This window comes from Pleurodeles waltl, chromosome 6 (assembly GCF_031143425.1).
Source record: "Pleurodeles waltl isolate 20211129_DDA chromosome 6, aPleWal1.hap1.20221129, whole genome shotgun sequence".
In the NCBI taxonomy this organism is placed as follows: Eukaryota; Metazoa; Chordata; class Amphibia; order Caudata; family Salamandridae; genus Pleurodeles; species Pleurodeles waltl.
Window position 1 is genome coordinate 679,938,665 of NC_090445.1, and position 288,358 is coordinate 680,227,022.

The 288,358-nt window shown below is 46.1% G+C and overlaps 1 protein-coding gene across 1 annotated transcript; it reads right to left on the reverse strand.

Annotated features, from left to right (window-relative positions):
- Positions 1–26,065: 26,065 nt before the first annotated feature.
- Positions 26,066–220,963, reverse strand: LOC138301673 (olfactory receptor 10G4-like). Its single transcript, XM_069242188.1, has 6 exons — positions 220,927–220,963; positions 219,590–219,700; positions 65,690–65,821; positions 58,549–58,573; positions 35,241–36,165; positions 26,066–26,092 (listed from the first exon to the last, which is right to left on the reverse strand). Exons 1-6 carry the CDS (start codon positions 220,961–220,963, stop codon positions 26,066–26,068), a joined length of 1,257 nt encoding a protein of 418 aa, XP_069098289.1.
- Positions 220,964–288,358: the final 67,395 nt, after the last annotated feature.

Here is a 288,358-nt window from a genome sequence, read left to right on the forward strand (position 1 = left end):
AGAAGGCAACAGTCTCTAAAAATCCAACATGGATGAATCTGATTTTTGGAGGTTACATCTGGCTGAGCCCACCCACTGGTGTGGCTAAAAATCATAAACACACCCCTCTCCTGCCCTCTCCTAATCTAATCAAGGGGGCACCTAATTGTCTGGGGTTGCAGGATGTGGGGGTGTTGCTGGGTGCTCCAAATGTCCTTCTCTGCCTTTGAAGACCAGTTTGGCAGCCCTCCCCCTTCCTGCCTCACCATCTGCTGAGGGGAGATTCTCTCCCCAAGCACATTCCTTTGTGTGAAGTCAGGCCACTTCACACCTCATCAAGGTAGCCTGGCAGAAGCTGCTGCAGGCTGGCCAATCAGAGCACAGCAGCAAAAACAATGCAGAGCTGAAATTGGCAACTTTTTAGGTAAAGTCTAAACTTTTTACCTGCACTAGTTATATTAAATCCAACAACTGGAAGTTGTGGGATTTATTACAACAATCAATTTGATACCAAATTCTTGGTATGTAACATTTAAGGAGACTTTAAAATTTAAAATAAAGTCTGCCCATTCTAGCCTATGAAGGACATTTACTTCAATGAGGGAAAAACGAATTTGGCTGTTTTTACCTCACCAGGGCTTATAAATCTATTTTTATAAAGTCCCTGCTTATAGTTATATGGCACCCAGCCCTAGGGGCACATAGGGCACACCTTAGGGGTGACTTATATGTAAAAATAAGGTAGTTTAAGACTTTGGAAGTACCTTTAATTCCAAAGTCGAATTTTCATATAACTTTAATTTAAAAGCAGCCAGCAAGGCAGGCTTGCTTTTAAAATGACACTGGGCACCTCAGCAGTGCACCTAGGTGTGCACCACCTATGCTGTGGTCCCTAAACCTACATGCCCTACCATATACTAGGGACTTATAGGTAGGTTAACTTAGCCAATTATAATTAGCCTAATTTGCATATCCATTTTACACAGAGCACAGGCCCTGGGACTGGTTAGCAGTACCCAGGGCACAGCCAAGAGTCAGTAAACACCAGTACCTATCCAAAAAGAGTGGGGGTGATCAGGCAAAAAAGGAGGACTTTCCTACACCACTGCACAGGTCAGAGACAGCAAAGTCAAGCACCGCTGAACAGGGCAAGCACCGCTGAACAGGGCAAAGACCACTGTGGCAAGCACGGCTGAACAGGGCAAGCACCGCTGAACAGGGCAAAGACTGCCATGGCAAGCACGGCTGAACAGGGCAAGCACCGCTGAACAGGTCAAAGACCGCCATGGCAAACACCGCTGCACAGGTCAGAGAAAGCAAAGTCAAGCACTGCTGAACAGGGCAAGCACCGCCAACTCAAGCACCGCTAGCCCATGTGCGGCAGGGGCAGTGACGGAACTGGGACCGCGACGGGGAGGGTGATGCACTCTGGGCACCAGTCCCCCTCCGGAACCAGTGGAGAACAGCATCCACTACCTCAATCCTTAACAGGATGAAGCACTCTGGGGACCAGTCCCCCTCCAGAACCAGTGGAGACTGTCATCCACTTGAGAGACTGTGGCTTTGCACTCCCCAGGATGGTACAGTGGGCAACCCAGCCACTTAGAGACTTGAGAGACTGTGGCTTTGCACTCCCCCGGATGGTACAGTGGGCAACTCACCCACTGTAGAGACTTGAGAGACTGTGGCTTTGCACTCCACAGGATGGTACAGTGGGCAACTCACCCACTGTAGAGACTTGAGAGACTGTGGCTTTGCGCTCCCCAGGATATAGCAGTGGGCAACCCACCCACTGTAGAGACTTGAGAGACTGTGGCTTTGCACTCCCCAGGATACATCAATGGGCATGGAGCCGCCTCGTGGATCTGGCGTGGTGCTGTCATCCGTCTGAGGTGCCCCCGCTTCCCTTCCCCCTGAGGTGCCTGTTGTATTTCGATCTGATGCCCCAGCAGTGTTCTCTCCGTTTTGCTCAGGTATCATGTGTGGGCCTCGCCCATGCATTTTGGGCCCAGTGGTCCATGGACATTGAATGGTGCATACCTGCACTACTAATCGTGATGTATCTTTTGTTGAATGTGTATATATATCTGTATATATTTGGTTACTGTATTTTGGTACATTACAATGATTGCACTCATTTCCTTTTGTCTTTGCATTCTTCCGGGGGGTTTTGGGGTTGTTACTGTTATGTTTGGATATGCATTGGTGTTTGTGTTGTAGTGGGTGAGGGTCAGGGTGGGGGTGGGGGTGGGGGTGTTGCGTGTGTGTGTCCCTGACTTTTGCCTCCCCCCTCCCCTATGTCATAGGTGCAGTACTCACCGTTGTCTTTGGTGCCGGCGTTGATGATGATCCTACAGAAGCAGGAAGACTATCGCAGGAAGTATTTGGAGTTCCGGCTCCATGTTTTTATCCACGGTGAATCCGCCCCGGAAAAGGTGGTGGATTGGTAGGTTGTGATACTGTGGGCGGTACTTTTTCTCCCGCTGGTTGTCTGTAACGCCGTGGCGGTCGGCGTGTTAAAGTGGCTGTCTTTGTTGGCAGTTTCCGCCGCAATCATAATTCCCTTTTTTTTCCGCCGGTCTGTTTGCGGTCTTACCGCCGCTTTAACACCGACCACCAGGGTTGTAATGACCACCCTAGTGTCGTATTTAGCCAACTTTAACCGGCTGGTTGCCGAGACATCCGGGCCTGAAGAAAAACAAGCAGTCTTGTTTTACAAGGGACTCAAAGAGGAACTAAAAGATATCTTAGCGCAAATCGACCCACAACCTACAGACTGTCAAGAATTAATAAATCTTGTCTTGAGACTTGATCATCGTTTAGCAGAACGTAAAGGAACGTGCAAAAAGATTGAAAAATATTCATGGCACGTTCATGATAACAGAGATTGAAGAACTCCGAAAGAAAGAAGGCCGGGACCGATGGAAATTGGAGACCTTTGACCAAAGATGAAAAGGACCTACGCAGAAAAAATGGACAATGTCTTTATTATGGGCGAAAAGGTAATTTTGCCAAAGATTGTCCATTCAAACCAAAGAACAAGCAAGGTCCAGTTCAGAAGGTCGCAGCCAATGTACCAGTTGAGTTGGAAAACTAAAACACCCAAGATGCAGAGAAGGGTTGCTCTTGGGTGTCACCGTGGACCCTTCACAATCTAGACATCTTAAACTGGAAATAAGAGTTCAGGTCAAGAAAAAGATCTATTTCCAAAAAGCTCTAGTAGATTCTGGGGCTACTGGGAACTTTGTTGCTGTCCAATTAGTTTGTGCGCGGGGGATCCCATGTATTCAAAAGAAGACCCCAGAAATCGTCCAGACAGTCGATGGAAAACTCTTGACTGGAGGTCCGGTAACTCTTCAGACTATCCCCTTGTCGATGATTTGTGAAGATAAGAATCAAAGAAAGAAACATAAAGAGAAAATCATCCTTGACGTGATCCATGCTCCCCAATATGGGATTATCCTCGGCTTGCCATGGTTAATTCATCACAATCCGGAGATCAATTGGGCAAAACAAAAAATCTTGTTCTCATCTGCGCTATGTAACGAACAATGTCTCCAAAAGATTCAAGTACCAAAAGTTTGCAACTCTTACATAGCTACTGCCGTGGAGAAAGAAATTCAGCTGCCCAAACAGTATTCATCTTACAAAGATGTATTTGATGAGAAAGGAGCAGAGACTCTACCTCCTCATAAATCTTATGACTGTCAAATTGATCTAGCCCCAGGTGCGATACTTCCCAACTGTTGTGTATATGCCCTGTCAGAACATGAAAATCAACATTTACCAAAATACCTAGATCAATTTTTGGAGAATGGCTTCATTCGCCCCTCTAAGTCTCCTGCAGCTTCGCCTTTGTTTTTTGTTCCAAAAGCTAATGGAGAACTTCAAGCTTGCATCGACTATAGGGGTTTGAACAAAGTCACCATCAAGAATAAATATCCTTTACCCCTAATTCCGATCTTATTGGAACAAGTAAAGAGAGCAAAAATCTACATGAAGCTTGACCTTCGAGGTGCTTATCATTTGGACAGAATGAGAGAGGGTGACTAATGGAAAACAGCATTCAAGACAAGATATGGCCTTTTTGAATACACCGTCATGCCTTTTGGTCTGTGTAATGCTCCAGCAGCATTTCAATTTTTCTTGAATGACTTAGAGAGTACCTTGACATATTTGCCATAGTCTACATCGATTACATTTTGATCTACTCAGACAATGAAAACGAACATGTCCAACATGTCAAGAAAATTCTTGCAGCCTTTCGAAAACCCCATTTATATTGCAAACTAACCAAGTGTGAGTTTCATGTTACCACAGTTGAGTTTTTAGGGGTTATTCTTACCCCTCAAGGTATGGTGATGGCAGAAAAGAAAGTAAAAGCTGTATCTGATTGGCCCACCCCAAAGACTGTTCGTGATGTACAATGTTTCCTGGGGTTTGCACATTTTTACCGGAAGTTCATAAATCATTTCTCCCAGACAGTGGCTCCAATCACTAAGCTACTAAGAAAGAAAGAAAAGTTTGTATGGTCCCCAGAACCTGATCAAGCCTTCTCTACTTTGAAGGAAGCTTTCTACACTGCCCCAGTCTTGACTCATCCTGATGCAAATCAACCTTTAATAGTGGAAGCTGATGCTTCAGATGTAGCAATAGGAGCCGTCTTATCACAACGAAATAAAGACACTGGTCAACTTCATCCTGCAGCTTATATGTCTCAGAAGTTGAACGAAGCCAAACAGAACTATGTCATTGCTGAAAAAGAGCTTCCGGTGATTCGTGACGCCTTTAAAGAATGGAGACATCATTTGTTGGGTGCCAAATACACTGTCACAGTATATACTGATCATCGTAATCTTCAATTCATGAGTTCCGCCAGACTTTTGACCCCTCTGCAATTACGCTGGATGATTTTTTTTGCCGAATTTGATTTTGTAGTAACCTTCCGGCCTGGTAAAGATAATCGCAATGCTGACACCTTGTCCCTTCAAGAGTCTACCACGTTGCCTGCATTTCAAGCCACCAGAGCTATCATTGCTCCTGACAAGGTTCTATGTATCATAAAAACTGAAGATTTCTTTGAAGAAATTCGCAACTATTTCACTGTTGAAAAATGGCAAACATGGGCCCAAGCAGATCCCAAAAGGTCAATCAAGCAAGGTTTACCCTTTCATGACGCTTGTTTGTTCGTACCCACTACCAAACTATGCAAGATAGTGTTTCATTGGTTGCATGTTATACCTACGGCAGGTCACCCAGGTACTCCTAAAACTCTTGAACTGATGCAACGCTATTTTTGGTGGCCTACCCTAACAAAAGATATAAAAGCAATGGTAAACAACTGTGAAGTTTGTGCTCGCATTAAAACAAGTCATTCAAAACCAAAAGGGTTGTTACATCCACTTCCAACCCCAAGTCGTCCATGGGAGCACATTTCTTTAGACTTTATTACTGGTCTGCCAGTGGTTCAACAGAATTCAGTAATTCTGGTGGTAGTAGATAGTCTCACGAAATATGGACATTTCATCGCCTGTAAAAAATTGCCCACTTCTAGTGAATTGGCAACTATTTTACTGAACAGAGTGGTTCGTTATCATGGACTGCCAAAGGTTATCCTCTCCGATCGGGGGTCACAATTTGCCTCCAATTTCTGGAAGACATGGTGTAAAACACTCCAAGTGACATCTACGCTATCTACTAGTCACCATCCTCAAACAGATGGTCAAACGGAGAGTCTAAATCAGACTTTGAAACAATACCTACGTGCCTACGCTGAAAAGGCACTTCATTCTTGGACATCTATACTCTGGTTAGCTGAGTTAGCTTACAATAACTCATTCCACACTTCTATTGTCGTTACACCCTTTTTAAATTTATTTGGCTATCATCCTGACACCTTGCCCATCACAATTCCTCAAGAAAGTTCTGTTACTCCAGCTGTGTCAGAAACCATTCAGCATTTACATCAAACCCAGAAACTGATTCAACAGCATTTAGAAAAAGCCAAACAAAAATATTAAAGACATTATGACAAGAAACATTGTGAGGGACCGTAATATCAACCAGGTGATAAAGTGTGGCTTTCCACAAAACATATAGGGGGTCATTACAAGCTTGGCGGGCGGCGGTAACCGCAGTGCGCCCGCCAATGCGGCCGCACTCCCGCGGACCCCATTACGACATCCCCGCTGGGCTGGCGGGCGCAAACCAAGTTTGCGCCCGCCGGCCCAGCGGGGATGAGGCCGCAACATAGGAGCCATGCAGACAGTGAAAAGCTGGCCGGGGCCCTGTTAGGGAGCCCCTGCACTGCCCATGCCAGTGGCATGGGCAGTGCAGGGGCCCCCAGGACACCCCTCACCGCCAGCCTCTTCCTGGCAGTGCAAACTGCCAGAAACAGGCTGGCGGTAGGGGAGTCGTAATCCCCAGGGCAGCGCTGCCCTGCAGATTATCACCGCCTGGGCTAAAACGGCGGGAAACCGCCGGCCCCGGCGCGGTCGTAATACCGGTCTCTGTACCGTCAGCCTGTTGGCCCATAGACTTTAAGAAGAAGCACATGTTTAACCCCAAATTCATAGGTCCTTATACTGTCCTTCAGCAAATCAATCCGGTGACCTATAAACTACAATTGCCCAGATCCTCACGGATTCATCCAGTGTTCCACACTTCCCTTTTGAAAAAGGCAGTCCAAAAGGTCCACCCTCATCCAGCTCCTGTTCTAGTACAAGGGGAAGAAGAATACGAAGTCAAGAAAGTGTTGGATTCTAAACTGAGAGGGCGTAATCTATGATACTTAATCTCATGGAAAGGTAATGGTCCTGAAAGTAACTCATGGGTTTCCGCATCTGATGTTCATGCTCCAGTACCTGTGAGACGCTATCATCGTCTTAATCCAAGCAAACCAGGCCCTAGAGCGCATCTGGGAGAGGGGAGTACTGTCAACACCAGAGCAGTAAGCACTCCATTGGTGACAAAAATGCAAAAACCCAGCACTCTCAAAACAACGTAATTTATGCATTGTACTGATATGCTGTGGTTTAACCTTTTGCATTGCAGAGTTCAATCCTGAAAACGTATTTTTAATATGCTTACAAATACTGTTCCTTTGCAATGTATTGCTTCAAAGTGTGTTAGGGTGTGGTCCCTTTCCAGGGCCTTCCAGAGACTTTCCCTGCAGCATGCCTGGGCGTGGTTCTGGGCTGGGCCAAGACTCTATAAAAGAGAGCCAGCCCAACTCCCAGTGCTCACTATTCAGAGGTCCCGGTGCAGAGCAGCAGCTTCTTCCTGAGCTCCTGTCCCGGCGGCCTATTTGGATCTTCCAGTCTTCTGCCCTTCATCCTTCATTGGTGATCATTGTTCCAGGCGATAAGACAGTGGTTGAACTGTTCCGAAACCGTTATTGAGAATTTTCATATTCTTGGTTTAATTCTTAAATGAGTAACAGATTACTTGCGCGCTACCATTTCTTGACATTTATATGGTAGTTTACAAATAGGCAAGACGCGTGATTTGTTTCATAAAGGTTTGACTTTGTTATTCATTGCGTGCTACCATTTCTTGACATTTACATGATGTATTACGAATTGGCAAGACGCGCAACTCGTTTTATGAGGATTTAACTTTGTTGTTCATTGCACGCTACCATTTCTTGACATTTACATGGTGGCTTAAGAATCGGCAAAAGAAGCGTGATTCGTTTCATTGTACTTTGATCTTGTTATTTAGTGTGAGCTGTTATTTCTTGACATTTACATCGTGTTTTATGAATCAGCAAGACGCGCGATTCGATTAATGATGATTTGACTTTGATATTCATTGCGTGCTACCATTTCTTGGTATTTTACATGGTGACACTCGAATAGGCAAGACGCACGATTCTCTCCTCGAGTTTATTTCATGTTGCTTATTGTATGCCACTATTCTAAGATATTTATTATGTAATATTCGAGTTGACAAGTTATGTGATTTGTTTCCTGAATCCATATTGTGTTATTCATGGTGCACAATCCTTTTATGGTGTTTAATATATATATATATATATATATATATATATATCTGCAATATGCGCAATTTGTGTTGAAACGTTTTAAGAGTACACAAAAGGACTGAGTTTCTAGATGCAATATTGTATGGTCCTAGTATACATTCTCAAAACAGGATTTAAAATTTAGTCAGAATGATTTTTCTGATTCTCATGTAAAGGAAAGTACTCGAATAAGAAAGTTGTCATTTAATTCATCTTGATTCCCTTACAGGTATCCGGCCATCTTGAAACTTAGCCATTTTAAACTTAACTCTTAGATTGTTCATGTTTTCAGAGTGACTAGGCTTAGAATCATAGTCTAGTATTGATTTCACGAGATATAATTTTCATATTGTGTGTTCTAACCTTTTTCTTACTACAGGTCTCCTTACCAGCTGTTCCCTTCCTGAGCAATTAGAAACCTACACTGAACATAAATTGCGCTTCAATGCAAAGATGTTACACAACGTTTAGGACTGATTTATAAGAAATTACCAGAATTGGCTGAGAAATATGTAGTAGGTTTAGAAAGATCTAAATCCTAAAAGAGAAATTACAGATTAGAATTCAGTACCAAAGATATCAGAATACGAGATCGCCTGGAATGAGAATGCACATTATTAAAGAAATAATTACATACATTCAAACATGAGGAGGATTAGATAAATGGGAAGGTACATTGGATAACAAAAGAAATCATAAGAATGCAAAGCAGAATTTGTCTCTGGAAGGAGCAAATCAAGCTGAAGACAATGTAAAAATGATGCCTATTAGAGAAATACCATGTGGAGGTTATGTGCATTTACCTTGGAGTAGGAGTGATATACTTTCATTCACAAATGATTACCTGAGATTGAGAGAGAATCCAGTGCAATGGTAGAAGTAGCCAGATTTGTGAATCTTTCAAAATGACTGTGGGAAGATTTGAATACATTGTTTGACATTGGGGTTCCAGTTGACTTGTGTGTAAAAGACGCATTGATTGGCCAGAACGTGAACCTCTGAGAGACCCAGTAACAGTTGTGCCATCTCAAGAGGTGATGAAAGGGTATTGTAAGGTAATTGATTTCATGAAGAACACAGTTTCCCCGAAAGATGTTGATTAGCAGATTAATGACAGGACAGCACTGGAAACAAAAGTGTTGATTCATGCAAATTATGAGAGATTGTTGCAAACTTTCAAATAGCATAGTGGTTCTGAAAACATAGAGCCAAAAGATATGAGTCATTTTGTATTTAGGTTTGTGCAAGGATTGAAGCCCTATATTAGTATCATGATTTGGCAGCATTTAGGCCCTCATTACAACCCTGGTGGTAAATCCTGCTTTCTGCTGTGCTGAAGACCGCCAACACACCGTTGCGGGGGCGGAATTCCGCTACAGGTAGTACGACCCATATCTCGGAATCAGCCACAATACAGACACCAACACAAGTCCGCCACACCAAAGGTCAGTGATAAACTGGCAATACCAAAACCTACACTGTCACGCCAACAAGAATACGCCCACACTATCACGACCCACGAATCAATGCGGCAGTCATTCAACCGCGGCAATCCATTGGCGGTACACATCGCCATGCTCAAAATACACACACATTTACGAAACACAACCACATTGGACAATTCAAAATACACACACCTGACACACATACACACACCACACCCACACACCCACAACACTATAAAACACACACCCACATTACCCACAAACCCTTACAAAGAACAATTTTGAAAGAAGCCCAGAGAGAGAGATTAGCATGCACAACACCAGCATCTACAGGCACACAATACCATCACTCATACAACATCCACATACCTCAAACAACACACAACAACACATCTCCCTATACATTACAACAGACAGCCCCTCACACATCACCCACACCACATCATGGCACCTCAAACGCCCCCCAGGTTTTCAGAGGAGTTCAGGGTCATGGTGGAAGAAATCATCCGGGTAGAGCCACAGCTTTTCGGGTCACAGGTGCAGCACATCTCCATTGCTAGGAAGATGGAGCTATGGCGGAGAATTGTCGACAGGGTCAATGCAGTGGGACAGCATCCAAGAACACAGGAGGACATCAGGAAGAGGTGGAACGACCTATGAGGGAATGTGCGTTCATTGGTTTCAAGATACCGGATTACTGTACTGAGGACTGGCGGTGGACCTCCACCTCCTCCCCCACAACTAATAACATCGGAGGAGCAAGTCTTGGCAATACTACATCCTGAGGGTGTCGCAGGTGTAGCAGAAGGACTGGACTCCGGTAAGTCATATTTTATTTACCAATTCCCCCACCCCACCTGCATGCCAAAAACATACCCCCACCCTCACCCCATCACTCCAACACCTCACATATGCCCCACTATCACAACCCACACATCCCAATACCAAGGCCCTGCTTGCAACACCTATGCATGGACCACCATCACCAAAGCATGTTCAGTACAGATACCCATACAGACCCCAAACCAACTATCACAAAAGGGCAAACACAATGATGCAAGCAAAGGAGTAGAGGGTACCTCACCCAATACAAAGGATGGCACACACAGATACTAAGGTGGTCATTACAACCCTGGCGGATGGTGTTAAAGCGGCGGTAAGACCGCCAACAGGCCGGCGGTAAAAAAAATTGCAATTATGACCGCAGCGGAAACCGCCAACAAAGACAGCCACTTTAACACTCCGACCGCCACAGCGGTACAGACAAACAGCTCGGCGGTTACCGCCAACAGACAGGCGGGAGACAAAGTACCGCCCACAGTATCACAACCTACCAATCCGCCACCTTTTCAGGGGCGGATTCACTGCGGATAAAAAGACAGAAATTTCAAAGGGAAAACGCTCACCTCTACACACTCCACGAGGAACGACGACACCATGGAGCCGGAACTCCATATTCTTCCTGCACTAGTCTTCCTGCTCCTATACGACGATCATCAACGCCGGTGGCGAAGACAACGGTGAGTACTGGACCTACGACATAGGGGAGGGTGAGGCAAAAGACAGGGACACACACACGCAACACCGCCACCCCCACCCCGACCCTCACCCACTACAACACACACACCAAAGCATATCCAAACATTACAGTAACAACCCCCAACCCCCCCGGAAGAATGCAAAGACAAAAGGAAAGGAGTTGAACCATTGTAATATATCAAAATACAGTAACCAAATAAATACATATATATATATACACATTAAAAAAAATATACACCACAATTAGTAGTTCAGGTAATGCACCATTCATTGTCCGTGGACCACTGGGCCAAAAATGCATGGGCGAGGCCCACACTAGATACCTGATCAAAACGGAGAGAACACTGCTGGGGCATCAGATAGAAATACAACAGGCACCTCAGGGGGAAGGGAAGGGGGGGCACCTCAGCCGGAAGAGTGCACCATGCCAGATCCACGAGAGGGCTCCATGCCCATTGATGTATCCTGGGGAGTGCAAAGCCACAGTCTCTCAAGTCTCTACAGTGGGTGGTTTGCCCACTGTACCATCCTGGGGAGTGCAAAGCCACAGTATCTCAAGTCTCTACAGTGGGTCGGTTGCCCACTGTACCATCCTGGGGAGTGCAAAGCCACAGTCTCTCAAGTCTCTACAGTGGGGGGGTTGCCCACTGTTCAATCCTGGGGAGTGCAAAGCCACAGTCTCTCAAGTCTCACAAGTGGGTGGGTTGCCGACAGTACCATGCTGAGGAGTGCAAAGCCACAGTCTCTCAAGTCTCTACAGTGCGTGGTTTGCCCACTGTACCATCCTGGGGAGTGCAAAGCCACAGTCTCTTAAGTGGATAACAGTCTCCACAGGTTCTGGAGGGGGACTGGTGCCCAGAGTGCTTCATCCTGTGAAGGGCAGAGGTAGTGGATGCATGTCTCCACTGGTTCTGGAGGGGGACTGGTGCCCATAGTGCTTCATCCTGTGAAGGACAGATGGAGTGGATGCATGTCTCCACTGGTTCTGGAGGGGGACTGGTGCCCAGAGTGCTTCATCCTGTGAAGGACAGACGGAGTGGATGCATGTCTCCACTGGTTCTGGAGGGGGACTGGTGCCCAGAGTGCATCACTCACCCGGTGATGGTCCCAGTTGCGTCACTGCCCCTGCCGCCCATGGGCTAGCGGGGCTTGAGTTGGCGGTCTTTGCCCTGTTCAGCGGTGCTTGCCATGGCGGTCTTTGCCCTGTTCAGCGGTGCTTGAGTTTGCAGTTTCTGACCTGTTCGGCGGTGCTTGCCATGGCGGTCTTTGCCCTCTTCAGCGGTGCTTGAGTTTGCAGTTTCTGACCTGTTCAGCGGTGCTTGCCCTGTTCAGCTGTGCTTGCCCTGTCCAGCGGTGCTTGCCCTGTTCAGCGGAGCTTGCCATGGCGGTCTTTGCCCTCTTCAGCGGTGCTTGAGTTTGCAGTTTCTGACCTGTTAAGCGGTGCTTGCCATGGCGGTCTTTGCCCTGTTCAGCAGTGCTTTAGTTTGCAGTTTCTGACCTGTTCAGCGGTTCTTGCCCTGTTCAGCGGTGCTTGCCCTGTTCAGCGGAGCTTGCCATGGCGGTCTTTGCCCTGCTCAGCGGTGCTTGAGTCTGCAGTTTCTGACCTGTTCAGCGGTGCTTGCCCTGTTCAGCGGAGCTTGCCATGGCGGTCATTCATTGTCCAGCTGGGCTGGGGCTGGCGGTCCTTCATTGGGCAGCTGGGCTGTGACTGCCGGGGCCCTCTTGGGCAGCTGGGCTGTGGCTGGCGGTGGCCTCCTGGGCAGTGACTCTGGCAGTGGCCTCCGGGCCAGTGACAATCGGGCTGCCCTCCTGGGCACTGACTCTGGCGGTGGCCTCCTGGCCAGTGACGATCGGGCTGCCCTCCTGGGCACTGACTCTAGCAGTGGCCTCCTGGCCAGTGACGATTGGGCTGGCAGTGGCCTCCTGGGCAGCGGGGATGATGGAGCCCTCTCGTGGATCTGGCATGGTGCACTCTTCCGGCTGAGATCCAGGAACAAGACAAAGAACTTTGCCAAGACCCCCGCCAGGAAATAAGACCCTCCTGAATGTCATCCCTTCTGTCCCACTCTGTCACCCTGTCCACCTTAAACTGCCATTGCTCCCCTTCCTATGCCCCATTGGACAATGCACCTGTGAGACCAAGAGACTGGACTCTGCCATGGACAATCCTCCACCATCACCCCAGCCCATTGCACACCCCCCTCCACTTATTAGCACAGAAAGAAACACCCTTGAATCATAAAACAATCTATAGTCAGTCTGTGATTTCACAAATGTGTAATTGCAACATCTCTGAAATATAGCAACGTCAATGTACTTGTTCACATACCCATCTTACACAGCTGTAGGCCAGCAGTAAACATAGCTAAGGGCACAAAGTGGGACCCAGATCTGTGAAATGGAAAGCCAAAGTGACAGGTCAGGGTCCATACATAGAGGTAAAAAGGTCAGATTTATGCTAGGTCCTACAATAGTATGAGATGTGGGAAGCAGTTCCATCCTCTTACCTGTGTCCCACTGGAAGTATTGCATGATGATGTTGTTTTGGTTGTCTACATCTTCTTCTTCTGCCTCCTCTTCTTCACTGTCCACAGGCTCCACAGCTGCCACAAGACCACCATCAGGCCCATTCTCCTGCAGAAAAGGCACCTGGCGTCGCAAAGCCAGGTTGTGCAACATACAGCATGCCAGGATTATCTGGCACACCTTCTTCGGTGAGCAGTATAGGGAGCCACCTGTCAGATGGAGGCACCGGAATCTGACCTTTAGGAGGCCGAAGGTGCAATCTATTATCCTCCTAGTTCGCCCATGTACCTCATTGTTGCATTCCTCTTCCCTTGTCCTGGGATTCCTCACTGGGGTCAGTAGCCATGACGGGTTGGGGTAACCAGTCACCTGCAAATATCGAGGGACAACTGTTAGACATACTCCAAACATTAGGGAATCTCCCATACCCAGACAGCAAATGAAACTGTGTGGGGACTTTAGGCTCACCTATTAGCCACACACAGTGCCTCTGGAGTTGCCCCATCACATAAGGGATGCTGCTATTCCTCAAAATGCAAGCATCATGTACTGAGCCTGGATACTTGGCATTCACATGGGAGATCTACTGATCTGCCAAACACACCATCTGCATATTCATTGAATGGTAGCTTTTTTGTTTTCTGTACACCTGTTCATTCCTGCGGGGGGGGGACGTGTGTACCATCAATGGTACCAATGATGTTGGGGATCTTTCCCAGGGCATAAAAGTTGCCTTTCACTGTGGGCAGATCCTCCACCTGAGGGAAAATGATGCAGCTGCACATGTGTTTCAGCAGGGCAGATAACACTGTGGACACCACGTTACAGAACATTGGCTGGGACATCCCTGATGCCATGGCTACTGTTGTTTGAAAAGACCCAATGGCCTAAATAGTGCATGGGGCTGCTCTCTGTGTGTTGTGTCTGCAGAAGACGTCCTGGACCTTGCCCATCGTACATGAGGCATGACTCCCAGCACTCTTTGTACCTGCAGGCGAAGTCGCAGCAGGGTGGAGTGTGTCTCTGCCTCCATGGAGTATCATGCTACCTGTTCCCAGGCAATCTCGTGGCACACACACCCAGGTGAGGGAATGTGACCTGCCACACTGCATGTGAAGCACTCTGGGCACAAAGCCCGCTCCAGAACCAGTGGAAAAAGGCATCCACTGCCTCAGTCCTTGGTAGGATGAATCACTCGGGGCACAAAGCCACCTCCAGAACCAGTGGAGATTCACATCCACTACATCAGTCCTTGGCAGGATGAAGCACTCTGGGCGCAAAGCCCCCTCCAGAACCAGGGGAGAAAGGCATCCACTACCTCAGTCCTTGGCAGGATAAAGCAATCTGGGCACAAAGCCCCCTCCAGAACCAATGGAGATTCACATCCACTACTTCAGTCCTTGGCAGGATGAAGCACTCTGGGTACAAAGCCCCCTCCAGAACCAGTGGAGAAAGGCATCCACTACATCAGTCCTTGGCAGGATGAAGCACTCTGGGTTCAAAGCCCCCTCCAGAACCAGTGGAGAAAGGCATCCACTACCTCAGTCCTTGGCAGGATGAAGCAATCTGGGCACAAAGCCCCCTCCAGAACCAGTGGAGATTTGCATCCACTACATCAGTCCTTGGCAGGATGAAGCACTCTGGGCACAAAGTCCCCTCCAGTACCAGTGGAGAAAGGCATCCACTTGTGAGTCTGTGGCGTAGCACTCCCCAGGATAAAGCAGTGGGCAACCCCCCCACTGGAGAGACTTGAGAGACTGTGGCTTAGCACTCCCCAGGATAAAGCAGTGGGCAACCCACCCACTGGAGAGACTTGAGAGACTTTGGCTTTGCACTCCCCAGGATAAAGCAGTGGGTAACCCACCCACTGGAGAGACTTGAGAAACTCAGGCTTTGCACTCCCAGGATAAAGCAATCAGTGGGTATGGAGCCCCTCGTGGAGCAGTGGTGTCGTCCGTTCATCTGGCTGAGGGTGCCACCCCTGAGGTGCCTGTTTATTTTCCATCTGATGCCCCTGCAGTGTTCTCTCTGTTTCGAGTCAGGTATCTTGTGTGGGCTTGGCCCATGCATTTTGGGACACTGATCCACGGGCAATGATTTCATTAATATCTGGACTCATGTAGTTGGTGTACATATTTGTATATACTGATATTTGAATTTGGCCTATCAGATATTTCAATGATTACACTTGTTACAATCATTTCATTTAGTCCTTGCGTTCTTCCAGGGGGTGACGGGTGTATATGTCATGTTGCAACATGTATTTGCGTGTGTAGTGTTGTGGGGGTGGGAGTGTTGCGTGTTGCATGTGTGTGTCTCTCTCTTTTCCCTCCCCCCGTGTGTTAGGTGCAGTACTCACTGTGGTCATCGCCGGCGTCTTTGCTGCTCCTGATACAAGAGGAGGTAGACCAGCATTGGCAGGACCTGTAGTTCGGGCTCCATGGCGTCCTTGTTGTTCATAAAGTGTCGAGAGGTGAGTGGTCTCCGTTCCAAGTCCTGTTTCCGCCGTGCTTTTGATGGCGTCGGTACCGTCCCGGAAAAGGTCGCAGATGAGCATGTTGTAATACAGTGGGTGGTGACCGCCGCAGTGTTTGTTTCTACCGCCGTTGCGGTCGGAGGGTTAAAGTGGCTGTCAAAGTTGGCAGTTTCCGCCATGGTCGTGATTCCATTTTTTATGCCACCGGCCTGTTGGCGGTATTACCGCTGCTTTAACACCGACTGCCAGTGTTGTAATGAGGGCCTTAATTTGCTGGAAGAACAAGCCAGTTTATGAGGTACTACAGTATGCATGTTACTGTACTGATGAAATTGAATTGAAGTAGAAAAAATTTGATGGTGATGCAACTGAAAGCTGCAAATAGAGGAAAATCTGAATCCACCAGTAATGGTAAATATGAGTGGAATGAAAGTTAGCAATGTGGTTCCACCTAGAGGTAGAAGATGTGGTGTTTATGTAAATCAGAATGGAAATTTGGTTGATGTCCAGTCATTGAAGTAAACAAGTACATGACATGCTTTTGGAAATTTCAGACATTGGCCGAAGGGATCGTCCATTAAATAATATAAATATTTTGGTACAAAATGCTGGACTTGCCCAGATTCCAGGTAACATTCAAGTTCAAATTCAGAGAGTCCAAAGACCCTCAATCCCGAATGTGCAGATTTTCCCAGTACAACAGATGCAGGTTCCACAAGCCCTGATGCCACAGCAGCAGGTGATTGTTTGTCAGCAAAACATGAATAAAATGGCACAAGTAAACACAAATCAAATGACAAATGTAAATCACATAGTTTCACAATTATTTCCCTTAATTGATTTGAGTGTTGAGGAATTCAAAGAGACATTTCACAGTGATAGTTCTAATGATGAGGACTGCATCCTTAGAAGTAGATTAACATGGTCCCTATGTAAATACAAACGTTACGGGACACAATGTGCCATTCTTGGTTGACACAGCAGAGATGTCAGACTTGCCCATATTAGGAGGAGGAATTCAGGCTATAGGAGTAGCAAATAAGCAATTGACAAATCCAGTGACAGAACATGTCCCAGTAAAAATAGGTTGATTTGCTGACAAGCACCAATTTGTGGTTTGCGATTCAAGTCCAGTAAATCTGTAAGGCTGTGACCTGTTGTGCAAGTTAAATTGTTCCATTAGCTGCACACCCAAAGGAATCAAAATTCAGACAAATTAGGAAGAAAATGCCCCATGTAAAATTGTCGAACAGTACCTACTTGTCACACCGTACCCAGTGATGACATGCAATGATTTGCCAGAAGAATTGCAGGAAACAGTCATTCCTGATTTTGGGGGTTTTGAGGAAAAGACATTGGTCTCATAAAAGGAGTCGAGCAAGTCAAAATCGCAGTGAAACCAAATGCAGTGTATCCAAGAATACTACCTTACAACATGACACCCAATGTAGTCACAGGAATAACACCTTTAATTGAGAGTTTAATTGTGCAAGGTGTCCTGGAGGAACTTTTAGGATTGCTTAAGTCCAATGAAAAATACCACACAGTTCAGGATTTGAGAAAGGTGAACAAAAATTGTTTTTACATGTTGTCCTGTTGTACAGAGTCCAGAAGTGATTTTATTCCAGATTCCTTGTGAAGCAGAATGGGTTACAGTCATTGATTTGTACCAAGCATTTTTGTCCATTCTTTTCCAAAAGGAGTGCCAGTTCCATTTTGCATTCTGATTTGGTGGTCATTTTTTACCATGGTATCATACTTCTCAGAGGTATACGGAATAGCCATCAATCTTTAATCAGTTTTTAAAGAAGAACTTGGAGTCCCTTAAAATGCCCTACCATTCATTCTTAGTGCAGTATATTGACAACCTGTTGGTTGTATCAAATACACAAGAAGCATGCAAGAGATATACCATAGCTCTCTTGAATCATTTAGGAGAAAATGGATATAACGTTTCCCCAGCAAAGCTGCTGTACTGTAAAAAAAGACGTCTGATTCTTAAGTTACCACATTGAGAAAGTTGCAAGAAAGGTATTCCTAGAGAGGATTTCAGTAATCATGCAGATGAATCCTCCAGTTTCTCAGAGGGGAGTCAGTATGTTTCAGGGAATGGTTGGCTACTGCCGCCAATCGATTCCTATTTTTTTTTCATTTTGTCCAAGCCCTTACACATATTGACACACAAAGATGTGTCTGATCCAATATCATTTGATGATGAATGCTTGAAAGCCTTCACTGAGCTGAGAGGAAGCGTATGCCGAGCCCAGCTCTGGGAATGCCCAATTACAGCAAATGTTTTTCTTTGTTTTGCTGTGAGAAAGATGAATGTGGTCTCTCTGTTTTGACACAGCTACATGGAAGTGCCATCAAGCCTGTTCCTTATTTTTCAACTACACATGATCCTGTGGCTGCTACGTTGCCCGGCTGTTTAAAAGCTGTGGCAGCATTAAGCTTCAGCATTTTGCAGTGCAAAGGCATTGTTATGGGCCATCCCCGGAACATTTTTATTCCCCATTTAGTGGAGATGTTACTTGCCCGTACAAAAACACAGTTGTTCACCTGTGCTCATTTGACCCGCTATGAATAGATGATCCTTGGCTTACCCAATGTAACTATAAAGCAATGTAATATTTTCAATGTGGCAACTCTTATGCCAGATCCTGTTGAAAATGCAAGCAACCATGAGGTTGAAGTTGAACATGACTGTCTTGATGTGACTGAACTGTGCACCAAATCAAAACCTGATAGTCAAGGTGTCCACTTGAATAAAAATGACTGTGCCCTTTTCATTGATGGCTCCTGTTTAAGAAAGCCTAATGTTGCCCTGATGACTGGTTATGCAGTTTGCACAGTCTCAGGCATGATCAAAGGTTCTTGGCGTCTGCCCAAGCAGCCAAAGTGATTGCTTTTACTACAGCATGTTGTATTTCTGAACAGCTCGAAGTGACCATATTTACTGATAGTCAATATAGGTTTGTTGTTGTTAATGACTTCAGACAGTTGGGGTCCCAGAGAGGCTTCATGACTTCTTCTCCATCACCTATCCAAAAGATAACAATGTCTACCAATTGCTGAAAGCATTACAGTTATCTATGAAAATTAAACTTGTAAAATGTGCAGCTCACCAGAAAGCAAATATTTACATTTCTTTGGGAAATACTTATACTGACAAAGTAGCAAGGTACTGTGCCTTGCATTGCACTTCCTTAAATTAAGAATTGAGCTATGGAAGTGATGATGAGACAAGTCAAAATGTCTTTATGACTGCCATTGACACTTGGGAATAAGTCAAAAGACAGCAGGATGAAGTGGCAGAAGAATAGAGGCATGGATGGACCAGAGCAGAATGTGAGCAGAGGAATGAAAATGATCTTTGGGTTTTGAGTGAAGGTAAAGCTGTATTGCCAAATAGTATATTGTACCCGATGGCAAGCTACTACCATGAACAGACTCACATTGTTGTGATTCAATAATTCGAATGTACGACAAATTTGTCACAGCCCTAGGTCTAGATTGGTTGCAGAAGTACTGTGTCACAGATGTTTAACATGTCAGCAGATGAATGTAGGAAAATGCACAGTTGTTACAATGAGTCATACAGGCAGATCAGGAGGACCTTTCAACCGAATGCAACTTAATTTCATTGAGTTGCCAGTGTGCATTGGGTTGATACATGTTGGTGGTGGTGTATGTTTTCTCCCATTGGGTCAAGGCTTACCCAACCAGAAGAAATGATAGCCTCACAGCTGCTGCTACTGATGCAGTTCATATCTCTGTTCAGTTTTCCGACTTATCTGGAATCAGAGTGGGAAACTAATTTCAATATTTAGATCCTTAAATTATACTGTGAGGCATTACAAGTTGAACAAAAATTGCATTGCAGTTACAGACCAGAAGCCTCAGGACTGGTAGAGAAGATAAATAGAACACTGAAGTCACGACTGGTGAAAATATGTGCATATAACACTGAAATGGCTAGATGCATTACCTCCTGTCCTGATGAGTATGCAAAGCACAACCAACAGAAAAACAGGCTTGTCGTCTCACAAGATCATTATGGGGCAAACTATGAGATTGTTAGTAATGCCTGCGAATGCTCTTGTGAACATTACAGATGATTTGGTTCTGGATTATTGTGAAGGACTAGCTAATGTGGTTCATTCTTTGTCTCACCAGGCTGGAGAAGCAACTGCACAACCACAACAAGAACTTTGTCATGACCTGACTGCTGCCACTTTGGTGCTGATGAAGAGGCATGTAAGAAAGACATGCTTGGAGCCGCTTTGGAAAGGCCCATACCAGATTACTCTTGTTATGGAGACAGCTATGAAGGTGCTGGGTTTCAGAACTTGGTAAATGCGAGCCACACATACAAAGTTCCAAGTCCTCTTGACGAAACAGCACCTGGTCCTGAAGGGTCAGTAACTGTGGGAGAAGGGGTCCAGGTTAGCCAAGTTGTGATGACTGGACAAGTGGCTATCAGAGTGCATGTGCAGTCTGGTGAAAATCTGAACACGGTAAAAGCAGCAAAACCTATAGAAGGGTTGAGACAGAGTCAGGCGACTCCTACTAGCTCAGATCATGCTGACATACCTGTAGTGCAAGAGAAAAGAGTTGTTCCCAGAGATCAGTGGCCCGAGAAAAGTCCAGACCCAGTGATAAAAGTGTTTCCTATGACTGTTGAAGTAACTGAAGACTCAGAGCAAAGTGACAGTAAAGCAAAAGGTCGTATGGCAAGGAGGTCTGAAAAAAAGGGTGCCAAGTGACAGATTATCTGCTCTTGAATGGATTTATTTCACAACTGATGACTGGAGAGAAGGAGTATCTTACTGTCTCTTATTGAACAGAGACATTATTGCTGGTTGTTCTCATCAGTGATTCGCAGGTGGTTTATTATTAGAGACGTTTGAACTTTTAGTTGGAACTCTTGAACCTTTGTAAGTAAGAGAGACTCTTGATGAGATTCTAATTAAAAGCAGCTTTTACATTTTTTATTTTTCATTTTTATTTTTTAATACAATAAGTTTTTGGTTTGAGTCTAGACGAGCCATGAATTCTGATAGAAGTGAGAAGAGTAAATGTAAGTATGTGTGTGTGTGTAGAATAAGCAGTAGTATGTGTGATTGTGATTATATTGATGATTATTGGATTGAATTTGCATATTAAGAGTGAGAGTGAGAAGACTTCAGTCACAAACGTTCCGAATATAGAAGGTTTCCTCACAAATCAAGGTTCCCTATAAGAGGATAAAAAACGTTTACACACAGAAAATTCTTTAGGGATATTTGATGTCAAATGTATATTACAAATTATTATACGAGTACATTGAAACCATGGAGGTGCAAAACTGTTATGTCTGCATGAAAATCTCTTCATCAGTACAGGAAGGAATCACTTATCACAGCTTGCCACTAATATATGGGATTTCTTGTAGTCTGTTACTAACATGGCTGTATGAGCAGGAGTATTACCAGTGCTTCTACTCAAACTATGATCTAGTGTTTTCTTTCGTGCCTATCATGAAGCTGACAAGTAGATATGCTAAAGCGAAAAACATTGACATTGTGGGAGGATTCTTTGAACCTACCTTGAAATTTGGAACAGCATATACAAACAAGAATAATTTAACCTGCATACTTAGGGCCAGGTTGACAAGGCCCTATCGCCACTGGAGCATCACTTTTTTTCAACTCTCCGTTGGTGCTAACCACTGCTCCATATTTACAAGGAGGTGTAACGCCACTTTTTGTGTTTTTATGTCCCCTTGTAAGTATGAGTTCCTCTAACACAGTTTTCTGCATCAGAGGGGTGTGCAATGGGTGTTGCAGTGGGCGTTCCATCACAAAACCCATTGCTTTTGACGCTGCCCCAGATTTACAAGAAATCCTAAATCTGTGGCAGCACCAAAAAATAACAGGGTGGCATTAGTATGTCGAAACGAGGAGGAATGCTTTGATTCCATCTCGTTTTTGTATTTTTCTGTGTGTTGCATTTAATGTAGCACACATAGAAGAAGCAAAACACCATGGATGATTGTTTATGTGCAGGAAGGTGTCACTTCCTGCACATAAACAATCATTAAAAAATAATGCTTTGGTACTGCCATGTGTGCTGCATTCTGCAGCACAAGTAGTAGTGCTAAATTGTCAATGTAGATTGCTTCTGAACAGGAAGGGACACCTTTCTGCACATAAGCAATCATTCCCCTCAATGCAGACACCCTTGTACTATGGTGCAAGGATGCCTGCTTTGGCACAGGCAGTTTAATTTAGCACTGGCAAAAGGGGATACGCAGGGCTGCACCATATTCTTGTAAATACAGTGCAGCCCTGCGTTTCAAATCTGGGACAATGCGGCACTGCTGATTTTGGTTCAGCACCACACTGAGCCAGTTTCTTGTAAATCTGTCCCTTAGTTCAGTAGAAAAGCAGTTAATTGGTCAAGTTGATGACAGAAGGAGGGCAATGAAAGACAAATTAGAAAAAAGGAGTAGTTTTACAAAACTGGGATAAAGATGTAACACATTCAGGCCCTCATTACAACATTGGCAGTATTGCCTGCCTACCGCCACGGCGAAGGTCGCCAACATACTGCCGCCGTGGCTACCAGCAGGCAATGAGTATTATGACCGCCAACGGTATTCTGCCAGAAATGTGGCAGAACACCGCTGCAGGTCATGGCGGCGGACGGCGGTAAGGCGGCGCTGCTGACAGCAGCTCCGCCACACCAGCAAAACACAGCCAACCATATCATGAGCAATGATACGGCCTGGCGGTGAATTGCTGGTGGACGCTGCTTCGGACAGCAGTGCCGCGGACCGCCTCCAGCCGGAGGACCCCCTGCAACCAGGTAAGTTAGGTTCTCCAACCGGAGGGGGGTGTTGTGTGTATGTGGGGTGTGTGTGTGTGTATGTTTTGAGATACGTGCATGCGGGTGTGAGTCACGTTGGATGCATGCGTGAATGAGTGCTTGTGAGTGTTGTGTGTTGTGGATGCATGTGTGTGACAAGGTATGTTGGTGTGTGTTGTGGTGTGTGGGTATGTATATGTGCATGCGTGGGTGGAGGTGGGTATGCGTGTGTGCATGTGTGTATGTGGGTGCGCAGGAGCAGGTAGGGGAGGACTCTGGGGAGGGGGGGAGACCGCTATCACTGCCAGGAAAGGGATTCCCTGGCACTGATAGTGCCTACCGCCATGGTTTTCGTGGCGGTACAAAAACCACGGAAACCATGGCGGTAGGCCAGGTCGTAATCCTGAGGGTGGGAATGTGAGGGCCGCTGGGCTCGAGACCGAAGTCTCCAGGCCAGTGCCCGTTAGCACCCTGGCGGTCTGTGTGTTAAAGTGGCGGTGTTGGATGGCGGTAACCGCCAGGGTCCAAATCCCTTTTTTTTTTAACCGCCGGCCTGTTGGCAGTATTACCGTCGCTTTAACACCGACCGGGCCTCAGTGTCCGAAATTCAAGGATTCTTAGCTTTAGATTGGCAACATGTAATGAAATGATGTGTATGTATATGTATGTATATATATATATATATATATATATATATATATATATATATATAACAAAGTCAAAGACACATGCACTATTGGTAGGTACTAGCATGTGTAGATATGTTTTCATTTTTTAATATATATGGGCTTTTATGGTAAGTGGGCAGGATCCATTGATACCAGGAATTTATTTTATTTGTGGGGAGAAAGCTTATTAGAAGCTGTTGAAAAGCTGGGATGGAACTCGTTGCCTGGGAGCAGTTTTTCTGAAAATGTGTCATGTGGACAGAATTAATGAATCAGTCTGTGATGAGAAATCAAACTCCAGAGTTAAAAACAAGGAAAACGTGCCTCAGAGATATTGGGAGATATATTTGGTGGCATAATTCCAACAGTGGGAGTTATCTTAAGTGATTTAAAGATTAGGAAATTGTCAACAATAGTAGATAAGCTGTCTACTGATTATACAGAAGCTATTAATATACAGCTATACAAGTGTTATTAATGGACACTGAGATGGTTGCTACGAGATCTATGGTTTTGTAAAATGATTTGTCGTCAGGTATCTTACTCGCAAAGGAGGATGGAGTATGTAAGACTTTACATGCGCAACATTGCTGTACATGTAGGAGGGTGGACCCCTATGTAGTGTGCAAAGATAGGTACACTGTGCAAGGGGATCCAGGCAATGACAGATTGGTTTACAGAAGTAAAAACTAGACCACTTAATGTTCTAATATTTATGGTAGCTTGGTCGGGCAGTTAGGCTAATCTTAGAGAAGTGCAAAGTATTTATTGTACTCACAGTATCAATAAGTCGAGGCACACACTCAAAAGAATAACTTGAGACCAATTTGCAAAAAATACTTCAGATTTCTTTAAAATGTTTAAGACCAAGATCATCAAAATTGGGAACGTACTTGTGGGAGAACAGGGCTGATTGCAGAGGCCCCCTGACATTTTGCCCCCATGTTTCACTTTTTGCTGGTGTTTTCCTGACTCATATAGTCCCCTGGGTACTGCTAGCCAGTCCCAGGGCCTATACTCTGTGTAAAATGAGTATGCAAATTAAGCTAATTATAATTGTCACCCCTATGTGCCCCTAGGGCTGGGTGCCATGCAACTATAAGCAGTGACCTTATACAAATAGTTTTATAAGCCCTGGTGAGGTAAACAGCCAAATGCGTTCTTCCCTCATTGTAGTGAATGGCCTCCATAGGCTAGAATGGAGAGAATTTATTTTAATTTTAAAAGTCGCCTTAAGTAAAAGAAACTTCAAGTTTGGTATCAAATTAATTGTTATATTAAATCCCACAACTTCCAGTTATGGGATTTAATATAACTTGTTCAGGTAAAGAGTTTTAAACTTCACCTGAAAAGTTGCCAACTTCAGCCCTGCAGTGTTTTTGCTGCTTTGCTCTGATTGGCCAGCCTATACCAGCCTTGATGAGGTGTGAAGTGGCCTGGCTCAACACAAAGAGATGTGTCTGGGGGAGGAGATCTTCCCTCAGCAGATGGAGAGGCAGGAAGGGAGAGGGCTGCCAAACTGGTCTTCAAAGACAGGGAAGGACATTTGAAGCAACCCAACACCTCCCTCACATCCTGCAAACCCAGACAATTAAGACACCCTTGATTAGATTAGGAGAGGGCAGGAGAAGAGTGTGTTTAAGATTTTTAGCCACACAGGTGGGTGGGCTCAGCCAGATGTAACCTCCAAAAATCACTTTCAGGCATAATGGATTTTTGAGGTATGTTGCTACCTGGGATTGATTTTTGCCACACTTCCCAGGACGTGGTCATCACAGGAGGAAGGATCCTGCACCTGATTGCAGAACCAGGACCCCCCTGTTTTTCACCCAGGAGCAAGGATAAAACTGGCAGACCTGCACACACACCTCAGATCCCTACCATATTCCAACAAAAAAGAACTACAGAAGAAAAAGGACTGTCCTGCTGGACCCCTGACACGCCCCTGGACACTGCACTCTGTTGACGACTGTGCCAGCAGCACACTTAGGCACCACCACAAGAAGGACTTTGCCTGGCTTCAACTGGTTCAAGGAGGGACTCCCTGTTTGCCACAGGTGACACTTTGCTAACCAGAGTCCCCTGCACCAACTCCTAAAGAAACTGACCAGCTGACCACTGTCCAGTGGCCAAAAAGGAGTTTGCGACAGGTGCATTCTGGGAGTTGTAGTCCGCGCCCTCAAGGAGCATCTCAGAGCTTCTGGAACCTTGGGGTGAGCTGTGGCCCTCAAAAGAACCTTTAAGGATTATCTGGAAGAAGATCCAGAAGTTTGGAGAAGTTTGGGGAACTTTTGGAAAAAAGCTCCATAAAGGGACCGACTCATCGTGGCAACTCTAGCCGGCTTACCTCAGCACGACCCGGCCAGACTTGCAGATTCGTCCTGGTGAAGAAAATCTCTGAAAAAGTGACTAAGTTTGAATGTAAGAAGTTGACCGGACCTCCCAGGCAGGTTATCTGAAGAGGGCTCCAGGGACATTGGATCAAGATTCAGGTTTGTCTGAGGGTAAAAATCTCCACGAGGGTTACCGCAATGCGTATCCGAGGAAGAGTTCCAGGAGGTCAGATTGGACTGGCTACTTGATCTCGCTGAAGAAAATCTCCAGAAAGTCCAAAGGTAAACTTTTGTCTGAGGCATCCCGCGAGCTGAAGCCGATCAAGGCTCCATCGCGGTCGGCCTCAAACTTTGACTTTGCCCCGGTCGAGGTGCGACCAGATGACCAGATTGGCGCTATTCGTTTCTAAGCGCTAAAAAGCATTAATTCTTTTAAAATTCATGTATCCGGTTCCCCTTATCCGAATATAATTGTTTTGGTGTCATTATAAAGATAAAAATATAATCTATTGTTATAAATAGGTGTTAGATTTTTATTGTGTTTTGTGTTTTACTTTTTACTGTTTTGTGACTTTAAATGCTTTACACTTTGTCTCCTAAGTTAAGCTTTGTCACTCATTGCCAAGCTACCAGGGGTTGAACCAGGTTTAATTTACTGAGACCTAACTGGACCTAAGTGGAGGTTAGTGGCCTATTGCTAAGTGTAGGTACTTACCTGCCCGTACCAATAGCCCATTTTCCAACCATACTTTTTAAGGTATGCATTTTTAAAGTTTTAATAAAATTAGTCTTTTGTTTGTAATTACGCACCATAGTAATTAGTGGAGAGATACTTTGAAAATTCACAGTAAATAGGGCAATGTCTTTACCAACATCTACTTTTACAAGTATGTTGCGGTCACTGATTGGTACCCCGGACCAGCTGGAGAAATTCGGGTGACAACTTAGAAAAGCACTGTCCAGATGGACTTAAAGGTAAGTCCGGTGAGTCCCCTTAGGATGTTGAGGTCGCAAGGGGTGGGGGACCCCTAGGGCACAGCTGGATCTTTGGTGCAGGGCACATGGTGGCCAGGTGCAAAGCAAATTTGTGAGACAGGAACTGTGTGCAAAGGTGCCCTTGGAAGCAGGAGGTAGGTACCTACGAGGGTCGTTTGAAGGTCAACAGGGGAACTCTGGTGGAAGATCCAAGTAGCTCCTAAAAGTCCCCTGACTGGGAATTCCTCCTAGTACTTTTTCAGTCCAGAATGGACTGTCCTTCTGGGTGTCCAATGTGAAGTGACCAGTACCAATGGCTATTGCATGGTCCGGGCACTGGAGAGTGCAGTGCCACCAAACTTTGCACACTGGTAGGTTGTGTTCTCATCATCTCACAGGCAAGGTTTGGTCTGGCTGCACATCTGATTCCTTGGTCAGCAGCCGGTCAGTGAAGAGGCCATCACTGGGTCTTTGGTTCCTTGGTTTTGCTGAGCTTCATTCTGGAGGGAGTTCTTTAGTGATTGTGTATGGGTGAAGGTCCTCTGGAGGTTTATAGAGTCCATCCAATATCAAAGCAATCCCTCAGCAATGATTGTCAAGTCCTGAGTGTAGCAGGTATGGTTTTACACCTTTTCTTGGTGCAGCAGGACTTCAGTTCTTGAGCCTTGGGTCTTCTTTGTTGCTGGCCTTATTTTGTGTGTGGAATCTGATTTCTTCATCTAGGGATGCCCACTAAGTACTGTATTTAGTAGGCATTTTAGGTTGGTACCTAGTAGGATGGCTACACCCACTAAATGACCACTTCCTGTGGGCAGAGGTCATGTCCTTACACCTGGTTGGCTCTTTTCCTACCATGCAAGAAGGAGGAAAATGAAATGGAGAGGTTACCTCACATGGAACACCTTAGCGGTGGTACAAGTCAGGACTGACCATTCCTCCTACCCTTTTTCTGTTTTCCTGACATCTCTCCTGCCAAAAGTGGGGGTTTGCATGGGGGTGGCCATCTGCTGCTAGCAGCAGGCCTGGGGGTTGAGTTTCAAGGGCCGTAAGCCCTTTGAAGCTTGCCAGCAGGGAAGTGCACATTCCTGAGGGAGGGGGGTATTCGCACCTCCACCTTGTGACCAGCCAGCAACCATTCCATGGTCATTAGCCTTTAAAGGGGACACTTCTAAGGTACATTGTAATAAATCCAAGACTGGTACCAGTTTGGATTTCACATTCTGATTTGTTTGATACCAGATAACCCGGGGTTCAGGGTAGCCATCTTGTAGCTGTGAAACTCGTACTTACCAGTGTGCAACACATGTTTTAAAATGGCTGCCCTGTTCACTTACTATGTCCCAGGTTTGGCAAGGGCACAGTAGGGCATATTGCTTATGCATATATGCTGACACATACCATATGGTGCACCCTGCCTTAGGGCTGGAAGGCCTGCCTGAGGGATGTAGAGTGCATGTGCAGAGTGCATGCAAAGTGTAGCGGACAGGGCACACAGGCTGTGTGCCATGTCAAGTTTGTCATTAGGATTGCATCAGAACACTCAACCTGCAATTGCAGTGCTGGGTGCTTCTGGATGCATGGCCCTAGAGAGTGGCACAATCTGTGTTGCTGCCTTCAGGTGCCTACCCTTAGTACCTCATGTCCTGGATAATTCGGTACCATTTACTAGGGACTTATAGTGTCAGCTAAAGGTGTTGTCAATTGTGCCAAAGAATCACAACAATTTTAGGGAAAGAGGTCTGTCCTAGGGAACCTGGTTAGAAGGGGGCCTTGGACGCTAACAACTTTGAGGCTACATCACATACCAGGCAAAAAGTGGGGGCTAACCATGACAAAAGGAGACCTTTTCTGACAGTACATAAATACCTGACAATAGTAAGGAGATAAGAAAGTGCACTGCAAACATGGCTGCCCTGAAGAGAGATCTTAAAGGTCTGACAGGCACAGGTGTGTTGGATGCTATTGGTAATGGGGTTTCAGCCATTGGAAAATGGTTTGGAGACATGGGAAAGGGAATAGTAGGAGCCATCTTGAGACCCCTGTTGATTGTGATTTTATATATTATGGGTACACTTGGATTTTACAAACTATAGAAGATACTGAAGGAGAAAAGAGAAAACAATAGGCAGGTGAAAAAGGAGATATAAATGGAGAAAAGGAGAAATATTTATTATAGTAAACTCAAGAAAATGGAGAATGACAGCAGACCTTATAGAAACAAGACAACAAAATCCTGAATTATCTCATTGAAACGAGAATTTGGCCTATTATGATGGCGTATTTCGCAACTAAAGGAGGGACTGACAGAGTGTAAATTTTAGCTCTGTTGCTCCTGTCACTGAAGTCAGCAGACTGTGACAAGTTTAAGTTTATGAGTGCACTTAAGCAGAAAAGCTTAAATACAAAGCTGCACTGACACCCATTTTAAATGTGCACTTGCTTGTATTTCACAGTTTGACATTTGTGCCTTTCTGAATAAATCACGTCCGGAGGGATAAAGTTGATGTTAAAGTGCCATTTAGTCTCTAACCTAATAGCTTATGTCGAAATGAATTTACATTTCTAGTGTTAAGTGAAAGATTAATGACTGAAAATATGTGCAAATGAGAAAAAGGCACTTCTCTGTTATAATTAACGTAATGCAATAACAACCCTTTATAATTTTAAATAACATTTTTTACTCACACTGGTGATTTATGTATTCATGATAAAATTATAAGTTGGCATATTATGTGTGTTTTATTCGTTCACAACTATTTTTCCAATGCATTTGATATTTTCTTTTGTTAACATAAGCTTGCATTTCGCCTTCAATTAAACATGCTGAATTGTTCTTTGTTATACTGTGAAGTCTAACCTCAGATTTCTTTTCCATCAGAAGCAAAGCCCCACTTGTAAAAAGCCTATTGTCTAACTGTGGAAGATCAGCTTATTTGGCCTTGAAAATTAAATTTTGCAGGAACATGGCATACTTTTGTTCCAAACCCTTTGGAGTCACATGGAAAGATGAGATGTTCTCATGACAAATCGAAGAAATTGTCTTATTGTTGCAGCCTGAAGTTTACTTATATTTTGATTAGATGATGCCCCTTTTTTGTAACATGAACTCACTCATGGAAGCCAATCAGAATCTTTCATGTGGATTAATATGACATTGCTGATCAAACTTTGGTCAGACGCTTTTGAGTTCCCCAGATGTCTCCTGATGCTTGCAGATGTGTTGATGACCTGATGCTTTAATGACATACATTCCCTGACTGCTGTGTCCCTTGTTGAGGTATTTTCCTATCTGCCATTTGCCCCTGCCCCTTGAAATACCCTTTTTAGGTTAGACTCTCCACTGTGCTGACAGTTATTATTTTTTTTAGTTAGTGCCCCTAGTTATTCAATTTTTCCAAATTATTTTGTCCCTTTTTGTATTTTTGTATTTTCCCTGCATGTATTACTCATCAAAAATGTATGTCTCAAATTTGGTTAGCTATAAAGTTGACATGTGCCCAGCCCCTGAATATTGACTTGATTGAATTTGAATTGACTAAAAGATTGCGCATTCTGAGCACGGGCTGCTCCTCCATGAGGGTGGAGGAGCATCACCCCACCACCACCACAACCACCAGCCGCTGCAAACCTGTAACAACCAAACAATAACAATTTTTTTTAATATTGTTTGGTTGTTAAAGGGGCGGGCCATGGGGTATGATGATGATGAGGGGAGTGCACTGTGTACTCCCCTCAATGCGCATGTGTGTTGGGCCGGCCAAACACACGCGCACAGAGCGGAACAGGTAAGTTTTATATTGTATATATTTTTTACATTTTATTATCACTCCCCCCACTACCCCCAGTCCCCCCGCCACGTGCTGCGCGGCCCTGCACCTTTCAATCCCTGCGAGCCCCGACTGACTCTGAGCACTGCATTTTTTCTGTGTCTCAGATATTACTGTTAACTTTTTGCACCATTATTCTTGAATGCTCAGTTTTGAACTTATTTTGTTGCCTTGGGAAACCCTTTGTGATTATGTATCTTTATAATAAAGATTTGAACAATATTCCAACTGGATTCCGATTGGACTGGAGTGTCTAAATTATGGCGGTAGTGCTGAAGTAATTGTTTATGGTGCATCACACATCTTTCTGGGTCAAAGTTTTGTCAACCTCGATGTGCATTTGATTCCTGCAAAGAATGACAAATGCATTCACATGGTCATACCAAGCTTAAATCTCTGCCAGCATAGGATGCTGATCATATATAGGTGTAAGATGAAAAAGCACAAGGCACTGTAGAGCACCTGCCCTCATCATGGGTTGAAGCTGGTCAACTGAACCTGATACCTGGTTGCAGATAGGTGATCCTGTATTCAATGTATGAAACTTTGTGATCTTCCCAAACATCATGTTTGTGGTTAAGCACCATTCCTGCATTGGCAGAAGAAAGGTTGAACAAAGTGAGAGATAAGCGCAGATAGAGTTCTAAAACATGTACTATGAGCATGCCTAATTGAATTTTGAGGGAAAAAGTTATGGATTGACATGAGCTTACTTTCTTCTCAAGGTGCTACATTGTGTTCAACTACAGTTTGCAGAGGTCTTCCTTCATTGTGACTATAGAAGGTATCTGGAGGCAGATGAACAAATGATCTGCTTTTGGACACTCCTGTCTGCCACCATAAGGGTTTCTGTACCACTGGTTTTATTTACCTACAATATGAGGCTCTTGAACACACAAGAGTACTATATCAGCCTGTGCTGCACTGTAAATTTGCACAGGCATTTAGTGTATGAATACATTAGCCTCAAGTTGATGTCCTGGCTCGAAAACACCACTTGTATGAGAATAAAAATAAAAATATTTACGGAAAATAACAGAAGTTGCCTTTCACAATTAAGTAGTACTCTGTTTACCAGAAGAATAGAATGCTAAGATGGGCTTGCTGTGTTTTTATTTTGAAATCTGTATAGTGAAGAGATATTAGACGTACGATTTAACTCACAGGCCATGTTAACAGTGATTCCAGTGCCTGTAGTGAAGCAGGGACATCCTTTCCTTACCTTCAAACAATGACCCTCAAATGTCACAGACTGCTAGGAGCAATGAAGTTAAGCCTTCTGCTTTTCTCTTCAATACATCTTCTGTGTGGTGAATGGTTAAGGCTTATCCCTACACCGGTACACTCTATACATCACACAATCCTTCTCCCCTGGTTCACTGGTCCATGCCACAACCAGTTTTCTGTAATAAAAAAATGATTGTGCCATTCATTATATGCCTGCAGCTTGAAAAAAAAATACATTAGAATTCCAAATTTACAGAGAATATTATTTAACAGTTCACAGTGCACTTTCTCCTTTGGTTGTCCATTCATGGTTGTTTCACAAGTCTGGTTAAATAGTGGTATTGTTATCAGTTTCACACATTCCTGTTTTCAATTAAGCAGACACAGGTTTTGCCCTATTTTGGCGGTTAAAGTTGACGGCTTCTCAAATTTAAAAAAAGGCCTCAAGATTATGAAACTTGGAGTAACTGGCATACGGCCTGGAATTAGTTTCAAACGTACAAGCTGGTCGGGGTTATCAGATCTTAGGGAGAACCTGAAATGCAAAAAGATCAGGAATAATTATGCGCATTGTTCAAGGTGGTAGATAGGTTTTGTTGCGATCTCTCACGAGGGTCTAGTGTTTTTATTGTATGACAACAAATCTTTAAGAATTGAGGATGATAACACAAACGGCCAGACTCTCTTCACAGCACAGACCGCAACACAACCTATCCACCATTTCTTGACGGACAGGTGACTGTAGCACAGCCTATTGGACTATTCTGATAGACTGAAATGTGGCCTATCTTGCACCTTGAAGACGGTACGTTAATATTTGCATTTGGACGCCTCTGTGTTTGGCGTGCGCACTAGAGTTTCACGATTGTAGTTTCTTGTAGTTTGTGATTTGTTTTATGCTGGACATTCCCATGTTTATGTGCTGATGGCCATATTTGGTGAGTTTTCTCTGCTACATGGTGTTCGATGTGATTACTGACCTGAATGTGATTGTGGGTGTGTTGCATTTTGCGTTTGCCTAGTGCTGCGTTCGTCTCTCCTATTTGATGTAGGTTTGTTTTTCATGCTCTACAGTCATTTGGTGGAGCTCATGTTAGTGACTATGCACTCGTGTAATCTGGCCATGAAAGGTTTGTTTGGCTGAGCATTACCGCTGTTAGTTCGTGAATCGGCTTTTGTTCTTAGATCGAGAAATGCTGTTTCAAATAACAAGCTGAATTCATCCCCACACAGGACTTAAGTAACATTATGAGGAACATTATATTCATTTTGTTATGATCAATCTTATCCTGGCACAGCACCCTAAGGATAGGTACCCTCCCCTTTCTAACTTAAACATTTCTTATGGTTGTCCAGTGAAAATGTGGATCTTTCATTTGTGAGTTCACGAACCTTATGAATTTAACTCTGTTCCAACATTGACTGTCATTACTTGCCTCCAAGTTATTTCAGGCCAGAAAACCTTTTGGATTGCAATTTTCCGAAGCATCAGACACGCCCTTTCAGTGAAAATATAGTAGGCGATTTAAATATTTTAAAATAAAATAAATTAATACAAATTTGCTATAGGTTAGGAATAAGCCACAAAGTTGGGATGCCACAAAGCTAAGCAGGATCCTTTATTGAGGCTGTGCAATACCGACAAGGTGCATATCAAGAGAAGGCTCCTTTGTTAAGTGCTGGGATCATTGGGTTATCACACCTGGGAACTTGGGCCCACTACCCCTTGTTGATCCTTTGTCCAAAGGGGTGAAGATGGGTGGAGGTTCTTGGTTGCCTAAATGTTGTGTTAATATGTGCTGAAGCTAAAATCTTATCTCACATCTGTCCGATAGGTTAGGTTGGGTGCATTGGTAACTATTTCTTTATGCCAAGATTTCTTGTGTCTACAAAATGCCAATGCAACGTCCATCATCGGATTCAGCAGGAGTCCTGAAGGCACAATGGATGCAAACCACAATGCTTTATTAACATGTAGTTATGAACTGCATAGGATGCCATGTGTATGCATACGTGTGCATGCAAAAGGCTAAACTATGCGCATTTCAAGCCATAAACTCCTTACATCTCTTTTGGTCCGAAAACAGGAATCTTAGGGATGGTAATATTTAATTTCCTTCGACTCATCTGCCCTTGAAGTCATTCACTCAACGGAAAATACATGACAGCTATGCCCTACTGTGTGCTATTTGTTAAGAATTTAATTATGAATGACCTGTGCTGCTGAGATTTTTCTAAGATTTCCAATCCAAAATCGGCAATAAGAAACGAGCATCAAACAATAGTTTCTTAAATCTTCAGCCACCTTCCTACATTCCACACAACCAAAAATTGCTTTCTTATTGAATCCTACGCAAATTAGTTTCTTCAATGCAGCAAGAAATGTTTAATATGCAATAAAAAGGATGACAGTCATTCTAATCCTAAAGATAACAACGAATAGATAACTCATTTGTGAAATAAGCCTTTAGTAATTGTAAAATTGATTGAAAATTGTGATTACCATAATTGTATTACGACAAAACCTCATTAATGTTGAGAAAACGTAGACGATAACGAGCAGTGAAACATTGTAATCGTGGCCTATGAATACCGTAAACATATGTCGGCACTTTGTATCATGTAAAGGGCCAATTGATAGATCATGGACATGTTTGAGTCTATTCAAGACGAAGCCCTACAAATAATACATTTAACCAGATTAAAAAAAAAATCCACTTTGGAAAATCCTCCCGAAACAGTTTCTAAGTGCAAACCATGAACTGAATTTGTCGGGGGGCAGAGTGATAAACCGACCAGCATGAAGTCTGCTCCCTAAGCTAATGGCTAGTTCAGAAAAGGATGGGTTGTTATACCTTTTAGAAAGAAAGAGAAACTGTGGTCAAAATAAGATAGGTACATGACGCAACCAACAAGCAAATTGAAAAAGCATCACATCGTTATTTGTGCTAACAGAAAATGTGAGTAGGCCTAAGGCCTCACTCATGCTAATCTAAACTTTTTTGTTTTTTTAAATAATATAAAACACGTTGCATTTGCAACTCTTTAATGTTAATTATTATGCAAAATTATTAACTTTTGAAACCGTGTCCACGCATGCATGACAACACTATTGTCATCACTGGCTTCTGTGAGCATATGGTGGGTTTGATACTACTGCTAGGGTGCCTCCGTTCCGAAGAGGAATGCTCTTGATTTATTCCAGAGTAGCAAAAACGGCGTGGTTCTACCAGGCAGCAATCTTGTAATTCCAGGACTAACAAGTTTTGTTTAACTTTTTATTGCAGAAGAAGCAAGCCTTTCAAATTAATACCACAAAGATGCACGACGTTTAGCTTCTGCACGTTCACATTTTTAAGTTTTCTCCACATACTAGTTTCTGCAGTGCTTTCCTCACGTCCTTATTGCGCAGAGAGTAGATAATGGGGTTGAGCATAGGTGTCACCACCGTAAAGAAGACACAGAGGGTTTTGTCTACTGAATAAACAGATGTTGGACGAATGTAGATAAAAACAGGTGGACCAAAGTACATTGTCACTGCCATAAGATGAGCAGCGCATGTTGAGAAAGTCTTCTTCCTCCCTTGAACATTGCTGATCCGCAGGATGGCAAGGAGGATGTGGAGGTAGGATATCGCAATGAGCAGCAGGCATCCCACAGATACTACCCCAATGTTGGTCAAAATCACAGCTTCATTAACAGAGGTGTTACCACAGGCAAGTTTCAGCATGGGTGGGATATCACAGAAGAAATGCTGGATCAAATTGGAATCACAGAAAGGCAACTGAAATGTTAGTATAGTGTGTATTAGGGCATGTAAAGAGCCAGTCATCCATGTTCCAAAAGCTAGCCTGACACAGACCTTGCGATTCATAATGTTCATGTAATGAAGGGGCCGGCAGATAGCCATGTAGCGGTCAAATGCCATAACAGTGTAGAGAAAGCATTCAGTGCTGCCTAGAAAATGAAAGAAATATAATTGAGCCATGCAGCCAGGAAAGGAGATGATCCTACTTGAAACCAGGAGGTTGGCCAAAAGCTTGGGTTGAGTTACAGTGGAAAAGAAGACATCCAGGAACGAAAGATTTAGGAGGAAGAAGTACATGGAGGTGTTCAGCTGGGATTCCCCCAAGATGGTAAGTATGAGAAGAGTGTTGCCTCCCAAAGTAGAGAGGTAGAAAAGGGAGAACACAACAAACAGGAACATTGACACATCTCTGCTGTGAGGGAATCCCAGGAGGACAAATTCAGTCACAAGAGTGACATTTTTGGCAGACATTGTACTTTTACTTAAAACACTGTCAGAAAAAAAGACCATATGTCACAAAGTTATCATTCACCAAAGTAAATAAATTTAGCACTCAATGCGTAGGTTGCTAACCAGTGATTATTCAGCAGTCCCACTGAGATGCCCCATGACAACCAAATAAATCCACTAAGGCAGAGGGCAAAATCTCACAAAAAAGTTTATGTTTATTTAGTTAGAGTTTGTAGGATGTTTCTAGCAGTTTCCTCATGATGTATACAAAATTATTCACATCTTCAATATATATTCCCTCCTTCAATCAGTCTCAGATGCTAAAATTCTTGGCGCTTATAATTTGTCACTAAGCCCAAAGGTTGATGAACCCAAAAACTAAAGCCTACTGTTTTCACTTTAAAACACTTATAAATATTTTTACTTGCTGCGGTCTACTGTGAGAATGAAAACTGTCATCACTACGGGGTCACTTTGGGCATTCGTTGATTCCCGAAATACCTTCGCAGGAGGCTATTTTCTACTAAATCGTCCAAATCAAACCCTTACCTTACCTTGTATTCATTAAATTTGCAATGACTGGCTAGCGGTGCACTGAGTTCTTCTCCTTCTTGGATTGAACACCACTTGTTTTTAAGTATTATTTCACCTCTATTGTCAACCGTCTTCTTCACTGACTTCTGGAAAACTCCTGAAGGTAAGCCCCACTGTTAGGTAAAGCATCATGATGCATGATTCATTTAAGCCACTGAGTTAGAATAGCAAGTTGTCATATAATTGCACACCTCATTGTCAGTCCCTGAAGGTTTCTCATAACTTTTAGGACTTATTTGTCACTTGTTAGTGCTGTGTTACTTTTGACCCCTTTTTTAACATGCCTGTACAGATATCTTAAAATATCGTGCCAGATGTCATTTTCTGTGATCAAGTCCCAATGACACCTTCAGACTAACATTAGTAAGTCAGATAAAATTTGCTGACAATATATGAGCTTATCAGCTTCTGACATTGGGTGGAAATTTATCTTCAGAGAGGTATGTGCTTTTTGCTTTAGAAAAAAATATCAACGGTCTCTATCTGGAACTTGATAACCCTTGTATAAGGGATAGCATGTTCTTCAACTCACTTTGATATAGTCTCTAGGCCGTTGCCTTAATTGTAGTTTGTACAGTCTGCAGTCTCAGTCCCCAGTCTGTTTAGATGCACAGGTCTCTTACACTTGGAATAATGAAGATGAAGCCTTGATATTCCTTCAATAACTTCTGCCACTCATTCGGCTGTCAGTGTCTCAATTTGGAAGATAATTTAAGCCCTTTCAGTGGCTGTCTCTATTTTCACACGCAATGTACCAATGAAGGAGGGGCTTAGAGTTATCACTTTTCTCTTCAGCTCCCATGAAGGAAAGCACTAACTGTTGAATAGCGTACCACTCAATGAGTTAAATTCAAATCTTTATTGTCTGGAGCTTTAAGCAGTACATCCATATTTCTCCCCGTCCATCCGTTTTCCTTCCCCTGAGTTCCAGCAAGGAATCCCCCACATTCGCCCTCATTCACACATACAGAACTTTGCCTTGGTAACAGTGGAACCCCTTAAATACAACAGTGGCTGTCTCTATTTTCACACACAATGTATCAATGAGGGAGGGGCTTGGAATGATCACTTTTCTCTTCAGCTTCCTTGAAGGAAAGCTCTACCCTAGTTTCACTGTAGCCGAGTGTCAGTAAGTTCTTCTCAGAGGAATGGCTTTTAACTCCTTCATGTACTCAGCTCCCCCTTTATATTAAACTTAATGTATATAATTGGTATTAGAACATTCGAACGTTGGCAGCTCCATTGAAAACAATGGAGTGCTGCAGGCTTTTACTGGCTGGTAAAAGCCCGCAGCGCCAACATTCCAATGTTCGCTTTGTTAACAGCAGCAGCTGTGAACAAAGCCTCACGGAGCCCGAGGGGATTTTAATCCCCTCGGGCTCTGTGAGCAATTTGTGTTTTTTTAATAGAACATTCTGCCCTGGGTGGCAGAATGTTCTAATAGCCTTAGAACCCGCCGTAGCGGGCGCTACCGGCTATTAAAGGCCCTTTCCATTGTTAAATGCCCTCGCCTTCGGCTCGGGCATTTAACGCGGGAGCAGGCCTTTAATAGCCGGTAGAGCCCGCTACGGCGGGTTCTAAGGCTATATTCATGGTTTTAGAATTTCATTTTCAATACCTTCATGGAAGCCAGGAAACTCTGTGATTATCTCTGATGCAGACATTGCCCCCATACTGTAGGTGAATGTCCTATTAAGAAGAGCCCTATATTGTTTGCATCAGATCGATGGGATCATCCTACTGCTACGCTAAGCCTCAACTGACTACCCTGGCCCTTGTACCTCCGATATTCTATCCTCACTAACGAAATGGAGTCTACCACTGTTGTTCCACAAATACACTTCAGAAACTGCAGAAATCTCATAACTGTGCCTTGTCCTGGGACAGAGAAAACATCTCCGAACTATAATGCAATGTAATCCAATGTACACAGCACACTGTTATCTGACAGGTGTGCTGGCACTATATGGGGTGAGAAAGATACAGAAGGGCAGGAGTGATAAAGTTATTTGAGAACTTTATAACTTTTCGGAAAGGAAGGAGATGGTCAGGGGTTGTAAGATGCAATGGAAAATAGTTCCATTCCACTTGTTCTCTATTTTTTTACTCTGATTTTAAAGCCTTTTCAAGAAATACCTCTGTCGTACACTGGATAACGTATGTGTCTATTTCGCTGTTTCAGTCAACTTGACATTTCCATTCAACTGTCCAAATTAAAATATTTCTCTCAATGCAAAATCAACACAGGGATAAAAGATTCCTATTCCTATTCCCATTTAAGATATTTTGAAAAGTAGTGACGGAACTCCATTACAACTATAATATCTGATTCAGCTGTTTCCCCTTCCTGATCTTATGTCTTGATTCTAAAATAAGGCATTGTAAGTCTATTATTAACATCACAGTGACTTAAAACCTGTGAGAGAGCGTAGTTTATATAATCTATATTAACCTGAAATGTTTATGAATTAATGTGTGATAATGGCACTTAAGTAATTGTGTTGATGTATTTGTTTAAACATGCACCTGAAATGTGACCACGGGGAGTGGCCGCCAAATGTATACGTGGACTAATAATGATGACTAAAATGTTTTTAAAATATTATACTGAATATGTTTATATTAATTATTAATAATTGTATTATTGAATTTGTGCTGAAATCCTTGTAGGCCTTAAGTTAGCATGAGCCGAAGCTTAGCTGCTTGGCTCTCAAATTAAATGTATTTTTCCTATCCTGCAGAGTGATGACTCGCAAAAGGACATGGCCTTTTGTTTTCTTCAAACTAGAAGCTGAAATGTAACCATACTAGATCCATTCTCATGAATTCTTCATTGCTTGTAGGGTGATATTAGACAGAATGCAACAGTGTAGATTAATGTAATGTACAAGGTTGTTCAAACCGGTAAAGACAATGGAGCTACTGACCAAAAGATGTGCAAAGAATTTCAGAAAGATGAAATCATACCGGACGTGCTACCTCTGAAGACATCGAACAGGAGAACCAATGAGAGACTTGTAAAATAATATGGGATGAAAGATTAATGACCTAATGCATTTTCATATAGGTTAAAGATAGTCGGGTATAACCAATGTCCAATGAAATTTTAGGGGAATGTACAACGAAAAAGGGATAAAAACCCATGACACGGGGAGCCATTTAGAATTAGGTAGGGAATACTATTGATTTTATCCAGAAACTTTGTCACTCTGTTTGGTGACTTACTTTGATTTACTTAAACCATCTTCGTCCTTAGATTACCCATTTACACTTTACCTCCTTATGAGGGTGTGCCCATTTTGCCCCGTAGCTGAGTTCTGAATGATGGAGATTTGACTGATGTCCTGAAGACGAAGACTGAACCTGAGTGCTGACCTAAACCTTGGAGGGTAACTATGACAATACAATTGTGATTTGTCTGTTTGCTTTTCCTTTCTAGGTACTAACTGCTTACTTTTGACAGAAACCATAGCTAGATGTTTTCCAAATTGGTGTTCTAAAATGTTTTGCATGAAGCCCAACATGCTAATGCTAATCAGTGGTTAGGCCATGTGTTCACTAAACTGATGCAAATAGACAAACGACCGAATCTATGCTTGTTGAACTGACGCGTTATTGACACTTTGCTAAATTGATCTACGCCGTGTTATGTTTTGATGTTTGTGATTCTCACCTTAATGAAATCTTATCAAAGTTGCCATATCGTGACTATGCTACTATGTTTCTTCGTTTTGAGATTAACGCATCTGCTTTTAGAATTGTAACCAATAGGGAATAAAACTCATAAAAATTCTACTAAACTGGTGTGGTTATTCATGACTGCAAGGTCATGGTAGTGCTTTGAATTGATTAATGACTTTAACTAAAGTGAAATGTGTCGTTATGATAAATATTGATGACATTATTGATGTTTTGATTGACATATTAATTAGCTATCTCGTCCTAAGGTGTCTCTCAACTGGGTCAAAAGATTCATTGGCCTAAAACGAGTCCTGATGTGTAATAAATTATCATAAAGGGACGCGTTAGCAGTTCTGGTAGCAGAGCGACGGTTTGGCCCTTTGGGGCCCTAGGACGGAGAACTATTGTTTAAATTGGTTCTCTGAGATAATGCAAATTGGAGGTATGATGTGTTTCTAAATTCACTATGACTTTCCTGGGATCTCGGAGCCTGCCTAAGTGAGTTGGGGATGTTTTCGGCGTTTTAGCATGTGTGGTGTAGGATTTGCGTTTGCTCAGCTTATGCCTTTTTGCAGGTGATTTGTGAAGTTTGTGTGTATTTAGGCCAGGTAAATGTTGTTTTAGTAGGAGTGGGCGTACTCCGCAGTATGAGAGTAGGGAAGTCGGCGTACTTCACATGAGTGTGGCGCTTTGTGCTCAAAATTATCCACATGGTTGGTTGTTAATGTACGGACCCGTCGCGGTCTAAGACTCCGGAGTATATTGACAAGTGTAGAAGACACTTGGGTTTATGTTGTAATTTGTACGGTTTAATTAGGTCAATCGGGCATGGTAGCCAAGTCGAGTTTGAGTCAAATTGTATGTGCGAAACCTTCAATGGAGTATTGGTAAGTTCTAAAGTGCACTAGAACAAAACATTGACAAGTCGAGAGTAGGATTTGCTAGTCGAATTCTGCTTGCGTATGCTGGAACTGAGAAGGAGAGAGTAGCGGCCGAGGCTTCAAGTGAAATCTCTGTAAAGTTCTGAAGCGAATGTGTTACCCTTCCTGTAGTAAACCGGCAAATTTGAGTTGTTGTTGTTGTTAAAGGTGCTTGCAGTAATTTTGCATTAGTTTGGTGTGAATCCAGTGAGGGGCGGACGAGCCGCAAAACTTTGTCAGCTGCAGTGTGAGAGTGTGACGTCAGTGGTGCCGCGCTGAGATAGGTCAGTTGCCGAGAGGGGTCGCGCACGGATTGGCTGCCGTCCATGAGAGGCAATAGGTTGAGAAAGGTGGGTGAAGTGTGTCCTGGGAATTAAAGTCACTTTCTGATTAAATACAACAAAAGAAAAGATGCAAAGATGAATTTTATCAAAGCTTTTAAGAGCACTCTGAAAGGAGATGCATACATTATGGAGAGTGAAGGGGAGCCTACACCGCCTGAGGGTACTCCAGCTTATATAGTCATAGAAGAAAAGGGTGTTGCGCCTTGCTTGTGGATGAAACAGTGGCCCAAACTGACAGAGAAAGAGGGATGTTTGGCGTTCCCAGAGCATGGAACGTTCAATACGAGAGTTCTAGAGAATTTGAGGTGGATGTTAAGTGTACAAAAGCCACCTCCGAGGCCAGCTCAGTACGAGGCATTAGCATTCTGGGATTTAATGGCTATCAAATAAAGACAGCAGAAATTTGAAAGGAGAATAAAAAGAGCAGAAAAGACTTTAGCTGAGACTAGATGGGACAATGAGAGCAAAATGTGGAGACGAGGAATAGTTGACGGACTCAAATTGTTCCCAGCAATAGCACACGGAGACGAGAACCAGGGGAAGAAAGCCACATGTAAAACAGACAAAGACTCTAGTAAGCCCAAAGAGACTAAGAGATCTTGGATAGAATGAGACGATTCAGACGATGAAGAATTCCTAAATCAGATCTTACATGATCCCCCGCCACCTTATGCAGTAAGCAACAATGTCCCAAGCACCAGTGTGGGTCCTGGGAACCAGACGCAGGAGAAGGGAGTTACTGATACAGTACAGACTAGTGATACGGTTTTTACACAAAATGGTGTTAGTGTACCCACTGCCCCAGACATGCAGATACAGTTGCAACCTCCACTGCAGATACAGAGAATCTATCCAGACGTCCCAGTACTAGAGACTACTACAAATCTGATAGTGCCGCCAGACCCGATATATACAAAATCGAGGTTAATACAGATTGACCCAACTCCACAATTTCTGCCCCAGCCTCAGCAGCAGCTGATACCAGGATATAATCCAGCAGCAGGACCTCCATTAGTACCTGCCCCGGCTTCAGAGAATCAAACCTTTGGAGTTGCTGCTCCACAGGGTTTGGGACCAGGTCAGACACCAGCTGCCATATCATTGCCAATTACTGTTGGTCCACCGGTGCCATTGTATGCACAAGGTAAGCCTGAAATGTTTGATCAGGGAGTAATGACCCAAGATGCAATAAGAGGAGGGTCCATAGGAACTCTCCAGTTAATGGCTCCGGGAGAGCAAGCGGCCAAAAAACCAAGGTCTTTCTTAGATCTTAGCCCGGTTGAAGCACCGTTGGAGGCAATGAGACAGGCAGGGCTAGGTATGCCAACCCGCAGTCAATAAGTACAAACGCTTCACGTTCACCAATGATGCATGCAGGGAATATTGCACTGCAAGGTTTTACAGTGCAACAAGTGAATGAGTGGTTAAAACTTACGCTCCAAAAACCGCAGCTATTGTAGAGAAGTTGAAAAGGTCTGAGAAAGAAGAGTACCTGAACTTTGTGAGACTGGGAGTGGAGGCTGCTGAATTAGTGGAGGGAACAATGGGGGTGAACAGATTAGAGTCATATACAGAAGCAGAATTGAGATATCTGTGCCCTAAAATCACTAAAGAAGTAGGTAAGGTACATCAGAGGTTGGCGACGCTGGCAGACAAACACCATATCGATATTGAGAATACTAAACATTTGATAAGAAGCTACAGATCAGACTTTGACTCAAAGGACTTCGAGCACATGAGGTCTGCCGGAATGAAAGCACATCTAAAAGAAATACTGCAAAGTGCTCAGATTTGGGGAGTCTTAGAAAAATGGGAAGGCAGGTGGGCAAAGAAAAGAGATAAAGAGAAAAGCGATAGTCCGGGATCAAGTCAAGCTAAAGCTTCACCAGATACGGGATCAGTAAAGATGGTACCAATGAGAGAAACAGCTGGTGGGGTTTTAGTCCATGTACCGTGGTCCAGGGGAGACATTCTATCTTTCACAAATGATTATCCCAGGTTGAGGGAGAAGCCGATCGAGTGGTATCAGCAAACAGATAGGTTTGTGAAGCTTGCGAAGTGTCTCTGGGAAGACTTAAATACTTTGTTTGAGATCATTGTTCCGCCCGATTTATGGCTTGAGTGCAAGAGTGGTGTGGACTGGCTGACACAGGAACCGGCAAGGGATAAGGCAACCGGAGCACCCTCTGAGGAGGTGATGAAATACTATCATAAAGTAATTACGTTTTTGAAGCAGAAAGTGTTGCCGAAAGAAACTGATTGGCAGAAAATCGACCGGACCTTACAGGAGGTTAAAGAATCGATACATGCTTACTATGAGAGGTTGTTGAAGGCATTCAAACATTACAGTGGTACTGAAACTATTGAGCCGAACGACATGAACCATCTTGTGTTTAGATTTGTTGAAGGGCTGAGACCAGAGGTTAGCCAGATGATTAAGAATCATTTGATCTGTTGGCAAGCGAAGCCGATTGATGAGGTGTTGCAGTTTGCGAAATACTGCAGTGACGAGATTTAGCTGAAGTAGAGAAAACTGAAGGAGAAAATTATGGTGATGCAGATAAGGGCAGCACAGGCAGGTATGCAGGGAAATGGAATCCAGCAGATGATACAGCAGCAACCGCAAGGGAATGGTGTGATTCAGGCGCAACCAAGAGGTCGAGGTCGAGGTTTTGTGAATCCCTGTCCAGACTTGAATACTGTGGTAGTTCAAAATGACATACAAGGGATGAAAAAGATGTCACCATGTCACCTGTGCGGGGGCGTGGGACATTGGAAGTGGGAATGCCCAAATGTGGTACATGATGGTGTCGTTCAATAAAGCACTGATGTCGGTACACTTCAAAACATGAGAGGTCCAAAATTGAGAGGTCAGAATCAGAACTTCCAGAATAACATGGTTCAGATGCAGGGGCTACAGCCCATGCAGCAAATGCAAATGCCATGTGTTCAACCAGCGCAAATGCAGCAAGTACAACAGCAGGTTCCCATGGTACCTAAACAGCAAATGCAATTACCATTAGCTCCAATGGGACAGCAACAGGTGATGCTTCCTCAGCAGGTCACAGGTCAAGTAGTGAGCCAAAATAATACAGTACAGCAATTCCCATTGCGTGGTGAAGATGGAATGAATGATGAATGGTCGGGTGAGAGTTCAGATAGTGAAGAGTGCAGGCTTGCAGCATCCTTAGAAGTAGATCAGAGGGGACCTTATGTAGAGGGAAAGGTAATGGGTCACATGGTTTCATTCTTGGTTGATACCGGAGCTACACGCTCTACAGTCAGAAGTGCAGAGGTTCAGAAATTACCACTTTCAGGGCATACCATAAGAGTGGTAGGAGTAGCAAACCAGTACTTGACAAACCCAATTACAGATCCGGTACAAGTTGAGATTGGCAACTTCCAGGGACTGCATAAGTTTGTAGTCTGCGATTCAAGTCCTGTGTCCCTACTGAGAAGAGACTTACTGTGCAAAACAAAATGTTCGATTACTTGTTCCAGCGATGGAATTGAGGTGCAGACAAACAGTGATGATGAAGGGGATGATGGTCAGTTCTCAGAGTTAGAGACAGAAAACACGAATGAAGATTACCCTTTGATAACCTTATTCCCGATGCTTACAGTGACTGACTTATGTGGTTCTAAAAATTCTGGACCCATGTAATTTACTTTGCCACAGCAGTACGATTTTAGTATCAAAAGACCGATAATGACTAGTACACTAAGCATGAGCATTTTCGCTCAATTCCAGCAGCGTTTTCACCTCGAAATCGCCATTTTCGTCCTGCACTCGTGGCTCCCATTTTATACACGGCAGCCATTTTTAAAAGTTGCCCTCACATAGGCTTATAATACAGTCAGATTTGATTCCAAGGACACGTACACCTTGATTGACTTTTCTCTGACCTGGGCAAGCTGGAACCATTGCCTCAGGCCAAACCTGTTTGGTCAGTCCCTCTCCCAGTGGCCGAATCAGATAGCATCAAGGCACACCATGCCATAAAACCCTTATTATCGCTCACACACCCTGCCTAATCTTGCTCACACCTGCACCTGCTCTTTTCTTCTTCTTACTTTACGAGGGGGAGGTGCCTGTTTTTATTGGGGGTCCACACTTATCTGATGTAAAATACTAGGCCTTGCTGGGTAATTTATTATGGGTTGGATGACATGAAATATGAGGTTTCATCATGACACTGTTTTTTCCTTTGTAGTGAAAACATGTGAATGACAAACCAAAATGTCAAGAATGTTTGCCTGAAGCTTAAAAAACTGTATATAAGGAAACCTGACTTTGCATTGAAACACAGTCTCCTGAGAACATACAAACCGTGCTGTTGTACTTCTAGGACGCTTGTTACTTGGTTGCAGCCAATAAATTCGATCTTTGACTTCACCTAGAAGACTCTGAGTTTCTGTGGTCTGAATCAGGAAAGTACCCGAGGTCTTTGGGTGTACCCTGGCACCACTGGGTTACCGGATCAGTACCGGTTCTGAAAAACCCAGTACCTCACTTACCAGCTGAATTACAGGGAACAGTGACAGAGAAAGTGTGAGACTTGACAGGAAATTAAGTGGGGTTGATAAAAGGAGTGGAACCAGTTAAAGTACAAGTGAAGCCAAATGCAGTGTTTCCCCAGGTGCCACAATATCACATGGCACAAGATGTCCTTATTCAGGTGTCGCAAATAATTGCAGATTTTGTAAAGCAAGGAGTTCTGAAAGAAGTATTGAGCAGCCCATGTAATTCACCAATAATGGGTCTGAAAAAGCCTTGTGGGAAGGTTCGAATTGTTCAAGACTTGAGGAAAATAAACGAGAATGTGGCAAAATGTTGCCCTATAGTGCCGAACACAGCAGTGATCATGTTTCAGGTTCCGTGTGATGCTGAATGGTTCACCGTTGTAGATTTGTCACAAGCCTTCTTTTCGGTGCCTCTTCATGAGGACAGCCAGTTTTTATTCAGTTTCAAATTCCTGGACAAGGTATACAGTTGGTGCAGAATTCCTCAAGGGTTTTCTGAGTCACCATCCATCTTCAATCAGATATTAAAGAAGGACTTGGACTCGTTAGAATTGCCCTTCAGTTTGACTCTGGTGCAATATATTGATGACTTACTAATTGCATCCAGAACAAAAGATGACTGCAGGTATGACACAATTGCCTTACTGAATCATTAGGGAAAGAACGGACTTAAAGTGTCTCCAAAGAAGTTGCAGTACTGTCAAAAAGAGGTGAAGTACATGGGACACTTGATTGAGAGAGGGCCCAGGAGAATATCAAAGGAAAGGGTGACAGCTATTTTGCAGATGAACCCCCCGACCACAAAGAGAGATGTCAGGATGTTTTTGTGAATGGTGGGCTACTGTCGCCAGTGGATTCCCAACTTTTCAATTATCTCTAAACCATTGATAAAGCTGACAGGCAAAGAAACTAAGGATGACCCGTACACCATAACTCTGTCCAAAGAAGAGCTTGAGTCCTTCATGGAATTGAGAGAGTGCATGTGCAGGGCACCAGCTTTGGGTATTCCTGATTACACGAAGCCTTTTCTACTGTTTTGTCATGAACGTGATGCTTGTTCTTTGCCTGTCTTGATACAGGTCCATGGAGGTGCAAACTGTTCTGTAGCGTATTTTTTAGCTACCTTGCACCCTGTCGCAGCAGCCTTACCGGGTTGTTTGTGCACAGTTGCAGCAGTTGGTCAGAGCCTCACACAGTGTGAAGGCATAGTGATGGGACATCCCTTAACAGTAATGGTTCCACATTCAGTTGAAATTCTGTTGACTCGAACTAAAACCCAGCACATGACAAATGCCTGACTTACCCGATATGAGACAATTATTTTGGGGTCACCAAATGTCTCCTTGAAGCGGTGTACTGTATTGAACCCGGCAACTCTACTTCCTGTTGAAAGTACTGAGATTAATAATGAAGAGGAAGTGGAGCATGATTGTCTTGAGGTAACAGAACTATGTACCAAGCCCCGACCTGACATTCAAGATACGCAGTTAAAAGAAAATGACTGCATTATGTTTGTTGACGGATCCTGTTTGAGAGACTCAGTCGGAATGCTGAGAGCTGGTTATGCTGTGTATACCATAGCTGGTATCATTGAATCTTCCTGGCTCGAGAGAGTGTAATACGCACAAGTCGCAGAATTAATTGCCCTTACTAAGGCATGCCACGCAGCTGAAAATCTGAGAGTCACTATCTATACTGACAGCAGATACGGATTTGGAATTGTACATGATTTTGGCCAATTGTGGTCACAGAGGGGTTTTATGACCTCTTCTGGTTCTCCAGTGAAAAACGGCGAACACATTAAGGACTTGTTGCATGCGATTCAGTTACCTCTTGAAATTGCCGTGGTGAAATGCAATGCTCATGTTAAGTCACAAGACTTTGTGTCAATGGGAAACGGCTATGCAGATCAAGTCGCAAGGTTTTGCGCATTGAACTGTATATCATTCAAGGATCAGTGGGAATTGTTAACGCAAACTGAAAATGAAACATGCTTGAACTTTGCATTAAGAGTGGTTGATACACTAGATGAGCTAAAATTACTACAGGGTCGTGCTAGCAGAGAGGAGAAACGTTCTTGGCAGAGAATGCAATGTGTACAGAGAGCTGACGATATTTGGATCTCAGAGGAGGGGAAACTGGTTTTGCCCAATAGTCTTCTGTCACAATTTGCAAGGCTTTATCAAAGACAGGCACATCTTGGGAGAGATGCAATGATCAGGTCATTCAAAATTGACTTGTTTAACCTGAAATTCAGACAAGCTGCAGAGGTTACTTGTCACAGGTGCATCATCTGTCAACAGATGAATGCAGGAAAGGGACTGTGGTAACTTTGAGGCACATAGGGAGAGCTGGCGGTCCATTTAGCAAGATGCAAATGGATTTCATTGAGATGCCTGTTTGTGGAGGATTGAGGTACATGTTGGGGATTGTGTGTTTTCAGCCACTGGATTGAAGCTTACCCCACACGTAGAAATGACAGTCTCACAGTTGCAAAGCTGTTACTTAGAGAACTAATACCCAGGTTCGGTTTTCCGGTCTCTTTAGAATCAGATAGGGGCAGACATTTCTACAATGAGGTGATTAAGCTCTTGTGTGCTGCATTAGACATTGAACAGAAGCTGCATTGTAGCTACCGCCCTGAAGCATCAGGACTAGTAGAACAAATTAATAGTACATTGAAGTCGAGAATGGCAAAGATGTGCGCAGCTACCAATATGAAATGGCCAGATGCATTGCCCTTAGTGCTGATGTCAATGAGAAACACCCCTGATAAGATGACAGGACTATCATCCCATGAGATCCTTATGGGCAGAGCTATGAGGCTACCCGCAGTGCCCGCAAATGCTCTTGTGAATATCACGGATGATATATGTTGGACTACTGCAAAGGTTTGGCTGCTGTGGTTCGTTCTTTTTCCCACCAGGTGGAAGCCAGCACATTGCCACTGGTCAGTGATCTAGGTCACACCCTGCAAACCGGTGACTGGGTGGTTGTCAGGAAGCACGTGAAAAAGTCGTGTTTGGAGCCGCGCTTGAAGGGGCCATATCAAGTATGGCTTGAACAACCACTACTATGAAATGTGCGGGCGTTCCAAACTGGATACATGGCAGTCACACAAAGAAGGTAACATGTCCGACTGACGAGGAACTTGATGTTTCTAACGCAGCAACTACAGAGCAGGAAGTTCCAGTGCTAGAGAACGCCCAAGGGGGAACTGAGATTGTAGGAGAGCCCACTTAGGACGGCTCAGTCCCTCAAACAGTAAATGAGCTCCAGAGAGGAGACAGTGAGCCTATCTCAGTAGAGGCAGCAGGAGAACAAAATCAAGGAGAGGTTCTCCCAGAAGTAGACGGATACAGGTTAGAGCTTGAACCTGTAACAGACCCAGAAGAAGAAGAAGGAGAAATAGTAGAGAGAGGCCAAAGCACACCGGTATCCCGTGAGCCAGTTGCAGGTCCATCAAGAGAAAACACCATAGTACAAGAGGAGGGTGCTGTTCAGCGTCCTGTATGGAAAAGCAGGAAGAAGACGCATAAGGATGATAACTGGCCAGAGAAGCAGGCTGCAAAAGAAAAGGTCGTACCAGGTGAAACAATAACAGAAGAAACTGATACATCCCGAGTAGAGGATCTAAGTGAAGGAAAATTGCAAAGCGAACGCAGGTTGAAAAGAAAGAGAACTGCAAATAAGGTCCTGAATGGGCATACGACATCTGAATGGCAACAAGAATTCTTAGCATTCTGTTTTGATGGAGAAGTACCAGGCCAATACTACGGTACCTGAAATCAATCAGAGAAAGAGACTGTGTTAAAACTGAAATTGAAATTGAAAGCTGAAAAACTGAGAAAGAGACTTATAAATTACCGGATATGACACTGATAACTTAATTGACTTTGAAACCCGATTATGACAAGCTGCTAACTTGATTTGACAAAAAGGGTCCTGGAATGAGTGAAACGCTGTAAATACACACAGAGATTGAGAGAGACTTTACATCAAGAAAAAAAAAGAGAGCTTTTATATTGTCCTCAAGTTGATTGTTTTTCTTTGAGTTATTCTGCTATCTGATTCTTTACAGACCATGGCTTATAATAGAGATAGTAGCAAGAAGGGTATAGTGTGTGGTTGGTTAAGCCTTATATTAGGTATTGTATGTGCAGTAATAATTGTAGGTGTGATTGTGGGAATGCCGTGGTTGGATAAGAAAGCGACTAACAATGCTTCAAAACCTGAGACTACAACACTAACACCGTTGGAAAAGTTTGAGCAAGATACAAAACACTTGCATGAGGGAACTAACTCAAAAGGGGAACTCTCCACTAATGTCTTCTATCGCTTGCTGAATGAGTATGTTGAATCTATGGATGCGAAAAATTGTTATGTGTGCACAAAGATTCCTTCATCAGTGCAAGAAGGGGTCACCTATCATAGTCTTCCTCTAACATACGGGATAAGTTGTAGTTTGCTACTAACAAGATTCTATAATCAGGATCATATGCAATACTTTTATTCAAATTTGGATGTGGTGTTTTCTTTTGTACCAGTGATTGAGTTTCTGAACAAATTAGCTAAGGAGCATAGTATAAAAATAGTTAGTTTTCCCAAAGATTTACCAGATTGATGACTTAAGACAAATACCTAAAGCATCTGAATTACAACATGCTAGACAAAAATGAGAGACAGAGGCTGCTGTCGTTGGTGACATATTTGGATCCATAATTCCTTCAGTAGAGGTTATTCTAAACTCCATAAAGATTTGAAAGTTGTCTACTATTGTGGATAACATGCTGACAAACTTTACAGGGGCTATACTCCTGATGGATACTGAACTTGGTGTGGAAAGAGCTATGACTCTTCAAAATCGGCTTGCTTTAGATATTCTTTTAGCAAAGAGTGGCGGAGTCTGCAAGATGCTCAATGAGCGTCATTGTTGCTCGTATATACCAGATAGTAGTAAAAAGATTAGAGGTATGCTCACTAACCTAATTAGAGATAGTGCAGATTTGAAGGATTCGAAGGAACCTGGAGTGTGGGAGAAAGTGGGAAAAGGAATTGCCAGAGTAGGGTGCTGGTTTATCAACATTTGGAATGGGGTTCTTGCAAAAATATTAGGGGGTCTATTAATTGTTCTGGCCTGTTTATTAGGTTTATGGGGAGCATGCAAAATTAATGACAAAATTAGAAGAAATTGGACAAAGAGAAATAAGAAGAATGAAGAAAGTGAAAGGGAGAAAATGTTTAATGAAATTTGGGAAAGTTCACACTAGGGACAAGATGTTGAAATGCGCATTATGAGCAAGGTGAAAAATGAAAAGTGAAAGGTTAAAAAGGGAAAGGTTTGTGTGATGACGAACGTCATCAGAGGAGGGACTGAGAGAGCGTAGCTTATATAATCTATATTAACCTGAAATGTTTATGAATTAATGTGTGATAATGCCACTTAAGTAATTGTGTTGATGTATTTGTTTAAACATGTACCTGAAATGTGACCACGGGGAGTGGCCGCCAAATGTATACGTGGACTAATAATGATGACTAAAATGTTTATAAAATATTATACTGAATAAGTTTATACTAATTATTAATAATTGTATTATTGAATTTGTGCTGAAATCCTTGTAGGCCTTAAGTTAGCATGAGCCGAAGCTTAGCTGCTTGGCTCTCAAATTAAATGTATTTTTCCTATCCTGCAGAGTGATGACTCGCAAAAGGACATGACCTCTTGTTTTCTTCAAACTAGAAGCTGAAATGTAACCATACTAGATCCGTTCTCACAAATTCTTCCTTGCTTGTAGGGTGATATTGGACAGAATGCAACAATGTAGATTAATGTAATGTACAAGGTCGTTCAAACCGGTAAAGACAATGGAGCTACTGACCAAAAGATGTGCAAAGAATTTCAGAAAGATAAAAACATACCGGACGTGCTATCTCTGAAGACATCGAACAGGAGAACCAATGAGAGACTTGTAAAATAATATGGGGTGAAAGATTAATGACCTAATTCATTTTCATATAGGTTAAAGATAGTGGGGTATAACCAATGTCCACTGAAATTTTAGGGGAATGTACAACGAAAAAGGGATATAAACCCATGCACAGGGAGCCATTTAGAATTAGGTAGGGAATGCTATTGATTTTATCCAGAAACCTTGTCACTCTGTTTGGTGACTTACTTTGGTTCACTTAAACCATCTTCGTCCTTAGATTACCCATTTACACTTTACCTCCTTATGAGGGAAGTGCCCATTTTGTCCTGTAGCTGAGTTCTGAATGATAGCGATTTGATTGATGTCCTGAAGATGAAGACTGAACCTGAGTGCTGACCTAAACCTTGGAGGGTAACTATGACAATACAATTGTGATTTGTCTGTTTGCTTTTCCTTTCTAGGTACCAACTGCTTACTTTTGACAGAAACCATAGCTAGATGTTTTCCAAATTGGTGTTCTAAATTGTTTTGCATGAAGCCCAACATGCTAATGCTAATCAGTGGTTAGGACAGGTGTTCACTAAACTGATGCAAATAGACAAACAACCAAATCTATGCTTGTCGAACTGACGCGTTATTGACACTTTGCTAAATTGATCTATGTTTACGCCGTGTTATGCTTTGATGTTTGTGATTCTCGCCTTAATTAAATATTATCAAATTTGCCACATCGTGACTATGCTATTATGTTTCTTGGTTTTGAGATAAACACATCTGCTTTTAGAATTGTAACCAATAGGGAATAAAACTCATAACAATTTTACTAAACTGGTGTGGTTATTCATGATCATGGTCATGGTAGTGCTTTGAATTGATTAATGACTTTGACTAAAGTGAAATGTATCATTATAATAAATATTGATGACATTATTGATGTAGTGATTGACTTATTGATTAGCTATCTCGTCCTAAGATGTCTCTCGACTGGGTCAAAAGATTCATTGGCCTAAAACGAGTCCTGATGTGTAATAAATTATCATAAAGGGACGCGTTAGCACCTGCATTTTGTGATCCCGGGCACTGCACAATTGACATGTTTTCAATTCCTGCATTGCCTTTGAAGAGTGTGTTCTGAAAGACATAGAAAAAGGTACTCTTATGTTAAACCTACTGACAGAGGTCAATGGAGAGTGGCCTTGGTTCTGCATTCACCTGGTCCGGCATCCGCAGATGGGAAACAGGCATGCATGGCAAACAGAAAGAATTCCCTTTCTGCTTTATCCAGGACCATTGTTTCCATCCACATGGCTGTGAATGCCAGAAATGTTCCTACTGGCAGCGGTCTGCTTTGAGGGCAGTCTAGCATGTCACGCTGAGTTCAGAGGAAAGATTGTGGTGGTGTGAGGTTTCCAGGAACGCAAGATGGATCCAGGGCAGGGTATCTGCCATTGAATCTCTCTTTTAATGCTTCCCATAGAAAGACAACCTCATGCTCCTGCCATGGTAGCTTGGTTCTGGCTATGTTCATATTTAACCAAGATGATTTTCTATCTAGTTTGTAAAGTCAGTGATTACCTGTCCAGGATGGTATTCTACTATTTTCTGTAAAATCATTTACATGGGGACTTTGCTCTGAGAAGATTGCAATATAATGCTTCTAATCACCTAATTTTTGTTATGTTCATTGTTCATTTTAGATACATTTTGTCCCTGATGTTTGCTGCTTTTTGCTGCAATATGGTTCCCTTTTGTATTCATCATCTTGGAAGATTATACTAGACTCCGGGCCTCATTATGAGTTTGGTGGTACCAGGACTGCCATGTTCACAGTCGCACCGCCAACAGGCTGGCGGAGAAGACCGCCATAATATGACCATGGCGGTATTCACAACAGAATACAACTAAAGCACCGCCAGCACCGCCACTGTGGTCTGGCAGCCACGGACGATGGCAGCCACCTGCAGGCTGGTGGATACCATGTTGCACCTTTACGGAACCCCAGGCAGAAACCAACTGCATAAAAGGAGACACTCACCTTCAGGAAGCCATACTCGTCTGGAGCTGCCATGGAGCCAGAACTACACGTCTTTCTGCTGCTCCTGCTTCCCCGCCAACTTTGGAATCTGAGATTACGATGTCAACCATAAATACACACTCTTACCTGTTATTGTTGTATATTGACAATGTTTGTACATACACACACACCCTCAACATACATTTGGGAAGGGGTTGCAAGGGAGACACTCAAACGTAACTGCACACTAACATGCACACTCACAGACAGCTACACACACATTCACATATACATAGCAAATACACCATGGCCACCCACATACCCACACAAATGTCACAAACACATAAAGGTATGCACAGAAAAAACGCATGAGGCCACACTCACACACTACCACACAACACATCACAAAAACAACATATCCTCACCATATACAATCACGTGGCAAGGACACATAACACAGATTTCACAACGTAACACTAACAGGCAAAACACACATACAATACATATCCATACTAATTACTGATGGACCTACATAGAACTCTGTGAGCAACATATTGTGCACATAACACACACACAATCAATAGACACAAAGCCACACAACACACCAACAAGTGCATCACAACACCAACAACACACAATACCAACACAGCTAGTCCAACACACAAATGTCCATGACACAACACATACCCAACGACATTTGGACAAAATCACTGGACGCAACCTCACATATTGCCCAAACAACAAACGTCGCCCAAGCACAACACACACACACACACAACTAGTGTCAGACAGGAACAACTCCATACCGGGGAAAGAAATGCACAACAAAGATGTAACCAGGAAACCAACCACTGGTTGGTTCAAAAATTATTGTAAGGCAAAAATATAAGAAAAACAAATGCCATAGGTCAGTCTTTGATGCAGACATGCTGTATGCACACAGTGCACAGATGTGCTCCCCCAACCTTTACTCCTGACAGTCATGTAACCTCCACAGGAAGGGGCATCAATGGGGCAGGCAGGCACCTCAAGGGTTATCTGGGGAGGGTAGAAAGGGGGGTTTGGGGTTTTGGCGGGGGGCTTTTGGTTCAGAATTGGGAGGGGGGCTTGGGTTTGGAATTAGGTTTAGGGGAGGAGTGTTTTTTATGTGGAGGGGTTGACTTCTTGGCAGGCAGAGGGGCAAGAGAACTTGCACAGGGCAGTGGAGGTCTTGGAGGTGGAAGGGCCAGACTGGGGGAGGGACAATGAGCATTTACAGGTATCACGGGTGGGGGATGAGTAGGGAAAATGGTAAATTCAGAAAGGAAAGATTTCACATAGGGGGACAGTCATAGCAAAAGGGTTTGGGTGAGGAGGGAGAGGGAGTGGGTTTCTGAGGTATTGGTGTGGGTGTCTTGGGGCCATGTTTGTGCGAGTTATGCTTGTGGGTGGTGGGTGTGTGTTGGGTGGGTAAGTGTGGGCATTTTTGTGTGTTGGGAGGAAGGAGGTGGAGGTGCTGGGAGATGCCATGGTGGATTGGTAAGTGTTTGATGTAGTGGTGACTACAGGTATGGTAGATGTGCTGCATTTAGGCGTCTGTGGTTGTGTGTCTGCAGATGTGGTGACTGGGGTAGATGTCTGAGGGTCTGCTATGGTGTTGTCTGTGGGTAAAATAAGTATAGTGGCTGGATCTGTGAATCTTGGTGTTTTGTCTACAGGCGTCTCAGGTGTGCTATCAGTGATGCTGGGGTGGTTATTACTGTCGATGTGTGTGCAGGTGCATGTTGCTTGTGTTCATGCCAGTGGTGTGTCTTGTGGTACTTGTGTTTGTCTGAGCTACCCTTAGATGTTATGGTGGATGCATGCTTATCTATTTGTGTACTTCAGCTGGGTTGGGGGAGAGGGGTTTGGGAATGAGAAAAAGAAGGTGGAGGGGAGATGGAAGACATAGGGTGAGGCCTCCATTAGTGTGGAGGCCTCGTTTCCTGTGTTTTATTTAATTACTGTTTTGTGATATTTGAAAGCTTTATGCTTTGTCTCCTAAGTTAAGCCTTGTCCCTCGTTGCCAAGCTACCAAGGGTTGATCTAGGTTTAATTTACTGAGACCTAACTGGACCTAAGTGGAGGTTAGTGGCCTATTGATAAGTGTAGGTACTTACCTGCCCTTACCAATAACCCATTTTCCAATATTTTTGGTGCGCAGTGGTGGGATCCTGTACTTGTGATGAGGTTACATCTGGCTGAGCTCACCCCTTGGTGTGGCTAAAAATCCTAAACACACCCCTCTGCTGCCCTCTCCTAATCTAATCAAGGGGGCACCTAATTATCTGGGTTTGCAGGATGTGAGAGTGGTGCTGGGTTGCTCCAAATGTCCTTCCCTGCCTTTGAAGACCAGGTTGGCAGCCCTCCCCCTTCCTGTTTCCCTATCTACTAAGGGGAGATCTCCTCCCCCAGGCACATCTCTTTGTGTGGAGCCAGGCCACTTCACACCTCATCAAGGCAGCCTGGCCAGGCTGTCAGAGGCTGGCCAATCGGAGCAAAGCAGCAAGAACACTGCAGGGCTGAAGTTGGCAACTTTTCAGTTAAAGTTTAAAACTATTTACCTGAACAAGTTATATTAAATCCAACAACTGGAAGTTGTGGGATTTATTATAACAATTCATTTGATGCCAGACTTGAGGTATCTGTTACTTAAGGGGACTTTTTAAATTAAAATAAAGTCTCCCCATACTAGCCTGTGGAGGCCATTCACTACAATGAGGTAAATACATGTTGGTACACACATTCTTGACTGATCTTTTCTGATTGATCTTTTCCTATACACTTATTTTCTGGCTGTTGTATGTTTACTTTCATACATCTATCCACTCTTTTTGCACTAGTGTATAGAATATACATGTCTTCGCTGGTTATGTTACAGCCCTGAAGAAGCCCTATGCTGGGTGAAACGCGTTGGCCATTCATCGTGAACTCATCACCTGTTCATGAATTAGTTACGATTGCAAGGACATAAGGCTTTTTGTGTTTTGTTTGTATATTATTTGCGCTCATAATCTACACTGCCCACTTGGGTGGTATAATAGACAATATTTTGGACTGTTAACGAAATATTAAATCAGATATACTTTTTCTTTTACATTGTTACACTGCCTCTGTCCATTTGTATATTGTCCTCAGTACAGTTTGCAGTGCATCGCCTTTTTGAGCATTTCTTAGTAGAGCTGTTATTCAGCCCTGCCGAGTTCTTTATTGCAGTAAGAACTATGGTGTAGTTGCACACTCTTTGAAATTTTTATAACACTTTCCATGTTTTTTACTTATACTCATGTACTAGGAGGTATAAATAGGGATGGTGCGTTGCGGATGAGCTTACTGCATATCTTTTGTCCGACTTCTTTTAAGGTTCGTTTGAGATCCACAGCTCACCCTAAGGCTCCAGAAGCTCCGAGATGCTCCTTGAGGGTGCGGACTACAACTTCCAGAATGCACCCGGTGCAAAGTCCAAAATGGTCACTGGACAGTGGTCAGCTGGTCAGTTTCTTCAGGAGTTGGTGCAGGGCACTCTGGTTAGCACGTTTTCACCTGTAGCAAACAGAGAGTCCCTCCTTGAACCAGTTGAGGCCAGGCAAAGTCCTTCTTGTGGTGGAGCTCAAGAGTGCAGCTGTTGCAGTCCTCCAGAGTGCAGTGTCCAGGTGCAGGTCAGGGTTCCAGCAAGGCAGTTATTCTTCTTCTGTAGGTCTTCTATACTGGAATCTGGTATCGATCTGAGGTGTGGGTGCAGGTCTGCCAGTTTTATCCTTGCTCCTGTGTGAAAAACAGGGGGGTCCTGGTTCTCCAATCAGATGCAGGGTCCATCCCCCTGTGGTGACTACTTCATGGGAAGTGTGGAAAAAATCAATCCCAGGGAGCATAATTCCACACAAATCCATCATGGCTGAAACTGATTTTTGGAGGTTACATCTGGCTGAACCCACCCACTGGTGTGGCTACAAATCTTAAACACACTCTTCTACTGTCCTCTCCTAATCTAATTAGGGGGGCACCTAATTGTCTGGGTTTATAGGATGTGAGAGAGGTGCTGGGCTACTCCAAATGTCCTTCCCTGCCTTTGAAGACCAGTTTGGCAGCCCTCCCCCTTCCTGCTTTTCCATCTGCTGAGGGAAGTACTCCTCCCCCAGGCACATTCCATTGTGCTGTGCCAAGGCTACTTCACACCTCATCAAAGCAGCCTGGCCAGGTAGCCAGAGGCTTGCCACTCAGAGCAAAGCACTACAGGACTGAAGTTGACAACTTTTTACGTAAAGTTTAAAACTCTTTAAATTATATTAAATTCAACAATTGTAAGTTGTGGGATTTACTATAGCAATTAATTTGATACCAAACTTGTGGTATCTGTCACTTAAGGGGACTTCATGAATTAAAATAAAGTCTCACCATTCTAGCCTACGGAGGCCATTCACTACAAAGAGGGAAAAAGACATTTGTCAGTTTTACCTCACCAGGGCTTATAAGATTATTTTTATAAGGTCCCTGTTTATAGTTACATGGCACCCAACCCTTGGGGCACATAGGGCACACCTTAGGGGTGACATATGTAAGAATAAGGTGGCCAAAGACTTTGGAACTACTTTTAATTTCAAAGTCGAATTTGCATGTAATGTTAATTTAAAAGCAGCCAGCAATGCAGGTCTGCCTTTAAAATGACACTGGGCACCTCAGCACAGACCTATGGGGGCACCATCTATGCTGGGGTCCCTAACCCTACATGCCCTACCATATACTAGGGACTTATAGGTAGGTTGACATAGCCAATTATAATTAGCATAATTTGCATACTCATTTATGCAGAGCACAGGCCCTGGGACTGGTTAGCAGTACCCAGGGCACCATCAGAGTCAGGAAAACACCAGCAAAAAGTGAAAAATGGGGGCAAAATGTCAGGGGGCTTCGGCAATCAGCCCTGATTTCTCACAACACCCATCACACATTGGTTTTGCATTAGACTCACCTGCTCCTCTGGTGCACCATATAGCTGTTAATACAGGGGTAGGACCTCCTCCACTAGCTTATTCAGCTCTTCAGCTATAAAGGCTGGGACCCTACCCCCTGCAAGGCGTGGCATGATAGCTCCCAGAGGCAGTACACAGCAGCTCAGTGTAATGATATTTATGTTTTGACTGCTGACTCCATGTTGCACTTATCCTAGCAGCATACCCTCACATTAGTGACCACCAGCTTAATTTTGCCTATTGACTTTATTTTAGCATTAGCCACCGCCATGTTAAAATCTCCAAGTAGTTTTCCACGTTGTACAATGTGCTCATGTTTTAATTTTTTCTGTTTTTTGCCACCCAGGGGCTTAGGCTGATGAGAATGTACTAAGACGGCAGGGAACGGTCTTGTTTTTAAGTGGCACCTTGGGATTCTGGCCAAGTCTCAACGTGTTATTTTCAAAGCTGGCCTAAAGCAATCAGTATTTTTGGAATAAATAAACTTCTGCAGTGAGAGGGGGGTTCTAGAATGTTCCTCTCTTGTTTGTTCAAAGTATAAGAGGCTGTGACCAGATGGATCAGGGACTGAGAGTAATTCAGACCTCAGACATGCCCAGGATGCTGGGGTGTGTCATCTTTCCCATGAGGGTAACTGATCTCTCTCTCCTGGATCAATTCTGGGATCTGGTGATCTGATGCTGAATAGGAGGGAGATGAAGCAGTCATGCCCTTGCCTCCAGATGATGCATATTTTTTAATTCATTCTTTGTTGTGCCTTATAATATAGCTACACATATTTGCTCTGTATATTGCTGTGGAGAATCATTTGTACATGTTTTCATTTAATTGCTGTGACTATTGTTAAACGTGTACTTTCAGCATGCTACTCTCCTTTTACAAACCTTGTGAAGTGAAGTAATAAATGTCTTCTTTAGACTAAGAAGCACATTCCAGAGATTTTTGTCAGTGCATGAGTGTTTCAGCTTGGTCATTAGTGAAGCAGAACACTCAGGTAGAAGAGTTCTTGGTGGCAGCAGTGTCAGGAGTCAAGTGATCAATACTGCAGAAGATGGCAGTCACGTACGCCAACTACGTGACCGTCACTGCCAGTGGACATCGCCATTGGCCCAAGTCCGCCAAAGGCAGCAATGCCTTCAAATGGCAATTTCTACCATGATCATGACCGCCTACCGCCATGACAACGTCTACCGGGCGGACTTAGGTCACTTCTACATGTCCAGTACCACACTTCCTGGCCAGTGGCCCTAACTGTAGGGAAGTCTCAGCCCATGTTCAGTCTGGTTTTGAAGGATGTACTGTGTTGCATTATTGAAACACCTGGACAGCTACATCAGGTTTCCACAACGTGCAGATTTGTCCTATATGATGGCAGAGTTTTATGCAACGGGACACATTTCCTCATGTGGTTGGAGCCATAGATGGCACCCATGTAGCCTTGGTTCCCCCCAGTGCCAATGAACAGGTGTATAGGAACAGGAAAAACTACCACTCCATAAAAGTGGTATGTCTAGCAGACCAGTACATTTCACAAGTCAGTGCTAAGTATACAGGATCAGTCCATGATTCCTTCATAATGTGAAACAGAAAAGTTCCACTGCTGATGACACGATTCCATATAGAGAGGGCCTGGCTAGTTGGTGAGTTACAATTGAAATGTATGTTTGCAATGTATGTTTTCTGCCATCACAATGTTGCATGTCCCACATATACGTTTGTGTTGTTCTACCAAAATGTTCACAGGTGACTTGGCTAACCAAACCGTCCTTGGTTGTTGACACCAGTGAGGCACCCAACCACACCAGGGGAAGTCCACTACAATGAGGCCCACAGGAGGACAAGGCGCGTCATTGAGCAGACATTTGTGCTCCTGAAGGCAAGATTTAGGTGCTTGAACATATCAGCAGGAGCCCTCCTCTACTCTCTCAACAAGGTATGTCAAATAATAGTTGCCTGCTGCATGCTCCACAATCTTGCCCTGAGACAACAGATACCATTTATACCAGATGAGGGTGAGCCAGCAGAACCTGTCGGTGGAAATGCAGATTTGCCAAGTGATGAAGAGCCAAAGGAAGATGAAGCAGGAAACTCTAGGGCAGAGCTCATCAATCAGTACTTCAACTGACTAAAAAGTATGTGAGGTTGATGTAATTTTGTGATAACATTTTGTGAAATGAAGTAGATGGATAGCATGTCACGTTCTTTCTTGCATAATCTGTGGGGCTGCAGATAGCTCCAATGCCTATGAGTGAGTTTTGCATGCAGACTGAAAGTTTGTAATGTGTACAGGACAGAGTGGTCTACAGTATCATGTATTGTTAAAACAGATGCAAAGTCACACTTGTGGACATGACTTCTCTGATTTGAGGAGTGGATTCTGCTATCCATTTTCTCTTTCAATCACAGTTTTGCCTAGATAGTTTTTGGCTCATCATCCTTACCAAATGACAGACAGTGTCAGAAGCAGACAGACATGAGAAGTGGACATGGCGGAAACCAGGTACCATTAGTCTTGATTATGTGGAGTGTAACAAACATAGTTAGACTGTCAGGACACTGGGGTGGGAAAGTGTTTTCCCATCAAGTTTACCTGTAGGGTACAGGATGTTGTCAAATTATGTCATTTGTATCTGGATATGTGCCTGGCAAATGTGTAAATATAGGACCATAGCCTCTCCCACCACAATGGTTTCTGTAGTATGTAATCTATCTTAATCCTAGCTGTCAGAGTGTTCCTACTTTATGGACCAATGTGCATGTCACTATGGTCTGAAATAGGTGAAACACAAGCCCGCAGGTATGTGACCAATGTAAGTGAAGGGTTCCAAGACTGGGGACATCAGTGCTGGTCTCTGTCTGTACCATGGTATATGAATATATAAAAGCTATGGTATGGGTATGTGATAAGGCTTTACCAGTTTATACAAAGGACCACTCTGTATGCCTCCTGCCTTGTTGGTAGACTAAATGACCCTAACTTCTGCATCCTGTGGTTTAGCATTTTGGCATTGTGTGACACCTTAGCAAACATCCTGATGCTACTCTCAGTCATGCGTTTGCGTGGGCTTCTTCAGCTACAGAGGGTGGGGTGTCTGAGGCATGTCCTTCCCCTGGCAGGGCCTCCACTCCACTAGCAGCCACAGATGTGGAAGGGCTTGATGTTTCATTGCTAGTGGAAGGGGTCAGATGTTGAGTAACAATCTACTCAGTGTTGTATTCATGTATATCAGCACCCCTTGCAAAGGAAGTCATGGCCTTTTTGTGCCTGCCACTGCTGCATGACTTCCTGGTGGATATCTTTCTGCATCGTTTGGATTTCCCAAAACATGGTGATAACTTGACCGATCATGCCTTGGGAGGTTTGGTAGGATCCCAAGACTTGGGAGATGATTTCCTGGTCAGTATTGTCTCTTTTGGGACCCCATCCTCTGGCCCACAGCATCCCTTTCTAGGCGGCTGGCCTGGCTTATAGTGGGTACCTGTTGGTACTTACACCTTGTGCCAGGTCCAGTTATCCCTTATTAGTAGATTAGTATTGTTCTAACAGCTTAGGCTGATAGAGGTAGCTATAGCAGAGCAGCTTAGGCGGAACAAGGAGATATGAAAAGCTCCTACTATACCACTTATATCATATAGCACTATTTCATAAGAAACACAATACTCAGAGTTACTAAAAGTAATGGTACTTTATTTTAGTGACGATGTATCGCAGAGAATATACTCCCTTAGAAAGTAAGTAAAATACACAAAATATACACACAAACCAAAATCAGGTAAATAAACAGTTCGAAAAATAGTGCAAACACTGTAGAATACCATAGAATGCAAAAAGTCTAAGGGCAACACAAACCATATACTCTAAAAGTGGAATGCGGACCACAAATGGACCCCAGGCCTAGTGTAGTGTGTAGAGGGTTGCTGGGAGTGTAAAAACACTAAGGGTGTCCAAGATACCCCACCCCAAGACCCTGAAAAGTAGGAGTAAAGTTGCCCTACTTCCCCAGAAACACACTAAAGTCGTGATAGGAGATTCTGCAAAGGCCACAACTTACTGCAAAACACTGAAGACGGATTCCTGGACCTGAGGACCTGTAAAGGAAGGGGACCAAGTCTAAGAGTCATGCAAGTGTCCGGGGGGGGGGAGGAGCCCACTAAACCGCGGATGAAGGTGCAAAAGAACTGACTCTGGGTGGAAGAAGCGGAAGGTTCTGCAACAACGGAAGATGCCAGGAACTTCTCTTTTGCACAGAAGATGTCCCACTGTGTGGTGGAGGATGCAGAGTTGTTACTATGCAGAAAGACGGCAAACAAGTCTTGCTAGCTGCAAAGGTCACAGTTGAAGAAAATGGGTGCTGCCTGGGCCCAGGAAGGACCAGGAGGTCATCCCTTGGAGGAGGAGACAGAGGAGATGCTCAGCAGCACAGAGAGCCCACAGAGAAGCAGGCAGCACCCGCAGAAGTACTTGAACAGGGCTTCAAGAAATCTGAGCATGGCGGTCATCTCAACACTACAAAAGAGGGTCCCACAAAGCCAGTGGCCAACTCAGCGAGTTGAGCAATGCAGGACGGAGTGCTGGAGACCTGGGCTATGCTGTGCACAAAGGATTCCTTGCAAAAGTGCACAGAAGCCCTAGCAGCTGCAGATCACGCAGTACACAGGATTACTGTCTGGCGTGGGGAGGACTTACCTCCACCAAATTTGGACAGAAGGCCCACTGGACTGTTGTGGTCACTTAGATCCAGCTCCTGTGTTCCATGGACCATGCTCGTCAAGATGAGAGGGGATCCAGAGGACCGGTGATGCAGAAGTTTGGTGCCTGCGTTCGCAGGGGGAAGATTCTGTCGACCCACTGGAGATTTCTTCTTGGCTCCAGTGCAGGGTGAAGGCAGACAGCCCTAAGAGCATGAACCACCAGGAAACAGTCGAGAAAACCGTCAGGATTAGGTGCTACAATGTTGCTGGTAGTCGTCTTGCTACTTTGTTGTGGTTTTGCAGGCGTCCTGGAGCAGTCAGCGGTCGATCCTTGGCAGAAGTCGAAGAGGGAGATGCAGAGGAACTCTGGTGAGCTCTTGCATTCGTTATCTGACGAGAAACCCACAGGAGAGACCCTAAATAGCCCTCAGAGGAGGATTGGTCACCTAACCAGGTAAGCACCTATCAGGAGGGGTCTCTGACGTCACCTGCTGGCACTGGCCACTCAGAGGCCTCCACTGTGCCCTCACACCTCTGCATGCAAGATGGCAGAAGTCTGGGACACACTGGAGGAGCTCTGGGCACCACCCCTGGGGTGGTGATGTCCAGTTTCGTGCCAGAGCAGGGGCTGGGGGAATCCATGAACCGGTGGAGACTGGCTTATGCAAGGAGGGCACCATATGAGCCCTTCAAAGCATTTTCAGAGGCTGGGGGAGGCTACTCCTCGCCAGCCCTTAACACCTATTTCCAAAGGGAGAGGGTGTAACACCCTCTCTCAGAGGAAATCCTTTGTTCTGCCTTCCTGGGCTGCCCAGACCCCAGGAGGGCAGAAGCCTGTCTGTGGGTTGGCAGCAGAGGTAGCTGCAGTGAAAACCCCAGAGAGCTAGTTGCTGGAGCCCCGGGGATGCATGGGATTGGCACCCTAATACCAGATTTTGCAAGGGGGAAAACTGCATGTTACATGGCCATATTCTGAGTTACCATTGTGAAGCTACATATAGGTATTGACCTATATGTAGTGCACGCGTGTAATGGTGTCCACGCACCCACAAAGTCTGGGGAATTTGCCCTGAACAATGTGGGGGCACCTTGGCTACTGCCAGGGTGCCCTCACACTTAGTAACTTTGCACCTAACCTTCAGTAAGTGAGGGTTAGACATATAGGTGACTTATAAGTTACTTAAGTGCAGTGTAAAATGGCTGTGAAATAATGTGGACGTTATTTCACTCAGGCTGCAGTGGCAGTCCTGTGTAAGAATTGTCTGAGCTCCCTATGGGTGGTAAAGGAAATGCTGCAGCCCATAGGGATCTCCTCGAACTCCAATACCCTGGGTACATAGGTACCATATACTAGGGAATCATAAGGGTGTTCCAGTGTGCCAATCAGAATTGGTGAAAATGGTCACTAGCCTGCAGTGACAATTTTAAAAGCAGAGAGAGCATAAGCATTGAGATTCTGGTTAGCAGAGTCTCAGTGACACAGTTAGGCACCACACAGGGAACACATTTAGGCCACAACCTATGAGCACTGGGGTCCTGGCTAGCAGGATCCCAGTGAGACAGGCAAAAACAAACTGACACACAAGTAAAAATGGGGGTAACATGCCAGGCAAGATGGTATTTTCCTACACCCTTCCACACACCCTACCCCCATGTGCCTGTGCCCCTGGCACAGTGTACCCACTCCCAGTGGTGGCAGGTCCATCATTGTCAGGGTGGCAACATGAGACTCAAGTACCTCCACTGTGGAGCACACAATGGATGAAACAGTCCCTGGGACACAGGTTTTGGGGTGAATGGGTGCCTGTGATGTAGATGCAACAGGCTGGGAGGAGTTGATGTGGGCAGGGTGAGGCTGACAGTTGTTGACTGACCAGGTGTCTCAGATGGGCCAGGTTCATCATCAGTGTCCAGACATTCAGGGGTGTTGTATTCACTGGGACCTTCATCCAGAGGGGTAGTGACAATCTCTGGTATCCTCTTCATGGTGACAATGGTAAGGCTGCCTGTGGAAGAAGTGAAATACAGAGCTCACGTTAAATTAGTATGGTTGCAGTTGTGTGTGATGCAGACAGCGTCTTAACATGATCCCCAGCAATGACATTGACAGCACCTGCACAGAATAACTTAGAGCAACATACAACTCTGTGATTTGAATTCCATACTCCGTGTATTGAGTTGTTAGACTAGGTTGGTATTATTTGTACTGCTGATGGCATCTGATATTATCTAATTACTGACATGGATGTTCACCTCTGTTACCTCGTGAACTGTCTGCCATGATAGATGGCACAAATAAGCTGTACAATGCACATCGGTATCCCTGTAGGAACAGTGTATATGAGTAAGCAATGGGCATTTACCTGTATCAGGATGCACTGTATATGCATCCACTCAGCCAGCTGAATTTCCAAACCAGGTGAGAATATTTCTTGCTTGGGACCTTTAATCTGTGGCCACTTTAACTGGGCACTCAGCTATAGCTGTGTTTTGCTTGGGACACTGGTGTGAGTGAGCCATTGCATTGCTGTCATTGCCATGTACTGCTCCACACTAGAACAATCATGATGGTGTAGATAGAAAATTAGTTTAACATGCACAACATGTAATATTTGGTGCGGTGTCCAGGTTTTGAAAATTTTGGCATATTGCACTCTGGGAGTTGTAATGCTATAATTAGCCAGTACTTCACATGCCATTTCCAAGGGTTGTGGGGCCAGATGAGTTTAGTGGACATGTGGAATGCCAGAGAGGGTTATTAGGTGATAAGGACAGAGTTGTAGTGGGTTGTGTGCTAAATGGATTGGGTCTAGGTGGTGAAGGAACATGCAGTACTAGACAATTTTGTGACATGAATGTTGTGGGTACTTTCCAGACTTCACTCCCCCAGGTATTCCCATCAGGCACTCAGGATGCAGGATATTCAAGACCTTCTCCTCCCAAGAGCTGAAAGTAGGGGGAGGGATGAGAACTTACTGCCACTCTTCAGAACCGTGACCTGGTGCCAAGATGCCATGGAACAGACGTTCCCCCTGAGGGCATTTCACCTCTTCCTGATGTCAGGTCAGGGGGAGCCTCTGGATCCTCTCTGCAGGCGTTGCTGTGGGGGTGCAGGGAGGTCATCTCACGGTGTCCACATCATGGGAGTCGCCTGGGGGTCCTCTATGTGGTGTTGGTTCCTCTGGACATGAGCCGGGGGCGTCGGGTGCAGAGTGTGGAGACTCACTCTTCCTGAGTGAGGCTGGAGTCTCTTTAAAGATGGTTTCTTTGTTGCAGTTTTGAACAGAGCCACTGTCCACAGGAGTTTCTTGGTCCTTTAGGTGCAGGTCAGTCCTCTGAGTCCTCAGAGGTCACTGGTCCGCTGGATGCGTCGCCGTGCAGGTTCTCTGAGTCTGGAGACAGGCCAGTAGGGCTAGAGACAATTCAGTTGTCGTCTCCGGGGTTTCAGGTCAGTAGTCCTTCTTGTTTCAGGTTGCAGGAATCGGATTTCTTGGGTTCAGGGTTGCCCCTAAATACTCAATTTAGCGGTGTGTTTAGTTCTGGGGGGCAGTAACCAATGGCTACTGTCCTTGAGGGTGGCTACACCCTCTTTGTGCCTCCTCCCTGTGGGGAGGGGGGGCACATCCCTCATCCTATTGGGGGGAATCCTCCAAAACAAGATGGAGGGATTTTCGAAGGAGAGGGTCACTTCAGCTCTGGTCAACTTAGGGCTGGACCTGGCTGAGGGGGTGACTCCTCCTTGTTTTTCTCATTATCTCCCCAGACTTGCTGCCAAAAGTGGAGGCTGTATCGGGGGGGGCGGGCATCTCCACTAGCTAGAGTGCCCTGGGGCATTGTAACATGAAGCCTGAGCCTTTGAGCCTCACTGCTAGGTGTTACAGTTCCACCCAGTGCAGGCTTTGTTTCTGGCCCCAGACAGCACAAAGGTCTCACCCCAGGAGATCAGAAACTCATCTCAGTGGCAGCCTGGCACAGACCAATCAGTCCTGCACTGAAGGATTGGGTATAATACAGGGGGAATCTCTAAGATGCCCTCTGTGTGCATTTTTAATAAATTCAGCACTGGCATCAGTGCGGGTTTATTGTTCTGAGAATTCTGATACCAAACTTCCCAGTGTTCAGTGTATCCATTATGGAACTGTGGAGTTCGTTTTGACAAACTCCCATACCATATACTTAATATGGCCACACTGCACTTACAATGTTAAAAATGGACTTAGACACTGTAGGGTCATAGTACTCATGCAGCTATGCCCTCGCCCGTGGTATAGTGCACCCTGCCTTAGGGCTGTAAGGCCTGCTTGAGCGGTGACCTACCTATGCCACAGGCAGTGTTTAGTGGGCATGGCACCCTGAGGAGCATGCCATGTCAACTTTGCCTTTTTCTCCCCATCAACACACACAATCTGCAGTAGCAATGTGCATGTGTTAGGTGAGGGGACCCTTGGGGTGGCACAACACATGCTGCAGCCCTTAGGGACCTTCCCTGGTCACAGGGCCCTTGGTACCACTAGTACCTTTTACAAGGGACTTACCTGTGTGCCAGTGGTGTGCCAATTGTGGGAACAATGGTACATTTAAAAGTGAAAGAACACTGGTGCTGGGGCCTGGTTAGCAGGATCCCAGCACACTTCTCAGTCAAGTCAGCATCAATATCAGGCACAAAGTGGGGGGTAATTGCAACAGGGAGCCATTTTCCTACAATCAACTAATTATATTTTACATCATTTGGTTTGTATTGTTAGTTTTTCTTGGAAAACGTTAAAGCATATCAATAACAATTACATTTTTGTGGAGCAGAAAATCCCTCATCCTTTAACTCCCCTTACATAATACAATTTATATGTTAGCCTACAAGCTATACTCTTCACTATCAATGACTTCATGAATTGCAGCTTGAAGTAATGGAAGAGTGCCATGATGCATCTATTTTCAGGCCATAGATGAGTCAAAACAGGGTTGGAACTTGTTCTCCATTCTTTTTGGGTGGCCTGCAGTTTATTTTGATGTATTGGAATGTGTGCTCAAAATAGGTCTTTACATTCCAAACGTTTTGGATGTGTGCAACTTTTACTTGTAGCTGTATAGCCAGTGCATGTGTTATGTATTGGTTTTATAACTGATCATATTCAAATCAATATTGAGGCATTATGACAATAGTTAATACTTTTCCAGCTTGGCACATTTTTATCATCTACCCAAATTACCCTCAGTTGAGGAGGAGGTTCAGTGTTTCTGGACCGATATCTATCATCGTCATGGTTTGCAACACACTTTAATTTCTGATAGAGGAATCAAATACCTAGCTCAATTCTGAAAAGCTGTTGTAAGACACTAGTTAAATAACAAGCGAACAAGCATTTTCTTTTAGTTATCACCCTCAGCCAACGGACAAAGGAAGCCACTCAGAGCCTTAAGAAGTAGCTTCGTTTTTACCTATCTTCTTCCCAGGATGACTGAGCCTGTTAACTGTTTTATACTATTACACATTATAGTGCCACTATAGCTAATTGCTGCTATGGCCTACTTACAGGGTTTGTAACCAAGGATTTTTCTTTCTTCAGTCCTTATGGATTCCCTAATTAACACTGCCAGAAATCATTTGAAGCACTTACTGAAACAAAGAGAAACAGTCTCTTATATTCTACATGATTCAATAAAAAGGATAAAAGAATATACTTTTAAGTCATGACTGACTTCTTCCTGGTGAGTAGGTTTGAATATTTTATTGATTTCTTCCTGTTCATCTTTCAGTGAAATTTCGGACATTATATTTTGGGTCCTTTTTATTTAAAGTTCACTTATACTTTGAAAATTCACACTTCACAGTTGAAACATGTTTCTGGTGCTTATTGCTTACCTTTTGAACCAATTACCACTATAGTGCAAGATCAACTCAAATATGAATTTCAAAACATTTATGACGTGTGCATTTTCAGAAGTTGTCTTCAATTTTTGATGTCCTGTAAAGAATACCCATCCAGTGCACATTCTTTAGGATATATTGCTGCATTTATGCCCCCTTCTTGGTTTTTCATTTTTTTCATTTTGCTCAGAGTCATCCTGATAAACTTGAAGCTTAGGTCAGGTATAATACTGTTGCATCTGCATACCGAAATCACCAGAGAGGCCTTTTTTATGTAGATGAGATGCCATCGCCATCTGGTACCACATCAGAAGACATGAACAGGTTGTCATTGGATTGCAGGAAGGCTTCCCATCTGCTTTTCCCAGGAGCAATGACTCATGTCAACATCCTCTTGACTGAGGCACCCCTGCAATATTCCCACTGGCTGCCTTGCACATAGTCCAAAATGTCGGGGAGTGAGTTTAGAGGAAAAGTGTGATTGTGCGGAGCATCAGAGATGACATTTTCCTGTGACAATAGGTGAAGGTAGAGTTATATCAATTTCTAACCAAGATATTCATATCCCAAGTGTTTCCATATGTTGCCAGAGCTTTCCTGTCCAAGACAGTGTTTGACCACTAATCTGTGAAGTAATTTCCAATTCTCTTATTAAATATGGGAGTTTGGATCTGAGAAGGAAACATTGGAATGCTTTTGAATTCCATGTATTTTTGTCTTGTTGGTTTCATTGCCCACAGTGTACTTTTCCAAATACACATTTCAGTGCACTTTACTTTATTAACCAATTCTCTGATAATCTCGGAAAACACTCTGTTTAAAATTCTTCCCTTCATAAATTATTCAGCATCTTTTCATAATCCCTTACCTTATTAAAAAAATGGAATTACATGTTACCCTATTTTTAGTGGTCCATTGTTACCACACCATTTCTCAGTATCTTACACAATCCATCCTTCATTCACAGAGCCATTTGCCCATTATGTTTAAATGTGGCAGGATTGCTAGGTAGGACTGGTAGATGAGGTACGTATGATAGGTATGTTTGGTAAATATGTCAGATAGATTTAGTATGGCAGGAAATTAGCCATGGCAAGTAAATCGGTATGGTACATAGATTTGGTAAGTATGTTATGTTTGGTTTGGCAGGTAGGTTAGGTATGATTGGTTAGGTATCATAGGTTAGTTATGGTTAGATTAAGTTTGGTAGGTAGACGTAGTAGTTCTACATTGTAGGTGTGTTAGGTAAGTATGTTAAGTTAGGTTTGGGGGGGTTGTTATGGTAGAACATATAATTGTTGTCTGATGATTACGTTTGCCCTATTAATGCATTTTCTGGACTTCTTGCTTACACATCATAGCACTGTTACTGAGAACTAAGGGCCCGATTATGAGTTAGGTGGCACACCCCCAGCCCACGGTGGTCGGAACAGGCAATGCAGTGGCATCCCGCTGCTGCATTCCGATGTTCCTTCGGGGCTGGCAGTGTGTTGGCTTTACAGTCATGGTGGCAGCATGCCTCAGCTCCAATAAGAGCCTGACGCCAATGCCGGCCATGTTGCGGTGCCGCCAGCCAGTCCATCGCACTGTGTCCTTAGCAAGTGACAGAGTGCATGCATCCAACCAGCCAGCACTGGGGGCATCTAGTGAGCTTCAGCTCACAACTGGGGACAGCAGAATTGCCCAAGGCCATTGTTGTGACCAATCCCTGGCATACCACCTGCATTCAGCCAACAGGGACCCTGCTAGGTGAAGGTCGGTGATAAGGCAGGTCCTGATCAGCCCAGCCATGTTTGATGCGGGTGCACCTCCATGGGCCACCTCTGCTGCCATTGCCACTGTAGCAGTAATGTCAGCGGTGGCGGTGGTCCTGAGCCAGTGTCACCACCCAACTCCTGATTGGGAGGTCGAACCACCAAAGAGGTAGGGGTTTGACTGCCGAAAACTCAATGGCAGAACAGTGTCTGACTAACTCCTAGTAGGGCCAATAAATATGTACTATTAATTTTCTGACAAAACAAAAATTCTGTTGTATGATTAAGAAAGCATATGTAGATGCCCATCTTTATTTTGTGAACAAAAATAAACAGTTAAAATAAATGTATTCTGAATGACAATAAGTGGAAAGAACTGTGCCCTTATTTTATTACAGGCTTAAACATTCAAACAGCTGGGAATCACCAATGAAAAAGTATCTGTTCCCACAAAGTAAATGCATCACAGAATACACACTGGGACTCCATTTTAACCTGCAGCTCACGTTGCATCTGCTTATCAGTTTAACAGAAGTAGTACTTAATAAAAACATCCTCAAAATACCAGGGCCTTAATGGACAGCCCATCAAAACAATGGCAAACTAGGATTAACAGTTGATGGTCAATGACTGCAAAGGGCTATCTCTCTATGCTATACTAAAGACAAACGGCTCTTGCAACAGACAGCTAAAGCTATCTATAGTGAGAACTTTCTAAAAAAGGTAAGGTACCATCCACTAAACGCTAACAAGGAGAAACTGGATGAACGACAATGAAGAATCTCTCAATTTGAGCTGATCCCTAGCTCCCAAACTCATCACGTCCAAATCAAGCCACTATTTTTCCTTGAAAATGTAGTGATTGGTGGCATGGGTTCAGCACTTAGTTATACACTAAAATGGTGTATCTTGAGGTAGAGCGGAACATATATGGCACAAAACAGCACATTTCTTTAACAAGAATTCCCAGAGACCCTACGTAAAATTCAGACAATGCTTCACCTCACCTAAAAAGCTCTCTACTAGCTAGAGTCACCTAACAATATCCACCAATTTTTGGTAGCTGTCCCTCATCCTGCAAACTGCCTATATCCCCGCTCAACGTACAAAATATATTCAAAACAAAAAATGTTTTGGGTGATAATCCATTTGGTTTTGGGCCCAATTGGCTCCAGAATTCCTTTGCGTAAGTTTATATATGTGCACATCTTAAACAATGGAGATTCTAGCCTTGTAATTCTCCTTGACCACTCAGTTGTTATCAGCACTGTCAATCATAAGATCCTATTAAACATCATGAAAACTCAGATAGTCATTGGCGGTATGATGCTAAGAGGGATTGCCTCTGTTCACATGGTTGAACCTGTATCTTCGTGAAATGTGGAAGACTTCCTCCTCAGACCATCACTCTCCAATGTCTATAATAAGCTTTTGTGTGATTTAATTAGACAACAGTTGACTCAGGCCACCCATATTAAGACAACACCCACCACAGGGTAACGAACAAGGATGATATAATCTGCATTTCTGAATTTCTACCTACAATACCACACAAGTTATCAGTTTCTATCTAAAAATGAAAGGTACAAACAAATAATTTCTGTTAACCTCCACTCCATCATAACTTCCCATCCAAAATTGGGTTCCCTCCGGCAGTGCATGGCAGAGGGTTACATGTAGGGCCAGTCAACCCCTTTGCAAGGCAGCTAGATGGCATGGTGGGAGCTGATAGTTCTTTTTTTAGAAAATATTGGGGCTGGTGGGAGCATACCCCTTTCCCTAGTCTTTAGGGCCCAGGGAACTGCTTCCCCTGGGGCTGTTTTGTTTAATTAAGTGGAGGGGTTCACACAGCCCCGTCCCATGAGCAACTATGCTCCTGAGGACCCCCATCCCCCAGGAATCTTTTTTCTTATTTTAAGGGAAGGGGGTGTGCTGCTACCTTCCAGAGCCACAAGTGGCCCTGCAAACATGTGCCCCAGGGCTTAAACATATATCTAAATGGGAGGGAATGTGCGGGCCCCATCTTCTAACCAATTGAGGCCCAAGGGCCCCATTATCCAAGCCCTTTTTTGTAACAGGAGTGAGTCAAGCAGCAGTCTCCAATATGACTCTTGTGACCACATCCCCTAGAGTCTAAAGATATATTGAAATTGGAAGGGGGCACACTGCCTGCCTCCCGAGCCAATAGTGGCCCCAAGGACTCCATCCAAGGGGCTGCAGCAATCAGAGTTTCAACAATAGTCTGCTGCCACCTGGTGGGATCATCTTCAAAGCTTTCACCAGGTGGAGAGAACACTAGACTTCTCTGTCCACACACATGCAGATAGGGACACTACTGTACTCCAATGTGTGAGCTGCTCCTGAGGAATGGGGTCACTGAGGCCTTTCAAGGCTCAGGCAGAGAGGGATGAGCACCCACCTTCTCCTATACTTAGATGGCAGCCTTGGTAGACAGGGTTCCAGGGGTCCATTAGTGACTCAAGGAGGATGCAGTGTGTGTCCACCGCTATATATATATATAATGGATGGGGTCCCTGGGCTAATACAAGCTTAGGGTGGGAGGCCTTGTGCTCGCTCCCATTTTTTTAAAGCAGTGGCCACAGGGGATGGTGTCCCTGGGGCAGTAGTTGGCCTGCAGAGGGGGCATGTAGGTCCCCCTTCCCTATTTTTATATTTCAGCCCCAGAGATGGGGTCCTTGGGGCTCTGAGGAGGCTCTCAAATGGGGGCTGTGTCTCCCACACCTCTGTTGCTCATTGCGGCCCAAGCTGCCATTTCATTTTTTAAAAGTCTTAGGCCAAGTGACTAAGGGCCTCACTACGAATGTGGCAGTCTGAGGACAGCCCCATTTACGTTGAGGGTCAGACCTCTGCAACTTTGGTGGTCCGACCGCCCAATTACAGATCTGGTGGATGGACCTGACAGGGGACTGCCGTCCCAACTGGAATATGGTTTACAATGACATGACAGTGGTCGAGCTTGTTAGGAGCCAGGGCAGCGCTGAACTCAGTGTCACCTGGCTGGCAACAACCCCTCTTTCTGCCAGCCTTTTGGCAGTGCAGGGCCCCTCTTGCATGGGCAGTGCAGGGCATGGGCAGTGCAGGGCCCCCCTTGCCCACCACCGTCGGAAAGCGCATTGTCTGCTTTGCAGACAGTGAGCATTCTGAGGGTGCCCGAGTTTTAGGATATTGGCCTTGGCTCCCTTAAAGGAGCCAAGAACAATATCATAATACTGTTCCTGCCAGTCAGCCCAGCGGGAACATTGTCATGTGCTCAGAGGGAACGTCACTGCTATGACCGGGTCGTTCTCCACGTGAGTTTGCCGGTGCCATTGTGGGGGCCACCAAATTCATAATGAGGCCCTAAGTCCCAGAGTCCTGTAATGGCTGCCTCCAAAGTTTTTCTTCATGCAGCAGGTGCCAATCAGACGACTCACTCCTGTGGGAGCATGACTCCCATGGGAGCGACTGGCCCAAGGGAAAAAAAGCCGCCGGGGTCATCAGAAAGTTCAAATTTTTTAATTGGGTTTGAGGGACGCTTGTGAGAGTCCCTTGAACCCAACTGTACAGATATACAAATATTTTTTACCCTTATCATCTTGAAAACTACTCAACTGATTTACCCCAAATAACAAAAAGTACCCTTTCTGGGCCAAAATGTATTTTTATGCCATATGATAATTCTGTTCAGCAGTTCTTGCAGTAGTGCTGTTGAAAAAAGTCTAGGAAAAATACATGGGGATTTTACATTCTTGGACCCCCTTTTTCTCGGCCCCCATCTGACGGCTCACCTGCATCTTTCCAGGAAAGAGCTGAGGAGGCTGAACTTTTTTTAGAAAGTTTTGTGAAGATTTTTCAAACTGTGCCAAAATTATAAGCAAACCAAATATTGCTCTTGCTATGGAAATGCATAACTAACTATAACTACCTAGTGGCAATTAATTAAAAATATTCATTACAATTAAACTAGTTAAAATGTAGATTAATCAAAATTGTTTTTATAACTCACTTAAATATCATTTTTCATATAATATTCAATAAAATTTCAAAATATGAAAAAAACAACTAAAAATAGGCAAGACTAACAAAAGTGTTTGACTTCAAAGGAGACAGATTAACTAATCTAACTCCAATTGGAGCACAAGTAGGAAAAGTGCCAGACTTTAGAAGGGTTAGATTTAATATTCCCAATCTAAAGAAAGCAGTGTAAGTGTTTTTAAATTTACTATTCCCTATCAAATGGAAGCAACAGCGGGAAAATGAAGGGCTAGATGAATGCATTCACAAACAGCCCAATTGGCAGATCAGGTGATTTGTTACTGGATAAAGATGTTTTGTTATATATGAAATTCAAATGGCAGTTTGGTAACATGTTACTGAATTGCAATTTGGGTTTGTGACCAAATATCAATTTAGTATTTGGATGGGGCATGTTTAGCGTGTCCCTTCCAAATTCTGAATTGATTTGTTATTAATTATTGTTTTACCACCAAAATCCAGTCACAGAACATTAAGGGAGTGATTACAATTTTGGCGGTATGACCATCGGACTGCCAATACGGCGGTCGGAGGACGCCATCAAGTCGGCGCCTTCCGACTGCCGTATTTTGATGTTCCTGTGCGACTGGACAGTGCAGACAGTGCTACGGCATTGGCTTTGGCTCTAAGGGAGAGCCGAGACCAAAGCTACTGCATTGTCTGAGCCACCAGCACAGTTGGAATGAGCACTGTTGCCATTGCAGACTCATTCTAACTGTGCTGACGGGGGCCACTACACTGCCCACAACATGGGCATGGGTGGTACAAGGGCTCCCCATGACCTTTCTCTGCCTTTCCGATGACCTTTTAATGGTGATGTCCATGCCGTGAAAAGATTGGCGGAAAGGCAAGTCATCAGCACAGCGGTGCCAAAATTGGTATCACCATGATTGACCATGATATTCTGCACCGCCTCAACTGTGAGATCTGTGATGCTGGTGATTGTTGTAGTCTTGTGGCGGTCTGAGTGCCATTCTCCAAATCTAGCAGTTGGACTGCTAAGGATGCTGTGGTCAGACCACTGTACTCGTAATCAGGCTGTAATACTTAAGCGACTAATGAAAGATAGTGGTAATGTATTCACAAGTTGGGAGGGGTTCCCAAAGGACCCCATTTCCACTTGTCAATGATCAAAAAAATATTTTTAGGAGCAGGTAGTGGTCCCATGGAGCACAGCCTAGTCTTTAAAAATGTTAGTAACATTTTTGTTTTTTTAAACACATCCTGCTTCCCGTAAAGGAAACAGGCTGCATTTAAAAAAAAATTATTTATTTAAAATCAGTCACATAGATGGTGATCTGCTGGCCTCAGCCGGTCATCTTCATTATGATGGCTGCAATTCCAAGTTGGTCACAATTTGCAACTGACCTCACTCATATTCATGTGGTAGGTGGGATTGCGGCTCCCTAAAAATCTGTATTTTTGGGAACCAACCTACTAGTACAAATTGGGATCACTACTTTGCAACCAGTGCTATTTACATCTGGTCCTTAGATTTATTATTCCTTCTCCAATTTAAATTTACTCTTTGAACATCACTGGAAGCAAACAACATATAAGTACTACAACATATTGAAAATTATATAAAGAATATAAATACATAATATTAATATAAAGCAAAAAATCTACCAATGCCAAAATATTTAAAACATCAGAATAAATACATTTAAAATAAAGACACTTCACTCGCTACTACCAAAAAATCCACTAACTCCAAAAATTAAAATAAATGATAAATAAAACAATAATAACAATAAAATACTAACTTAATACATTTAATAAATCAAAGAAAATGAAAACTAAAATTAAATGTAGCACAGATTTTACAAAGTTTAGGATTAAATGTATGTACTAATAAATGGTCAAGTAATAAAAGTATGGCAAATAAATTTCATAACCAATAATGTACACAGCAAATAATCAAATCATACCTAATTAATTACAATTAAATATAAACTAATTTTTTTTAAATGTTATACTTTTGATAACTTTTCACCAAATTCAGTCGCAAAGCAAAAAACCTGCAAACAAAATACATAATTAAGTAATTAAACTAGAAAAAATATATTATACCTTCAAAATCAGAAAATGCACTAAAATAATTAAAAGGACAATTAATCAAGTAAACAATTTACATAACTGATCAAGTAACAATTTGGATAATGATTCACCAAATAAATGTGCAATTACCATAAGAAAGTTGAAAATAAAAAACAACGTATAGTTTCAATAACTTTCCCACTCTCCCACAAACCCCAAAACCTTCTGCTAAATTATATATTGCTAATTAAATGCAAAATCTTGTAATTACACATTACAAATACAAGCTACACTAATACAAGTATAACAATTACATTAGTATTGCTAACACCTAAAATCTACCTAATAAAATACATACATTAAATTAGTTTTAGAAAATATTACATACAACAATATTTTTTAAAAATAATTTGCATATATGAACAAATGATATTTTTATCTTCTCTATTCTGTTCCTATATATTTGCATGGTGATAATATTTTTTACACAATATTTAAGTAACACAATATTTTTGATTTATGTTTATGTCAGTAACCATATAAGGCATCAGTTAACCCAAACCTGTCAAAAAGCGGCCTATTTATACTTAGGCATATGACCTCGCAGATATCTCATCTGCTATATTACAAGTACCGTAGGCTATAATGCACTTTTAATGTGGCAGACTAGATACCCCCATTTCCGACAGAAACCCAATTTAAATGTTAGCAGGTAGGAAACTCCATTTAAACAAAAACTGAGTTTCCTCCCAGTCAACATTATGGTCTGCCCACCTGATTTTGATTTGGGTGGACAATAGTTTGATAACAGCAGAGACTACTCCATTTTAACTGTGGTCAAACTTCTTTAAAGGGAAGAAGTATAGCAGTTTTTCAATGCTGTCACCACCATCAAAAACCTGGTAGTAAGGGGCATTGAAAAGTGCTCAATGCCTCCCTCCCATGGGAGGAAATCTTGTTAAAAATACAAAAGAATTGTATCTTTGCCGGCATGTTGGATGGAACCGTATTGGCAAAGTAACAATGTGTTGATTGAAAGTGCCGTCATGGCTGTTCCTATTAGTGCTTGAAATATCCAATGGACATTTCAAAATTAGGAGGCGGCACCTCTGTCAGGACAACAGAGTAAGTTACTTTGTTGCCCCTGGCAGTGGAAGTACCATCCGCCAAGATCAAAATCAGGCCCTCTGTATCCTATCTTCCAAACTGTAAATAACTCACTGACTCTAAACTTAGCACTCATTTTGCTCACTTTGTGAGACATGGCCTATTGTATCTGCCACAGTTTTAAGCTGATAGTTGATTGGTCCCCTACTCATGTACCCCACCAGCATCAGGATACCCTTGCAGGTGATAGTGCACTTTACAAATACACATCACATAAAATGTCTTATATACTGTTCGGTGAGAACCTCATACATAACCTCCATCCATCTTGCCTAATCCTGCTCCTGGTGGATCTCTCTATGCTTAAGTTGAACCATTCTACATTGCTCCAGAGCCCTGGCATTTGCCAATAGTTATGCTGACTATAAGTGACCATATTACAAAACGTACCATGGGGAAAGCATGCATTTGCACCTACTTTGTGTGCCTCCAAGGCGTTTTTGTATTACAGAAGATGCCACAGATGCTTGTGCAGCCCTTTCCATAGTATGGAGTTTTCCAAAGCAAAATGTGTGCTACAGTGATTCTTAGGGGTTGTTCTCTCATTGGTAACCAGAGTCCTTTGCATTTGCACTCATGCCATATCATAAAAGCAACATTTTCTAAACTTGAAAATCATAATCCATATTTTGATGATCTTGGTCTTAAAAATTGTATAAAAATCGAAAGTATTTTTGTAACATGGTCGCGAGTTATTCTTCTGAGTCTGTGTCCACATTTATTGATATTATGAGTACAACAAATGCTTAGCAGATCTCCTGGATTAGCCTAACTTCTCACCCACGCTACCACAAAAACTGAGCATTAGGTAATCTGCTTTTTACTTCTGGATGCAAAGTTGGGGTTGTTTGGACTCTCTCGACAGTGCATGTAATTTTCATAAACTATCTAGAGAGCCAGCCTCCTACATTTGGTGGATCACTGGTGGGATCTAAGGGCCTCATTATGAGTTTGGCAGTCGGACAGCCAGACTGCTATGTTGGAGGTCCTGAAAAGACTTCTATTGGCAGTCTTTCAGCCCACCCGAGTATGAGTTACACAGGCAGGACCGCCGACCACCAACCCAAAAACGCAGAGCGGCAGCAGCGTGGCGGCCTGGAAAAAGCCAGTCTGACCTTCAGAACAATCACTGACCATATTACAAGCACACAGTTTCCATGGAGGACTCCCATGTCGGTCATCCAATGGCAGTCCGAACCATGGCAGTCCGCCGTCACCAAAGTAAAAGCAACACAGCTGACATGCATTGGCACAATGGACACACTTGCAAAATACACTATAAAAAACATGCCTTCACAGACCACAATACTTTGCATTTACACTGTAACACACAAAAGCCAGAGCAATGTATTTACCACACAGTACAGATACCAGGCCACACTTTTGCCACCATTCCATACAACACCCTGCACACATTTTTGTCCAGTCACACCCTTTTGCACTTCCCCTCTTTAGTAAGTCACTGTCACCTGTTTGTTCTTTTTTTTTTTTTTTTTTCCCACCGTGACACGTTTAAAAAATACCCATTTCTCAAATGATGAGTTAAAAGTCATGCTAGATCAAATTATAAGAGTAGAGTCATAATTGTTTGGAGCACAAGTCCAGCATACTCCTCTCAGTAGGAAAATGGAAATGTGGGACAGGATCGTCAACAGACTTAGGCCCTCATTACAACCCTGGTGGTCGGTGATAAAGCGCAGTAACACTGCCAACAGGCCGGCGGTAAAAAAAAATGGAATCATGACCATGGCGGAAAGCGCCAACACAGACAGCCACTTTAACACTCCAACCGCCATGGCGGTAGCAACAAACACTGCTGCGGTAACCGCCAACAACCAGGTGGAAGACAATGTACTGCCCACTGCATTACAACCCAACCATCTGCCAGCTTTTCCGGGACGGTACCAATGCCATCAAAAGCATGGCAGAAACAGAACACAGAAGGGAAAAGTCTCACCTCTCAACACTCAAGGAAGAGCCAGGATGCCATGGAGCCTGAGCTGCAGGTGTTCCCCATGCTGGAGTATCTTCTCATACACCAGGAACATGAACGCCGACGACAACGACCACAGTGAGTACTGCACCTAGCACACGGGGGGAAGAGAGTGAAACACACACGCAACACGCAACAGCCCCACCCTCAGCCACAACACTATACACACAAACACATGCAACAACATTACATATACACCCCGTAACCCTCTGGAATAATGCAAGGACAAAAGGAATGGAGTAAAATGAGTGTAATATTAGGAATTTTAAGAAATACGTTCATAAAGAAAAAAACGTTACGTACAATCTATACAATATATACAAAAGGCGGGATAATGCCCACTCAAAAATTTCCGTGGCCCACTGGGCCAAAACACATAGGCCAAGGCCACACTTGACTCCTGCCTCAATACGGAGAGAACAATGCAGGGGCATCAGGTCGAAAACACACAGGCACCTCAGGGGGATGGGGAATGGAGGGGGCATCTCAGCTGGAAGATGGTACAATGCCACTGCTCCTGGAGGGGTCTCCATGCCCACTGTTTGGTCCTGGGGAGTGCAAGGCCACAGTCTCTCAAGTGGGTGGTTTGCCCATTGCTTGGTCCTGGGGAGTGCAAAGCCACAGTCTCTCAAGTGGGTGGTTTGCCCACTGTTTGGTCCTGGAGAGTTCAAAGCCACAGTCTCTCTAGTGGGTCGTTTTCCCACTGCTTGGTCCTGGGGAGTGCAAAGCCACAGTCTCTCAAGTGGGTGGTTTGCCCACTGCTTGGTCCTGGGGAGTGCAAGGCCACAGTCTCTGGAGTGGATGGCTTCTCCACTGGTTCTGGAGAGGGCCTTGAGCCCAGTGTGCTTCATCCTAGCAAGGAGGGGCTGAGTGGATGCCTTCTTCCACTGGTGCTGTAGGGGGCCTTGTGCCCAGTCTGCTTCATCCTGGCAAGGAGGGGCTGAGTGGATGCCTTCTTCCACTGGTTCTGGAGGGGGCCTTGTGCCCAGTCAGCTTCATCCTGGCAAGGAGGGGCTGAGTGGATGCCTTCTTCCACTGGTACTGGAGGGGGAATTGTGCCCAGTCTGTTTCATCCTGGCAAGGATGGGCTGAGTGGATGCCTTCTTCCACTGGTTCTGGAGGGGGCATTGCACCCTGTGATGCAGATTTTTTGGAGTGCAAGGTCACAGTCTCTAACCTGGGTGTCACAATAACAACTTTTGCAGGGGCCAGGACGCGCTGCAGCCCATGTAGTCACCACTACACACTGCTCTCCAGCGGTGAAGGCTGCTCAGTGTATGCCAGTTGCGCGCTGCAGGTGGCGGTGCAGGCAGTGGTGGCCTCCAGGACTTCAACTGCAGCCTCAGACGGCTGCCCACTGGGGCTGCTCTTGCTGACAGTGGTGCTGCTGGCGGCGGTGCAGATGGCGGTGCTGGCCATGGTGCAGGTGACGGTACTGGCCGCAGTGCAGGTGGCGGTGCTGGCAGTTGTGGTGGTAGCCTCCAGGCCTTCACCTGCAGCCTTGGACGGCTGAAGTGCCATGGCTGGTGTTCTGTGCCCCTTCCTGCCCTTGGCAGATGGTGGTGCCTTCTTGCTTCTGCCAGCTGGAATCTTTGACTTGGCCTTGCTGGCTGGTTGTGCCTCCTTCCCCTTGCTGGCTGCTGGCCCCTTCTTGCCCTTGACAGGTGGCGGACCCTTCTTGGTCGTGGCAGGTGTTGGTGGCACACTTGCTGGGCTGATGGGTGCCTCCTTGGAGCCTCTCACAGCTGCAGAAACTACAGTGGCCGTGGACTGGGTGGCTGAGGTGCTGGACTAGGTTCTGGCCACCCTGGCCCGAGGTGAAGGACGGGGGGTAAAGAGGTAGGGAATTGGTCAAGGGTGGCGAGGAAAAGCTTCTTAGGGACACTGGGGTGGGAAGAGGGTGAAGGTTTGGGAGTGGAGGAAGAGGGAGTGGTTGTAGGAGGTGTCAGTCTGCTGTGCTTGGGTGCAGGTGCATGGGCTGGATGCTGTTGTGAGGTGGATGCCTGTTGGGTGTGTGTGTGCTTTCGTTTGTGTACTTTGGGAGGAGGGGTCACAGACACAGTGGGAGAGGACACAGAAGGCGTGTGCATGGATGTGGGGGTGGTGACTGCCAGTGAGGGTGTGTGTTGTAATAGGCGTGCTGGTGATGGAGGTGGTGGATGAAGATTTAGTGCATGCAGGTGTGAGTGGAGATGCTACTGGGAGAGGGATAGTCTGGGGTTGAGGGGATTGGGACTGGGTAGAGGAAGTTGGATGGGAGTGGCTGGAGACAGGGACAATGGCTGCCATCAGTGTGTAGGCCAGAGCCTGGAATGCTCTCTGTTGTGCCACCACACCAGAGTGAATGCCCTCCAGGTATGCATTTGTTTGCTGCAAATGCCCTGCTACACCCTGGATGGCATTCAGTATGGTTGACTTCCCAACAGAGAGGGATCTCAGGAGGTCAATAGCCTCCTCACTGAGGGCCTGAGATGCCTGGGGTGAAGGAGATGCCCACCCTCCTGGGTGAGTGGGCAAGGGAAACACGCTGAGGGGCTGCTGGGAGGGCGGTGCTTATACAGGGGTGGAGGCTGTACCTGTTGTTGGGTGTAGTAGTAGATGCCCACTAACACTATTGAGGTTAGAGTGCATCTGAACTTGCCCATCACTGAACATACCCTGGCATGTTTGCCCTGGCCTAGGGGCACCCACAGCCCACATCCCCCACCCAGGTAAAACCTTGATGCGCGCAAAGTCATGATTCTGACTCTGTACTCACCCCCTTGTGGCTGCTGTGATGTCTACAAGCGCCCATCCAACTCCGGATAGGCCACCGCCAGGATGCGGAACATGAGGGTGGTCAGTGTATGACGGGCAACTCTTCCTCGTTGGGGGGCCAGCCCCAGCTGGGCCTCCGCCATCTTCCTTGCCCAGCGGCTCAGGTCCTTCTACCGTTTGCGGCAGTGGGTGCTCCGTCTGTCAAAGACCCCCCGGGTCGACACCTCCTTGGTGATGGCACACCAAATACCCTTTTTCTGATGGGTGCTGACCTGCAGAAAAAATACAGCAGAAAAGGGATTAGTCATACCGTCCGGACTTTCTTACTCATGGCCCACCATTTCCCTCCCATCCCCTTATGCACATACATTCCCCACCATACATGCATCACTCTGCCCAGGACCCCTCGGACCCCCCCCCCATAAAGGTCTTACACACACAGCAATCCATACATTCATGGGTCACGCATCATGCTCACAGTGCACTCACCTGTTTGTTTGGAGGACCATAGAGTAAAGTGTACTGGGGTAGGACCCCATCCACTATTCTCGCCAACTCCTCCGAAGTAAAGGCGGGGCCCTTTCCCCAGACACTTGAGCCATTGTCGCTTCCAGACACAAGTCACAGTAGCACTTGCAGTGTAGGTCTTCTCCTGTTGAAGGTCAGGGAGCAAGTGAGTGAACAGATAGAAAATGGCGGTCACGTCCATAGCGGTGCGTACCGTCACCGCCGGCGTACATCACCATTGGCTCCTGGAACCCATAGGGCCCAATGATAACCAATGCAATGTTGTGCAGTGGTCGTCGACCGCCAACTGCAAAGGCGCACAACGCCAGCAGAATTACCTCATTTCCACTTGTCCCTTCTCATAGGTCAGGCAGCTGCCGTTTCAGGGGGGCACAGGCCATGGCACCTAACTGCATCACAGCCCATCAGCTAATTCTCAACTTCACACACTGTTTCTGTAAATGAAGAAATGCATATTAATATTTACATATGTGTGAATATGACCCTCTGCTCACTGTTTTTCACCCTAGAGTTCAACCGCTGAGGATGAATAGGAGATGGAGACATTCCCCCATGTACAGACCCCTGCTGGACCTGGCGACAATGGAGGACAGGCACATTATCCTGACATACAGACTTGATAGGGCCACAATCCAAGAGCTGTGTGCCCAATTTGATCCAGACCTGATTTCAGCTATCTGCCAGGCCACAGGAATCCCCCTCTAGTGCAGGTCCTGTCAGTGCTCCATTTCCAGCAAGTGGTTCCTTTCAAGCGACAGTGGCCATGGCATCAGGGATGTCTCAGCCAATGCTCTCAAACGTGCTGACCAGAGTGTTGTCTGCCCTGCTGAAACACATGCTCAGCTACATTGTATTCCCCCAGGTGGAGGATTTGGCCACAGTAAAGGCTGACTTCTATGCACTGGGACATATCCTCAACATCATTGGTGCCATTGATGGTACACATATTGCATTTGTCCCCCCTCAAAGAAAAAAAAAAGTGTTCAGAAATACAAAAAGCTTTCACTCTCTGAATGTGCGTTTGGCGGACCAGTACATCTCCCATGTCAATGCAAAGTATCCTGGCTCTGTGCATGATGCCTTTATCGTGAGGAACAGCAGCATTCCATTTGTGATGTCTCAACTCCAGAGGCACAGGGTGTGGCTAATAGGTGAGCCCATGGTCCCCACCCAGTTGATGTAGGTATATGGGTGTGGGTTTGGCCCTAAGGGTGAGTGTGTGGCTAGCAGGTATCCCTCGAATTTTTGCAATTGACTCTGGTTACCCCAACCTCTCATGGTTACTGACCCCAGCGAGGAATGCCAGGACAAGGGCAGAGGAATGTTACAATGAGGCACATGGGCAAACAAGGAGGATAATTGAGAGAACCTTTGGCCTCCTGAAGGCCATATTCCAGTGCCTCTATCTGTTAGGTGGATCCCTGCACTACTCACTCAGGAAGGTGTGCCAGATCATCGTTGCATGTTTCATGTTGCACAACCTGGCCTTGAGATGCCAGGTGCCTTTTCTGCAGGAGGATGAGCCTGGGGATGGTCGTGTGGCAGCTGTGGAGCCTGTGGACAGTGATTAAGAGGAGGCAGAGGAAGAAGATGTGGACAACAGAAGTACACTCATTCAAGAGTTCTTCCAGTGAGACACAGGTAAGACACTGTAATTTCACCTTCCATTGCAGTTTTGTGTTTGACATTGAACAGGGCAGCCTGATTTCCCAATTTCTATGGCCACTTACTGTACCCTTCGGCATCTCTATTTTCAGATCTCTGTGCCCCACTCTGGCTCCTGGTGTCTTTACTGCTGCCCTCTGCAGGTCATAACTATGTAAATAATACAGTACATTTGATTTGCAATGTTCACAGTTTGTGAAGATAATACATTTGTCATAGAATTCACAGACTCAATACTTGAATTAGTTCCAAGGGTGATTATTTATGTGCTAATAAGTGTAGGGGGTATTGAAATGGGCTGGGTTGCTGATGGAGGAAAGTCCAGGTTAGAGTCCATTGATTGTATCCCAGGTCCATTGTTCAAGGAGGCATAGGAAGTGGAGCTATGGCAGTTCAAGGTGGACAGGGTGAATGAGTGGGACAGAGGGTGACAATCAGGAGGGTCTTTTTTCCTGGCAGGGTCCTTGGCAATGTTCTTTGGCTTCTGCCTGGATCGCAGGGACCGTTTGCGGTGTTGCTCTCCTTCTGCAGGGGGTGGGGTGCTGGTGGCCTGTTGTTCCAGTGGCGGGGCCTCCTGTCAACTAGCACCTGCAGAGGTGGAGGGATGTTCTTCGGTTTGGCTAGTGTCAGGAGTCCTTTAGTGTGCCACTGCCTCCCTCATGGTGTTGGCCATGTCTGCCACACCCCTGCAATGGTGACCAGGGTTGTGTGGATGTCCCTCAGGTCCTCTCTGATCCCCAGATACTGTCCCTCCTGCAGCTGCTGGGTCTCCTGCTGCTTGGCCAGTATCTTGCCCATGGTCTCCTGGGAATGGTGGTATGCTCCCAGGATGTTGGTGAGTGCCTCGTGGAGAGTCGGTTCCCTGGGCCTGTCCTCCCCCTGTCGCACAGCAGTCCTCCCAGCTTCCCTGTTGTCCTGTGCCTGTCCTCTGAACTGTGTGCCCACCGCCACTGACCCTAGGTCCCTGATCGTCATGTGTTTGTGGGGTTGCCTGGGGTCCCTGTAGTGGTGGACACACTGCTGATTGACGTGTCCTGGGGACAGAGGGATGGGCCAGCTGGGTGGGTGCTGTGCTGGTGTTTCCTGAGGAGGGAGGCTCTGTGGTGGGTTGGGACTGTAGCTGGGTAACTGACTGTCCAGAGGTCCCTGATGGGCCAGGTTGGTCATCGTAATCCAGGCATGCAGAGCTGCTATCATCCCTGTGGGACTCTTCAGGGGTGTGACTGGATGTAGCAGGCACATCCTCTCTGGTGACGTTGAGTGTGGGTCCTGTGGGGATGTAAATGCAGTGTTATTATATTGGCGAATGCCATCTTGTGCATGGATATGTTTCCCTCTATGGTTGTTATTAGCAAGGCAGCTTTGGCTTGTGTGAGTTGTGCTTGGTTTGGCTAAGTAATTGTCACTAGTGTGCATGCTTTGGTGATGGGTGTCCATGCAGGTCTGTGATGGAGGTCCATGCATTGGTGTTGCATGCAGGGCTTTGTATGGGGATGGGTGGATTGTGATGGTGGGGTATATGTGAGGTGATGGAGTGATGGGAGTGAGGGTAAGAGTGGGGGTATGTGATGGCATGCAGGTAGGGTGGGGGATAAAGTAGTAAAGTTTTAGCTTACCATAGTCCAATCCTCCTGCTACTCCTGCCTGGCCCTCAGGATGCATGATCGGCAAGACTTGCTCCTCCCATGTTGTTAGTTGTGGGGTAGGAGGTTGGGGTCCACCACCAGTCCTCTGTACAGCTACCTGGGGTCTTGCTACCACGGAACGCTCCTTCCCCCGTAGGTCGTTCCACCTCTCCCTTATGTCATCCTTTGTTCTGGGGTGCTGTCCCACAGCGTTGACCCTGTCCACGACTCTCCGCCATAGCTCCATCTTCTTAGCAATGGACAACCGTTGTACCTGACCTCCTCCTTTGAGAACCTAGGGTGTCTTTGTGGTGCCACGGGTATGTGTGAAGGTGTGTGGGTTGATGTGTTGGGGTGTGTGCTGTGAGGTGCGTGGATGGTGTATTGGTGATGGTGTTTTGTGGCTCTAATTCAGTGTTTGCTCCTGGCTTGTCTCTCTTTCTCACTTGCCCAAATGTTTGGGTCGTAAAGGGTTCTGGGTAATGTGGGTGTGTGTTTTATATTGGTATGGGTGTGGTGTGTGTATGTGTGTCAGGTGTTGTTTTGTATGTGTGTGTGTGTATTTGAGCGATGGCGGTGTGTACCGCCAATGGTTTGCTGTGGTGAATGATCGCTGCAGTGATTCGTGGGTCATGATGCTGTGGGCATATTTCTGTTGCCGTAACTGTGTGGGTTTTGGTACCGCCAGTTTATCACTGACTGGTCTGGCGGACTTGTGTGGGTGTCTGCATAGTGGCGGATTTCTCTGTGTGGGCCATAATACCCATAGCGGTATACCGCCGCGGTCACGGTATGTTGGCGGCAGTCAGCATGGCGGTAGGCGACACTTACTGCCAGAGTTCTAATGAGGGCCTTAATGTTGTAGGCACCACCCTGCACACAAGGAAGGACATTAGAAAGAGGTTTAGTGACCTCAGGGGCAAGGTCTGTTCCCTGGTTTCAGGCACTAGCTGAAGGCCAAGAAGACTGGCAGTGGCCCACCCAGTACCCCATTATATCTTTTTCCCTGGGAGGAGAAGGTCTTGGCCATCGTGCATTCTGAGTTCTTAACAGGAACACCTGTGGGAGGGGAGTCTGGTAAGTCATTTACTGTTACTTTACTCCTCAGTCAACTGTTCACCTGTCCAAAGACTTCTATTTGCAACTCACATTTGAAGTGTACTTACTTAGGGAGATGACATTTGGTTAATATGTGTAATACAGGGACTGACATGACTCTAACTTCCAGCAGGCACTGTTCTAGAACTCCAAACACCGGACCAGTGGTCATTTCTCCAAAAACCCACGTTTTGTACATATTACTTTAAGGGTACACCTGGAGAGATAACATTTGTATAGTGTGTGCAGTACAGACACTGACAATACCATAAATCCAGGAAGGCACTAGTCCTGTAACTGCAAACACTAGCACAGTGGTCATATGCCATAATACATCTGTTTGTGAAGTCTCAATTGAAGTGTACTCACCTGGCGAGAGAACATTGGTCAAGTGTGTGCACTAGAGAGAGTGACCTGACTGCAACTCACAGGAGGCACTGATTCAGCAACTCCAAACACCAGAAACATAGGCCCTCATTACAACATTGGCAGTAAATCCCACTTACCGCCGTGCAGAAGACCGCCAACACACCGCTGCGGTGGCTGAATTCCGCTACAGCTATTACGACCCACAGCCTGGAATCCGCCAAAATCCAGACACCCACACAAGTCCACCACACCAAAGGTCAGTGATAAACTGGCGATAACAAAACCTCCACCGTCACGCCAACAGGAATACTCCCACACTATCATGACCCACTAATCAACGCAGCGGTCTTTCAACCGCGGTATTCCATTGGCAGTACACACGGCGAGCTCAAAATACACACACATTTACAAAACACAACCACATTGGACAAATCGAAATACACACACCTGATACACATACACACATCACTCCCACACACTCAATACAATATAAAACACCCACCCACATCACCCACAAACCCCTACGACAAAAATTGAGAAAGAAGCCCAGAGAGAGACACCACCACCAACACAAGCATCCACAGGCACACAACACCATCACTCACACAACATCCACACACCTCAGAAAACACACACAAACACACCCTCACACATCACAACACACACCACCTCACACATCACCCTCAGACACCCCAGGTTCTCTGAGGAGGAGCTCAGAGTCATGGTGGAGGAAATTGTCCGGGTACAGCCACAGCTATTCGGATCACAATTGCAGCACACCTCCATAGCTAGGAAGATGGAGCTATGGCGCAGAATCGTAGACAGAGTCAACACAGTGGGACATCATCCAAGAACTAGGGATGACATTAGGAAGGGGTGGAACGACCTACGGGGGAAGGTGCGTTCTGTGGTCTCAAGACACAAGATTGCACTTCAGAGGACTGGCGGCGGACCCCTACCTCCTCCCCCACAACTAACAACATGGGAGGAGCAGGTCTTGGCCATACGGCATCCTGAGGGCCTCGCAGGAGTAGCGGGAGGAATGGACTCTGGTAAGTCAAATCTTAACTATTACATCCCCCACCCTACCTGCATGCTATCACATACCCCACCCTCACCCCCATCACTCCAACACCTCACAAATGTCCCACTATCACAACCCACACATCCAAACACCAAGCCCTGCATGCAACACCAAAGCATGGACACCCATCACCAAAGCATGTCTACTACAGATACCCACACAGATCCCCAAACCAATTATCACACAAGGTCCTACACAAGAATGCAAGCACTGGAGTACAGGGTCACCCACCCATTGCACAGAATGGCACACACAGATGCAATAATCATGCCTTTACACCCCTGCAGGACCCCTATCTAACGTCACCGGACAGGAGGTTCCAGACATGTCCACTCTCTCCACAGAAGAGGCCCACAGTGATGACAGCAGCTCTGGCCAACTGGATCAAGATGACCAGTCTAGCCCATCTGGGACCTCAGGACAGTCGGTTCCCCTGACACTGGCACAAGCCACCACAGAGCCTACCCCCTCAGGAAACACTAGCACAGCACCCATCCAGCAGGCCCATCCCTCTGTCCCCAGGACACGTCAAGCAGCAGTGTGTCCACCACTACAGGGAATCCAGGCAAACCCACCAACCCAAGAAAATCAGGGACCTGGGGGCAGTGGCAGTGGGAACACGGTTCAAGGGACAGAGGCACAGGAAAACAGGGGAACTGAGAGGACTGCTGTGCGACAGGGGGAGTACAGGCCCAGGGAACCCACTCACCACGAGGCCCTCTCCAACATCATGGGAGCGTACCATCATTCCCAGGAGACGATGGCAACGGTACTGGCCAAGTTTCAGGAGACCCAGCAGCTGCAGGAGGAACAGTATCTTGGAATCAGGGAGGAACTTAAGTCCATCAACACCACCCTGGTCACCATTGTAGGGGTGCTGAAGGACCTTGTGAACACCAGGAGGGATACTGTGGCACAACAAGGGTCCCTGACACTAGCCTGGATGATGAACAGCCCACCACCTCTGCCGGCGCTAGTGGATTGGAGGTACCGCCACAGGACCACGATAGCAGCACTCCACCCCCTGCAGATGGAGAACCACCCCGCAAACGGTCCCTGAGATCCAGGACAAAGACAGAGAAACAATGCCAAGACCCCTGCCAGGTAATGAGACCCCCCTGAATGTCATCCTTCTGTCCCACTTCATCACCCTGTCCATCCATCAACTGCCCTAGCTCCACTTCCTATGCCCATTTGGACAATGCACATGTGACACAAATAGACTGGACTCCTCCACCATCACCCCTGCCCATTTTACAACCTCCTCCACTATTATGCACTGAAATAAACACCCTTGAATCACAAAACAAGCTGGAGTCAGTCTGTGCTTTCACAAATGTGATTTGCAATAACTATGGAATGTAGCAATGTTGATTGTATTGTTAACATACTGATGTAAACAGCTCTAGTCCATGAGGTAATATAGCAGAGGTCACACAGTGGGACCCACATCTGTGAAATGGAAAGGAAAAGTGACAAGTCAAGGTCCATACACTGGGTGAAAGTGACAGACATATGATGGGTCTAACAATTGTATGAGAGGTGTGAGGCAGTGACATCTCCTTACCTGTGTCTCACTGTAAGTATTGCTGTATAACGTTGTTTCTGTTGTCGATATCCTCTTCTTCTGCCTCCTCTTCTTGACTGTCCACAGGCTCCACAGCTGCCACAGGACCCCTATCTGGACCATCCTCCCGCAGAAAAGGCACCTGTCGTCGCAAAGCCAGGTTGTGCAGCATTCAGCAGGCCACGATGATCTGGCACACCTTCTTTGGTGAGTAGTAGAGAGAACCACCTGTCATATGGAGGCACCGGAACCTGTCCTTCAGGAGGCCGAAGGTCCTTTCGATCACTCTCCCAGTTCGCCCATGTGACTCATTGTAGCGTTCCTCTGCCCTTGTCCTGGGATTTCTCACTGGGGTCAGTAGCCATGACAGGTTGGGATACCCAGAGGCACCTATAAATGTCGAGGGACAACTGTTAGACACATACTAACCCTTAGGGACAACCCCAGACAACTATTCACAGGGTATAGGGTCCTTGTCCTCACCTATAAGCCACGCCTCTGTAGTTGCCCCATCACATAAGGGATGCTGCTATTCCTCAGAATGTAAGCGTCATGCACTGATCCAGGAAACTTGGCATTCACATGGGAGATGTACTGGTCGGCCAAACACACCATCTGCACATTCATTGAACGGTAGCTCTTCCGGTTTCTGTACACCTGTTCACTCCTGCTGGGGGGTACCAAGGCAACATGTGTCCCATCAATGGCACCAATGATGTTGGGGATATGTCCCAGGGCATAGAAGTAATCTTTCACTGTGGTCAAATCCTCCACCTGAGGAAAAACGATGTAGCTGTGCATGTGTTTAAGCAGGGCAGACAACACTCTGGACAACACGTTTAAGAACATAGGCTGGGACATCCCTGATGCAATGGCCACTGTTATTTGAAAAGACCCACTTGCCAGGAAATGGAGTACTAACAGGGCCTGCACAAGAGGGGGGATTCCTGTGGTATGGCAAATTGCTGACATCAGATCTGGCTCCAACTGGGCATACAGTTCATGGATTGTTGCACGATCAAGTCTGTAGGTGACTATTACGTGTCTCTCTTCCATTGTCGACAGGTCCACCAGCGGTCTGTACACCGGAGGATGCCACCATCTCACCACCTGCCCCAGCAGACGTGCCCTATGGAGGAAAACACTGAGCAGAGAGTTAGGCAACACTGAGGTATTACTAAATGTCATTAGCAAACATTTGTAATTCCGCAATGTGCCTGTTACTGTGTGGCCTAGATAGGTGTGACGCAGTTAATATTAATGCCATGTGGCCCCCTGAAATGGCGGTTGCCTGACCTGTAAGGTGGGACAAGGGGATATGAGGTAACTGCGCTAGCGTTGTACACCGTGGCGGTAGGCGGTCGAAGACCGCATCGCAATCCTGCATTGGTTAACATTGGACCCTAAGGGTCCCAGGAGCCAATGGCAATGTATGCCGGCAGTGACGGTACGCACTGCCGCAGACGTGACCGCCAGTTTCTGTCTGTTCACTCACTTGATACCTGACCTTCAACAGGAGAGGACCTACACTGCAAGTGCTGCTGTGACCTCAGTCTGGAAGCGACAAGGGCTCATCTGTCTGGGGAAAGGGCCCCTGCCTTCACTTCGGAGGAGTTGGAGAAGTTAGTGGATGAGGTCCTCCCCCAGTACACGCTACTCTACGGTCCTCCAGACAAACAGGTGAGTACACTGTGAGCATGCTGCATGGGCAATGCCTGTTTGGAGTGGTGGGGATGGAAGATACATGGGAGGGGACTGAGGCTTGCATGTGCGGACGGTGAGTGTATGTGCGTCAGGGCAAGGGTGGAACGTAAGCCAATGACTGTGAAGGTCCGGACTGTTGAAGTTTTTCCTTTTCCCCTGTACTATTCCTCTAGCTCAGCGCCCACCAGAAGAAGGATATTTGGCGTGCCATCACCAAGGATGTCCGGACCCTGGGGGTCCACAATAGACGGAGCACCTACTGCCGTAAAAGATGGGAGGACATTCGCCGCTGGAGCAAGAAGACGGCAGAAGCCCAGCTGGGGATGGCCTCCCAACGTGGGAGGGGTGCCCTTCGCACCATGACCCCCCTGATGTTCCGGATCTTGGCGGTGGCGAATCCGGAGTTGGATGGGCGCTTGAGGGCAACACAGAAGCCACAAGCGAGTGAGTAACGTCACATTCATCTGACTCTGTGCGCATTACTAGGTGTCTGGGTGGGGGAGGTGGGCAGTGGGTTACCCTAGGCCAGGGTGAGCTTTGTAGGCAAGGGCCCATTGTGAGGCAGGGTATGTGGCACCCCAACCCCACCAGTGGTAAGAGCCATCTACACCTAGTCAGGCTTCTGTGACTTCCATGTGTGCAGCAATCGGGAATAGGCCTTGTACCCCATGGGCATGTGATTAATCTAGGAACTCTAAGTGCATGGCGTAGTGCAGAGGGCTGCTGTGTAGGTAGTGGTATTGCATGCACTGAACATGTCTTTCTTCTGTCTTTCCCCCACCCTTTTTGTGGTCAATCTGTTCTTGTGTGCAATAGCATCATCAGGCGGAGGAGCAGTGGCACCAGAGCAGGAGGGAGCTGCATCCCACTTGGCCCTGGAGGGCGAGACAACTGAGTCTGAAGCCATTAGTGGGACGGAGGGCGAGGGGAGCTCCACGGCAGGGACAGAAGGTGACATCAGTGACAGCGACTCCTCCTCTGATGGGAGCTCCCTTGCAGTGGTGGGCCCCTCTGTGCCCCTCGCATCAACAGGTCCAGCTGCCACCCCCCCTACCAGCACCGCCCTCCAGCAGCCCCTCAACGTGTGTCCTGTGGCCGCTCACCCAGGAGGGTGGGCATCTCCCAGGCACCTCAGGCCCTGCCACAGTGAGCCTTGCTGCCCTCAGTGAGGAGGCCATGACCTCTTGAGATCTCTGTTGGGCAGTCAACCATTGTGAATGCCATCCAGGGGCTGGCAGCCCAAATGCAACAGACTAATGCATTTCTGGAGGGCATTCACACTGGCTTGGCGGCCCAACAAAGATTAATCCAGGCTCTGGCCTCCTCTCTGATGGCAGCCATTGTCCCTGTTTCCACCCTCCAACTTCCTCTTCCCAATCCCATTCCCCTCAACCTCAACTTATCCCAAGCACACAGGCAGACGAGCATGCACACAGGACAACACACAAGAGTGGCACAGGCAAACACAAGTACCACATTTCATCCCACAGGCACTCACACAAACACCATCCAGTCGCAGACATAGCAACATCCACTGCCTCCACTGTGTCCCCCCTCCTCCTCCTCCTCCTCCTCCTCCTTCCTCCCAGTTGCGTCTACACTCACACCTGCATGCACTACACCATCATCCACTACCATCATCACCACCACACCTAGCAGAACCCACACACCTCACTTGCAGACACCACTACAACAGCCATGCACACGTCCCCTGTGTCATCTCCCACTGTGTCACCCCCTCTCCCAAAGTGTACAAACGCAAGCACTCAGACACCCAACAGCCTTCCACCTCACAACAGCATCCTGTCCATGCACCTGCACCCAAACACAGCAGACCTACACCTCCCACAACCACTCCCTCTTCCTTCCCTCCCAAACCTTCTCCCTCTTCCCGTCTCAATGTCCCTAAGCAGCTTTTCCTCTCCACCATTGACCTCTTCCCTACCCCTCACCCCCGTCCTTCACGTCTGGCCAGGGTGGCAAAAACCCAGGCAAGCATCTCAGCCCCCCATTCCATCGGCCCAGTACTGTCTACATCCACTCGTGGTGGTAAAGGTTCCAGGGCACCAGGCAGCCTCAGGGAAGGGGTGCCATCCCCAAGTGCTTCCCGGCAGGGCAAGGAGCCTGCCCCAAGTGCTGCAAAGAAGGGCAAGGTGCGATCCCCAGCTGCTGCCAGGAAGGGCAAGGAGCCTGCCTCAAGTGCTGCAAAGAAGAGCAAGGAGCAATCCCCAACTGCTGCCAGGAATGGCAGTGAGCCTGCACCAAGTGCTGCAAAAAAGAGCAAGGAGCAATCCCTACTGCTGCCAGGAAGGGCAAGGGACCTGCACCATCAGGCAGTAAGGACAAGGAGCCTGGTACTGAGACTCAGTCGGAGCCCTGACCGCCAACCATGGTTGTGCAGCCGTCCAAGGCTGCAGGGGATGAGCAGGAACTTCCCCACAACCACCACCAGCAGCAGCAGCACCACCACCACCAGCAGTGGGCAGCCGTCCGTGGCTGCAGGGAATGTGCAGGATCTTTCCCCCACCAGCAGCAGCAACACCACCCCCTCCATTGGGCAGCCGTCCGAGGCTGCAGGGGATGGGCTGGAGCTTCCCCCCACAACAGCCACCAGCAGCAGCGCCACTACCACCACTGAGAAGCTGTCACCACCCGCGGACAGTCTGTATACCTGCTTCCATGGGCTGTTGTGCGGCCTGCCCCCTGCAAATCCTGTGGGTATTACACCCACCTGAGAGACTGTGACCTTGCACTCCCCAGGATCAGAAGCACAGGACACGTTGCCCCCTTCAGAACCAGTGGGTCTGACACCCACTCACACCATACTCCGCAGGATCAGAAGCATAGGGCTCAATGCCCCCTCCAGAACCAGTGGGCAAGTCACACACTTGAGAGACTGTAGCCTTGCACTCCCCAGGACCAAGCACAGGGCATGTTGCCTCCTCCAGAGCCAGTGGGCAAGTCACCCACTTGAGAGACTGTGGCCTTGCAATCCCCAGGACAGAGCAATGGGCATATTGCCCCCTCCAGTACCAGTGGATTTGTTCCATCTGCCGGCTGAGGTGCCCCCTGTTGTCCGTCCCCCTGAGGTGCCTGCCTATTTTCCAACTGATGCCCCTGCAGTATTTTCTCCGTGTTGGTGCAGGAGACAGGTGGGGCGTTGGACTTTGTCATGTGGCGCTGTGACCCACGCACATTGAGGACTAGGCAGTGTCCCTTGAACTGTACATAGGTATATACTTTTTGACTGAATGTTCGTATTGTTACTGTATTTATCTTATTACACTCACATTTATCTTTTTTTGTTGTCCTTGCATTATTCCTGAGGGGTATGGGGTCAATATGTTTTACTGCATCTGATTGTGTGTATGGTGTTGGGGGTGGTGGGGTGTGTATGGTGTGTGTGTGTGTCACTCTCTTTTTCCTCCCCCCTACCGTGAGTGCTAGGTGGCTGTACTCACCGTGGTTGTCTTTGCCGTTGTTGGTGTTCGAGGTTGAGCAGGACATAAAATATCATGGGAAAGATTTGCAGCTGAGGATTCATGGCATTATGGTTGTTCCCTGTGTCTCCAAAGGTGAGTCCTTTCCCTTCTGTGCAGTGTTTCTGCCAGGCTTTTGCTGTCATTGGTACCGCCCCGGAAAAGGTGGCAGTTTCAGGAGTCATAATATGGTGGGTGGAACATTGACTTCCGCCTGGCTGTAGGTGGCTACCGCCGTGGTGCCTGTTGTTTCCACCCTGGCGGTCGGTGTGGTAAAATGGCTGTCTATCTGAGATCTTTCCGCCATGGTTATAATTTGGCGGTAGTTACCGCCAGCCTGTTGGCAGTATTACCACCACTTTATCACTGACCTCCAGGGTTGCAATGAGGGCCTAAATGTTTTCTAGCGCAAAGAAATCAAAAGGGCCTATCTGGACATCTGGTAACACTCAACCAGGGCAAAGTCAAAAGTTGAGGCTGACCGCGATGAAGCCTTGCTCAGCTACACTGAGCAGGAGGCCTCGATCAAAGTTTTACCATCACATTTAGTAAAATTTCTGAAGATTTCTCACTGACCGGGACAAAGTCACAAGCTGAGGCTGACCTCAATGGAGCCCTCTTCAGATCCACGTCATGGGAGGCCTCGGTCCAGGTTCCTATGTTTGGACTTAGAACTTTTTCAGGATGGAAATTTCCATCCTGTACAAGACAAAAGTTAAAGCCTACCTCGATGGGGCACTCCTTGGATAAACTGTGCAGGAAGCCTCTGTCAAACTTTTACCTTCGGACTTAGAAACTTTTCTTGACTTTTTCTTCTCTGGCGTTGGACGACCCTCCTCAGCAAGCCGATTTTGATGCAATGTTGTCAGATTGCCATTCCACGAGTCTCGGGTCAAATCCTGGAAGTCTGGGTCTCTGGAGCTTTTCAGTGGGACAAACCTGCAAGCCAGGCTGGGTCACGGTCAACATTGGCTGGCTTGAGTCACAACGTCAGGTCAGCCAACCTATGGAGCTCTTTTCCAAAGTTATTGCAAACCTCTCCAAATGTCTGGATCTTCTTCCAGAAGTACATTTAAGGTCCTTTAGGTGTCCACAACTCATCCCATGGTTACAGAAGCTCCGAGTAGGTCCTTGGGGGTCAGGACTCTGACTCCCAGAATGCACTTGGTTCAAATACTTAAATGACCACTGGTCAGCTTGTCAATTTCTGCAGGGCTTGATGCAGGGAATTCTTGTCAGCTCTTTTCTACCTGTAGCTTACAGGACATCTCTTCTTGGAGCAGTAGAAGCCAGTCAAAGACCTTTTCTTGGTGAAGCCCAAAGTTTGCAGCTGGTGCAGACATTCTGAGTGCAGTGTACAGATGCAGGCCAGGGGTCCAGGAGGGCAGTCCTTCTTCTTCTTGTCTTGTTCTAGTAGGGATCTGAAGTGTGGTGCAGCTCTGCTATATTTATCCTTGCTCCTGGGATGGAAAGCAGTGGGGTGATCATGTCAAATCACAAGCAGGCCACCACCCTCTTGAGTGACCACTTCCTGGGAAGTGTGGCAAAAATCAACCCCAGGAATCAACATTCCTCCAAAATCCAAGATGGCAAAATTTCGTTTTATAGTTTACATTGGGCTGAGCCCATCCACTGCTGTGCCAAAGTTTCCCTCAACACACCCCTTTCTTAATCTAATCAGGGGGCACCTGGTTGTCTGGGGCTGAAGGAGGTGGGTCAGGTGCAGTTGCTGTCCCAAATGTCATTCCGCCCTTTCATGTCCAGTTTCTCTGCTTCCCCCATCATATTCTACCATCAGCTGAGACCCGTCTCTTCCTAGCAGATGCTTACTTTGTCTCTGCCCAGGCCACTTCACACATCATCAGGGCTCAGGCTGCAAGACTGAACAATCAGCGAAGGGCACTACAGGGCTGAAGTTGTTAACTTCTAGCAAGAGTTCTAAAATTATTTCCAGGTACAAGTTATATTAAATTAAACAGTGGCACATTGTTGGATTTATTATAACTTTTAATTTGATACTAAACTTGTTTAGCTCCCTCCTTTAGAAAATAAGACTTAATGATTTTAAAATAAAGTCTCACCATGTAAGCCTAAGGAGACCATTCACTACAATGGGGAAATCAAATGTGGTTATTTTTCCCTCACAAGGGCTTATGAAACATATTTTATAAAGTCCCTGCTTATAGTTACACTGCACCCAACCTTGGGAACACTTAGCTCATAGCTGACGGTTGACCTATATGTAGAGATAGGGTAGTTTGGGACGTTGGGAGTACTTTTAATTACAAAGTCGAATTTGGGGTTAACTTTAACTTAAAAAGAGCCAGCAAGCAGCCCTGTTTTTAAAATGACACTGGCTACCACAGCAGTGCACCTACGGGTGTACTACCTATGCTGGAGCCCCTAAACCTACTTGCCGTACCATATACTAGGGACTTCTAGGTAAGTTGATAATGCCAATTATAATTAGCCTAATGCTAATTTGCATATACCATTTTAGTCAGAGCACAGGCCCTGGGACTTTCTAGCAGTCCCCAGGGCACCATCCGAGTCAGAAAAACTCCAGCATGAGTGAAAAATAGCAGCAAAAAGTTGGGGGGCTTCTGCAATCAGCCCAGTTTTCCCCCAGTGTGTGAGTTGTAATTGTAGATGTGATGTTGGTGTGTTGTTGGTGTTTTGTGAGACAATGTTGTGTACCCTTTACTGTCCCTGTGCTCCAGTGAGCAGACGTGTGTTTTTGTGTAGTGTTGCAGTGCAAAGATAGTAATCTGCCCAAAGGGGGTGTTTTGTGACTGTGATTGTGTCCTTCTTTGTGAATGATTCCACAGGGGACACTATGACAAGTGTACTTGGTACCCATAGCATGACCCCCATATGATGGCGCTGACTGCATGATGAACAATTGTTGAACGTAATTGCACAGGTAGGTGTGTGTACTTATGGTTGGTTGAGCCCATAGCAGTGTGGCGTTTGTGCTCCATTGATGATCAACAACAGCGGCACGACGTGTGTGATGAGCTCCATAGAAGCACCACATGTGTGAACCTCTCTGCAGGTGAGTGTCTCCCTTTATACGCCCCATTTCCCTCTGCTGAGACATGGTAAATGGACCGCCACGGTCGCATCGGCGGTGTGTAACCTCAAAATGTGTCTGGCAGAAACACATGCTATGCTGGCCTGTTTGTGATGCCTCATGACCACAGCGGCATGTGCATGATCGCAGTGGTCTTCGCTCCACAGGCCCACATGACTCATATTTTGGCAGTAAGAACGCCAATCATAAGGCGGATGGACCGCCATCACTGCCATGATGGTCTATGGTGCGCCAAACTCACAATGAGGCTCTAAGACATTGCATTTGCTGGTACAACTTTGTCACTAAGATCCTGATTTTAAAAAAGTAGTGCTGCACACAGTGCAGTGGCACTTTTATTGCGCCCCTTAGTGCCCCCCTAACATCACCATGTGTGCACCGTATCTAAGATACAGCACAACAAGGTGGTAGCTAGGGAACTAGCATCAGAATTTTTTATGCTAGTTTGGAACTTTGCAGGATTAGCGTAAAAAATGTTGATGCTAATCCTGCAAAGCCCATTGAGGTCCACTATAAACAATGATGTGTCTCCTTTTAACGCCTGCTCTTACATGCGGAAAAAGTGCCAAACAATTGTTGGAAATTGGAAATGTGGAGCAAGAGGCGCTAGGGGCTTTTAAATCTGCCCCTTAGTGATCTCACAAATAACTCTAAAAAATGTCTATAGCCTAATTGTATTTTTCAGTTTGAGTATTTTCCAAAATTGTAAACATTAATTGCTAGGGTAAATGTTAAGGTCCCTGAAATAGTGATTAGAATTTAAAAGTCTTTACTACAGTTAGGCCTTAGAAAAGTTTTCAAAAGTTTACAAAAGTTTACAAAAGTGTTTTTTCAAAAGTTGAAAAAGTCACAACTTTAGTAAGTAAAAATGTCTGATGTACAGAACCAGGCTCAGAAGCTCAACCTGACCTCTTGGATGGGATCGAATTATCCCAGGCTAAGGGCTCTCTGTATAGGTTACAACATTCACACTGGTGCTCATGCTACCACAGAAAAGCTTAATTGGCATGTGGTAGAATATGAGACCGAACATTCAGTGGATGAGGGCGAAACCTCAGAAAAAAAATCAAGAAAACTCCAAAGAAGCGGAGGAAGATGAGGTAGGATTCTCTATCTCAGAAGTAGGATCCCCCTCAGAGGAGGATTTGGCTCTAGAAAGGTTGAACAAAAGATTGGCTTTAGAAGCACAAGTTTTGGAAATAGAAGTTACAAAAAAAGAGTTGGGCCTAGGGCCCATCTATGGTAGCAGCACACAAATAAATAGTGAGAAAGAGAAGTCTTACAAGCTAAAACACCTCAAAAGAGTTGTTCCCCCTACTCAGAAGGTGATGATATCATCAAATGGTTTTCTGGTATGAGAGAGCCTGCATAGTCAGGGAAGTAGGCAGGAAACACTGGGGCTTTTCATTGTAGGAACTGTTCTCATGTAAGTGCAGGTATAGACTCCTGACATTGAATGAGGCAGATGCTACATCCTATGATCTCTTGAATGCTACCCTGATTGAGGGCTTGGACTTACCACTGAACAATACAGAATTACATTCAGGGAGACACAAAAAAACCCTAGTTCATCCTGGGTAGAATTTGTGGATTTTTCAGTAAAAATGCTGGGTGGCTGGTTAGAAGGTAACAAGGTACAAATATTGTGATTGGCTTTAAGTAACTGTTGCAATGATAAACTATATCAGTTCCTGGTAGACCTAGGTCCAGGTTCTCCTTTAGAGCTGGAGAAGAAGGCAAACTACTGGGTCATAACAAGAGTACCAAAACTACCTCTGGTGGCGGAGATCAAAAGAAAGAGGCCAAAAAGCCCCCCAAGGTGAAATAAAATTAAAGAGTCTTTAGCAGGTCCCCACAAACCTGTGCTCGAGTGTGGGCCTGAGATTCCTCACAGCCTAAGGGTGGGTTCAAGGGTAAAAACCTTGATCCCAACAAGGCTTGGTACCATGATTGCAAAAACAAAGGACAACAAACTAGAGAACCTAGCTGTAAAAACAAAAAGAATGCTCCTAGTCCACCTGCAGAAAATGCAGTTTTTAATCTCCCGATGGGATCACAGTTGTGGTCTCACCATGTCAGTGATCCCACAGAGGTAACATTAGTCACAAAGGAAGGGGTAGACTTATCCTGTGCTGCCTGACCTACTATTATGCAAAAATACCAGCAGCACCCTTTGATTAATGGCACTAAGGCAGAAGCCAATAGGGAAAACGTATCCTGTCACCAATGCTGACAATGCCACAAAGATCCATTGTACTGTATCTTTTGACTGGGGGGTTAGTTGTACAGAAAGAAGTGGCTGCGTCTCCTTCTATTCCTGTAGACTGTCTGCTTGGCACTGATTTGGGGAATCCTCCCTAGGCTAAACTAGTGTTGAGGATCAATACAGCCATGCTTGGGATCCCAGAATGGGGTTATGTCAAAACTAGAGCAGAAAGCAAACTCCAGAATGAACAAGCTGTTGGATCCTGGAAGAATGGACTAACCCTCCAAGAGAAAAGGCAAGAAGACCGGGGACCAACTTTTACAGAGATTCCAAGTCAGAACCTCTCTTCCCAGTAAGACTTGTTAGCCCTAGAGGAGACTGAGCATGTAAAGCAATCTGCACAGGAAGAAAAGGGTATTGTCAGTGGTACCCCCACAGGGTCGACTGGGAAGATGGGTTCCTGTATACTGCAGCCAGAGATCGCAAGCCTGGTGCAACCAGGAGGGTGGTAGTACCTCAAAAGCAAAGAAAGACCTTCATCTCTTTAGCCCATGACATTTTCCTGGGTGGGCATTTGGCCCAAAACAAAACATAAAGCAGGCTAATTAATTTATTTTACTGGCCTGTGATGTTCCAGGAGGTGAAAGTCTTTTGTCAGTCCTGTAAAGCCAGTGGTAAGGCCGGGGGCCTCTTGAGGACCCTTTAACCCCACTACCTGCAGTTGGGGTACCCTTTGAAAGGATAGGGGTTGACATTGTTGGCCCCTTAACAGCTTCAGCAAACAGATATATCCTAGTGATAGTGGATCATGCTACTAGGTTTCCTGAGGCCATTCTTCTTAGGCCCATCACTGCCCTTGCAGTGACTAAGGCCCTCCTTTATATTTTTACTAGGATTGGCTTTCCTAAAGAGGTAGTATCAGACAGAGGTTCAAACTTCATGTCTCCATTCTTGAAACACATGTGGCAGAAATGTGGACTGACTTATAAGTTCTTGACCCCATGCCATCTACAGACCGATGGGCTGGTTGAAAGATTTAACCAGACATTGAATGGTATGATTGGAAGAATCACTGAAAAACTCGGAGGGGATGAGATGTCTTTCTTCCATGTCTGTTTTTTTCCTGCAGGGAAGCATAACAAAGAGGGGTGTAGGGTTTTCTCCCTTCATCTTTTACATTTTGTTTGGGCATCCTGTTAGGGGTCCATTGAGTCTTGTGAAGGAAGGCTGGGAGCAGCCTTTCAAAGAAACCAAACAAGACATTGTGGATTATGTACTTGGCCTTCATTCCAGGATGGTTGAGTATATGCAAAAATCCAGAAAATACACCCATGGCATCTAGGAGCTCCAGAAGCACTGTCAAAAAGCTGCCATGGTGTAGTTTCAGCCAGGGCATATAGTTTGGGTGCTGGACCCTGTGGCTCCTAGGGCTCTCTGTGATAAGTGGTCTGGGCCCAAACCCCCATACTTGAAAGAACAGGGGAGGTCTCCTACCTAGTTGAAAGAATCCCAAAATGATTATACATGTCAACCGACTGAAGCCCTATTTTCACACAGCTGGTGTGACCATGCTCATGGTTACAGATGAGGGTCAGGAGGAAGGGAGTGAACCCCTCTCTGCTCTCCCCTTCAGCAACCCCAAAGATGGTTCTGTGGATGGGGTGGTCTTGACAGACACCTTCATAGGGCAACAGCAAGCTGTTTACAGGCAAGTCCTCAATCAGTATGCTGAACTATTTTCTCTGACCCTGATAGGACTTACTGCTGTACCCATGATGTGGATACTGGGACAGCTTGCCTGTCAAAAACAAAACCTATAGGTAGTCAGACCATGTCAGAGAAAGCAACCCTCTGAGAACCCCTTGGACAGCCCAGTAGTTTTAGCCTCCAAACCTCACTCCAGGGGAGAGAAATAGGAAATTAGGTTCTGTTTAGACCATAGGGGCCTCAATGTTGTAACAAAAACTGATGTGCACCAACTTTTAAGAGCTCATTAGCTCATAGACAGCTTAGATGCAGCAAAATACCTGAGTACCTTTAATCTCACATCTGAGTACTAGCAGATTGGCCTGAACCTGAAGCAAAAGAAAGATCAGCATCCTCCACCCTCAGTGAGCAACATCAGTTCACTGTAATGCCCTGTGGATTACAGAATTCCCCTGCCACCTTCCAGAGGTTGGTGAACCAAGTCCTAGCTGGGTTGGAATCCTTCATTGCAGCTTATTTGGATGATAGAAGAATTACCTGATCCACCTGGGAAAGATCCTTGAGGCTCCGCAAAAGGAAGGTCTCACTATCAAGGCTAGTTAGTGCCAGATAATACAAGAAAAGTTTTTGTACTTGGGCTACTGTTTAGGTGGAGGACAGGTTCAGCCCACGATCCAGACAATTCTGGCTTGGAAAGCTCCAACAACCCAGAACATTCCTTGGCTTGATTGGATTCTATAGGAGGTTTGCGAAGGATTATGGCACCATAGCGGCCCCTCTCACGGCACTTACCTCTAAGAAAATAACAAAAATGTTACCTGCACAGTGAGTTCTCAAAAGACACTCTGAATGATTCAATGTGCTCTGCCCCATTCCTGAAAGCCTCAGATCACTCCAGGCAGTTTATTGTCCAAACAGATGCCTCTGAACACAGAATAGGCCCAAACAAACAATGAGGGATATGACCAGCCTATTGCTTTTATAGGCAGAAGACAACTCCCCAGGGAACAACAATGGAGTGCCATAGAGAAGGAAGCCTTTGCTGTGGTCTGGGCCTTGAAGAAGCTTAGACCATACTTATTTTGCTCTCACTTCATAGTTCAGACAAACCAAAGGCCTCTCATATTGCTTCAACAAATGAGAGGTGAAAACCCCAAAGTGCTTAGGCGGGCAATATCTCTGCAAGGAATGGACTTTGAAGTGGAACACAGACCTGGGACTGCCTATGCCAGTGCAGAAGGCCTTTCTAAGTTCTTCCACTTAGATCATGAAGACTCTGCAGGTGAAGGGTAGTTTGCCATTGCAAGTTCTTGACAAGGTGTATCCAAAGTTGCAGACTCGGCATGCCACTCATCAAGAGGGCCATGCCCACTAACAGTGCATGCAATATAGGTAAGTCACCCCTCTGGCAGGCCTTGCAGCCCTTAGGCACTATTATGTATGTGAGGGCACATGAGCAAATATATCCCTACTGTGACTTTGCTAATGCTTAGACATGGTAAGTGTACAGGGAAACCATAGCAAGTGCATGTGCTAGACACTGGTCATTATGAGTTCCCCAGCTACATGATGGGGCCTATCTGAACAATATGTTGTTTGGTATCAAACAACTCAGAATAATAAATCCACACTGATGCCAGTGTTGGATTTACAGAGCCCCCCCTGCAAAACCTAACAGTTTTGGCATGGGTGCTGACTGGTCCTAACCAGCCTGCCACCACCAGACATAATTTTGGACTCCTGGGGTGAGAGCGTTTTGCTGTCAGAAACCAGAACACAAATCCTTTCTGGGATGGGTTACTCATCCTCCCCTAGGTAGGCACCCTACACTTGCGGTTACCTTTAAATGTTTTACTACCTTTGAAATCTGACCTCCGCCTCTGCAGACAACAGCAAATGGCTGCCCAATGTTTTTGTTCCCACTTTAGGTGGGATAACCAGAGGGAAACATAGCGAGGACAGGAGGAGTGGCCATTCCCAGCCTGCATCACTTCTCAAGTATGGCAGAAGAAGTGACCACTCCATTTCATTTTCTTCCATCTTGGAAGGTAGGGAAATAGCCAATCAAGGTTAGAGATGTAACACCTTTCCTCAGGAAGTGGTCACTTAGTCCATGTAGCTACCCTCAGGTAGGTGGCCCGTTGGACACTACCAGGTACTCCCCCTAAGACTCTCTAATTGCAGCATTTTCTAGACCAAGAGATTAGATTCAATGGGCATCAAGAAGACCAGGACAAAGAAGACCCTAGGCACAAGAACTGAAGCCCTGCTGCTGAAAGCAAAAGGCACCAAACCCTGCCTGCTGATCCAAGGACTCAACAATCGCCACTGAGGTGTCGTCTGAAAACCTGAGGGAGTCTCCAAAACCCCAGAGTACCTCCAGCTTTTTAAAAATCACTGAAAAACTCCCTTTGAGTGAAGGTATCACTTCCTGCATGCAAGAAACCCATGAAGTCTGGTAAAGTGACCAGCTGCTGACCAGCGACCCCGACATAGCAGCCTAAACAAATTTCATACAACAGCCCTTAAGGACAAGGCCTGCCACCGTGCCAAGTTTGATGGCCCTGCAACTCTCCAGGGCTGTGGCATACTACTACCTGTGGTACCACAGCACCAACATTGAACTCCCAGAAGCAAAGTCCACTACGGACTCTCAAGAGCGCAGAAGCAAGCACCAGCCGAGGGACTTCAGGACATCCAAGAATCATCCCCCAGAGTGGCCATGCTGACCTGCAGTCTACCCTCAAAGTCACCTTCTCCTGACTCCAAGATGCACAACTCCTGGGTGACCCGTTTGCACTGCTCCAAGCCCCTCTGTCACCTGCATCAACCAATCAGCTATGCTCTTGGGGGTCCTTACCCCTTGCAACGTCTACCCTCTAAGGGAACCCATTGGAATTACCTTTAAGTCAACTTTGCAGTGTGGTTGCAAGTGGTCCCCTTCTCCTTTAGGTGGCAGCTCCAAGACCTCCAGCCCATGCTCCCGCTCGAACCGGAAACTGCCCAATGTTCTCCAGTTGGCCCATTGGACACTTTGACAACCTCGACATAAGAAATAGAAGGTGACATTTGTTAGACCATTGCCTGATTTTAAATGCATGTTTTACATTTTCCCCGTTGATTCCCATGTTGTATAATTAGCACAGAAAAGCAATATTTTCTAAACTTTGAAAAATCATAACTAAAAAAGTACTTACTGTTTTTTGATGATCTTGGTCTTAAATGTTTTATATACATTTTAAGTATCTTTTGTAAATTGTCTTGAGTTATTCTTTGGAGTGTGTGCCCACATCTATTGATACTGTGAGTACAACAAATGCTTAGCACATCTCCTGAATTAGCCTACCTGCTCACCCTCACTACCACAGAAAAAAGAGCATGATTTTTACCTCTGGATACCAGGGTGGGGTTCCTTGGACTCTCTGCACAGTGCATGGCGTTTTCATGCACTACATAGAGAGCCAGTCTCCTACAGATGGCTTTTACTTCCGCATGTGTGCCTAATTCTGAGGCTGTAATAACCCTTATCAAATGGAACTTGACCTATTAATGTTACTTTAAATGATGCCACAAATGTAATCATAAGAAGCACTGGCAAAGCCAATAGGTCTCGCATATGTATGTTATTGACTTTGTCAATGTTTAGCAGCCATGCCGCACAGCAATTCAGATGATTTGCTTTGTGGCTAAAACTAATTTTACTAAAAGCACTATGAGGGAGTCAAGGCTAATGTGTGTGTTTTTTTTTAATTGCATTAGCGCTGGATTCATTATAGTCCTTTTATTTTTAATATTATTTTTAGCCATGCTGCACAGCAGCCAAGCTGCTATACAGCATGGCTATAAATCATTGCTAAAGGCAGCAATATCAATACTGTACTGCATGAATAAAAGGCAATAGCAGAACAAATAGTATTAAAAGTGAATCTTGTTGGATTTGCCATTACTTCTTAGGTCTTGGCATAACACCCCTGTGTTTCTGAGCTAATCACTTAATCTTCCCATCAGTGAAAAAGAAAAAAAAAGACATGGCAAAAAATCCCATCTCATAAAATAAACAATTGTGTTCATACCCATATCTCAGTGAAAATACATTTAAAAGCAGATTACATTTGTTCCCACAATAATAGCAGACAATGGGTAGTCATTACGACCCTGGCTGCCGGCGGTATGTTGGCGGTAACCCCGCCAACAGGCTGGCGGTATTCCGGCAGCAATTATGAACGTGGCGGAAAAGCCACAGCCATACCGCCGGCCTCTCCACTTTGCCGCCAGGATTCCGCCTGGCGGTCATGGCGGTACACACCACCATGGAAAGGCCGGCGGTAAGGGGACTTGGTATGGGCAGTGCAGGGGCCCCCAGGCATAGCCCCGTTGCGCATTTCACAGCCCGAATTTCGGGCAGTGAAATGCGCAACGGGTGCTACTGCACCCACTGCACATCAGCATTGCCGCAGGCTCTATTACGAGCCGGCTGCAATGTTGATGTGACATTTCCGCTGGGCCAGCGGACGGTAACACTGTTACCGTCCGCTGGCCCAGCGGTAATGTCACAATAGGGAGACAGAAATACCGCCGGCAATGGCAGTATTCTGTCTCCCGCGGCCTCGGCGGTCTTTTGAAAAGACCGCTGAGGTCGTAATGACCCCCAATATTTGTTGTCACAATAAAGATCCATTTCAAAAGAGGAAAGGACTTCTTTGAAGTGTGTGTGGCATAGTAAAAAGCTGCTACACATGGCAAGAGGTTCAACAATGATGACAGGGAAGAAGAAAAAATAAAAGTAGTGCCTCAAATACAGAGCAATCAGCGAAACACCAACAATCAAGATGAAGCAATCAGTACCTGGTCCATGATCCAGTCAAAATAAGAGGATGTGAAGCCAGCACAGGAAAGGAAGAAAATAAGAGTAACAATGAACTCAACAAATGCTAAACAATGACCTAGCTGCAAGTCCCTTCTATACAATGGGGGTCAAGTTCTAACCGCTGTGCGGCCGCCAATGCAGCCGCACTCCCGCTGTGCCCATAATGACATCCCCGCTGGGCCGGCGGGGATGTGGGCCGCAACATGGGAGCCGGCTCCAAATGGAGCCAGCGGTATTACGGCCGTGCGACGGGTGCAGTTGCACCAGTCGCGCTTTTCACTGTCTGCTGTGCAGACAGTGAAAAGCTGTGTGGAGCTGTGCCGGGGGGGCCCCTGCACTGCCCATGCCCACGCAACTCCCCTTTCCGCCGGCCTTTTCATGGCGGTTCCTACCGCCATGGAAAGGCTGGCGGGAAGGGGACTCGTAATCCCCTGGGCAGCGCTGCCCTGGCGGATTAAAACCGCCGGGACAACCTTGGCGGAAAACCGCCGGTCCCGGCGATGCGACCCTGGCACTTTTGCTGCGGTCGAAATAGGCAGAATTGCACCGCCATCCTGTTGGTGGTGCAATCGACAAAACAGCCCTGGTGGTCTTTGACCGCCAGGGTTGTAATGAGGGCCAATATCTCTTGCAAGTGAGAGTGCATGCAACGCATTCGCTTTTGCAGGTGAGATGTAAAAACAAGGGAAGTGTTTCAGAATTTGAGTCATATCTATTTATGTATTGGACAAAAAGTGCTTTATATGTGGTTAAGAAAAGAAACAAGTGTGTAAAAATAAACTTGATCCTGAGAATGTATCAGATCTTTAATCCATTTCCCAAGTTCTAGTTAGTCTTATTTACAGTTAGAACAACTATTTAAAGTTTTGCCTGGGGTATCAAATCAAATTAATCAGTTCCATCAACAAAGTCAAAACTCCATCAAATTAGGAAATCTTAGCTTCTGAAATGTGTCTATGTCTAAATGTGCAGCTATTTTATTGTGTGCTGCAGATGTGCAAATACTGTCCAAGGCAAGTCTCACAAGCGTTTGATAATCTGAAACTTACCTTACAAATATAAGAAAGTGAATCACGTCCTAACCACAGCTTTCGAAAGTATGTGGGACCCAGCTTAATGACAGCCTCACACACAGCCTACACCGCAGTTAATTGTTCAGCTTGTAGACAGTTTCAGAAAAGACATACATCACAGCTAACCCTACAGATGTGGAACAATTTTACAAACTGCCTGCATTGCAACTTACTAAGAGCCCCCTGCCCAACCTGTACTCCAGCTAGCCTTACACCTAACATTATACAGTTATAACAGTTTTACAGACATGACCTACCATGGATGTTGATTCACCAAAATGCTGGGGGTAGAGGAAGTGACATTACACACATTTTGACCCTAATGACATCAAAGGAAGTGACATCATATAACCTCTGTCTGAATATTCCCAGGAAAATATATAGCTGAAGTTCCATAATAACTTTGTGATTAATTTTAAAACACATCCCATTGTGAATCATATGGATACACCTACAATAGGGGCCTGTGTTGGTAGACCCCCAAACCTTTTATCTTTTTTCCTTCTATTTTTGTCTGAATTTGTGTTTGTTGGCTTTAGGACTCTGTGCACTCTACCACTACTAACCATTGCTAAAGTGTGCGTGCTCTCCTTTTAAAACATGGTAAAACTGGCCTACACCAGGTTGGCACATTTAATTTACTTGGAAGCCCCTAGTATATGGTACTACATATACTCAAGGCCTGTAACTTAACTGCTTCTGGCGGACATGCAGCACTTGTTGTGCCACACAGTAAAGTAGCACTTTTAAACTTGCCCCAGGCCAGCCACTGCAGCCTGTAGTGCAATTTTATACTGCTACTTCAACCTAGCAAATTTAATCTTTTGCTGGGCCTAAATCTTCTTCCTTTTACATTCATTTAAGTATTCCCTGAGCTAGGCCCTAACAGCTCCTAGGGCAGGGTGCATGGTATTTAAAACATAGTACATGTGCGCTTGTGTTTTACATGTCTTTGCACAGAAATAATCAGAAAGTCGGTTTTTACTGTAGTAAGGCTTAGCTCTCCCTTTGACTAAAAATGGGTTATCTTATGATGCTAGAATAATCTCCATGAGGAGCCGAGGCCAATGCTGCATCACTCTTTTCACCAGACTGACTGACAGAAACCTCTGATTTCAGAGGTTTCTGATGGTCAGCTGCATGGAAACCTTGCAGTCAGCCTGGGGGAGACCGCCAGCTCTGCAGCGGTCTCCTCTCCAAGTGGCTGGCAGGTCAAAGGACGTCCTGCCAACCTCGTGATGAGGCCCTGGGTAACAGTACAGAAAGCCTTAGGCTTTGGAGGGTCATGTTTACTATTTCTACTCTAGCCAGTGGAACAGTAGGAAAGCTGTTGGACTTAGCAGGGGTTGCATTTATTATTCCTACGCCAAACAATGCAACAGTAGGAAAAGTGGTGAACTTCAGACAAGTTAGATTTACTTTTCCTACTCCAGTCTAAGTGACAACAGGTAAAGCGTTGGACTTCGAGGGGCAAAATTTACTATTCCCACTCCAGACTATGGGGGTCATTACAACATTGGTGGTAAATTACCGCCGTGCAGAAGACCGCCAAACCACAGCCGTGACCACGGATACCGCCACGGTCATTATGACCCAAAGCCCGGAATCCGCCAAAATCTAGACACCCACACAAGTCCGCCACACCAAAGGTCAGTGATAAACTGGTGATAAGAAATCCTCCACGTCACACCAACAGGAATACGCCCACACTATCACGACCCACGAATCTTTCAACCGCGGTATTCCATTGGTGGTACACATCATCGCGCTCAAAATACATACACATTTACAAAACACTACCACATTGGACAATTCGAAATACACACACCTGATACACATACACACACCACTCCCACACACCCAATACAATATAAAACACACACCCACATCACCCACAAACCCCTACGACAACAATTGCGACTGAAGGCCAGAGAGAGACACCACCATCTAAAAACGACCATCCACAAGCACTCAACACCATCACCCACATAACATCCATGCACCTCACACAACACACCACTAAATATTACCCCACACATCACAACACACACCACCCCACACATCACCCACACCACCCCATGGCATCACAAAGACACCCCAGGTTCTCTGAGGAGGAGCTCAGGGTCATGGTGGAAGAAATCATCCGGGTAGAGCCACAGCTATTCGGATCACAGGTGCAGCACACCTCCATAGCTAGGAAGATGGAGCTATGGCGAAGAATCGTGGACAGGGTCAATGCAGTGGGACAGCACCCAAGAACACGGGATGACATCAGGAAGATGTGGAATGACCTACAGGGGAAGGTGCGTTCCGTTGTCTCCAGACACCAAATTGCGGTACAGAGGACTGGCGGCGGACCCCCACCTCCTCCCCCACAACTAACAACATGGGAGGAGCAGGTCTTGGCTATTCTGCATCCTGAGGGCCTCACAGGAGTAGCGGGAGGAATGGATTCTGGTAAGTCAAATCTTTCAATACTTCATCCCCCACCCTACCTGCATGCTATCACATACCCCAACCCTCGCCCTCACCCCCATCACTACTCCTCACACATGTCCCAATATCACAAACCACCCATCCCAACACCAAGCCATGCATGCAAAACCAAAGCATGGACACCCATCACCAAAGCATGGCCATTGCACATACCCATACACCCCCCTAAACCATCACCACAGAAGGTCCTAAACAGGAATGCAAGCACTAGGGTACATGGTCACCCACCCATTGCACACCATGGCACACACAAATGCAATAATCATGCTTTTACACCCCTGCGGGACTCCTACCAAACGTCATCGGACAGGAGGGTCCAGACATGTCCACTCCGCCCACAGAAGAGGCCCACAGTGATGACAGCGGCTCTGTCCAACTGGATCTAGATGACCATTCCGGCCCATCTGGGACCTCGGGACAGTCGGTTCCACTTACACTGACACAAGCCACTACAGGGCTTTCACCCTCTTGAAACACCAGCACAGCACCCACCCAGCGGGCCCATACTTCTGTCCCCAGGACACGTCAAGCAGCAGTGTGTCCACCACTACAGGGAACCCAGGCTAACCCACCACCCCAACAACAACAGGGACCTGGGGGCAGTGGCAGTGGACACACAGTTCAGGGGACAGAGGCTCAGGAACACAGGGGAACTGAGAGGGCTGCTGTGCGACAGGGGGAGGACAGGCCCAAGGAACCCACTCTCCACGAGGCCCTCTCCAACATCATGGGAGCCTACCACCATTCCCAGGAGACGATGGCAACGGTACTGGCCAAGTTTCAGGAGACCCAGCGGCTGCAGGAGGAACAGTATTTGGGGTTCAGGAAGGAACTCAAATCCATCAATTCCACCCTGGGCACCATTGTAGCGGTGCTGAAGGAACTCGTCAACACCAGGAGGGACACTGTGACATAACAAGGGGCCCCTGACACTAGCCTGGATGATGAACTGCCCACCACCTCCGCCGGCGCGAGTGGACAGGAGGCACCGCCACAGGACCACCACACCAGCACCCCACCCCCTGCAGAGGGAGAACCACCCCACAAACTGTCCCTGAGATCCAGGACAAAGGCAGAGAACAATGCCAAGACCCCCGCCAAGAAATGAGACCACCCTGATTGTCATCCGTTTGTCCCACCTTGTCACCCTGTCCATCCTTAAACTGCCCCAGCTCCACTTCCTATGCCCCTTTGGACAATGCACCTGTGAGACTGGACTTTGCCATGGACATTCCTCCACCATCACCCCTCACCATTTTGCAACCCCCTCCAATATTGAGCACTTAAATAAACTCCTTTAAAGCACAAAACATTCTGGAGTCAGTCTGTGATTTCGAATTAGTGTATTAGCAATTACAGTGCCAAAATGCTCTTTCAAATGTAATGTCAACATACTTATGTCACACAGCTATAGTCATGAGGAAACAAAGCAGATGTCACACAGTGGGACCCACATCTGTGAAATCGTAAGGGAAAGTGACAACTCAGAGACCATACACTGGGTGAAAATGAGAGACAGTAGAGAGGTATTAGATTTAAATTAGATGTAGCAGGCAGTGTTGTCTTCTTACCTGTGTCTCACTGGAAGTATTGCAGGATCATCGTGTTCCTGTTGTCGATGTCCTCTTCTTCGGCTTCCTCGTCTTCACTGTCCACAGGCTCCACAGCTTCCACAACACCTCCATCTGGATCATCCTCCTGCAGAAAAGGCACCTGTCATCGCAAAGCCAAGTTGTGAAGCCTACACACGCCCATACAGCATGCACACGATGATCTGGCATACCCTCTTTGGTGAGTAGAATAGGGAACCACCTGTCATATGGAGGCACCGGAATGTGGCCTTCAGGAGGCCGAAGGTCCGCTCTATAATCCTCCTAGTATGCCCATGGGCCTCATTGTAGCGTTCCTCTGCCCTTGTCCTGGGATTCCTCACTGGGGTCAGTAGCCATGACAGGTTGGGGTAACCAGAGTCACCTGCAAATGGCGAGGGACAACTGTTAGACACATATTAACTCTTAGGGACATCCTCAGACACATAGTCACACTGTATTGGGTTCATGTCCTCACCTAATAGCAACGCCCGGTGCCTCTGTAGTTGCCCCATCACATAAGGGATGCTGCTATTACGCAGGATGTAAGTGTCATGCACTGAGCCAGGGAATTTTGCATTAACATGGGAGATGTACTAGTCTGCCAAACACGCCATCTGCACATTCATGGAATGGTAACTCTTCCGGTTTCTGTACACATGTTCACTCCTACACGGGGTACCAAGGCCACATGTGTCCCATCAATGGCACCTATGATGTTGGGGATATGTCCCAGGGCATAGAAGTCACCTTTCACTGTAGGTAAATCCTCCACCTGAGGGAAAACGATGTAGCTCCGCATGTGTTTCAGCAGGGCAGACAACACTCTGGACAACACTTTGGAAAACATAGGCTGGGAGATCCCTGATGCTATGGCCAATATTGTTTGAAAAGACCCACTTGCTAGGAAATGGAGTACTCACAGCACCTGCACTTGAGGGGGGATTCCTGTGGGATGGCGGGTAGCTGACATCAGGTCTGGCTCCAACTGGGCACACAGTTCCTGGATTGTGGCACGATCGAGCCTGTAGGTGATGATCACATGTCTTTCCTCCATTGTCGACAGGTCCACCAGCGGTCTATACACCAGAGGATGCCGCCATCTCCTCACATGCCCCAGCGGACAGTGTTCATGAAGGAGGACAGCGAGCACAGAGTCAACCAACTCTGAGGTACGTAAACACAGCTTACTCTGAAAATATTCATAAATCAAAATTTGCCTGTATGAGTGTTTAGGCAAGGCCTAGGTATGTGTGACGCAGTCAAAAATAATGCCATGTGGGCCCCTGAAATGGCAGCTGCCTGACCTGTAAGGTCGGACAAGGGGATATGTCGCGGTAGGCTGTCGAAGATCGCGGCGCAATTCTGCATTGGTTAACAGTGGACCCTATGGGTCCCAGGAGCCAATGACGATGTACGCCGGCAGTGACGGTACGCACCGCTGCGGACGTGACCGCCATTTTCTCTCTGTTCAATCACTCAATACCTGATCTTCGACAGGAGAGGACCTACACTGCAAGTGCTTCTGTGACTTCAGTCTGGAAGAGGCAATGGCTCGTGTGTCTGGGGAAAGGGCCCCTGCCTTCAGCACGGAGGAGTTGGAGAAACTCGTGGATGGGGTCCTTCCCCAGTACACGCTACTCTACGGTCCTCCAGACAAACAGGTAAGTACACTGTGAGCATGCAGTATGGGCAATGCCTGTGTGGAGTGGGGTGGATGAAAGATAGGGGGGGTGAGAATGAAACGACGGTGAGTGCATGTGCGTCATGGCAAGGGTAGGGATGCAGCCCAATGACTGTGACGGTGCAGTTGGTAATTACTTCTCTTTTTCCCCTGTACCATTCCTGTAGGTCAGCGCCCACCAGAAGAAGGACATCTGGCGTGCCATCGCCAAGGAAGTCCGGACCCTGGGGGTCTACCACAGATGGAGCACCCACTGCCGGAAGAGATGGGAGGACATTCACTGCTGGAGCAAGAAGACGGCGGAGGCCCAGCTGGGGATGGCCTCCCAACGTGGGAGGGGTGCCCGTCGCACCATGACCCCCTGATGTTCAGGATCCTGGCGGTGTTGCATGCACTGAACATGTCTTTCTTCTGTCTCCCTACCCCCTTTTTGTGGGCTCCCTGTTCTTGCGTGCATTAGCATCATCAGGCAGAGGAGCAGGGGCACTGGAGCAGGAGGGAGCTGCATCCCACATGGCCCTGGAGGGCGACATTACGGACTCTGAATACACCAGTTGGACAGAGGGCGAGGGAAGCTCCACGGCGGGAACAGGAGCTGACACCAGCGATACGGACTCCTCCTTTGATGGGAGCTCCCTTGCGGTGGTGGCCCCATCTGTGCCCCCCACATCTACAGGTACAGCCGCCACCCCCCCCTACCAGCACGCCCTCCCAGCAGCCCCTCAGCATTTGCCCCGTGCCCGCTCACCCAGGAGGTTGGGTATCACCTTCGCCCCAGGCACCTCAGCCCCTGCCCCTGTCACCCCTGCTGCCCTCAGTGAGGAGGCCATGGACCTCCTCAGGTCCCTCATTGTTGGGCAGTCTACCATTTTGAATGCCATCCAGGGTGTAAAGAGGCAGTCGCAACAAACCAATGCAAACCTGGAGGGCATTCACTCTGGTCAGGCAGCCCTTCAGCGAGCTTTTCAGACTCTGGCCTCAGTACAGATGACAGCCATTGTCCCTGTCTCTAGCCTCCCCCCTCCAACTTCCTCCACCCAGACCCACACCGCTGTAGCTCAGCCTATCCCAAACACACCATCAGACCAGCATGCACACACCTCAACACACAAGGGAAGCTCTGGCAAACATAAGCACCACACATCCCACAGGCACTCACACAAGCATCACACACATGCAGACACAACAACATCCACTGCCTCCACTGTGTCCCCCTCCTCCTCTTCTCCCTCCTCCCTCCCAGTCTCGTCTCCACTCACACCTGCATGCACTACATCCTCAGCCACTACGTCCATCACCAGCCCACACACCACCACACCCCCTCACGTGCAGTCACCACCCCACTACCATTCACGCATCCCCTGTGTCCTCTCCCAGTGTGTCTGTGAGGCCACCTCCCAAGGTACACAAACGCAGGCACACACCCACCCAACAGCCATCAACCTCACGACAGCCTCCAGCCCATGCACCTTCACCCAAAGTCAGCAAACGTACACCTCCTACAACCACAACCTCTTCCTCCACTCCCAAACCCCCTCCAGCTACCCGTTCCAGTGTTCCTAAGAAACCTTTCCTGTCCAACCTTGATCTCTTTCCCTCACCTCCCCCACCCCTTCAGTCACGTAGGGCCGGACTCTCCAGGTCCCAACCTATCACCTCAGCCACAACATCGGCGGGACCAGTGGTGCCAGTAGTCACCAGATTATGGAGTGCACCAGGCAGCAGGGCAGCCAGTGTGGCAAGGAGCCACAGCACGGACAGTCCCCCACCTGTCAAGCATTAAAAGTTGGACAGTGCCTGGTGGGAGAGGGGAAAGAAATCAGCCACCAAAGCCGCTCCCAGGGGTACAGTTAAGAGTGTGGAGACAGCTGCGACACAATCCAAGGTGGGGAAGGGACACAGTAAAACCGGCAAGTCTGGGAAGATCAGCACGGCGGACAAGACCGCCACCAGCCCCCCTGCCCAGGAGACGACCACCAGCAGCCCCGCTGCCAAAGACAGGACCGCCAGAAGCAGCCCCGCTGCCTAGGAGACAACCGCCAGCAGCTCCGCTGCCAAAGACAGGACCACCAGCAGCAGCCCCGCTGCCAAAGACAGGACTGCCAGCAGCAGCCCCACTGCGCAGGAGATGACCGCCAGCAGCCCCGCTGCCAAAGACAGGACTGCCAGCAGCAGCCTTGCTGCCCATTAGACGACAGCCAGCAGCCCCGCTGCCAAAGACAGGACTGCCAACAGCAGCCCCGCTTCCAAAGAGAGGACCGCCAGCAACAGCCCCACTGCCAAAGACAGGACCGTCAGCAGCAACCCCGCTGCCCAGGAGATGACCGCCAGCAGCCCCTCTGCCCAGGAGATGACCGCCAGCAACTACGCTGCCAATACAGGACCGCCAGCAGCTGAACCACTGCCTAGGACACCGCCACCAGCTGAACCGCTGCCCAGCACACCGTCGCCAGCATCACCGCTGCCCAGGACAAGACTGCCAGCAGCTGAACCGCTGCCCAGGACACCGCCACCAACTGAACCCCTGCCCAGAACACCGCCGCCAGCAGCACCGCAGGCCAGTGAGCATCAATGATTCCGACGCTAATGAGTCCGCTACGGGCAGGATGAAGCACTCTGGGCACAAAGCCCCCTCCAGAACCAGTGGAGAAAGGCATCCACTACCTCAGTCCTTGGCAGGATGAAGCACTCTGGGCACAAAGCCCCCTCCAGAACCAGTGGAGAAAGGCATCCACTACCTCAGTCCTTGGCAGGATGAAGCACTCTGGGCACAAAGCCCCCTACAGAACCAGTGGAGAAAGGCATCCACTACAGCAGACCTTGGCAGGATGAAGCACTCTGGGCCCAAAGCCCCCTCCAGAACCAGTGGAGAGTTACATCCACTACCTCTGTCCTTGGCAGGATGAAGCACTCTGGGCAAAAAGCCCCCTCCTGAACCAGTGGAGAAAGGCATCCACTTGAGAGACTGTGGCTTTGAACTCCCCAGGATAAAGCAGTGGGCAAACCACCCACTAGAGAGACTTGAGGGACTGTGCCTGTGCACTCCCCAGGATGAAGCAGTGGGCAAACCACCCACTGTAGAGACTTGAGAGACTGTGGCTTTGCACTCCCCAGGATAAAGCATTGGGCAAACCACCCACTGTAGAGACTTGTGAGACTGTGGCTTTGCACTCCCCATGATTGAACAGTGGGCAAACCACCCACTGTAGAGACTTGTGAGACTGTGGCTTTGCACTCCCCAGGATTGAACAGTGGGCAAACCACCCACTGTAGAGACTTGTGAGACTGTGGCTCTGCACTCCCCAGGATTGAACTGTGGGCATGGATCCCCCTCGTGGATCTGGTGTCGTGCACTCAACCGGCTGAGGTGCCCCCCTTCCCTTCCCCCTGAGGTGCCTGTTTTATTTCTAACTGATGCCCCTGCAGTGTTCTCTCCGTCTTGTTCGGGTATTGGGTGTGGGCCTCGCCCATGCCTTTTAGGCCCGGTGATCCACGGACTATGATGGTAGAATCCCTTGGACTTGTGTTCTTGGTGTATATAATTGTATATGGTATAAATGTATATATTTGTAAATATTTTTGATGTATGTAATTTAATATATCACAATTATTCGACTCATTTCCTTTTGTCCTTGCAATCTTCCAGGGGGGTTTGAGGGTGTAACTCTTATGTATCAATATGTATTAGGGTGTGTGTTGTAGTGGGTGAGGGTGCGGGTGTTGCGTGTTGCATATGTGTGTCACTGTTATTTCCCTCCCCCTTCCCCTGTGTCATAGGTTCAGTAATCACTGTGGTCTTCGCCGCCGGCTTTCGTGCTCCTGGTAGAGGAGCAGGAAGATAAAGGCTGGCAGAATCTGGAGCTCGGGTTCCATGGCGTCCTGATTCCTTGTGGGGTGTGTAGAGGTGAGCGTTTTCCCTTCGAAGTCCTGTTTCTGCCGTGTTTTTGTTCGCGGTGAATCTGCCCCGGAAAAGGTGGCGGATTGGTGGGTTGTAATAGTATGGGCGGTACATTGTCCTCCCCCTGTCTGTTGGTGGTAACCGCCGCGGTATTTGTTTGTACCGCCGTGGCGGTCAGAGTGTTAAAGTGGCTGTCTATTTTGGCGGTTTCCGCCACGGTCGTGATTACATTTTTTTTTCCAGCCGGCCTGTTGGCGGTTTTACCGCCGCTTTAACACCGACCGTCAGTCTTGTAATGACCACCTATGTTGTGAAAATGTTGGAGTTTGGAAAGGTAAGATTTATCATTCCCACTGTAGTAAAAATATATATATATATATATATATCTGTATATCTATTTATATATATATATATTCACTGAATAAAACAAAGGTTACAGGGACCTTACAGTTAGGTTCACATTTTACCTGCACAAAACCATAGAAACTCAGCAGTTATAGTTAACTCAGCTACTGTAACTTACACCCCCACAATGCACTGCTTATGACCTCACATATTGCATCACTTATAACATGGTCATCTTAAATGATGTCCATGTGCACTCTTTCTTGTCATGTATCAATCCATGTTCAACTCTGGCTTTCATCTCCATACACATTTTCATTTGCTTGTCATTTATTTGTCCAAGCGTCAAATGCCTTATTACAAGTCTGGCGGTCCAAGGGCCAACAGACTTGCTGTGGCGGTCCATGCCAGAAACATGCTTCCGATGGACTGACGTGGTCAGACTTATACCCAGCCACGACGGCATGAACTCAGCACTGCTATACTAATCACGACTCCTGTTTTTGCCAGCCTTTCCATGGTGGGGACCTCGCATTGGAAAGGCTTGTGAAAACCCATTGCTGGGGCCGAAGGGGGGCCCATGCACTGCCTATGCCTGTGGAATGGGCAGTGCTGGAGCCCTCCTGCCTAGCACTGTCAGAATACACACTGTCAGCAACGGCAGACAGTGTGTTTTCCGAGGACCTCTGTGCAAAGGTATTGTCCTCAGCTCCATGAGGAGCTGAGACCAGTGCCACCGCACTTTTCCACTGTGCTGACTGGTGGAAATCTCCATTTTCTGAGGTTTCCACTGGTCAGCTCAGTGGAAACCTTGTAATTGGGCTAGTGGGGAGATCACCAACTCTGCAGGTGTCACCTCTCCATGGGGCTGGCGGGCCAACTGTCAGCCAACCAACCTTGTAATAAGGCCCTAAATCTTCCAAATCAATTGTTTCCTGTCTTGCTTGTTCCAATTCAGTCTCCACCTACTCCATTGCAACAACAGCTTAATTTTAAAATACTGGCTGTCGAATTGGATCTTGACTTTGGGAACCTAAACTTTGGCTGCTTTGTGAACTCTCCTTAGCTACCTCAGCAGCAATTGTTTCTTTCCTGTTCAATTTAATCTTTTAACATTTTCAGATAGTTAATACTCAATACTATCCTTTACAGTACTGAAAGAGTCAAATTCTCATCATAATTTTGATTCAGAATGCCAAGGTTTAAATAGCTGCAAAAGTGGCAAATAGAAAAACTCTCTTTTTTCACCTGCCTGGTAGCTCAGTTGTCTATGGTTAATTTGTCTGCCTTTACTGGGTCATACCAAACAACCATTGCAACCAACTACTACAAATTTACCTTCATCTACATTTACATGACATTGTTTCTATATCTGTAGTTTTGAAGTATTTGATAAAGACATACATTTTCAAGATGTGGACTCCTTTTTGGATAATAAGTGTCCAACGTGTTTCTTTTCGACAATGTCTATACTTTCTGGGTCAGAATCTGTAGGATATTGAATTTCTGAAAAATACTTTAACACTCTTTTTTGCATGCATGCTAGGTCTTGACTCACCCAAGCAATTCCTATTGACAGAGCATGAACTAGCTGAACTCAACCGATCACAGCACTCATAGAATTCAATTTCCCTGTGTGAAAGAATGTTCAAACTGAAGCTGTACAATTTCTTTGTGAAAGACTTTTCAGCAGAAATCTCTTATCACATTTCGTTCATCTCCATCTTCTCAGATTTTTTTTATATATGAAGTTATATGATGAGCAACAGCTATTGAGTTGTCTGCCACACATTAAATATCCATATTGGCATTCAGTATTTTCCGAATGACAGGATTGTAGTCATTCAGATATTTCAAATCGTTTGTTCTTCTCAGGTTTTTTGTCTTTTTTGGTGATTTTGAAGTAAGGGTATGTCTCACGGCAAAAAATCCTGCTGGCTCTTCCTTTTGAAATAACAGGTCTTGGAAATCCAAAACAACATTTTGTGTACAATTTTCCTTTTGCGATGTATATCCAGCAGTAAACATAGCTTGGTTTCTCCATAGAAACTGCATTAAATATTGTTTTTTCTCATTAAAGTTAACAGTACTAATAACTGTGTTCTCTTCCTCTACATCTGAAAATACCTACCCCTCACTTTGCCTAGACTTCTCTTCAGAACCAAAGAAACATAGCTGAATATCCGCTCAAACCTTTCCAACCAGTGTTACTGTAGAATACACAGTGCTGTGTTTATTCCTCCTAAAAACAATGCAGGACTTTTTACATTGCATAGTCTTCTAACTAAATATTGCATTTTTAAATGATGAGCAACCAACATGTGAAAATGATAAAAGGTGCTTGTGCATACTTTCTTGGATAAACACGCCTATGAATGTCCTTGTAAATTGGTGTATTTTCTCACTTTGCATGGATCTAAACCTTTCAAGATTGCAATTTTCAGTTTCACACTTTAACCTGGAAAGTCTTGTAGAAACGTCCTTAATACATCATTTAATTCCTGCCAAACACTACAAACACTACTGCAGTTCCATTTATACACGGGGGCATGTCTAAGCCTTCCTTGTACCTCTTCAGCTATCTCTTCTTCTACATTTCTAGGTACCATTTCCTTTTTTGGAATGGGAGCACTGTCTTTTACCTCATAGCATTGGCCAGTTGCTTCAACTGCATGCTCTAACGTGTTTGCTTGCAGGTAGCTTTCTTCATTAAAGAAAGCCTCCTGATTAGGTATATGCTTCTGTTCTCCTTTGAATATGTTGCAAAAATTACTTGTATTAATAATCATTTTCTTTTGATTTTTTCTCTTTATACACAACACTGTTTTATCCAGGGATTCCATCCACACTCGCGATATCCTGTTACTGCAACGCTGTCTTTCTTCAATTACTGTCCCTCATATTTTGAAGCAAAATCTATATTACCCCACTCCCAAACATTTTCTCTTTTATTTCCTTAAATTGTTTCTGTCTTCTTGTCAAACTAGGATTTTTAAGAACATTTCCTGCCTTCTGTATGACATACTCTTTCGCCATTGACACTTGATTGTAAAGCTGGCTTTTTATTTGAAACTTTTTCCACAATGTCTATTTTCCTATTTACTTTTTGAACAAGCTCCTTAGATCTCTTACCAGCAGCTTTTTTTCTGAGTACATTCTTTGCTTTTATACTTCATTTTCAAGAAAATATCTGTCTTTCTTGGCATTATAAATCTCTGAAGGACTGCACCACCAGCACACTTGGGCTTCACCACAAAAAGGACTTTACATGCCTTCAAATGGTTCAAGAAGGGGCTCTCTGTTTCCTGCAGGGAGAAAATAGTCAACCAGAGTCCCATGCATCAAATCCTGAAGAACTCAAAATCGGCATGCTGTGGAGGGTCACTCAATGTCAGAGAGAAAATACTTGAAAAAAGTGGCAAAGTCTGAAAGTAAAAAGTTGACCGGGACATCCCATGCAGCGTATTTAAGGAGGGCTCCGTGGACTGAATTTCAAGTTAAATCCGTACAAAGATTTCCAACCTGAAAAATCAACTAAGTCCAAAAGTAGAATTCTTCACCAAGGTCTCCTGCAATGCTTATCCAAAGAGAGCTCTAGGGAGATCGGATTCAATCTGTGACTTTGTCCCAGTGAGAAACTCGTCCTGAAAAAAGACTAAGGGCCTCATTATGAGGCTGGTAGTTGTGATGGGTTCATGGCAGTTGGCGGATAGATTGTAATCCGCCAGGGCAGCGCTGCATGAAGCACTGCCCTGTGGATTACGACCTCATTCTCCTCCAGCCTTTTCATGCCAGTTTCACTGCCATGAAAAGGCTGGCTGAGAACAGGGGCAGGAGGCCACAGGGGGGCCCTTGCACTTGGCATGGGCAGTACATTTGCAATGTTCTGTGCAGACAGTGAACATTGCGTGGGTTCTGGTGCACCCTGCAGGCGACAGCATTGCTGCCAGGTTGATTTCAAGGCAAAGACAATGCTGCAGACTATTTCCCACCCGCTGGCCTAGCGGGAAACACCTAATAGGTCCGGTGGGGTCGCTGTCACAAAGACAGCAGCCACCCTGTCGGGAGTTTGACAGAAGGGTTTTCCTGTCTGTCAAACTAGTAATGAGGGCCTAAGTCAGAAGGTAAACTTTTGACCGAGGCCGCCCGCTAGCCAAGCAGCGCTCCATTGCGGTCAGCCTCAAATTTTGACTTTGCCATGGTCGAGGCATGATCAGATATCTCAAGTGGCACTCAATTATGAGCCGGAGACAATGCTATAGCCTATTTCCTGCTAAGTTGATGGGCAGAAAGTCAGTTTTAGAAATGAGGCCCTAAGTGTGTAAAGCATTCAAATATCACAAAAACAGTAATAAAATAAAACACAGGAAACACTTTAAAAATCCGAAACAAATCTACAAAAGGAGGAAATATTTGTATCTTTAATTTGACACAAAAACTAATAAAATCGGATAAGGAGACCCCACCACCAGAGCTAATTCTTTTTTGTTTACTTTTTTACTGGGACTCAGCTCAAACCCAATATGGCTGCCAAACTTCCTTCTTTGAAGTGTTAGCAGGCAATCAGAGCTGTGCATTTCCCTGCACATGCTTGTGTTTTACTTTACTTTGCGGCCAGGGATATACAAATTTGAATTTCCCTACATTTCTCCTAAAGCTACTGAACGGATTTACACCAAAGTAACAAAGCGTAATCTGCAAACTGACAGCTAGCTTTCTGCCAAATTTGGTGTAATTCCATCCAGTAGAGGTGTCTACTGTAAAGGTTCTATGGAAATAAACATGGGAAACACAATGGGGGTCATCATGACCCCGGCGGTCCGTGTTATAGTTGGCAGTTTGGCAAAAGATAAACTGCCAATGTACCACACCGACTGCCACAGCGGTAACAACCGCCAGGCTGGAGACTCCAGTCTCCAGCCCAGCGGCCATCAGTAGGCCAGCTACGGCAATATGGCCCCACCCACTGCCATGGTTTACGTGGCTTTTTTACCACCATGAAAACCATGGCTGTAGGCACTATCAGTGCCAGGGAATTCCTTCCCTGGCACTTGATAGGGGTCTCCCCTCGCCAGAATCCTCACCCACCCTCCCCCTTCTGCCCCCTAACATACACACACCTACACGCACAGACATACACACACAAACACACATGCATACCCACATTCACCCTCACATGCATACATCCATGCACACATGCATTCCACACACCCCACACCCGCATGCAGCAGCGCCGGCCAGTAGAACACCGTCAGGTTGTATCATGGATCATCATACGGTCGGCAGCAGTCTACTGGTATAGCGCTGTGCCACCTTACCGCTGTCCGCCGCCATGACCTTAGCCGGAATTCCGCCAGCCTTCTAGTGGAATTCCGGCTACGGTCATAATATGGCGGTCGGCTGGTAGCCACGGCAACGGTCTTTTGGCGCCCACTGCCGTTGCAGTAGGTGACATTTATCGCTTATGTCATAATGAGGGCCAATGTTTTTTGACCTCCCTTTTTCACAGCTACCACTTGACAGATCACCCCAAAACTTTCTGTGTGCAACTAGAATCACCGCAACACTTCTTTGGGAAATTTAGTGAAGATTCGTTAAATGGAGCCAAAGATATAGGAAAGTAAAAAAAACACTTTTTCTGTGGAAACATGGCCCGAACAATAATTACGTAGTGACAACCGCTGAATCCGAAACTTTCATCTCTCCCCTGCAGGGATTCAAGGGACAGAGATGATATGCTTCAGCAAGTACAGAGCTGTTTTCAAAGCAGCTCCCTGCTTGCTGAAGCAATGGCACCACGGGGGGAGTCTTAAGGCTTACCCTGCGGTTCCAGGTAGCCAGTAAGGGCTTTTTCATTTATTTTGTTTTACAGATAATGTATACAAAAATAAATAAATAAGGACTGCATAGAGCCCTTGAGGGCTCACTTGCAGTCCCAGAAAGCAATGAAAGGGCAAAAAAAAAAAAAAACATAGCTCAGTGTGAGTGAAGGCTGCAACCCTTCACACTGAGCTTTGGGGGTTCGAGTCCAGCTGGACTCATTTCCCTCTTTTTTTTTTATAAATAAAAATAAAATATAATTAAAAAAATACATTTGCTATTTTAAATCAAACACAAATATCAAATTTTAAGTATGAGATATTAAGGCCTAAAAGTCTATGTTTTTCCCTCTCATTTTGTTTCTCTCTTTCTGACTCTCTTTCAATCAATTTCACCCACTGACACACCCACTCAGACACTTATGCACCCACTCACAAACCCACTCAGCCACTCAAACACCCACTCACAGACCCACTGACACCCTCATGCACCCACTCACAGACCCACACACATACTGACGCTCCCACTAACACACTGATGTACTCACTCTCACACCCAGACAGGCAATCTGACAGCCACTCTCAATCCCAGATACACCCTCACCTACTCATACACTCAGAGAAGCTGCGGCCAAGTCCCGCATTGCACAGCCCAGAATGGGTTTGGGTGGCTAGACTGTTGGCCGCAGGGTCTGGCTGCAGGCCAGGTCTTGCAGACAACCTCCCCTGTGCATGGGTGAAGGCCGTGCATGGTGTAAAGTTGGGTGCTCATAGAGGGTTAGCCTCAAAGCCTGACGTGGCGTTGGTTGGATTAACATATGGTTATTAAAATTTCTATATGTTAAAAAAAACATAGAAATTCACTGAAAAACCAAAGGTTACAGGGACGTTATAGTAAGGTAATAGAATTAAAAAACCATAGAAATTCACTTAAAGAAACAAAGGTCACAGGAATATTATAGTTAGGATCACATTTTAAATGTACAAAACCATAGAAATTCACCAGTTAAAGTTAGGGTTACCTCAAGTAACTTTAACCCATGCCCGGAGATAACTTTAACTCGCACTAAAAATTACCCCACAAATTATGGCACTCATGCCATCTTTCATGTTACGAGTTATAGTTACCTAAGGGCCTAACTATAACGTCCCTGTAACCTTTGTACTTTTCAGTGAGAAAAAAAAAAAAAAATATATATATATATATATATATATATAGTACCTAGTGGCAGTTGCCACTAGGTAGTTATAGTTAGGACCTAATTTGTGTATAAAAAACATTTTTTTACTTGCCTATACCTTTGGCGCCGCTTGATGAATCTTCACAAAACTTTCCGAAAAAAATTGTCAGTCCCGTCAACTGCTACCTTGAAAGTTTTGGGGTCATACGTCTTGGGGGGTGAGAAAAAGGGGGGGTCCCAAAACACATTTTCCCTATTCATTTTTCCATAGGGAATTTGAGCAGCAATAGCGCAAAAACTGCTGGACGGGACTACACCAAATTTGGCAGGAAGCTAGATCCAGAAAGAGTGCTTTTTTGTTTTGGTGTGAATCCATTCAGTTGTTTTCTTGTAATTAACTGAACAACAAATTTGTATATGTAGGGACGCAGATCCTCTTTGAATCATTCTCGGATCCTCCATGGATTCAGAGGAAAAACAAGGCTGCAACCTGACAGAAAACTTGGGGCTGCCGTTTTGTTTCTCATTTTGCCTGAAGGGTGGGGAAAAAAAAGTGTAAAAACATATAAGGTGACAGGATACAGGTATCCTGGACCCATAGGACACATGGAGGGGTGCCATAGGGACCCTCCTGGGCAAAGAATTTGCCTTTTTTTTGGCCGATCCGTGGATACACAGATCCTTCTCAGATCCTTGGAAAAGCAAAGCCCTGATTGGCTTGCCACAACCTGAAACAATTATTAAAGTGTGTGTTAAAAAAACATAGAAATTTACTGAAAAAAACAAAGGTTACAGGGACGTTATAACTATAGTTAAATTGCGCCCTCGCCATACACTGCTAATTACCCCAATGTGCTCAAAATTATTGATGAAAAACTTTGCATGGTAGGGGCGTGAGTTATAGTTACCCGGAGCCCGCGAGTTATAGTTACTTGAAAGCACTCTAACTATAACTGCTGAATTTCTATGCTTTTGTATATGTACATTCAGAACCTAACTATAACGTCCCTGTAACCTTTGTTTTTTCCTGTGAAAAATAAAATATATCTCTATATATATATATATATATATATATATATATATATATATATATATATATATAAATATAAATATATATATATATATATATATGCATATATATATATATAAAAAAAAATCCAGAAAATGTCAAAAAAGAGTCTCACTCAAGATTGCAGTGCAGAAACAAATTAACTGTATCCCAAACATGACACATTTTGCAGCTCACATGTCAGGCAAAACGCATCATGGTTGACTTTTTTTAAGATTTCTATATTTCAGCTACCTTGCTCCACTGGTATGGACGCTCCACCCGTCGTTGTTTTAACTCCGGACGATGCATTATGGATTTATATATATATATATATATATATATATATATATATATATATATATATATGTGTGTGTGAGCAAGGCCCCTTATGGCCGAAACACTGAGTTTCTCACTGCATGACGGATTATGCTTGTCGTATATATGTATACACACAAACAACAATTACCCAGTCTATGTAATTAACAATCAATAAAATATTAATGCTCAATTAACAGTGATTAGTTTTATTTACTATGTACTAGTAATTATATATGATTTAAAAAAATTTAAATTTAAATTTTAAAAATAATGTAAATATTTTTTTAAACAGTATTAGAATAAATAATTAATTAATTATTACTTAATTACCTTCCTACCTTATACCCCTACAAACCTAAGAGCCCAAAAATAAAATACAACTAAAATAAAAAGTATAGCACAATTTGCATAACTGACAAACAATTGAATACCTAATTTACAAACAATTGAATACCTAATTTACAAACAATAATTAATTGTTAATTATGTATTACGTGATTAACTTCCTATCCTATAAACCCAAAACCTCAACAGCCCACACCTAAAATATAACTCAAAGATATGTTTTACATTATTAACAATCAATTAAAAAATGAATTAACACTTGATAGTAATTGTTAATGAGCTATTACTATTACTTATTTAACTCCCCATCGTAAGCCCACTACAAACTTAGCAACCCACACCTATAACATTGCTACTATATATAAGCATTATGTGTTACATAATTAGTAATCAATTAAATAATTAATTCTTAAATAATTAATTCTGCAACAATCAATTCTAAATTAATCATTACTTGTGTAACTTTCCACCCTTTATCGCTACAAACCTAGCAACCCACACTTAAAATGTCATTGAAATAAATCAGTATTACATAATTTATATCATTAATAGCAATCAAATAACTGATGAAAATATTAATGACTTAAATATTCATCATTACTTAGTTACCTTGCCACCCTACCCCCTATAAACCCAACAGCCCACTGTGACACTATAAATTACAAATAACAATTGAGTAAAAAGGCTAAATGACTAATAATTAAAACTATTAAAAAAAATAAAAACAACTATACAAAACACAGGAACACATAAAATTAATATATGAACTAAAACATATTAAAATATTTTAAAAATATATTTCATTTACAACTAGGATAATTAAAATTATTTTAAAAATGGCTATATTCTTAGAAACAATTTTACTCACCTAAAAAACAATATTCTTGACAAACGTATTTGTTGGCATCCAGATTATTTACTTCAGATATTTCTGTCTCCTTATATTTACAACTCAATATTGTGTCCAAACACCCTGAAAATACAATAGCTACCTTCCACCTCTCTCTTAACACTAGTCCTAAGGACCAAGAACTAGCCATACACCAAAATTCAGTGGAATGGGACCAGTCTAACATTCTTCTCCTGGCTGACCTATTGCTTAATTTGTGATCTCTTTACCAAAAAATGGGAGGCATCAAATGTACTGTAGTGCCAATATATATTCCTTTTTCTTGGATAAGGCATTTAATTTTCATTTCCCATCAACTATACAAACCAGATATAGAAAAAATCACAGGCAAGTAGAATATCACAAATTTCTCCCAGTCACTCATCCATCACAGCACCCATCAATAGTGCCAGATCAAATTAAAAATACCTGGTAACAGGCAGATCGCTCTATTGTCATCAGGCATTCCACCTGCTTCTGTTCACATCAAGATAGCATTTGGGTGCAATGTCTGCTGCCTCATATCTCCTGGATCTCACAGCCTTTGACCCCTCATCCTTCCTACTGTACACCACCCTCCAGCAGTTTACAAGACTCATCAGGAGAGGTAAAGTAGCAGTACTTACGCTCAGCCAGGATTCATTGCATAGCTGATATTAGCATAACATATGTCAGATTTTAATTCCTCCCTTTTTTGACCATTAAAGGATCTACATTGAGCCAGTACAGTGTTAGTAAAATAGGAAAGAGTAGAATTCATGGTTTCAAATTGTAGGGGGCCCTGGCGTTTCTCATCTTGAAGTATTGTGTCTCTGTCATAATTAAGATTGCAAGTTGTTTTGTACCTTGGTCTTCCCCGGTCTTGAAGCAGCAACGAGTTTCAGATGCTCCCTTTCCACTGAGAACAGTTTGACATCACTCTTGACTGTAGAGGTGTTCAGGAGGAATGATTCCACAACTAGTTGCACTGTTGCACTGATGGCCCTTTTCTGGCACCCCTACTGCACTACATGAGTGACATATTATATCTTCCACTTTCACAGATTGTCACTGAATGTCCTCTTTTTAATGACTGAACTCTTTCTTTACAACCATGTTGGACAAGTGTCCCATCATTCTCTTTACCACTGTCCCTATTCTCTCAGGGGCCTTTTTAAGATCCTTTTTTGCCCACTATGCCACTTCAAGCAGAGACATGCCAGATGCAAATCAGTCTTGAACCTGCTCCATTACAGAATCTAAGTATAGATGGGAACTCCAGCACCCTTAGGCTAATTTGGACCTATTAACGTCTTGTTGGTGTGGTATAGGCACAGTAAGCATGGGCCCTAAATAGGCAGTGGGGTCATACATAGGGTGCCTAGTACACAAACTACCATGTGATAGAAAAAAAGCTTAAAATAATCTCATGGATTGGTGATAAGTAGGGTTGAATTCCAGTCCTTTATTTTTCGTCCTCTATGCCACTATGCCGATCCAGACAGTGATCTGCCTTATGTAAATCACCCTTGCTCCTGCTCCGATAGGCACAGTTCAGCCAAGGCTTCCATAGCAGGTCCCCTCTATATCAGAACACAAGAAATCCCTGTACAATTTCAAACTTCTTTGTTCTCATTAAAGAAGTATAACTTGAGCTCTGTGGCACTGTGTGCAGGAGACAAATGAATGGGCATTCTCATCACACTTCAACAGCCAACATGGTAATGAAAGGAATTCTTGAAAACATTTCAGACACTGGCAATTACTCAGAGCCCATCCCAGAATATATTTTTTGTTAACTTTGTCACTCCAGACAAACACCTACCACATGCTAATTATCTTCATCTTGCACCAATAGGAAGCCCAAACCCAGAAGCCCAGAGAAGCCCAAACTCCCTGGCCCTACCCCTTCTAGATGGGAACACAAGCTACCCTAAACCAGTTTTAATCTACTTAGACCTCATCCAAGAGGTATAACTTGAGTCCAGAGGAACAGTGAGCATGAGACAAACTAATGGCCATACATGTCACACTTAAGGCGCCTGCTGCACAAACAACAAGGTTATTGAAGGAGTCTGTTGGAAAGTGGATTATTGGTAAGGGCAGGTATGCACCTGCACTTAGCAATAGGCCACTAACCCGCGCAATGTTCAGTCAGGTCTCAGTAAATCAATCCCAGCTCAACCCTTCGTAGCTTGGCAATGAGAGGTTAGGCTTACCTTAGGAGACAGGTGTATAAAGCATTTAAAAATCACAAAACAGTAACCAAGTAAAACACAAAACACAATAAAAATCCAACTTCAATTTATAAAAATAGATTATAATTTTATCTTTAAAATAAAAAGATCTAATAAAAGGAACCAGATATACGAATTTTTAAAGATTGAAAGTAATTCTAGCACTTAAAAGCAAATAGCGCTCAAAGGAGAACAAAAGGTTGTAGTGGACAGGGACAAAGTCCAGAGTTCAGGCCACCCACAGGGTAACACTATTACACTTACTTTCAGAAGTGTTTCTTGATTCAGGAAATAGGTCCACAACACCAGCTAAGGGTTCAGAGGCTTTGGTTTACCTCTTAGGGCCTGGGACTACAACTCCCACAATGCAACTCTTCCATTTATGAAGCTTTTTACAAAGTTGTTCCAAATCTCTCCAAACGTCTGGACATTCTTCCAGAAGATCTTTGAAGGTCATTTAGGAGTTCACAACTCACCCAAAGGTTTAAGAACTCTGAGTTGCTCCTTGAGGGTTAGGACTCCAACTCCCAGAATGCACCTGCCTCAAATCCAGAAATGACCACTGGGCACTGGCCAGCTGGTCAGTTTCTTGAGGGCTTGATGCAGGGGATTCTGGTCAGCTATTTCCTACCTGTAGCACAGAGGGAGCCCCTTCTTGAAGCAGTTGAAGACAGGCAAAGTCCTTTTAGTGGTGCAGTCCAAGTGTGCAGCTGGTGCAGTCCTTCAGAGTGCAATGTTCAGATGCAGGTCGGGTTCAGCAGTGCAGTCCTTCTTCTTTGTCTTGTTCCTTTTCAGGGATCGGAGGTGGGGTTGCAGCTCTGCCAATTGTATCCTTGCTTCTGGGGTGGAAAGCAGGGGGGAAGATCTTGACCAATCATGTGCAGGCCACCACCCTCTTGAGTGACTACTTCCTGGAAAGTGTGGCAAAAATGTATCCCAGGGAGTAACATTATTAAAAAATCCAAAACACCAGAAATTCAATCTCAGAGGTTTGGTCTGGCTCAGCCCACCCACTGTTGCGACTAAGTTCCCTTAGCACACCCCTTTCCACCCTTTCCAGCCCTCTCCTAATCTAATCAGGTGGGCACCTGGCTGTCTGGTTTTGCAGAAAATGGGGGTGGTCCACTTGCAGAACTAAATGTACTTCCTTCCTTTGAAGTACAATTTTGGCTGCTCTTCCCCATCTTGTTTCACCATCTGCTGAGGCAGTTTTCTTCCCCCCAGGTACTTCCTTTGTGTTCAACCCAGCCACGTCACACCTTATCAAGGCAGGCTGCCAGAGGCTGACCATTCAGAGAAGGGCACTACAGAGCTGAAACAAGTACATTTTAGAAAGAGTTCTAAAACTATTTCCCTGAATTAGTTATATTAAATCAAACAATGGAATTGGATTTATTATAACAACATGTTTGATATCAAACTTAAATTTTTTAGCTCCTTAAGAGACTTTATTGATTAAAAATAAAGTCTCCCCATGCTAGCCTATAGAGCCCATGCATTACAAAGCAGGAAAACAAATGTAGCTATGTTTCCCTTATAAAACATCTTTTATAAGGTCCCTGCTTATAGTTACACTTCACCCAGACCTGGGGCACCTAGGGAACACCAATAGGCGACTTATGTAAAAATAAGGTTGTTTAAGACTTTGGAAGTACTTTTAATTCCAAAGTCGAATTTGGGTTCAACTTTTACTTAAAGGCAGCCAGCAAGGCAGGCCTGCCTTTATAATGACCCTGAGCACCACAGCAGTGCACCTATGGGTGCACTACCTATGCTAGGGTCCCTATACCTATATGTTCTGTCATATACTAGGGACTTTTAGGTAGGTTGAAAAAGCCACTTATAATGAGCCTAATTTGCATAATCATTTAAATCAGTTAGCAGTGCCCAGGGCACTATCAGATTCAGGAAAACACCAGCATAAGTGAAAATGGGGGCAAAACGTTAGGTGGCTTCTGCAATCAGCCCAGTTTTCCCATAGAGTCCTTAATTTATTCTCAGCTGTTGATGAACACTTTGGGCCATGATTCAGTTCTCCATGTTTCACCCACTGTGCTTCTTCAGAGACCTGCTGTATGCAAATCACTCTTGATCCTGCTCCAATGGGAACCATCCAGGTTGAAATGCCAGCCCACATTCCATCTATAAAGCAACACAAACTACTCCAGCTTGGTTTCAGTCTGCGTATGTCTCATCAGTCAGGTATAGCATGAGCCCTGTGGCACAGTGAGCACTCGACCCACACCTGAGCATAACCATCACACTTAGGGTGTCTACTGTTGGAAGAAACATGGCGATGAAAGGAATGCTTCAAGTAATCTAAGCCACTGGTGGCCACTCAGAGAAGCATTCCAGGTCATTATTTTTCATCCTGATGCCACTCCAGATACAGACCTGCCATATAGAAATTAGTCTTGATCCAGATCCAGTAGAAACTGCCCAGCCTGAACTGACAGGTCAGATTCCCTCTCTATGAGAACACTTCCAACCCCAAGATTGTCACCAAGCAATTGCCAATGGCTGAGATTATTTCAAACATTGTTTCCTTCACCGTGTTGTTTGTTGCACTCACTATACTTCCTCGCCTTTTAACAGGCTGGTCCCCCTCCTCGACCTCCATTCTCCCACTGGCTATGCCCTTCTTAGTCATCCTGGTACTTGTGGGATGTCCTCTTTTCCTCTGGTGGTGTCTGGAATCCCAAAGCAGCTGGCTGCATCATTTGGTTCAATCTTCCTCAAGTCCACTCTACAGTAAGTGCTGCAGACCATCGTAGCCCATACTACTGTGGTTCTGATACTTACCACTACTCTTCTGGCTATAAAGCCCCAGAAGAAGAAGGGGTTTGCCACTAGAATAAGGCAACTCTGTGGACATTTCCCCTAATGAGATCTTGACCCCAGCAACTGTTTTTTTTCTCTCTAGATATATCTGTGTCTCTCTCCCACTCTCTTAACCTCCCCTCTCCACCACGCTCCGGCTAATTACTTTGAAAGCGGGGCTTATTTGCATTGTTTTATTTAACTATTGCATTGTTTTATTTAACTATGCTAGTGTGCTGAAATTGATGTCAATGGTTAAGTTGCCTTATGACTGCAGCACAAGAGCATTGTGCAGCCAAACATGGAAGGAGCAATGGAGCATAATAAATGAACGCAAGGAAGAACACCTTTTTCACCATGGGTACTGGCTTTCAAGAATGAAGTGGAGTCGTTCCATAGTTCCCCTCAAATATTGCCCTTTATAAGGAAGTGAACGTTTTGTTCTGAATATTGAGTAACGCCTGTCTCCACAGACCACAGAGTAGAAAAGGAAAATAACTAAAAGAGTAATACAAAGCTTGTTATGATGACACAACATACACAGTGCATTACATTTACAGTGCTCCTTAGAGATAAAGGTTGTGATGTGTGATGATTCCGTAAACTTTTAGAATTTAAAAGAGGCCCAAGTATGAGACGGAATGGTAATTCAAACAACCAACAGCATCAAGTGAGAGGGTACTCCTCTTCTGGAGTGGAATCAAGTCCCACTTAGGGCCTCATTACGAGTGTGGCAGTAAGGACCACCATTGATGTGGACGTCTGACTGCCACATTACAACCCTGGGGGTGAAACCACCATCAACCTGCCAGCTACATCAGGATCTATGGTCCCGGCGGCCTGGCAGTGGCAGAGATTGTAATCCACCAGGGCAGCGCTGCCCTGTGGATTCCGATCTTGTTCTCCACCACCCTTTTCATGGAAGTTACGCCGCCATGAAAAGGCTGGCAGAGAACAGGTGGAGGGGACCACAGGGTAGCCCCTGCACTGACCATGCACTTGGCATGCACTTGGCTACAGCATTGCCGATGGCTTGATTACGAGACGTAGACTATGCTGTAGCCTATTTCCCACTAGGCCGGAAGGCGGAAACTGAGGTCTCTGCCCGTTGACATAGTGGGAAACTCCTAATAACTCCGGCGGGGAGGTCACCACAAAGGCGGCTGACACCCTGTGAGGAGTTTGTCAGACGGGTTTTCCCGTCCGCCAAAATTGAAATGAGGCCCTTAATGTACATATTAAAGTGTCAGTATTAATAGGTCATACTTGCAGCTTAGCTATCAATCCACAACTAAGAAAATATCAAACGGACAACAACAGGCAGCCATTCACACTGAAATTGCTTCCAGTACTCATAGTCATAGCATGTGGTGCTTGCAGACCCATTTGCCATGGACTAGATCTGTATGTAAAGCTTGCGGTGCCACAGTGCCTTGCATGATCTCCCCTCCACACACTTAACCGTCAATCTGGGGCAAGCTTGCAGTGCCTCTACCAATGACCTGCTCTGGGTGTGAAATTTACAATGGCCATGATGACGCAGAAACGAAGGTTTTACATTTATTAGCGCATAAACGTAGTGCCGCAATAATCAAGTGTGACTTTAACCGAACTAATAAAGATTGTACGGGGACAAATGTGCCCTCAGAGTAGTTCGCCAACATTTATAAGCGTGCTTTATATAACGTGATGTATTAGAATTGTACTAATCTGACATAACCGTAAACGTGTGCCATGATTTGCTTGTTTGAAATGTTTTAACTTAGCGTAACTTTAGTGGAGGCTTCGGCCTAGTTGCCTTGTCTCACAGTTTAGATGCTCGTGTTTTTCTAATGTGCTAATAAAACGTGTATTCTTGCTTGAAGCTGTACTTTTCCAGTGAGATCGGTTCACATGCTTATCTTTAAGGTTTCGTGCCAGCCTGGCATCTTCTTCTTTGCTCCAAGGTCAATCTGCAGGTGCAGACAATGGAAGCTCTGAAAGTGAGTTAATTGGTAAAATATGTTGCAACTTACGTTCCCGACTCCAAGGATAATGTATGCCTAGGTAGAAGCTTGTGAATTGTTGTTTTTGATTGGACAATTTGAAGCCAACCTATGAACCCTCCAATGGAAGACCCTACTGGATTTGAACTGTTGTTTATTTAAACCTGGTGCACAAGAAGAAAGCAGCCATTAGCCATTACCCGCCATTTGCAGGACATTGCAGCCATTACCCATTGCACCCATTGAGGACATTATTGCCCATTGCAGCCATTATGGCCCATCTTGCCGACTTCGTCATTTTGCCATCTTCTACGATGCCAATTGATGTTCGACGCCATTTTAAATGAGACCTTGATGCTTTCTCTAATCGAGAGAAAGAGACTTTAAGTAATTCTCGCCCTAGAGACTTTAACTTTGATTTGCCCCTTTGCTTAAAGTAGTAGTTTTGTCCTTTTATCTTGCCGCTGTGAGGCAATTGCCCCGTCCACCCTGCCCCCTTTGCCCCGTCCCACGCTGATCGAAACCGGTACCTGTGAGACGAAGACTTCCTTGAATGCTGATTGAATTTGGTAAATATGAAAGGAAAATGTACAATTGCATTGTGTTTCTTTTTAGGTAACCAACTGCTGATTTTTGATAAGAGCCCTAGTTAGGAGTTTTCTAAATTAATGTTGCTAAATTGTTTTTGCATGAAATCCCACATGCAGATGCTAATTTGAGGTTAGATGAGGATTCATTTGTTGCACGATGCAATTTGAGACCTTGTTATGCTGACTAATGTATGCAATTAGCCCATTACAGATTATAGTTTTAGTGGTTTGCGTTGCTATTATCGAATGCATTGTTATTCAAATGCTGCATAGATTGCATCTTTTTCGCCGTTATGGACAGCTATTAATGTTCATTTACATATATCATTTGGTGTTGAGACACATTTATATCGTGCTAGCTTTGTTAATATAGGGAAATAAATTCATTAACTTTGAATGAACTGGTGTGGTTATTCATGGCCGAAAGGTCATGGTTCGCCGAAATGTTTTCTGGATTAATTGTGAAGTGTTATGTTGATCAGGGCATTGCTTATGTTCGTTATTGATTATTGATTTGATTAAATTGATTACTCTCGGGTGAAGAGAGCCCCACTTGGTCAAAAGATTCATCGACCCAAGAGCGTCCAGATACAGGTAATTTATTAGGACGGAACGCTCTATCAGTAGATGGTAGCAGAGGACGGTTTCGCCCTTTGGGACCCCACTCGAGAGGTAATGGTTTCGCCCTTTGGGACCCCACTCGAGAGGTAACGGTTTCGCCCTTTGGGACCCCACTCGAGAGGTAACGGTTACGCCCTTTGAGACCCCACTCGAGAAGTATATGGTGTTGAATTAGATTTTTCTTGGGTAAAACAGATTGAGAGAATGATGATGCCCTAAGTCCCCCGCGACTTTCCCGGGATCTCGGAGCTTGCGAATGGAGAGAATGGAGGTGTGAAATCGGCGTTGGCGGTACTAGTATGAGTGAAGTTAGGATTTTGCGCTTGCACAGCTTATTGCCGCAGATTGTTTGAAAAGGTTGCGAGGATTTTAGAGAATAGCGGAGGTGCGACTCCGAGTGTGAGAGTAGGGAAGTCGTCGAACTTCATGTGCATGTGGCGCTTTGTGCAGAAAAAGGTCCACGTGGTTGTTGTTGTTGAGACGGGCCCTGCGAGGTCAAGAGACTCCGGAGTATGTTGAAAAGTGTATGAGACACTTGTTTTATGTTGTGGTCTGGTCGGTTTAATAGGTTGACCGGGCGTGGTCAACGAGTCGGTACGTGTGTTAAGGGAGTGAAAGAAAACTTCGACTTCGGGCTTTGACAAATTCTAAGTGCACTAGAATAGATCACTGACAAGTTGAGAGCAGAGTCTGCGGGTCAGAATTTGCTTGCGAAAGTGGGGACCGAGAAAGATGGAATAACTGCCGAGGCTAGTGAAAAATCCCTAAGGTCCTGAAGCGATTGTGTTACCCTTCCTGTAGTAAACCGACAGATCTGTTTTATTATTATTTGGTTGCTCGCGATACATGCTAGAAGTTGTTACGAGAGGAGCTGAGTGAAGGAGGACAAGCCGCGAGGCTTTGTCAGCCGCAGTGTGTGTGAGTGTGACATCACTAGGAGCCGCGTTGGGATAGGTTGGTTGCAGAGAAGGGTCGCGCACGGATTGGACGCAGTCCGTGGGGCTCGATTGGAAGGGGAAAGGCAAGCGAAGAGTATTCCGGGAATTAAAGTCACTTATTGATTACAAACTTTGTGAAATAAAAGACGAGAAAATGAAATTTTTTAAAGCATTAAAGAGTGCGATGAAGGGGGAGTCTTACATTAAAGCGAGCGTAGGAGAGGAGACGCCACCCGAAGGTACACCAGCTTACATTGTAATGGAGGAAAGGGGGGTAGCTCCGTGCCTTTGGCTAAAGCAATGGCACAAGCTGACAGAGAGACATGGGAGCGTAGCGTTCCCGATCCATGGGACATTCAATATAAGGATCCTAGAGAATTTGAGATTCACGATGTACGACATGAAGGTACCTCCAAGGCCAGCACAGTTTGAGGCTCTAGCGATTTGGGAACTAATGGCTAGACAGCAACAGCAAAAGAAGTTCGAGACCAGGATAAGAAAGGTAGAAAAGACACTAGCGGACGCTAGGTGGGATAATGCACAGAAGGTGTGGAGGTCAGATATATTGCAGGGGATAAAATTGTTTCCCGCAATTGCTAAGGAAGAAGAGGCGACAGGCAAGAAAGCTACCTGTAAGACAAACAGGAGGTGTTCCAAAGATAGAGAGGACGAGGAAAAGTTAAGGAGAGAAGACGAGTCAGAGGATGAGGAGTTCATCATGCAATTGCTGAACGACCGTCCACCACCTTATGTAGAGAGTGAACAAGGTCCAAGTACCAGTTCTGCCCCTCCGGCACCGGTACAGAATAATGAAACTCCAAATTCAGAAACGCCATCGGGATCTAAGGACCCGAGTTTACTGTTCACCCCGCAGATACCGCAGGTTAGGAGAATATATCCAGATGTGCCTATATTGAAAACAGCAGAAAATTATCAGCCACAGGTCCCAAGGTACTACAGCAGTGACAACAGTACGGGAATGATTCTAGATCCAACCGTAATGGGAGTACAGAATGGTCGCAACCCAACATTGGCACAAGCTGAATCAACCCAGTTTTTGATGCCTCAAAAGCAGATGCAGGGGGGAACCGCACATGCTCAGATGACGGGGAGTCAGACGGGCATGCCGGCAATGATGACCCATAGTGTGGGAATGAACATGCCTCAGAACCTGGGGAATGGACAGAACCCAGATGCGATATCCCTACCCATTACTGTAGGTCCACCGGTACCTTTGTACATTCAGCCTAACTCAGGTATGAGCGGTCAAGGATCAATGGTGCAGAGTGGGACGGAAAGGAGGTGCATAGAAAACACTCCAGAGACAACTCCGATAGCGGCTCCGCCAACTGGATCTGGGTCCTTGATGGAGTTTAGTCCCATATGTGCTCAGTCAACAGTGGTGAGGTCGAGTCCCCCACTGATGATACCGCTATCATCGAACACTGAAAAGTTGCCGCAACCATCAATGGCAGTCGATGTGAATGCTACACTGATGGGGTTGAATGCGCAACAGCTGACACAGTGGTTCAACAGTCTGAATTCCACACAAAGCTCAGCCAGTGGGAAGGGAGAAGACTATCTGAATAGGGTAAGGTTGAACATGGAAGCAGAAGAATTGGTGGAAGGGACTATGGGTTTGAATAGGTTAGAGTCCTACTCGGAAGAAGAGCTGAGGTATCTATGTCCCAGGATTACGAGAGAAGTGAACAAGGTACATAGAAGGTTGCAAGAAATAGCTGAAAAAAACGGGGTCGAGATAGACAAGACAAAACACTTGAGCAGGAGCTATAGATTGGATTTCGGGACCAAAGACTTTGAACACATGAGGTCAGCAGGCATGAAAATGCACCTTAGAGAATTGCTGCAGAGTGCACAAGTGTGGAGGTGCTTAGACAAATGGGAAAGCAGATGGGCAAAGAAAAAGGAAAAGAGGAAAGACAGTGTCCCAGAGCACAAGGAGAAAAGACCACAGAGTAGTGATGCAATAACCATGTTACCAATGAGGGAGACAGCAGGGGGAAAATTAATACATGTACCGTGGCACAGAAGCGACATTCAGTCTTTTACGGATGATTTTCCCAAACTGAGAGAGAAACCGATTGAATGGTATCAGCAGACTGATAGGTTTGTGAAGCTTGCGAAATGTCTTTGGGAAGACCTGAACACCCTCTTTGAGATTGTGGTTCCGGCAGATTTGTGGGAAGACTGCAAAAGGGCTGTAGGTTGGCCGACAAGTGAACCAGAGAGAGACAGGGATACGGGTGCACCATCACCTATGGTAATGAGCTTGTACTATAAGGTGATTGAGCATTTGAAGACGAAGGTGGCCGCGAAAAATGTGGATTGGCAGAAGATTGATCGAACTGCCCAAGAGGCTAAAGAGTCGATTCATGGTTACTATGAGAGGTTGTTGAAGGCGTTCAAGAACTACAGTGGCACGGAAACAATAGAGGCGAAGGACATGCTTCATTTTGTGTTTAGATTTGTGGAAGGGCTGAGACCAGAGATAAGTCAGATGATAAAGACGCATTTGATTTGTTGGCAGTCGAAACCTATTGATGAGGTGTTGAATTATGCGAAATACTGTAGCGACGAAATTGAAGTGAAACAGAAAAGGTTGAAAGAGAAAGTGATGATGATGCAACTTAAAGCAGCTCAGACAGGTTTGCAAGGGTTGCAAGGGTTCCAACAGCAGATACCGCAGCCGCAGCCGCAGGGAAATATGGTGTTTCAGCCACAGGCGAGAGGCAGAGGCAGAGGAGGCTTTGGGAGTAATGGTCTGGATTTGAATACTGTTGCGATTCCGATTCGTGTGCAGGCAATGAAAAGGGTGATGCCGTGTCACGTGTGCGGAATCGTCGGGCATTGGAAACGCGAGTGCCCGATGGTGGTGCAGGAAGGTGCAGGTGTTGGTCAGCAAAACAATGATGTCAATGCATTCCAGACAATGAGGGGACCGAAAATGAGAGGTCCAAACCCAAATTTTCAGACCATAAATCAACTGCAGGGATTACAGCCCATGCAGCCGCAGCAGATGCAGATGCCCTGTATGCAGATGACGCAAATGCAGCCAATGCAACAGCAGTTTCCCATGGTACCTAATCAGCAAATGCAAATACCTTTGGCACCAGTGAGTCAGCAGCAAGTGATGGTTCCTCCACAGGTCTCGGGTCAGGTGATGAATACAAATGGCACAGTACAACAGTTCCCATTACACAGTGAGAATGGAATAAACAATGTATGGGAGAGTGAAAGTTCAGATGAGGAGGGAAATTGTGTGCTTGCAGCATCCTTGGAAGTTGATCAAAAGGGTCCATATGTGGAGGGAAGAGTTATGGGTCATCGTGTTTCATTCTTGGTTGACACAGGAGCCACACGTTCAACTGTTAGGAGCATTGAAGTACCAAATTTGCCACTCTCAGGGAGAACAGTTCAAGTAGTGGGAGTAGCAAACAGGCACCTGACGAACCCAATCACAGATCCAGTACAAGTCAGAATTGGTAACTATCAAGGGTCACATAATTTTGTGGTATGTGACTCAAGCCCGATAGCACTGTTAGGGAGAGACCTATTGTGCAAATTGGGATGTTCGATTATGTGTTCGAACGATGGAATTAGAATTCAGACGAGCAGTGATGGGGAAGAAGAGGACAGTGTAGAAGGGGATGAGATGGAAACTGTCGATGAAGAATATCCTCTGATTAACCTTTTTCCGATGATAACTGAAGAAGATATTCCAGCTGAATTACGGGAAACAGTCGGAAAGGAAGTGTGGGATATGACAGGAAAAGAGGTGGGATTGGTGAAAGGAGTGGAACCAGTGAAAGTGACCGTAAAACCCAATGTAACCTTTCCCCAGACCCCACAATACCACATGGCACAAGACACCCTCATGAAAGTCGCCCAACTCATTGACGAGTTTGTAAAACAGGGAGTACTGAAAGAAGTGTTAAGCAGTCCATGTAATTCACCAATCATGGGACTAATAAAGCCGAGTGGAAAGGTCCGAATAGTGCAGGACTTGAGGAAAATAAATGACATCATAGTTAAATGCTGCCCTGTAGTACCGAATCCAGCTGTGATAATGTTTCAAGTCCCTTGCGATGCCGAGTGGTTCTCAGTCATCGACTTGTCACAAGCATTCTTTTCGGTGCCTCTTCATGAGGACAGCCAATTTCTCTTTTGTTTCAAATTCTTAGACAGAGTTTACAGTTGGTGTCGAATTCCTCAAGGGTTTTCTGAGTCACCGTCAATTTTCAATCAGATTCTAAAGAAAGACTTGGAAGCGTTAGAATTGCCATTCGAGTCAACCCTAGTACAGTACATTGATGACTTACTGATTGCATCTAAGACAGAAAGTGGCTGCACAGCCGACACCATTGCTCTACTGAACCATTTGGGAAGGAATGGACACAAGGTGTCTCCTTCAAAGTTGCAGTTCTGTCAGAAGAAAGTGAAATACTTGGGTCATCAAATAGAGAAAGGGTCACGGAGGATAATGAAGGAAAGAATAACAAGTGTACTTCAAATGAGTCCACCAAAGACAAGGAGGGAGGTGAGGAAGTTTTTGGGGATGGTGAGCTACTGTCGCCAGTGGATTCCCAACTTCTCAACTCTAGCAAAGCCTTTACTGAAACTGACCCAGAAGGATGCCTTGGATGAAATTGAGCTGAAAGGAGATGAGATGGATGCTTTTATTGAATTGAAAGAATGCATGTGCAGGGCTCCAGCTTTAGGTATGCCTGATTACACAAAGCCTTTCACATTGTTTTGTCATGAACGTGATGCATGTTCTTTGTCTGTCTTGACCCAAGCCCATGGTGGCATAAACAGACCAGTAGCGTATTTTTCAGCTACTTTGGATCCGGTCGCAGCAGCACTGCCAGGGTGTTTGCGCGCCTTAGCAGCAGTTGGTATCAGCCTCACTCAGAGTGAAGGAATAGTGATGGGACACCCATTAACAGTCATGGTCCCTCACTCAGTTGAGATACTTTTGACCCGCTCCCGAACGCAACACATGACTGGAGCAAGACTCACAAGGTATGAAACAATAATTCTGGGCTCACCGAATGTGCAGCTGAAAAGGTGCACTACGTTGAATCCAGCAACCTTGCTTCCCAGTGAAAATGCTGAAATTGAGAACGCTGAAGACGTCGAGCACGACTGCCTTCAGGTGATTGAATTTTGCACAAAACCCCGACCTGACATTAAGGATACTAAGCTTGATGAAAATGACCAAATTGTTTTTGTTGATGGGTCATGTTTAAGAGATGCATTGGGAATATTGAAAGCAGGATATGCTGTATGTACTGTAACAGGTGTCTTGGAAGCGTCCTGGCTTCAAGGAGTCTATTCCGCACAAGTAGCAGAGCTTGTAGCCCTCACAAGAGCATGCCAACTGTCTACATTGATGAAGATTACCATTTACACTGACAGTCAGTACTGGTTTGGAATTGTGCACGACTTTGGGCAACTATGGTCACAGAGAGGTTTCCTGACCTCTTCAGGGTCCCCAGTGAAAAACGGGGAGAGAATAAGGGAATTGTTACACGCCATTCAGATGCCAGCCAACATTGCAGTGGTAAAGTGTAGTGCTCATACAAAAGGACAGGACTATGTTTCCCTGGGAAATGCATATGCGGATCAAGTCGCAAGATTTTGTGCCTTGAACTGTATATTGCTCAGGGATGAATGGAATTTGATAAGTGAGCCAGAGCTCGAACCAGCTGAAGCATTTGCCTTGAAGGTCGTGGATACAATGGATGAACTAAAAGCATTACAGAATAGCGTCAGGGAGGGTGAAAGAGTTTCCTGGATTAAGTCACAATGTACAAGGAGACCAGATGAGTTATGGTTTTCAAATGAAGGAAAATTTGTTTTACCAAATAGTCTCTTATCGCAGCTAGCGCGGTTCTATCATGGGCAGGCTCACCTAGGGAGAGATGCCATGATAAGATTGTTCAAAACTGATTGGTTTAACCCCAGATTCCGTCAAGTTGCAGAAGCAGTTTGCCATCGTTGTGTCATTTGTCAGCAGATGAACCCAGGAAAGGGAACGGTTGTGAACATGAGCCACATTGGCAGGGCGAGCGGCCCGTTCAGCAGAATGCAGATGGACTTTATTGAGATGCCTGTGCATGGAGGTCTGAAGTATGTGTTGGTGATTGTGTGCATTTTTAGTCACTGGATTGAAGCATACCCCACACGTAGAAATGACAGCCTTACAGTTGCAAAACTATTGTTGAGGGAGTTGATACCACGTTTCGGATTCCCGATCTCTTTAGAATCAGATAGAGGAAGTCACTTCAATAACGAGGTGATAAAGTTACTTTGCGCAGCGCTGAACATTGAGCAAAAACTGCATTGTAGCTATCGCCCTGAAGCCTCAGGACTGGTGGAACAGATGAATGGTACACTTAAATCAAGAATGGCGAAAATATGTGCATCGACAAATTTGAAATGGCCTGACGCATTGCCTTTGGTGTTAATGTCAATGAGAAACACCCCTGACAGAAAGACTGGATTGTCCCCGCACGAAATTCTCATGGGCAGGGCCATGAGACTTCCTGCAGTTCCCGCAAACGCGCTTTTGAATATTACAGATGATATGGTGTTAGACTACTGCAAAGGTCTGGCTGACGTGGTTCGCTCTTTCTCTCACCAGGTGGAAGCAACCACCTTGCCACCGATCCAAGGTCCAGGACACACACTGAAAGCAGGTGACTGGGTCATGATAAAGAAGCACGTGAGGAAGTCGTGTCTGGAACCCCGTTGGAAAGGCCCTTTCCAAGTGATCCTGACGACCACTACCGCTGTGAAGTGTGCGGGAGTTCCCAACTGGATTCACGCCAGTCATACAAAGAAAGTGTTGTGTCCCACAGATGAGGAAGTTGAAGCGCTGAAACTGCCAGTACCTGATAACAAAGTGCCGAGCGCTGAGACAGAGCAAAACAGAACTAGAAGCGAACAGGCAGAAATAGAGGAGAGAGAAATATTCTCTGAGGACGAAACGACCGATTCACTTGGGGAAGACCAAGGAGAAACCTCAGACAGTGACGAAGCAGCTGAAGGTAACAAAGAGCCTGAAGCAGCTGAAAGTGACAAAGAGCCTGAAGAAAGTAACGGTGACAAAGGGCTCGAAAGAGGTGAAGAAGCAGGAGAGCCTGATCAGAGGAGGGCTTTCCCAGAAGCAGACGGTACAGAAAAAGAAAAGGAAAACCTGATTGACTCCCCAGAAGGAGGGGACAAGGCAGAACAGAACGAAACTGTTCAAACTTCTTCAGAAGAGATCGCAGGTCCATCAAGTGGACACAGTGCAAAGAGAAGACCAAGTATATCACCAGTAAAACTAAGAACTAGAGAAACGTTGAACAACAGTGAAGGGCCAAGAGTGAAAGAGAAAAGAAAGGAAGTGTCTGTCGTGGTACCAAAATCAAGTGAAGAAAAAGACTTGGCCAAAGAGGAAAGTACCAGTGAGGCAGAATCAAAGAGAGATGCAAAATTGAAAAGGAAAAGGATACCAAACAGGAGATATTCCGGTCCAGAATGGGCATATGTAGTCAATGACGATTGGACCGACGAATTTGTATCTCTTAGCCTCGAGAACGAAGAAGAAGAGATACCAATAGAAAAGAAAAGTTTTATGGACACTATTGACTGAAAAACTGATAAATGACATTGCTTGCTATAATCTAACGTGATACAACCAGCTGAGACATTGCTAAACCGGATGAGACATTTGCTAACTTGATAAGACTTTGATAACCTGATTGACTCTTAAACCCGATTTGAGACAACGTTGCTAACTGATAAAAGACTGAGTTATTGCCGAATTGAGACAAATGCTGCTAACCGATAAGTGGGTTCCTGAAGAAAACTGTGTGAACATTGCGCTCGTTCAGCTTTGTAACTAATTGCTAAATCGTTTCTTTATAAGTGCTTCTAGCTCTCTGATTCTATACAGATCATGACTAAGTACGCTACACAAAACAGTAGAGTGAAATATTGTAAATATGCGTGTATAGGCTTGATAACTGCATGTGTACTAATAATAATGGCAATAGTGCTTGCAACGCGTGGTAAGGGTGAGAATGAGAAAATTGATGCTTCTACTTCTGCTCCTGTTACTGTCACTGAACTAACCGCATTGAAAAGACTAGAATTAAATGAGAGACACTTGCATGATAAGAAGGAACTTTCGTATAATGTTTTCTATCGCCTACTAACAGAATATGTTGAGACTATGGATGCGAAAGATTGTTATGTGTGTACACAGATACCGACATCGGTAACGGAAGGGGTGACTTATCACCACATGCCTCTTACATATGGGATTACATGTAGTTTAGAACTTCTAGATTTTATGGTCAAACTAACATACAGTATTTTTATTCAAATGATGATGTTACCTTTGCATATGTTCCTATAATAACGCAACTAAGCCAGATTGCTAAAGATTGGGATGCCAAAATAAGGAGGGAATTTTTCGAGCCAATGCAACCTTTTGAAACAGCTCACGCTCATAGGGAAAACCTTACCTGCTCGCTCTCTGCAGTAGAAATAAGCTTTTTAGATCGCACAGGTGATAGAAGGGCACAAATGAATGCGAAATTAGAAAAAGAGCTAAGTAAGAGGACTTCAGTAGATAATTATGCTTTTGCCGCAATAAAAACACAAGGAAAAATAGCTTTAGACGCTTGGCATGTAGGGAAATTTTGTATATATCGTGGTGAATCTTATTATGATAACATTTTCGTGGGAGCGAGTGAATGTAAACATACGTTTATCTTTAAGGCCAAATGGACATTCATGCTGAACGGACTTGACCCTGTCATACCTGGTGTATATTACATTTGTGGGCATAATGCCTATTATCGTCTTCCAAAGGGATGGTGGGGGAGATGTTATTTGGGTATAGTGTTCCCAAAGGTTTATCAACTGGATGTCCTATCGATGATTCCAAAGACGTCTGGATCTCATCATATCCAGAAAAGAGAGACCGCAGCTGCTGTTGTAGGAGATATATTTGGAGCCATGATTCCTTCATTGGGAGTTGTGTTGAATTCCATCAAAATAAGAAAGTTGTCTACTATAGTGGATAACATGTGGACAAAGTTTTCAGGTGCTATAATCCTGATGGATGCTGAACTTGCAGCAGAAAGAGCTATGACTCTTCAAAACAGGCTTGCCCTAGACATTCTTTTAGCAAAGGATGGCGGCGTTTGCAAAATGCTTGGTGCGCGTCACTGTTGCACGTATATACCAGACAACAGTGTGAAGATTAAAACAATGCTTGCAAATCTAACAAAAGAGAGTGCAGACTTGAAGGAATTGAAAGAACCAGGAGTTTGGGAGAAGGTTGGAAAGGGAGTTGCTTCAGTGGGAAATTGGCTTGGTGGCATTTGGAAAGGAATATTACTAAAAATAATACAGGGAATACTAATAGTACTAATTTGCATTTTTGGGATTTGGGGAATAAAGAGGGGAATACTAATGATCATGGCAAGAATTAAGAGAAGGAAGGAAGAGAAAATGATGAAAAGAATGGCAGAAGAATACAAGGCAAGAACAAGGGGAACTAAAAGGCAAAGAGAACTGACAGAATTTTAATGGAATAAAATTTGTGGGAATAGTTTTGTGTGATGACAAATAGTCATCAGAGGAGGGATTGATGACGCAGAAATGAAGGTTTTACATTTATTAGCGCATAAACGTAGTGCTGCAATAATCAAGTGTGACTTTAACCAAACTAATAAAGATTGTACGGGGACAAATGTGCCCTCAGAGTAGTTCGCCAACATTTATAAGCGTGCTTTATATAACGTGATGTATTAGAATTGTACTAATCTGACATAACCGTAAACGTGTGCCATGATTTGCTTGTTTGAAATGTTTTAACTTAGCGTAACTTTAGTGGAGGCTTCGGCCTAGTTGCCTTGTCTCACGGTTTAGATGCTCGTGTTTTTCTAATGTGCTAATAAAACGTGTATTCTTGCTTGAAGCTGTACTTTTCCAGTGAGATCAGTTCACATGCTTATCTTTAAGGTTTCGTGCCAGCCTGGCATCTTCTTCTTTGCTCCAAGGTCAAACTGCAGGTGCAGACAATGGAAGCTCTGAAAGTGAGTTAATTGGTAAAATATGTTGCAACTTACGTTCCCGACTCCAAGGATAATGTATGCCTAGGTAGAAGCTTGTGAATTGTTGTTTTTGATTGGACAATTTGAAGCCAACCTATGAACCCTCCAATGGAAGACCCTACTGGATTTGAACTGTTGTTTATTTAAACCTGGTGCACAAGAAGAAAGCAGCCATTAGCCATTACCCGCCATTTGCAGGACATTGCAGCCATTACCCATTGCACCCATTGAGGACATTATTGCCCATTGCAGCCATTATGGCCCATCTTGCCGACTTCATCATTTTGCCATCTTCTACGATGCCAATTGATGTTTGACGCCATTTTAAATGAGACCTTGATGCTTTCTCTAATCGAGAGAAAGAGACTTTAAGTAATTCTCGCCCTAGAGACTTTAACTTTGATTTGCCCCTTTGCTTAAAGTAGTAGTTTTGTCCTTTTATCTTGCCGCTGTGAGGCAATTGCCCCGTCCACCCTGCCCCCTTTGCCCCGTCCCATGCTGATCGAAACCGGTACCTGTGAGACGAAGACTTCCTTGAATGCTGATTGAATTTGGTAAATATGAAAGGAAAATGTACAATTGCATTGTGTTTCTTTTTAGGTAACCAACTGCTGATTTTTGATAAGAGCCCTAGTTAGGAGTTTTCTAAATTAATGTTGCTAAATTGTTTTTGCATGAAATCCCACATGCAGATGCTAATTTGAGGTTAGATGAGGATTCATTTGTTGCACGATGCAATTTGAGACCTTGTTATGCTGACTAATGTATGCAATTAGCCCATTACAGATTATAGTTTTAGTGGTTTGCGTTGCTATTATCGAATGCATTGTTATTCAAATGCTGCATAGATTGCATCTTTTTCGCCGTTATGGACAGCTATTAATGTTCATTTACATATATCATTTGGTGTTGAGACACATTTATATCGTGCTAGCTTTGTTAATATATGGAAATAAATTCATTAACTTTGAATGAACTGGTGTGGTTATTCATGGCCGAAAGGTCATGGTTCGCCGAAACGTTTTCTGGATTAATTGTGAAGTGTTATGTTGATCAGGGCATTGCTTATGTTCGTTATTGGTTATTGATTTGATTAAATTGATTACTCTCGGGTGAAGAGAGCCCCACTTGGTCAAAAGATTCATCGACCCAAGAGCGTCCAGATACAGGTAATTTATTAGGACGGAACGCTCTATCACCATGTCCTTGGACTTCTATGGTGGTGTGAGATTAGAAATGTCCAATGTTGTTTGATCTTTCCTGTGCATGTGAAGCTTTCAACACCATCAGAAACTATGTTTTTTTCCTAAAATATACACTAGGAAAATAACCTAGTTCGTTCTTAAACTGAAAGGGTGCATTGTTGCATCTGCAGATACCTCGCACCCTATAACTTAGGATAAAAATATAACTTTAATGTCGAGATGCACAAGTCTGAGGCGGCAAGTAATCCCACACCTTGAATGTATCATGAATATAATAATAATGATCATTAATTACAACACAAATAAAATAGTAATGCCAATCAGACAAAATAGGGAACCCACATGACATATGGTGCGGAGAACAGGGCACTGCACAAAAGTACAGAGTGACCAAGAAAGAACATTTTGGAATATCTTCGAACTGAAAGTGGATTTCAGATCCATATTGGAACGAGCATTGTCAAAGTCGATAGATCAGCAATTGCCTGCATGCTTTTTGGATATATGAATGCTTATTTTGTTTTGACATAGTTTTTGCAAATGTTTATCATTGGGCAAGATGCTGGGCCCCCATAAGTCTTTAAAATAATTTTCTCAAATGGAATACAGACATTGCCATAGTAGTCTCTGGCACTTAAGGGAGCTACATTGTGTGTAGATTTGCTTCATGTGAAAGAGCAGCATGAAGTAATTCACAGTGAAGGTATCCAAAGACTGAAGTCAGCTGACCATTTGCCCCGTGGGGTGCGCTGTAGAGGGGGGAAAATGTGAGCCACACAATAACAAACCAGTGGATAATGAGAGCTGGCTGAAAGGCCCTATAGATGAGTATAATAAACATCACATTAGTAGAATGATAGGGTCTTAGCTTACGCCATACTTAGAAATGTGTAATTCGTCAAAACAATCAGCCTCCTTCTCCAACCTTCTTATTCATACAACATGCAGGCAAAGTGAGTCTGGTTGCTCCAGGTAGATTTACAATTACATGGGCGGTAAATGCTGATAATCACGGCCTGCATTTGGTCCCACATTTTGGGCATCACAAAGTGGTCCTGCAAACATTTCTCTAGAGACCGAGCAGGTAAATCGACATGTATCCAAACCTTCAATCTTATTTGTTAAAAACAAGAAAGCCTAGATGACTTTGAATGTTTGTTCTAGTCAGTAATTGCACCTGGAATCTTCCCATTCGTTTGGGATCAAGAACATACTGAAGCAAAGGCTTTTTATATTTGTGGGATCAAAGAAGATTTGTTGCACTTTACGTTGTTTTGTTCATTTCTACACAAGCTAAGCAATCTCTCTTCCCAGTGTTCTACAGAAAGCATTAATAAAAAAAGGCACGGAGGCATTATTATGTTTTTCATGACATCAATGCTGGTCCCTGACAGAAGATTCTATGCCATCTTTGAGGACAAACATTGCCTGAGCAAATGAGTTCCATATATATATTCCACTTTAATTGATCAATTCTTTTTAACCACGTATGTTGTCAAGAAGTATGTATAGGGACTCTTTTCTGAGTGGTCTTCTCAAAATACGTCTTGCCCAAATGCGGACAGTTTCACATGTTGTTCGTTTAGTGACAGGGACCAAAAATGTTAACAGATTTATCCTTTTCTTTCCCCCTGGAAGCTAGAACTCTGTACAAGATTCAATTCAATTCAATTCTCTTTATTCAAATGCCGTTGACAATCATAAAAGATAAACATACTGAATATAAAATCATACAGAACAATCAGTAAAACTATACAAAATATTACAGTTTAAAAATCAAGACTTTTACAATATGACACAGCTGTCTTGAGAAAACTCCCCCTCTAAACCATGTATTAGTACTTGGTGGCAATTTTAAAAATCTGAAGGCAGTCCTACACTGTTTCAAATTGTAGGTATTAAAAACGGGTACTAAATTGTGAACTAAGATGTATGCAATGTGGAAAATATCATAAAAGGCAACAAATATTGGGAAGAAACATTATCACAAGCACATTTCTTCTCTGTCAAAATACCCATAACAGTCCCAGGGAAAACACAGCCTCAAACATGAAACTAACTCTAAATGTTAACAGTAGAGCTCGTTCCCAATTATTAGTCATATACAATAAATAAGGTTATGGGCCATTACTGATTTTTATGATGGAATAATTCTGAAGAAGCGGTTTGCTTATTTCTAAGCTATCCTTTTCAGCACAGTGTTTTTCCACAAACAAATACTCCATGGCATACTTGTCAGCCTTGCATATAGATAAAGGATTTTCAAATAAATTGGATTTACCCAAAATAGTAAAATTGTGTTTGACATCATTAAGCTATGGGAAATCCAAGCCCCGGGCACAACAAAGAATAGTCCAAACATTGTCGTTGATAATGTTATGAGTGGAGAAGCCCTTAGGTTGTTCCATATGGATAGCCACAACAGAGAGGGGCCTATCTTAAAGAAATCCTCAGGGTATGACAGGGCTATTGCTTCATGACAAAAATAATAGGGGTTGAAAGAGGAAGAGAGAGAAGAAGTCGACAAAAAGTATTATTCTCGATTTGCTATACACGACAATCAAATGCAATACTCATAGCTAGCAACAGGAACACATTGCGAAGAACATACTTCTATGAGTGTGGATTTAGACTTTCCCCCTACTGATTTACAGACGTTAAAAAGGGAATAAACTGATTGTTTGTATTTAGTGTTTCTATAACTGATGTTCTCTACCCAAGAAGAATTAGCATCAAATATTAAGACAATATATGAGAATTTATAGACACTCTCTAGGCAATTCCCATTACTCGTAGAGTATGCAACAAATAATACTCTGGGGCAACATGCCATACTTTGTGAGTTGGTATAGTAGGTCTATAAAGCTAAGGCACCTCAAAGCATTTGGGCTCCGTGTTATAAACATTGCATCATCAGCGTGCAGCAGTACGGATATAGGAACTGAATTGACATGGGGAACGTATTGTGCAATAGTGCTTAAAAGTCATTACATTTATTAAAATATATAAAATTAATAAAATTGACGCTAAAACAAAGCTTTGCCCAACTCATAGTATAAGCTGATAGGGTCAGATAATTCACTTTGGCACTTAAATCACAGTGGAGGTGGACCAAAAGGTACACAATTGTGGTGTCTATCCCCATATCCAACATAATAACCCACAACTGATTACAATTAACTTTATCAAAGGCGGATGATAGATCCATGAAGGCAAGATATAAAGGTAATTTTTTCGATATAGTATATTTCCTTAACAACAAATCAAGATTTAAGCATTGTTCCATTCTTCCCAAACTTTGCCTAAAGCCATATTCACAGGAGATAAAAGACTATTATTTTCAACAACCTCTTAACCTGTTGGAAATTACTCTACCCATTATTTTAATGGTTCAGTCGACTAGTCATATGGGTCTGTAACACTTAATATTGATTAGTGTGGCAGCCTTTTTAAAAACAGGAACTATAATGGAGGTAGAACATTAAGGAGGAAAATATTTTGGGTCTAAGTAAATAAAAACATTAGTTAGCAGAGGTGCCCAAAGATGAATTTTACATTTGAAAATATCAATGGGTACTCCATCCAGCCCAGGAGTTTTAAAAGAGGAACTACTATTGAGGGCAATGATCACCTCCTCTACGGTGAATTGGAGCCTATTAGTATTATCATCTGAGAAAAATGAATCTGCACGAACAATAGCATCAAAAGTTCTGCAATAAATATTATTAAAACAGTTTACCCACTGGTCATCTGTGTTATGACTGCTCATTAGGGAAAGTGTTGACTTTCGTACTTGAAATTCTCTGACTACTGAACCAGCTCAGCTTCCCCTCTCTGTAGAGAATCATTGGGGAGAAGAATATAAGGAGACCTCATTTGAAAGAGACAGAGATGAATAATTAATACTTAAGAAATGTGAGGGTAGCTAAATTGCTTGGAATAAAGTAGCTTGGAAAATTGTCAACCAATATAGTGCCTATATATATATATATATATATATATATATATATATATATGAATATATATATATATATATATATATATATATATCTTCACTGAAAAACCAAAGGTGAGAGTTAGAGGGATGTTATAGTTAGGCTCACATTTCAAACATGCAAAACCATAGAAATTCAGCAGTTATAGTTACCTTATCTAACTATAACTTGTGACCCCCTAATGCACTGCCTATGACTTCACAGATCACATAACTCATGACATGGTCAGTGGCATCACTGATGGCCTTCACCCGTGAGTGGTGGTGGTTGGCCATAGGGCCTGGCCTCTGGCCAGGCCCTGAGGTAAACTCTATAACCATCCAAACTTGCACCATGCACGACCTTCACCCGTGCGCAGGGGAGGTTGCCCGCAAGGCCTGGCCTGCAGCCAGGTCCTACAGCCAACTCCCTGTACCCACTGAAACCCATGCTGTACACAGGCCTTTGGTTGTGCACTTCAGGAGTTGGCTGTGGCCTCTCTGGGTGTGAGAATAAATGTGAGAGAGTGTATCTGGGGGTGAGAGTGGCTGTCAGACTGCCTGTCTGGGTGTGAGAGTGCGTACATCAGTGTTTTAGTGGGTAAGTCAGTGTGTGCGCAGGTCTGTGAGTGGGTGCGTGAATGTCTGAGTCGGTCTGTGAGTGGGTGTGAGTGCTTGAGTGGGTGTGTGAATGTCCGACTGGGGCAGTGAGTGGGTACAAAAGGATCGCAGTGTGTCTGTGAGTGGTTGTGTAAGTGTCTAAGTAGGTGTGTGAGTCAGTGCTTAAGTGTCTCAGCGGTGGGTGTATGAGTGGAAGAAAAAGCTTGAAAGAGAGAGAGAGAAAGAAAGAAAGTGAGAGGGAGACACAGAGACTTTTTAGGCTTTGATGCATGCTATACTTAAAATTACATATTTTTGTTAAATTCAAAAATGAAAATGTATTTTTTATTTTTAAGAAATTAAATCACTTTTAATTTGTCAATTAAACATTTGTAATTGTAAAAAGAGGGAATCAAATCCAGCTAGACTGGAACCCTCAGTTTGAAAGTCCTTGACTTTCATGCTTGAGTTATCTTTGGGTTTCTTTTAGCCCTGTTTTGTCTGCCCTTCATGGTTATCTGGGAACATCCAGGGCTCCCCCTCAGTCCCTATATGTATTTTTTAATTATTATTATTTAAAAATAAGCCCTTTACTGGCTCTCTGGGACCGCAGGGAGGCCTACTTTTTTTTATTTTATAAAAATGCCCTTTAAGGGCTACCTGACACTGCAGGGAAAGTCTTAAGGCTTCCCTCGTGGTGCCAATGCTTCAGCAAGCATGGAGCTACTTTGACAGCACCTTACTGCTTGCTGAGGCATTTCATCTCTGTCCCCTGCACGCGTGCAAGGGATAGAGATGAAAGCTTCAGATTTTGATAGCAGGACCTGCTTTAAAGGTCCTGCTGTCAAAACCTGAAGTGTTTGCTGTGGCTTAGCTGCAGCTGCAAAGCTGCAGCCAAGCCACAGCAAACAGCTATGTCCCACCATCAGAGCTAAGGTGCCAGCATGTTCCTGCCCTGACCCCTTTTGCATTTTTTATATTTTTTCTGGGATTTGGCTTCAGCCGAGTCCCAAGATGGTTGACAACACTTCTGTTGTTGAAGTGTTATCAGCCAATCCTATCTCTGCACAAGATCAGGAGGGGTAGCGAATCCTTTGCATCCCTATTTATACAAGTTTGCATTTTCTTACATTTCTCAAAAACTACTGAATGGATTTACACTAAATAACAAAAAGGGCTCTTTCTGGACCAAGAGCTACCTTTCTGCTAAATTTGGTGCAATTCCATCCAGTGGTTTTTGCACTGTTCTATTGTTCCTATGGGAATTAACATTGGAAAGCTCTAAATTTCATCCCTCTTTACCTCAGCCCAGCTTGACGGATCACCACCAAATTTTCCAGAATGCTGCTCGAATTTGTTTGGCAAAGTTTGTGAAGATTCATCAAGCAGCACCAAAGATATAGGCAAGCAAATAACAGCTTTTTCTATAGAAACTAGGTTCCAACTATAACTAACTACTGGCGACCCTCAGTAGGTTTTATAAATATGTACATATATATCTATACAAAAAAAGAAACAAACAAAAAAAAAATTATATATATATATATATATATATATATATATATATACAAATATCAAATATATATATTTATATATATAGATATATATATATATATATATATCTATATATATGTATGTATGGAGAGGGAAAGAGATATATATATATATATATTTCTATATATATACCTATGATGTAAGTTTATATTTGTTTACGTATGTGTCTTTATATAAATATATATGTAAATATATATATAGATATATATATATATATATAGATATATATATATATACACACACACAAACGCATATCTCTCTATCTATCTACCTATCTATACACACTTCTGAAAACAGTTACAAAATGTCAACAACCCAACACAATAAAAATACCACTCAAATTTCTAGAAATATTAAAAGCTTAAATAAACGAAATGGCACTAAAATGACAAAAATCAAATAAAAGGAAATGGAAATATTAATTTTTAAAGATTTAAGGAAAAATAGCATCAAAAAGCACAGATCACCAATGCTAGTTAATGGTCACGGTACAATTGCGACTTGTGGCCAACCTTGATGGTGAGTGGGTCAAATACACCAACCAGGTTTGATCCAGTTGGAGGTTTAACTTTGTGGCCTTTTTCTGGAACCCAGATACCTCTGGTGAGGCAAAGGAGCAGGCAGTATCTGTGGAAGCCCTCACAAAGCAGGGTAGGATTTGGATGAGGTCCCAATGAAGCCCCTGGCTTTGAAGGGAACATTTCAGCGAAGGAGAAATTAAAATTTGACACTCAGGGAAGTCCTCTCGCCAAGCAAGTACTTTTGGCACCTTTGCCTGGTCACGGTTTTCACCTTCGGAAATGGGGCCACGATTTACATCTTGGCAGCATGTATACTCTATCACAACAGTGACAGGGTATAAATACTGGTAAGATAAAAGTACTCCTGACAAACATAAAAGTGGCAGGACCTTAGACAGAGACTACTCTATCCCTGATGTGATTAAACCCTTCTGACAGATGTGTGGAGTAAGGGCCGTCAGAGACAGAACCTCTAATTTCACCCACCTAGTTTAGACAGACAGAATTAGAGGTCTCTTTACACTGCCCATCACCACAAGGAAAACCGAGGGTGTAGGGGCAGTGAGAAGTGCTAAATGTTCCCCTCGCCAGGAGAGAGGACTTCTGTGGTGAGTGGAGAAGTTTCCTTTTTATTTTCAAAAAGAAAATCCAGCTTTAGAATGTTCTCTTTGAAAATAAAAAAGGAGACAGTTAGGTGTAGGGCGCCTCTTGTCTGAGCCATGCACCAACTGTAAAGAGCAGTGACAGAAACTGCCATGATCGCAGTTCCTGCCTATGCTTTAGAAATGACCACCAGCTTAGCAGTCATCTATGAATCTGGCGGTTGGGCCGTCATCAGGGCGATGGAAGAATTTACATCACTGCCCTGGTGGAACAAAAGCCCAACCACTGAAATATAAGTCTGCCTTGGGCACCATTAATTCAGCCAACAGAGATTACACCATCCACCAGCTCTCAAATTGGTCCCTCCATCTCTTTTTTGGAGCTCAGAATCTTCAACAGGTCAAGGTTGCGGCTATGTCTGGCTTTGAGCTCCATGAGACCAGATACCATCTTGCTTAAGGTCTGCTAAATTGGATTTTCTACTTTTCAGAAACTCAGTGAAGTAGAAACCAATTTTCTCTGGCCAGCGAGACTGAGCTCTTCTGGGCTTCTCTCAGGCCACAGACTACAGATACAGTCCTGTACTGTTCTTCCTCTGTTCTAGAAAGTGTACTGAAGAGGTTTCAGTACAATGCAGTAGTTATGCCTGGCGTCAAACAATGGGTGGGAATGACTCCGGGCCCCTCCCTAACAAATGGGGCAAGTTGCAGTAAATTCTATTTGCTCTTCTGCAAACAATCCCACATTTGCACCTCACTTCCAAAATCCAAGATGGGAAAAACCTTTCTCCATTGTGCAGAGTCAGTTTGCCCACCCAGGGATGAAGCCTGTATAATGAGCAGTGACATTCTCCTTGGTCACCACAAACTAGATCCAGGGCCAGCCCACCATTCCCTGGGTTTTGGTGCCTGCGTGACTGGTAGGACAAAAGCTGGAGCAATTCCAGGTGTCACCTAACATTTGCTTGCAACTGGGAAGACTCATTTGGAATAAATTATTTCCTGGGTACAACCCAACTGGTTCTGCCAGGAGAAGAGATAGCACATCCCCATTGCTACGCCATTTTCTTCCCTCTAGGAACAGTTCTTAAACTTCAGGGCTAATCACTCACTGAGCTACTGCTGGAGATCTAGTGCAAATTAGCCTTCAGGAGCTTCAGGCAGGGAACACATTGCTCTTTAAAAGTTGCTTTTAATTAATATTCATTAACATCCAAATTTAACATTGAGTTGGATGTTTAATAAATATTAAAGTAAGTTCTTTAAACATATTTCCAGCTTGCTGTTCCCAATCCAGAGTTATAAAAATTAATATTTAATCCTGCTTCCTATTGTCCTCCATGGGCCAGCCAGAGCCTTTTTACAGTGAAAATAGCTTTTCTGTGCTAGTCAATTTAAGGACTAATTAACTTTAAATTTCAACATGTTTTATTTTTAAACACCATCCACCCTACCTTATGGGCTTCCAGGTCTACATAGGGGTAACTTATTAATAGTTAAAAGGATGGTTTTCACCTGTCGGAAAGGGTTATTGTGGCAGGTCCCACTGCAGAGCTTACACTGCAGCAGTCACGCTAGAAAGGTAGGCCTGGATTCATGTTTGCCATGACACACTATTGGATGAAACAGTAGGGCTGTATTTCAAAAGTGACATTTAATTTTCCAAATCATGGGTGTATTTTCTACACTTTATATTATCGATTTATAGGAGTTTATAGAAGTTTTAAATATGCCAACTGGTGATTAGCCAATTTCCATATGATTTAGGGGTCAAAGCAAATACACTGGTCTGAACAGCAGGGCTCCATTGTGCAGAGTCTAAAAATTAGCAATAAAATTCAGCAAAAAGGTTAAGGTAACCACACAAAAAGGGGTATTTTCTCACTAAGCCTGCATGTGTTTGTGTATGTGTGTGTGTGTTAGGTTGGGGGAAGACTAATTTGTCTTATAGTGATGTAAAATGCTTTAGTTTTTTTTTTATGTGAATTGTATCCATTATATGATCCTTTGTATAATTACTGCCAAAAGTGGCCTAATAATTTTCCTCATTCTAATTATTTAGGTTTATTTGCTGATTGTACAAAATAAATAACCTTCCAGAGCAAAATACAGTCAGCTGTGTGTGTCTACTGTTTTCCAGTGCTGGTTTAAGGATTCAAGCATACACATATAACCCCAGCAGATAAGGGTTTCTCTGGCAGGTTTATTGACCCACAACATCTGAATCTGGATAAGCCTAACTCATCATAGAGACAAGCATTTGCATTTCGAACAAGTTAATTGTCATCTTTTGCCAACAGCGTCCACAAGCAAAAAAAACAAAAAAACACATGAGTGGAAACGAAGAAAAGGCGACTTAACAAAATATAATAAAGTTAGCTTTAATAAATAAAACTTTGCAATTTTGCTTGTCCTGCTAGGCAGGTTTTTGCCAATCATGAGCCCTCAGTTTGAACGGCACTGGAAGTTAGAACAAAATAGTACCTCAATCACGCCAGGAGCAGCGGACGGGCACTAATTAAATTGAAATCAATTAGTGCTTGATCCTGATTCCACAGAGGAACAGAAATGATGCCAGACATGCCTTGACGTATTACAAGGCTGTAAAGAAGAGTGCTACGCAAACCAACAAATGGTGAGCAACAGGTGGCCTCCAAGCCGTTTACTGAACACAACAGTGTGTCGCATGCGAGACACATGCGCTAGCTCATGCACTCTCAGGCTCAGCCCTAAAGAGTTTTCCCTTTTCTTCAAAGGGAGTGCAATATGCATTATCCCCTTGGGGCAAAGAAGATCTAACAGAGTCTGCCCCCCCCCCCCAAATTTACCAAACCACTATAGCTCAGTCCTTCTCTGACAAAGCTACCAGAATGTGGAACTCTCTCATTCCTAGTCTTTGCACCACTATCTCAATAAGCACCTTCAATGAGTTGAAAGTTCTTCTCTTTCATGGCACCTTTCAGCCCACAACTATTATATCTTGCTTTTTTAGCTTTCCTTCTTCATTCCCTTCCAATCTCACCCACCCCATGTGGTTTCTTTCTCTCCTCCCTGCAGCTAAGCTGTCCTGATGTCCTTTATTAAAGCAGTCTTTTGCTTGAATGCACCCAACTGGATTAATTAAATAGTCCCTTTGATACTCGATGCATAAAGCTCAACTGTTTTACTCTTTTTATATGATGTATGTAGTTGCTCAGTTATCTAGCAGTTTGGCATAAACTGTTGTTTCCATGTCTTGTTCGGTGTCTGTGGCTGCCGACTTCTCACCTTTTAACTGTTGCACTCTCAATTTAAAGTACTCTAACAACCACTTTTGACATGCAGTTTATACAATATTGCAAGGTAAATAAAGAAAATATAAAAATGTAAATCCAGGGGCCTATTTATGAGATAGTAATGATAGGCAGCACAGCAAGCCACCTTGCTGCAGTGTGTTACAGGGAAAGAGTAGGAATGCACCATATTTATTGCAATACTGTGCATTACTGTCCTTTCCCCAGCACTGGCACACAATGGGCTCTCCAGCACCAACGCAGGCACTCTTGCACTATGGTGCAAGGGTGCTGTGCTGCATGGAGTGTTGTTTTTGTGCAGGAAGAGACACCTTTATGACCAAAACAATCAGATGCATGTTCCTCTTTCGGTATATGGTGCAGAATGCAGCACACATAGAAAGAGGAAGTAAAGAGAAGAAATAATGATATTTCTAATCGCTCTGCCTCTTCTGGGGAGGCATATCTTTTTGGCACATTCCCATGTTTACCAGTTATGGTAAATCTGGAAATGTGTAAAAAAACATCGGAGTTGCATGAGAACATCCATACAACACCCATAGAATGCCTCCCTTGTGCCTTTGATATGTGCTGCATTTGCTTTACTCCAGCTGTATGGAGCTACTGGATTCATAGATTGTATTTATGGTTTGTGTTGCTTTTGCTCCACTTTGAGTGGTGCAAAAGTGACACAGGCCATCTCTTATGTAGCCCACTAGTTTATATGGATACTTATAAAATCTGGCATGTAGATGTAGGTAGCCGTTTGCATGGTGCAAACTGCCAAAATCCCAGTTTGCGCCATGCAAACGGCCTAATGCAATGCTCATTCACAAATTGCGAGTTGGTACCGACTCGCAATTTGTGAATGCGACTCGCAAATAGGAAGGGGTGTTCCCTTCCTATTTGCGACTCGCATTGCAATTCAGAATTGCTTTGTGACCGCAAATGCGGTCGCAAAGCAACTCGCAGGTACCACCAGTGTCACACTGATGGTAACTCATTCGCAAAAGGGAAGGGGTCCCTATGGGACCCCTTCCCCTTTGTGAATGTCGACAAAAATATTTTTTCAGAGCAGGCAGTGGTCCTATGGACCACTGCCTACTCTGAAAAAACGAAACCAAATGGTTTTGGATTTTTTTTCATTTTGCAACTCGTTTTCCTTTAAGGAAAACGGGCTGCAAAATGAAAAAAAAAACTGCTTTCTTTAAAAAGCAGTCACAGACATGGAGGTCCTGCTGACTTCAGCAGGCCACCATCCCTGTAAGTGCAGGGACTCACTATGGGGTCGCAAAATGCGACCCACCTCATGAATATTGATGAGGTGGGTCTTTGCGACCCCATAGCGAGTTGCAGACGGTGTCTGAGACACCGTTCTGCATCCGAGATTGCGACTCGGAAATTGCGAGTCGGACAGATCGCAATTTCCGAGTCGCAATCTCGGAGTTTGCTACATGTGGCCTTAAATGTTTTAACTCTTCTTTTCACATACAAAGGTGATGTATCTCTTTGTTTGACGTCCTGAACAGAAGAAAGTGCTCAAATAAAACATTAAAGTGAAAATAGTCAAGGAGTCCTATCCAAGATACTTTCTTCCTTGAAACTAGATGACAGATCATCCTTTGATGCGGTTAAGTGAGATAAGTTGTGGGAAGCACTGCATGCAGTGGGCATTGATGCCTGCGAAAAATACTGTAAACGAGGGGGAAAACTCCAGTATTCATAATAATAAAATACGGGACGTAAGACCATACCTTCTTTCTGTTGTCTCATTTTTTTTATTTTACAATGTGTGTTCCCTTTTTTTTTATTTAAAACGTGTTTTATTAAACAGATACTCAGGAAACTGGCCTGTATTTCCATTTCGGGAAGCATCATTTGTAACTCTTCGACATAATTTTGAACAGATGAAAAATTATGCGAACAGATAAGGTGCTTCAGGAGGCGAAAATAATGCATTTTAAATTGAAGTATATTTCTCCCTACAAATGAACAAGTAAACTGTTGCTTTGTTTCAATGTAAGTAATGGGGAGATTGTGACAAGGGGGCCATATGGCGTCATTGTGATAAGAGACAGTAAGAAATAAGAGATATGAGGGAGTAAGGCTCGAATGGAACAAACAATAACAGAAGCAAACAACCTGACAGCTAAAGACACATCAAAGGGAAGACAGATTCGTTGTTGATTGATATAGTTGCAGATCTGAACTACTTATTTCAGTCCATGCTAAAATCATGCAAGTTACTAACCGCATGCCTACTTTACATAGATAAAACTGTCATCAAAGTGAAACCTCTGATCAGTTTTAACAGAACACTCTATCTTACAGCAAGAGATGCAAACAAGGTAGCTGGCCTGGTAATAAAGCAAGAAGAAGAAAACCCTCGCCGCTCAGTAGTTTTTTTTTTCACTTTTGAATATATATTTCATTTTTACTAATCAAGAGACTCACATTTTTAAAGCGCAGGGAAAGAAGGATGCAAAAGAAAGAATAGTTGCTGTTTTGAGCCCCCATAGAAAGGAAGGTGAGTTTGTCTGTGAACTGAAAATTAGGGATGGGCAAATATTTTGCTCAACAGGTGGAGTTGTGGAGTTTTCCCCTCTCCACCCTTCGCTTGGGGTACGGAATTCCGGTAAAACTCTGTAACCAGTGTGTGACCAAGTTTTTTCTTGCGCGTACCTTGCCAACATTAAGGGCCAGATGTAGGAACCGGTTTGCATGTCGCAAACTGCGAAAAAACGCAGTTTGCGTCATGCAAAACGGCCATTGCGATGCTGATTCACATTTTGCGAGTTGGTACTGACTCGCAAAATGTGAATCCGACTCGCAAATAGGAAGGGGTGTTCCCTTCCTATTTGCGACTCGCACCGCGATGCAGAATTGCTTTGTGACCGCGAAAGCGGTCACAAAGCAATTCACAGTTAACACCCACTTGAAGTGGGTGGTAACTCATTCGCAAACGGGAAGAGGTCCCAATGGGACCCCTTCCCCTTTGTGAATGTCACTAAAAATAATTTTTCAGAGCAGGCAGTGGTCCAATGGACCACTGCCTACCCTGAAAAAATGAAACCAAATGGTTTCATTATTTTTTTGTATTGCAACTCGTTTTCCTTTAAGGAAAACGGGCTCCAATTCAAAAAAAAAAAACTGCTTTATTAAAAAAGCAGTCACAGGCATGGAGGTCTGCTGTCTTCCGCAGGCCACCATCCCTGTGAATGCATGGACTCGCTATGGGGTCGCAAAATGAGGTGGGTCTTTGCGACCCCATAGCGAGTCGCAGAAGGTGTCTGAGACACCTTTCTGCATACAATATTGCGAGTTGCAAATTGCGAGTCGTTCTGACTCGCAATTTGCAACTCACAAAATTTTCTTTTGCTACATCTGGCCCTAGGTTGGAAAGAGTAAGCGAGAATTTGCATCCTCTAGCGTGATTTTTAACCTCTAGAGCACTTCCCAGGAAGATTTCTGAATGCAGGCATTATCTTCCCTCTGACATGTCACATGGTGCCGCTCGTGCTGATTTTATAACATGGAAGAAGCTTCCGGTGCTAAAAATCGGTGCAAAGTCCCCTACTCCACCCACTGACTGAATTTTGCAGTTTTTGTGTAACTTTGTGGAGTTCCACGGAGTGAAAGTCTGCGATTTCCGCCAAGGCGTACTGAAGAACAGCATGTATGATTTTATTAGATTCACAAATTTCTCAGTAGCTATAGAGAAGTATGCTTGGTAACATATGAAATTAGAGATTTTGAAAAGGATAACTCCTTCTCCAGCCCTATTACCTCTCCACAGATTCCTTAGTCTGACCATCTGTAACAAGGGTCAAAGTGCATTTACAGAATTTTCTTAAATCGTGTTTTTTCTCAGTGTGGAAAGTATTATTTTTTCACTTGCGTTTCCAAGCTTACACCTGAAGAACTTGCAGCCATCAGCTTGTAATATAATTTGTGCTGTCACACGTGTGTTTTTTCAAGTGGATGGTTCCTCATTAACACGACGTCCTGTACCCTGTGCAAATGAGGAGACACTCATTGGAGGACAATCCTTCAAAGGGGAGAAACGGGTCCTCTGGTCTTCCAAAACATTCTCCTGCAGGATGGTGTAATTGCTTACTGCACCCAGCTGCACTATCAGTAGCCATAAACAACCTGCAACAGCAGAGAGCCATTTGTGGCTACGTATAATGCATTACTGTAATCCAATCAACTCGAAAGGTGGGCCTGCATAAAGATCTTCCGGCCCTGCATAGAGATCCACCTTAATGGGGTCCACAAGCAGTAACTTAATGTTTTGATAGTCAGGGCCTGATTATGAGTCTGGCAGTCCAACTGCCACATTACAACCCTGGTGGTCGGACTGCCAGGGAACCAGCAGGATCTTGGATCTCAGTGGTCTGGCAGTGGCGAAGATCCTAATCCGCCAGAGCAGCGCTGCAAGCAGTGCTACCCTGGGGATTACGACCTTGTAACATTGCTATGAAAAGGCTGCAGGAGAACAGGTGCAGGGGGCCACAGGGGGGTTCCTGCACCACCCATGCAGTTGGCATGGGCAGTGCAGGGGCCCCCCTGCCCAGCACCATCGTAATGTTCACTGTCTGCTGGTGCACCCTGCCCATTACAGCATTGCTACTGGCTCAATTACAAGCCAATGAAAATGCTGTAGCATGTTTCCCACTAGGCCAGTGGGTGGAAACGTCATTTTCCATCCACCGACCTAATAGGAAACCCTTAATAACTAAGGCCGGGAGGTCGCCGCATAGGTGACAAACACCCTGTTGGGGGTTTGGCAGATGGAGTTTTCCTTCCACCAAACTCAAAATGACTCCCTTTGTGATTCATCTAGGAGGATACCGAGGTTTTATGCAAACTTCTTTGGTGGTGGTGGATTACCTAATTCTTGAGGCCGCTACTCCCCAGACCAAATCTCATTTGCCTTTCACACAGGACAATCTCCGTCTTATCTTCATTGAGTTGCAGACAGTTCTGTTTCATCAAGAGAGCTTAGGAAATCACAGAATCTGATTCTGGGAGAATCATGATTTTACAAGACACATAACACCAACAGGGTGTCATTTGCATATGACAATATTTCGAGGCTATAGTCAGTGACTATTTTCACCAGCCGTGTCATGTAAATACTCAAAAGGGTGGGGCTCAGGGAATATGTTTGTGGCACCACACAAACTGTATTAAAGGTTTATTAGGAACTGGATTCACATTAGCATGCTTCCACAGTATCAGGAATCTAGCAGTCCTCAGAGAAAGGTTAAATATATCTGACAGATGAAAGGAAAACAAGGCAGAACATGAGGAGATCACATACCAAGGTCATGGATCATTTAGTGAACCCAATTGGAGAGATGAGTTCATATAGTCTACTTTTTCAGTGGTGCTCTCAGCTAATATTTCTGCACTTATACAAATAAATAAATGTAACACCTTACATACATAAGTACATTAACATATTGACTTCATTTTGTTAGTGAGTTAAACGGTACAATTAGAATTTATTTTTGGAAAAAAATCTCACAGACCTTTGATCGAACTCATAAATCCTGGAACTGTGCGAGGCACGGAGATAAGAGTTTTCCACTTACAACTCAGTATAACCCTTCCATAGCCCTGCCTCCTCTGAGGATTTTTTAATTTCAGAATAAATCGATCTGGATGTCATATTTTATATTGGTACCCAGCTGGATTTGACACAGGAGCAGAAGAAAATTGCATTCCGTCTGGTGAAAGCGATTTATATGCACAAACGTGGCAACCTTTTTAATGACTTAAGGGACAGAGTTCCCCAAACGGCCCTTCCCTTGTGACACTACATCATGTGATAATGAATATTAGGTACAGCCAAAGTGCACTAGGTAGTACAATTAAAGCATTAACCAAATAACAGTTTCGGGGTAAAACAAACAACAACAAATTCATTGGGCTTGGAGTCTCTAAAAGGCGGTGGTCATACTTTCAAATTACATAAAGGGACATACGCATGCTGAAAAATACGTATGTTTACATGCATGTAGGAGGCTGGACTGGCTTGTAGTGAGTACCAAGGGGTACGTGCACCTTGCACCAGGCCCAGTTATCCCTTATTAGTGTATAGGGTGTCTAGCAGCTTAGGCTGATAGATAATGGTAGCTTAGCAGAGCAGCTTAGGCTGAACTAGGAGACGTGTGAAGCTACTACAGTACCACTTAGTGTCATATGCACAATATCATAAGAAAACACAATACACAGTTATACTAAAAATAAAGGTACTTTATTTTTATGACAATATGCCAAAGTATCTTAGAGTGTACCCTCAGTGAGAGGATAGGAAATATACACAAGATCTATATACACAATAGCAAAAATATGCAGTATAGTCTTAGAAAACAGTGCAAACAATGTATAGTTACAATAGGATGCAATGGGGAAACATAGGGATAGGGGCAACACAAACCATATACTCCAAAAGTGGAATGCGAACCACGAATGGACCCCAAACCTATGTGACCTTGTAGAGGGTCGCTGGGACTATTAGAAAATAGTGAGAGTTAGAAAAATAACCCTCCCCAAGACCCTGAAAAGTGAGTGCAAAGTGCACTAAAGTTCCCCTAAGGACAAAGAAGTCGTGTTAGAGGAATAATGCAGGAAAGACACAAACCAACAATGCAACAACTGTGGATTTCCAATCTAGGGTACCTGTGGAACAAGGGGACCAAGTCCAAAAGTCACAAGCAAGTCGGAGATGGGCATATGCCCAGGAAATGCCAGCTGTGGATGCAAAGAAGCTTCTACAGTACAGAAGAAGCTGAGGTTTCTGCAGGAAAAAAAAGGGCTAGAGACTTCCCCTTTGGTGGACGGATCCCACTTGCCGTGGAGAGTCGTGCATAAGTGTTTTCCCGCCGAAAGAACGCCAACAAGCCTTGCTAGCTGCAAATCGTGCGGTTAGCATTTTTGGACGCTGCTGTGGCCCTGGAGGGACCAGGAGGTCGCAAATTGGACCAGGAGAGAGAGGGGACGTCTAGCAAGACAAGGAGCCCTCTCAGCAGCAGGTAGCACCCGGAGAAATGCCAGAAACAGGCACTACGAGGATGCATGAAACAGTGCTCACCCGAAGTCGCACAAAGGAGTCCCACGTCGCCGGAGACCAACTTAGAACGTCTTGCAATGCAGGTTAGAGTGCCGTGGACACAGGCTTGGCTGTGCACAAAGGATTTTTGCCGGAATTGCACAGGGGCTGGAGTAGCTGCAAAAGTCGCGGTTCCCAGCAATGCAGCCCAGCGAGGTGAGGCAAGGACTTAACACCACCAAACTTGGACTGAAGACTCACTGGACTGTGGGGGTCACTTGGACAGAGTCGCTGGATTCGAGAGACCTCGCTCGTCGTGCTGAGAGGAGACCCAAGGGACCGGTAATGCAGCTTTTTGGTGCCTGCGGTTGCAGGGGGAAGATTCCGTCGACCCACGGGAGATTTCTTCGGAGCTTCTGGTGCAGAGAGGAGGCAGACTACCCCCACAGCATGCACAAGCAGGAAAACAGTCGAGAAGGCGGCAGGATCAGCGTTACAGAGTTGCAGTAGTCGTCTTTGCTACTATGTTGCAGGTTTGCAGGCTTCCAGCACGGTCAGCAGTCGATTCCTTGGCAGAAGGTGAAGAGAGAGATGCAGAGGAACTCGGATGAGCTCTTGCATTCGTTATCTAAAGTTTCCCCAGAGACAGAGACCCTAAATAGCCAGAAAAGAGGGTTTGGCTACTTAGGAGAGAGGATAGGCTAGCAACACCTGAAGGAGCATATCACAAGGAGTCTCTGATGTCACCTGGTGGCACTGGCCACTCAGAGCAGTCCAGTGTGCCAGCAGCACCTCTGTTTCCAAGATGGCAGAGGTCTGGAGCACACTGGAGGAGCTCTGGACACCTCCCAGGGGAGGTGCAGGTCAGGGGAGTGGTCACTCCCCTTTCCTTTGTCCAGTTTCACGCCAGAGCAGGGCTAAGGGGTCCCTGAACCGGTGTAGACTGGCTTATGCAGAAATGGGCACCAAAAGTGCCCATGAAAGCATTTCCAGAGGCTGGGGGAGGCTACTCCTCCCCTGCCTTCACACCATTTTCCAAAGGGAGAGGGTGTAACACCCTCTCTCAGAGGAAGTCCTTTGTTCTGCCATCCTGGGACAAGCCTGGCTTGACCCCAGGGGGGCAGAAACCTGTCTGAGGGGTTGGCAGCAGCAGCAGCTGCAGTGAAACCCCAGGAAAGGCAGTTTGGCAGTACCAGGGTCTGTGCTACAGACCACTGGGATCATGGGATTGTGCCAACTATGCCAGGATGGCATAGAGGGGGCAATTCCATGATCATAGACATGTTACATGGCCATATTCGGAGTTACCATTGTGAAGCTACATATAGGTAGTGACCTATATGTAGTACAGGCGTGTAATGGTGTCCCCGCACTCACAAAGTCCGGGGAATTGGCCCTGAACAATGTGGGGGCACCTTGGCTAGTGCCAGGGTGCCCTCACACTAAGTAACTTTGCACCTAACCTTTACCAGGTAAAGGTTAGACATATAGGTGACTTATAAGTTACTTAAGTGCAGTGTAAAATGGCTGTGAAATAACGTGGACGTTATTTCACTCAGGCTGCAGTGGCAGGCCTGTGTAAGAATTGTCAGAGCTCCCTATGGGTGGCAAAAGAAATGCTGCAGCCCATAGGGATCTCCTGGAACCCCAATACCCTGGGTACCTCAGTACCATATACTAGGGAATTATAGGGGTGTTCCAGTAAGCCAATGTAAATTGGTAAAATTGGTCACTAGCCTGTTAGTGACAATTTTGAAAGAAATGAGAGAGCATAACCACTGAGGTTCTGATTAGCAGAGCCTCAGTGAGACAGTTAGGCACTACACAGGGAACACACACATATAGGCCACAAACTTATGAGCACTGGGGTCCTGACTAGCAGGGTCCCAGTGACACATAACAAACATACTGAAAACATAGGGTTTTCACTATGAGCACTGGGCCCTGGCTAGCAGGATCCCAGTGAGACAGTGAAAACACCCTGGCATACACTCACAAACAGGCCAAAAGTGGGGGTAACAAGGCTAGAAAGAGGCTACTTTCTCACACAACCCCCCCCCCAAACGAAGGACAATAAGGCTAACCTTGGCCAGTTGAGACTTTATTGTCTAAGTGGTGATGAGTAGAGAGTAGCTCTGCAATAGACTGGTTACTCCCTTTATCATCCACTATATGGTTACTTCCCTGTGGGGATGTAAACCACCCTGTTTGAAGTTTTTTAGCTAAGCAACAATGTGAAGATGTATTTTCAGAGTTTCTATCAATAAGTTTTAGTTTAGAGCAGTGGGAATTGTCCACTGAACCTATTTGTAGTGATGGAAATGCCAGACAGGGATGCTGTCTCAGTAAAGCCATAGCTGGGCAAAAACTTTGTCCATATGGCTGGAAGAGAGAACAGGGATGCTGTTTCTCTTGAGTTGGAGCAGGGCAGAGATGCTGTCCTCTGAGCTCCACACTAGGGCAGGGATGCTGTCCTAAGTGTTGTGAGGCAGTGCAGAGTTTCTGCACTAAAGTTTCTCTAGGAGGGTTGGAGGGATGCTCCATGTTAACTAAAATGGTGCTCTTTTTGTCACCAATGTTAGTTATCCCACAGAGAGGTACTTCTACCTCAGGGAGTACAGTTTTGCCAACTGATGACTCCCTTGGAACAGGTGCCACCCCAGGAGAGGTTTCTCCCACCACAGGAATGGTATCCTGAATGGTAGGGTGGTTAGGGGATACTGTGATACCCCTTTTACCTGTTGTTGGAGAGGGATCCTGAGTTTTCAGGCCTTTTCTCCTTTGCTTTTTCATTTCAGTAGAAATGAGAGGGAACAATTCCTCTGGGATGCCCAGCATGGCTGCATGGGCATAAAACTCTACATCAGCCCAACCTGAGGCCTCTAGGTCATTACCTAAGAGACAGTCTACAGGTAAGCTAGGTGATACCACCACCTGCTTAGGGCCAGTAACTCCACCCCAACTAAACTGAATTATAGCTAAGGGAAGAAACTTAGTGGAGTTATGGACATCAATAATTTTATACTGTTGTCCAATGATGTGTTGTTCAGGAGCCACTAGGTTTTCAGTCACCAAAGTGATACTGGCACCTGTGTCCCTGTAGGCCAAGGCCTCAACACCATTTATTGAAACTGTCTGCCTGTACTTATCCATTGTAAGGGGACAAGCAGCCAGTGTGGCAAGGCCAATGCCACTAGGTGTGACAGAAACTGTCTTGGGACTGACTACCCCAGTTTCTACTATGGACCCATAAGTGAACCCAACTACACCCTTAACTTGACTGTTGCCAGCAGTCCCACCACTAGTACCACTACTGCTAGGGGCACTAGAGCTTGATGTATTAGTGGTGGTAGGCTCAGGGGGTTTACCTGGACAGGACTTATCCCCTGGCCTATGGCCTCTATTTTTACACACAAAGCACCAAGGCTTTTTGAATTGTGTAGGTTGAGAAGAAGAGGAAGAATTTGTTTTATCCCCACCCCCTGAAGAGTGTTTAAGATTTGAAGTGGGATCTTTGGTTTTACCCTTATCCCCATGCTTATCTTGAGATTTTTCACCATCTTTCTTCTTGTTCTCTTTGTCACCACCTGTATGAACTTTTCTGTTCACCCTTGTTCTGACCCATTTGTCTGCCTTCTTTCCCAATTCTTAAGGAGAGGTCAGATCAGAGTCCACCAAGTACTGGTGCAACAAATCAGACACACAATTATTAAGAATATGTTCTCTCAGGATCAAGTTATACAGGCTGTCATAATCAGTAACTTTACTGCCATGTAACCACCCCTCCAAGGCCTTCACTGAATGGTCAATGAAATCAACCCAGTCTTGTGCCACCGCTGCCACCAATGTAGGAGGCTGGACTGGCTTGTAGTGAGTACCAAGGGGTACTTGCACCTTGCACCAGGCCCAGTTATCCCTTATTAGTGTATAGGGTGTCTAGCAGCTTAGGCTGATAGATAATGGTAGCTTAGCAGAGCAGCTTAGGCTGAACTAGGAGACGTGTGAAGCTACTACAGTACCACTTAGTGTCATATGCACAATATCATAAGAAAACACAATACACAGTTATACTAAAAATAAAGGTACTTTATTTTTATGACAATATGCCAAAGTATCTTAGAGTGTACCCTCAGTGAGAGGATAGGAAATATACACAAGATATATATACACAATAGCAAAAATATGCAGTATAGTCTTAGAAAACAGTGCAAACAATGTATAGTTACAATAGGATGCAATGGGGAAACATAGGGATAGGGGCAACACAACCCATATACTCCAAAAGTGGAATGCGAACCACGAATGGACCCCAAACCTATGTGACCTTGTAGAGGGTCGCTGGGACTATTAGAAAATAGTGAGAGTTAGAAAAATAACCCTCCCCAAGACCCTGAAAAGTGAGTGCAAAGTGCACTAAAGTTCCCCTAAAGACAAAGAAGTCGTGTTAGAGGAATAATGCAGGAAAGACACAAACCAACAATGCAACAACTGTGGATTTCCAATCTAGGGTACCTGTGGAACAAGGGGACCAAGTCCAAAAGTCACAAGCAAGTCGGAGATGGGCATATGCCCAGGAAATGCCAGCTGTGGATGCAAAGAAGCTTCTACTGGACAGAAGAAGCTGAGGTTTCTGCAGGAACGAAAAGGCTAGAGACTTCCCCTTTGGTGGACGGATCCCTCTCGCCGTGGAGAGTCGTGCAGAAGTGTTTTCCCGCCGAAAGAACGCCAACAAGTCTTGCTAGCTGCAAATCGTGCGGTTAGCGTTTTTGGACACTGCTGTGGCCCTGGAGGGACCAGGAGGTCGCAAGTTGGACCAGGAGAGAGAGGGGACGTCGAGCAATACAAGGAGCCCTCTCAGCAGCAGGTAGCACCCGGAGAAGTGCCATAAACAGGCACTACGAGGATGCGTGAAACGGTGCTCACCCGAAGTCGCACAAAGGAGTCCCACGTCGCCGGAGACCAACTTAGAATGTCGTGCAATGCAGGTTAGAGTGCGGTGGACCCAGGCTTGGCTGTGCACAAAGGATTTCCGCCGGAAGTGCACAGGGGCCGGAGTATCTGCAAAAGTCGCGGTTCCCAGCAATGCAGCCCAGCGAGGTGAGGCAAGGGCTTACCTCCACCAAACTTGGACTGAAGAGTCACTGGACTGTGGGGGTCACTTGGCAGAGTTGCTGGATTCGAGGGACCTCGCTCGTCGTGCTGAGAGGAGACCCAAGGGACCGGTAATGCAGCTTTTTGGTGCCTGTGGTTGCAGGGGGAAGATTCCGTCGACCCACGGGAGATTTCTTCGGAGCTTCTGGTGCAGAGAGGAGGCAGACTACCCCCACAGCATGCACAAGCAGGAAAACAGTCGAGAAGGCGGCAGGATCAGCGTTACAGAGTTGCAGTAGTCGTCTTTGCTACTATGTTGCAGGTTTGCAGGCTTCCAGCGCGGTTAGCAGTCGATTCCTTGGCAGAAGGTGAAGAGAGAGATGCAGAGGAACTCGGATGAGCTCTTGCATTCGTTATCTAAAGTTTCCCTAGAGACAGAGACCCTAAATAGCCAGAAAAGAGGGTTTGGCTACTTAGGAGAGAGGATAGGCTAGCAACACCTGAAGGAGCCTATCACAGGGATTCTCTGACGTCACCTGGTGGCACTGGCCACTCAGAGCAGTCCAGTGTGCCAGCAGCACCTCTGTTTCCAAGATGGCAGAGGTCTGGAGCACACTGGAGGAGCTCTGGACACCTCCAAGGGGAGGTGCAGGTCAGGGGAGTGGTCACTCCCCTTTCCTTTGTCCAGTTTCGCGCCAGAGCAGGGCTAAGGGGTCCCTGAACCGGTGTAGACTGGCTTATGCAGAAATGGGCACCAAAAGTGCCCATGAAAGCATTTCCAGAGGCTGGGGGAGGCTACTCCTCCCCTGCCTTCACACCATTTTCCAAAGGGAGAGGGTGTAACACCCTCTCTCAGAGGAAGTCCTTTGTTCTGCCATCCTGGGACAAGCCTGGCTTGACCCCAGGGGGGCAGAAACCTGTCTGAGGGGTTGGCAGCAGCAGCAGCTGCAGTGAAACCCCAGGAAAGGCAGTTTGGCAGTACCAGGGTCTGTGCTACAGACCACTGGGATCATGGGATTGTGCCAACTATGCCAGGATGGCATAGAGGGGGCAATTCCATGATCATAGACATGTTACATGGCCATATTCGGAGTTATCATTGTGAAGCTACATATAGGTAGCGACCTATATGTAGTACAGGCGTGTAATGGTGTCCCCGCACTCACAATGTCCGGGGAATTGGCCCTGAACAATGTGGGGGCACCTTGGCTAGTGCCAGGGTGCCCTCACACTAAGTAACTTTGCACCTAACCTTTACCAGGTAAAGGTTAGACATATAAGTGACTTATAAGTTACTTAAGTGCAGTGTAAAATGGCTGTGAAATAACGTGGACGTTATTTCACTCAGGCTGCAGTGGCAGGCCTGTGTAAGAATTGTCAGAGCTCCCTATGGGTGGCAAAAGAAATGCTGCAGCCCATAGGGATCTCCTGGAACCCCAATACCCTGGGTACCTCAGTACCATATACTAGGGAATTATAGGGGTGTTCCAGTAAGCCAATGTAAATTGGTAAAATTGGTCACAAGCCTGTTAGTGACAATTTTGAAAGAAATGAGAGAGCATAACCACTGAGGTTCTGATTAGCAGAGCCTCAGTGAGACAGTTAGGCACTACACAGGGAACACACACATATAGGCCACAAACTTATGAGCACTGGGGTCCTGACTAGCAGGGTCCCAGTGACACATAACAAACATACTGAAAACATAGGGTTTTCACTATGAGCACTGGGCCCTGGCTAGCAGGATCCCAGTGAGACAGTGAAAACACCCTGGCATACACTCACAAACAGGCCAAAAGTGGGGGTAACAAGGCTAGAAAGAGGCTACTTTCTCACACAACCCCCCCCCAAACGAAGGACAATAAGGCTAACCTTGGCCAGTTGAGACTTTATTGTCTAAGTGGTGATGAGTAGAGAGTAGCTCTGCAATAGACTGGTTACTCCCTTTATCATCCACTATATGGTTACTTCCCTGTGGGGATGTAAACCACCCTGTTTGAAGTTTTTTAGCTAAGCAACAATGTGAAGATGTATTTTCAGAGTTTCTATCAATAAGTTTTAGTTTAGAGCAGTGGGAATTGTCCACTGAACCTATTTGTAGTGATTGAAATGCCAGACAGGGATGCTGTCTCAGTAAAGGCATAGCTGGGCAAAAACTTTGTCCATATGGCTGGAAGAGAGAACAGGGATGCTGTTTCTCTTGAGTTGGAGCAGGGCAGAGATGCTGTCCTCTGAGCTCCACACTAGGGCAGGGATGCTGTCCTAAGTGTTGTGAGGCAGTGCAGAGTTTCTGCACTAAAGTTTCTCTAGGAGGGTTGGAGGGATGCTCCATGTTAACTAAAATGGTGCTCTTTTTGTCACCAATGTTAGTTATCCCACAGAGAGGTACTTCTACCTCAGGAAGTACAGTTTTGCCAACTGATGACTCCCTTGGAACAGGTGCCACCCCAGGAGAGGTTTCTCCCACCACAGGAATGGTATCCTGAATGGTAGGGTGGTTAGGGGATACTGTGATACCCCTTTTACCTGTTGTTGGAGAGGGATCCTGAGTTTTCAGACCTTTTCTCCTTTGCTTTTTCATTTCAGTAGAAATGAGAGGGAACAATTCCTCTGGGATGCCCAGCATGGCTGCATGGGCATAAAACTCTACATCAGCCCAACCTGAGGCCTCTAAGTCATTACCTAAGAGACAGTCTACAGGTAAGCTAGGTGATACCACCACCTGCTTAGGGCCAGTAACTCCACCCCAACTAAACTGAATTATAGCTAAGGGAAGAAACTTAGTGGAGTTATGGACATCAATAATTTTATACTGTTGTCCAATGATGTGTTGTTCAGGAGCCACTAGGTTTTCAGTCACCAAAGTGATACTGGCACCTGTGTCCCTGTAGGCCAAGGCCTCAACACCATTTATTGAAACTGTCTGCCTGTACTTATCCATTGTAAGGGGACAAGCAGCCAGTGTGGCAAGGCCAATGCCACTAGGTGTAACAGAAACTGTCTTGGGACTGACTACCCCATTTTCTACTATTGACCCATAAGTGAACCCAACTACACCCTTAACTTGACTGTTGCCGCAGTCCCACCACTAGTACCACTACTGCTAGGGGCACTAGAGCTTGATGTATTAGTGGTGGTAGGCTCAGGGGGTTTACCTGGACAGGACTTATCCCCTGGCCTATGGCCTCTATTTTTACACACAAAGCACCAAGGCTTTTTGAATTGTTTAGGTTGAGAAGAAGAGGAAGAATTTGTTTTATCCCCACCCCCTGAAGAGTGTTTAAGATTTGAAGTGGATCTTTGGTTTCACCCTTATCCCCATGCTTATCTTGAGATTTTTCACCATCTTTCTTCTTGTTCTCTTTGTCACCACCTGTATGAACTTTTCTGTTCACCCTTGTTCTGACCCATTTGTCTGCCTTCTTTCCCAATTCTTGGGGAGAGGTCAGATCAGAGTCCACCAAGTACTGGTGCAACAAATCAGACACACAATTATTAAGAATATGTTCTCTCAGGATCAAGTTATACAGGCTGTCATAATCAGTAACTTTACTGCCATGTAACCACCCCTCCAAGGCCTTCACTGAATGGTCAATGAAATCAACCCAGTCTTGTGCCACCGCTGCCACCAATGTAGGAGGCTGGACTGGCTTGTAGTGAGTACCAAGGGGTACTTGCACCTTGCACCAGGCCCAGTTATCCCTTATTAGTGTATAGGGTGTCTAGCAGCTTAGGCTGATAGATAATGGTAGCTTAGCAGAGCAGCTTAGGCTGAACTAGGAGACGTGTGAAGCTACTACAGTACCACTTAGTGTCATATGCACAATATCATAAGAAAACACAATACACAGTTATACTAAAAATAAAGGTACTTTATTTTTATGACAATATGCCAAAGTATCTTAGAGTGTACCCTCAGTGAGAGGATAGGAAATATACACAAGATGTATATACACAATAGCAAAAATATGCAGTATAGTCTTAGAAAACAGTGCAAACAATGTATAGTTACAATAGGATGCAATGGGGAAACATAGGGATAGGGGCAACACAAACCATATACTCCAAAAGTGGAATGCGAACCACGAATGGACCCAAAACCTATGTGACCTTGTAGAGGGTCGCTGGGACTATTAGAAAATAGTGAGAGTTAGAAAAATAACCCTCCCCAAGACCCTGAAAAGTGAGTGCAAAGTGCACTAAAGTTCCCCTAAGGACAAAGAAGTCGTGTTAGAGGAATAATGCAGGAAAGACACAAACCAACAATGCAACAACTGTGGATTTCCAATCTAGGGTACCTGTGGAACAAGGGGACCAAGTCCAAAAGTCACAAGCAAGTCGGAGATGGGCATATGCCCAGGAAATGCTAGCTGTGGATGCAAAGAAGCTTCTACTGGACAGAAGAAGCTGAGGTTTCTGCAGGAACAAAAAGGGCTAGAGACTTCCCCTTTGGTGGACGGATCCCTCTTGCCGTGGAGAGTCGTGCAGAAGTGTTTTCCCGCCGAAAGAACGCCAACAAGCCTTGCTAGCTGCAAATCGTGCGGTTAGCGTTTTTGGACGCTGCTGTGGCCCTGGAGGGACCAGGAGGTCGCAAATTGGACCAGGAGAGAGAGGAGACGTCGAGCAAGACAAGGAGCCCTCTCAGCAGCAGGTAGCACCCGGAGAAATGCCAGAAACAGGCACTACAAGGATGCGTGAAACAGTGCTCACTCGAAGTCGCACAAAGGAGTCCCACGTCGCCGGAGACCAACTTAGAACGTCGTGCAATGCAGGTTAGAGTGCCGTGGACCCAGGCTTGGCTGTGCACAAAGGATTTCCGCCGGAAGTGCACAGGGGCCGGAGTAGCTGCAAAAGTCGCGGTTCCCAGCAATGCAGCCCAGCGAGGTGAGGCAAGGACTTACCACCACCAAACTTGGACTGAAGAGTCACTGGACTGTGGGGGTCACTTGGACAGTGTCGCTGGATTCGAGGGACCTCGCTCGTCGTGCTGAGAGGAGACCCAAGGGACCGGTAATGCAGCTTTTTGGTGCCTGTGGTTGCAGGGGGAAGATTCCGTCGACCCACGGGAGATTTCTTCGGAGCTTCTGGTGCAGAGAGGAGGCAGACTACCCCCACAGCATGCACAAGCAGGAAAACAGTCGAGAAGGCGGCAGGATCAGCGTTACAGAGTTGCAGTAGTCGTCTTTGCTACTATGTTGCAGGTTTGCAGGCTTCCAGCACGGTCAGCAGTCGATTCCTTGGCAGAAGGTGAAGAGAGAGATGCAGAGGAACTCGGATGAGCTCTTGCATTCGTTATCTAAAGTTTCCCCAGAGACAGAGACCCTAAATAGCCAGAAAAGAGGGTTTGGCTACTTAGGAGAGAGGATAGGCTAGCAACACCTGAAGGAGCCTATCACAAGGAGTCTCTGATGTCACCTGGTGGCACTGGCCACTCAGAGCAGTCCAGTGTGCCAGCAGCACCTCTGTTTCCAAGATGGCAGAGGTCTGGAGCACACTGGAGGAGCTCTGGACACCTCCCAGGGGAGGTGCAGGTCAGGGGAGTGGTCACTCCCCTTTCCTTTGTCCAGTTTCGCGCCAGAGCAGGGCTAAGGGGTCCCTGAACCGGTGTAGACTGGCTTATGCAGAAATGGCCACCAAAAGTGCCCATGAAAGCATTTCCAGAGGCTGGCGGAGGCTACTCCTCCCCTGCCTTCACACCATTTTCCAAAGGGAGAGGGTGTAACACCCTCTCTCAGAGGAAGTCCTTTGTTCTGCCATCCTGGGACAACCCTGGCTTGACCCCAGGGGGGCAGAAACCTGTCTGAGGGGTTGGCAGCAGCAGCAGCTGCAGTGAAACCCCAGGAAAGGCAGTTTGGCAGTACCAGGGTCTGTGCTACAGACCACTGGGATCATGGGATTGTGCCAACTATGCCAGGATGGCATAGAGGGGGCAATTCCATGATCATAGACATGTTACATGGCCATATTCGGAGTTACCATTGTGAAGCTACATATAGGTAGTGACCTATATGTAGTACAGGCGTGTAATGGTGTCCCCGCACTCACAAAGTCCGGGGAATTGGCCCTGAACAATGTGGGGGCACCTTGGCTAGTGCCAGGGTGCCCTCACACTAAGTAACTTTGCACCTAACCTTTACCAGGTAAAGGTTAGACATATAGGTGACTTATAAGTTACTTAAGTGCAGTGTAAAATGGCTGTGAAATAACGTGGACGTTATTTCACTCAGGCTGCAGTGGCAGGCCTGTGTAAGAATTGTCAGAGCTCCCTATGGGTGGCAAAAGAAATGCTGCAGCCCATAGGGATCTTCTGGAACCCCAATACCCTGGGTACCTCAGTACCATATACTAGGGAATTATAGGGGTGTTCCAGTAAGCCAATGTAAATTGGTAAAATTGGTCACTAGCCTGTTAGTGACAATTTTGAAAGAAATGAGAGAGCATAACCACTGAGGTTCTGATTAGCAGAGCCTCAGTGAGACAGTTAGGCACTACACAGGGAACACACACATATAGGCCACAAACTTATGAGCACTGGGGTCCTGACTAGCAGGGTCCCAGTGACACATAACAAACATACTGAAAACATAGGGTTTTCACTATGAGCACTGGGCCCTGGCTAGCAGGATCCCAGTGAGACAGTGAAAACACCCTGGCATACACTCACAAACAGGCCAAAAGTGGGGGTAACAAGTCTAGAAAGAGGCTACTTTCTCACACAACCCCCCTCCAAACGAAGGACAATAAGGCTAACCTTGGCCAGTTGAGACTTTATTGTCTAAGTGGTGATGAGTAGAGAGTAGCTCTGCAATAGACTTGTTACTCCCTTTATCATCCACTATATGGTTACTTCCCTGTGGGGATGTAAACCACCCTGTTTGAAGTTTTTTAGCTAAGCAACAATGTGAAGATGTATTTTCAGAGTTTCTATCAATAAGTTTTAGTTTAGAGCAGTGGGAATTGTCCACTGAACCTATTTGTAGTGATGGAAATGCCAGACAGGGATGCTGTCTCAGCAAAGCCATAGCTGGGCAAAAACTTTGTCCATATGGCTGGAAGAGAGAACAGGGATGCTGTTTCTCTTGAGTTGGAGCAGGGCAGAGATGCTGTCCTCTGAGCTCCACACTAGGGCAGGGATGCTGTCCTAAATGTTGTGAGGCAGTGCAGAGTTTCTGCACTAAAGTTTCTCTAGGAGGGTTGGAGGGATGCTCCATGTTAACTAAAATGGTGCTCTTTTTGTCACCAATGTTAGTTATCCCACAGAGAGGTACTTCTACCTCAGGGAGTACAGTTTTGCCAACTGATGACTCCCTTGGAACAGGTGCCACCCCAGGAGAGGTTTCTCCCACCACAGGAATGGTATCCTGAATGGTAGGGTGGTTAGGGGATACTGTGATACCCCTTTTACCTGTTGTTGGAGAGGGATCCTGAGTTTTCAGGCCTTTTCTCCTTTGCTTTTTCATTTCAGTAGAAATGAGAGGGAACAATTCCTCTGGGATGCCCAGCATGGCTGCATGGGCATAAAACTCTACATCAGCCCAACCTGAGGCCTCTAGGTCATTACCTAAGAGACAGTCTACAGGTAAGCTAGGTGAAACCACCACCTGCTTAGGGCCAGTAACTCCACCCCAACTAAACTGAATTATAGCTAAGGGAAGAAACTTAGTGGAGTTATGAACATCAATAATTTTATACTGTTGTCCAATGATGTGTTGTTCAGGAGCCACTAGGTTTTCAGTTACCAAAGTGATACTGGCACCTGTGTCCCTGTAGGCCAAGGCCTCAACACCATTTATTGAAACTGTCTGCCTGTACTTATCCATTGTAAGGGGACAAGCAGCCAGTGTGGCAAGGCCAATGCCACTAGGTGTGACAGAAACTGTCTTGGGACTGACTACCCCAGTTTCTACTATGGACCCATAAGTGAACCCAACTACACCCTTAACTTGACTGTTGCCAGCAGTCCCACCACTAGTACCACTACTGCTAGGGGCACTAGAGCTTGATGTATTAGTGGTGGTAGGCTCAGGGGGTTTACCTGGACAGGACTTATCCCCTGGCCTATGGCCTCTATTTTTACACACAAAGCACCAAGGCTTTTTGAATTGTGTAGGTTGAGAAGAAGAGGAAGAATTTGTTTTATCCCCACCCCCTGAAGAGTGTTTAAGATTTGAAGTGGGATCTTTGGTTTTACCCTTATCCCCATGCTTATCTTGAGATTTTTCACCATCTTTCTTCTTGTTCTCTTTGTCACCACCTGTATGAACTTTTCTGTTCACCCTTGTTCTGACCCATTTGTCTGCCTTCTTTCCCAATTCTTGGGGAGAGGTCAGATCAGAGTCCACCAAGTACTGGTGCAACAAATCAGACACACAATTATTAAGAATATGTTCTCTCAGGATCAAGTTATACAGGCTGTCATAATCAGTAACTTTACTGCCATGTAACCACCCCTCCAAGGCCTTCACTGAATGGTCAATGAAATCAACCCAGTCTTGTGCCACCGCTGCCACCAATGTAGGAGGCTGGACTGGCTTGTAGTGAGTACCAAGGGGTACTTGCACCTTGCACCAGGCCCAGTTATCCCTTATTAGTGTATAGGGTGTCTAGCAGCTTAGGCTGATAGATAATGGTAGCTTAGCAGAGCAGCTTAGGCTGAACTAGGAGACGTGTGAAGCTACTACAGTACCACTTAGTGTCATATGCACAATATCATAAGAAAACACAATACACAGTTATACTAAAAATAAAGGTACTTTATTTTTATGACAATATGCCAAAGTATCTTAGAGTGTACCCTCAGTGAGAGGATAGGAAATATACACAAGATGTATATACACAATAGCAAAAATATGCAGTATAGTCTTAGAAAACAGTGCAAACAATGTATAGTTACAATAGGATGCAATGGGGAAACATAGGGATAGGGGCAACACAAACCATATACTCCAAAAGTGGAATGCGAACCACGAATGGACCCCAAACCTATGTGACCTTGTAGAGGGTCGCTGGGACTATTAGAAAATAGTGAGAGTTAGAAAAATAACCCTCCCCAAGACCCTGAAAAGTGAGTGCAAAGTGCACTAAAGTTCCCCTAAGGACAAAGAAGTCGTGTTAGAGGAATAATGCAGGAAAGACACAAACCAACAATGCAACAACTGTGGATTTCCAATCTAGGGTACATGTGGAACAAGGGGACCAAGTCCAAAAGTCACAAGCAAGTCGGAGATGGGCATATACCCCGGAAATGCCAGCTGTGGATGCAAAGAAGCTTCTACTGGACAGAAGAAGCTGAGGTTTCTGCAGGAACGAAAAGGCTAGAGACTTCCCCTTTGGTGGACGGATCCCTCTTGCCGTGGAGAGTCGTGCAGAAGTATTTTCCCGCCGAAAGAACGCCAACAAGCCTTGCTAGCTGCAAATCGTGCGGTTAGCGTTTTTGGACACTGCTGTGGCCCTGGAGGGACCAGGAGGTCGCAAATTGGACCAGGAGAGAGAGGGGACGTCGAGCAATACAAGGAGCCCTCTCAGCAGCAGGTAGCACCCAAAGAAAGTGCCATAAACAGGCACTACAAGGATGCGTGAAATGGTGCTCACCCGAAGTCGCACAAAGGAGTCCCACGTCGCCGGAGACCAACTTAGAACATCGTGCAATGCAGGTTAGAGTGCCGTGGACCCAGGCTTGGCTGTGCACAAAGGATTTCCGCCGGAAGTGCACAGGGGCCGGAGTATCTGCAAAAGTCGCGGTTCCCAGCAATGCAGCCCAGCGAGGTGAGGCAAGGGCTTACCTCCACCAAACTTGGACTGAAGAGTCACTGGACTGTGGGGGTCCCTTGGACAGAGTCGCTGGATTCGAGGGACCTCGCTCGTCGTGCTGAGAGGAGACCCAAGGGACCGGTAATGCAGCTTTTTGGTGCCTGCGGTTGCAGGGGGAAGATTCCGTCGACCCACGGGAGATTTCTTCGGAGCTTCTGGTGCAGAGAGGAGGCAGACTACCCCCACAGCATGCACAAGCAGGAAAACAGTCGAGAAGGCGGCAGGATCAGCGTTACAGAGTTGCAGTAGTCGTCTTTGCTACTATGTTGCAGGTTTGCAGGCTTCCAGCACGGTCAGCAGTCGATTCCTTGGCAGAAGGTGAAGAGAGAGATGCAGAGGAACTCGGATGAGCTCTTGCATTCGTTATCTAAATTTTCCCTAGAGACAGAGACCCTAAATAGCCAGAAAAGAGGGTTTGGCTACTTAGGAGAGAGGATAGGCTAGCAACACCTGAAGGAGCCTATCACAAGGAGTCTCTGACGTCACCTGGTGGCACTGGCCACTCAGAGCAGTCCAGTGTGCCAGCAGCACCTCTGTTTCCAAGATGGCAGAGGTCTGGAGCACACTGGAGGAGCTCTGGACACCTCCCAGGGGAGGTGCAGGTCAGGGGAGTGGTCACTCCCCTTTCCTTTGTCCAGTTTCGCGCCAGAGCAGGGCTAAGGGGTCCCTGAACCGGTGTAGACTGGCTTATGCAGAAATGGGCACCAAAAGTGCCCATGAAAGCATTTCCAGAGGCTGGGGGAGGCTACTCCTCCCCTGCCTTCACACCATTTTCCAAAGGGAGAAGGTGTAACACCCTCTCTCAGAGGAAGTCCTTTGTTCTGCCATCCTGGGACAAGCCTGGCTTGACCCAAGGGGGGCAGAAACCTGTCTGAGGGGTTGGCAGCAGCAGCAGCTGCAGTGAAACCCCAGGAAAGGCAGTTTGGCAGTACCAGGGTCTGTGCTACAGACCACTGGGATCATGGGATTGTGCCAACTATGCCAGGATGGCATAGAGGGGGCAATTCCATGATCATAGACATGTTACATGGCCATATTCGGAGTTACCATTGTGAAGCTACATATAGGTAGTGACCTATATGTAGTACAGGCGTGTAATGGTGTCCCCGCACTCACAAAGTCCGGGGAATTGGCCCTGAACAATGTGGGGGCACCTTGGCTAGTGCCAGGGTGCCCTCACACTAAGTAACTTTGCACCTAACCTTTACCAGGTAAAGGTTAGACATATAGGTGACTTATAAGTTACTTAAGTGCAGTGTAAAATGGCTGTGAAATAACGTGGACGTTATTTCACTCAGGCTGCAGTGGCAGGCCTGTGTAAGAATTGTCAGAGCTCCCTATGGGTGGCAAAAGAAATGCTGCAGCCCATAGGGATCTCCTGGAACCCCAATACCCTGGGTACCTCAGTACCATATACTAGGGAATTATAGGGGTGTTCCAGTAAGCCAATGTAAATTGGTAAAATTGGTCACTAGCCTGTTAGTGACAATTTTGAAAGAAATGAGAGAGCATAACCACTGAGGTTCTGATTAGCAGAGCCTCAGTGAGACAGTTAGGCACTACACAGGGAACACACACATATAGGCCACAAACTTATGAGCACTGGGGTCCTGACTAGCAGGGTCCCAGTGACACATAACAAACATACTGAAAACATAGGGTTTTCACTATGAGCACTGGGCCCTGGCTAGCAGGATCCCAGTGAGACAGTGAAAACACCCTGGCATACACTCACAAACAGGCCAAAAGTGGGGGTAACAAGGCTAGAAAGAGGCTACTTTCTCACACAACCCCCCCCCAAACGAAGGACAATAAGGCTAACCTTGGCCAGTTGAGACTTTATTGTCTAAGTGGTGATGAGTAGAGAGTAGCTCTGCAATAGACTGGTTACTCCCTTTATCATCCACTATATGGTTACTTCCCTGTGGGGATGTAAACCACCCTGTTTGAAGTTTTTTAGCTCAGCAACAATGTGAAGATGTATTTTCAGAGTTTCTATCAATAAGTTTTAGTTTAGAGCAGTGGGAATTGTCCACTGACCCTATTTGTAGTGATGGAAATGCCAGACAGGGATGCTGTCTCAGTAAAGCCATAGCTGGGCAAAAACTTTGTCCATATGTCTGGAAGAGAGAACAGGGATGCTGTTTCTCTTGAGTTGGAGCAGGGCAGAGATGCTGTCCTCTGAGCTCCACACTAGGGCAGGGATGCTGTCCTAAGTGTTGTGAGGCAGTGCAGAGTTTCTGCACTAAAGTTTCTCTAGGAGGGTTGGAGGGATGCTCCATGTTAACTAAAATGGTGCTCTTTTTGTCACCAATGTTAGTTATCCCACAGAGAGGTACTTCTACCTCAGGGAGTACAGTTTTGCCAACTGATGACTCCCTTGGAACAGGTGCCACCCCAGGAGAGGTTTCTCCCACCACAGGAATGGTATCCTGAATGGTAGGGTGGTTAGGGGATACTGCGATACCCCTTTTACCTGTTGTTGGAGAGGGATCCTGAGTTTTCAGGCCTTTTCTCCTTTGCTTTTTCATTTCAGTAGAAATGAGAGGGAACAATTCCTCTGGGATGCCCAGCATGGCTGCATGGGCATAAAACTCTACATCAGCCCAACCTGAGGCGTCTAGGTCATTACCTAAGAGACAGTCTACAGGTAAGCTAGGTGATACCACCACCTGCTTAGGGCCAGTAACTCCACCCCAACTAAACTGAATTATAGCTAAGGGAAGAAACTTAGTGGAGTTATGGACATCAATAATTTTATACTGTTGTCCAATGATGTGTTGTTCAGGAGCCACTAGGTTTTCAGTCACCAAAGTGATACTGGCACCTGTGTCCCTGTAGGCCAAGGCCTCAACACCATTTATTGAAACTGTCTGCCTGTACTTATCCATTGTAAGGGGACAAGCAGCCAGTGTGGCAAGGCCAATGCCACTAGGTGTGACAGAAACTGTCTTGGGACTGACTACCCCAGTTTCTACTATGGACCCATAAGTGAACCCAACTACACCCTTAACTTGACTGTTGCCAGCAGTCCCACCACTAGTACCACTACTGCTAGGGGCACTAGAGCTTGATGTATTAGTGGTGGTAGGCTCAGGGGGTTTACCTGGACAGGACTTATCCCCTGGCCTATGGCCTCTATTTTTACACACAAAGCACCAAGGCTTTTTGAATTATGTAGGTTGAGAAGAAGAGGAAGAATTTGTTTTATCCCCACCCCCTGAAGAGTGTTTAAGATTTGAAGTGGGATCTTTGGTTTTACCCTTATCCCCATGCTTATCTTGAGATTGTTCACCATCTTTCTTCTTGTTCTCTTTGTCACCACCTGTATGAACTTTTCTGTTCACCCTTGTTCTGACCCATTTGTCTGCCTTCTTTCCCAATTCTTGGGGAGAGGTCAGATCAGAGTCCACCAAGTACTGGTGCAACAAATCAGACACACAATTATTAAGAATATGTTCTCTCAGGATCAAGTTATACAGGCTGTCATAATCAGTAACTTTACTGCCATGTAACCACCCCTCCAAGGCCTTCACTGAATGGTCAATGAAATCAACCCAGTCTTGTGCCACCGCTGCCACCAATGTAGGAGGCTGGACTGGCTTGTAGTGAGTACCAAGGGGTACTTGCACCTTGCACCAGGCCCAGTTATCCCTTATTAGTGTATAGGGTGCCTAGCAGCTTAGGCTGATAGATAATGGTAGCTTAGCAGAGCAGCTTAGGCTGAACTAGGAGACGTGTGAAGCTACTACAGTACCACTTAGTGTCATATGCACAATATCATAAGAAAACACAATACACAGTTATACTAAAAATAAAGATACTTTATTTTTATGACAATATGCCAAAGTATCTTAGAGTGTACCCTCAGTGAGAGGATAGGAAATATACACAAGATATATATACACAATAGCAAAAATATGCAGTATAGTCTTAGAAAACAGTGCAAACAATGTATAGTTACAATAGGATGCAATGGGGAAACATAGGGATAGGGGCAACACAAACCATATACTCCAAAAGTTGAATGCGAACCACGAATGGACCCCAAACCTATGTGACCTTGTAGAGGGTCGCTGGGACTATTAGAAAATAGTGAGAGTTAGAAAAATAACCCTCCCCAAGACCCTGAAAAGTGAATGCAAAGTGCACTAAAGTTCCCCTAAGGACAAAGAAGTCGTGTTAGAGGAATAATGCAGGAAAGACACAAACCAACAATGCAACAACTGTGGATTTCCAATCTAGGGTACCTGTGGAACAAGGGGACCAAGTCCAAAAGTCACAAGCAAGTTGGAGATGGGCATATGCCCAGGAAATGCCAGCTGTGGATGCAAAGAAGCTTCTACTGGACAGAAGAAGCTGAGGTTTCTGCAGGAACGAAAAGGCTAGAGACTTCCCCTTTGGTGGACGGATCCCTCTTGCCGTGGAAAGTCGTGCAGAAGTATTTTCCCACCGAAAGAACTCCAACAAGCCTTGCTAGCTGCAAATCATGCGGTTAGCGTTTTTGGACACTGCTGTGGCCCTGGAGGGACAAGGAGGTCGCAAATTTGACCAGAAGAGAGAGGGGACGTCGAGCAATACAAGGAGCCCTCTCAGCAGCAGGTAGCACCCAGAGAAATGCCATAAACAGGCACTACGAGGATGCATGAAACAGTGCTCACCCGAAGTCGCACAAAGGAGTCCCACGTCGCCGGAGACCAACTTAGAACGTCGTGCAATGCAGGTTAGAGTGCCGTGGACCCAGGCTTGGCTGTGCACAAAGGATTTCCACCGGAAGTGCACAGGGGCTGGAGTATCTGCAAAAGTCGTGGTTCCCAGCAATGCAGCCCAGCGAGGTGAGGCAAGGGCTTACCTCCACCAAACTTGGACTGAAGAGTCACTGGACTGTGGGGGTCACTTGGACAGAGTCGCTGGATTCGAGGAACCTCACTCGTCGTGCTGAGAGGAGACCCAAGGGACCGGTAATGCAGCTTTTTGGTGCCTGCGGTTGCAGGGGGAAGATTCCGTCGACCCACGGGAGATTTCTTCGGAGCTTCTGGTGCAGAGAGGAGGCAGACTACCCCCACAGCATGCACAAGCAGGAAAACAGTCGAGAAGGCGGCAGGATCAGCGTTACAGAGTTGCAGTAGTCGTCTTTGCTACTATGTTGCAGGTTTGCAGGCTTCCAGCGCGGTCAGCAGTCGATTCCTTGGCAGAAGGTGAAGAGAGAGATGCAGAGGAACTCGGATGAGCTCTTGCATTCGTTATCTAAAGTTTCCCTAGAGACAGAGACGCTAAATAGCCAGAAAAGAGGGTTTGGCTACTTAGGAGAGAGGATAGGCTAACAACACCTGAAGGAGCCTATCACAAGGAGTCTCTGACGTCACCTGGTGGCACTGGCCACTCAGAGCAGTCCAGTGTGCCAGCAGCACCTCTGTTTCCAAGATGGCAGAGGTCTGGAGCACACTGGAGGAGCTCTGGACACCTCCCAGGGGAGGTGCAGGTCAGGGGAGTGGTCACTCCCCTTTCCTTTGTCCAGTTTCGCGCCAGAGCAGGGCTAAGGGGTCCCTGAACCGGTGTAGACTGGCTTATGCAGAAATGGGCACCAAAAGTGCCCATGAAAGCATTTCCAGAGGCTGGGGGAGGCTACTCCTCCCCTGCCTTCACACCATTTTCCAAAGGGAGAGGGTGTAACACCCTCTCTCAGAGGAAGTCCTTTGTTCTGCCATCCTGGGACAAGCCTGGCTTGACCCCAGGGGGGCAGAAACCTGTCTGAGGGGTTGGCAGCAGCAGCAGCTGCAGTGAAACCCCAGGAAAGGCAGTTTGGCAGTACCAGGGTCTGTGCTACAGACCACTGGGATCATGGGATTGTGCCAACTATGCCAGGATGGCATAGAGGGGGCAATTCCATGATCATAGACATGTTACCTGGCCATATTCGGAGTTACCATTGTGAAGCTACATATAGGTAGTGACCTATATGTAGTACACGCGTGTAATGGTGTCCCCGCACTCACAAAGTCCGGGGAATTGGCCCTGAACAATGTGGGGGCACCTTGGCTAGTGCCAGGGTGCCCTCACACTAAGTAACTTTGCACCTAACCTTTACCAGGTAAAGGTTAGACATATAGGTGACTTATAAGTTACTTAAGTGCAGTGTAAAATGGCTGTGAAATAACGTGGATGTTATTTCACTCAGGCTGCAGTGGCAGGCCTGTGTAAGAATTGTCAGAGCTCCCTATGGGTGGCAAAAGAAATGCTGCAGCCCATAGGGATCTCCTGGAACCCCAATACCCTGGGTACCTCAGTACCATATACTAGGGAATTATAGGGGTGTTCCAGTAAGCCAATGTAAATTGGTAAAATTGGTCACTAGCCTGTTAGTGACAATTTTGAAAGAAATGAGAGAGCATAACCATTGAGGTTCTGATTAGCAGAGCCTCAGTGAGACAGTTAGGCACTACACAGGGAACACCCACATATAGGCCACAAACTTATGAGCACTGGGGTCCTGACTAGCAGGGTCCCAGTGACACATAACAAACATACTGAAAACATAGGGTTTTCACTATGAGCACTGGGCCCTGGCTAGCAGGATCCCAGTGAGACAGTGAAAACACCCTGGCATACACTCACAAACAGGCCAAAAGTGGGGGTAACAAGGCTAGAAAGAGGCTACTTTCTCACAATGCACATGCAGATTAAGACAATGTGATGCTTATGTATATACACAACGTGAAGGCACACAGGCAAAACTCATGTAGGCACACATCCACCTAGAAAACAAACAGACTAACAATGCAGCCCATACAACACACATGCACACTTGCATAGCAGCCTAATGGGCACACAACTGCAGAAAAGGCATTTGAATGCAAAATACACGCAGAAAAGTTTCCTTAATGGCCTTTGCCTATCTTTGCCTAAGTGATATTATAATGCAACTTCACATGGATTTGCCCATGTTTCTTTGCACGTGTTCACAATTCCTGTAAAATTACCATTTGAAGTTGAAGAGAATATACAAGGGTTAGTGTGGATTGTTTCTGGTTCACGTGGGTCTGGGTTCCCCAATGAATGGTATGGCATTTTACCTGGACTCACAGGAATGCTTGGCCCAGCTACTTTGAGGACCATGGTCCTCAGAGTGTAAGGCCTTTTCGGTCATTTGACAAAACAGCTCTAACTCAAATCATGCAATCCAAAGTGTTAATATGTAATTGAGGTAATACTCAGTAATTTAATGATGAACATGTGCATCTAATATGTCGGTTTAAGTGATAGACGACCAACACAATAAAGGGGCAGTGATGGTAGCTTCTAACTTAAACAACCCTTTGCACAACACTCCAGGGCACATCATGAGCCATAACAACTTTAAACACTGTAGGTAATCTGTGTAAAGTGTGTGTGAGTTAAATGCATGCAGTCGCAACAGCAATTTTGACACTCACACCGAACACAGATCAGGAACTGATGGTGCTAACGCGTTTTCCTCACCCTTTGCAGTATTCAAAATTGCAGCTTCTCCCTCGGGTCTATAGATGTTTTCGCTCAGTGAAGAGTGTGGTAACCATCCACATTCAATTCAAACCCAAACAACAGATTTAAAAACCATGACCCATGTGTCCAAAGAAGAATACTCCAATCAATGAAAAGTTTCAAAGCTTTATTTTATAACCACAAAGCCAAAGTCACATAAATTGTGCGCATAATCCAAATTGTAAAGATAAGTGAACACCATAGACAGACCTAATCTACAAAACAAGTTTAATCTACTCAACATCAACTGCATCAGGCATTCTAGTAGAATAATACATACTAATAAAAAAATCACTAGTGAGACAGAAACACGTTTCAGTTCAGACAGTGAATTCATTAGTCAAGACAACTCTCACAGATTCAGAATTCAGGGATTGGGACATAGGTTCTTCCTATTTCTAACCAAATTAGTACAAGCATGTGTGGGAGTGGGCTAACACATGCGGGTCAAAGTAAAAAAGAAAAGACAAAAATAATTTGGAAAAAATATATCTCGGGCTAAGTTAAACTAACTAAAAAAATGGAAGACAAGTGTCAGCATGCCAATTCTACTCAGAAAAACACATTAAGTAAAAATAACATTTGCCTCCCCTAGGTTCAGCATTCAAATGAGTTTCATCAGCAAAGCATGCAGATCATCAGCAAAGTCCATTAGAAGCACCATCAGAGGGAAAAGTATAGGACAAGGGCTGCACATGGAAATCAGGAAACGCCGAAAGGACAAGTTAAAAGAACAAGATTCAATTGGGGACTGCCACAGACTCTTACAAGTCCATCTATGATTAGAAATAAGCAATTTAGTATGATTATGCAAAAGGGGCAATATCCAATCAGTCCCTTGGCAAAAGTCAAGTTTGCAACATCACAAGAGTTTCAGACGTTTGGTCTGGTGTCATCTCCTCTTTCCATGTGACTCCAGTAAATTTGATGATTTGTATAAGACTTGTTGCATTCCACTTTCCTTCCTATGGCACAAGACGATTTTCTCCTTACTCAGGGGAACACACATTTAAACAATGGTACTGCTTAAACTTTCAGTCCTCAGGTTCTATCTAATATAACAATATCAACGACACTGTGAAATCAAACTTCCACAGAATACAATAGGACTAAAAACAGCCTAAGGGAAACATTTATGTTAGAGAAAAATAAATGACTCCACATTTTACTGCTGCTGCAAATGTAAAGACTTCAGGCCTAGTTATGCAATACAAAGAAATACAAAGCAATAAATCAATCATTATTAAAACAAACATAATATGCAAACTTATGAATTGAGCATTAAGAATATATCATCAAAATATGCAAAAGCAATTTATTAATAATGGCAATCTTTATTAAAACATCACTTTAAGTATGACAAGGATGTGCATTTAATTTTCTGTGCACATGAAACTATAATTATTTAATCATAAATCATTATAAATCATATTCATTTCTAATAATAATAATATTATTTTTTGATTCACATATTTTTCAACATTGTTTAAATCATGTTAGCAATTGTCAGTTATGATAGGCACAATGGCCCCCATAGTAGGCACAATGTTTGCCATAAAATATAAACCTGTATACTTTTGAAATATGTGCACGTTACAGCTTACCTCTGTTAAGCTTTTAAGTGTGAATATAAGAAATAACAAACTCTGACTTCTGGGGCACTAAAAGCATTACTAAAATGTACACTCAAACAATGCCAGAGGGCATAAAACATGGAAATTATTTGTGTAGTTAACTACTGAAAGTATTGCAAGTTATGGTTGCTCAACAAAACTGAAAAACTCTGGAAAATGGACAAATATGATAGCCTGAGCAAACCACAACTTATGCTCACACAGGCAAACCCTAAATGACATCACAAATGAGATTGGTTCCCTCACTGGTGACATTACACATCGCTTTAATATTGTCATTGCATTCCATTGCATTATCAATACTTTATTTGAATTTGTGGAAAATGATCATCTTTTGTGTAGTGTAAGTCCAGATTTTTACCTGGATTGTGTATTTGATGGCTAGTGAACTCTGCATACTTTTCCCCTGCTAACCTGGGGGAAAGTACTTGTGCTCCCCCTTTCAATGTGATAAAATTGGCATGCCACAGATTAACTTACCTATATGTAGTAGTAGCATATATTACAAAAGTGTGTCCAGGGCCTGTAAGTTAAATGTCACAAGTGGACTGCAGCAAACATTGCGCCATCCACTACAGTGACAGGGTAAACATGACCACCGGTCTACCATTTGGAAAGGGGACCAGTCCAGATATCTGCACTTGCACTGTGCCAAGTTTTGACGTGTTCTGGATACAGTTTCATCATATGTGCCCTAAATCAAGGTATGGGACTGAAAAAGAGTTCATATCAGTAAAACACATCACTGTCAAAAATAACAAGCATTAATAAAGCCAATAGGTTTGACTTTTGTTTTGTACATTGAAACATAGACAAAAACATATATATCCAGTGTATTGGCATACATCATATATTCAGCAGAGATGGAGTCCCACATGTATCCTTGCACATACCAACCAACAGAAATACAATTATTCACACATACCAGATGACACATAGGCACCCAGGCATATAGATCTCAGATAGTAATGGAACTCAAAAGTTCAAACTGCAAATATGGCCTGTCATATTAACCCCATTTGACAGGCCTAAACCCTTCCTTTTAAATATGAATGTTGCCCCTAAATAGGTCTTACCTCCCATAAGGCCTAGTGCATGGAATTTAAAAGTAGGACATGGAAAAGTTTAAGGTGAAATATATTTCTAAAGTGACTGGCCCCAAAAGCTATTTTCACTGTAGCAGACTTGGCTGCTCCATAGGAAAGTATTATAATACAATCTTTCATATAATAAATTTGGACTTTTTAAATTTTTTATCGCAAGCCTAAGTAGCTGGTCAAGTCTGATTAGTATTTTGTAAACTGTACTTTTAGAAAGTTGTGTTTTTGCTGTCTAAAGCTTCTGGAAACCTACTTGCATGTGCCTGACTGTCACCTGACAGCTGAATAGATGAGGTGTGAACTCCCTCCTACAGCTGACACAAAGGTCTTGGGTGTGGGGAGGTGTTCTGCTCCTCTGGCCGGATGACCATCTGGGTTGTGCCCATGAGCTTGAATAATTTCAAAGAGGTCACGCTGTAACAGGCAAATGTTAGCTGACATGAGGGCAGGGCTCTTCTTTCCTCTCCATTCAGAAGAAACCAATCCCAGTTGAGGAAGATTTGCTCTAAGAACTGGTTTGAAGTGGCCATGCGGGAGTCAGTATCACAGAACCCTCTTTGGCCAGACCCTGCTCCCTTGCCCCTCTGAGGATTTTTGACTTCCATTTCAGAGACTAACGGGCTCATTATCAGTTTAGCGGTTGGACAAGCCAACCACCAAACTCGCAGAGAGGTGACCGCAGTGCAGCTGACAGTCTCCCCCCCCAAGGCCCTTTACGAGGTTTCCACTTGGCTGACTGGTGGAAACATCCGAAATCAGAGTTTTGGGCTCGTCAGTCAGGCAGAAACAGTGCAGAGGCCCTGGCCTTGGCTCCTCAAGGAGCCGAGGCCAATGCTGTCGCACAGTGGGGGCCTCCGCCATGGGATGGCTGGCTGAAACAGGACTCGTGGTCAGCATGGTGCAGCTGAACTCAGCGCCACAATATTTGACCACGACTCCAACTGCCATCATGCCACTGGGAACAATGTTCCTGTCAGGGATGGCGGTCCGACCGCCAGGGTCATAATCTGGTAGTCGGACCACCTGAAGTGAGGCGGTCCAACCATCACCGCGAGTCTGGTGGCCCTTGGACAACCAGACTTGTAATGAGGCCCTAAGTCTTAAAGTAAAACCTCTGACAGTTTGAACTTCATTTCTGTACCTGACCAGTGCTCCATCACAGTCAGCTTTAACTTGCAAATAGGTCCAGTCAGGCGCAATCAATTTATGGCAGTTGATACTTAATGCTTTTTGGTACTATTTTGAACTTCAAATTTTAAACATTCATAACTCCAGTTTTCTGTGTTGGATTTTTGCCACTTTGTTGTCTTTGAACTCATTCACATTTATTCTATTTTTCTAAATTGGTTTTCAGTTTTTCTTATATTGTGTTTTGCCACCTGGCCCAGACTTAAAAAATTGCTGCTAGTTTGTCTGCTCACAATGAGTCATATAAGTGAGAGACAAGGTTTTGGCAGTGGGGCAGGGTTAGCAGCATAGTCATTGTGTGTGGCTGTGGTGGGATCTCCTTGAAAGATGCCCACATCCCTCTAGCTATGTGGGCCAACTTTGTGTACTAGAGAAATTATCCTGTGTTAATCCAGAAGGTGGTCTGCACCTCCTGGAACAGATAAGTCTGTTTTAAAGTCTGCTAAGGTAGGCAGCCCCTCTTCCTTTTCCATCTATCTATTGACATTTAAGGATACCTAAACAAATGGTGTAATATTCCTGATTGGCATGTCTAGTGTGAAGGGTGGTTGTTTAAGTGTTTTTTATTTCTTTAATTACCCATTCCCATACATGACAGGCATGTTGTATTATGTAAAGGCAGATGATGTGGGGTCCTCCGTCCCTTCATTTGCAGAGGGGAAGTGGCACATCCACATGAGAGCCGCTAAGTAGTAGTTACTCCCAGTTGTCCCCATCATCCAGCCAGTGGACCACATGTTGCAAGAGGGCCATCAACACTCGTTGCTCCCACACCTGTTTAAGTGTGTCGGGTGTAGCTGTCTTCCTTTTGCCTGCCTATATCAGGTTTACCAATAATTGATTGAGAAGCACAAACATCTGTCTTGTAATCATGTAGGTGGCCACCTTTAAGTCCCACAGACATCTGGCAGGAATACCATTTTTGTCACTGCCACTCTGCCCATGACCAATAATGGTAGAGTGTCCTAGAATTTTATTGAAGTCTGGAGGCAGTCCATAACCCACCCCATGTTCAGCCTGTGGTAAGAAGTCACCCAGGTTATGCCTTGCCTAGGAAGCACTCCTACTCCCAATTCTCTCAAACCTCCCATCGGGAATAGTTTGGAGTTATTGCGGTTTATGTGCAGACCTGAGATTTCCCAATATTCAGTGAGAGCATGCAACAAGATCAGAACTGAGTATGGTGGATGCTAGACCCATACCAGGGTATCATCTGCATACAAGGACACCAAATGCTTGATGGGTCTGACACATACACCCCAGAGAATGATTATACACTGCAGTTTACAGGCCAGCAGTTCCATCGCCAGTGTGAAGAGTAATGGTCATAGCGGGCAACCCTGTAGTGTTCCAAGTTCCATTACATATTGGTCAGAGGCTATGCATCCTGTTCAGTCCGGGGCCAGTGGTCCAGCGTATAATAGCTGGATCCATCTAATGTAGGTCTGTCCAAGACCTATGGCCTGCAGTACTTCCCACATGTAGGTCCAGCAAACGGAGTGAAAGACCTCTTCAATATCGAATGGGCCAACCACGTGGAGTATGGCTAGATTTGTCTCCTTACCTATGCAGATGTCGCCAATAAGTCCTAACAATAAACTTATTCAGTCTATCCAATGTCATCCCATAATCAGCTAAACCTTGCATGTTGCCCAGTGTTGCAAGTTCTATGGGTAAGTGGACAGTGACGTCTCCAGGTCTTTTACTTTTTTCTCTTGAGGAAGCAGGGATTTTTACAATTCTTTTTTCACCCCACATACCCACATATCACTACATTCAGCACTTCCTACTACATAGCCTTGCTACCCACTGTGCTAGATTTAGATGTGAAGTAGTTGTGTATTTTAGGTGTTAGCCATTGGGAAAATTTGGCATCTGTTAGGGCTTCAGCCTGGAGGCACCATAATGACACCTTCGCTGTGCCTCGTCCTGCAACATAACTAACCATTAAAGGCGAGGGATCTGACATGTAACTTGCCAAGTATGTCACACCTTCATACTTGTGACTATGATGAATTAAACTGGGAAATTGTCTAATCTACTATACGTGCCTGTGGCCAGTGTAGAACAGGAGATGACTTTAGATGTTGTGGGAAATGCCTTCCACAGATCTACCAAACCCAGGAATTTCATGGCTTCTATCAGGTCATGGGTCATATTAGGCTTAAAATATCCTTTAGTGGGTAACCTTTGGTGGGTATTTGTCCAAGATACCATTTAGACACAATTTAGATCGCCAGCCCAGATGAGGTCCACTTGTATGTATGGAATTAACTTCAACACTAGCCCATAATCTAAATGCCCCTATCGACTGTGTTAGGAGCATATACTTTACCAGGCATTTGTCCTGTGAGTTCAATATGCTCATTGGTAGAAAATATATGCCTTCCATGTCTGCCAAATTATCTTTCAGGTGAAATGAGATATTGGGACTACCCAAACCAGCTCACCCTTGCATACCTGGAGTAGGGTGCTGCATATATCTGTCTTCTCCATTTATTATGGATCTTAGATATATCCTCCCCACAGATGTGCGTCTCCTGAAATAGTGCTACACTAATTGGTATCACCTGAGACATGTGTGTATCTGGTGTTGCTTGATGTAGTTATTCACTCTGCAAACATTCCAGGTTAGCAATGTATTGGTGTTAGCCATGTTCAGGTACTGTGTCTATTGAGTATGGTACCAAGCACCTATCTAACGTTTGTGTCCTAATGTGCGACTTGTTCTGGTAGCCAGCCTACAGTGTTTGCTGATCTATTTGATCCAATGTTGGACATAAAACAAGTGTATAACATCCCAGCTCCCCACAACTACCCATGAGTAGTGTTTTTGACATCCCTTAATCCCCATAAACAGTAAAATGACATAAAGGGGTACCCAAGCACCACCCCCTGTTAACTTATGTAAACCACCCCACGTAGGGATCTAGAAAACAAACAATCTGGTTGAACTGCGGAGGAATATTCCCCATTACCGATTCCCAAGCCAGGATAGCGCAAACCCAGCACATATATCACTCAGCCCTGCTCACATGAGAAAATGTGCCGTACCCATCTGTCAAAGCAGCACTACCAGTTCAATTAGTTATGGGTATAGAGCCCAGGTTAGACCCTTCCTGATATACTCATCTATCTCACCTGCATAACATGGACTAATCGTTCATTGTAATTTGTCCCTTTCATCATACTAGGAACAGTCCCCAGTGCAGTCATCTTTGAGCACCAGTGCAGCAGTAATTTCAGGGTGCAGCAGCAGGAACGGAGGCCTCTCTGATTTCGGTATCCCACCAATGCATCTGAAAAGCTCTGTTCACATCTGATTCCCCAGATGCTTCTCTCAGCATCCTATCAGTTTCTACTACAATGTAACCAGACGCCCTTCAACTGTGCCATGCACCGAAGGGTTCCCAGTCTGGGGATCCTCATCTGACCCTTGTAGATGGTATTGGTATGGCTTTGGAGCATCACCAGCTGCTTCTAGTACAGTTTCCAGCTATTTCCTTGCTGCTCCCAGCATAGTGAAAAAATGGGCTTTCTCTTCATTTTGCATACAGAGTTTTGCTGGAAATATTACACTGTATTGAAAGTTCAGGTCTCTCTGTTTGCTCTTTTATGACAAAGAAGGTATTCTATTTTTAATTGAACATCCTTGGGATAGTCAGGGAAGACCAAGATTGGGGCATTTTTGTATTGCAGTGACCCGATCTTGCTGACATGTTGCAGGATAGATTTTCGGCCTCTAAAATTAAACAGTCTTACTATCCATGCTCAGGAAGTAATCTTGGGCAGCGGCATTGCTGCCAGTGACCTTTGTGTTCTTTCTATCAAGAATAATTTAGAACATCTCAGGAGTCGCATCTTTTCTGTGATCGATTCCTCCAAAAACTGTTTGGCCAAAGAGCCTTTCACCCTCTCTGGGAATACAATAAATCAGAAGTTGTTGCATCATGAGCACCCTTCCATGTTTTCCAGGAGTTCACCCATGCTGGTAGTCTGAATGGACAGGGAGGTGACAGTGGTTTTCAGTGTTTTGACTTCTCTTTAAAGCAGCTTAAGTTGATTATCAACTTCTGTCCCTCAATCCGCTACTTTCCGCATTTCAGCTCTCAGGAGATTCACTTTACGTCTATTTTCCTTTTGTGTGTGCATGAGTGACCTGAAAGGCTGTCATGATGGCTACCGGTAAAAGCTCCACACCCCTCCCTTGGCCCGGCTGATCACCCACCTCCTGCGCACTATCTATCTCATTCTGTCTTGTTGGATTGGGAAGGCTTGTCAGTTCTATCCATACCATCCTGGCCTACTGACTGTGTTTCATGTGGTATAGGTCTATCACAGGCCCAGCTCCTGCACAGCAGGGTTACAAGGAAAGGGACTCAGGTTCCCTCGGTCGTCCTGTTAGAAATGGGGTCTCCAGTTGGCAGTTGTTTTGCCCTTTGTCCTAGTAAGGACCCTCACTCTAGTCAGGATAAGGGAGTCACAGAGCTAAGCTAGCTCCCACTCACCACCTTGGTAGCTTGGCACGAGCAGTTAGGCTTATCTCAGAAGCAATGTTTAGCGTGTTTGCAAACACACACAGTAACACAGTGAAAATACCACCAAAGTACTCCACCCCAGTTAAGAAAAATAAAAATATTTATCTGAGTAGAGCCAGACCAAAATGACAAAAATCCAACATACACAAGCAAAGATGCACATTTTTAAAGATTAAATCTCAGTTAAGCGCTTAGAAACACATAGCTCCAACTAGGGCTATCACAAGGTCGTTGACGGAGTCGTTCCCAAAAGTCCAATGCCACTTGCATGGGAGTGTGGGTAGGTCACTGAGCTGCATGGACCTCAGGCACAGTACCTTTGGAAAACGATGAAACAAAGACATTGGATGGAGTCATGGAGGTGAGGCGTCGCTGGAGCCGGTTTGGCGTTGGTTCCTTACTTCTACTGGGAAGGTGAGGCATTGGTTCCTCACTGTGAGGCAGGGGAGGTGAGGCATTGGTTCATTGCAGTTGTAGGGGAGGTGATGTGGCATTGGTGGCGAGGTGTTGGTTCCTTATGATATGGCGGGGTCTATGAATCCAGCAGGTCAAGACGCAAGGCATCGACTTTGTGGTGTTGCGATCACATCACAGGGCCACATGTGCTGTGGTGGAGTTGCATGTCCTGGATGTCTGGGACACAGCACTCAGGGCACACGCTGTGGTGGGACTTTGGAGGTGCTTCAACTGCATTGGGCCTCCGGCATCAGTTGTGGTCAGTGAACTCAGAAGGGAACCTGGCTCCGGTGCAGGCAGCGGTGCACAGTCGACAGTGGTACAAGTTCCGATGTCCCTCTGGAGTTGATGCACTTGGTTTCTTCTTGGTTTCACCAGGACTCACTCCCAAGGGCCCTGGAAATTGATTTTGCACCATTTGACGTGTCAGGACTCTCAGCAAGACAGCCCATGTGCTAGCATGTGAAGACTTTGTCCTAGTAAGGACATTCACTCTAGTCAGGATAAGGGAGTCACAGAGCTAAGCTAGCTCCCACTCACCACCTTGGTAGCTTGGCACGAGCAGTTAGGCTTATCTCAGAAGCAATGTTTAGAGTGTTTGCAAACACACACAGTAACACAGTGAAAATACCACCAAAGTACTCCACCCCAGTTAAGAAAAATAAAAATATTTATCTGAGTAGAGCCAGACCAAAATGACAAAAATCCAACATACCCAAGCAAAGACGCACATTTTGAAAGATTAAATCTCAGTTAAGTGCTTAGAAACACATAGCTCCAACTAGGGCTATCACAAGGTCGTTGATGGAGTCGTTCCCAACAGTCCAATGCCACTTGCATGGGAGTGTGGGCAGGTCACTGTGCTGCATGGACCTCAGGCACAGTACCTTTGGAAAACGATGAAACAAAGACATTGGATGGAGTCATGGAGGTGAGGCGTCGCTGGAGCCGGTTTGGCGTTGGTTCCTTACTGCTACTGGGAAGGTGAGGCATTGGTTCCTCACTGTGAGGCAGGGGAGGTGAGGCATTGGTTCATTGCAGTTGTAGGGGAGGTGATGTGGCATTGATGGCGAGGCGTTGGTTCCTTATGATCTGGCGGGGCCTATGAATCCAGCAGGTCAAGACGCAAGGCAACGACTTTGTGGTGTTGCGATCACATCACAGGGCCACACGTGCTGTGGTGGAGTTGCATGTCCTGGATGTCTGGGACACAGCACTCAGGGTACACGCTGTGGCGGGACTTTGGAGGTGCTGCAACTGCATTGGGCCTCCGGCATTAGCTGTGGTCAGTGAACTCAGAAGGGAATCCGGCTCCGGTGCAGGCAGCGGTGCACAGTTGGACAGCGGCACAAGTTCCGATGTCACTCTGGAGTTGATGCACTTGGTTTCTTCTTGGTTTCACCAGGACTCACTCCCAAGGGCCCAGGAACTAGATTTGGCACCACTTGACGTGTCAGGACTCTCAGCAAGACAACCCATGTACTAGCATATGAAGCTTTTGATGTCCCTGCGACTTCTAACAGGAGGCAAGCTCAGTTCAAGCCCTTGGAGAACCTTGAAAAGCAAAGTACAGTCATTTCACTCCCAGGACAGAAGCAGCAAGCATCAGGCCAACAATACAAAGCAACAGGCAGAGTGGCCACTACAGCATCTAGCTCTTCTTCCTGGAAGAATGTCCTCAGTCCAGAAGTGTTCAGACAGTGTGGTCTCAGTGGTCCAATACTTATACTCATTGTTGCCTTTGAAGTAGGCAAACTTCAAAGGAAAGTCTTTGTAGTGCAAAAGACCCTGCCTTGCTTGCCCTGGCCTCTGACGCACTCCAGGGGGTTGGCGGCTGCTTTGTGAAAGGACAAACACAGGCCTAATCATGTACAAGTGTCACCTCCTCCCACCACTGTAGCAAAGGGAGACCCATCAGGATATTCAGGGAACACCTCAACTCTCTTTGTGCGACTTTCTAGAATGAATTTATAAGCAGCCCAACTGTCATCCTGACCCCGACGTGTGTTCCACAGCCAGGCCGAGGCACAGAATGGTTAAGCAAAAAAATGGCCACTTTCTAAAAGTGGCATTTTCAAGCTTCCAATTTAAAAAATAACTTTTTAAATTGTGAGTTCAGTGACCCCAAACTCCACATCTCTATCTGCTCCCAATGAGAAAATACACTTAACAGATATTTCAAGGCAATCCCCATGTTACCCTATGGGAGAGATAGGCCTTGCAAAAGTGAAAACTGAATTTAGCAGTAATGCACTATTACGACATGTGAAACACACCACTGCATGCCCTCACCTCCTAAATACACTGCACCCAGCCCATGGGGGTGCCTTGGGGCTCCCATAGGGATGACGTAAATGTAGTAAGGGGGAAGGTTTGGGCCACACAAGTGGGTGCACTTGCCAGGTCAAACTGGCAGTAAAAACCACTGACACAGACACTGCAGTGACAGGTCTGAGGCATGTTTAAAGGGCTACTCATGTGGGTGGTGCCACCAATGATGCAGGCCCACAAGTAGCATTTGATTTGCAGGCCTTGGGCACACATAGTGCACTTTACGAGGGACTTACTAGTAAATTAAATATACCAATCCTGGGTAAAGCACTTAACAATACCATTTTAGACAGAGAGCACTTACACTTTAGCATTGTTCAGCAGTGGTAAAGTGCCCAGAGTTATCTACATGAAAATTCTTCTCCCATCTGCTTCTACACGTTCTGATATAAATAATTCGTTAAGTTTTTTCTATGAGTTCTTATTACATATCTAAAGCATCCTTCAGTAAAGTTTGGTTAATCTGGTCCTGTAGCCCTGCTCTTGCTCACACCTAAAGAATCGGAAGCGTTTCTCACAAACCAAATTACTGCAAAATATCAAAGTTATACATAAACAATTTATTATAATTCATCTTCCTATGCCATCTAAAACTACCCCTTAAAAAATATATCAAGCTTCGATAATCTTGTGAACGATCATTCCATTGATTCAAAAGTTGATCCATAAGCCACCCGGTTTCTGTGCTTCACAGTGATTTTGTTTATTTATTATACTTCATTTCCATCCGGTACTCCACACTCCATATAGTCAAAGTGAAGTGTTCCCAGTCTGTTTTACTCACAATGTATAGTCCATGACAGTTTTCAATGTACACAGGCAGTGTATATATATATATATATATATATATATATATATATATATATATATACACACCAAGGCGCAAGGGTGCTTGCGTTGTATTCAAGATAGTTTTTGTGCAGGAAGGGACACCTTCACATCACAGAGGCTTTTTCCTCTTTCTATGTGTGGTGCAGAATGCAACACACATAGAAAAGGAAATAACAAGGAGAATTAAACATATTTCTCCTTGTCACGTGTCTCCTGGGGAGGTGTATCTTTTTGGCACATTTCCAGGTTTATAAGTTCTTGTAAATCAGTGAATGCATCAAAATCCATGGATGTTGTGTGGAAATACCCACACAACATCAATGGAAGTGCCCTCACTCACTCAGAGTAAAGCAACACACTGATTTCTGATGCATTACATTACCTGTGCCTGGCTTCATTCATCTTAATTAGGGTTTGCATTGCTCTTGCACCACGTGGCGGTGCCACCACCGCAGACACACTGCTAGGCTAGCAGTAGTGTCGTAATGCGCCATTTGTAATGACACCATCTTTTTGCCTTTCTCCTGACTGCCGCAATGGCAGTCCGGCAGTCAGACCGCCTAAGTAACAATTATCCCCTAAATCTTAAAAAGGCTGTTTTAAGTTTTACAGTCTAGATAAAATCTTTCTTGATTGTTAGAAGTTCAATCTATCCACTTTATCAAATACTGTTGAAAAGTTAATAAAATAAAGGTAATATAGAAAACGTGTGGATTCACTAAAATGTACTTGTCAATAAAGACCTAAAGATTCACAATATTATCTATCATGGAGTGCTTGGGTCTGAAACCAGCCTGCTCTTGGGGATTATTCCTTTTGAAAGGCCCAATCCTCCTCTCTAAGATGCCTGCTAAGAAAATCTTCCCTATGGCATCGAGGAGTGCAATCTGATGATAATTGCCTGTGAGTGTACAAGAGTCTGTCTTGTGGAGGGGTATTATAGTACTAACATGTCACAAGAAATTGACTTGTCATATTTGGTAGCAGAGTTAAAAGAGTGGGGATAAAATTTGACCTATGCTTCAGGATGCTTTTCCCAAACTTTCAGAGGGATTTGGCCAGGACCAACTGCTGCGGAGATTCTTTCTTTTTTATGTAAGCTTCTATCCGTTTTATGTATTATGTCCTCAGAATAATTCCCTAGCTTAATTATAGATGTAATAAACCCTTCACTTAACTTTGGGATATATTCACGCCATTCTGAGGATAGAATTGAGACTGTAGGCAGTTTTTGGGGTCTCAGAATGAGATGCAACAATTTTGTAACTTTATTACCAATAACCTTGAAATTGCACTAAAACTGGTAGGTAAGAATCAAACCAGTTCTGGTTAGCATTCTGCAGCGCACATAGAAAGAGAAAAAAAAACTCCATGTCTTGTTTTTGTGCAGGAAGGTGTCCCTTCCTGTACAGAAACAATCATGTCTGTCATGCAGGCATCCTTGTACCATTGTGCCAATGCACTGGGAGAAGACAGAAATGTGCCATATCTTGTACATACAGCACATTCCTGCCTTCTCCTTCTGGCGCAGGGTAGTGCAGCAAGGGGGTTTGCCCCCATGCATAGAGCTGTGTGATCACTACCTTGACGGAATTGAAGTTCAACCACCTGGACCTACACAGTATAAATCGTAGGGAGCTATTACATAATCTACAGTGGACATCCCCTGCTGCCACATCTTGTAGGTGATGAGGCCATTATATCTGGGTCAATTCTTCTATTTATTATCATTATTTATTATTATCATTATTATTATTATTATTAATATAATCCTGTCAATGCTGCAAAATGAGTCCAGGAGCAATCTTTCTCTCCTGTCTGCTTTCTGATTAATTGGGAGGGTAGTTCCTCAAATATTAAATGAGCCTTCTAGCTTTTTGTTCCTATTTGAAGATAATATAGCATTGGAAATGTCAGCATTTAAATCCCCCATTTACAAGACACTGAAGTTGTTTATGCTCTTTGATGCCTTCAATTCATTAAATTATTTGATTGAAAATTAAGCTATTTTGTGGGCCAGGTGGTGTGTCTGCATTAAAGAGACTGTGGGCCTGATTACGAGTCTGGCTGTCACTCAACTGCCAGGCTAGCGGTGGCAGTCAGGACCGTTGCTGCTGTGGCTGTCCACTGTCACATTACAACCCTGGCAGCCAGACAACCAGGGTGCCGCCGTCACCGCCGGAATCGGTGATCCGGACAGGCTGATGGTGTCAGAGGTCGGAATAAGCCAGGGCGGCACTGCATGCATTGCCACCCTACTGATTACAACCTGGTTCTCCGACAGCCTTTTCATGGTGGTATCATTACCATGAAAAGGCTGGTGGAAAACAGGTGCAGGGGGCCACAGGGGAGCCCCTGCACTATCCATGCACTTGGCATGGGCAGTGCAGGGGTCCCCCTGCCCAGCACCCTCGCAATGCTCACTGTGTGCTATGCAGACAGCAAGCATTGCTAGGGTGCTGGTGCCCCCTGCTGTTGGCAGCATTGCCACCGGCTCGAATATGAGCCAGCGACAATGCTGCCACTACTTTTCTGCTGGTTTCTGCCCATCATCCCAGCGGGAAAGTTGTAATGGGCCCGACAGGGAGGTAGCAAGCATGGCGGCAACCTCCCCATCAGAAGTTCAGCGGACAGGTCTTCCCGTCCTTTGAACTCATAATGAGGCCCTGTGTTTGTTGGTTTTCTGTTTTCGGAACGTTCATCTAGATGCCTTGTATATTTGTTGGAGTAAGTGGAAGTGGAAGGATGTTGAAGTCCCAGTGAAAATCTATAGAAAATCAATTGCAAGTCCTTCTTTGGCATAATTTTGCTATTTTTTAATACATCCACCCCTTTGCTTGTGACACAGGATGTCAGTGTTTCTCACCAGAGCAAATGGCACACTAAGGTGAGCCTGTAACAAGCCAGTGTGTAGCCTTCACAGAACATGCACCTCCACTCCAACCTGAGATTGCTGCATACAGGGGCATAGGAGATATCAGGACAAGTATATGGTTGTATGGGGCCTGAATACTATCAGCAAGATATACAGTGCATGTCTTTCTTCCATGCCATTAAACAGCTGTTTTGAGGTGCAACGGAAATCAAAGGACATGATTTCCAGAAATTTTCCAAATATTTGCAACATGCAGAATGGCCTTTGTTTTTCAAATTCATAGGCTTTTGTCTATGCCTTGGATGCAGCACCTATTCCCATAAACCTACAGGCGTTTCTGGATTCCAACATCTTCTAATGCTAGACACATAGCTTGGGTGTTTGGACCAAATATACTGTATATAAAATACAGTGAAATAAAAATACTGTGGCAGGAATAGCATGATGTCAAAAATATATTGGACAGAAATAGCGAAGGTAAAAATATTGTTTCAAATGTTGGTTTCAATACCATTGTAAAAAATATTGTTGTCTAAATTATGATTGTATATATAATATCATTTTCAGAGTTAATTGATTATCTTATTGTAGTTATTTATTTAGTGTTCTATGTTATTTATTATGGTATTTTTTGTTTCTAATATACTTAATGTAATTAATTTGAAGTAATAATCAGAAATGTTTTGTATTTATATACATATTTTATAGTGTTACGGGAGCAGAATGTTAAGTTTATCAGGGATAAGGGGGGATTTTTCAAACATGTTTGTATTTCTTTTGTGTATCCATTATAATATGACATTTTTTTATTTTTATTTTAACTTTAAATGTCATTTTTTTATTTTGACAAAATACTTTCAAACATATTTTGATTTTGTTTAAAATATTTTTTTGTTAGCTTGCTTTTTAAAATTATTTGATTGTTTTTTAAAATAGGATATATCATTTAGTAAAACACTGTAAAGATAATTTTGCCACTTATTTTTACAATATTAAAAATGTCCTATTTTGATTATTTTGTTCACAAACATTTGTTATTGTGAAATGTTTAATATATGTTGGTAGAAATTGTACATTTACGGTTTCATCACTTCAATCATTTTATTAGGTAGTAATTTATGTGATTTAAAATCTTTTGAACTGTTCTATTTATTTTTAATTTACTAAATTAATGTAACTATGAAAAATAAGTATGTACACATATATTTATATATGTTAGTTGTGGATTGATTCTGAATTTTAATATTAAATTTTTGTATTTTCTTTTCAAATTTTAAAAATACTGTTAATATTTTTTTTTGTTGATGTTTTGTATATTTTTTACAATTATTATTATTTTATTGATATTGTGGAGTGTTAAATATGGGCCTAATAATGAGTTTGGCGGTCCTGTGACCGTCATGTTGGCATGGTTGTCTGACTGCCAATGGTCTGATGGAGGGGACCACCGTATTATGAAGTTTGCGGGTGTACCCAGAGAAGACTATCTCCACATACAACATACATCTCAATCTCTGTATCATGGAACACAAACAACACAATTAGTAAACAACGGACACACACAACACACACATCACACAGCAATGGAAGCACAATGTCATGCACAAAACACAGAGAGACAAAAACACTGGTATGAGAAAACTGGGCTGATTGCAGAAGCCCCCTAACTTTTTCCCCCATTTTTGACACTTTGCTGGTGTTTTCCTGGCTCTGATAGTGCCCTGGGTACTCGTAACTAGTCCCAGGGCCTATGATCTGATTAAAAGGAGAGTGAAAATTAGGCTAATTATAATTGGCAGTATCAACCTACCTATAAGTCCCTACTATATGGTAGGGCATGTAGATTTAGGGACCCCAGCATAGGTTGTGCCTCCATAGGTGCTCTGCTGAGGTGCCCAGGGTCATTTTAAAGGGCTGCTTTTAAATTAAAGTACACGTTGATTTGACTTAGGAATTAAAGTACTTCAAAAGTCTTATACTACCTTCTTTTTTCATATGTCACCCCTAAGGTGTGTCCTAGGTGCCCCCAGGGTTGGGTGAAGTGTAATTATAAGCAGGACCTTATAAAGTATGTTTTATAAGCCCTGGCGAGGAAAATAGCCAAATTCATTTTTCCCTCAGTGAAGTGAATGGGCTCTAAAGGCTAAAATGGGGACCTTTATTTTAATTAATAAAGTCTTCAAAGATTTGGTTTCAAACTGATTGTTATAATAAATGCAACAGCTTGCCATTGTAGGATTTAATATAACTAGTTCAGGGAAAGAGTTTTAGAACTCTACCTGAATGTTGCCAACTTCAGCTCTGTAGTGCCCTTCTCTGATTGGCCAGCCTCTGGCAGACTGGTCAGGCTGCCTTGATGAGGTGTGAAGTGGCCTGGGCTGAACACAAATGAAGAACGTGGGGGAGGAGATCTGCCTCAGCACATCGTGAAACGGGATGCGGGGGGAGAGCAGCCAAACTGGTCTTCGAAGGAGGGAAGGAAATTTGTAGCAGCTCAGTACCCTCTTTCTTGGTATGGTTACCCCCTTTTTCTGCCTGATGTCAGTGTGTTTGACTGTGACCCTAGTGATTATGCTCTCTCTCCCAAAACGATGTATTCATCCCACAATTGGCATACTAGTGCCTCAATGTAAGCCCCTAGGTACCCAGGGAATTGGGGTTTCAAGGGATCCCTATGGGCTAAAGCAGTTATTCTGCTACCCTTAGGGAGCCCATGCAAAGGGTTCTGCAGGCCTGCCATTGCTGTCTGCGTGAAGTGGGTGCATGCACCTGTTTTCACTATAGGTCACTGCTCCAGGCCACTATAAGTCACCCGTAGGGTAGGCCTTCTCAGCCCAGAGGGCAAGGTGCATGTACCTGTGTGTGAGGGCACCCCTGCACTAGCAAAGGTACCCCACAAACTCCAGACCCCCTTTCCTGAGTGCGGGGACTCCATTTTACGCATGTACTGGACATAGGTCACAACCTATGTCCAGCTACATAATGGTAACTCCGTACCTAGGCATATTTGGTATAAAAACATGTTAGAATCATACCTCAATACTTTTTCAAGTATTGGTTGAATGATTCCATGCACTCTGGGGGGTCCGTAAAGGACCCCCAGCATTACTTCCACAGCCTTCTGCGGTTTTCCAGGCAGCCCCAATTGCTGCCACCTCACAGACAGGTTTCTGCCCTCTTGTTGCTTGAGCAGCTCAAGCCCAGGAAGGCAGAACAAAGGATTTCCTTTGAGAGAGGGATGTTACACCCCCTCTCTTTGTAAATAGGTGCTACATGGCTTGGGAGAGGTAGCCTCCCCAAGCCACTGGTATGCTTTGAAGGGCACATTTGGTACCCTCCAGACATAAACCAGTTTACACTTGTTCAGGGAACCCCAGTCCCTGCTCTGGCGTGAAACTGGACAATGGGAAGTATTCATGTAGCTCAAGTCCCCAGCACTCCTTCCTGTGACGCACAGCTCCTTGAGTGACTCTCCTGCGGTGTGAGATCCTTTTTCGTAGTGCTGCAATGGCTCTATTTGCACCTCCTGTGTCCCCATCCTGTGGGACTCCTGTGTGTGCTGTCTGTGCTTCTGTGGGCTATCTGCAATGCTGAGGGCTCCCTCTAATTCCCCCTCCTGGATTGAGTCCTCCTGGCCCTTTCTGCTACTCGGCAGCACCACTTTCTGCCAACAACAGTTTGTACCTGTGCCAAGGCTTGTTGGTGGAATCCAGACATGTAAACCCAACTGCAATCTTCCTTCCAGCATGAGTCATTACCTGCATCCTCCAGGAACTCGGCTGCGACTCCAGGGCTGCAGTCCTGACTCTTCATCCTCACTGTCGACCAACTCCTGCAATCCTCAGCCTGGAGGGCAGGGGCTCCTTACCGGACTGGACTCTGCTGTGTCTTCTGGACTTTGTCCCCTCTTTCACAGGTCTTCCTCTTTAGTAATCCATCATTGGTTTCTTACAGTCATCTCTGGGTTTTGCAATTCTCTCATTTTCTTCTAAGTGGGTGTTCTGGGGAAATTCTAGTAATTTACTCCTGCTTTCCTGGTTGCTGGGGGTGTTGTGGTACTTACCTTTGTGCTTTCCCGGTACCCCAGCAACCCTCTACACACTCTGCTTACCTGGGTGGGGGTGACGCTCTCGAATTCCATTGTTTTAGTATATGTTTATGCTCCCCCTAGGTTCACTATTCTCTATTGTGCTTTACACTATTTGCATTGTTTTCTAACTATTCTTATGCCTATTTCTGACAACAGTGTATATACCTTGTATTTTACTTACCTCCTAAGGGAGTATTGCCTCTACAGTAATTTTGGTGTTGTGTTACCATAATAAAGTACCTTTATTTTTGTAATACTGAGTGTATTCTTTCATGTGTGTAAGTGCTGTGTGAATACAGTGGTATTGCATGAGCTTTGCATGTCTCCTAGATAAGCCTTGGCTGCTCCTCCACAGCTACCTATAGAGAGCCTGGCTTCTAGACAGTGCCAACATTTCACTAATAGAGGATACCTGGTATAAGGTGTAAGTACCTTAGGTACCCACTACGCACCAGGGCAGCTTCCTTAACTCCCCCATTTCCTGCAAACCCAGACAACCAGTTGCCCACTTGATTAGATTAGGAGAGGGCAGGAGAGCAGTGTGTTAAGGATTTTTAGTCACAACAGTGAGTGTGCTCAGCCAGACCTAGCCTCCAAAATCCAATTTCTGCCAATTTGGATTTTAAGGAATGTTGCTTCCTGGGCTTGATTTTTGCCACACTTTCCAGGAAGCAGTCATCCAAGAGGGTAGTGTCCTGCCTGTGATTGGACAGACCCCCCCCACACACTTTTCACCCCAGGAGAAATGATACATTTGGCAGAGTTGCACCCACACCTCAGATCCCTGCTGGAAGAAGGTACTGGAGAAGAAGGACTACCCTGCTGGAGCCCAGGCCTGCACCTGGACACTGCACTCACAAAGACTGCACCAGTTGCACACTTTGGGTTTCAACAAGAAAAGGACTTTGCCTTGATTCTGCAACTCCAGGAGTGGACTCCCTGTAAGCTACAGGTACAAAGGAGCTGCCTATAGTCCCCTGCATCAAGCCCTGCAAAAAGAGCTCAGCTGACCAGCGTCCAGTGGCTATTTGAGGATTCTGACCAGGTACTTTCTGGGAAGTGTAGTCCCAACTCCCAAGGAGCGACACAGAGCTTCTGGGACCTTAGATCAAGTTGGAAGACGACCTAGAAGTTTGGAGACATTTGGAGCAAGTGTTGTAAACAGGTCGATGAGTTAAAGAGATGCATTGAGGGAATTGTAGTCTCAGACCGAAGCGGAAAACAAGAGCCTCTGAACCTTTGACTGGTGTTGTGGACTACTTTCCTGTATCAAGAAACACTTCAGGAAGTAAGAGTAACAGTGGGTGGCCTGAACTCTGAACTTTGTCCCTGTCCAGTGTGACCTTTTTTAACCCTTTGAGTGCTTTTAGTTTCAATGCGCTAGAAAACACTGAGGCCCTCATTAAGACGTTGGCAGTAAATCCCACTTACTGCCATGCTGACTGCTGCCAACATACCGCCGCCGCGGATATCCGCTAACCATATTGTGACACACACACACCAATCGATCACTATTCAGCCACACACACAAATCCGGCAGTTCAAAGGTCAGTGATAAACTGTTGGTGTCAAAACCCACACCGTTACGCCAACCGAACAACACCCACAACATTATGACCCACGAATCGCTGCAGCGGACATTCAATGGCGGCAAACCATTGGCGGTAAATACTGCTGCGCTCAAAATATACACACTCCAACAAAACAACACCACATTGGATAATTCAAACTACATACACCTGACACTCATTCACACACCACACCCACACCACTATAAAACACCCACCCACATTACCCACAACCCTTTCCGAATACAAATAATTGCCACCATAGAGAGACACCAAGAGCACTCACACAATCAGAGCCACATATCACCATCCCCTATACACCACCCACACACCTTACATCACACACCCCAACACATCCCCCCACACATCCTCACCCACACCACTCACACTACACCCATGGCACCACAACGACACGCCAGATTCTCTGAGGTGGAGCTAAGGGTCATGGTGGAGGAAATCATCCGGGTCAAGCCACAGCTATTTGGAGAACCGGTGCAGCAAATATCCATTGCTAGGAAGATGGAGCTATGGCAGAGAATCGTGGACAGGGTCAACGCCATGGGACAGCACCCCAGAACAAGGGATAACATCAGGAAGAGGTGGAACGACCTACGGGGGAAGGTGCGTTCATTTGCAGCAAGACACCAGCTCACAGTACAGAGGACTGGCGGTGGATCCCCCACAACTAACAACATGGGAGGAGCAAGTCTTGGCAATCATGCATCCTGAGGGCCTGGCAGGAGTAGCAGCAGGAGGACTGGACTCTGGTAAGTCAACTCTCTATTACTATCACCCCGTCCTACCTGTATGCCATCACATACCCCCACTCTTACCTTCAGTCCCATCACTCCCCCACTTCCCACACACACCACCATCACAACCCACTCATCCCACTCCCAAGCCCTGCATGCCATACCAATGCATGGACACCACTCACAGACCTGAATGGACACCTATCACTACAGCATGCACACTAGAGACAATCAGCTAGCCCACCAAATAACAACTCACACAAGGCAAAGCTGCCAGGGCAATAACAAGCATAGAGGGCAACCCATCCATGCACAATATGTCACACACAGAAACAATAACACTGCATTTACATCCCCCTAGGTAGATCAGTCAATGTCACCGGAGAAGAGGTGCCAGCAATTTCCAGTCCCCCCACAGAAGAGGCCCACAATGATGACAGCAGTTCTGGTCGCCTGGGTCTGGATGACCAACCTGGCCCATCAGGGACAGTCTCACACCATCACAGATCCTCCCTCTCAGGAAACTCCACCACAGCACCCACCCATCGGGCCCATACCTCTCTCCCCAGGACACGTCAATCAGCAGTGTGTCCACCACTACAGGGACCCCAGGCCACTCCACAAACCCAGGACAATCAGGCACCTGGGGTCAGTGGCTGTGGGCATACGGTTCAGAGCACAGAGGTACAGGACAACAGGGAAGCTGGGAGGACTGCTGTGTGCCAAGGGGAGGACAGGCCTAGGGAACTGACTTTCCAGGAGGCACTCACCCCAGTCCTGGGAGCATACCAACGTTCCCAGGATACGCTGGCCGAGATCCTGGACTAGATGCAGGAGAACATGAGGCTGCAGGAGGGACAGTACCTGGGGATCAGGTAGGACTTGAAGTCCATTAACACCACCCTGGTCTCCATTGCAGGTGTGCTGGCAGACATGGCCAACAGTATAAGGGAGGCAGTGGCACACCAGTGGGCCCCTGCCACTAGCCGGACTACTGAACAGCCCTCCACCTCTGCTGCCGCTAGTGGACAGGAGACCCCAGGACCAACAGGCCACCAGCACCCCTTCCCTTGCAGAAGGAGAACCACCCCACAAATGTTCCCTGTGATCCAGACGGAAGCCAGAGATTATTGCCAAGACCCCCCCACCAGGAAATAAGACTCTCCTGATTGTCACCCATGTGTCCCATTCTGGTACACTGTCCACCTTGAACTGCCATTGCTCCCCTTCCTATGCCCCCTTGGCCAATGCACCTGTGCCACAAATAGACTGGACTCTAACCTGGACTTTCCTCCATCATCACACCCAGCCCATTACACTTCCCCCTTTTCTTCAGAGCACTGCAATAAACACACTTAGAAAAAATACAAGTATGGAGTATGTTAAATTATTAAAATATGTATTAGTTTAACAAGGTTCAAACATTGCAATTCAACTGTACAGTAATATTTACATAGGAAAGGCCTGTAGCTGACATCTGCAAAAAGAGATGCCAATGGATACAGTGAGTGGGCATAGAAGTAGGAATTCACAGCCTTCCAGTGACAATGTCACACATCAAACTGTCAATGAAATGTGAAATAACACTGTCTTACCTGTGTGTCATTGGAAGTATTGATGAATGACTGCACTTCTTTTGTCCTCATCCTCTGCCTCCTCATCTTCACTGTCCCCAGGGTCTACTGCCACAACACGTCCATCTCCAGCCTCTTCCTCTTGCAGGAAAGGCACATGGCGTCGCAAGGCAAGGTTGTGCAACACACAGCATGCCACAATGATCTGGCAGACCTTTTTGGGGGAATAGCACAGGGATCCACCTGTTAGATGGAGGCACTGAAACCTGGCCTTCAGGAGGCTGAAGATACGTTCAATGATCCTTCTTGTTCGCTCATGTGCCTCATTGTAACGTTCCTCAGCCCTTGTCCTGGGATTCCTCACAGGGGTCAGTAGCCATGATAGGTTGGGGTAACCAGAGTCACCTGCAAATATCAAGGGACAACTGTTAGCCACACACTAACCCTTATGGCCCACACCATACTCATACACCAACATCTACTGGGTGGTAACCAGGGTTCACCTATTAGTCATACCCTGTGCCTCTGGAGTTGGGCCATCACATTTGGGATGCGCTATTCCTCAGGATAAAAGCATCATGTACCGACCCAGGATACTTAGCATTGACATGGGAGATGTACTGGTCTGCCAAACACACCATCTGCACATTCATCAAGTATTAACATTTACGATTTCTGAAGACATTTTGCTGGGGGGGACAAATGCAATTTGTGACCCATAAATCATACCAGTGATGTTGGGGATATGTCCCATTGCATAGAATTCAGCCTTCACTGTGGCCAAATCCTCCACCTGGGGAAAAACGATGTAGCTGCACATGTGTTTAATCAGGGCAGACAACACTTTAGTCAGCACTGTTGAGAACATTGGCTGTGACATTCCTGCTGCCAACCCCACTGTCACTTGGAAAGAACCTGTTGCCAAAAAATGGAGCACTGATAACACTTGCACAAGAGGGGGGGTCCCAGTGGGGTGACGGATAGCAGATATCAGGCCTGGCTCCAATTGGGCACACAGCTCTGTGATTGTGGCCCTGTCAAGTCTGTAGATGAGGTTAATGTGCCTGTCCTCTATTGTTGCCAAGTCCACCAGGGGTGTGTACACGGGGGTATGTCTCCATCTCCTATTCATCCGCAACGGTTGCAATCTATAGGGAAAAAGAGTGAGCAGCTCGTCATTATCTGTACATTGTAACAACTACAGTTCAATGCATATTGTGATTTTTACAATATTTTGGTGGCATATGTCCAGAATGTGAAATTGTGAACTGTGATAAAGTTAGGATCCATGGCCTGCCACCCCCCAACTGAAATGGCATCCACCTGTCCAGTATTGAGGGACAGGTGGAAATGAGGTAATTCCGCTGACGTTGTGCACCGTTGCTGGAGGCAGTCGGGAACCGCCGTGCACCTCCTCATTGGTTATCATTGGGCCCTATGGGGTTCAGTGGCCAATGGTGATGTATGCCGGCAGTGACAGTATGTACCACCGTGGACATCACCGCCATTTTGTATCTGTTCACTCACTTGCTACCTGACCTCCAACAGGAGAGGACCTACTCTGCATGTGCTGCTGTGACCTGTGTCTTGAACCTACCATGGTGCGTGTGACTGGGGAAAGGGCCCTTGCCTTCACCTCAGTGGAGTTGGAGCTACTAGTGGATGGGGTCCTACCCCAGTACCGACTGCTGTATGGGCCTCCAGACCAACAGGTGACTACACTGTGAGTACGATGCATGGGGCATGAATGCATGGAGTGCTGTGTGTTAAGGCCTCATGTGGGGGGGGTTGGTGGATGGGCCCTGGGCAGCATGCAACATGTATGCTGGGCCATGTTTGTGCTAATGGGAAGGGGTATGGAGGGCTATGAGTGTAGCAAGCAGGACTGTCTGACTAATACCTTTCCCTGTGTCTATTTCCTCTGCAGGTCAGTGACCATCAAAAGAAGGGTATATGGTGTGTCATCGCCAAGGACATGCAGACCGTGGGGGGTCTACGGCAGGCGGAGCACCCACTTTTACAAATGGTGGGAGGACTTGAGACGCTGGGCATGGAAGACAATGGAGGCCCAGCTGGGGATGGTCTCCCAATGAGAAAGGGGTGCCCATTGATCCCTGACCCCCCCGATGGCCCGCATACTGGCGGTGGCCTATCCGGGACTGGATGGGTGCTTGGCGGCATCACAGCAGCAACAAGGGGGTGAGTACAGTGCCCTTCATTACTACTTACACCTGGTGGGGTGGTATCTGGGTGGGGGATGTGGGCCAGTAGGTGCCCCTAGACCAGGCCTGACATTACAGAGTAGGTCTCATGTTGGGCAGGGTTCCGATGTGAAATTCCTCCAACCTGGCTAGTAGGCACCCCCTCTTGGGCAGGAGTGTGTGGGTCTCAGGTATGCTGCAGTTGGCGCTGTGTGGCCCTACCCATGGCCTGGTGACTAGCATTATAACTGGTAGTGCATTGGCCAGTGCGTAGGGCTGTTCCCTGTGTACGTGTGTTGGTGCTGCCATTGACCATGTGTATCCTTTGTCTCTCCCCCCTTTTTGATTTGTCACCTTGTCCCTATGTGCATTAGCATCATCTGGCGGAGGAGCAGAAGCACCGGCGATGGATGGAACTGCATCCCACAGGACCCAGGAGGCCGAGTCCACTGATGGTGAGGGCACCAGTGGGATGGAGGACGAGGGTAGCACCACGGCAGAGACTGGAGGGGACAGTTTGGACAAAGATACCTCCTCCGATGGAAGCTCCCTCTTGGTGGTGGACACATCTGTGCCCACTTCAGCTACAGGTACAGCCGCCACTCCTGTACCAACACCGCCCTCCCAGCAGCCCCTCAGTGAGTTTCCATGCCCACTCACCTAGGAGGGTGGGCATGTCCTTCGCCCCAGGCACCTCAGACCCTGCCCTAGTTAGCCCTGCTGCCCTAAGTGAGGAGGCTATTGACCTCCTGCGATCCATCTCTGTTGGGCAGTCAACCATTGTGAATGGCATCCAGGGGGTTGTTAGCCCAATTGCAACAGTTCAATGCATTTCTGGAGGGCATTCACACTGGCTTTGCGGCTCAACAGAGATCAATCCAGGCTCTGGCTTCCTCTCTGATGGCAGCCATTGTCCCTGTTTCCACCCTCCAGCTTCCCCTACACAATCCCAATCCCATTCCCCTCAACCCCAATTTATCCCAAGCACACAGGCAGATGAGCATGCACACAGGACAACACACAAGAGTGGATATGGCAAACACGAGCACCATACTTCATCCCACAGGCACTCACACAACCACCATCCAGATGCAGACATACCAACATCCACTGCCTCCACTGTGGCCACCTCCTCCTCCTCGTCTAACTCCCTCCCAGTTGCGTCTCCATTCACACCTACATGCACTACAACCTCATCCACTACCACCAACACCTGGACCCCTATCAGAGCACACACCTCACTGGCAGACACCACCCCCACATCCATGCATACATCCCCTGTGTCCTCTCCCACTGTGTCTGTGCCTCCTCCTCCCAAGGTTCACAGCACTCAGACACCCAACAGCCATCCACCTCACAACAGCATCCAGCCAATGCACCTGCACCCAAATACAGCAGACTGACGCCTTCTACAACCACTCCCTCTTCCTCCACTCCCAAACCATCTCCCTCCTCCCGCCCCAATATTCCTAAGAAGCTTTTCCTCTCCACCATTGACCTCTTCCCTACCCCCCCATCCTTCACGTCAGACCTGGGTGGCCAAAACCCAGGCAAGCACCTCAGCCACCCTGTCCACGGGCACAGTAGTGTCCCCAGCAACTCCAGGTGGGAAATGATCCTGGCAACCAGCCAGCCATACGGAAAGGGTGCCTGCCCCAAGTGCTTCATGGAAGGGCAAGGAGCCAGCTCCAGCTGCAGGAAGGAAGGGCAAGGAGCCCGCCCCAGCTGCAGGAAGGTAGGGCAAGGAACCAGCCCCAGCTGCTGCCAAAAGGGACAGAGAGTCATCCCCAGCTGCTGGCAGAAAGGGCAAGGGCCTTGCACCAGCAGGCTGTAAGGACAAGGGGCTTGGTGCTGGGACTTAGTCAGAGCCCCCTCCACCAAACATGGTGGTGCAGCCATCCGAGGCTGCAGGGGATGGGCTGGAGCCTCCCCCCACCACCAGCTCTGCCACCAGCATCAACAGCACCAGCACCAGTGGGCAGCTGTCTGAGGATTGAGGGGATGGGCTGAAGCCTCCCCCCCCACCACCAGCTCTGCCACCAGCACCACCACCAGCGGCAGCAGCACCAGTGGTCAGCCATCTGAGGCTCCAGGGGATGGGCTGGAGCCTCCCCCCACCACCACCAGCTCTGCCAGCAGCACCGCTACCAGCACCACCACCAGCAGCAGCACCAGTGGGCAGCCATCCGAGGCTGCAGGGGATGGGCTGGAGCCTCCCCCCACAACCACCAGCACCGCCAGCAGCACCGCTACCAGCATCACCACCAGCAGCAGCACCAGTGGGCAGCCATCCGAGGCTGCAGGGGATGGGCTGGAGCCTCCCCCCCACAACCACCACCAGCAGCAGCACCACCACTGCCACCATTAAACACCTGTCACTGCTGGCGGACATTCTGTAGACCTGCATCCATGGACTGTTGTGTGGCCTGCCCCATGTAAATCCTGTGGGTATGACCACCCACCTGAGAGACTGTGACATTGCACTCCCCAAGATCTGCATCATTGGGCATGATGCCCCCTCCAGAACCAGTAGAGATACCATCCACTCACCCCATCCTCCCCAGGAAGGAGCTCACTGGGCACAATGCCCCCTCCAGTACCAGTGGAGATGCCACCCACTCACCCCATCTTCCCCAGGATGAAGATCATTGGGCACGATGCCCCCTCCAGAACCAGTGGGCAAGTCACTCACTTGAGAGACTGTGGCCTTGCACTCCCCAGGAAAGAGTAATGGGCATGCTGCCCCCTCCAGAGCCAGAGGGCAAGTCACCCACTTGAGAGACTGTGGCCTTGCGCTCCCCAGGACAGAGTAATGGGCATGTTGCCCCCTCCAGGACCAGTGGTGTTGTACCATCTGCTGGCTGAGGTGTCCCCGTTCCCTGTCCCCCTGAGGTGCCTGCCTATTTTCGACCTGATGCCTCTGCAGCGTTCTTTCCGTGTTGTTGCAGGTGTAAAGTGGGGCCTTGAACTATGTAATGTGACCCTGTGGCCTACGAGCATTGAGTACTGGGCAGTATCCCTTCATTTGTAAATATGGATATACTGTTTGATTTGATTGCACGTATTGCTACTATTTTATCTTATTACACTCACTTTTATCTATTGGAGTTGTCCTTGCATCATTCCTGAGGGGTACGGGGTCAATATGTTATGTTGCTGCATCTGCTTGTGTGTATGGTGTTGGGGGTGTTGCATGTTGCATGTGTGTGTCACTTTCTTTTTCCTACCCCCTTCCCCTGTGTGCTAGGCAGCTGTACTCACCGTGGTCATCTTCGCCGTTGTTGGTGTTCGTAGTGGAACAAATTGTAAATCAACAATGGGAATATGTGTAGCTCTGGCTCCATGGCGGCGTGGTTCTTCCCTGAGTCTCCACAGGTGAGTCCTTCAACTTCTGAGATCTGTTTCCGCCAAGCTTTTGATGTCATTGGTACAGTCCCAGAAAAGGTGGTGGATTGGACTGTCTTAATACAGTGGGCAGAACATTGTCTTCCACCTGGCTGTAGGCGGTTACCACCGTGGTGCCTGTTGATTCCGCCCTGGCGGTCGGTGTGTTGAAGTGGCTGTCCGTCTGAGCTGTTTCTGCCATTGTCATAATTTGGCGGTATTTACCGCTAGCCTGTTGGTGGTATTACCGCCACTTTATCACCAACCGACAGGGTTGTAATGAGGGCTTAATACTTTAAAAGTTCATGTCTCCGGGTCCCCATTTCTAATTTTAGTCATATTGGTGTCATTTTAAAGATAAAAATATAATCAATTTTGAATAAATTGGTGTTAGATTTTCATTGTGTTTTGTGTTTTACTTATTTACTGTTTTGTGATTTTTAAATGCTTACACACTTGTCTCCTAAGTTAAGCTTTGACGTTTGTTGTCAAGCTACCAATGATTGAGCTGGGTTTAACTTACTGAGACCTAACAGGACCTGAATGGGGGTTTGTGGCCTATTGCTAGGTGTGGGTACTTACCTGCCCTTACTAATAATCCACTTTCCAACAACCCAGAACAACTTCACAACTGTAACTACATATTTGGTATGGGGCCAACTGGGACACCCACGGAAGGAGAAGGAGACTGCACTGGGACGTATCACACTCCCAACAGGACCCTCAATCAACATGTCCACAGGAAATGGCTCTACATGGGTCAAACAGACAAACAATACTAAAAAAGAATTGTCATGCATATCTAAACACTGGGGAAGTTGAGACTGTTGCTGTGTCTGGATGCTGTCTGTGTGCATGCCGGTGTGTCCTGTGGTACTTGTGAATGTATGCGTTACCTTTGTCTATTGAGGTGGATGCTTGAGGGTCTGTTTGTGTGCTTTGGGCAGGTCTTGGAAGGGGAGATTGGGACTGAGAAGAGGGGATTGGAGGAGGACAGAAGGTGGAGGGTGAATGGCTGCCATCAGTATGGAGGCCAGAACCTGAAAAGATCTCTGCAGACCAACCATTGAACTGTGAATACCCTCCGGGAACATATTTGTCTGTTGGAGTTGTGTTGCCAGTCCCTGGAAGGCATTCACTATGGTTGACTGACCACAGAGATCATCCTCAGGAGGTCAATAGCCTTCTAACTGAGAGTATCAGGGGTAACAGGGACTGGAGCAGAGGTGCCTGTGGCGAAGGAGATGCCCATTTTCTTGGGTGAGCCGGTGCAGCCAACTGGGTGGGGAGCAACAGGGATGCAGTGGTAGAACGGGGGTGGTGAACAAGGATGTGTGCAGGGGAATCTGTGACGGGTCCGCTACTACTACGGAGTGGCCACTGGAGGAGGAATCCGAAGATGATGACTTAGTTCTGGTCTCCCCTGTGGCACTCCTCTCACCCTCTAAGCCACTGGGTCCCTCTGTATCGCTTGCATCTTGACCCGAGGTCGTTTGGCCAGATGCTTCCTGACTCCACTTGACCCCATCTCCTTCACCTGCCTTTGCTAATGCTGCAAATACAAAGAGAAATATGGTCATAACAAATACATGACTACCCTTTAACCACAACTCTGAATGACAGACAATACCATCATTTCAACTATTCCCCGGGAAAACCTTTCACTAAGTGGAACATTCATGTTCCATCACATATGCACAAGTGCCATCTGGGTTTACCAAAGATACCCACCAGAAAATCAGGGTCTCAGACAACTACAACTGAATGGATGAAGTCTAGCAACCACAAAAACATAACTACAACTAGGTGATTTCTCCATCCCCCAAGATGTGCCACACACAGAAGACACCAGTGAACTTGTAGCCAACAATGCTATCCCACTGAAAACTACTCTGCCATATTTCACAGACAAGCAAATGCACACATATATCTTGCACTTACATACTGATGCCATTGAAAATCAGCTAACTCAGATTCCTATCTGCAATATCCTGGAGTAGGTGGCATGGAAATACTCATGTCTCAGTGGACACATTCCAACAATGTACAGCTCAATAAGTTATACCTGTCCCAACTGAGTCATGGAGGTGGTAGCAAGGTCACTGAGATAGGCCTCACATGTGGCATTAAAAGGACCAACATTGACGTCACGTCTAATTTGTCAGGGAGAGATGTGTCGAGAAAATACACAACAATGAATCAGCAAGCCACAGGATAGCCACCACTAACGTCTAACACCAATCACAATGACATAGGGGGTCATTACGACCCTGGCGGTCGGTGGTAAAGCGGCGGTAAGACCGCAAACAGGCCAGCGGAAAAAAAATGGAATTATGACGCTGCAGTCAACCGCCACTTCACCATTCTGACTGCCATGCCAGGGAATTCCTTCCCTGGCACTGATAGGGGTCTCCCCCACCCCCGCTGTCCCCCATGAATCCTCGTCCCATCCCCCCACCTCTGTGCCACACTCCAAAGGTGGCACAACCCCCCTCCCCACCCCGACCCCTAACATGCACATATACACCCCTCTTCACGCACACACCCCCAAAATGCACATATACACACTCCTACATGCAAGCATTCACCCTGACAACACATACCCGCACACAAACAAACAGACATGCACACCGTCCGACCCTCAAACATTTCCCATACACACAACACCCCCCGCACGCATACACTCACTCACTCACCCCCTCTACACTCTCACACGCACACCCCCATGCACACACACAACACCCCCGTGCCCCCTTCCCTAACGTACGATCAACTTACCTTGTCCGTTGATCCTCCGGGAGGGGACGGGATCCATGGGGGCAGCTCCGCCACCAGAACACCATCACCAGAACACCGCCACACCGAATCATGGGATGTGATTCAGTGGGCGGTGTTCTGTTGACGTGGCAGTTGAGGTTGAGCAACCTCCACTTTCCCGCCGTCCGCCAGTATGGCTGCTGGCGGCTTTTCATACGAAAAAGGACGGCGGGCTGCCAGTGGTCACAATACGGGGCGCGGAAGACCGCCACCACTGGCGGTCTTAGGCACGGCAGTACCTCGGCAGTCTGGAGAATAGACCGCTGAGGTCGTAATGACCCCCATAGTTGCATATAGGTCACATTCCCTCATAGGGGACTCCTCATACCCAAACCATCCATGGTTGTCGATACCGGTGAGGAAGCCACTACACCAGGGGAAGTCTGCTTCAACGATGGAAGAACCCGGCGTGTCCTAGACCGGGCTTTTGGGCTCCTGAAATCCAGATTTTGGTGTCTGGGCAAGATAGGTGGAGCCTTCCTCTACTCACCTGAAAATGTTTGTAAGATCATTGTGGCCTGCTGCATGCTCCACAACATTGCCCTGCAGAGGAGTATCCCACATGTAACAGATTTGAGGGAGCTTGCAGTGCAACTGGGTGAACGCCCTGAAATGGCATGTTCGGATTACAGTGATGAAGAAGAAGGTGAAGACTTGCGGACAGATCTCATCAAACACTACTTCACTTGAGTGTAAGTATGTCATGTGATTTGATTTCTGTGACTGGGGAAGTGGAGGTGTCAGGATGTGTTGAGTGGGGTACTTTCACACTAAAGAAATGGCATCTCATGCTATGAAGTATACATATCTTTGCTGCCTAAATCAGACTAGGACATGTATCTACCTTTACGGTCTGCCTTGTTTTTGTCAGTCTCATTGCAATGTGAGTGGAGCTACAGTACTTTGTGATGTGGTGTGGATCATTTATATGATTTTTCATGCCTTAGCCCCCCCGTATTCTAATTTTTCACCAAGGTCTCTTTATCATACCATCCTCATCTGGGCATTTCAGAGTTGTAACATTGGCAGATAGTTGTAGCTGTTCTGACATGTGACGTGGACATGTTTTGATCTATGTAATGTTGGTCACAGATTTGGGATCTATGGATCCTGTGTCAAAGAGGCCAGGACAAGTGCAGAATACACTTGTGAGTCGTGGTGTGATGGTCCAATTGTTTCATGTGTGTGAGCATGTGGCTTTGCTACATGTTATCCAGTGTAATCAATTGTATGTATAGTGATCCTGTATGACCTTTTTGTGGCTGTCAATGTGTTTCCACATAGCTGGACAGCGTGCCTGTGCCACAACACTGACATGGGTTAGCATCATACCACCAGATGCTTAGTCATTGTAATAGGATGGACTTAAGATCAGTAAATGTTGTCTGGCTGTACCCTAGTATAATTAAAGTTGGCAGACCTGGTTTGGTATGTGATAAGGCTTAAGCTGGTGACAACATCCACTAATCTGTTGGCCTATTCTATGGGACAAGGTCTTACAAAGCACATTCTACTTTGGTTTGGGAGACTTTCCCTTTGGGATATCTGGCCTGACTCAATGTGGATCAGATGTTCTTGACTGTGGCAGTCCAGACCTTTTAACAGCTTATGTGAAGTACAGTGCAATAAAATGTTTGGTGTGACCAGACCCATGTGATATTGTGTTGCTTGTCTTCCTCAGCACGACACTATCTGGGACCTTTCCCTCCTTCAATTACCATCTTATGTCTTCCTCATGTGCACTTCATGGGTTTAACATTTGACATTTCAAAATTGTTTAAAAAAGAGGTAGTAGCACTGTTTTTGTTATAGGTGTATTTATGGACATATGTACATGGAATAATCATGAAACTCTAAAAAAGAGTAAGGAGAAGTGATCAGTCGTGGTGGATGTAATCAATAGAGTAGATCCCACAAAATTTGAAGTCTAAAGTCCAGTGTCCTACTACCACGCCAAATGGAAAGTGGTAAAAGACCAGTCAACAGAGTGAATCTGTGGCAAACATAGGAGTTGCAACAGAAAGCGGTCACTTCCTGGCAGTGGTTGGTTCCTTGCCATTTGTACCTCCCGTTGTCTTGGGTGGACGTCACCGCTTATGAGGGGGGTTCAGTAGCTACAGAAGCAGGGGTATTTGAGACCGCTGCTTCCCCTGACAGAGCCTCACTTCTAGTGGCTGCCATAGATGTTGAAGGGGCTGATGTTGCTGGGCCACAGGAAGGGGTATGTTGTTGTTCACGGTACCTGATTAGGGTACTGCTGATCTTCTATAATACCCCTGTTAGGGAGACCAAGAGGGTGTTGGAGGCCTCCCACTTTTCCATGGCTTTCCAATGGAAGTCCCTCTGTAGCTGCTTCATCTCCCTGAGTTCGGTAAGTACCTGGGTCATCATGCCTTAGGATTGTCGGTAGGCTCCAAAGACTTAGCTGATGATGTCTTGGGCAGGAGCATCACCAGCAGCCTCTTGTCCCTGTACCACACCATCCCTTCCACACACCCTACCGTCTTAGTGCAGACTGCCCCCTTCCGCTGGTTCCAGGTCCTTCATTGTTGGAGTTGGCTTGCTGTGACTCAGGAACCTCGATTGGGGGGCATAAGCTGTTAGTGACTGTCCTCATGGCACAGGTGTGGGATCAACTGGCTGTCTGAGATATTAAGGCCAAAGGGCTGGGAGGAGTCAATGTGGTCAGGGTGAGGCTCACTGGTGTCATCTGACCAGGTTGTCCGGATGGGCCAGAACTGTCCTCAACGTCCACACGTCCAGGAGTGGTATCCTCACTGAGGGCTTCATCCAAGGGGGGTGTGGCTGTTTCTTCAGTGGTGTCAGTAGTCGCAGTGACTATTCCACCTGTTGATGTGAAAGATGCAATTTTACAGGTTGTATTGTGACATCTACCTCCAATAGATGAAAGTGACATTTGGCTAGGGCTATGTATACATTGGGGTTAGCAGCTGTCCCTTATGTGACAGGTTCACATGCTATCCTTTGTAATGCCCTGAGAATTTAGTAACATATCTTTTCCATTTCAGTCAACTGGCTTCAGAATGTCTGAGGGATGGTTATAAACTTATATCTTGCCAGCAGTGCTGGCAAAACAGTGGCTGGGCACGATGTGGTTTAGGTCATCTTAAGACCTACTTGGTTGTTATGCAGGCAGACCCAATACCTTGCAGTATACATAATAGTTGTCACCATGTGGTCAGTGCATAGGGGATATGTCTGCTGCCAAGGGCATTCATATGATGCATCTTTGGGCCTTTGATCTTTCATAAAGTTCGATAGCCCACACTTTCAGCTGTCCTTCCTGTCCACAACATCTCATCTTGGCATAGTCGCTCAAGATGGTTCTGGGTGTGTAGCCACATCACAGAGTGTACCACGACCTGTATCTTGGTCCCTCCCAGATGGGCAAACTTCATTAGTGATTTCACAGACAGATGCACAATGTCAGATGGCCACTAGCCCGGTGGCAGGACTTACATAGACTTGCCCTCTTGGGATTTACAGTGATGTTTCTCCAAGTACTACACACAGTATACTTTGGTCATCCTCTGAAGTACACTTCTACTGCAAGTTAACCTACAAGGATATTTGATTATATACAGAGTGGGCTGGTGCTTTTAATTGGGTAGATCAAGCCTCCTGACTTTGTAATCATGTGACTCCCTGTTCCTCATGCACTTGTTATGTGTCATCCTCCCACGTGAGTGCACTTCCTGAGTGAATTCCCAGAAAAATTGCATTTGGCAGATGTTCACCGGACTGGTACTTGAAGTGGCAGGTAGGGATACTCCTGTGTATTGTAGCCATTTGACTCCACGTATTACACACACACACCATACAGGCATGATCCTATCTAGGTGAGTTCAGTTCAATGGCTGAGTAGAGGTGGAAGGCTCATTACGGTAGAGAACACTGTGTTGGCTGAGTGAGGTAATACTACTAGTGCAACCTGGCCTTTGCATTCCTGCCAGTGCCTGTCCTACACCCACTCACTATGAAGTTGTGATCCATTCTAGGTGAGTACAGTTCAAAGGCTGAGTAGAGGTAGTAGGCTCATTATAGCAGAGGACACTGAGGCCCAGATTTATACTTTTTTTAGTGCTGCATTTGCGTCGTTTTTTTTACACAAAAGTGGTGCAAACGTACAAAATACAGTTTAATTTTGTAAGTTTACGCCACTTTTGCACCAAAACATTACGCAAATGCAGCACTTATAAAGTATAAATATGAGCCTGAGTTGGCTGAGTGGGGTAACACTACTAGTAACTCCTGTCCTTAGCAGTTCTATCAGTGCCTGTGCTACACACACACACATAAACACGCACACTGTACAGTTGAGCTTATTTCTAGGTGAGACACTAGTTTACGGCTTTGCAATACATTGTAATTTTGTATGTGATACAAGGTTCTGGTTTTGGGACTTGTAGGACAGTGCCTGCTGGGAACTGTAGTACTGTTAGCCCCTGTCCTACACCCAGTATATACAGATGAGGTCCCCCCAGATGAGCCTAGTTCACATGTGAGATGGCAGACAGTGTTCTCTGGACAGGTGGAGACTGGGATGCTGATTAGTGTCCCTGTAAAGGTGTCCAAAGGTGAGAAGTGAGCATGCATGCCGATATATTTAGGTGTGATTTTTGTGTTGTGACATAGAAGACTGCACTCCCCCAGGTATTCCTGTCAAGCCCTAAGAATGTAGGATCACCAAAACCTTTTTCTCCCATGATGTGAGATGCAAGGGAGGAGGTGGGGGACCACCGCCATTCTTCTGGAGCCGCAGCTGGTGCCTGGATGTCATTGAACGGACCTTGCCCCTGAGGTTGTTGCACCTCTTCCTGATGTCATCCCTTGTGCGCCGGTGGGCCTACAGCATTCACTTTGTTAACGATCCTTTGCCACATTTCCATTTTCCATGCAATAGTAGTTTTCTGGACTTGGTCTCCAAATAAATGTGGTTCTACTCTAATGATTTCATCCACCATGACTCTTAGCTCATCTTCAGTGAAACAGGGATTTTCCTTCTGTGACAAGGTGGTGTTAAAAATAGATGGGTTGCTGCTAGGAAAATGAACAGGTGACAGGAAGTAAATGGAGTAGGAAGGTGCAGATGAATGTGACAGCTGTATTGAAGGTGTGGTGTGTGTGGTTGTTGTAGACTGGAGAGGTGCCTATTGTAGTGGATTTTAAGTTTCAGCAATTTCCGGCTATCTTGCAGGGTCTTGCTGTGAAAATGCAAAGGATTGTGGTATGTGAAAGGGTGTGTTTTAAAGTGTGCTTTGTACGTGTGTCGGGTGTTGGAATGTGTGTCAGCTGTGTTGTTTTCACATCCATCCAATGTGGTGTTGTGTATTAAGTGGTCACCACAAACAGCTGTGGTTCGGTCCGCCATTGAAAGTCCGCCCTGGCTGAACTGCCATTGCAACTTTCAACTTGTAATAGGTTCGGTGGTTGGTTGACAGGCTGGCGGTGCTGGTGACTGAAGTGGCTATTTCTTGCACCCAGAAGTCCTGGCGGTGTTGGTTTTTCAGCTGGCTATGGCGGTCCTGGCTATGTGATTTGCAATACGGTGGTCTGTATGACTGCCAACATGGTGGTCTTTTGGCAGCCGCCACTGTGGCGGTCTTGCGGTCTGACAGCTAAACATGTAATTAGACCCATAATGTGTGATATGTAGTATTCAACACTCAAAAATGTATTTAGTTTGGACTGAAGATGGGTATTGTGACTATGTTATTGTCGAAAACTTTACACTAATTAGTTGACCTTGGAGTGGGAATAGTAAATGTCACCCCATTAGTGGAACAGAAGCAACCCAAGACCTGTTTTGCGCTGATGGGGTCTCTTCAGTCAGTCGTAGCTAGATTCTAGTGGCAGAGCGAGCAATGAACACACATCTGGGCTTAACAATGGCCACTTAGAGCATCACATAAAACACAAAAAAGTGATGAGAAGATTCTTGTAAGACATCTAACCACTGTCAATCAATCTAAGTAGCATTCCAACTCATTGTTCTTTTCCCCACAATGCCATCTCAGGTTAGACCCAGCCATGTGCAAAACAATCCTGACCCTTCTCCAGCAGGACTAGTCCATCCCGAACTGCCAACGCAGGCCAACTCAGTTTTCTATTAAAGGTGTTCTAATGTGGTTTATTTTCTGCTGGGTTAAAACATTTTATTAGCTATACTTTAAACTGTATTTGTGGGTATCTTGTAGTGGTTGAGAGCCTTTTGTTTTATTTTTTACTTTAAAGGTTTAGCTGATATCTAGAAGTGGTTTGATTTTGCTTACTTTGTATGAACTTTTCCAGGTGTTCAATTGTTGAATTTTATTGGTGGGTCAGTAGGTTGTATATAGTTGCACTTTTTCTATAGTACATAAAGTGTGGAGATGAATCAAAATAACAGGTGTGGTTCATTATTTGTAGTTTTGTATTTAAAAAAATATATAACTTACTTTCAACTATATTGAACAAATGTTTTTCTGGCTTGTTAAGGTAGTTTTTTTTTTTTTTTTTTGCATTTCCATTACAATCTGGCAGAGTGCAATTGCATTGCAGCTTTAGTGTTATAGGTGTGATAAATGTTGAAAATGTCTGGTCTTTTTATATTGTATTTTTATTTAATTTCCTATTTGTATTGGTTAGTTTGCTTAACAGTTGTTATTGGGTAATGCTTTCTAGTTTGGATTTTGTTTTCATTTATTACCTTTTACAGTGGATGGTAATTATTATTTCTGTTTGAATGTGAAATATATATTCCTGTTTTTTGTATTATTTTGGATGTACTTTTCATGTTTTATTTTTCATATTACATTCATTGTTAAAAGTATTTTTGTTTGTTAATTATTTGATGTTTTGAAATGTACTTTATTTTTTTATATGTGTTCAAAGTTTATTTTATGGATATAACATTTTACAATTTATTGATGTATTTAGAATATAATGTTATTTGTTTTTTTATTAAAATTGAATTTTATTATTTTTTCATAATAGTTTGTTTTGTGAAATTAGTGTAGTCAATACTGTGGGTTTTGATATTTTTGACTTTTTATATATATTTTTATTTATAGGTCACAATATTTTTGCTTATGATGTTTGTGGTTTCAGTAACAGTGGAAATATATATTTGTAATGGTGATATTTTGATCTTTGATATTTGTGTTGTTTGTAATTAAGATTAGGTTGGTTATATATTTTTGTATACAATATTTTTTCCAAAAGTTTGGTGAATCAATATTGTTTTCAGTGATACTGTGTAATAGATCCCATGGCTTGAACTCGGGCAAAGCCTGGTGCCAATTGCCCTTGCCCACATTGGGCACATGCTACTGTAGTTATTAATGATTACTGGGCACAGCATTTGGCATGCGGCTATATAATTGCCAACAATCAATTCCTTCATTACCTGTTGGGTATTTCCACTGGATTTCAGATGTAGATTACCATGTCCTGAGAACACTAGATGTAATGCATGGCCTCATCAAGCCCTCATCCAAGTGACCCCACTTCCAATATCCAGACACCATTCACTGTACACAGTGAAATTTGATACTATAGTATCAATCACTCAATCATAGAATTTATAAATCGCACTACTCACCCATGAGCGTCTCAAGGCGCTGAGGTGGGGGGGCTGCTACTGCTCGAACAGCCATGTCTTCAGAAGTCTCCTGAAGGTAAGTAGGTCCTTAGTCTGACGCAGGTGGGTGGGAAGAGTGTCCCACGTCTTGGCGGTGAAGTGGGAGACCGATCTGCCGCTGACGACAGTGGCGACGGCAAGGTCTGCGGAGCGAAGCTGTTCGATCGGGTTATAGAAGGGCAGCCTTCTGTTGAGGTATTCTGGTCCGGTGTTGTGCAGTGCCTTGTGAGCGTGGGTGAGGAGTTTGAACTTGATTCTCTTGTTCTTCTAGTAGAAGGGCGTGGTACGAGAATATAGCTTGCTGACACTGGGTTATCATAGAGCATTGTCCTGCACACAGTCACAGGGTCTGCAGCTATGCTACTTTGATAATGATCACAGGAATTGGCCTTTGGCCATATCCTGAATTCATTACCTCTTGAAGAACAGCATCAACATTAGGTCTAGGCGGAGTTCACTGAGTCTGACTCCGCAGACTTCCACCGAGTTGAAAATAAGCTCTGTGTAATTGCTCGGAGGTGGAGTTCTGTGACCCGCAGGGTCCTAAATGCGGCCCATCTCGGAAGCGCTAAGCAGGATGGGGCCTGGCTTGGCCCGACCCTGCTTGGCACTTTTGAAATCTGGAGCATTCAGGAGAAGGGCCTTGGCAGTGCAAGCTGCAGTTTCAGGCCTCTTGTGCACAGGCCTGTCCCATGTGCAGTGCACACAGGGCAGGCCGGTGCACAACAGCCCTGAAACAGCAGCCTTCTTTTGCTGCCCAAGGCTCTGGCCTAAATTCAGCTGAATTGGGCTACAGCGTGCACCGGGTGAGCTCCGCTGGCAGGGCTAGAAGAGCTTCTGGACTTACTCTGTGATCCAAGTGGAACGTGGGGTTCCAAAAGCTCCATTAGGTCTGCCAGTGGAGCGGAGCTCCCCGCACACTACTAATAAACATATGGTCTGAGGCTCTGGCCATACCTCAGTCCCCTTCCTAGTCTATTCTGATGTCTTTTCAGTCCATGATCTATTGACTCATAGTGCAAAACATTGACCCCACAATGGATGCCTGAGCAAGTAGCCATTGAAACAGCCATTTTGAAACTAATTTTTAATTCAGAAAAAGCACAGAGTTTCCTGCTGTATAAACGCATCCCAGAGGGGTACACACATTCCCAAAACACAATAAAGTCAGATGCAACATGAAGTTAGGAACACACAGCCAATCAGAAAATGACACACACAGTGTCAACCAGCAAAAATGCGCCCCTCATGCCAGATATGTGGACACGTTACCCACTGCCACTCACTCTGTCCACACAAGGTCAAGGCCCACCTGCATTTGTTATCAAGGACCTTATTTGCGACTCAAAGACAATGGCTCATATTCTTTACCTAAAAAGGAATGCTGTCATTGTTTTATGATGCCCAGAGAAAGTGTATAAAACACCGCTCACATTAATTGTACTTGGAGCCAGTCCTCAGACTCTATTTTTGTAGCTGTTCTCCCGGCCTTTGTGTTCAATTAATCCAACTGTTTATGTTTTGCCAAACGACCCTTGTCTTTTGTTTTTTCAAGGTGAATTGTTATTCAAGCTACATTTTGCCGAGCAAGCCAGGAACTGACTCTCACCTCGGACCCGACTGCAGCTGAAAAAAGGGGACCCTGCCCGGACGGATTCACATTTGAACATCAAGAAAGGTGAGCAGGTGCCACAGGAAGTTCTGCTGAATCGGCGAGGTGGAGGTCATTCCTGAAGGGTAAGAGACTACATCAGAGCCTGAGCACCAGGTTTTGGTGTATGGCAAACTAGGAAGAAGTATAAAAATCTTACTATACCACCTTGCCGCTCACAGAAATCTGTCATGTTGCCTATGTTATATGTCTGAACTGAGTAGTTGTAAGGTGGCCTCTGAGGCGTTCCCACAGAGGTAAACTTTTTTCGATAGTCAGCACACTAGGAAAGGTGAATGTCATTTACTTGGACCACGGGGTGTAACATAGATGGTACGCTTGCCCCCTGGGTGTGATATAGGGCCGCAACCTCAATCTTATTTTTTTAGTCTAAAAGGGTTTTCTCAGTGCTACCAGTTTCTTAACACTGGTTGTATCTGAAAGAAGTGATAGGTGTTGTTTGCTTGTTCCGTTGGGCATCACAAAGATGATGCGCATGGGCCCTGGATGTGATATATGGTAGGCACCTCAATAAGAGAGAAGTGTTGTTTGATTGGACTGATGGGTATCACACAGGTGGTACGCTTGTCCACTGGGCATGATACATGGTTGGGGCCTCACCGCTTGGACTGATGCCTGTAACACAGATGGTACACCTGGGTCCTGGGTGTAAAATAGGGCTGGCACATCAATCTTATTTTTTAGTCTTTAAGGGGTTTTCTCAGTTCTACCAGTTTCTTAACACTATTGGTATATGAAAAAAATAAAGAAGTGTTGTTCACTTGGACCACTGGGCCTCACACAGATGCTACACCTGATCCCTAGGAGTGACATGGGTATGATTCGGACATTAGGGAAAAATATTTGGATCTGGGGGATTAGATATAGCTTACGTTTAGACAAGAAGGGACTGTGGTTGTCGAGTTATTCCTTTTCTCCACATAAATTGTTATTATCTTTGTCCTGGAGTTGATATTGACACACTATCAGGCTCACTTAGTCCCATGTAGTATGCAGAGCTTCCTCTGGTCCCAGGATAGCATGCGCAAGGAGCGGGCTAAGGTATTGTTGACAAAGTTAACATCATTTTTTCTCTGTCAGTTTTTTTCTTTTGTATAATTGAAAATTGATATATCTTTGATGTTGTGTGGATGTTTCACTCATGTAGCTGTATTTTGTCTTGAGTTAGGTGTTGCTATTTTTCACAATCGCTATATAATTCCAAAGTAAAGTTTGCTATCTGATGCCAAATTTCATGATGTTTGAATTAACCAATGTACTTTCTTCTTGGTTGTGACTCTTCATATGCATTGATATTTGTGTTTGTGAAATGTTCATGTTGATGCATCTGTAAATAATGCTGAGGACATGCAAACGGGCCAAAATTGTAGGGCAAAAAAAGGACAGGACAGGAGAGAAGCACTATTAGGACTATGGACCATATTCAAGGAGGCCAAGACCAATAATGCTACCCCCACAGTCAGAAAGCAAGGTGTCTGTACATCCCCCACCATATGTAGGAATGAAGGTATACTCGCTGATGCCCCTTATCCCTGCGTTAGGTTATAGCAATTGCCAGGCCAGGGCAACAGAGGGAACCCTAACAAACAACAAACTGTTGGGTCGAGGCAGGACAGTTTAACAGGCCAGCAGGACCAGACAATCCCAGCACCACCCCAGTTCAGCGCTAAAGCACCACAAAGGTCAACCCCTCTTCTGTCGTGTTCAGCCCATCGAACTTCAGTGGCACGGAGAATATGCAATCCCACTGGTACTGGTAAACACACTTGAGTGACAATGAGATTCATAGCGCTTCCGGACAGTGACATAACTAGCGGGGGTGAGAAAAGGGGTCCCAGTCCTCTGGGATTTTATGATGAGGGGGGAGTCACAGGATTCGTTCAGGTAGCTGAAGAAACAACAGAAAGCGTTTGAGGAAAAGTCCCAAACAAAAAGAACAGCACATAGCTCAGAATGAAGGAGGCAACCTAGGTAGGATTAAGAGGAAATGCATGAGCTAAGGAGAGAAGGAGAGCTTGTGCCCTGAAAGCACAACAAGAAAGTAAAGCAGTGTGAAAAAAGAACAGCACATAGCTCAGAATGAAGGAGGCAACCTAGGTAGGATTTAGAGGAAATGCATGAGCTAAGGAGAGAGAGAGAGAGAGAGAGAGAGAGAGAGAGAGAGAGAGAGAGCTTGTGCCCTGGAAGCACAACAAGAAAGTAAAGCGGTGTGCCCTCCATCTGAGGAGGGCAGGTGTTTGGTACAGAGCACCTTTTGGGGAAGAGTCTGAGGCAGAACTAGAGGAGAGGCTTTTAGATGAGATCTGAGCCTCACAAGATCGTCAACATAAGAGAGGGGCTGACCAGGAAATAAGAGACCAAGGTAGCCTGGTGCAAACTCAGCTTAGATGCATTAGAACCAAGATGGTACCTTTGCATGCACAGAAGGTGAGCAGCAACAAAAACGCCCACTGCTCCTCCTGAATGCTCAGGACAGACAAACTGACCCCAAGAGAGATAGTGGCCTGAGAAGAAGTTGATATCTTTGCATGACCATTTTGTCACCTGCTAGACTGCTGGATGGAGGGAAGATGTCTGTAGGTTAGAACCTAGCCAGAGGACATGGTTGTTGCGGAAGGCTGCATCCAGCATGGAGAGTAAGATCCCTAGTGGAACTTCCCCTACATGCAGATAGGAACACTATGTTAGGGAGAAACCAGTGGAGCTACCCAAAGCCACCCAAAGCCAAAACATGCCCTCTACTGCAGAAGGGCAAGGCAGGGACCATCTATGTGACATGGGATCAGATGGATAAAGAAGGGCTAAGGATCAAATTGCTACCATTGTTGAATGGGGGGGATCTCATGTTTTGAGAAGAACACCACAGGATGAAAGTTAGGGATTGGCAATGTCAAAAGTCTGCTTTAACAAAGAGCAGACAAAAACTCTGTACACCTGAGCTTTCATCCCAGCAATCATGCTGACAAACACTGAGCATGACTGGGCCATATTCAGTTCGTACAGGCACCAAATATGGATACCCCTGACTGCCTGATGTAAGAAGGTCGATGGCAGAAACTATGGAACTTGGGGAGACCATAACCAATTTCTTGAATAGGATGAGGGAACAATGGGACTAAAGACAGGACAGTGATGGAACAATACGGGCCCCCAGGTCACATTATTGTACAGTGTCCTCAGAAAGGGGCTGGCAACCAAAATGCAAAGCGGATTGGACAGGGTAGTGGGGCTAGGCACCATACCCTGGCAGGAGATACAAGCTCACTTATTACATTATCTCAAAAAGAAACAAGAAAAGGACAGGGAAAGACAGGAGCAAGCCCAGAGAGACACTGGTAAGTTGGTCCAGCACAAATTAAAAAATACTGCCCTCGATGGGGCAGTGTGGGCTGTGAGTGTGCAAATGGCACCAGTTCTACGGGGAGATCCTCAGCAAAACCCCAGAGGGTTTCAACTTAGCTATAACGCCAGAAACAAGGGAGCAGCCAGGCCTTACAGAATGTTACTATTGCCACAGAATGGGCCACATGGCTGACAGATGCTGGCTAAAGGCATACTAAGAACAGAGGGGGAGGAGTCAGGTAGCTGGTCAAATATGTTGCAAAGCAACCGCAGACAGTCAACCCAGCCCAACAAGGACCGAGGCCACAACAACGGCAAGGAGGGGAAGTGTTTGGGGAAGTAATGCCTTTACACACACGCAGAAACCAAATATGCAGTGAGTTAAAACCCCCAATGCTAAGCATCCATTTCTCACACAATTCAAAATGCACTGTTAGGAAAGCTCAGGGCTACCGCATGTGTTTTGTCAGTTGGGTATCATCACTAGAGACTGCCATTCAGGGTTCTTGCAGGAGCTTAGGCTCTGCTCTGCTGCTTCAGGACGGAGTTAGTTGGCCACACCCCAGGGGAGGGCAGCCTGATGGGGGATGCAGGGCAGCTTCCCAACCAGTGCTTAAAAACAGGCACCCAGGTACCCGCACCCACATGTCAATGGGGAGGGGTTCCGATCAACAGGTCAGAAAGTCCCCATTCCTTGCACCCAACTTGGGACCAAAATTCCTTCATGGCATGTGGTCCTAACAGCACCCACAGAAACCTAGCAGCCTCCAGCCAAATGGAGGACCCCTTTAGTTCCAAAACAAAGCTGTCCTCCAGTGTCAGGAGCAAGGTTTCTCACAAGCTTTAGACAGTGAATACCCCATAACCTCCACAGCACATGCATAATGTCCGACAGATTGCAAAGTGCCGCATGGCACTGAGTCAGTAGGTGTCAGGGGTTCACCAGAACAACCAACCATCGCTGTCCATTACCATCATTAGGGCACATTTCAACAAGTTCTTGGCCTTGCATCAGACTCGGCATGTAGCAATATTTTGCCTCCTTCTTTCCCTCAGAGTTTTCCAAGTAACCCAAGCCTGCTCACTGAGACATGCCCCTCCAATGTAACGAAAGAAGTATGTCACCAGTTAGAAGTCCCTGGTCCCGGCCAGGGACTGCAGGTCCAAACATTCTGAGAAAGATGTGATCTGACGAAGAGGGGGATGCTGGGGAAGGGAGTCCAAAAAGATCCATCACAGCTCTGAGCAAGAATAAAATGCAGAATTATGCTCACTCCCTGTAGGAGGCTGGACTGGTTTGTGATGGGTACCTATGGTACTTATACTTTATACCAGGTCCAGGTATCTCTTATTTGTGAAGTGTAGTCAGTGTCTAAAGTCCAGGCTCTCTAGAGGTAGCTGTGGATGAGGAGCCAAGGCTTATCTAGGAGACATGCAAAGCTCTTACAATACCACTGTAGTCACACTTAATACTTACACACATGAAAGAAAACACTCAGTGTTACAAAAATAAAGGTACTTAATTTTGGTGACACAAATACCAAAAATACCATAGAAACTATACCCCCTGTAGGAGGTAAGTAATACACAAATTATATACACTGATATGCAGAAACAGGCATAAAACCATTAGAAAACAGTGCAATTAGTGCAAATCACAATAGTTAGAAATGGTCCTGGGGAGCACAAACCATATACTAAGAAAGTGGAATGCAAACGTCGCCCCCCCACATAGGCAATTGAAGTGTATAGAGGGGAGCTGGTAGTACTATGAAAGGCCGAAAGTAAGTACCACAACCCACCCCAGTGACCAGGAAAACAGGAGTGAATCACAGTAAGTTTCCCAGAACACACACAGAGAAGTAAAGAAGACTATTGCAAAACCCAGAAGAGACTGCAACAGACCAACAGTGGATTCTTGGACAAAAGGACCTTTGGAAGAAGGGGACCAAGTCCAAGAAGCACAGAAGAGTCCAGGAAGGGCAGGAGCCCCTACCCACCCAGATGAAGGCGCAAAAGATGAACCACCGGTGAAGAAGAAAAATCAGCACTGCACCCTAGAAGACGAAGTCCGGTTCCTGTGTCGCGTAGGTTCCCATTAAACTAATGAGGCTACTGGATTTGGGTGGTAAGATCACATGGATTATGGATACTAAGTACAATTCCACACCAGGTGACACCTGTCGGCCTAATCCGGGGTTTCCGGCTAACTAGCAGCGCCTCATCTCTGGTCAAGATGATTGTGGCAACCGGGCACATGGCAAGAAAGAACCTTCAGGGAATCATGGTCATCAGATCTCATCCCTTTCTCTCAGTTACCAAACAGTCTCATGCAGGCAAAGACAACAGAGGCAGATTATAATTCAATAAGCATTTATTGAAATAACTGCATCTTAGATATATTGGCATGTATGGCAATAACTAGGATGATAAAACACAATGTAAGCAAGCATGTGACTAAAAGGGTAAAACATAAAAACAGTATTACATGATAGCACCCTAGGGGAAATCTATAGCTCTCTGGCTTATGCTATGTATGAGCACAGCATACTAAATCTAATCTGCCCTTCAGGTTTTCCCCCTGAGAGAACACCAACCCTCATACCAGGAAAGGAAGCCTGTAGTCTAGCGAGACACAGGCCCCATGTGGGTCAGGGGGTCAGCCGTCTTAGCAAGCAGCTGTAGTGAAGCAATCAGCAATCAGCATACAGTCACGGTCATTTGGCTAGAATCTCCCTCTAACATGTTTGGGACAAAGGGGTGTTTTTATAATAAAACAGCTGACATTCTGAAAAATAGTCCCCACGTATGAATGCGTGTTTTCTGTGAATTGTTGGAGACATAGCATACCACGATTGTCGGCAATCATCGGACTGTAGCCTTGGAAGAGCATAGAGTCTCTGCTAAGAACGCAATGCTTTCCTAGGCGAAAGGACAATGCGATAGAAATAATAAAACAGCACAGTAAAAGTGGCTCTTACTAGAAAAATAAAACCATGCTGAAGAAAATATACCTAGGAGAAAGTGCACAGCTGCAGGCCTAGGTAGCTAAAATAACATGTATAAAATATGACTAAAATAGCTATACTTCACCCTCCCCTTGCCGGTAAAAGGTGGTTCAAGGCTAAAAGCTAAAATAAGGCCTATAACCCCTAAACTAAAGCTATAAAACAAACGTCAGTTATGACAAGTTAAGAGACATGAGCAGTGTAAAAGCAATTTTGGAGAGCCCCAAAGTGGCTCAAAGACCAAATTTAACAGTCAGTGTCACTTTGAAAATCGCCAATTGTGTCCGGGACAGTTGAAGTCAGGAGACGTTCCACATCGGCTGGTGGTAAAATACTGAGATTATGTCCAAGGAAAACCACAGAGCACTCATGTACCAAAGCCTGAGCTTCAGCTGAGGCAGCAGCATTCTGTCTATTGCCCACCAGTGAGCCAAGAGCTGCAGTATCCACAAAGGGCAACTCATAGGCAGCCTCCTGCAGCAGATGCAGTCTTAACGTGCATGTCTGATAATGAGCCCTCAACGAGAACATCAACAGATCAGCATCCAATGAAAGGAAACTCTGCATAGAAAGACAGACTTCAAGTGCACATTCCAACGTGCACCTAAGGCAATGAAACACGGGCTGCACACAATCCAAAACCAGTCATAATGACAAAGACAAGTCACACTCCAACTGTTGCAGGAGCTGTGTAGGAAAGTAGCCTCTTTCTAGCTTGGGTACTCCCACGTTTAGCCTGTTTGTCAGTGTGTTTGACTGTGTCTACTAGGATCCTGCAAACCAGGACCCCAGTAGGTGTGCTCTCTCCCTTGAATTTGGTTGTTGGTTACTGTTATCACAGTAATTCACCCACAATTGGCACACTGGTGCCCCTTATAAGTCCCTAGTATATTAGTATATGGCTTCTAGGTACCCAGGGCATTGGGGTTCCAGGGAATCTCAATGGGCTGCAGCATATATGTTGTCACCCATAGAGAGCCCATGCAAAGAGTTCTGCAGGACCTACATTGAGCCTGCATGAAAAGGTGCAAGCACCCTTTCACTGCCATTTTCACGGCACCAGGTCACTGACAAGTCATCCCTAAGGCAGGCCTTCCAGCCCAGAGGGCAGGGTGCATGTGTGTGAGGACACCCCTGCACTAGCAGAGGTGCCCCTACGAACTCCAGGCCCATTTTCCTGGACGTCGTGAGTGTGGGGACACCATTTTACACATGTTCTGGACATAGGTCACTACCTATGTCCCGCTACATAATGGTAACTCCAGACATAGGCATGTTTGGTATCAAACATGTTGGAATCATACCCCAAGGTTTTTTAAGCATTGGTTGTATGATTCCATGCACTTTGGGGGCTCCTTAGAGGTCCCCCAGTATTGCCATTTCAATCTTCTGAGGTTTTCCAGGCAGCCACCTCAAAGACATGTTTCTGCCTTTCTGTTGCTTGACAAGCTCGAGCCCATTAAGGCAGAACAATGGATTTCTTTGGGACAGGGGTGTTACACCCTCTCCCTTTGGAAATAGGTGTTACAGGCTGTGGAGGGGTAGCCTCCCCAAGCCACTGGAAATGCTTTGAAGGGCACATTTGGTGCCCTCCTTGCATAATACGGGTTCGGGGACCCCCAGTCACCTGGTCTGGCATGAAACAGGACAAAGGAAAGGGGAGTGACCACCCCAGGGGTGATGCTCAGAGGGTCCCTGGCTTTTGCCATCTTGGATTCAAGGTTGGCAGGGAACTCGGGGAGCATCTGAGTGGCCAGTGCCAGCAGGTGAAGTCAGAGCCCCCTCCTGATAGGTAGTCACCCAGCTAGGTGACCAATCCCCCTTTCAGGGCTATTAGGGTATCTCCTTTGGGTGGATCCTCAGATTCAGATTGCAAAACTCCAGCAGGAATCCTCTGCATCCTCCACTTCGACTTCTCACTGAAGAAACTGCATCTGGACCCTCCAGGAACCTACAAGCTGCAACAAAGAAGCAAGACGCCTCCTGCAACATTGTATCTCCGGCTCCTGCTAGCAACTGCAACAGTTTCCCGTTGTGCATCCTCTGAAGACAGCCCGGCTCCAGCCTGCATCAGAAGGAATCTCCCTTGGGGTGAAGGAGTCACTCCCCTGCTTCTGCAGGCACCAACTGCAATGACGACCGGCTACATGGATCCCCTCTCCTGCTCAGCTGCATGGATCCTGCATCACAGGCGGTAGACTGAAGTGGTCTGGACGGTCCTCTCTTCCAGCTGTCCCAGATTGGTAGAGGTAAGACCTTGCCTCACCACGCAAGACAGTAATCCCGAAAACTGCGTCTTTCGTAGCTGCCAAGGCGTGTTGGCATCCTTCCTCCAAGTCTTTTGTGCATCTTGTAGCTCCAGCCCCCAGCACTCTATCCTGTGATGCACAGCTTCATGAATGGTTCTCCAGCGGATTGATAAACTTTGTCGTAGTGATCTTGCATTGGTTCCACTAAAATCCAATAATACAGAAATAGTTGATCGCTTCGATACAGCTTCAACACAAACAGATGGTCCGATTTATTCTGCACCACCGCGAGAAACACGCTTCTGGATATTTTGCCGACATCAATGATGGCGTCTCTGACTCATTCACCCCTTCGACACCCAAACTGTCAAACACACGTAAGCTAATGAACTGGCTTAAAAGAACATATTTGGATTGGTTTTATTATTACTTTATTTTTATTGATTCATGATCATTTTCTTCCTGAGAAATCAACAGTTGAACTAGTGGATGAGGTCCTAAAACAACATTTTTCATCACATGAGGCCAGAGAGACTTATCTTTAGTGAACATTTCCTCAATACCAATTCCTGATGGGATTGTTTGGATAAAGTAATATTGGATATATACGGTCCCACGGACGTTATTCAAATACCATATGTGTTCAAACTGTCAATGAATGATATTATAATACCAGGCATTGTTTCTGATGATTGGGATGTGAAAACAGTTGATTCTATGATGACTGAATTTCAGTATTATACTGTAATCGAAAACGAAGATGTTTATCAATCTAATGAAAATTATGGTGATATCTTTTGCTATAATTATTATGGGCACCATTTCATACATAGAGCGAGCAGCCCCAAAACTGCTTTTAATTATACACAATGGGAACATTGTCCTACTCCACCACAAGGGAGTTCCAAAACATATTCTGAAAAGTTTACATATTTTTCTGGGCATAATGTAAAAAACGCTGAGTCATATTATTTTAAATTGCCACCTACTAAAGATATACATTTACTATTGACGAATACGAAATGTATATATTCAGAATCCTTTGTTTCCCAGTTGTCTATAGAAGGCTATGAATATTGGCTGAAGTCGATTGACTTCAAAAGTGTATGGGGAACTAGACATTGGCAAATAAGGGGAAAGGAAGCTTTATTCAGAGCATGCTTGATGCCTGTACAAATGATATTCTTAAATGAAAAAGTACGACAAACAAGTTGTTTAGGCTTAGCAAAGATCAAAGAATTAAACACGCCCAGTATACCTGCCCCTGCAAAGTTTTATAAATGGCAAAAATATATAAATGCAACTGAAGATCAGCTCAATGAATGGGTCCAGAATGATACATTTAATGTTTCACTGACGCGTCCTGGCGGGTGGTTATTGTGGCCAGTAGATACCAATGGGTGTCACCAACGTTTTATCAACTCCTTGGGGGGGTTTTAGAACTAATAGGCCGGACCCTCGCTATATATCATCTGAACATGCGGGTATAGTTACAACATATAGTGTGGGGAAACTGTGCCAGCAATGGTTAAAAACTTCCTCACTAGATGCGGTTAGAGAACACCTCAATCTCCTGTCTAATAATACTGACTTGCAGGACTTCCTGTTAGGCCCCAGAAAACACCGCAGAAAGCTTTCTTATATGAAGTATATAATGAAATTTGGAAGCTTTCCCAACAAGAATCTGCTTAAGGTTAAGGCAAATAGACCAGAAAAATATGAAAAAGGCATTGGCTGTTGTAGATAATGGGATTAATACCCTGTCCAACCGGATATACACCTTAAATAACATTGCCTCTTTTGCTATAGACATCATACAAACAGATATGGACAGAGTCAGCTAAGGTCCATTATGCAGTTGGGTTGGACTCTTCAAGCATTGAAGGCAGGTCGCGTTCCCTGGCAGCATGGCAGCGCAAGGGAAATCTTTTCTTCCTTTGATTTAATGCGACAACAAAAATGGCTAAGAAGGAAGTGACTTATGTTATGCTAAACATTAAGAAATTAGAAAAGTTGCCTTTTACTGTTGCTGAAATACCATCCACTGAGTGGCTAATACACAAGGGTGAAAATCTGCCTATTTCTACACTTCAATTCACCTCCTGTTTAAAACACATTCCAGTAGGCAGATATGAAAGGCTGGGAGATAGTCACATCCATGAGGTGTGGGAGCTTCCCTTCTCATACAAATGTCTCAATGGTGTGAAAGAAGTCTTTCTTAGCGGTAGTGAATGTGAGACTTCAGTCCACTATTCCATGGTTTGTAAACAGCTGTCCTTGCATGGGGAATGTAATGCGTCTGCAGTGAACTTGGCTTGTTATCTAAAGGGAGTTCCAGTCCCTTTGATTAGACCTACGTTCTAGGTGCTTTGAAATGGCAGCTATGTCCTCCTCAACGGTGAAGACTGTTGTGGGATGCGAGCCGGAATAGTTTATGTTGTTTCATTCTCTAAGGTTGTTACATGCTGCAGGAACGTACTTTTTCCGTCACTAAGATAAAAGAAGTAGCTGACATTTAGCCTCACATTGCTACTTCAAATGTGAATTTTGACAAGTTGAGCAGACTCAAGGTTTTATTATTTCAAAAGCATGTGGCCCTTACATCTGCACACGAGACCTACGCACTTCAGGTGGCAAGGTGGTCAGCATAAATACAGTCCATTTTAAGTACAAACTTTCCAAGTCACTTTGGTGAACTCATGGGATGGATATTTAATGCGTCCAGTACAACTGGAATAGAACATTTCTTTAAAGCTGTTGGTTCTGGTTTCATTCACACCTTCTCCTCCATATTCGGTTAATACCATCAGCTATCCACTCAATTTTTTCTAGTATTTTCGGGGGATTTCCAATAACTTTGGTTTTATTAGCTGACATCCTGCTGTTGCTATTTTTTATGCGCAATGGCTGTCCCACCGCAACAAGGAAGAATAAAGCGCTCCCATCAGTGCAGCTGTGTTGGGAACGCATGATGCAGTATTTTGGAGCAACACTGTAGGAGCAATTGGGGTGTGGGTGGTCTTTGTCATTCAGACAGGTTTTACATTGTGTGCAGCCCGTGTTTCAGTGCCTCTGGTGCTCTTTTGAACACACACTGGAAGTTTGTCTTTCTACGTAGTGCTTGCTTTCATTGGACGCTGATCTGTTGATGTCCTCGATGAGGGTTCATTACCAGACATACGTGTTGAGGTTGCGTTTGCTACAAGAAGCTACTTATGAGTTGCCCTTCCTGGAGGATGTGGCTTATTATTTATCATTGGGCACACCACAGAATGCCGCCTTGGCTGATGCTGAAGCTATGGAACACAACTGCTCCTTGATCCTTCTTGGCAATGACTTTCCAACTTTAACATCGGCCGAAGTTGAAGACTTTCTGTCCTCTATGGTCTCGGAATCGATTGGAACTTTTCAAAAATAACTTTGCCTTTTAAAATTCGGTTTTATGCCACATGTTCGTGTTTTAAATTGTCCTTCTACATGCTCACGTGTCTCTTTGACTTGTCATAATTGACACTGCCTTACATACATATCTCAGGTTGAGCTGTTAGTAGCAATCTATTTGTCCTTAGACTTTGAACCACCTTCAACCGACAAGGGGAGGGTGTTGTGTAGCTATTTCAGCCATAGCTCCATGCACGTTATTTTAACACACTAGGCCAAGCCGCTGTGCACCTTCACCAAGATATATTTTATTCGGCTTCATTTTATTATTGTTGAAATAGCCACTTTTACGGTCTTGTTTTATTTTCTGTTTATCTAACTGTTTTTGAATAGGCCAGCACTCTGTTCTCAAACAAGACCTTCTTGATCACCCCAGTTCTTCTTCCAAGGCTACAGCATAGTACATTGCCGATGAACGTGGTAGAAGTTTAGTCTCCAACATTCATAGAATACACACATCCTTACATTTTCCCAGAACATCAGCTGTGTTGTTATAAAAACACTTCCTTGTCCCTTACACGTTAGAGGGATATTCCAGCCAGAGAACCACAACTGTATGCTGATTGCTGAATGCTTCGCTACAGATGCTAACGCAGACCGCAGGCCTTTGTTCAGGTATGGGGTGTGATGTCTTCCCAGGGGAACCTGAAGGGCAGAATTAGAGCTTAACATGCTGTGCTCTATCATAGCTTAGGTAGGAGTTAGTCTATTGGCAATAGTGACAATATGATATAGTTATTCTTATGTTTCACTCTTCTTGTCACAATTTTAATACTGTCATGTTGTGTCTTCCTGGTTATTTCAGCTCACGCTTTGCTCACTAAGATGCAGTTGTTTTATTAAACTCATTATTAAAACATATACTGCCTCAGATTGTCATTTATATATGAGACTAAATGTAATTGAGAGAAACGGATGAGACTTGAGTGACCGCGGCTTCCCTGAGAAACCAAGTATGTCATGCACTCTGCTGCCCAGTCATTCCTATCCTTGGATAGAGATGAGGCACTGCTAGTTAGCCAGAGCAAAACCCGGACTGGAGTGACAGGCATCACCAGCAGTGGATTAGACTTAGGCCCTCATTACAACCCTGGCGGTAAATCCCGCTTTCCGCCGTGCTGAAGACCCACAACATACCGTTGCGGCAGCGGAATTCCGTTACAGGTATTACGACCCACATTTCTGAATCCGCCACAATACAGGCACCCACACAAGTCCGTCACACCAAAGGTCAGTGTTAAACTGACGATACCAAAACCTAAACCGTCACGCCAACAAGAATACGCCCACACTATCACAACCCACGAATCAACGTGGCGGTCTTACAACCACGGTAATCCATTGCGGTACACACCGCAGCGCTCAAAATACACACACATTTGCAAAACACAACCACATTGGAGAATTCAAAATACACACACCTGATACACATACACACACCTCACCCACACACCCACAACACTATAAAATACACACCCACATTACCCACAACCACTTAGAATGACATTCTTTCAAAAAGCAGAGAGAGAGAGAATAGCAAACACAACACCAACATCCACAGCACACAACACCATCACTCATACAACATCCACGCACCTCAAACAACACACACCAACACAACACTTCACACAGCACAATAAACAGTACCTCACACATCACCCACACAACCTCATGGCACCTCAAAGACACCCCTGGTTTTCAGAGGAGGAGCTCAGGGTCATGGTGGAGGAAATCATCTGGATAGAGCCACAGCTATTCGGATCACATGTGCAACACACCTCCATTGCTAGGAAGATTAAACTATGGTGGAGAGTCGTGGACAGGGTCAATGCAGTGGTACAGCATCCAAGAACAGGGGATGACATCAGGAAGAGGTGGAACGACCTACGGGGGAAGGTGCGTTCAGTCGTATCCAGACACCAGATTGCTGTATAGAGGACTGGCTGGAGACCCCTGCCTCCTCCCCAACAACTAACAACATGGGAGGAGCAAGTCTTGGCAATACTGCATCCTCAGGGCCTCGCAGGAGTATCAGGAGGACTGGACTCTGGTAAGTCATATCTTTACTACTATATCCCCCCCACCTGCTTGCCATCACATAGCCCCACCCTTACCCTCACTCCCATCACTCCTTCATCTAGCATATGTCCCACTATCACAACCCACACATCCCAATACCAAGGCCCTGCATGCAACACCTATGCATGGACCACGATCACCAAAGCATGTCCAGTGCAGATACCCTCACAGTCCCCAAACCAACTATCACAAAAAGGCAAACATAATGATGCAAGCACAGGAGTAGAGGGTATCTCACCCAATGCACAAGATGGCACACACAGATACTAAAACTATGTATTTACACCCCAACAGGACCCATACCCAACGGCCCCAGACAGAAGGTGCAGACATATCCAGTCCCCCCACAGAAGAGGCCCACAGTGATGACAGCAGCACTGCACGCCTGGATCAAGATGACCAGCCCGGCCCATCAGGGACCTCTGGACAGTCGGTTCCCCTGCCACTGTCACAAGCCACCACAGAACCTCCCCCCTCAGAAAACACCACCACAGCACCCACCCAGGGGGCCCATCCCTCTGTCCTCAGGACACGTCAATCAGCAGTGTGTACACCACTACAGGGAACCAAGGGAAACCCAGCAACTCAAGAATATCAGGGACCTGGGGTCAGTGGGCACACAGTTCAGGGGACAGAGGCACAGGATAACAGGGAAGTTGGGAGGACTGCTGTGCGACAGGGGGAGGACAGGCCCAGGGTACCCACTCTCCATGAGGCACTCTCCAACATCATGGGAGCATACCACCATTCCCAGGAGACCATGGGCACTGTACTGGCCAAGTTCCAGGAGACTCAGCGGCTGCAGGAGGAACACTACCTTGGGATCAGGGAGGACTTGAAGTCCATCAACAACACCATGGTCACCATTGCAGGGGTGCTGGCAGACCTTGTCAACACCATTGAGGGATACAGTGTCACACAAACGGGCCCCTGACACTAGCCTGGATGATGAACAGCCCTCCATCTCCGCCGGCGCTAGTGGACAGGAGGCACCGACACAGGACCAACAGGCCACCAGCTCCCCACCCCCTGCAGAAGGAGAACCAGCCAGCAAACAGTCCCTGAGATCCAGGAACAAGACAGAGAACATTTCCAAGACCCCCACCAGGAAATAAAACCCTACTGAATGTCACCCTTCTGTCCCACTTTGTCACCCTGTCCACCTTTAACTGCCATTGCTCCTCTTCCTATGCCCCATTGGACGATGCACCTGTGAGACCAAGAGACTGGACTCTACCATGGACATCCCTCTACCATCACCCCTACCCATTGCACACCCGCTCCACTTATTGGCACAGAAATAAACACTCTTGAATCACCAAACAATCTGAAGTCAGTCTGTGCTTTCACAAATGTGTAGTTGCAACATCTCTGAAATATAGCAATGTCAATGTACTTGTTCACATACCAATGTTACACAGTTGTAGGCCAGCAGTAAACATAGCAGAGGGCACAAAGTGGGGCCCATATCTGTGAAATGGAAAGCCAAAGTGACAAGTCAGGGACCATACACAGAGGTAAAAAGGCATATGTATGCTAGGCCCTACAATAGTATGAGATATGTGAAGCTGTTCCATCCTCTTACCTGTGTCTCACTGGAAGTATTGCATGATGATGTTGTTTCGGTTGTCTACATCTTCTTCTTCTGCCTCCTCTTCTTCACTGTCCACAGGCTCCACAGCTGCCACAAGACCACCATCAGGCCCATCGTCCTGCAGAAAAAGCACCTGGCGTCACAGAGCCAGGTTGTGCAACATACAGCAGGCCACGATGACCTGGCACACCTTCTTCGGTGAGTAGTATAGGGATCCACCTGTCAGATGAAGGCACTGGAACCTGGCCTTCAGGAGGCCGAAGGTGTGCTCCATTATCCTCCTAGTTTACCCATGTGCCTCATTGTAGCCTCCTGGGATTTCTCACTGGGGTCAGTAGCCATGACAGTTTGGGGTAACCAGAGTCACCTGCAAATATTGAGGGACAACTGTTAGACATCCTCCAAACATCAGGGAATCTCCCATACCCAGATGGCCAATGAAAATGTGTGGGGACTTTAGGCTCACCTATTAGCCATAAACGGTGCCTCTGGAGTTGCCCCATCACATAAGGGATGCTCCTATTTCTCAAAATGTAAGTGTCATGCACTGAGCCAGGATACTTGGCATTTACATGGGAGATGTACTGGTCTGCCAAACACACCACCTGCACATTCATAGAATGGTAGCTTTTGCAGTTTCTGTACACCTGTTCATTCCTGTGGGGGGGACAAATGCCACATGTGTACCATCAATGGCACCAATGATGTTGGGGATATGTCCCAGGGCATAAAGGTCACCTTTCACTGTGGGCAGATCCTCCACCTGAGGGAAAACGATGTAGCTGTGCATGTGTGTTTCAGCAGGGCATATAACACTCTGGACAACATGTTAGAGAACCTTGGCTGTGAAATCCCTGATGCCATGGCCACTGTTATTTGAAAGGACCCACTTGCCAGGAAATGGAGTACTGACAGTACCTGCACTAGAGGGGGGATTCCTGTGGGATGGAGGATAGCTGACATCAGGTCTGGCTCCAACTGGGCACACAGTTCCTGGATTGTTGCACAATCAAGTCTGTAAGTGATAATGATGTGTCTGTCTTCCATTGTCGAGAGGTCCACCAGGGGTCTGTACACCGGAGGATGACGCCATCTCATCACCTGCCCCAGCGGACGTGCCCTATGGAGGAGAATGTTTTTTCTCTATGTGCCTTTATCTGTCCGTATTCCTGGCCTAAATAGGTGTGAAACAGTTAGTTGGCCTGCCATGAGGCCCCCTGAAATGGCGGCTGTCTGACCTGTAAGGTGGGACAAGGGGAAATAAGGTAACTGCACTGGCTTTTTATACCGTAGTGGTAGGCGGTCGAAGACCGCGGCGCAATTCAGCATTGGTTATCATTGGGCCCTATGGGTTCCAGGAGCCAATGACGATGTACTCCGGCGGTGACGGTATGCACAGCCGCGGACGAGACCGCCATTTTCTATCAGTTCACTCACTTGATACCTGACCTTCAACAGGAGAGGACCTACACTGCAAGTGCTGTTGTGACCTGCGTCTGGAAGCGACAATGGCTACAGTGTCTGTGGAAAGGGCCCATCCCTTCACGGCAGAGGATTTGGAGAAACAGGTGGTTGGGGTCCTCCCCCAGTACACGCAACTGTACGGTCCTCCAGACAAACAGGTGAGAAAACTGTGTGCATGGTGAATCGCACATGATTGTATGGAGTGTCGTGGATGGAAGAGACCGGGGGACAGGCCAGCATGTGAGGATGGTGTGTGTATGTATTTCTGGGAGAGGGTGGGAGTGTTTTGGCCAATGTGTGAGAAAAAATGTGCAGGGGAGTAACATCCATTCTTACTTCACTTTTCCTCTAGGTCAGCGCCCACCAGAACAAGGGGATTTGGCGTGTCATGGCCAAGGAAGTGCGGACCCTGAGGGTCTACCATAGACGGAGTACCCACTGCCGGAAAAAATGGGAGGACCTGCGCCGCTGGACCAAGAAGACAGCGGAGGCCCAGCTGGGGATGGCTTCCCAACGCGGAAGGGGTGCCCGTCGCACCATGACCCCCCTGATGTACCAGATCCTGGCGGTGGCATATCGTGAGTTGGATGGGCGCTTGAGGGCATCACAGCAGCCACAAGGGGGTGAGTACACTCTCATCCAGCTGACTGTGCGCTTGACAAGATGTCTGGGTTGGGGCAGTGGGCTGTGGGTTCCCCTAGTGTAGGAGGCTGGCCTGGCTAATAGTGGGTACCTAGTGGTACTTACACCTTGTGCCAAGTCCAATTATCCCTTATTAGTAGATTAGGGGTGTTATAGCAGCTTAGGCTGATAGAGGTAGCTATAGCAGAGCAGCTTAAGCTGAACTAGGAGACATGCAAAGCTCCTACTATACCACTTATATCACTTAGCACTATATTATAAGAAACATAATACTCAGAGTTACTAAAAATAAAGGTACTTTATTTTAGTGACAATATGCCAAAAGTATCTCAGAGGATATACTCCCATAGGAGGTAAGTAAAATACACAAAATATACACACAGACAAAAATCAGGTAAGTAAACAGTTAGAAAAGTAGTGCAAACACTGTATAACACAATAGAATGCAATAGGAGACAATAGGCCTAGTGGCAACACAAACCATATACTCCAAAAGTGGAATGCGAACCACGAATGGACCCCAGGCCTATTGAGGGTCACTGGGAGTGTAAGAAACCACTAAGGGTGTCCAAGATACCCAACCCAAATACCCTAAAAAGTAGGAGTAAACTTACTCTACTGTCCCAGAAAGACAGTAAAGTCGAGATAGGGGATTCTTCAAGGACAACAACTAACTGCAAAGCACTGAAGACGGATTCCTGGACCTGAGGACCTGTAAAGGAAGGGGACCATGTCCAAGAGTCACGCAAGTGTCCGGGGGGGCAGGAGCCCACTAAACCCCGGATGAAGGTGCAAAAGGGCTGCTTCCGGGTGTAAGAAGCCAAAGATTCTGCAACAACGGAAGGTGCCAGGAACTTCGCCTTTGGTCAGAAGATGTCCTACAGCGTGTTGGGGGATGCAGAGTTGTTTCCATGCAGAAAGACCACAAACAAGCCTTGCTAGTCGCAAGAGTCACAGTTGAAGGTTTTGGGTGCTGCCAGGGCCCAGGAAGGACCAGGAGGTAGCCTCTTGGAGGAGTAGACAGAAGGGGCGCTCAGCAACACAGAGAGCCAATGCAGAGCAGGCAGAACCTGCAGAAGCACCTGAACAGGCATTCAGAAGATTTGAGCACGACGGTCGACTCAGCACAACAAAAGGGGGTCCCACGAAGTCGGAGTCCAACTTAGCAAGTTGCGCAATGCAGGTCAGAGTGCTGGACACCTGGGCTAGGCTGTGCATGAAGGAAGTCTTGCAAAAGTGCACAGAAGCCCTAGCAGCTGCAGTTCACGTAGTACACAGGTTACTGTCTGGCCTGGGGAGGCAAGGACTTACCTCCACCAAATTTGGACAGAAGGGCCACTGGACTGTTGGGGATACTTGGACCCAGCTCCTGTGTTCCAGGGACTACACTCGTCAGGATGAGGGGACCCAGACTACCGGTGATGCAGAAGCTTGGTGCCTGCGTTGGCAGGGGGAAGATTCTGTCGACCCACAGGAGATTTCTTCTTGGCTTCCAGTGCAGAGTGAAGGAAGACAGCCATCAGATCATGCACCACCAGGAAACAGTCAAGAAAGCCAGCAGGATGAGGCGCTACAATGTTGCTGGTAGTGTTCTTGCTACTTTGTTGTGGTTTGCAGGCGTCCTGGAGCAGTCAGTGGTCGATCCTTGGCAGAAGTCAAAGAGGAAAGTGCAGAGGAACTCTGGTGAGCTCTTGCATTTGTTATCTAGTGAGAGACCCACAGGAGAGACCCTAAATAGCCCTCAGAGGAGGATTGGCTACAGAGAAAGGTAAGAACCTATCAGGAGGGGTCTCTGATGTAACCTGCTGCCACTGGACACTCTGAGGTGTCCATTGTGCCCTCACTCCTCTGCATTCAAGATGGCAGAGGTCTGGGACACACTGGAGGAGCTCTGGGCACCTCCCCCTGGGAGGTGCTGGTCAGGGGAGTGGTCACTCCCCTTTCCTTTGTCCAGTTTCACGCCAGAGCAGGGCTGGGGGATCCCTGAACCGGTGTAGACTGGCTTATGTAAGGAGGGCTCCATATGTGCCCTTCAAAGCATTTCCAGAGGCCAGGAGAGGCTACTCCTCTCAGGCCCTTCACACCTATTTCCAAAGGGAGAGGGTGTGACACCCTCTCTCAGAGGAAATCCTTTGTTCTGCCTTCCTCGGACTTGGCTGCCCAGGCCCCAGGGGGGCAGAAACCTGTCTGAGGGTTGGCAGCAGCAGTAGCTGCAGAGAAAACCCCGGAAAGTTAGTTTGGCAGTACCGGGGCTCTATGCTGGAGCCCCGGGGATGCATGGAGTTGTCCCCCCAATACCAAAATGGTAATGGGGTGACAATTCCATGATCCTAGACATGTTACATGGCCATGTTCAGAGCTACCATGGTGACGCTACATATAGGTATTGACCTATATGTAGTGCACGTGTGTAATGGTGTCCCCGCACTCACAAATTCTGGGGAAATTGCCCTGAACAATGTGGGGGCACCTTGGCTAGTGCCAGGGTGCCCTCACACTAAGTAACGTTGCACCTAACCTTCACTAAGTGAGGGTTAGACATATAGGTGACTTATAAGTTACTTAAGTGCAGTGTAAAATGGCTGTTAAATAACGTGGACATTATTTCACTCAGGCTGCAGTGGCAGTCCTGTGTAAGAATTGTCTGAGCTCCCTATGGGTGGCAAAAAGAAATGCTGCAGCCCATAGGGATCTCCTGGAACCCCAATACCCTGGGTACCTAGGTACCATACACTAGGGAATTATAAGAGTGTTCCAGTGTGCCAGTCAGAATTGGTAAAATTAGTCACTAGCCTGCAGTGACAATTTTAAAAGCAGAGAGAGCATAAACACTGAGGTTCTGGGTAGCAGAGCCTCAGTGATACAGTTAGGCACCACACAGGGAGCACATACAGGGCACAATTTATGAGCACTGGGGTCCTGGCTAGCAGGATCCCAGTGACACAGGCAAAAACAAACATACATAAAGTAAAGATGGGGGTAACATGCCAGCAAGATACTACTTTCCTACACCTAGGCCAGGGTAGACGTGCAAAGGTAGATCCATTGATTTCCAGCCTCATTCCCAGTCCAACCCCAAAGGTAGTATTTGCCCTCTACACCTAGTCAGGCTCCTATGGCTTCCAGCTGTGCATAAAATGGTTCTCAACAGAGTCCCCTATGGGCATGTGCTTTTCCCCTGCCCTGTCAGTGCATGGCTTAGTGCATAGGGCTGCTCCCTGTGTGTTGTGTCCGCCAAAGGTAGTGGTGTTGTAGGCATTGACCATTTGTCTCTTCTGTCTCCCCCCTTTTTGTTTTGACACCCTGTCCTTGTGTGCCTTAGCATCATCTGGCAGGAGCAGTGGCACCGGAGCAGGAGGGAATTGCATCCCACATGGCCCTGGAGGGTGAAGTAACGGAGTCAGAAGGCACCAGTGGGACGGAGGGTGAGGGGAGCTCCACGACGGGTGCAGGAGTAGACACCAGTGACAGCGTCTCCTTCTCTGATGGGAGCTCCCTAGCCGAGGTGGGCAGCTCCATGCTCACCGCATCAAGAGGTACAGCCGCCACCCCCCAACCAGCACCGCCCTCCCCGCAGCCCCTCGTCAAGGTGGGCATCTCCTTCGCCCCAGGCACCTCAGGCCCTGTCCCAGTCAGCCCTGCTGCCCTCAGTGAGGAGGCTATTAACCTCCTGAGATCCCTCACTGTTGGGCAATCAACCATTTTGAATGCCATCCAGGATGTGGAGAGGCATTTGCAGAAAACAAATGCATACGTGGAGGGCATTCATTCTTGCGTGGTGGCCCAACAGAGAGCATTTCAGACTCTGGCCTCAGCACTGATGGCAACCATTCTGCCTGTGTCCAGCCTTCCCCCTCCAACTTCCTCTACCCAGACCCAGTCCCCTTTACCTCAGCCTATCGTAAGCACACCATCAGCACACCATCAGACCAGCATACACACTCATCAACACACAAGAGTGGACATGGCAAACATAAGCACCACACATCCCACAGGCACTCACACAAGCACCATCCCCATGCAGACACACCAACATCCACTGCCTCCACTGTGTCCCCCTTCTCCACGTCCTCCTCCTCCCTCCCTGTCTCGTCTACACTCACACCTGCATGCACTATGTGAGAAAACAGGGCTGATTGCAGAGGCCCCCTATCTTTTTGCCCCTATTTTCCACTTTTGGATGGTGTTTTCCTGACTCTGATGGTGCCCTGAGTACTGCTAACCAGTCCCAGGGCCTGCGCTCTGTGTAAAATCAATATGCAAATTAGGCTAATTATAATTAACTAAGTCAACCTACCTATAAGTCCCTAGTATATGGTAGAGCATGTAGGTTTAGGGACCACAGCATAGGTAGTGCACCCATAGGTGCACTGCTGAGGTGCCCAGTGTCATTTTAAAGGCAGGCCTGCCTTGCTGGCTGCTTTTAAATTAAAGTTATATGCAAATTCGACTTTGGAATTAAAAGTAGTTCCAAAGTCTTAAACTACCTTATTCTTACATATAAGTCACCCCTAAGGTGTGCCCTATGTGCCCCTAGGGCTGGGTGCCATGTAACTATAAGAAGGGACCTTATAAAAATAGTTTTATAAGCCCTGGTAAGGTAAAAACAGCCAAATTAGTTTTTCCCTCATTGTAGTGAATGGCCTTCATAGGCTAGAATGGGGAGACTTTATTTTAATTTTATAAGTCCCCTTGAGTAGTGGATACCAAGAGTTTGGTATCAAATTAATTGTTATATAAAATCCAACAACTTCCAGTTGTTGGATTTAATATAACTTGTTCAGATAAAGAGTTTTAAACTTTACCTGAAAAGTTGTCAATTTCACCCCTGCATTGTTTTTGCTGCTGTGCCCTGATTGGCCAGGCTCTGGCAGCCTGGCCAGGCTGACTTGATGAGGTGTGAAGTGGCCTGGCTTCACACAAAGAGATGTGCCTGGGAGAGGAGATCTCCCCTTAGCAGAGGGTGAAGCAGGAAGTGGGAGGGCTGCCAAACTGGTCTTCAAAGGCAGAGAAGGACATTTTGGAGCAACCCAGCAACACCCCCACATCCTGCAACCCCAGACAACTAGGTGCCCTGTTGATTAGATTAGGAGAGGGCAGGAGAGGGGTGTGTTTATGATTTTTAGCCACTCCAGTGGGTGGGCTCAGCCCACCCACATGTAACCTCCAAAAATCATTTTCAGCCATGATGGATTTTTGAAGAATGTTGCCTCCTGGGATTGATTTTTGCCACACTTCCCAGGAAGTGGTCATCACAGGGGGAAGGACCCTGCACCTGATTGGAGAATCAGGACCCCCCTGTTTTTCACCCAGGAGCAGGGATAAAACTGACAGACCTGCACCCACACCTCAGTTCCCTACCACATCCCTACCAGGAAGAACTACAGAAGAAGAAGAGCTGCCCTGCTGGACCCCTGGCCTGCACCTGGAACCTGCACTCAGAAGGACTGCAACAGCTGCACACTTGGGCTTCACCACAAGAAGGACTTTGCCTGGCTTCAAGTGGTTCAAGGGGGGACTCCCTGTTTGCTACAGGTGAAAAATTGCTAACCAGAGTCCCCTGCACCAACTACTGAAGAAACCGACCAGCTGACCACTGTCCAGTGGCCAAAAAGGAGTTTCCGCCAGGTGCATTCTGGGAGTTTTAGTCTGCACCCCCAAGGATCATCTCGGAGCTTCTGGACCCTTGGGATGAGCTCTGAACCCCAAGAAGAACCTTAAAAGAACATCTGGGAGAAGCCCCAGAAGTTTGGAGAAGTTTGGAGAACTTTTGAAAAAAAGCCCCATAGAGGGACCGACCTACTGCGGCAACTCTAGCCGGCTTGCCTCAACCGCAACCCAGCCTGATTTGCAAGTTCGTACCGCTGAAGAAAATCTCCAAAAAAGAGACTAAGGGGGTCATTCTGACCCCGGCGGTCTAAGACCGCCGGGGCCAGGGTCGGCGGGAGCACCGCCGACAGGCCGGCGGTGCCCCGCAGGGCATTCTGACCGCGGCGCTTCGGCCGCGGTCAGAAGAGGCAAACCGGCGGTCTCCCGCCGGTTTACCGCTGCCCTTTGAATCCCCCATGGCGGCGCAGCTTGCCGCGCCGCCATGGGGGATTCTGACACCCCCTACCGCCATCCTGTTCCTGGCGGTTCGCCCGCCAGGAACAGGAAGGCGGTAAGAGGGCCCCGCAAAGTATTTCAGTGTCTGCTAAGCAGACACTGAAATACGCGACGGGTGCAAACTGCACCCGTCGCACCCCTGCAACTCCGCCGGCTCAATTCTGAGCCGGCGTCCTCGTTGCAGGGGCATTTCCTCTGGGCCGGCGGGCGCTCTTTTGGAGAGCGCCCGCCGGCCCAGAGGAAATGTCTAAATGGCCGCCGCGGTGCGGTCATTCAGCGGCGGTAGCTTGGCGGGCGGCTCCCGCCGCCTGCCAACATTAGAATCAGGCCCTAAGTCCGAATGTAAAAAGTTGACCGGGACCTCCCAGCCAGCGTATCCGAGGAGGGCTCCAAGGAAGACGGATCAAGATCCAGGTTTACCCCGGGCGAAGGATTTTCACCTCGAAAAAACGACTAAGTCCGAAGGTATAAATCTCCACGAGGGCTCCTGAGACACGTATCCGGAGAAGAGTTCCAGGAGGTCGGATTGGACTGGCAGGTTCGTCCCGCTGAAGAAAATCTTCAGAAAAGAGTCTAAGTCCGAAGGTAAACTTTTGACTGAGGCCTCCCGCGAGCTGTAGCCGAGCAGGGCTCCATCGCGGTCGGCCTTAAACTTTGACTTTGCCCCTGGGCGAGGTGCAACCACATCGCCCGATTGGCGCTTTTTTGTTTCTAGGCGCTAAAAAAACAATCATTCTTTAAAAATTCATATCTCAGGTTCCCCTTATCCGATTTTATTCGTTTTTGTGTCATTTTAAAGATAAAAATATAATCTATTTTTATAAATTGGTTTTGGGTTTTTAAACTGTTTCCTGTGTTGTATTTAATTACTGTTTTGTGATATTTGAATGCTTTAACCTCTGTCTTCTAAGTTAAGCCTTGTCGCTCATTGCCAAGCTACCAAGGGTTTAGCTGGGTTTAATTTACTGACACCTAACTGGACCTAAGTGGAGGTTAGTGGCCTATTGCTAAGTGCAGGTACTTACCTGCCCTTACTAATAACCCATTTTCCAACACACTACATCTTCATCCACTACCTCCATCACCAGCACGCCCATCACAACACACCGCTCACGAGCAATCACAACCCCCACTACCATTCACATGTCCCCTATGTCCTCTCCCAGTGTGTCTGTGAGCCCTCCTCCCAAAGTACACAAACACAGGCACACACCCACCCAACAGCCATCCACCTCACAACAGCCTCCAGCCCATGCACCTTCACCCAAATTCAGCAGACGTACACCTCCTACAACCACTACCTCTTCCTCCACTCCCAAACGCCCTCTATCTTCCCGTCCCAGTATGTCTAAGAAACTCTTTCTCGCTAACTTTGACCTCTTCCCTACACCTCCCCCGTCCTTCCCCTAGTGCCAGGCTGTCCAGGTCCCAGCCCAGCACCTCAGCCACCAAATCATCCAGCACAGTGGTCTCAGCAAGTCTGGTCACATCTCGGGCGGCACCCATCAGAGCTGCCAGTGTGCCAACTAGCAAGGCCAAGGAGCAGGCCATTCTGCTACCTGCCAAGGTGAAGAAGGTGCCCACATGCCGGAGGGAGAAGCCACACCTACCTCCAAGCAAGGGTTCCTCCAAGCCAAAAGGGGACAGTGGCAAGGCACCAGCAGCGACATCAAAGTGGGGAAGGGACACAAGCCGAAGAGCAGGTCAGGACAGGGCACAGAGGCTCCAGCTGAGGGACCAGAGTCACCCCTTCTGTCAACCAGAACATCAACCTGTACGGCAGTGGACACTGCCACCTGCACATCTGCTGCCTCAGCAACAGTCCCCAGCATCATCCCCAGTGGACAGCCATCCGAGGCTGCAGGAGACGTCTTTCTGTGTCCCTCAACAGGTCCAGACACATGCACCACTGCCAGCACCTCTGCCACAGACACCGCCGCAACCACCGTCACCAGCCCCGCGATGTGCTCAGACAGTGCCACCACAGCTGACATGGCAATCATCCCCAGTGGCCAGCCGTCTGAGGCTGCAGGAGACGTACTGGACCCTGCCCAGCGTACATGAGGCATGACTCCCAGCACTGTTTGTACCTACATGTGGCAGGCAAAGTCGCAACAGGGTGGAGCGTGTCTCTGCCTCGATGGAGTATCATGCTACCTGTTCCCAGGCAATCTCGTGGCACACACACCCAGGTGAGGGAATAGGACCTGCCACACTGCATGTGAAGCACACTGGGCACAAAGCCCCCTCCAGAACCAGAACAGAAAGGCATGCACTACCCCAGTCCTTGGCAGGATGAAGCACCCTGGGCACAAAGCCCCCTCCAGAACCAGTGGAGATTCACATCCATTACCCCAGTCCTTAGCAGGATGAAGCACTCTGGGCACAAAGCCCCCTCCAGAACTAGTGGAGAAAGGCATCCACTACCCCAGTCTTTGGCAGGATGAAGCACTCTGGGCCCAAAGCCCCCTCCAGAACCAATGGAGACTGACACCCACTTGAGAGGCTGTGGCTTTGCACACCCCAGGATAAAGCAGTGGGCAAACAACCCACTGGAGAGACTTGAGAGACTGTGGCTTTGCACTCCCCGGGATAAAGCAGTGGGCAAACCACCCACGGGAGAGACTTGAGAGACTGTGGCTTTGCACTCCTCAGGATCAATCAGTGGGCATGGAGCCCTCTTGTGGAGCAGTGGCATCGTCCGTTCATCTGGCTGAGGTGCCTCCCCCTCTTCCCCCCTGAGGTGCCTGTTTATTTTCCATCTGATGCCCCTGCAGTGTTCTCTCCATTTCAAGTCAGGTAGCTTCGCCCATGCATTTTGGGACACTGATCCACGGACAATGATTTCATTCATATAGTTGGTGTACATATTTATAAATACTGATATTTGAATTTGGACTATCTGATATTTCAATGATTACACTCGTTACAATCATTTCATTTTGTCCTTGCGTTCTTCCAGGGGGTGACAGGGTGTACATGTAATGTTGCTGCATGTATTTGTGTGTATGGTGTTATGGATGAGGGTGGGGGTGGGGAGGTTGCCTGTTGCGTGTGTGTGTCACTCTCTTTTCCCTCTCCCCCTCCCGTGTGTGCTAGGTGCAGTACTCATCGTGGCCATCGCCGGCGTCTTTGCTGCTCCTGATACAAGAGGAGGTAGACCAGAATGGGCAGGACCTGTACCTCGGGCTCCATGGCGTCCTTGTTGTTCGTAAAGTGTCGAAAGGTGAGTGGTTTCCGTTCCAAAGACTGTTTCCGCTGTGCTTTTGATGGCGTTGGTACCGCCCCGGACAAGGGGGTGGATCGCATGTTGTAATACAGTGAGCGGAACCTTGTCTTCCACCTGTCTGTTGGCGGTGACCGCTGCAGTGTTTGTTTCTAGTGATGTGGCAGTCGGAGTGTTAAAGTGGCTATCTATGTTGGCGGTTTCCACCATGGTCGTGATTCAATATTTTTTTCCACCGGCCTGTTGGCGGTATTACCGCTGCTTTATCACCGACCGCCAGGGTTGTAATGAGGGCCTTGGTCTCCCACACCGTGGGCAATTCTGCCTCTCAAGATCCAGTAGTCTCATTAAAATAATGAGAGCCTATGCTACAGTAGTGCTGTATGGGCCTCTTCTGCCACTTTCTTGTCCCCGCCCTGTGGGACTCCTGTGTGCGCTGCCTGGTGTTCTGTGGGCTCTCTGTGTCACTGAGGGACTCCTTCTGGGTGGAGTCCACCTGGTCCTTCTTGGTTCCCGGCAGCGACATTTGCCGCAAACCGCGAGCTTTGCATCTTCAAGGCTTGTTGGCTGACTCCAACGATGAAAACCTGACTGCAATCGTCCATCCGGCATGTGACATCACTTGCACCCTCCAGGAACCCAACTTCGTCTTTTTGGTGCAGTACTGACTTTTCTTCTCCACCATTGGTTCTACTTTTGGACCTTCATCCGGGTTAACAGGGGCTCCTGCTCTTCCTCGACTTTTCTGCGCTTCTTGGACTTGGTCCCCTTCTTCCACAGGTCTTCTTGTCCAGGAATCCACTGTTGGTGTCTTGCAGTCTCTAGTGGGTTTTCCATAATTCTTCTCATTTCTGTGTGTGTTCTGGGAAAGTTACTGTGATTTAGTCCTGCTTTCCTGGTTGCTGGGGTGGACTGTGGTACTTACCTTTGGGCTTTTCAGTAATCCCACCTCCCCTCCATACACTACACTTGCCTAGATGGAAGAGCGACTTTCTCATTTCACTTCCTTAGTATATGGTTTGTGCTTACCCTAGGCCATTTCTAACTATGGTGATTTTCACTAATTGCACTGTTTTCTAAATGTTTTTATGCCTATTTCTGCATACTGGTGTATATAATTTGTCTATTACTTACCTCCTAAGGGAGTATAGTCTCTATGGTATTTTTGGTATTTGTGCCACCAAAATAAAGTACCTGTGTTTTTGTAATGCAGAGTATTTTTCTTCCATTAGTGTGAGTATTGTGTGACTACAGTGGTATTGCATGAGCTTTGCATGTCACCTAGATAAGCCTTGGCTGCTCATCCACAGCTACCTCTAGAGAGCCTGGCTTCTAAACACTGCCTACACTACACTAATAAGGGATAACTGGACCTGGATAAGGTGTAAGTACCATAGGCCATCCTCCCACAGAATGGTGCTCTGAAATACTGCATCATGTGTTCATGACACAGTTGCACTGACAGCAGAGCTCTCAGTCCTCCCTGTGGTGAAGGGACAGCCATTGCACAGAAAAAGTAGCAACAGCAGAATGCCACCAATAATAGCCAAAGTAATCGGAAATCCCCCAAAAACACTCAAAGAAATTGAGTGTATGGCTGAAGGCATTAAACCGAATAAGGTGTGAACAAAACCAGAAACAACAGCCTTGAAAAAGTGGGCGATTACAATAGTACTGGAGGCATTGGATATTCGTCCCATGAGTTCACCAAAGTGTCTCAGAAAGTTAGTACTTAAAAGGGACTGAGGCCCATATTTATAATTTTTTTGTGCCGCATTTGCTCTGCTTTTTGATGCAAAAATGGCGCAAACTTCCAAAATACAATTGTATTTTGCAAGTTTGTGCTGTTTTTGCATAAAAAATTATGCAAATGCGACCCTAAAAAAGTATGAATACGGGCCTGAATGTCCGCTGATGACCTCGCAACCTGAAGCACAGGCTGATGTAAGCGTCACATGTTTTTGAAACAATAAAGCCTTTAGTCTGCTCAACTTGTCAAAATTCACATCAGAAGTAGCAATATGAGGCCAGATGGCTACTACTCCTTTCAATTGTGCGGGACGAAAAAGGACGTTACAGCAACATGTAACAATTTGGGAGACCGAAACGACATAAGGTATTCCGACTCTCATTCCACAACAGCAGTCAGTATTATGGATCACATAACTGCCATTGGAGAGCACCTGGAACGCAGATCTAATCAAGGGGACCGGAATTCCCTTCAGAAAACAAGCTAAATTTGCTACGGAGGCATTGCAAGCCCCATGCAAGGGCAGCTGTTTGCAAACCATCGAAAGGCTCACAGAAGTCTTGCATTCACTGCCGCTAAAAAATACCTCTTTCATGCCATTGAACCATTTGTATAAAAAGGGAAGCTCCCACACCTCAGGTTTGTAACTATCTCCCAGCCTTTCATATCTGCCTACTGGAATGTGCTTCAAGCAGGAGGTAAATTGGAGTGTTGAAATAGGCAGATTAATAAACCCATGTATTAACCACTCAGCAGATGGTGCTTCAGCCACAGTAAAAGGCAACTTTTCTAATTTCTCTATACTCAACAAGACATATGTTGCTTCCTTCTTAGCCATCATCTGTTGCTGTCGCGTTAAATTAAATGTTGAAAACATTTCTCACATGTTGCCAGGGGACTCAACCTGACTTCAGCGTTTGTAATGTCCAACCTAAGCGTTTTCTACATTGTCTTCTGGGGCCTAACAGGAAATCCTGTAAATCTGTATTATTAGTCAGAAGACTAAGATGTTCTTTGACAGCATCCAGTAAGGAGTCCTTCAACGTTGCTGGCATAGTTTTCCTACATTATGGCCCTCATTATGACCCTGGCAGTGAGTGAAAAAGTGGCGGTCATACTCCCAGCAAGCAGGCTGGCAGTAAATTCCACCAAATTATGACCATGGTGGTGATAACTCCCATATACAGCCAATGTACCACACCAACCGCCAGGGTGGAAACAACAGTCACCACGGCGGTAGCTGCCAACAGCCAGGGGGAAGACAAAGTACTGCCCACCATATTAAGACGTACAAAACCTCCACCTTTTCCGGGACGGTAGCAACGCCAACAAAAGCCTGGCAGAAACAGAGCTCAGAAGTGAAAGGACTCATCATTGGAGACACAGGGAAGAACAACGCCGCCATGGAACCTGAACTGCAAGTTTTCCCGAAGATCTTCTACGTCATGCTCCACCTGGAACACCAATGCTGACAAAGACGACGATGGTGAGTATAGCCACCTAGCACACAAAGGAGAGTGGGAGTAAAACTAGAGTGACACACACACACGCACCACACACACCATCCACACACACACCATACACACAACCAGCTGCACAAGTAACCCAATGGCACACAACACACAGCATAATAAAACACGGATCACATTGCTGGAGTACTGACAATGTATTAGCATAGCAAAACCCACCACACAAACCAAATATATTGAGAGATGTACATAAAGGGCCAATGCCCAGTTCAAAGTCAAAAGGGCACACAAGGCCACAGGGCACAGTCCAAGGCCCAACCTGTATCCTGGCCCATCCGTATAGAACACTGCAGGGGTATCATTTTACAAGTGGGAAGGCATCTCAGGAGGATGGGGGGGCCTCAGCAGAATACGGGAACTTCCCCACTGGTTCTGGAGTGGGCAGCATGCCCATTGCTCTGTCCTAGGGCGTGCAAGGCCACAGTCTCTGGAGTGGATGACTTTCCCACTGGTTCTGGAGAGGGCAGCATGCCCATTGCTCTGTCCTGGGGAGTGCAAGGCCACAGCCTCTGGAGTGGGTGACTTTCCCACTGATTCTGGAGAGGGCAACATGCCCATATCTCTGTCCTGGGGAATGCAAGGCCACAGTCTGTCAGGTGGGTGACTTTCCCACTGGTTCTGGAGCGGACAGCATGCCAATTGCTCTGTCCTTCGAGTGCAAGGCCACAGCCTCTCAAGTGGGTGACTTACCCACTGGATCTAGAGGGGGGCAACTCACACAGCAGCCCCTGGAGTGTGGCCTTCATGGCATCGGCTGGCGGTGACGGCTGCGCTGGGATGGTGTTTGGAGGTGCCTCCTGACCAGCTTCTGCATGTATTGATGGCTGCACTGTGGTGGTGGTTGGAGGTGCCTCCTGGGCAGCCTCTGCAGGTGTTGATGGCTGCACTGTGGTGGTGTTTGGAGGTGCCTCCTGAGAAGCCTCTGCAGGTGTTGATACCTGCACTGCGCTGGTGGATGGAGGTGCCTCCTGGGCAGCCTCTGCACTCTCTGATGGCTGCACATCCACAGCTGGTGGTGGAGGTCCCATGACAGCTGGTGGTGGTAACAGTGTCAGCCTGACAGCCTCTGCTGGCGTAGAATGCTTTGTCTCCTCCTGTACATTGTTTGTGGATTCCTTCCCCTTCCTGGCAGGGGTGGATGGCCTATTTCCCCTCTTTGCATGGTGGTGCATTCTCCTTCTCCTACTTCACAGGTGGTGCAGGCCCCTTCCCCTTCTTTCCAGGTGGTGCATGCTCCTTCCCCTTCTTCACAGTTGGTGCAGGCCCCTTCCCCTTCTTCCCTGATGGTGCTGGCTCCTTCCCCTTCTGCGATGGAGGTATGGTATCCTTACCACCACGAGTAGGTGGTGCTACCACTGTCCCTTTGGACTGGTTGACTAAGGTGCTGGGCTGTGTCCTTGGTACCCTGCCCATACGGGCAGGACAGGGGTGGAGGGCTAGTGAAGAGGTCAAATAAGGAAAGGAAAAGCTTTTAGGGATGGTGGGGCAGGAGGAGTAAGGAGTAATGGGAGTGGAGGATGAGGGAGTGGTTGTTGGAGGTGTATGTCTCCTGGACTTGGGTGCAGGTGCATGGGCAGTATGCTGATGTGAGGTGGGTGGCTGTATGGTGTGTGAATGCTTGCATTTGTGTCCTTTAGGAGGGGGGAAAGACATGGTGGGAGAGGACAGAGGGGACGCATGCATGGTTGTTGTGGAGGTGTCTGCCAGTGAGGTGTGTGTTCTGCCTGGTGTGGTGATGCTGGTAGTGGATGCTGATGTAGTGTATGCAGGTGTGAGTATGGATGTGACTGGGAGGGAGGTGGTGGAGTGGGAGGAGGGGAAGACAGGGAAGGCATTGGATGTTGTAGTATCTGCAACTGTATGGTGTTTGTGTGAGTGCTTGTGAGATGAAGTGTGGTGCTTGTGACACCACCACCTGGATACCACCCCACCAGCCAAAATATGTAATGACACCCACTGTACTTACCCTCTTGTGGCTGCTGTGATTCTCTCAAGGACCCATCTAGCTCAGGATAGGCCACCGCCAGTATGCGAGCTATCAGGGGAGTCAGGGTCCGACGGGCACCCCTTCCTTGTTGGGAGGCCATCCCCAACTGGGCCTCTGCGGTCTTCCGTGCCCAGCGACTCAGGTCCTCTACCATTTCCAACAGTGGGTGCTCCACCTGCCATAGTCCCCCAGTGTCCACACGTCCTTGGCGATGGCATGCCAAATTCCCTTCTTTTATTGAACGTTGACCTACAGAGGTAATACAGACAGGAGAACTACATTAAACTTGCAGTTCAGCCTGTCATAGACATGGCCTACCATACCCGATTCCATCACCACTGGCACACACATTTGCCAGCCCACAACATGTACATCGCCAACAGACAATATTATAGGGGCGATTGACGGGACACATATTCCATTTGTCCCTCCCGCCAGAAGGAAGAGGTGTACAGGAATCGTAAGAGATTCCACTCCATGAATGTGCAGATGGTGTGCCTGGCGGACCAGTACATCTCCCACGTCAATGCTTAGTATCCTGGGTTGGTGCATGATGCCTTCATCCTGAGGAATAGCAGCATCCCAATGTAATGTGCCAACTACAGAGGCACAGGGTGTGGCTAATAGGTGAGCCTTGGTCCCCACCCAGTGTATGTTAGTGTATGCCTCTGGTGTTAACCTGATAGGTTGGTGTGTGGCTAAATGTTGTCCCTCAATACCTGCAGGTGACTCTGGCTACCCAAACCTATTGCAGCTGCTGACCCCTGTGAGGAATGCCAGGACAAGGGCTGAAGAACGTTATAATGAGGCACATGGGTGACCCAGGAGGATCATCGAGAGAACCTTCGGCCTCCTGAAGACCAGGTTCAGGTGCCTCCATCTGACAGGTTGATCCCTGTGCTACTTACCTTAGAAGCTCTGCCAGATAGTGTTGGAATGCTGCATGTTGCACAACGTGGCCCTCAGACGCCATGTACATTTTCTGTAGGAGGAGGAGACAGGAGATGCACTAGACCCTGATGGCAGTGAGGATGAAGAGGCTGAGGATGAGGATGAGGGCAACAGAACATCAGTTATCCGCCAGTACTTCCAATGAAACACAGGTGAGACAGTGCAACTTGACATTTCTGTGACTATTGGTATATTCTGTGTGGCCGTGGCATGATGGCATTCACTTCCTTCTACATTTACTTACTGTCACTTATGGTTTGTCAGTTTACAGATGTTGGTGCTATAACAACTGTGTACTGATGTGCTGACTACAGCCAGCTACAGGTCATTATTTATATGCTCTCACAATGTACAGTTCATTTGCAACGGATGTAGCTGTTTCCATAAATACACATTTCCAATACATGAAAGACTAGTAGTCAAGTTTTGTCCAAGGGTATTTATTGTAGTGCTAAGTAATTGAGGGAAAAGTGCAATGGAATGGGGTGATGATGGAGGAAAGTCCAGGGTACTGTTCCAGTCTATTTGTAGCACAGATGCAGTGTCCAAGTATCCATAGGAAAGGGAGCAATGGCAGTTCAAGGTGGACAAGGTGACAGTGTGGGACACAAGGGGGACAATCAGGAGAGTCTCATTTCCTGGAGGTGGTCTTGGAAATTGTCTCTGGCTTCTGTCCGGGTTGCAGGGAACGTTTGCGGGGTGGTTCACTTTCTGCAGGGGGGCGGATGCTGGTGGCCTATGGGTCCTGTGGTGGGGACTCCTGGCCATTAGTGGCAGTGGAAGTGGAGGGCTGTTCAGTTGACTGGCTAGTGGTAGGGGCCCTCGGTGTGCTGTTGCCTCCCTAATGATGTTGCCCATGCCTGCCAGCACCCTTGCTATGGAGATCAGGGTTGCATTGGTGGCCCGCAAGTCCTCCTTGATCCCCTGATACTGTCCCTCCTGCAGCCGCTTGTTCTCCTGCATGTTGTCAATGATCTGGCCCATCATATCATAAGAATGTTGGTAGGCTCCCAGGATCTCGGAGAGTGCCTCCTGGTGATTGGGTTCCCTGGTCCTGTCCTCCCCCTCGTGCGCAGTAGTCCTCCCAGTGTCCCTGTTGACCTGTACCCCTGTCCCCTGAACGCTGTGCCCACTGCCACTGACCCCAGGTCCCTGATTGTCTTGGGGGTGATGTGTGGCCTGGGGTCCCTGTACAGGTGGGCACACTGCTGATTGATGTGTCTTGGGGACAGAGGTGTGGGTACGCTGGGTGGGTGCTGTGGTGTTGGATCCTGATGGGGGAGGCTTTGTGGTGGACAGTGATTGTGCTTGGGTGACCAGCTGTCCAGTGGTCCCTGATGGGCCAGGGAGATCCTCCAGATCCTGAAGTCCAGAGTTATTGTCATCACTGGGGGAATCTTCTGTTGGGGGACTGGATAGTGGTGGCACCTCCTCTCCACTGACATTGGCTGGGGTACCTGCGGGGATGTAAATTATTTATAATGCTTCATGTGTATGACATTTGAACATCCCTGGCTTCCCCTCTATCGTTTGTTTTGGCCTGCCACCTTTTGCTTGTGTATGGTGATGTATTGTGGTTATGTTTTCTTATGCTGTGCATGCTTTTGTGATGGGTGTCCAAGCAGTGCTGGGAGGGGTGCCCATGCATTGGTATGGCATGCAGGGCTTGGCATTGGGGTTAGTGAGATGTGTAGGTGCATTGTGTAGGATGGAGTGGGGTGATGGGAGTGAGGGTGAGGGTGTGAGATGGCATGCAGGTCTGGGGGGGTGATAAGTAGTAAATGTTGACTTACCAGTGTCCTGTCCTCTGGCTACTCCAATAAGTCCCTCAGGATGCAGGATTGCCAAGACTTGCTCCTCCCATGCTGTGAGCTGTAAGGGGGGTGGGGGTCCACCGCCAGTCCGCTGTATGGCGAGCTGGTGCCTTGCTGCTATGGAACGTACCTTCCCCCATAGGTCGTTCCACCTCTTCCTGATGTCATCCTTTGTTCTTGGGTGCTGTCCCACGGCGTTCACCCTGTTGACTATGCTCTGCCATAGCTCCATCTTCCTTGCAATGGATATCTGATGTACCTGTTCTCCAAACAGTTGTGGCTCTACCCTGACAATTTCCTCCACCATGACTCTTAACTCCTCCTCAGTGAAATGGGGGTGCCTTTGTGGTGCCATGGGTGTTGTGTGGTGTGTGTTGGTGAGAGTTTGTTGGGTAATGTAGTGGGGTGTGTGATGTGGAGTGTGTGAGGGATGTATGGGTGTGAGTGGCGCGTGTGTGTCTAGTTGTCTCTGTGCACTTCTTCTCAGTCTCCTGGTTGCAATTGGTGTTAATGAGGGGTTGTGGGTAATGTGAGTGTGTGTTTTATAGTGGTGTTGGTGTGTGGGTGTGGTGTGTGTATGAGTGTCAGGTGTGTGTTTTTGGTATTGGCAAATGTAGTGTTGTTTTGTATGTGGGTGTCCATTCTGAGCGCGGCAGTATGTACCACCAATGGTTTACCACTGTTGAATGTCCGCCTTGGTGATTTGTGGGTCATAATAGGGTGGGCGTTGTTTTGTTGGCATAATGGTATGGGTGTTGGTACCCCCACTTTATCACTGACCTTTGGTCTGGCGGATTTGTGTATGTGTCTGTATTCTATTGGATTGGTGTGTATGTGTCATACTGTGGAGAGCAGATATCCGCCACCGCGGAGGTATGTTGGCAGCCGTTAGCGTGGCAGAAAGTGGGATTTACCACCAGGGTTATAATGAGGGCCTATATGTTGACACAATACACGAGTGTTCCGAGGCCTATTTGTTCTAAAAAAACAGAAGTTTGCAAAACATGTATGGCCACAATAACGACCCACCAGGATGTGAAAATGACGTGTTATATGTTCCATTCTGGACCCATTTATCAAGCTGATCTTCCGATGCATTTATAGACTTTTGATATTTGTTACATTTTGCAGGGGCGGGAATGCTGGGCGCATTTTATTCTTTGATGTCTGCTAAGCCTAAACAACTGGTTTGTTGCACTGTTTCACTTACAAATATCATTTGAACAGGAATCATACAGGCCCTGAATAATGCTTCTATTCCTCTAATTTGCCAATTTTTGGTTCCCCCCACACTTTTCAAATCAATCGATTTCAGCCAATGTTCATAACCTTCTATGTCCAATCGGGAAACGAAGGAATCAGAATATATCAATTTCGTGTCTGTCAATAAAACAAACACATTTTCCATGACTGACAATTTAAAATAATATGATTCAGCATTTTTAACACTGTGCCCAGAAAAATATGCAAACTTTTCAGTGGACGTTTTAGAACTGCCCAATAGCAGAGTTGGGCAGTGTTCCCATTGTATATATTTAAAAATAGTCTTTGGGGTACTAGCTCTGTGAATGAAATGATGTCCATAGTAGTAATAACACAACATATCGCCATCATTTCCTTTGAACTGGTACACAGCATTATTTTCAAAAAACGTATAGTACAGTAGATCAGACATCATAGTATCAACAGTTTTTGCATCCCAGTCATCAAAAACCACACCAGGTGTAATTACATCAGTTTATGAATGTTCGAATACATATGGAATTTTAATGACTTCTGTGTTGACCCACATATATTCAGTAATACTTTATCCCAAACAATTCCATCAGGAATTGGTATAGCTGAAATGTTCACTAGGGACAAGTCTCTTCAACTTTTGTGTGAATAAAAATGTGGTTTTAAAACTTCATTCACCAGTTCAACTGTAGAGCGTTCAGAAAGTGACCATGTAAAAGAAGAAAGAAAACAATTATAAAACCCAACCAGAGAAAAAAACAAATATAGTTAATGAGAACCATAGATAGTTCCATGGACGAATTATAGTTATATTGTTTAGCCAATGTATTAGCTTACGTGCTCTTGACAGTTCTGTTACAGTTGAGGCAGATGAGTCTGTGAAGGAGTCATTAATGTTGATTAAATAACCATAATCTGTGCGTGTAAATATCATAGCAGTATTTTGAAGAGGAGAAGTTGCAGAAGTTGCATAAGAATCCCTCGGTGGAGCATAGCTGATTATGCCATCAGTTTGTGTAGAATTTGCAGAATTTTACTCCGTATCAGCAGTAATCAATGTAAAAGTAGTTGTTAGTGGAACCAACAAAAGTTCATTTTCTACCCTCCCCAAGCTCGAAAAGGTGTCAGCAATGCTGTTGATGACTGGTAGGGAAACATCCTGGTTTGTAGTGAGAGGGATCTGGGTACTACCCAGGAGTCCACTAGGTCTGCTGTGTATGATCGGCTACATGGCGTAACCTGACATTATCAAGGGAGACAAAGCAATTCTCGAACAAGGCATTGATGGTAGAATGGCAGTTCTGGTCCAGTGTATTCCCAGAACTGGAACCTGTGCTGGGTTTAGCCATTGGAAATAATGGATTATTCGTTGATGAGTCTGAGGGTTCAATAACACTCTGGTACTCTACTCTAATTGACTGAGGATTTCCCTCACTGTGGCCTTTGCATTATATTTTATTGGATACTGATTTTGAGGCTGAGGTTGGGATTTTATTGGTATTATGTGGTAGGGAGAATCTTTGTCCCACCCTACATAATTGCAGTATAACGCGGATGCCACTGCCCAATCAATGGCGTTCATTTCAATGAGCTTTTTAGGAACAAGGGGCGAGAAGGATTTTTCAATAATGTCCTCTCCATATGGGAGTTTATGGGCAAATAATGGTGGCCAGTCTTTTTCGGCCAGCAAGATATCATAGATAGAGACGACGCAATCCCAAAAGATGGTGTCAGTCATGCGTTCAATGTTCCCTTCTAACTGAATAGTCACTTTATACACCCTATCGGTTGTGGAGACACTCATGCCCTCAGTCTGTACTTGCAGGTAGTCATCAGTTGCTTTCACCTCCAGATGCTCTAGAAGATCCTGGAGAACTATTGTGACATCTGCCGCACTGTGCCAATGCCCATTTCCTGTTGTTTAGTAAAGCCCTCTTCTTGAATGGCATGTCGAATTGCAACTGCTGCCACTTTTTTATTTTTAAATTGAGGTTTCTGTTGTGGAAGTTTCTCTTCTTTCTTGACTGAAACTTCAGATGAGCATTGTAAGTCCTTTCTCTGTTTTACATACTCAGTTCATTGCTCTGACCGCCCACCTCCCTCACTGCATTTTTCCAGTGAATCCTGAAAGGAATGAGACTGGTGTGTATCTGTATATTGATATCTGTCAGGCATTTTTAGATTATCCCTCTTTCTAAGGTTATATACATTTTGTGGGGTCTCCATACGTGAAGATTCTCCCCATTTTTTTTTTAGGTGTTTCTTGTTTTTTATCCCAGTTTTGTCTAGAGCCCTGAGGTGCCTGCTTGGCAGTCTCCTTGTTGAATCTACCTGGTAGTTGTGGTTTAGTCGGTCTGGCTCCTAGACTATCTCGGTCAATACTAGAGTAGGTTTCAGAGATAATCTTTGGCAGCTCGCGTTCTTGATCCTGTGCAGGAACATCACAGAGCTGCATGCGCACTGTTAGTGCGTCCCTTTAAGGTTACTAAATATAATTGAAGGCACTGTGGCAAAATTGCCCATTAATTGCATCCTCAAATCTAGGGTCGGACATCCCTGTATTCATGTTGAATTTTGAACAAGCACATTGTAAGAATCCTATGTTTATCATGAGGTCCGTATGGGGAAAAATTGCTTCCAGTGCATTTATTTTTTGAGCAAGCCAAAATGGAATTTCCTCCTGCTTGGACTGTACCTTACCCATGATCGAATGTACAGTAGCAGGAATAATGGCTAGTGTTACTGCATGTGGTTGCACTAGAGCAGCATGTGCTGAATTTGTATTTAGTGTTTGCATAACAAATTGTACTAACAGTCTGTACATTCCTGTAATCTCTATCTATAAGCGGCGAACCTCAGCTATCACCAAGGTTTCTGAATCAGGATGAGGTGTATATGTGGCCAATAAAGGCCAGGTAGGGCCATCATTACTCAAAGGACCTAACCTAGCAGATAGTATTGTATGGGGTAGGGTGCCATCAAGCCAATTATTATGGTCTTGATAAGATAAAGGTATTTCTAAATATGCATAAGCTCTGTATTGTGCTGGTGCATTTGCAGGTGTGTAGTGATGAAATGTCTGTGTGTTCCCCTCCTGCTGCTGGAAAAATGACCCAAGAATTAAAAAAAATCTGTTCTGCAGGCTGCATGAGCCTCAACAACAAATGTAACTGGACCCCGTTGGACCATTAGGCTGTTTGCTAATAAATGGGCAGTAAGGGGTGGTCTCATATTTACTGCAATTGCTACCTGCTGAGGGTTCGCCATATTACTGGTATTTTATGTTCAGAGATAAGGAAACCAACTGGGGATTACTCCTTTTAAGGTTCAAGCTTCAACAGCCAACAACTCAAGATAGGTCCTACCTACTTAGCTGAGGAGGAAATCCTAAATACCACGGATGTCTCTGTATATATTATTGAGGTATCTTTAGCAAGACAGAGATACTTAGGAGGATCTGACTATTAGTGCCTGACCATACGCTGGTGACAGCATGTCGCGTAGGTTATCATTAAGCTAATGAGGCTACTTGATTTGAGCCGTAGGATCACATGGATTGTGTGTAATAAGTACAATTCCATACCAGGTGACACCTGTCAGCCTAATCAGGAGTTTCTGGCTAACTAGCAGCGCCTCTTCTCTGGCCGAGATGATTATGGCAACCGGGCACATGGCAAGAAAGACTCCTCAGGGAATCGTGGTATTCATATCTCATCCCTTTCTCTCAGTTACCAAACAGTCTCACGCATGCAAAGACAACAGAAGCTAATTATAATTCAATAAGCATTTATTGAAATAACTGCATCATAGATATACTGGTATGTATGATACTAACTAGGATGATAAAACACAATGTAAGCAAGCATGTGATTAAAAGGGTAAAATATAAAAACAGTATCACCATGATGGCACCCTAGGAGAAATCTATAGCTCTCCAGCTTACGTTATGTATGAGCACAGCATACTAAGCCCAATCTGCCCTTCAGGTTTTCCACTTGGAAGAACATTAACCCTCATACCTGGAAAGGAAGCCTGTAGTCTAGCAAGACACCGTCCCCATATGGATCAGGGGTTCAGCCGTCTAAGCAAGCAGCTGTAGTGAAGCAATCAGCAATCAGCATGCAGTCATGGTCATCTGGCTGGAATCTCCCTTTAATGCGTTTGAGACAAAGGGGTGGTTTTATAATAAAACAGCTGACATTCTAAGAAATAATCCCCACGTATGAATACGTGTTTTCTGTGAATGTTGGAGATGTAGCATACCACGTTTGTCGGCAATCCTATTGGACTGTAGCCTTGAAAAGAGCATAGAGTCTCTGCTAAGAACATAGGCCCTCATTCTGACCCTGGCGGTCTTTGACCGCCAGGGCGGAGGACCGCGGGAGCACCGCCGACAAGCCGGCGGTGCTCCAATGGGGATTCCGACCGCGGCGGTAAAGCCGCGGTCGGACCGGCACCACTGGCGGGGTCCCGCCAGTGTACCGCGGCCCCATTGAATCCTCCGCGGCGGCGCAGCTTGCTGCACCGCCGCGGGGATTCTGACCCCCCCTACCGCCATCCAGATCCCGGCGGTCGGACCGCCGAGATCCGGATGGCGGTAGGGGGGGTCGCGGGGCCCCTGGGGGCCCCTGCAGTGCCCATGCCACTGGCATGGGCATTGCAGGGGCCCCCGTAAGAGGGCCCCTACATGTATTTCACTGTCTGCTGCGCAGACAGTGAAATACGCGACGGGTGCAACTGCACCCGTCGCACAGCTTCCACTCCGCCGGCTCGATTCCGAGCCGGCTTCATCGTGGAAGCCTCTTTCCCGCTGGGCTGGCTGGCGGTCTGAAGGAGACCGCCCGCCAGCCCAGCGGGAAAGTCAGAATTACCGCCGCGGTCTTTCGACCGCGGAACGGTAACCTGACGGCGGGACTTTGGCGGGCGGCCTCCGCCGCCCGCCAAGGTCAGAATGAGGGCCATAATGTTTTCCTAGGCAAAAGGACAATGTGATAGAAATAATAAAACAGCACCGCACAAGTGTCTCTTGCTAGAAAAATAAAACCATACTGAAGAAAATGTATCTAGATGAAAGTGCTCAGTTGCAGGCCTAGGTAGCTAAAATATCATGTATAAAATATGGCTAAAATAGCTATACAACACCTGGAGGGTGCAAATGATGCCCCATGCAGGATGGAGGATAGCAGTGGGGTTTGCGTCGTCGGAGTCCGCCAACATGCCCTGGCATAGGCAAAGTTTGCGGTTAGCGGAAAATGGTGCTGCCGTTGACCAGGAAGGACCACGTGGAGTCTTCCCAGGAGGGGTAACCAAAGGGGCCCTTAGTGACACAGAGGGCCCACAGAAGACCAGGCAGCACACACAGGTGTCCCACAGGACGGGAACACGAAAGTTGCCGAAGAGGCAGATAAAGGCTCTCACGCCGCCAGAGAACCACTCAGGGAGCTGTGCGTCTCAGGATAGAGTGCTGGGGGCTGAAGCTTCAAGATGCATGAAGATTTTGGAGGAAGGATGCCAACAAGCCTTGGTAGCTGCAAAGGACGCGGTGCACAGGGGTACTGTCTCACGTGGGGAGGCAAGGTCCAACCTCCACCAAAGTTGGACAGTTGGAAGGGAGGACCATCGGAACCACTTCAGTCCACCACCTGTGATGTAGGATTCACGCAACTCGGCAGGAGAGGGGATACACGCAGCCAATTGTTGTCACAGTTGGTGCCTGCAGAAGCAGGGAAGTGACTCCTTCAGTCCAAGGGATATTCCTTCTTTCCTCTGATGCAGAACGAAGACGGGCTGTCCTCAGAGGATGCACGACTTGAGAAAGGTTGCAGTTGCTTGAAGGAGCCGGAGATACAATGTTGCAGAAGGCGTCTTGCTTCTTTGTTGCAGCATGTAGGCATCCAAAGAGTCCAGATGCAGGTCAGAAGTGGAGGGTGCAGATGATTCGTGCTGGAGTCTTGCAATCCGAAGTTGAGGAACCACCCAAAGGAGAGACCCTAAATAGCCCTGAAAGTGGGATTGGGCACCTAGCTGGGTGACTACGTATCAGACGGGGGATCTGACGCCACCTGCTGGCACTGGCCACTCAAATGCTCCCAGAGTTCCCTGCCAACCTTGAATCCAAGATGGCAAAACCCAGGGACCCTGTGGAGGAGGTCTGAGCACCATCCCTGGGGTGGTGATGGATATATGAGTAGTCACTCCCCTTTCCTTTGTCCAGTTTCGCACCAGAGCAGGAACTGGGGGTCCCTGAACCAGTGTAGACTGGTTTATGCAAGGTGGGTACCAAATGTGCCCTTCAAAGCATTTTTAGTGGCTTGGGGATTCTACCCCTCCCAAGCCTGTAACACCTATTTCCAAAGGGAGAGGATGAAACACCCCTCTCCCAAAGGAAATCCTTTGTTCTGCCTTCCTGGGGGCGAGCTTCTCAAGCAACAGGAGGGCAGAAACCTGTCTGGGAGGTGGCAGCATCTTGGGCTGCCTGGAAATCCTCAGAAGGCTGTAATGGCAATGCTGGGGGTCCTCTAAAGAGCCCCCAGAGTGCATGGAATCATACAACCAATGCTTGCAAAAGCCCTGGGGTATGATTTCAACATGTTTGATACCAAACAAGCATATGTTTGGAGTTACCATTGTTTAGCTGGACATAAGTAGTGACCTATGTCCAGTACACTCGTAAAATAGTTTCCCCGCAATCATGAAGTCTGGGAAAATGGGCCTGGAGTTTGTGGGGGCACCTCTGCTAGTGCAGGGGTGGCCTCACATAGAGGTTCTTGGCACCCTGCCCTCTGGGATAGAAGCCCTACCATAGGGGTGACTTATAAGTGACCTGGTGTAGTGAGAAATGGCAGTGAAAGGGTGCTTGCATCTTTTCACGCAGGCTGCAATGGCAGTCCTGCAGACGCCTTTGCATGGGCTCCCTATGGGTGGCAAAATATATGCTGCAGCCCATAAGGATCCCCCGGAACCGCAATGCCCTAAGTACTTAGGTACCATATAATAGGGACTCATAATGGGGCACCAGTGTGGCAATTGTGGATGAAATATGGAGTTTTGGGAGACAGCATAATCCCTGGGGTCCTGGTTAGCAGGATCCCAGTGAAAAAGGTCAAGCACACAGACATCAGGCAGAAAAAGGGGGGTAACCATGCCAAGAAAGAGGGTACTTTCCTACACTCCCATATCAGGTCTAGCAGTCTGCAAACACACAAAAACTTACACACACTTTTTGGAGGAAGCAATAATCTCAATCTCGGACAATCACAATATCAGAGGGACATTGGGGCAGCTGAACAGCTCTCCAACCCCCTCCAGTTGTTTACAACAGTTGAGATAAAGGATCTATGGAAGCACCCAAAGACCAATAAAAGAAACCCAAAGCCAGCTCAAAATAAGTCTTTAGAAAAAAAGAGTAGCCAAGACACCTGGGGGGTCATTACAACATTGGTGGTATAAGGCACCGCCGTGCAGAAGAGCGCCAATACACCGCCGCGGCCGCGGTAGACCGCCACAGCAATTATGACACACATCACGGAATCAGCCGAAATTCAGACACCCACACAACACCGCCACACCAAAGGTCAGCGATAAACATGCAGAAACAAATCCTCCACCTCCACGCCAACAGAAACACGCCCATGCTATTACGACCCACGAATCCACGCGGCGGTCATTCAACCGCGGTATTCCATTGGCGGTACACACCGCCGCGCTCAAAATACACACACAGCTCCAAAACACCACCACATTGGACAATTACAAATACACTCACCTGATACACATACACACACCACTCCCACACACCCAACACAATATAAAATACACACCCACATCACCCACAAACCCCTACAACCAGAAATTCTCAGAGAAGGTGAGAGAGAGATAACAGCTATTGACAACCCCAACACACAGAGGCACACAACACCATCACCCACACAACATCCACGCACAAAACACCACATACCACTACACTCACCACACTCATCACCGCATACCCCACCCCACACTCACACACACAACCCCATGTCACGCCAAAGACACCCCCGCTTCTCCGTGGAGGAGCTCAGGGTCATGGTGGAGGAAATCGTCCTGGTAGAGCCACAGCTATTTGGCTCACAGGTATAGCACACATCAATAGCCAGGAAGATGGAGTTATGGGGCAGAATAGTGGACAGGGTGAACGCCGTGGGACAGCACCCAAGAAATAGAGAGGACATCAGGAAGAGGTGGAACGACCTACGGGGGAAGGTGCGTTCCACGGTCTCCAGGCACAACATCTGACGGACCCCCACCTCCTCCCCCACAACTAACAACATGGGAGGAGCAAGTCTTGACCATCTTGCATCCTGAGGGCCTCGGAGGAGTCGGTGGAGGATAGGACACTGGTAAGTCAAATCTTAGCTATCACATCCCCCACCCTACATGCATGCTATCACACACCCCCACCCTCACACCCTCCCCTATCGCCCCAAATCCTCACTAATCTATCCATAACACAAACCACCCATCCCAACACCAAGCCCTGCATGACACAACTAAGCATGGTCACCCCTCACTAAAGCATGCTCACTGCACATACCCAGAACACCCCCGAAACCATCATCACTCAAGCCCCCACACAAGAATTCCTGCACTGGGGTTAACGCACACCCACCCATTGCACATCATGAAACACACACATGCAATAATCATGTACTTATACCCCTGCAGGAACCCGAAGGTCCAGACAACACCTCTCCACCCCCAGAAGAGGCCCACAGTGACGACAGCAGCTCTGCCCCACTGGATCTTGATGACCAGCCCGGACCATCGTGGGCCTCAGGACAGTCGGTTCCCCTTGCCCAGCCACAGCCCAACACCAAGCTTCCACCCTCTGGTAACACCAGCACAGCACCCACCTTGCGGGCCCAAACCTCCCTACCCAGGACAGGTCTATCAGCGGTGTGTCCACCACTACAGGGCACCCAGGCTAACCCACCACCCCAACAACAACAGGGACCTGGGGGCAGTGGTAGTAAGCACACGGTCCACGGGACGGAGACACAGGAACCCCGGGGAACTGGGAGGGCTACTGTGCGACAGAGGGAGGACAGGCCAAGGGAACCAACTCTCAACGAGGCCGTCTGCTCCATTATGGGAGCCTACCACCACTCCCAGGAGACGATAGCGACGGTCCTGGACAAGTTTCAGGAGACCCTGCGTCTGCAGGAGGAACAGTATTTGGGGTTCAGGGAGGAGCTCAGGACCATCGGCTCCACCCTGGGCACCATCGTAGGGGTGCTGACGGACATTCAAAAGACCTTGAGGGACACCATGGCACTCCAAGGGGCCCCTGACACTAGCCAGGACGATGAACTGCCCACCACCTCTGCCAGCGCTAGTGGACAGGAGGCACCACCACACCAGCACCCCACCCCCTGCAGACGGACAACCACCACGCAAGCGGTCCCTGAGATCCAGCAACAGGACAGAGCAAGATGGCAAGACCCCCGCCAGGAAATAAGACCACCCTGATTGTCCCCCCACTGTCTCACTTTGTTACCCTGTCCATATTCTAACTGCCCCAGCTCCACTTCCAAAGCCCAGATGGCCAGTGCACCTGTGAGACTAATAGACTGGACTCTGCCATGGACATTCCTCCACCATCACCCATCACCATTTTACAACCCCCCAACATTTTATGAGCACTTAAATAAACACCCTTGAAACACCAAAAAATCTGGAGTCAGTCTATGATTTGGTACTTTGTATTATCAATCACAGTGTCATAATGGGTTACCCATTGTAAGGCTAACATACCTATGTCACACATCACAAGCCCTTGAAGGATGCAAGCAGTTGACACGTAGGTTACCACTCTTGTGAAACTGAAATGGAAGGGTACAACTCAATTAACAAATAGTGAGTGAAATGTAGGTACAGGATAGAGGTAGACGTGTGAAAGTTAATGTAATGTCAAACCAGAAAATGTTCTCACCTGTGTGTCACTGGAAATATTGCTGTATGACTGACTCCCTGTTGTTGTTTTCTTCTTCCTCAGCTTCATCCTCATCACTGTCCACAGGCTCCACAGGCTCCTCAGCTGCTACAACAACGTCATCTGGATCATTCTCCTGCAGAAAAGGCACCTGGCGTCGCAATGCCAAATTATGGAGCATGGAGCAGGCGACGATGATGTCGCACACCTTCTTCGGTGAGTAGAATAGGGATCCACCTGTCATATGGAGGCACCTGAACCTGGCCTTAAGGAGGCCGAAGGTGCGTTCGATAACCCTCCTAGTCCACCCATGGGCATCATTGTACCGTTCATCTGCCCTGGTCCTGGGATTCATCACTGGGGTCAATAGCCAGGAAAGGTTGGGGTAACCACAGTCCCCCAATAGCCATACACAGTGCCTCTGGAGTTGACCCATCATATCAGGGATGCTGCCATCCGCAGGATGTAGGAGTCATGCACAGAGCCAGGGAACATAGCATTTACCTGCGAGATGTACTGGTCTGCCAAACAGACCATCTGGACATTCATGGAATGATAACTCTTCCTGTTCCTGTACACCTGTTCACTCCTGCGGGGGGGACCAGAGCTACATGGGTCCCATCAATGGCACCTATGGCGTTGGGGATATGTCCAAGGGCATATAAGTCTCCTTTCACTGTAGGTAAATCCTCCACCTGAGGGAATATGATGTATCTCCTTACGTGTTTTAGCAGGGCAGACAACACTCTGGACAAGACGTTGGAAAACATAGGCTGGGACATCCCTGATGCCATGGCCACTGTTGTCTGAAATGACCCACTTGCAAGGAAATGGAGCACTGACAGCACCTGCACGTCAGGGGGGATTCCAGTCGGATGGCGGATCGGTGACATCAGGTCTGGCTCCAACTGGGTACATAGTTCCTGAACAGTGGCACGTCAAACCTGTAGGTGACGATGACATGTCTTTCTTCCATTGTCAACAGGTCCACCAGCGGTCGGTACACCGGAGGATTCTGCCATCTTCTCATATGTCCCAGCTGACGGTGCCTACAAAGGACAACAGCGAAGAACCAGTCACTATTCCTCCAGGTATGTACCACAGTTACACAAAAGACTACACCAGACACAAAACCCTTCCTGTATGTGTGTTGAGTGTAGGCCTAGCCATGTGTGACGCAGTAGTAAATGAAGCTATGTGAGCCCCTGAAATGGCGGCTGCCTGACCTCTAAACTGGGACAATGGGATTGTGGGGTAACTGCGCTGGCGTTGCACACCATCGCGGTAGGCGGTCGTAGACCTCGGCGCAATGCTGCATTGGTTAACATTGGACCCTATGGGTCCCAAGAGCCAATGAACAGGTGCGCCGGCGGTGATGATGCGCACCGCCGCGGACGTCACCGCCGCGGACGTCACCGCCATTTTCTATCTCTTCAATCACTAGATACCTGACCTTCGACAGGAGAGGACCTACACTGCTAGTGTTGCTGTGACCTCGGTCTGGAAGCGACAATGGCTGCTGTGTCTGGGGAAAGGGCACCTGCCTTCACTGCACAGGAGTTGGAGAAACTTGTGGATGGGGTCCTCCCCCAGTACACGCTACTCTACGGTCCTCCAGACCAACAGGTTAGTACACAGAGAGCACGTTGTATGGGCTAGGCCTGGGTGGAGAGGGCTGGGTGGAAGAGGGAAGGGGGCAGAGTACATAGAACATTAATGCATGTGAATGAATGGGCCACATGGCCAGAGTAGGGAGGGGGCCACTCACATTGACGGTGCAGTTGGTAATGACTGTTCCTCTTCCCTTGTGCATGTCATGTAGGTCAGCGCCCACCAGAAGAGGGACATTTGGTGTGCCATCGCCTAGGAGGTCCGGACCCTGGGGGCCCACCAGAGATGGGGCACCCACTGCCGGAAGAGATGGGAGGACATTCGCCGCTGCAACAAGAAGATGGCGGAGGCTCAGCTGGGGATGGCCTCCCAACGTGGGAGGGGTGCCCGTCGCACCATGACCCCCCTGATGTTCCGGATCCCGGCGGTGGCCTACCCGGAGTTGGATGGGCGCTTGAGGACATCACAGCAGACACAAGGGGGTGAGTATAACCTCATTCTGCGGACTTTGCGTGCAGTGGAGGTGTCTGGGTGGGGGAGGTGGGCTGTGGGTGTCCCTAGGCCAGGGCGAATTCGGTGGGCAAGGCCCCTCCGTAATGTAGGCCATGTGGCACTCAACCCCACCTCAGCATAGTGCCAAGTTGAGGTATAGTTGCCCCTGTGGCATCCATGTGCACAGATGTCCACCACTGCCATGTAGGCCATATCCCAGAAATTGCATGTGCAGAGGGCAGGAGCACTGCGTTATGCAGGGGGCTGCTGCGTCTGTTTTGTCCGCCAACGGTAGCGGAATGCCATGCACTTAAACTCTCTTTCTTCTCTCTCCCCCCTTTTCCTGCTCTCCCTGTTCTCTTGTACATCAGCATCATCAGGCGGAGGTACAGTGGCACCGGAGCACGAGGGAACTGCATCCCACATGGCCATGGAGGGCCACACCACAGACTCTCAATACACCAGTGCCACGGAGGGCGAGGGGAGCTTCACGTGAGCCACCGGATCACCAAGCAGCGACACAGACTCGTCCGCCGATGGGAGCTCCCCTGTGGTGGCGGCACCATCTGTGCGCCCCACTTCTACAGGTACAGCCGCCATCTCCCCTACCAGCACCGCCCTCCCAGCAGCCCCTCAGCGTTCGCCCCGTGCCCGCTCACCCAGGAGGGTGGGCATCACCTTCGCCCCAGGCACCTCAGGCCCTGCCCCAGTCACCCCAGCTGCCCTCAGTAAGGAGGCCATTGACCTCCTCAGGTCACTCACTGTTGGCCATTCTACCATTGTGAATGCCATCCAGGGTGTAGAACGAGAGTTGCAACATGGTAATGCATTCCTAGAGGACATTCATTCTGGTCAGGCTGTCCTTCAGCGAACCCTGCAATCTCCTTGCCTCAGCACGGATGGCAGCCATTGTCCCTGTGTCCAACCTCCCCCCTCCAACCTCCTCCACCCAGACCCAATCCCCTGTACCCCAGCCCATCCCAAGCACACCTACAGACCAGCATGCACACAAGTCAACACACACAAGTAGCTCAAGCAAACATAGGCACCACACACACCACAGGCACTCACGCAAGCCTCACCCACATACAGACACAGCAACATCCACTGTCTCCACTGTGTCCCCCTCCTCCTCTTCTCCCTCCTCCCTCCCAGTCTCGTCTACACACACACCTGCATGCACCACATCTACAGGCACTAGGACTCGTACCAGGACACCCAGCACCACAAGCCGCTCACCTGCACTCACCACCTCCACTGCCATTTACACGTCCCCTGTATCCTCTCCCAGTGTGTCTGTGACGCACCCTCCCAAAGTACACAAACGCCGGCAATCACTCACCCAACATCCATCCTCCTCACGACAGCCTCCAGTACCTGCACCCAAAACACCTAAAGTGACACCTTCTACAACCACCTCCTCTTCCTCCACTCCCAGACCCCCTCCAGCTACCCATCCCAGTGTCCGTCAGAAACTGTCCCTATGTCAAATTGACCTTTTTGCCCCACCCCCCCCTCCAATTCATCAGTCCTGTCGTAGCGCCTCAGCCAAAAAGCCTCTAATACCATTGGTGCGTGTTCAAGGTTTGTGGAGTGCACCGGCCACCAGGGCAGGCAGTCGGACCCGGAGCCAAGGCACTGGCAGCCCACCCCCTGTAAAGGCTCTAAAATTGGAGAGTGGCCGACGGGACCGTGTTAAGACTCCTGGTGGGACAACAAGTGACATGGGTTCGAAGGGGATTGGTGAGTTAGCTGTAACTCCAACAAAGGTGGTGAAGGTCCAGAGGAAGTCTGCCCAGCCAGTTGTGAGTGTCACGGCGGAGAAGTGCGCAATCATTTCTGGCGGTCCAGACACAACCGCCAGCACCGTCGTCACTGGTCCAGAAACCACAGCCGGAGTCACAGCCCAGGAGGTCCCAAGTATCGTCACTGGTCCAGAAACCACTGCCGGAGTCACAGCCCAGGAGGGCCCAAGTATCGTCACTGGTCCAGAAACCACTGCCGGAGTCACAGCCCAGGAGGGCCCAAGTATCGTCACTGATCCAGAAACCACCGCCGGAGTCACCTTCCAGGAGGGCCCAAGTATCATCACTGGTCCAGAAACCACCGCCGGAGTCACAGCCCGGGAGGGCCCAAGTATCGTCAGTGGTCAGGAGACCACCGCCAGAGTCACAGCCCAGGAGGGCCCAAGTATCGTCTCTGGTCCAGAAACCACCGCCGGAGTCACAGCCCAGGAGGGCCCAAGTATCGTCACTGGTCCAGAAACCACTGCCGGAGTCACAGCCCAGGAGGGCCCAAGTATCGTCACTGGTCCAGAAACCACAGCCGGAGTCACAGCCCAGAAGGGCCCAAGTATCATCACTGGTCCAGAAACCACTGCCGGAGTCACAGCCCAGGAGGGCCCAAGTATCGTCAGTGGTCAGGAGACCACCACCGGAGTCACAGCCCAGGAGGTCCCAAGTATCGTCAGTGGTCAGGAGACCACCGTCGGAGTCACAGCCCAGGAGGGCCCAAGTATCGTTACTGGTCAGGAGACCACCGCTGGAGCCACAGCCCAGGAGGGGCCCGGATGCCACAGCCCCGCTGGGCAATGATGGAACGTCATGCCACCCACCAATGCCCATTGTAGAGAACATCATGCCACACACCAATGTCCGTATCAGAACCGCCATTTCAAAGCACCGCTGAACAGTCCAGAACCGCCATGTCAAAGCACCGCTGAACAGGGAAAAGACCGCCATGGCAAAGCACCGCTGAACAGTCCAGAACCGCCATGTCAAAGCACCGCTGAACAGGGCAAAGACAGCCATGGCAAAGCACAGCTGAAAAGTCCAGAACCGCCATGTGAAAGCACCTATAAACAGTCCTGAACCACCATGGCAAAGCACCGCTGAACAGGGCAAAGACCGCCATGGCAAAGCACCACTGAACAGTCGAGAACCGCCATGGCAAAGCACCGCTGAACAGGGCAAAGACCGCCATGGCAAAGCACCGCTGAACAGTCCAGAACCGCCATGTCAAAGCACCGCTGAACAGGGCAAAGACAGCCATGGCAAAGCAGCGCTGAACAGTCCAGAACCGCCATGGCAAAGCAGTGCTGAACAGGGCAAAGACTGCCACGGCAAAGCACCGCTGAACAGAGCAAAGACCGCCATGACAAAGCACCGCTGAACAGGGCAAAGACCGCCATGGCAGAGCACAGCTGAACAGTCCAGAACCGCCATGTCAAAGCACCGCTGAACAGGGCAAAGACCGCCATGGCAAAGCACCGCTGAACAGGGCATACACCGTGTAGGAATGAAGAGTCCGCCACATCAGCCATCCTTCTCCCATGTGCAGCTGGGACAGTGACAGGACAAGAACTTTCACGGGGAGACTCATCCAGTCTGGGCACCAGTCCCACCCAGTACCAGTAGAGAACTGCATCTACTTGAGAGACTGTGGCTTTGCACTCCCCAGGATGGCACAGTGGGCAAGCCACCCACTGTAGAGACTTGAGAGACTGTGGCTTTGCACTCCCCAGGATGGCACAGTAGGCAAGCCACCCATTGTAGAGACTTGAGAGACTGTGGCTTTGCACTCCCCAGGATGGCACAGTGGGCAAGCCACCCACTGTAGAGACTTGAGAGACTGTGGCTTTGCACTCCCCAGGATGGCACAGTGGGCAAGCCACCCACTGTAGAGACTTGAGAGACTGTGGCTTTGCACTCCCCAGGATACATCAATGGGCATGGAGCCCCGTCGTGGATCTGACTTCGCATTCATGTGGCTGAGGTGCCCCCCCTTCCCTTCCCCCTGAGGTGCCTGTAGTGTTTCTATCTGATGCCCCGGCAGTGTTCTCTCCGATTTTGGTCAGGTATAGTTTGTGGGCCTCACCCATGCATTTTTGGACTGTTGGTGCACGGACATTGTTGTGTACATATCTGCACTACTTCTCGGATTGTATGTGTAAATAAGAGTGATTTTGAGATATATATATCTGTATATTTTTGTATGACATGTATATTGCCACATTACAATGTTTGCCTGAAATTCGCCTTGTGTTTTCATTCTTCCGGGGGGATTGTGGGTTGTTACTGTGATTTTTGTGACTGCATTGGTGTGTATGTTGCAATATGCGAGGGTGGGGGAGGGGGTGTATGTTGGGTATCCCCCTAACTTTTGCCTCCCCGTGTCATAGGTGCAGTACTCACCGGTGTCTTCGGCGCCTACGTAGTTGTTGGTCGTAGAGGAGCAGAAAGACAAGGGCAGGTAGGATTTGTAATTCGGGCTCCATGGTGTCCTCCTTCCTCGTGGGATGTGTTCAGGTGAGCGTTTTCCCATAGCAAAAATTGTTTCCGCCGTGTTTTTATCCACGGTGAATCCGCCCCGGAAAAGGTGGCGGATTGGTGGGTTGTAATTGTGTGGGCGGTACATTGTCTCCTGCCTATCTGTTGGTGGTAACCGCCGCGCTGCTTGTCTGTACCACCGTGGCGGGCAGGGTGTTAAAGTGGCTGTCTTTGTTGGCGGTTACCGCCAGGGTCATATTTCCCTTTTTTTGTCCGCCGGCCTGTTTGCGGTATTTACGCAGCTTTAACACCATCCGCCAGGGTTGTAATGACCCCCCTGGTGTCACTTAGGAGGGTCGCATTGCATGTCACATGCTGGGACTAGAGGGGTACACATGTGACCTCACGGCACATTGCAATCGTCAAACAACGTTCAGCTGTGAGCCACCTCCTCTTTACATCGCCACACGCATGTGTAGGTCGATAGACACTGCCCGCATCGATAGAACCCCCATGTACAGATGAGGATACTGAAGGGGTGGAGATGTCCACAGAGCCCTCGTTAATAACTAAAATCTCCCACATGCTCACAAGATCACCCTGTTAAAAAATGCTTTATTGCCGTACACCAAGTCAGTCATAGAGAGGTGGGAGGTCCAACAATAACCCACTTTTTCAAAATAGATACCCCGAGTGGGGCCACCTTCCTGTGCCTCACTAAGCTTGCATGAATGAAGTATGGAAGAAATACACCCCAAATAAAAGCAAAGGAACCCCTAAGAAATGATTGGCCATGACATATTCAAGGATGCAATGTTTTCTAAATTAACAAACCAAACCAAGCTCTCACCCAACAGAGCCTCCAAGTGCACCACCTTTACAGCAGATCATCACCTTTTCAGTGACCACATCACTAATCCCAACAGGATCAAGAAATGCAAACTGCACTGTGAACATTTTGGGCCTCATTCTGACCCTGGCGGCCGGTGACCGACAGGGTCACCGGCCACGGGAGCACCGCCGACAGGCTGGCGGTGCTCCGAAGGGCATTCTGACCGCGGCGGTTCAGCCGCGGTCAGAAAGGGTAAACCGGCGGTCACCCGCCGGTTTACCGCTGCCCTTCTGAATCCTCCATGGCGGCGGAGCGCGCTCCGCCGCCATGGGGATTCAGACACCCCCTACCGCCATCCTGTTCATGGCGGGAAACCCGCCATGAACAGGATGGCTGTAGGGGGTGCCGCGGGGCCCCTGGGTGCCCCTGCAGTGCCCATACCAATGGCATGGGCACTGCAGGGGCCCCCGTAAGAGGGCCCCGCAAAGTATTTCAGTGTCTGCTATGCAGACACTGAAATACGCGACGGGTGCCACTGCACCCGTCGCACCTTCCCACTACGCCGGCTCAATTCTGAGCCGGCGTCCTCGTGGGAAGGTTGATTTGCCCTGGGCTGGCGGGCGGCCTTTTGGCGGCCGCCCGCCAGCCCAGGGCAAATCTCAGAATCACCGCAGCGGTCTTTCGACCGCGGTGCGGTGTTCTGACGGGGTTACTTTGGCGGGCGGCTTCCGCCGCCCGCCAAAGTAAGAATGACCCCCTTTGTTTTGAACTGTCAAAACTAAGAAACCCCTCAATACCAGAGGACTGCAGACATCTCTCCTGGATTCATGCCAAGACCTGCAATGCTTACGAAGTTATGTATTGTTGCACATTTATATAACCTCTGTTTTATGGGTGTGCTGCATCCATTCCTCACAGAAGAACTGCCTAGTCAAATGTAGTCCACACAGAATTTGTCACTGTGCTTGCGTAGAGTCCTCTCCCATATAACTTATAATTCTATCGAAACCAAAACTAGCATTCCACTTGCACTAAACTACACCCTCTTACACAACACATGGTATTAGCACATGACCTCCATGGGTTCCAAAACATCAGCCAGGTCATGTTATATCTGTTCACTAAAACTGCATGCAGTAGGCGCAGACAGACTTTACTTGTCCCAAGAGGTAGCCCTTGAGAAAGCAGAAAGCAAAAAGCAAAAAGCAAAATGCCTTCTTCACCTATACCTATGTAGGATAAGGGACAAAATACAACCCAACAGAGTAGAACTCCACATTGTAGTGGTGAATCTGGCTTGCTACAAGACCCATCCCACAGCACTGTACCTTTTTACCGAGCCTAACAGTATTCAAACGGAGTCAGATAGGATGTGCAGGAGGAGCACCATAGGGGAAGATAATGTTTGGCCCTGAGCCTTTCTAGAAAAGAGATCCTTAGTAGTAGCAAAACCACCAAGCAAATGCACAAACATATCCACTCCTGATTCCATCTGTGGTCCCAGGGTGGCCCTTAGAGTATCTGGGATTGTCTTCTTTAACAACAAATGGACTCCAGATATGTTTGCCATGTTTGATTTATTGGGCTAAACTCCTGGGACCATTGTGGTGTCACTGTGCCTATCTGTGGGATTGATCTGAGTTTCCTGTTTATGCATTTGTCTGCCAGCTACGTGCCACGTCACGTGGGACCTGTCAATCAGTAACCTCAGGCCTAGGTAACAGAGCCTCTGTGACCCCATATTTCTGAATCGGGGTTGATGGAGCGTTCATGATGGGTGAATTTGCTAATAGTGATGAGATTTTGTTTTTATATACATCAACATAGACTTTTTCAAATTTCAATAACACTACGAATGGTAAATTAATTCTTTGCAAAAGTTGGCTCACCAAACTTTCACAAAATATCTACAATAACTGCTATTTTAGTTTAAAACTGTAATTTAGAAATATGTGTTAAAGTTGCAGTACACTGGGGAGCTGATTCACAATGGTAACCTTAGACTATTGTGCAAGTTTCCACTTTTTTGCTATTTTGCACTTGTGACAGAGACACCACACATAAAAAGATAGGACAGTCCTATCTTTTTATTTTTGGAGTCTCCGTCACAAGTGCAGAGACCTTGCAATTGTAAAGATAATAATCGTAACATTTGTTTGAGAACAGCAAAAAATGTATCAAAAACTTACTCAAGAGCGTAAGTTTACCTTTTAATTGTAATAGTTTTATGGTTTCTGTAAACCAATTTAAATTATATTTAAAGTGAAAAAGATTGATCATTTCTTTGGGATCATCTGGCCCAATTTGAATGGATATCTAGCCTCACTTCCACACCTTTTTTCATTTTGGTGATTTTCCTGCCACACACAGTAACAACCAGCAATTATGCGCCCCTCTTGCCGGACATCTGGACACGTTACCCACTGGCCCTCTTTGTGTCCACGCAAGGTGAAGCCTCACTTGTATTTGTTATCAAGGACCTTATTTATGACTCCAATACAACTGCCCACATTCTTCACCTAAAAAGGAATGCTGTAATTGTTTTACGATGCTCAGAGAAAATGTATAAAACACCAATCAAATCAATTGCACTTGGACACAGTCCTCAGACCCCATTTTTGTAACTGTTCTCCTGGCCATAGTGTTTAATTAAACCAACTATTCATGTTTTGCCAAACACTTCTTGCCCTTTTTTTCCAAGGTAAATTCACATTCGAGCAACAGTGGTATACATATTACATGAATTCAAGTGAAAAATCAAAATCCGAGCTTTTCACTTTATTTAATTACAGCACAATAATTAAGTCCAGCAGTTTCAACTTCGCAGCACCTAATATACTTACTAATGTTCATATTTCATGACTGCTCTGAAATCTGAACATACCAGCATAGGTTACAAATTTGTACTAAAATCATAAGTAGTTATCTAAGCTGTGGAGCAAATTCGTTCCACCAGTAGACAAGAAGACTAAGGGTCAGATTTATGGAAAAGTGGTGCAGAGATGTGTGTCACTTTAGAAATGCAGGCATGCGCCGTATTTAAGTAAATAGGGCACACCATCGTGCAAGGCTGTCTGCGTTCAGGAGTTTGATTGTTTATATGCAGGAAGGTGTCCCTTCCTGCACAAAAACAATCACAAATTGCGCTTTGGCACTTATGTATTGGCTGCAAAATGCAGCACACACAGAAGTGCGAAAGCGTAATTTTCAAATGATTGTTTATGTGCAGAAAGGGACACCTTCCCGCACATAAACAATCATTTCTGTCATTTTGCTCTTTCTATGTGTGATGCAGAGGGTCTGATTTTGATTTCTGTAACAGTCCTGCCATCGAATTATCTACTGAAAACCCGTCTGGCGCTGTGACGGTCCACCTGCCGTATTTAGATGCTGCCCATCCCATAGACAATAGCCTGCATCTGAATTGTCACCTCTGCCAAGAAACACTGCCTGTGTCAATGGCAGGAGAGGGAAAAGTAGATTCTGGTGAGACCCCAGCCTCCCTTCCTGTTGTGTAGATTTGGATATGCCTTAATGACAAGATAAAAGTGGCGGTCGGACCTCCACTTCTGAGTTGGCAGATTGGGGAGGAAGAAGGGTGAAAACTCATCTTTTTCCCCATTCCACCCTGTCTTCGACTGGACACGACTAGACAACACCTGCCGTCATTGCTGCCACTGACCCATGGAGAAAGCACAACCGCCCATCACCAGACTCAAATGTAGGGATGCCTCACTGCCCAGCTATGTTGAGTGGGTACTGCACAGGAGGTCGTTACCACTGCAGCCATATAAATGTCACAATAATGTTTTTAAAACTACTGTGACATGAGTATGTGTGGTAAACAATGGTGTCGCACATGGCTGGGGACACACTGGCATAACACACATCGCACACATACACAACTGTCATTGTGATGTCATCATTCATTGCAAAATGTATGCTGGCACAACAATGAAAGTACACTCACACTAGACAATGGTGTCCATGTGTGTGCATTGTAAGGGGACCAGTACAGGTAGGTTTGTGCTATCCATTGGGTATGTGAGTCATTATGAGCATGTGTGAGTATGTGTGGATTGTCAGTTTGAGGTAAACGGAGCATGAGTGGGTGATGTGGTTGAGTTTGTATGTGTGTCAGTTGCATGTGAATCTAATGTTGTTGTGTATGTTTTGTTGCTGTGTGACACATTCAGGTAAGTGTTGTTGCTTGGCATGATATGTGTAGTCGTGATTGTGTTTGAATGTGTTTTTGTAGCTGAGTGTGTAGATGTGTTGACATGGATATGCCAATGTGTGTTTTCAGCGTGTGGTGTTGTGTTGGAATGGCAATGGATTATTGTGTGAATGTGGTGTGTTGTGTAGTGTGTTGCAGGGGAACACATATGGCTAAGGGACAGTGTGTGTGTCAACGTCCTCTCTTTCTTATCTCCTGCCATTGTACAAAGTCTGTTGGGTCCCGTTGCTGTCCCCCTCCTTCAGCAATCCA

Bases quoted from the DNA above. Each gene is read 5' to 3' on its own strand.
- LOC138301673 (XM_069242188.1), bottom strand. From the start codon at position 220,963: ATGGATCCCGTCCCCTCCCGGAGGATCAACGGACAAG. The intron at 65,822-219,589 runs GTGAGAGGAGTG...CTTCTTCCACAG, and splicing joins GGGACCCAGTGGCTTAGAGG to GCAGCCTTACCATTGTCACC. The intron at 26,093-35,240 runs GTATGTGGAGAA...GATTTTCTTCAG, and splicing joins GGAAAGCACTGCAGAAACTA to CGAGATCAAGTAGCCAGTCC.